Here is a 224,041-nt window from a genome sequence, read left to right as displayed (position 1 = left end):
TTGAGTGGGGAGAGAAGATGGCAAGAAATGAAGAAATTCAGACTACCCAAGGGCTGGGGCAGGAAAATGTGTGCTGATCCCCTCCTTCACTGGGCTGGGCTGCCCTAAGACAGCTCCATTAGGCCCTTATCTCTTCTCTGCTTCCAGACCACGTTCTCCCTCACAAGGCCACATAGTGGGGGCCTTTTATGCTTGTGTTTGAAGTCAAAAAGACTCAAACTCCTTTGGTCACCTGCTTCCACATCATTCAGTGTCATCTTTGTTTCTGTGAAAAGCCAGCCCTCGCAGTCCACACCCGTGCCGCTGGATGCCTGGCAAGGGGGCGACGCTTCAGTTCTCCTCCTTGATAACTCACCTCTGCTCCAAATTGCTCCTGCCTGCGTGCTCCCAGGACCACCCATCACTCCTCTCCTTCTGGGACATCCCTGTGTAACTCTTCCAGGAAACACAGGATACCTCAGAGCTGGAGGAAGGCTCCCCTTTCTCAGCCAGAGACTCCATCTGTGTGTGGCGCCTTATGCTCTGAGGTTCCATATTCAAATGCAAATTTACCAGCACATGCATAGTCCCCTCTTACTGGTGGAAAAGTCTTTTGACCATCCTAGGGACACACTGTTTTCTTTCCAGCCAAAAAAAAGGCAGAGACAAAGATTCATTTCCACTGTGACTAAATAATCTATAAGTTTCTCCAGACGCTGAAATTGATTGAGTTAATACAAACCTTTCTACAGGCACAGCTTCCAAAGATATCTCTTAGCCTCAGGCAAAGTCCTGACAGTATATTACTCAAAGCTCAGTCTTCAGTACCAGCCCACCTACCCTCACATTCATTCACCTGAGAGGTTGATGGAGGATGGGGGTGTCACTGAACACCCACTGCTGACTTAAGTCTTAGGTCCATGTTTGATTTTATCAAAACTCTTCAGGCCTGTTACAGTGCTAAGAGCATTTGCCTTGGCAAGGGGCAAGCCAGATTCAAGTCCTGGGGCGTCTAATTACCTACTGCATGACCGTAGGCAAGTTACATAGCTCCTCTACACTTGTAAAAATAGGAATAATAATAGCACTTACCTCAGGGGATCGATTAGAGGCGGTAATGCAGGCTGCTCACTGAGGATGGAATGGGCACAAAGCTAAGACTCGCAAATGACAAGTCTTATCATTGTTTTGGTCCCTAAACGCCTCACCATCAATTTCTTCTCATTCATCAGAAAAGCCTTTGCCAGGAAAGAAAAAAAACAAACAAACAAAAAACACTGTATTTATAAAAACATGCACAGAGCATAGTAAATGATCATAAGGATCTGATGGGAGGAGAGCAGTGGGGACAGGAATCTCTGAAGGATTTCCCCCAGGAAAAAGGAGTCCATGGACGGTCACAGACACTTACGTCCAGAAGTTTGACTGCCTATAGCTCTTAGCATCTTGGCCACAGGCTGTGGGCGGATGTGGAAACTGTAAGGGATGGAGAAGCTCACTGGGACTAGAGAAGACCCTGGAGAGAGGCGGGAGGAAATGCTGAAAGTCAGCCTGAGTTTCACCTTCACTCATTCATTCATTCAGTTTGTCCATCCGTCCATCGTCCATCCGTCCACCCATCCATCCCTCAGCTATTTCATGAGCTCTCCACCACATGCCCAGCTCTGAGGAGACAGACCGCAGTTCCTGTCCAGGCGCTCAGTCCATTTGGGTTGGATTTTTTTTTTTTTTTTTTTTTTTTTACTTTTAAAAGTTGCATTCTTCACAACTACCTAAAGCAGATGATGAACAAACTTTTTTCTTGGTTCCTTTCAGTGTGTGCAAAGTAGTGTGACAGTTCCCCACCCCCAGACAAAAAGAAAAAAAGAAACACTTTACTAAGTAGTAGGGAAAATAGAAAAAACAAACAAACAAAATACAAGGAACATGAAATCAGTCTGGTCTTGGCCTTTCCTTTTCCTACACAGCTGGGGGGAGTGTGCTGAGCTCCCCGGTGCCCACACTGAGAAAGCTGCTTGGGGTGGGGGGGTTGCTCCCAGCCCAGCCCTCTAGCTCAGGAGGAGGCGGCTGGCTGTCCTTCGATAAACAACAGGGCCCTGACCATTCTCAAGTTTGACGTCTGGGGGCGTATTTTCCCTCTCTGGTCCTCACTAAAGGGAGTTCTTGCCCTCTCCCTTCACAGGGGCTTCTTCTTGGTCCACAAGTCTTAGAGAGAACTGGTCGGCTTCCTCCCACGATCCTCTCCTGCCAAAGACATGGAAACACAGTGGCCTTTTCTCTCCCTCCTTAGGGTTTCTACATGTCCGTGGGGGTCAGGCTTTCAGTGGTAAATGTTGGATTAGTCCCTTTCTCCTGTTTTGGAAAGATTTTGCTTCTGAGAATATAACATTGCCTGGAAATAAAGAACGAGGAGAAGCGGGGGGATGGGGGGGAGGAGAAGAAAGATGGGGGAAGGAGGGGGAGGGAAGAGAAGGGGGCTGGGGAAGAAGCAGGAGAAAAAGGAGAAGGAGAATTAGGAGGAAGGAAGGAAGAGGTCTTTACATGCATTTTAAAAGCTTTTTATTTTGGGGCACCTGGGTGGCTCAGTTGGTTAAGTGTCTAGCTCTTGACTTCGGCTCAAGTCATGATCTCACTGTTGGTGGGTTTGAGCCCCACATTGGGTAGTACAGAACCTGCTTGGGATTCTCTCTCTCTGCCCCTACCCCGCTTGCTCTCTCTCTCTCAAAATAAATAAGTAAATTAAAAAAAAATTTTTTTAACTTTTTATTTTGAAATAGTTACAGATAAGCATGCAATTGTAACATGTAATGTTGAGATCCCAATACCTTTTCCCAGTTTCCCCCAGTAGTAACGTTTTATGTAACTACAGCTTACTATCACAATTTGGAAATTGACAGTGATACCATCTGTGAACCTTATTCTCATTTCCCCAGTTTTACAGGCACTCGTGTGTGTGTGTGTGTGTGTGTGTGTGTGTGTTTCATTCTACACATTTTATCAAATGTGTAAATTCATGTGCCCACCATCAAGCTCTAGAGCGGATTCCTTAAAGGATTCCTTATTATGCTGCCCTAGATGGCCACAACCAGCCCACCCTCCACTTCTGACACCACAAATCTGTCCTTTAGCTCCATAAACTTGCCCTTCCGAGACTACAATGTAAGTGGACTCGTATAATATGTAACCTTTTGAGACTGGCTTTTTTCTTGGGAGAGTCATCCAAGTAGTTATGTGAATCGAGAATTGCATCCTTTGATTGCTGAGTAGCGTTCTGTAGTATACCAGTAACCTTAAAAATAAACGTCAGTGATTTTACCAGCAAAAAATGGGTTTAACTGAGTATAGCAGAGAATTACAATTCAAGACTTGCAAAGTCATAGGCAACTCCAACAAACAAAGGAGGGAAACACTATTTTAAGGAGAAGAAGGAAGAGGTTGGGAAGGGTTGTTTTGAATGAAAGTCCACTGGAGGAAAGCAAGACAGGGTGATGACGGCCTCTCATTGGCTGAGCTGCTGGGATGGTCCATTTCTTTTAGGAGATGCAGTGTCCATCTTTTCCCTGTTGGGACCTGTAATGGATGATTCTTTCCTGTTGATGATCCTCCTTTTGGGGTCTGCAGTTGACAATTCTTCCTGTAATTGGCATTGAGTGGTCCTGCTCCCTTTCTAGCCTCCCCACTCCATGGTAGCGATACATACACCACAGCTTAACATTCACTTGCTAAAGGACATTCAGGCTGTTTCCAAGTTCTAGCTATGACACATAAATCTGCTATAAATATTCATGTTATGGTTTTTGTGGGAACATGTTTTCATTCCTCTGGGATGGATGCCCAAGAATACCATTGCTAGGTTGTACGCTAAGTTGTATGTTTAGTTTTATAAAACAATGCCAAACTGCTTTCTAAAGTGGCTGCACCATTTTACATTCCCACCTCCAAAATATGAATGGCCCAGTTTCTCTGTATCCTCACCAGCATTTGGTAGTGTCACTTTTAAAAAAATTGGGGGTGAGGAGCCAAGATAGTGGAATAGCATAGAAGTGTTTTTTGTGTCTCATATCCATGAAATACAATCAGATCAACACTAAACCATCCTACACACCTAGAAAACTGGTTTGAGGAAAGACACAACAATCTGCACAACCTGAACCACAGAACCCAGCAGGTACGCAGCGCGGAGAGTTGAACTGGGGGAGAACAGAAGCCGCAGAGGGCAGGGAGCTGTTTCTGTTTGCAGAGAGAGGACGGAGACTGGGGGGGGGGGGGGGGAGCGGTATACGGGAAAAGCACCCTCCCCAAAAGCAGCTGGAGAGAAAGCGGGAAAGTGGAAGCAGCCGCAGGGACTGAACCAAAAAGGGAGAAAGGAGAGGGTTTAAATTCCATTAGGACTAAAAACAGGGAGCGCAGAGGCTGAAACGGCGCGGCTCCATACCTGGTGGTGCTCTGGTGGGAAGGGCGAATCCCCAGGAGCAGAGCGGAGTCCAGGGTTCTTCGGGCCACACGGAGAGAGGCAGTTCCCCCGCTGGGAGGACATCGGGTAGAGGCTGTGTGGGTCCCCCACAGGCAGAGGTCCCAGTGGACCCGGGAGAACAACCACGTTCGCTGGCGCTGGAACGAGGTCGTTAAGGGTGAAGCCTGGCGCCAGGTGTGTGTTGTGGTTTTCCGTGATCCCGGAAACGCTGCTGCTACACGATCTCGGGAACTTTTTCTGGGGGGGGCTGGCACCCGGTTGCAGTCTCTGGGCATCGGCAGCAGCCCGGTCCTGTGAACGATCCTGGGTGCGGCCGGCACCCGGCCAGTGCTCGGTGAGACCCTCCAGCTGAGGAGCAGAACGGGTCAAAGCCGCAGTCCGTCAGAAGTGAGGGGTCGGGAAAAACAGCCGCATCTGAGACGGAACTCAGGAGGGAAGTGCTGCCTGGCGCTTGGTCACAGACAGTGTAAAAACAGGGAGTGAATGGAAGCCGGAGACAAAGGATGGACGTGCAATTGCTGACCGGGGAGAACAGAATTGAGATACTACAGACCGGGTGGCTGGGTGACGCCATTTAACCGCTCCTGCGCATGCGCATACGCACCTACGAGCTCCACAACAATCCGACTCAGTAGTCTAAGCAGCGCCATCTAGTGGAGAAGGAGCTGTTACACTAAGCCCCGCCCAACTGGGCCAACCTCGCTCTTCTGGAACACAAGTCTCTCCGCCTGCTTAGTTTATGGACTATAAATCGCTTCCTAGTTTGACTTCTAGGGGAAAATGAAGAAATTTCAATCGTATTTCAGTCTGTTCACTGGTCCATCTTTCCACTTTTCTTTTTTTTTGTCTTTTTCATTTTGTTTCTAATTTTTGAATACAGAAAGAGAAAAAATTTATTTTTATTTTCAATTTTTATTAAAAATACTTCTCTTTACTTTTTTATACTATATATTTTACTTTTGTGTAATTTTTTCAAATTCTATTTTACTTCCATCATTTCATTTTATTCTATTTCAGTGTATTCATTTTTTCAAAATTTCAAACGATTTCCTTTTTTTTCTTTCCCCTTTTTTTCTCTAATCTATCAAGCCCCTTTCAACACCCAGACCAAAACACACCTAGGATCTAGCATCATTTATTTGACTTTTGTGTGTGTGTTGTTTTTAATTTTTTTATTTTAATTTTTTAATTTAACTTTTTATTTTAATTTCTTTTTTTACCTCATTAATTCCTTTTCTCCCTTCAAAATGATGAAATGAAGGAATTCACCCCAAAAGAAAGAGCAAGAAGAAATGACAGCCAGGGACTTAACCACCACAGATACAAGCAAGATCTCTGAACCAGAATTTAGAATCCTGATAATCAGAATACTAGCTGGAGTAAAAAATAGTAGAATCTCTTTCTGTAGAGATAAAAGAAGTAAAAGCTAGTGAGGATGAAATGAAAAATACTGAAACTGAGCTGCAATCTAGAATGGATGCCATGGCGGCAAAGATGGATGAGGCAGAACAGAGAATCAGCGATATAGCGGACAAACTTAAGGAGAAAAATGAAGCAGGAAAGAAGAGGGAGACTAAGGCAAAAGAGCACAATTTAACAATTAGAGAAATCAGTGACTCACTAAAAAGGAACAACATCAGAATCATAGGGGTCCCAGAAGATCTTGGTTGCAGCAACTTCTTACTCAACACATCTTGTGAGGCAAGGGAAACAAAAGCAAAAATGAACTATTGAGAACTCATCAAAATAAAAAGCTTCTGCACAGCAAAGGAAACAATCAGCAGAACTAAAAGGCAACTGACAGAATGGGAGAAGATATTTGCAAACAACATATCAGATAAAGGGTTAGTATCCAAAATCTATAAGGAACTTATAAAACTCAACACCCAAAAAACAAATAATCCAGTGAAGAAATAGGCAAAAGACATGAATAGACGGTTCTCCAAAGAAGACATCCAGATGGCCAAGTGACACATGAAAATATGCTCAACATCACTCATCATCAGGGAAATACAAATCAAAACCACAATGAGATACCACCTCACACCTGTCAGAATGGCTAACATCAACAACTCAGGCAACAACAGATGTTGGCGAGGATGTGGAGAAAGAGGATCTCTCTGGCACTGCTGGTGGGAATGCAAACTGGTGCAGCCTCTCTGGAAAACAGTATGGAGGTTCCTCAAAAAATTAAAAATAGAACTACCCTATGACCCAGCAATTGCACTACTAGGTATTTATCCAAGGGCTACAAGTATGCTGTTTCAAAGGGGCACGTGCACCCCAATGTTTATAGCAGCACTACTGACAATAGCAAAGTATGGAAAGAGTTCAAATGTCCATTGACAGATGAATGGATAAAGAAGATGCTGTGTGTGTGTGTGTATATATATATATTATATACATAATATAATGTAATAACATAATATATAACATATATTACATATATAATATATATATACATATATATACATATACATATACATATACATACATATACATATACATATACATATGTAGACATAGACATATGTATATATACATATACATACATATATACATATATACATATACATATATATACATATATATAACATATATATTACATATATAATATATGTAATAATAACATAATATATATATAATATATATGTATATATACACACACACACACACATACACACACACACACACACACACAAGGGCGTCTATTTGGCAATCAAAAAGAATGAAATCTTGCCATTTGCAAGTATGTGGATGGAACTAGTGGGTATTATGCTAAACGAAATTAGTCAGTCAGAGAAAGACAAATATTATATGACTTCACTCGTATGAGGATTTTAAGACACAGAACAGATGAACACAAGGGAAGGGAAGCAAAAATAATATAAAAACAGGAAGGGGGACAAAACATAAGAGACTCTTAACTATGGAGAACAAACACAGGGTTACTGGAGGGGTTGTGGGCGGGGGTTGTGCTAAATGGTAAGGGCCATTAAGGAATCTACTCCTGAAATCATTGTTACACTATATGCTAACTATCTTGGATGTAAATGAAAATATAAATAAATAAAAGAAAACCAAAAAAAAAAGAAAAAGAAAAGAAAAAAGAAAAATAAAAAATAAAAATAAATTGGGGCTCTTGGGTGGCCCAGTTGATTGAATGCCCAACTCTTGACTCACCTCAGGTTATGATCCCAGGGTCTCTCTCTCTCTCTCTAATAAAAAGAAATTAGCCAATCTCATGGGTGTGCAGTGATATCTCATTGTGGTTTCAGTTGGCATTTCCTTAAGGCTAGCATCTTTCCATGCACGTATCTGCCACCTGTTTATCCTCTTCAGTGAAGTGTCTGTTCATGTCTTTCCTTCATTTTTAATTCTATAGCTTGTCATTTTATTTCTGTTGAGTTTGGGAGGGGGGGCATTCTTAACGCATTCTAGAAAGCTACCACTTTGTCAAATGTCTGGTTTGTAAATGTTTTCTCTCCCATACCTGGACTTTTTACCCTCTTCACAGGATCTTTCACAGAGTGAAAGTGTTTAATTTTGTGTAAATCCAATTTATCAACATTTCCTTCATGGATTGTGCTTTTGGTGTTCAGGCTAATAACTCTCTGCCTAGCCCTAGGTCCAGAAGATTTTCCTCTATTTTTTTTTCTGAAAATGTTATAGTTTTACATTTTAGAGTTAAGTCCACGATTCACTCTGAGTTAATTTTTGGATAATGTGTGAAGTTTGGGATTTGGCGTTGGGTTTGATTTTTTTCTTGTTTTGTTCTTTTGTTATTTTTGTTTTTTGCCTACAGGTGTTCACTTAGGTGTGTTTTTAAAGGTTAATCCTTACTGTGACCTTTTGAAGTAGGTATTACCATCCTATTTCACAGACGGAGAAACCCACAGAGAGTTGGTAATGTTGACCAACGGCCAGTGGCCGGTAAGCGATGGGGAAAAAGCCAGGTTTTGAACGCAGGTCTAAGTGACTCACAAGTTCTTGCATTTAACCCCTGCCCCCACTGCTGGATTCTATCCCTTCCTTTCTGGGACAGCCTAGCTTCCTGGGCTGGGTGTTCCAGCTTCCGACATACATTCCTTCATCTTGACCAGCCTGGCGCTCACCTCAGTACATAGGCTCACAGAGTTCGGAGCCTGCCAGAACCTGTCCAGGTGTCCTGTGACATGTTTGCAGGGTGGAGAATGGGGACAGACTGGGGAACTTCCCTGTATGCAAAGAGCTTGTCATTCTGGTTTGGGGAAAGGCTCACGTTGGATTTCAGCATCTTCCAGAGGATTGCAGAACTGCTCGATCAGCTCGCCGGTCTGGGGGTGGTAGGCTGAAAATTTTTAGGCCCCCTAACACACACACACACACACACACACACACACACACACACACACACACACACTCAAACACATACACTCATACACACTTTTCATATAATAACTCCAAGTCCAGAGAATTTCTGTCCCCCATCTGCCAAAATAAAATACATTGATAGAAGGCAATAGAAAGGACTCTCAGCATCTGGGGGCAAAATTCTTGTGGCTAGAGCATACTTCCCGCTCCATCTGGGGGGTCCGTGTCATGGTCGGACCATACCCATCTTGTTCATTCCCATTCACGGTAGGAGCAGGCAGTTGAAGGTGGTGCTCTCCCTCCAGCTCTCTCCTCTCTACCTGCTGGTTGTAGACTTCCCAGCCAGGCTGGCCCCAGGGACTTCTGCACTCAGACCTCTAGAAAGAAATAAGCAGCTTCCAGATCTCCTTTGCCCCTTTCCAACTCCCTAAGCATCAACCCACTTAATGAGGGATCTAGAAGTTCTTTGCTTCTATGACCTTAGTCTCAGGAAAGTCCTCTCCCCTTATGACTTTGTGTTGGGCTTTCGTCCCGGCCCTTGTGAGCAAGATAAAGGGAGAGGCACAAGCCAGTCTAATGACTCCAGTTGCTATGAGTAGGTGCATATATTTATTTTGCCAGATTCTTCAGAAGTCTCAGGGTTGCTTGAACCCACAGCTTGGCAGCTTCTGGTTTCTTGCTCTCCCTGGGCCAGGGGGAATTTCCCCGACTGGTTCAGGCCATTTGACCCTGGTACTTCCTCTGGTGGCCTCAGCAGATGGTGTTGAAGGGCAGAAATGTGGGGCCGAGTCGACCTTTCTCAAGGCCAGCGGGCTTTTCACCCTCCCAATCTCCATTCTCACCCACCCAGAAGATCTCCTGACCTCCCTGACAATAATGTCCTCCATCACCCTCCAAGCTTCCCCGTGGGACATTCCGAGTCTTGTCAGGGGCAGGCAGAGCTAACCAAGAGGCAGTAAGTTCAGTTGTGCCCTGCCCTGCTCCAGCCAAAGCAAGTCACAAGCCTTCCTGTGACATCTTTGGGGTCCATGTCCTAATCAGGATGCAGATTCCATCCCATGCACACTCTTCCAGACTACAATTCTATTCCCCTATGTCCCCCTGTATTCTTAAAGGGCTACCCTCCTACTCCTCCTGTGCCCACTGCTTCTCCTAGCGGACCTAGCTCTGAATGTCAACTTCCACTTAGTAGCTACATGGCCATTGACTACTTACTGTCTTCAAGCACAGTTTCTTCATCTGTAAGCAGGAAGACATTGCTCTCATAACCTTGTGGGCTATGTGGATTATCCTCTCCAAACGTTGTGGGCTCAAACAAGATCATACCTATGAAGTATGGACAGTAGCCAAAATTGATGCTGATCCTGGAACAAAGTTAATGCTCAATAGTGGTTATCATTGGTCTGTTTGACAGCTGTCCCTGGGCCCATCTCCTGTCCTTACCCTGCTTGCCAGAACTCAGTGTGGGGTTTGCACAGAAACTGTTATGCAAAGCTTCCTCTAGTGTCTCTACTCACCCATCACATCTCCACTGTTCCCTGGGAGTCTCATAGTGGTCGTGGGTGAGAGGCTCTACAGATTTGGGCCAGAAGGAAAGCATTTCCTCCTGTGGTAGGTGGGTTCCTTGAACTTGAGGTTGGTCACTCAGGGGGTTCCCTGTGGCCCAGCCGCAGGGGAGGAGTGACCTACCCTGCACTGTCCCATGACAGTTCCCCCAGAAGCACCTGCCCTGGGATGCCCCTGGAATGCACCTGCTTGTCTGTTCAAGCACTTATAATGTTCCCTGCTCTGTGGGTCTCCCAAGTGAGGGGACAACTCCATGGACAGAGGACCCAGAGGAACCGCCAGGCTCAGTCCCGGGAAGCTGTCCTGCCTCTTCGCTTGTATCCCCTAAACACGGACCAAGGTAACTCTGCCTACAGGGAAAGCTCCCCATCTTCCCAGCCAGCCAGGTTTGCCTCTGCGGGTGCATTTTCTCCCCTCCTTCCTCTGGTCTCTGCACTGAGCCCTGGGGCCAGATTTCTCCACAGCCCTGACACCGCTCTGAGCTGGTCCCACCTCAGGGATGGGGCCGGGGTCATGCTCCAGCTGTTCCCTGAGCCTCACCCCTGGTCCCTGGCAACAAGCCACCCCAGTAGCTCGGCCAACGCGTCCACCTCCCCATGGTCAACCCTAAATCTAATGCCAATCCCTCTGAAGGCGTGTGCAGAATACAGTGCCAGGAAGGGGAGCTCCCTGCAGACAGACACCCGCCCTCTCACCCCACTGTTCCTGCTGACCCCTCTTTGGTGACGTTTAGCACACCGTGACTGGTTGACAGACAAAACAAAACAAAACAAAACCCAACAATAAAGGCTGCATGAAGCCAGTCAAGCCGAAAGACTCAGACCAGAAAAATCCCCACTACCACTTTTTTTCTCCATTCTTGCTGTGGAGGGGTGGGTTCCAGGCCCCCACACCCATCTGCAGAGACCCCTGGCACAGTTTTCAACCCTTCATAAATCCTTGGCACGGGTGGGCGGGAGTAAGTAAATCACCTCCCACTTAGGGCTGGGTAGAAATCAAGTGGGGCCCTCTTCCCTGGCTTCCCCGACACCTTCCTCCCCCCGCACCTCCCCCCAGCCCCATGCGGGAGCTGGGGTCCAAACGGAAGGCTGAGACTGAGGAACGGTGCCGGGGTGGGGAGGGGCTGGCGGGGGGCGGGGTGTCCCCGGGGAGGGACCCTCTTCCCAGGCCCAGGCCCGTCGCCGCCTGGGGCCTCAGGGCTCGGGTTCGGGTGTCCCCGCCCTCGCAGGGCCGGACCGGCCCCTCCTGGCGCCGGCGCCTCCCCATCCGTTCCCACCCCCCGGGCCCAGCGGCGGGAGGCCGGGCGCTGAGCCTCCTCGGTGCGGAGAGCGCGCGGCCTTGGGGGGGGCCCGGTGGCCGCAGACCCCATGGCCGCGGGCGTGGAGCAGCGTCTGGGCAGCCTCGCCGTCTTCACCCGCGACGACTTCGAGGGCGACTGGCGCCGGGTGGCCAGCGGCGGCTTCGGCCAGGTGTTCCGGGTGCGGCACAGGCGCTGGAGGACGGAGTTCGCCGTCAAGTGTGCCCCCTGCCTCCAGCCCGAGGCCTCCAGGTACCTGCCGGCCCCGCCCCTCTTCTTAAAGGGGGTCAACGGAGGCCCCGCGGGCTCCCCAGGGAGGGGTGGCAGGGCTTGGGGCTGAGGCTCGCTGCCCTCTGCGTTTCTAAACTCTGCCCAGTGGCCTGAGCCACCCAGGCACAGCCACTTTGTTTCCATACCTGAACCGCCTGGACGGCCAAACCCATCTGTGGAATCCACAGAGGTCAAAGGTGAGCCACAACTGCCCTCCAAAGACACCTTTGTCCCATCAGACCTCCCAAACTGGTGGGCCTCCTTCCTCCTGGGTGTCAGGGTGGTGATGACGACTCTTGATGGCCCTCTGCCATGCGTGGATCCACCCCCGAATTCTCCCAGCAGGCAGGGCTGGGCCTGCTGACAGTCAGTCTGTGGCACTTGGCCCAGGGATCGATGCTCAGTGACCCGTGGAGATGCACGATCTCCCTTCCCCTGGCCGTCAGTGTGGCCTCTGCCCAGCCAGTGCAGGCAAGGAGGCGTGGGGACTGGACACGGCCCAGCCTTCTGGCCTGAGAGCCTGTCCAGGCCACTTGTTGGCGAGTCAGGCAGGGAAGGCGGCAGTCTCTGACCTTGCTTTTGTTTCTGGCTTCTCCTTGACTCATTGTGCGCACTGTGGCCGCCCCTGCACATGCCTCCTTTTTTCTCCTTCCTCTTTCTCTCTGCTTCCACCCATCCCAGTCTCCTGCCCACCACATTTGCTTGGACTGGCTGTGTGCTGGTCCCCTGTGCAGCCATGAAGGAGACGCTTAGGATGTGAGGTCTGAGTGTGAGAATCCTGTTGTCCTCCCAAGGCTCCTGGGCCACCAGTTAGAAGGCCTGGGGGGGGGCGTCTCCTAATTTGGATGTTGTGTTCTCTGTGGTCACCAGGCAAGCCCCCAAGACACATCCTCAGGTTGCACCCACTCAAGCCAGCCCCTTCTCTAATTCCTGGGCTTTCCACCTGCTTCACGAATGTGGGCAAAGTGAGACAGCCCACAACTCGACCCTCTTCCTCCTTCAACACCCTCTTGCTGGCTTTGGAGTACAGTCAGATTTTTCTAGGGTGTGTCCACATCATCTACGGGCTTTGAAGTGAAGGGCAAAAGGAGAGAGATGGCATTCCTAAGACTGCGTTGTTAGGCATGGTCAATAACTTTCTCTTTCCAAGTTCTGGGAACTCTCTGGGGGAAAGGGCTAAGGGATTTAATGATGATTCATGCCTGCTGTGTGTGGAGTACTGTCCTAGGAGATTCGTGTGGAGTCACCGGATACTTTTTATACCACTTCATTCATTCCTTCCCTTGACAAATGTTTCTTGCTCTCCTACTATGTGTCAGGCACTGTGCCAGACCCTGAGATACAATGATGAGTGCAACAGATAGGGCCTTGTTCTCCTGGAGCTTAGAGCCTGGGGGGGGACAGAGACATTAACCAAATAACTCTACAGGCAGATGTAACTGTGCTGTTGTGAGAAAAGCAACAAAGATTTATTGTTCTGTGAGAGCTTATTAGAAGAGTTTGGGATCAGAAAAGGCTTCCCTGAGGAAATTACAGTTGAATGGAAGAGTGAGGGATGAGTGTGAGTTAAGTAGTTGAAGAGGAAAAAACTTTCCAGGAAGAGGCAGCAGAGTGTGCAAAGGGCCTGTGGCAGGCAGGGCATAGTAAGTGAAGGTGGGGGGAAGGGCTGTTGTGGCTGGAGTTGAGAGAGAGGGAGCAGCGGAAAGCCACTGAAGGGTTTGCCGCCAGGTCGGGGGTGTGTGACAGAAAGGAGCTAATAAAAATTTGCAGTATGGAGAATGGATTGGAGGGGTAGAGTGGATGCTGGTCCAGTTAGTTGTCACCATTCAGGCAAGAGGCGACTGGAGACCAGCCCTGTGCATAGTGACAGAGGGAAAGACAGGCATGGATTATGCAGTATTTAGGAAGTAAACATCCACTTGACTTGGTGCTGGGTTGTGTATGGGAGGCAGGATGGGGAAGAGGAATGTCAAGGCTAATCTGATGTCTGGCTTGCCCAGAGGAACAAAGGGTCCAGTAGAATGTCTGGTCCCTGAGAGCTGAGTCTGTGTCTGCTCACTGCTCTATCCCCGGAGCCTGGTACATGGTTGGTGTCTGTTGAATGAGGTTGACAATTAATAAAGGGAACATGAAACGAGGCCCAGGTTTGCAGAAAAAATTCATGAGTTCAGTTTTGTATACAGGTTGAGTTTAAGGTGCCTTTAAACAGCCAACGAGAATTGTCAAGTGGACTTCAAAGTGAAGGGCTGACCTAACAATATGAAAATTTGTGCGTCATTCATTATGATAGGTTGTAACTGAAGCTGGGGCGTGAATGATATTCATTCGCTCTAAGCACTAAGTGAGCAAAACAAAGTCCCTGCCCTCATGGAGTTTATAAACTAAGGAAGAAAGGAAACTAGGGGAAGATGGAAAATAAGTAAGTAAATAATACATAAATAATTTTTTTCTATAGCACTTACAACTACCTGATATTTTCTTGATTAAAATGCCTAAAGAGGCTTGAATAATCTGATCTCCCAAGAAAACATTTGATCTAAAAATATTAATTTGTGGGCTGTGTATGGAGGTGGAGGCATGAGGATTGCCGGAGTTGGAGTAGTATTGCTGTTAGTTAATTACTTAATTAATTAATTTTTATTTATTTATTTTGAGAGCGAGCGAGAGAGAGAGAGAGAGCAAGCAGGGGAGGGGCAGAGAGACAGAGGGAGAGAGAGAATCCCAAACAGGCTCCATGCCAATGCAGAGCTGGTCGCGGGGCTTGAACTCACAGACTGTGAGACCATGCCCGGAGCTGAAACCAGGAGTCAGTTGCTTATCTGACTGAGCCCACCCAGGCGCCCCGTGGATTGCTGTTTAATGTAGACTTGAAATCCTTACTCATTAGGTATCATTTGAGTAGAGATTTGAAGCAAAGAAGTAGCAAGCCATGTGGCTGTCTTAGAGCAGAGGGAACAGGAAGTGCAAAGGTCCTGAGGTGGGAACATGCTTACATGGTGGAGGAGGAGCAAGAGGCCCTGATGGCAGAAACAGAGGTGGGGAGAGTCAGCAAGCTATGCCCCGGGGGAGATCTTGCAAAGCTTCCTAGACCGTTGTGAGAACTTTGGCTTTACTGTGAATGAGAAGAAAGCCAATGGAGGGTCTTGAGCATAGAGGTGACATGCTCTGACTGACATTTTATGAGTATTACTCTGGCTGCTGGGTTGAGAGTGGATGACAGAGGAAAAGAAAGAAGCAGGGAGGCCAATTAGGAGGCTTGGGCCAAGATGTCACTGGGTAGAGGTGGTGAGAAGTAGACAGAATGTTGCTCTGTTTTGAGGGTAGAGCTGACAGGATGTGTTGAGGGGCTGGTCGTGGGAAGGGATGAAGAGGAGTAGAGGAGGACGTCGGATCTTTGAGGGTGGGAGGCTGGAGGCCCCGTTCACTGAAGGGAAGGCAGAGGGAGAGGTGGGTGGCCCGGGAGAACCAGGGTTCTGCTTCAGACACCCTGTGTCCTCTACCACAGGAGATCCCGAGGCTGGGAGACACAGTGTGGAGTGAGAAGGGAAGGGCCGGTCGGAGACTGGATAGGGGAAGGGGGAGGGATCTGGGACAATGCTGGCACACGGCCAAGGAAGTGAATACTTCGAGAAAAAAAGAGGGAGAGACCTGGCTGGTAAACCGAGACCCGGAAGCTCTGCACAGGCTGTAGCACTGGGCAGAGGTTGGGCTCAGACACCTTGGCATCAGCTGCTCAGAGAAGTATCAAGACCTGGGTCGTCTGGGTGACTCTGCTGGTTAAGCATCCGACTCTCGTTCTCAGCTCAGGTCTTGATCCCAGGGTTGTGAGTTCAAGCCCTGCTTCAAAAAAGAAGAATCGAGACCAGACGCCCAGCGACAGGGGCTGGTGGGGGATGAACCTCAGACACAGCACACGTGGACTGTGTGTCTGGGCTGTCGGGGCAATTGTGCAAGCTGTTGTTCCCATTCCATAGTTAAGAAACTGAGGCCCAGAGAGTTTACTTGCTCAGGGTCATGCAGAGAATAAGCAGTAAAGCTGGGATTTGAAACCAGTGCAGCGAGATCCCCGGATCCCTTGCTTGCTCCTTTCCACGACCAGTATCTCAGTTTCTGGGAACTCAAAAGGACAAGAGGAGACAGATGATAAGTACAGCAGAGGTGGAGGGGAGGTCTCTGGAACAGAGCAGAGGTGGAGGCGAGAACAGGAAACCTGGACCAGCCACCCTGTCCAGATGTGAGGAGGAGCAGGTAGGTTTCCTGGAGGGCAGCAGTCTCTGGCTGGCTTCCCGGGGCCGCCCTGCACGCACATTCCCAGCAGCCTCCGCCTGCAGTGCCCACGCGGCTTTGCAAATACCGGGCTTTTAAAAATGTCATGTCTCCCTAAGCCTCATCCCTGCAATCCCCAGACAATCCCCAACAATTTGCATAGTTACCACTCTGTGGGCGAGAGGAGCGAGAGGGTCCGGCAAATGCTTATTTTGTAAGGCCTTTCCCTTAAGTCTCGACTACCAGTTCGACAAAGACGTATTGTGCTATGCGTGGCGATGTGCTGTGGGGGGGAAGCAAGATGAATAATTGCAGTTCACCCATTAGACGGAGTCCAGAGCAGCCAGTGCAGACCCCGCTTCAGGAGAATGGCTATGGGAGGAGGCACTGTGCGTGCGTGCTAGCTGGAAAAGCGGATCACAAAGCACCCCACATGGTGTGATGGAGAGGCGGACAGGGGAGGGGGGGAAGGAGCGAAAGGGAGGGAGAAAAGGAGAGAGACACCTTGAACATGTATATGTTAAAATATGAACAGAGGCCAACTCTGCAAGCTTGGATTACTGATGATTTAATTTTCTTCTTCCTAGTTCTCTGTATTCCCTTGATTTCCTGCGAGGATATGTATTATTTTCATAATCAAAATGGCAGCAAATGATATTTTGAAACAGAAGCATGAGGCGTGATGTTGGTCCTCCAGGGGCTTGTGACCTACCGGGGGAGACAAACATATAGACAAGTGGCAGAGTAACCGGCCGGCTTTTTGTGGCCGCCCCTGTAGAACGGACTTGCCCCTAAGCTTGCAGACTCCTTCGCTTTCCTGCCCCGTTGCTGCCGGCCATCTGGGCCCCACTCTGTGCATCTCGCTAGGCATCCTTCTAGAACTCACCTTCCTCCTGCACTACCTTGCAAACTCCCGAGGCTTTTCCGGGTCTCCAGAGCCTGGCACTAAGCCTAGTTTGTTGCTGTACTCGTTGCTCTTGGAATTAACGGGTCATCTCCTTGCATCCCTCACGCCCCGCGTGTCCGCAGCCACGATGTGGACTGCCTCGTTGAAGAAGCAGCCAAAATGGAGAAGATCAAGTTTCAGCATATCGTGTCCATCTACGGGGTGTGCAGGCAGCCCCTGGGCATTGTGATGGAGTTCATGGCCAACGGCTCCCTGGAGAAGATGGTGCCCACGCACAGCCTCTCCTGGCTGCTCAAGTTCCGCATCATCCATGAGACCAGTCTGGCCATGAACTTTCTCCACAGCCTTAAGCCACCTCTGCTCCACCTGGACCTCAAACCAGGCAACATCCTCCTGGACAGCAACATGCATGTCAAGGTAAAGGCCCCAGTCAACCTCCCTGCCCCCTTTGCACTCCAGAGTCTCCCGCAGGTGAGCAAGATTATCTACCAGCTTGACTAGCCTGCCGAGAGTTTCAAGTGGCTCCATTCATGCACAAATACTGAAGCCAGGGATGACACCTAAAACGACGGATGAGCAGTAGAGTTTGGTGCATGGATCTGGGTATCAGGATGCCTGCAATAACCCTCTTTGGACCTCAGTCTTCTGTTTCTACTGTGGGTAGAATATTCCCTGTCCCTCCCATTCTTTGCTTTGGGTGGGGATGTATGTAAATGAGATGATTCCTAAGAAAGGTTATGATGGCCTTCACTTCCTAAAATGTGCCACCCTCTTCTGCCCCAGGACCTTTGCACATTCTGTCCCTACTGCCAGGACCAGTGTTCCCCTCCTCCCTTCTTTATTTAGCAGGCCATGCTCATCTTTCAGCCTTCTGCTTAAACATTACCTCCTCAAGTTTTCCTTGATGGATCCCAACAGGCCCCTGTTACTATATACCCTCATGGTACCTCTGTATCTTCATAGTGCTATCCCCAATGTTAAGTGTATAGTCATTTGTGAAACTGTTTCATTAGTGACTATACCTCCCTATTTGAGTAAGGACTTAGAGGAGTAATAGGCGTGGGGGTCTCAGCTTTCTTATCTGCTGCCTGATCCTTAGTTCGCAGGCTGAGTGGTCAGTGAACGGTCAGTTGGCATACGAATGGACCAGTGGATAGAATCCATGCTGGGGATAAATATACGTGGTGTATATACTTCCGGGCCCTTGGAAGTGGACGAACAAAGACGGCAACTTTGTCCACAGTCCGTCTGGATCACAGCCACACCTACTAAGTACTTGCTGTGTGCCAGATACTGTTCTAAGTGCTCTTGGCACATTTCTCCATCTAATGCTTGTCAGAGCACTGTCACTTAAGTGTCCTTGCTATTTCCAGTTCATAGATGAGGAAACTGAGGCTCTGAGAAGGTAAGGAACTTGTCTGAGGCCATCCAGGTCATACGTGGGAGAGGTGCCCAAGTTCTTGACCACTGCCCCGTCCTGGAAAGGGCAGGCTGCAGGAGGGGGAGAGATCAAGGCAGTTTTCTGGAGGCGAGGCTGTGGCTCCGTTATCCCTGCCTGTGGTTTGCCCCCAGATTTCAGACTTCGGCCTATCCAAGTGGATGGAACAGTCGACCCGGATGCAGTACATCGAGAGGTCAGCTCTGCGGGGCACCCTCAGCTACATCCCCCCTGAGATGTTCTTGGAAAGTAACAAGGCCCCAGGGCCCAAGTACGATGTGTACAGGTGAGAGGGGGCTGGGCTCACTCTGGGGGTGGGGGGTGGGTAACTGCTTATCACCACCCTGCCTGACCCGTCCCCCCCAGTCCCAAGGGCACAATGACAGGGCAAGGGGGAGGAAGGATGGAGGGGCACTCTGGATGGGAGCGTGTGGGGCCCACCATGTAGGGCGACCACGGGTGTCTGAGAAGGTCACTGAGGGCACGCTTTGCCCTGTCTGCAGCTTCGGGATTGTCGTCTGGGAGCTCCTCACTCAGAAGAAGCCGTATTCAGGTAGCAGGTGGTGCCGGCACCCTCGGGTGGGGTCCTGGAAGGGGCTGGGAGAGGCCGAGGGCTCACAGGGGAGGGCAGGTGGCAGCTTGGTGTTGGGGAACCACGTGCTCTTTACGGATTCTCGCTCTTACCCTCCTACCTTCCTGCCCTACTTTCCAGAGCTCACGTAACAGTACAAAGAGGGCATACGTCAGCCCAGACCACGCTTCTGGCTCTAATTCCTTTGCTTCCAAAGTATTCTTTCCTGTCTCTCCTGCCCCCACCGCTGCCACCTAATGCCAGGTACATAGACTGTCAGGAAACCCAAGCAAACTCACAGAATGAAAAGTGAAAGCCCGTAACCAGGCCTCTGGACATCAGAGGCCTGTCCCGTCTTGGCCTGGGAGGTGGCCACAGCTGGACCAGAGACCCAGTAGCTCAAACTGGAACCTCAAGTTGGCCTGCAACCTAGCTGTTGACTCACAGTGCATTTATGTTGCCCTTGCTGTGTGCACTACTCTGTGGGGATCCTGGGAGCCCCCCTGCCCCCATACCCTGCCCAGCCACTCCAGCTCCACCTCCCGGCCTGCACACAGCCTGGGCTTCCTCTCACAGGCTTCCACATGGTGACCATTGTCGTCCAAGTGGCCGCAGGCATGCGGCCCTCCCTGCAGTCTGTCTCTGATACATGGCCGAGCGAGGCCCAGCAGATGGTGAACCTGATGAGGCGCTGTTGGGATCAGGACCCCAAGAAGAGGCCCTCCTTTCCAGGTTCTCGTCCAGCCCAAACTGCTCAAGGGACTAGGGAGCCGGGCAGGGCTGGAGCTTGAGGGGGCCAGGGCTGAGGCTGGAGGGGGCAGGAGAGGAGATGGCTGGAGCCTGGGCCACTCCTGAGGGCTGTGCTTGGCCCTAGGGCACAGTCCTTCTCACAGAGCCGGGAAGGAGGAGGGCAGCTGAGGATGGCCGCCCCGAGTCTTAGGGTGACCGTGCACCCCCGTGGGAGGTAGACAAGAAAACCCATGCTGGAGGGTCTGGGCCTCACTGTGCTGCTTCTGAGTTTCCCGGTTAGCCTGGTCCTTCCAGGGTACAGCATCCCCATTTGTACAGTGTTCCAGACCGTGAGATCACGGGCCCGGATGACCTGTGAGGATACCCAGCCCTTTAGCGACTGTGCAAACACACGCGTGTGTAACTGTGAGCACCTTAGACATCACCGAGTCCTGCCCGCTTGTTTTATGGAAAAGGGCCGACCCTCAGAGGGTCAGTGACGTGACGTGCTAAATGTGGCCCCACGGAGCCTCCACTGGGACCCAGCTTTCCTGCCTCCCGGTGCGCATGTGTGAATTTGCATGAGTCCAGGAATGGATGGGGGGGTGGGCACCGGGAATGTTAGGGTGTCTAAAATGGAGAAGGGACGGCTGGCCAGCCCGTTGCTTTTTGTGTCTCTCTCCTTCATGGAGCAGAAATCACAGTTGAGACAGACATGCTGCTGTTCCTGCTGCAGAGTCCCGTGGCAGACCCGGAGAGTGAGGCCCTGGCCAGGAAGGTGTCGGGCAAGCTGTCTCTGCACCGGCCCGGGGACGTGAGTGCTGGGCGTGTCTCTGGCAGGTCCTGGGATGTGCGCGTGGGAGCAAATGGGGACTGAGACGCAGCCCACACTGCTGGCCACGCCAGGAAGCCCACTTGGGGACAGATTTTCCTACTTTGCACAGTGGTGGCTGTAGCTCCGAGCCCCTGAGAAGGACATACGGTCTCTCGCATGTGTGGGTTCATCCGAGCCCTGCCCGCTTTCACATCACAGCCTCAGTGTCCTCACTCTGTTCTCCTGTGCCTTCCCTACCATGGGGACCAGCCAGGAGCTAGCAGGGGGCTCCTGGCTGAACCACGGGGGCTCCTGGCTGAACCACAGGGCCAGCCACCCTGCACTCCATGTGCCCCAAGAGGAAGTCAAGACCCTGGACCAGGGTCTCTTTCTGGCAGGGTCTCCCCTGCTCAGGACGTTCGTCCAGCTATTGGTAGGAATGGCATAGGGGGGCTTCCTAGGACAGAGTGGGATGGGAGTCCCCACGGGTGCTGGAGAGGGTCAGAGAGAGGGGAGGGGTGGAGGAGGGTACAGACCAGCACCGCCCCACTCACCTCGTCTGCCCCCCGTCTTCTGATTCCCTGTCTCCAGGTCAGTGAAGAGGTCAGCCAGGAGCTAACGGACAACGGTGAGTCCAGAGTACCACACTGGACCCAGAAAATTCACAGCCGAGAGGAAAGTGGAATCTAACTACAGCCTTTCCCCATCCCGCCTGCCCCTGCCCCTCCACCCCGATTGTCACAAATCAGGAGTTGGTGTGTCCCTTTCTTGGCACCCGGCCCCGTGTTCCAGAAATGCACTTGCCCCCCAGGGCTTAGGCTGTGCTTCCCTTCAGGTCTGTGTTCTTACAAAGCCAGACTCCTCCCTTCCTGGCTTGGAGGTAGAACATCGGTTTTCACCCCTGACTGCGCGTTAGAATTAGCTGGGGCATGAAACCCTGATGCCTGGGCCACCTAGACTGATTAAATCAGAACCTCGGGTGTGGGGGCCGTGGGAAGGGATTTTTGTTACTGTTATTGTTGTTTGCTTGTTTGGGAAATTGTTGCTTTTCTTAAAGTTTTTTCTTTCTTTATTTATTTTGAGAGAGAGAGAGAGACAGGGGCAGAGAGAGGGAGAGAGAGAGAATAAGAGGGGAGGGGTAGAGAGAGAGGGAGAGAGAATCCCAAGCAGGCTCTGCACTGTCAGCACGCAGCCCCACTCGGGGCTCAGTCCCTTGAACCGTGAGATCATGACCTAAGTTGAAATCAGGAGTCGGATGCTTAACCAACTGAGCCACCCGGGTGCCCCCAAAATTGTTGCTTTTAATCCTAACACATTCTGGGTGGAGCAGGAGGAAGCCTTAGTGGCTTCAGGAGGAGTCCAGATCATAGAGCCTGTTTTCAACTTGCATTGACTTACTTTGTGCCAAGCCCTCCTCTGAAGGTTCTTACCCACCCACGTTGTCCCCACAATGGTAGTTTGTGTCGCCTTTACGGATCCGGATCCGGAGACCTGAGGTGGCAGGGAATTGGCAAAAGTCAGGCGGTGCTAAGGGTGGACCCAAGGTTTGCCCCCAGGCCTCCCTCTGCCCCGTCCTCACAGGAAGGCCAGCCAGAGTCTGTTCACTGGGATGAGGACGCTGCGTAGAGATCTGTGATAGCAGGAAAGACTGCCCTCCCTCCCGGAGTCTCTGTGCCTGGATGGCACTTTCAGGAGGCAGGGGGCTGCATGAGATGACCTCTGGACAGGTCAGAGGCCCATTTTTCAACCCTATCTTCCTCCCGGCAGACTGGGGAGACTACCTGAAGCGGGTTCTGCGGCTCTCGGACGGCGAGAACCCCGTCCCAAGCGGTGAGGAGCTGTGCACATACGAGAACAAAGTCTCCCCCCTCCACTTCCTGGTGGTGCAGGGCAGCGTGGAGCAGGTGAGGCTGCTGCTGGCCCACGAGGTCGACGTGGACTGCCAGACGGCCTGCGGCTACACGCCCCTCCTCATCGCCACCCAGGACCAGCAGCCCGAACTCTGCACCCTGCTCCTGGAGCACGGGGCCGATGCCAACCTGGTGGATGAAGACGGCTGGGCCCCGCTGCACTTCGCAGCCCAGAATGGAGACGACCGCACCGCCCGCCTGCTCCTGGACCACGGGGCCCACGTGGACGCCCAGGAGCACGAGGGCTGGACCCCGCTCCACCTGGCCGCACAGAACAACTTTGAAAATGTGGCACGGCTTCTGGTCTCCCGTCAGGCCGACCCCAACCTGCATGAGGCCGAGGGCAAGACCCCTCTCCACGTGGCCGCCTACTTTGGCCACGTCAGCCTGGTCAAGCTGCTGGCAGGCCAGGGGGCTGAGCTGGATGCTCAGCAGAGAAACCTGAGGACGCCGCTGCACCTGGCGGTGGAGCGAGGCAAAGTGAGGGCCATCCAGCACCTGCTGAAGAGCGGGGCGGCTCCCGATGCCCTTGACCGGAGTGGCTACAGCCCACTGCACATGGCGGCCGCCAGGGGGAAGTACCTTATCTGCAAGATGCTGCTCAGGTACGGGGCCAGCCTCCAGCTGCCCACCCAGCAGGGCTGGACGCCCCTCCATCTAGCAGCCTACAAGGGCCACTTGGAGGTCATCCACCTGCTGGCTGAGAGCCATGCAGACCTGGGGGCTCCTGGGGGCATGAAGTGGACGCCCCTGCACCTGGCCGCCCGCTACGGGGAGGAGGGGGTGGTGTTAGCACTGCTGCGGTGCGGGGCTGACCCCAATGCCCCCGAGCAGTCGGGCTGGACACCCCTCCACCTGGCTGTCCAGCGGGGCTCCTTCCTGAGCGTCATCAACCTCTTGGAGCACAACGCCGACGTCCATGCCCGCAACGAGGTGGGCTGGACTGCCGCCCACCTGGCCGCCCTCAAGGGCAACATGGCCATCCTCAAAGTACTGGTCAAAGCCGGCGCCCAGCTGGACGTCCAGGACGGGGTGGGCTGCACACCCCTGCAGCTGGCCCTCCGGAACCAAAAGCAGAACATCGCTGCCTTCCTGGAGGGCAAGGAGCCCTCACTGGCCGTCCTGGGCGGTGCTGAGCCTGGAGCCCAGTCAGAAATGTAGACAACGTGGGGCCTCCTTACCCGTGAGGAAGAAGGGTTGGTGGAGGTGGAGCTGGGCTTCTGGCACGGCCCCTTCCCTGTCCTTGCCACCTGCCCCTGGGGCCTTGAGAGGAAACAGGAGGCTGGTCTCCCCCCGGAGGGAAGGGAAGTACACTGGGGTCGTAGCTGGGAGTTGGCCCTGGCCACCTCTTCCTCCTCCCGAACCTGGACTCAAGCCCCCAAAGTGAATTCCCTCTTCCTTCCCCAGATTCCTGCCATCTTTTGCCACTTGCCCCTGAGCTCCCAGGGGCCCCTGCATCCTGGGAACCCTCTCTGACGGTGAAGGGACGCAAGAGAAGAGGGGCGTGCTCCCTCCTCGCTAGTATCTGTCTACTTGGCCCCTGTCTCTGGCAAGACCAGGAGAGCCAGGCACGTGCTTTTCAAAAGGGGCTGTAGCTAAAAGCCGGGAGGAAATCTCTGCCTGCCCTTTACAGCCCCAGCCAGCCCCCTGTTGCCACACAGACCACACCTTCCTGGTGGCCCTGCTTCTGGCTCCTGGGTCTCCCACGTGGTCTCGGGGATGAAGAAGGGCAGCTCCAGCTGCCCATGAGTGTGATCCTCTGTGGGTCCCTGGCCTCCCCTACCTCCCCTTTGCCCTGTCTAGTTATATGGCCAGATTGCAAACCCTGAAGTCGATAAAGCTGTGGATCTGAGTCTCCCCTTTGGAGACGGGCTGACCCGTGGGGCCAGTAGCGTGCGTATGGGGCTTGGTGTGTGTATAAGCTCACCCAGTGGGAGGAGGGAGGGGCCAGAAGTGTGGAGTTGGAGGAGGTGGTGATGGTGAGGGGTGGGTTATTGGGGCAGGGACTTCCCTCCCAGCCACAGCAGCTCAGACAACTGTTCCCTGTGACCATACCCTGGCCGCCCATGTGCTGGCCTGGCCTGCCCTACACATTGTGGGGCAGGTTTCGGGGCAGAGCAGGGGCTGCTCACACTACCCTTGTGTTGACTGGGCCCAGCCTCTGCTTCCTCTCTGGCTCTGCCGGGAATGGCCGGCCTCAGAAAGGTGGGGGGACTTGAGTGGGTAAGAATGGGTGCCCTAAAGTCCTATCCCACTCTCTCCACCTCTCCGCACTGCTGGAGCAGTCCCTCCAATTTTGATTTAAGGATGTTTTGTAATTGTCAGAGAAAAGGAATCTTCTGCCCCAACCACTGGCCAGCTCCAACCCCCAGCCCCTGGGCAGGCTCACCTCTGTGCGGGGCCGGGTGCATGCGGGGCCATCAGTCAGCAGCCTGCTGTCAGCATAGGGTGAGAGGCAGAGCAGAGGAGACCTCTTACCCCACATACATGCTGGCAGTGTTGTGTCTCTGGGCTGTGGCCCACCTCCTGGGCCCTAGATGCTTCACCCCATCACGTCACAGCCCGTGGCCGCCACGGAGAGCCCTGAGAGTAGCACCGAGCTGGGATGTGCCCCAGAACAGTAGCTATAAATCAAACCTACGCATTAGAACCTCCTGGGTGAGGTGTGTGGGGGTAGAAGAGCTATTTAAACACTGGCCCTACCCGGTTAAACAAGAATCTCCTGGGTTAAGCTGGAGAGCAGCCAGGGCTGAGAACAAACACCAGGGGGTGTCTCATTTCTCCCTGTGCCCTCTCCTTAGCACCACCATGATGACAGTAATCCGCCGGCAGCCCCCTGGTGGTGGGCTTTTCTGGGCTAGTTGGAGGAGTGGGGACTCCTGAGGACTACCGTAGGCATCACTTGAACGTTCATCTTTCTCCTCCCTGCTCAGCCACCTGGTCCATTCTCCTTGTTCTTCCTGAGGTTGAGCCTTAGGCAAGACTTGTAGCTGAAAATGCCCCCTGGGAGTTCTGTCTTTCCAGAACATGCTAGAGCAGGAAGGGGGAAGGGGAGAGGACTCTGTGCTGTTTGCCTTCCCTGTGCACTGAGGTCTGTCTGGCTCCCACGCTAGGATTCTCCACGAGCCAGAGAAGGTGGGGGGGGCTACCTGTTCAAAGCCAGGTGAGCTCAGACCAATCCCTGGGAATGTCCAGGAGTGAGGCACAGGGGGACAGCAGTGTTGGGGCTCTCCTGTTGGAAAGAACTTGAAAGATCCTGAAGAAAGAGAACAGATAATTGATGCCTTTGCATCTGCTGTCCTATAATGGCAGGGATTCCGTGGACATGCGGTCAGGACTACCCCTGGGAGTCATTGCATCTCACCAACCTGATGGTCCCGGGGTCCAGGCTGAGATTCTCAGACCCCTGCTTCGTCTACAACCTGCCTCCAGGAGGTAACAGACGTAGCGGGTTCAGACCAGCTCTGGCCCACAGCCCTCACATTGCCTACCGGCACCTGCTTGCTTTTCAAGTCAACCCAAGCCAGACACATCACACAGTGTCTGTGGTGAGTCCCACTGCCACACAGCTGCCTTCTAGAGGTTTTCGTGGGATGTTTAGAATTGGATTTTAGTGAGGCCCTTGAAATTTCCAAGGAGAGAGTCTCCAGCTGGATTTCAAATCCTGTTTGGGGGAGTTTGGGGGGTGGCCAAGGATAGGAACTCCCTAGTTTCCTACTGGGCATCTCTACTTGGAGGTCCTACAGACCCCATAAAGTCCCAAACTGGGACGTTCCCTCCCCTCCACGAGTCCATTCTTCACTCTCTTCCCATGTCAGTTTTTGCCTGAACTTTTAACCTGGGAGTCCTTCTAGACTGGTGCTGTCCAACAGCACGCCCTGGGAGGTGGGAAACCCATATCTGCAACCGGTTGTTAGCATAGGTCCTTCCCCTCTGTGCTTCTGAGCGCTTGAAATGTGGCCAGTGCAGCCGAGGGACCAAACATTTGAGTTCAATAAACTTAAGTAGCCCCACATGTGCCTAGTAGACAACACAGTCTATAATCTGGCCCCGTCCCTCATCCAGTCAGTTACCAAGCCAAGTGGGACTTTCCAGAAGACACATATGTGGGAGGACACAGCAGAGACGGGGCGGTGCCTAGATGAGGTGGAAGGAGCCAGGGCGCCAGAGGCTGGGGAATGTGAACAAGCAAACAAGCTAGGGGTGCAGACAGCCCAAGAGCAGATGGGGTGGTGAGACCCTGACGCCCACCCTGATTCCGGAGCTTGGACCTTGGGGCAGCTGGGAGATGCTCTCCCTTTCTGAGCAGAAGAATAAAATCACAATGAACTGTGCATTCCAAAGACCCTTTGGCCGTGCATAGGGTTGGGGAAGGGACACTCTGGTGGGGGAAAACTGCTCTCATTGGACCAAGAGGACAGTGTTGTCAGGCCTGCTCAGGAAAATCTGGGAGGTATGCATGCACTTTGCTCCTGCAAAGTCCCCCACCGCTCCCCATGCCCAGAGTGGTCTACCTCCCTCCCTGCCTGACCTCTATCCTTCATTCACCTGCAGCATCTGACTTCCACTGTGCATCCAAGGCAGCAGGGAGGCTCTGGGTCTCAGGACAGAAGTCAGGGGTGGAGGCAAGAAAGCCACAAGCAAGTGCAGTGGCCGTGTGGCACTTCCTGTGGATCTGGAGCTGCCATAGCTCCAACCAGGAGTAAAAGGCCTCTCCAGATGCCTCCACATGGGGATTCCCCCCAGCAGCCCTGCTTTATTTGGCAAGTAGCAGAGCTGGGGTGGGAGAGGGGGTGGGAAGCTGTCCTTACCAGGTACCTCTTCTCCCTGCACCGCATAACCCCACAAAGCCAGGGTGGAAGCCACCTCTTCCGGAGATGGTCTGCTCTGTCCCCACCAGCTTTCCGCTCCCCTGGACTCTCCAGACCCAGGGCCAGGGGCACTGGGTTGGCAGGAGAGGACCCTCAGGCACATGCATGACAAGACTCTGACCTGCAGCCCCCCTAAAAACTACTTCCCTGGGGTGCCTGGGTGGTTTAGTCTGTTACGTGGTTAAGCATCTGACTCTTGATTTCACCTCAGGTCATTATCTCACTGTCATGAGATTGAGCCCCACATTGGGTTCTGGGTTAAGTGTGGAGCTCGCATGGGATTCTCGTCCTCCCTCAAAATAAATAAATAAACATTAAAAAAATAAAGATTTTAAGAAATAAATAAAATAAATAAAAACTACTCCCTTGCCCTGCACACACACACCTCCCACCCCCACCCCACTCATTAGCTCTGCAGCCCAAAAGGCTACCAGGCTGTTCACAGGCACCGGAGGGCAACCTCCTAAAAGACAGGGGCCCAGATGCTTTTTCTTTCCCTCTCTCCCCACCTTTTTAAAAATCATCTCGGGGCACCTGGGTGGCTTAGTAGGTTGAGCATCCGACTTCGGCTCAGGTCATGATCTCGCGGTTTGTGAGTTCGAGCCCCGCGTCGGGCTCTGTGCTGACAGCTCCGAGCCTGGAGCCTGCTTCCGATTCTGTGTCTCCCTCTCTCTCTGCCCCCACTCACACTCTGTCTCTCTCTCCTTCAAAAATAAATAAACATTAAATTTTTTTTTTTTAATCGTCCCACACTAGCTTCCTCCAGCTTTGCTCAGGGCTTGTCAGGAAACAGGCAGAATGGACAGTGTCAGACGTAAATTTGGAACACTGAATTCAAAGGTCAGCCTGTCATCAAGGCAACGAGTCTCCTTAAGAGAGGCAGCCTAACAGGGGATCCCATGGGTGGGGGCCCAGGGTTAGGAAGACAGGAGCACGTGGGGCAAAGCCCACACGGCCCCTGCATAGGATGGGGGCTAATGGCCACAAACATAGCCTGGGTCCTGGGGCCCAGGAGGGCAGGGAGGCAGTGGGGCACAGGGCTAGGCCAGGGAAGGGATCCCGGGCAGGTGGACATACTGCCCCCAAGGCAGGCTGGTCGTCAGTGTCCCTGATTGCAGATGACTGACTGCCCGTGTTCTGAGCCCACCAGGGAAGCAGGACAGATGGTCACTTCTTTCGAGGGCCTCTTGCCTCACCATTCAGGCAGTGCTCTATGCCCTCAGCCCTCCTACTCTCACCAGGGCTGCTGTGCCCCACATCATTGTCATCTATGGGACCTGTGCCTCCACACCCAGCCAGGGCTCTGTCATGGGTGACTCACAGCTTTAACAGCTGTTGCATGATTGTGGGCCATAGACTCTGCAAGAACAGGGGTCACATCCACCTTTTTCCTGTTGCACACCTAGCACCTTGCTCAGGGCCTGGAGCACAATGGTTGCTCGAGAAAGATCCACGGAGGAAGCCACCGGCTGGCTGGATGGATGGATGGATGAAATGCAGTTTCTCTTGCACTACCGGCCTTCCCAATTTCCATCTCCCCAGCCAGGGGCCACCTGGGACTCCTCCGGAACCCACTAGGGGAAGAGTAAGGGGAGAGGGCCGGAAACTTTGAAAACTTGCAGTCACACGGGGACATCTGAGGGAACATACACGCAAAGTGCCCGGCTGTGCCTGACCCGGTGCTGGGTGTTGGGGGTGGGGGGGCTGTCAGACTCCACCTGCTGTAAAGGCAGATAAATGACCCCTTGGTTGAAAGTCATGCTTCGGAGAAAGACAGTCATAGAGACAGAAGCCCAGGGAAGGCGGAGGAGAGAAATCAGAGCACTGCAGCAGTAGTCAGGGACTCCTGGGAGAGAAGCAGAGCCTGGGCCGCCCCCTTCCACCTCAGAGTTCTCTCGGGTCCCCACGCCCATTCCTCTGTCCCCGAAGAGTTGAGGGGGGAGGGGGCGGAGCCGGCCCTCCCCCTGCCCACTCCAGCTGTCAATCTGCTGTCTGGAAGAAAGACTTGAAGCTTCATGACAACTGTGGGCAACTTTCCTCTGCCCCGCCTCCCGCCCCTGCCTGCCCTCTTGCCCTCTCCTCCCATCAGCGCCCTTTCCAGACTGCTGGGAGCCTGGCTCCCCTCCCTCTCTAGCTACCTGCTGTCCCCTCTTCCTCCCTTCCTCCCTTCCTCCCTTCCTTCCTTCCTTCCTTCCTTCCTTCCTTCCTTCCTTCCTTCCTTCCCTTCTGCTCCCCTCCCTCCCTCCCTCCTTCCTTTCTTTCCTTCCTCCCTCCCTCCATCCCTCCCTGCCTTCCTTCCTTCCCTGTCTCCCTCCTTCCACCCTCTTTTACTCTCTCCTCTGTCATCTCTTCCAATTCCCACAGCTGAGAAACCTGTGTGACCTTATAGTTTCTAATGATGCAATGAGATTTGAAGCTTCCGTCCAGGGCAAGATCTTTCATAGGCTGAGTGTGCACTGTGTCTGTGTGCATACCTGTGTGTGCATCGGCAGCAGAGAAGTCTCTAGGGTCTCTAACCCCACTGAGGGTCCGACGCCTTCCCCAGGAGGTGGTCACTGGGTTACTGACACCCTCTGAGCTGGACTAGGGGCCCATTTTGCCCAGCTTCTGGGACCTGGGTGCTCCCGGGTACAGGAGCCTCCCCTGGGGCTTAGCAGGTTCAGGGAAAAGATCAAAGTCCATAATTAAATGTTCAGGGCAAGTTAAGTGCTCCAAAGTTTGGTGCTAAAAATATTGTATTTAGCATGCAAATTATGCCCTGACAGCTCCCCGGAGCCTGAGCCCGTGGGAGCCGGCACGTTGTTTGTCATCATCGCTGTTATTCTCAAGGTAGTAAGAATATTCCTCCTTTGCCAGGTTGATTTATATTTCATTTCTTAAAGCCAAATTTCTGTTTTCAGGGCAATGCCAATTTGTGGCCCCAGAGAGCTTGGAGCTGTGACTGATCTGGAGGCCAAGAGGAGGGGGACCACCTAGGTCATGTCACACAGGCCCTCCCTGCCTCCCCAACTTGCTGCAGAGGAAGGGGGTCCTGATGTGAGCCAGAAGTCAGGGCAAGGGGCTGACACAAACACGGACACAGCCAGCAGCTCAAAGGGCACCTTTTCCATGGAGCCTTCTCTGCGTGGTGGGTCATAAGAGCTGAGGTCCTTCAGAGGTGCCAGGACCTGGAGAGGAGGAGGTGGGAAGTGGGGACAGCCTGGCCTTCCTACAAGAGGGATCGGGGAGCCCTGGGTGTGCTCTGGGATTCCCACTGGGAACTTTCTCCCGTCCCATCTTGGTTGACAGTTGAGGCTCAGGGCCAGCCAGTAGCAGGGCTGAGAGCGTTCAGGTCTCCTGGGCTCAAGGGACAGGGAAGGGGAAAACACAGGCGCACATATCTTCTCCCCGGTCCTCCTGGAGCACCTCCTTTCCCCCCCGCACCACCCCCCCCCCCCGGGCGTCCACCCTGGTGGCTGTGGCCAGGGTCATCCCTTTGTGGAAGGGGGCTGCGGAAGGCTCCCCCAACTCTGATCCCAGCACAGACACCTGCTGCGGAGGACAAAGTTCGGTACCGGTTCCCTTCCACCCGAGGGGCCTCGCATATGACTCTTGTCAAAGTTTTATTAGTTTGGAGCATGTGTAGTGATGTTACAGAGTCTGGGACCCAGGGCCCCGCCCACAAACTGCAACCTCCCTCCTCCCTCAGGGCAGGGCCAGCCCAGGCTAAGTGATATTCAGCAGCCCCCTCACCATGGGCTCCTCTAAGGCGGAGAAAGTGGAAGGGGAAGGGGGCAGGAGAGAGGAGAGGCAAAAGGCAAAGGAGAGTGGTTTTGCGGCAGAGTGTGGCAGGAGGAAGTCCCCCAGAGAACCAACATCCACCCCGGACCCCGGATGCGGCCACAAGCCCACCTTCCCTGCCCTCTCACAGGTTGGCCCAACAGTTGCTAGAGAAGGGATGCACCGAGTCAGTTAGGAGGCAGCAGCGTGGGCTTGGGGGACGTTCCGCTCCCCGCAGACCTTCCTGGGGCCTTTCAAGCCCAGGGTTCCTGCCCTCAGCAGGTGTGGAAATCACATGGGTTGCTGGAGGCACAGTGGGGTGGGGTGGGAGCCACTGCTGTGGAAACAGAGGCTCCCGTCGGGCAGGAAAGGGAGTGAATGAAGATTTTTGGCTTGGGCTTCTCTGATGCTCACCCTGTGGTCTGGTATTTACATGGGTCTCCCAGGACTGAGTTTCCTGGGGCCTTGGCAAGAGCTCTGGCTTCCCAGGCATGGGCCTTGTGGGGTGGGAACCGTCCATCCCTCCACACTGCCCGCTTCAACACAGGCCTACGAAGACCAGGCCAAACCCCACAGAAAGCACGGCCTCTGAGCCCTACCCCTGTTCCTGGTGACCCCAGAAGCCCAGAGAAAGGTCAGAGAAGGCGGCTGTGTCTTTGGTGCCAAGGGGAGATGGCCTAGAGGTGGGAGGGGGGCTCTGTGAGCCGCCCCTGAGCCAGGGGTCCAGCCCTTCGGCTGGCACCGTGCCTGGCTCCCCAGCACTACCCTGGAGGAGTGAGGGTGTGCGAGCTCTGAGGGGCGTGGAGTCAAGCTAGAGCCTGCCGGGGACAAAGAGAAGGCCAAGTCCGCCCTGCACCACCCCCATCCACAGCTCCCAGGAACGGAGACCCGGCTGGCCTGTGCAGGGAGGCGGGAAGCGGGTCAGCAATGCAGGATCTTCATGAAGGCCTTGCGGAACTCAATGTTGAAGGTCGTGTAGATGATGGGGTTCACGGCACTGTTGACATAGCCCAGCCACGTGAAGGCGCTGTACAGGACGGGCGGGATGTTGCAATCACAGTGTATATTCAGGATGTGGGTGATGAAGAAGGGCAGCCAGCAGATGATGAACACGCCTGGGGGAGAGGGCGGCAATCAGGCAGGCAGAGGCTGGGCTGGGAAGGCCCACACGAAGACAGACCCTGGCCCAGGAGCCCTGCAGGAGGAGGCTCAGCCTCAGATTCTAGAGCCGTCTCTGACACCCGTTTGCAATGAAGGCCACTTTCCTTCCCTCGGCCTCATTTTCCTCACCTGTCAAATGGGTATAATAACACCTACCCCACAGGGAAGGATAGTGGGCTTGAAGGCAAATCCACGAGGTTAACATTCTGACACAAGTCAGTACAGATGGAGATATGTACTCTACTTTCTGGTCATCTCTGAGAAACACATCTTCCTCAGTGGCCGGAAGTGGAACATTTGGTCACTGCAGGTTGGGGATGCACCGTTTGGGCCCGAGGGACAAAAGGGAGAGCTAGATACCCATCTCACTTAGGCTCCTGGCATCCCTGTGAGGTGGACGGGAAACTGAGGCTCCCACAGGCCCTGTGATGTACACAAGGCCACCCCGTTCATGAGGGATGAAGCCAAGACCCGCTGAGTTCCAGTCTATTGAGGTCTGTCCCACCAGTGGCCAGCCTCTCCCTATGCCTTCCCCAGCCCTTGGGGGGTACCTCTTCCTAATTGCTGCTTTGGGACGCTCTGACCTAGACCAACCTCCCTCCCGCCTGCTTTGTCCATCTGACTCAGGACCTCGTGCTCTGGCGGGACTCTCGGCATGGTGGCATCATGAGCCCAGAATGCCCCACAAGCACCCAGGGAGTCCCCAGGACTGAAGAGAGACCCCACGGACCAGAGCAGAGGGCACAGCGACAACCCTCCTCTGTCACCCCCAGCCACATGATCAAGGCTCTGTCCCTTAACCTGCGGTGACCCTGTGTGTGCGTTCATAAAAGCAGGGTAGTAACTCTGGTCCCGCTCACGCCACAGGACTGGCCGGAGGTCAGAGGGGATGGTGGGTCTGGAAGGGTGCCCCGTGATAGCCTGGGTGCTGCAGGGAAGGCACAGTCACATTGGCCCCTCCTGTTCCCAACCAGCCACATCACATCATGTCCAGTCTTGTGTTTTGACTTGCCATCTGGGGTTTTCTAGGAAACTTTTATTTGAAAGCCTTGCCTGGCTGACAGAGCCATGCCCTCATTCAGATGGCTCCCCCCTCCAGGCCCCTTTCCTTGTTCACAGCTCTGGTCCCACAGGGTCTTGGTTGAGCTGAAGTGAACTGAATTTCCAATTCCTCAACAATAGCAACATTACCCAAACCATACTGATAACACATCCCTGTGTACACTGCTTCGCACTTTACAAAATGCTTTCACCTTTGTGTACCATCTGACCACCACAACAGCCCCGAGAAGCAATCTCCTGCTGAGGGGACTCCAGAGAGAGATGGTGACTGGCCCAGGACCATGATGCTCTGGAGGTCGCCATGGTCGACTGGCCAAGCTCACTGACTCTGAAGTCAGACTCCCTGAGTTTAAATCATAGGTCTTCCTTGGGCATGTTATATACCCACTCCAGACCTCAGTTTCCCCATGTGTAAAAGGAGCATAATTATAGAATCTACCTAATGGGGTACATCAGTGGGAGTGGCCTGCACCTGAGAAAGTGCTGGTCCCCTGGCCCGCCAGCCATGGTTAGGAAGGGGATGGCAGGTAACAGGACCCATCCTGGTGGGCGGACCCATGGTGATGGTGATGGGTCCTTTCCTCAGTGATGGCTGGACAGAGCCGGGCTGTGGCCGTCGGCCAGCCTGACTCACCGAGAACAATGGCGAGCATCTGGGTGGCTTTCTTCTCCTTCTGCTGGGAGAGCTTCCTGCGGCTCATGGTCTTGAGAGAGGTCCGGGTTTTGCCATTGGGCATGGACTGGATCTCAAAGATCTTGGCAATCTTGGGGTGGTCTTTGGCATGCCCATTCTTCTCTGGTTTGGCGGGGCTGTCGGCCGTGCTGTGGAGGCCGTGGTGGGATGGGTCGGGGAGGGTCAGCTGGTGGTGGCTGGGCGGTATGGGGCTGTACCGGGTCCTCTCGGGGGGGCTGGTGCTGGACAGCATCTCCATCTCTAGTTCCTGGGCTCGGCGGGCAGCCTCCTGCACAGGGGCAGAGAACTCTGGGTAAAGCCAGGCCAGTTCACAGGCATTAGCCACGCAGCCTCACCTGGCCCCACCCGGCCCTGCCCTCTCTTCCTTTAGAGACTCCCACAAACACCACAGGGTCACTCTGCCGAACATGGGGAGGTCGGGACGGTCTGGGCCGCAGGGCAGTCCCTGCCTGCGGGGTCATCCCCAGCACTTGGCCCCGAGCAATACTTATGCAGCCTCAATAACCCCACAACCATCTGTGAGGGCTTATTACCCCCAGCATTTCTCTCTTATTGACTGAGCAACACTTACTGAGTACCAGTGAGCTCCAGGCACCGAGCTGGCTGCTGGGAATACATTACTGGTTTGGCATTCAGTGCCTGCCTGCAGGAGCTCATGTTCTAACTGCATAGAGGGTACCCCTGTTCTTCCTGCTGGGCTGAATCGAGGGGCCGCAAGGCAGACCTGAGACACCCCACCACGTTCTCCTTGTAGACTGATCCCCGTGCCAAAGGGCTAGCCCCAGGTCTCCCCCCAATCCTTCCTGCCAAGCTGACCTGGCGGCCTTGGTGGGGGATCCACTCATGGCCTCCCAGGTTCCCCAGACCGTGGAGTATCAGCTTGAACTTCTCAAATGCAGCCTTGCTCTGCACCCGGTAGGGGGTGGGGGGTGGGGGGGTGGGTGGTGATATAACTCAGCTGCTGCCCCCATCCCAGTCCTGAATGCCCGTTTGGCACCCATCTCATAAAGGGAGTCCTACCCTTGCCGTGCAAGTGAACAGTGGGGACCCCGCTTCCTGTGGACACCTGACCTGAACTTCATGTGCGGCTCTGGGTGGGTTCCCTGGCCCAGCTGGGGCTGCGGCATCTGCTGCTGGGATCCTGCTGCTACTTCCTCTGGGCAGAGCCTGGGGTCTGCTGTGCTTCCACGTCTCCAGGCTCTACTTTCGGGCTGCACTGCCCCACCAGCCCCAAGGCTGCTCTGCTCGCTCCCCTACTCACCCCCTCCATGCCCAGCCTCCAGCCCCAGAACCTGCCTGTAGTAAGGAAGCACATGCAAGAGGGAAGAGCAGCAGAGGCGTGGACTTCGGAGTCATGTGGGTTTGGGCTCAAATATGCACTATCTCACTGTTTCGCCTCGGGTGAGTTACCTACCCTCTCTGAGCCTCTGTTTCCTCTTCCATAAAGTTAAAATCAATAAGCTCAATAAGACTTACCTCTCAGGGTCGCTGTGAGGATTTGATGAGACAGTAGGAACACGGTGGGTGTTCAGTGAATGGTAACAGCCACTCTTCTTATTTGAATTATGTTATTACGGCCAAGTCCTCTCTCCCAACCATTTTCTTGCGCTAGGGGTGCCTATCTGTGCCTTGCAGAATCGAGCCGTCTTGCTGCATGCCTGCTTGTGAGGTGTGCATGGTGAGTCTGGCCTCAGAGGCAAAGTGGGGGAGGCTGGGATGTGCGCTGCCGGTGGGGTTTCTGAGAATCACGGCAGCTGGGTTTCCCTAGGGGCGGAAGGACCTGGCTCTGGTCCCTGACCTGAGCACTTACCACTCTCCTCCTGTTCACTGGGAAACTCCCATTGGACTTGATGATAACGGTGCAGAGTTTCATATCCTCGGGGTGAGTGCAGGTGCCCTGTGGAGTGAGCCAGTACACTGGTCATGACGGGCAGGCGGCTGGGGACAGACACCCGACGTGGGGTGGTCAGGCTGGGCACCGGGGCTCAGAGAAGGGCAGAGGAGGAGTTGGTCCTGTGAGGGGAAAAGGTGGGCAGGACGAGGGACAAACGGGCCCTGACTTTAATGGGGTACCTGTTAAGGGTCTGGCACATGCTAGACATATTCATATCCCTCTCACGTTGAATCCTCAAGACCACGCTGAGAGGCTGGCATTATGATTCCCATTTAACAGATGAGGAAACCGAGGCTCAGAGAAGTTAAGCAACCTGCCCAAGGTCACTCAGCAAAAAAGGTGGCAGTGCCAGGCCTTGAACCCGATGTGTCTAACCCCAAGATCCTGGTTCCTTCCAGGCCCACATACTGTCTTCCCATACAGGGAGGGCTGAGCAGAGGGGAGAATTCACAAGACATAAGGGGGAGGCAGTGGAAGCAAGGTGGAGGAGAGGAGGAGGAAAGAGCGGGGAGGAAGGAGGAGGTGCACACAGAGGGGAGCACAGGGAGCATGGAAGGTAAAGGGGAGGGAGGGAAGCACAGAGGGAGGAAAGGCAGAGAGAGGGGCCACAGCAAAGAAGGACAAGTGATGGGAAAGGAAGGAGAGGAGAGGGTGCATTCAGACAAGGATCTCCAAGCAAAGACTTCTCCCAGATGGTGTCCACCACCTGCCCTGCCTCCATCCGGCTCCTGGAGATTCGGTCATCCCACGGAGGTCCACGCCTTCAGACTGTGCCCTGCCCAGGTCCAGGTCCGTGGAGCCCCCTCCAGCCTAAGCCCCGCCCCACTGCACTGCCCTGGGCCTCCACCTGCGCCTGGGCAAGCTCCCTTGATAATGGTGAGGTGTGGGCATTGGAGGGGGTGGGGGATCTGGGGACCTTGAGCGGGGCCTTCAGGTTGGCCCTAAAAGCCCGGCTGCTGCGCTTCGTGTTGACCCGTTTGCGGCGCCTGCGGAGGACGATGTAGATCTTGATGTAGACCAGCAGGGTGACGATGAAGGGCACGTAGAAGGAGACGATGGAGGAGTACACCACGAACGCGGGGTTGGCGATTATGCACTCGTTCTGGTCTGGGGGGGGAAGGAGAGCCCAGAGGGGACGTCAGCATCCCACAGGGCCACAGCGCCACAGCGCCACAAGAGACCTTTCCCTCCTCTGCCAGACTCCAGCAGCGAGGTCACCGAGAGCACGCCTAGGTGTCTAAGGCCACCCGGAAATGCTAGATGTAAATGAACGTGCACCATAAACCAGAGATTTCAAATCACAACTGTGAGCAACAAGCTAAGCTCTCATGGACTATTTCTGAGTTTTCCCATTAACATTCCCTCCTTATTTCATTATTAGTTTTATTGCCCGTGAACACATGAGTGGGGCCAGTGTGCTTGGAAAAAATAACAGAAGGGAATTATTGTCAAAGAGTAAACCCTTATTTTAACCCTTGCTGTATACATGGGGGCGGTCTACCACCTTTCAATTTTAGGGACAAGGTGACTTGGTCCTATTTGCTCAACCCTGTGTTCTGATGTGTTTCCAAGTTCCCTTCCTGGTCTAGAAGATGTCTGACTTCTATCTCAGGGCCTTTCCAGATTGATCTGAGCATATGCTCAGGGAATAAGCCTATTCCCCACTTCTTGGAATTCCTACAAGAGGTACTTTGCAAGGCTTCTTGGTGTCCTGCCCTGTAAGGGTCTCCAGAGGTGCACCTGCCTCACTGGAGCCTGCCTGATGAGAGAAAGCTCTCTGCCCACGCCGGCAGGCAGGCAGGCCAACACCTATTTCCTCTACGTCAGACACACAGGACAGGTGCAGTGGGCTAGCTTCTATTATTTCTACCTCTCTTGCTCCAAAGGACTCAGGTCTGTGCAGAGCTGGGCCAGCTTGGACTGCAGCCTCATCACCACAAACAGCATCACCGTGGGGTGGGGATGGGACCCCGTAGTCACCCCCCCCCCATGTGTGCATATGCACGCGCACACACACACGCAAACACATGCAGTTGGTGGGGCTGTCTGGCCTGTTTCGGTTAAATAAACAAAGTTGAAAATGGCCAGACATCCTCCTGAATCATTACCCCCACTCTTCACGCAACCCCATTATGCCTCAAGCATAATGGTTCCTCTCCGGCCCATCCAGGTACAACTGAGAGTCAGGCTTGGCCGGGGAGACCCAGCCTGGTCTCAGCCTAGGCTGTCAAAAAGGTCATCCCCCTAAGTCTGCGCCAGAGGCTCAGCTCTCTCGGGGTCCCGTGCAGCGAAGGGGGGCAGCGGAACCCCAGGCAGACAGAGACAGGACTCACCTGTGTTGTTGAGTCCGAAGAGCAGTGGGCAGGAGATGGTAAAGGACAGGACCCAGACGATGGCGATCATGACAGTGACTCGGCGCTTGGAGCTGTAGCGGGTGTTGTAGAGCATGGGCATGGCCACGGCTGTGTACCTGCAAGGTCACGGGGCAGGGGACCCTGAGTCTGGGGTACAGGCCCAGGAACTCATTCCACAGCAGGCACACACCAGAGACACCCCACACCTTGAGGAGTTCCAGTTGTCTGAAATTCCCTGAAAGCTGCCTGTCTACCCTAAATCACTCCTTTCTCCTGCCCCAGCTCAGACAGCAAGGGTAGTTGGTGATACTTTAGTGACTGACCGGCTATCATGTAATCCTGGGCCATATCTATTACTCCAGTATCCCTACTCGGATTTTAAGGTTTTTGAGGGACCAGGGTCTGGGTCTTTGCACCTCTGAAACTGCACCCATGCTGTGCTCACAGAAAGTGGAAGCGTTTGTTGACGGATTGGTAGCCAGGCTCCTCGGAGAAAGAATTCAGCCCCATTCAGCAGAAAATAATAACGGTGGAAATCATTCGCCTCCTTGACCCAGCACTTCTCATATAGTAGCTCATTTCACCTTCCAAGAATCCTGCCAGGGGAGCCCAGCCAGGGGAGCCCGCGTGGCCTGCGTGTGCAAATCAGTGAAAGGCTCCGAGGGTATAGTTTAACAAAGTGAGCACAACCCAGACCCCCTTGGCCGTGTGCCTGCCCTGTGCTGGACAGGAAATACACAACCGGACACTGTGGCCCCACCTGGACAGGGGTCATCGTCCTTGATTTCTAGACAAGATAGGGTTCTGAGAATGTGCACATTCTGCCCAAGGTCACTTAAGTAGGAAGCGATAGACCTAGGGCTGCCGTCAACATTGGGAACTTTCTCCTCTTCACCAGTCTCTGCTGGGTATCCTTGGTAGCATCTCCATCTGTACGATGGCCTCGCATGAGGTGGTCTGGACTCTCCCAGACAGATGCACGTGCACCTATATGCATGTGCACGTACACATGTGCACACACACATGGACTCACAGGCACACAGCCTGCCTCTTCAGCCCGAAAGGCCAATGGCTTGGGTCCCCTCTCCCACCTTGGCTGGGCTCACCTGTCGATGCTGATGGCACATAGGTTCAGGATGCTTGCTGTGCACATCATGACGTCCAGAGTGACAAAGATGTCACAGTGAATCCTGCTGAATTTCCACTCGCCCACCACCTGGGGACAAAGCACCATAAGGGGGGACGGAAGAGGGACGATGAGCTCAGGCCGCATAGTTTGGCTCTCCTGGGGCAGACTGGGCCACAGGCCCAGAGGACAGCTGTGGGGGTCTTGCAGGTCTCCAGTTGGGGCCCGGGAGAGACGTGGGGCAGCAAAGGGAAGCCGTGCCCCTGGCTGTCTGAGGCACTTGTCCCTGCTCCCCTCCCCTGCTAGACACATAGGGCCATTTTGTGCCAAAAACCGGACTAGAAGAATGATGACCAATTTACACCTAGTGCCTCAACTTTGAGCCTTCGTCTGTAAAACATCCGTGTGATCTACTTGCATCCCATTCTGCCAATGGAGAAACTGAGCCTCAAAAATGGGCAGTGACTTGCCCAAGGCCATTCTGCTCAGCTTCTGATCCTGCCCTGATCCCAGGTTTCTGGGGGAGCCAGGCAGCTCCTTCGGGACCAGCATGGTGTGTGGCCCAGTCGGGGCCCAGCGAGTGTCTGTTAAGGACAACAGTGAGGACCATGGCTCTGAGACCAAGAAGACAGTTCTGCTCTTTGTCCCACCTGGAGAATTCAGGACGGAAAACCTGGGCTCAAGCTCTGGAAACACCAGAAGAGGGTGCGGAGGGGCGGCTGTACCCATATATCCTTGTATGATGGAACTGAGGAGGCCCGCTCCTGCACCCCTCTCCCCCTTACACACACAGACACACACGCACACACACTCACTTTCCCGTACGCCCATGCACATCCATACCACCCACTTAAATGCACAGGCACACACACTCATGCAGCGAGCTGGCCCAGGCAAATTTGGAAGTGTGGAACACTCTGACCCTGACCTTGAGACACATCCTAGGCCTCTACCAATAGGAGAAAAAGGAGCAGGAAAGCCCCCCTCCCAGGGCCTGGGGCAAGGCAGTTCCCATCCTGCTGTCATAGCACTGTCAGTCGTCAGGCTAATTGGAACATGCTCATTCCCAGTGCTGCCCCTTTTTTCTGCTCTCAGGCATGACACCAAATGCTGGCACCTAAGCTCGGTGACAGGAGCTATAGCCACTGATGTTGGATGTGAAGAAACAGCAGCTGGTCCCAGAAGACAGGAAGGAAGCTGCCTTCTCTAGGCTCACGTGAGCCCACATCACAGCACAGGACTCCCCAAGATGGCATGTCAGGTCTGGATTGGGGGGTGAGGAGCTCCGGGTATAAAGAGTCTACCTGGAGGGCACTGCTAGGAGGGTCCCAGACCCACCTGGTCCACCCTCCACCTTGAGGCCCGCCCCCCCCCCCCAGACGAGTACTTCAGAGCTGTTTCTATGTCCCTAGGGATCCAGGTCTGAGCTACCAGGGCCCTCTTCCTCTCCCTCCTTCCCTCTCCCCTGCTTTCCATCTTTCCCACAGACACTTACGAGGAACTTACTATGGGCCAGACTCTGTCCTAGACTCTGGGGTACAGTGGTAAACAGTATTGGCATAGTCCTTGCCTTTAGGGAGCTCTCAATCCCTACCCCTAAAGGCCTGTCTGGAGCACAGAAGAAGGGAGGGCTTTCCTCCACAGGCCTGGGGGCAGCTGACTCAAAGACTCGAGAGAAATTTTTGGCAGCCATGTACATTGACGGGGGGTGAGTGGGTGGCTCAGTTGGTTGGGCGTCCGACTTCAGCTCAGGTATGATCTCACAGCTTGTGAGTTCGAGCCCCGTGTGGAGCTCTGTGCTGACAGCTCAGAGCCTGGAGCCTGCTTCTGCTTCTGCTTCTGCTTCTGTGTCTCCCTCTTTCTCTGCCCCTAACCCACTCGCATTCTGTCTCTGTCTCTCTCAAAAATAAATAAACATTAAAAAAATTTTTTTTTAAAAAGAGTAAAGCACATCCAATCCAATCTAGCATGCTAGACACGTGCTGACACGGCAGGCTATGAGAGGCACTAGTATTGCTGGGAAGGGAACAGGGTGGAAAATTCTGGACAACAAGAGCATCTCTTAGAAAGGATAGAGCATATGGGTTGCAAGAACACTCTGACAGGATGTTGGGATAGGCTGAGACTCCCCTCGGGACAGTCTCTAAGGACAAAAAATGGCTGGGACAATAACCTGTAAGTCGAGCTCACTGTCCAGCTCTTGTTTTAAAGGGAAATAATGAGAAAGTTAGAGCACTACCCTCCGTGATACCGTTCTCCACCCTGCCCCCCAAACCACTGCGCTTCCCCCTTAAAATAATGGTGAACTGGTTATGTTGAATATATCTGTTCACAGGACTTACAGATTCTCAGAAACCCCCAGTACAGCCTGTGTATAGATGTGGCTCTATCCTAGAGTGTGGGGGGAAAGGCTGTAGATCTGGAAGCCCAGAAGCCTTGCGAGGAGCCGCGGGCAGAGCATGCTTCACTATGGGTAGAGGGCGCCTTGCTGCCTGGGCATGGGGAGGGCTCTCGCTATGAGGACAGGGGCTGGATGTCTACCACCGTCACGTTCGTCTTCAGCACCACTGTCACAGCTGATTTCTACATCTTGCTCATTACAGTGTGCGGTACCATTCTGAGCCCTTTACATACATTAACTAACTCATTAGATTCTAAAGCAATGCCACGAGGTAGATACTGTGATTATCTCCTTTATATGGATAAAGAAAGTGAGGCACAGAGAGGTTCTTTGCTCTGCCACTCGCCCCTCATTCTCCCCTGATGGTCTGAGGCCTGGGACCCTCCTTTGAGAGGGAGCAGGAAGGGAAGAGGCCTTAGGATTGAGAAGGGTTCCTCAGGGAGAGGCCCCTCAGAAAAGACGTGCTTGGACAGTCTCACAGATGTGTGAGTAGTGGAGGAAGTGGACCCCTGGCCTGTGGCACCTGTAGATTTCATGTTATTTTGCTTGTTTCCTTCGGGGTTTTTCCTTAACATTCATTTTGGACGTCCCAGCCTGTTGGGGCTGTGCTACAGAAAACCAGGGGTGTGTGATCCTGTGAGCATGATGAGGAAGCCCAGGGAGCCCCCGGGTGCGGAGACCAGGAGAGGGGCCATGCTGGGCCAGCCTCCTCTCCCCCACCTCAGCTCCCTCTTCTGGGTGTCACCTCGGCTCAAGCCTACAAAATGTCACGTTTTCCTTTAAAGGTGGAAGCCCACCCTCCCAGCCAGGGACTTGCCTCCATAGCACAGGTGTATCCCCCCTACCTTGCCCAGGATGGGTAGGTAAGTGCCCAATGATCGCAGTGACCTTAGTGTTGGCTCTTTCCTGACTGGCTGCTCAGTTCCCAGACTCCACCCCAGAATCCTAGGCCGAGAGAGGGGCAGGATCCAGGACGCAAGCCCCTAGACCCTCCTACGTCTGCCTGTTGGAAGTGGCTCCCTGATTACTCCCCTTGCTGTGCGATCTGAGGACAGACAGCTTCTCAAAGCTTCTGTTTCCTCTTCTGTAAACTGAGAAGAAAAGTATCAACTCCCAGGATTAGCATGACTGTTTGCTGAGTCTGTGTCTGAGAAACGCCTGGCGAGGTGCCTGGACCACGGCAGGGGCCGCCCACTCTCTATTCAGAAGTGCAGAGCTGGGCCCCATCCTGGGCCGAGCCCTGGGTGACCATGTGGTCCTTCCTGAGCCAGGGGGCTGTGGCCCAGCCCACAGCAGACCCTGCCTGGAGGTCCCAGACATTGGTGCTAGACCGAACTGGGAAGAGGGGAGGCATAAGGAGCACACGGAGTAGCAGCCCCACTTTCAAAGTGACAAGAAAGAATGGGAAGCTTCGGGTCTGGACGCATGAACATCTCCCTTCCTTGAGGATCTTCCTCCATCACTCCCATTTGCAGCATGATCTAACCAACCAACCTGGGGCCAAGCCGAGTTCCACTTGGGACCTGCCAGCTGCATGATGCCGGAGAAGTCACCGAATTTCTCTGACCACCTGGCTCACCACCTGTGAGATGGTGGTAGTCGTGGGGTGACCTCGCAGGGCTGGCCTGAGGGCTACACGGGAAAACGCCATGGATAGAGGACTCGGTCCTTAATAAGCACTCTCCAACGGGCAGTTGGGACTGTGAAAGAGGCATTAAGCCCATTTCATAAAGGGAAAAACTGAGCCCAGAGTGGAGGGAGAGGCCAGGCCTGCTGAGAAGGCACCAGGCAATTCGTCGGGAAGTGCCTGGACTCCAGGCTCCCCTGCAGCGGAGGGGAGGGCAGACCTACCTCCAGGTAGACAACCCAGGGCATGACGAGCGTGGCCACCAGGAGGTCGGCCACGGCGAGGCTGACGATCAGGTAGTTGGTGGTGGTCTGCAGCGCCTTCTCGCGGGACACGGCCATGCAGACCAGCACGTTGCCGAAGACGATGACGAAGATGAGCAAGGTGAGAAGCGTGGCGTAGTAGTTGTAGTGAGGCTTTCCGGTCCTTCCTTCGGACCCGTTGAAGGGCCGGCTCCAGTTCTGGCTCTCCAGATCATCATCGTACCAGGACAGGTTCAGTGGATCCATCGGGGCAACGGGGCCACTGGGTGGCCAGGCTCTGGCCAGGAAAAACGGACACGGCGGGTGACCAGGAGGACCTCCCAGAGCGTGCTGCCTCCCACGGAAAGCTCCGAAGCTACAGCCAACCACTGGCAGTTAGTAGAATTCTCCAGCCTCGGGATTTTCAGTTCTGTATTTTAACGATTTTCTTAAAACGCTGGGCCTGCTGCCACTCTTCTGCTGGCAAGTTCTTGCAGATGGCAAGACAAATGAGCAATTATAATTTTTTTAAAAAAAGTATAATAAAACAAATGAACTTGAAAAGAGCTGATCATTCATTCATCTATTTATTCAACAAACACTTAGTAAACACATCCCATGTACCACCTCCTGGAGACAAGTTAGTGAGGAGTTCCAGCTTCTAGGGGCAGGAACAGGAATACACATTCATTCCTTCTTGATTCTATAAATATTTATTGAGCATTGTTCTATGTGGTGCTAGAAATATGGGCTGGAACAAAATATACATGGTTCTCCAGCTCACATTCTAAATTAAAAAAAATTTAATGTTTGTTTTTGAGAGAGAGAGAGAGAGAGTCAGAACATGAGTCGGGGAGCAGCAGAGAGAGAAAGGGAGACACAGAATCTAAAGCCCTTGCTCCAGGCTCCGGGCTGTCAGTACAAAGCCCGACACAGGGCTCGAACTCAAGAACCGTGAGATCATGACCTGAGCCGAAGTCAGAAGCTTAACCGACTGAGCCACCCGGGCGCCCTTACCGAGCTCACATCCTAAAAGAAACAACAGCCCATGAATCAAGCACTTAAATGTATAAGCAGTGGGCACTAGGAAATGGAATGCAGGAGGGCCACAAAAGCTAGTTTAAGCATTGAAATAAGACTTTCCAGAGGAAGTGCTAAGTCATTAGGTGAAGAGCTGGGAGCCCAGGGAAGTGTCTAGACACAAGAAACAGCATAAGCAAATGACAGAGCGAGACAGCAGACACCCGGTGGAGGGCTGGAAGAGATTCATTCGGGGCAGCTGAAGCCCGTGAGTTGAACTGGGGAGGGGGCCAGAGCAAGATCCTAGAAGGCCTTCCAAGTCACGCTACATTTGAGCCTAAGGGCAGTGGGAACCACGTGATCAGATGCGCCTTCCGGCGAGAAGGTTCCAACCGCTGTTCAGAGGATGGAAGTGTGTGACCAAGCAGGTGGCGGCACACCAGCTGGGAGGCTGTAGGAACCCGAGGAAGAGATGAGGAGTTTCTGCATTCCTGCCCTGAGAGCCTGAGAACTTCCTGAAGGAGGTGTCATCTGAGATGCGATCAAAGGAGGAAATAGCCGGGCAACAGTTTGGGAGACCCTGCAGCTAGAGAGAACACAACACAGTGCCAGACAACAAACAGTTCTGTTTGGCTAAAAACGTAGGGTGTGAAGCAGGGGCAAATGAAACCGGGGGGCCAGTCATGGGCCAGATTCTGTCTCATAAGACTGGGAGCCCCTGAGGGGTTGGGTGCAGAGGAAGGACCACGGGCTGGTGTTTTAGTAAAGTGGCTGCTGCAGCATCGGGAGGCCTTGGAGGAGGCCAGGCTATGGCTGTCATTTGGAGAAGGGAGGGTGGTTGTCTGAATGAAGGTGGCAGGGATGAGAAGTGTTCAGAATCAGTGGCTGACCCGTGCATCGGTATCCAATGGATAGATGTGGGATGGGAGAGGGGCCGGGACAAGCAGAGAGAGAAGGGGTAGAGGGAACAGCATTTCTGCCTTGGGCTTGGGGAGGCTGAGGAGCTGCTCACTGAGAGCAGGAAGCAGAGAGCCTGAGAGGCAGACCCGAGACGCATCAGGCATTGACGAGCTTGACAGCCTGTGTTTTGGTTGTGATTAGAACATAATGCACATATAATATAGCTGACTCTCCTGCTAACAAAAGTGTTCCTGTTTTACACGATGGAATCAAGCTTATCGGTACCTCAAAGCACTCTGCCCAAGGTGCCACGACATCCAGTTGCTGGGCTACCCAAAGGGATTTGAAGTCTACTAGTTTATGCCACTTGGGATGAGTGTGGTACCATGTCCAGATCAGGGAGGAGGGCACGCCAGCCACAACAGGTCAGAAGGGACTTTGGAGAAGGGTCTGCCCCCCTCTACCCCCTCAACCTTATCTGACACACTTGCTCTGCCGGCCCCCAGCAGAGGAGTGTGGATGATGTTCCCACCCCTCCCCCCGCCCCAGCACCACCACACCAGCCTGGAGTCTCTGGGGAAGCCAAAATGCCTAATTCCATGTAGGGTGACATGACATGACACCAGTGCAAAAATCTTCCAACTCAGAGGCGCCGAGGCCCTGTGTCACACTGACGCTGCCCTCTGCAAAGGCATCGGCCCCTCTTCCCATTTGGAGCACACCCCGGGACAGCTATATGCACGTATCCATCAGGAACGGCAGCTGCTCCTGCCTCTTGTTTTCACACAAGATTGGGAGTCTGTTGAGCTCGTCAGGCATAAAGCAATGTGCCAAGCACTTTCGGGGGCCTGGAGATGTGGAGATCCACTCACTTCCCCCAGGGCTCCTGAAGGTTCTCTCTGCCCCACCTCTTACTTCCCTGGTCCCTCTCTGTAGGGCCAGTGGCCTCTGATGGAGACTGTATGGCTTCCCTTCTACCCCACCCCACCCCTTCTCTAGACCCAACCAGACTTCTGTTTCTGTACAATCCTGTATGAAGCCTGTGATGTGGCTTCATATGCTTGTAGAGGATTTGATAGTTTTGTTTGATAGTTTTGTCCTCAAAACAACCTCCGCGGCCTGCAGCTATTATCCCCCCTTGACAAATGAGAAAAGTCTTTGGAAAACTTCCCTTCCCCTCCCGCTGCTTGCCCAGACCTGACACGGCCTCCAAAGAAAGGCTAGCTCAGAATCTTCCCGCTTCCTGCTCTCTGCTGGACCACTTACCCTTGGGGGTTCCACAGCATCATTCCTGAGTTCTATTCTGGAACACACCCTCTCTGTGTATCTGTTCCCCCCCAACACCTCCCACTGGAGTGTAAGCATCTTAAGCATTACACCACATCTTGGTCATGCCTCATCTTCGTGGAATAAACAAATAAAAGAGCATACTCTCTTGTTCTCTGGGATCTGCAGGTCGTACGTTGGGTTGCTGAACTCAATCAAAGGCTCTATGAGTCCAGCCGGGAAGAAAAGCCCTCCACCCTTGAGATGTAGCTATAAAGAGAGGCCACCACATTAACAAGTGACAAAAGAGAGAGGCAACGCAAGAGGACCACGGGTGTTGCATGTTGGATCCCAAGAAATAAGACCCTGAGGAGGACTTTGGCGTGCAGGAAATTTACTGGGGAATGTTCTCAGAATGGAGGCTTGCAGAGAAGGGAGGAGGCAGGGCTGGACTGGGGAGAAGCTGGGCTGCCTTGCGGTCACATCAAAGGTCTCAGGTGACCTCAGAGAGCCCTCAGGAAGCCTGCAGAGCTGTCTCTCTCATAATGTCCTAGGGCGTGGACTGTCCCAGGGAGAAGGTGTGACCTGGAGAGAGATATCTCTCTTCAAGTGAGCATCTGCTAAGAGGGCGGACCCAGCTGGAACTGTCCGTTGTCAGCAGGCCCAGTAGTTGGGGGAGTGAGTTGGTCGTGCACAGGTGCTGGGGCCCACTCTACCACCAGGCGCTGCAGTGGATGCTCAGAAATCACAGAGGATACGTACATGGGCCTGGCTGGGGTGCTCCTGGAGGGCTTCCTGGAGGGGGAAGACTTTCATTCAGGACTTAAAATCATGAGAACAAGTAAGATGGCAAACGTGAGCATTTCCAGTCAGGGCAGGGTCGGAGGTGAGCACTCATTCCTCTGTGTGCTGGTTACTCTGCAGGACAGGAGTGAGTTCCTTCACCTACAGCTGGGAAGGCTTCATGCATTTAATTTTCTAATCAAGCATTTATTCTATATCTTGTTTTTTTGCTGAAACAAGTGCATTACAGAAAGAATGGGAAAGCCTGGAAAATGCCTAGATGCCTGTAGACCCTATTAATATCTTGGAGCAGGATTTTCTTCCACCCCCGGAGCCAGTTCCATCCCTGCCGTGTCCTCAGCACCCTTCCTGCCTGGGACCGACATCTCTCACAAGCAGGGGCTGTCTGAATCACTCTCACACCACACCAAGCAGAGCAGAACTTCAGACATCAGCAAATCTAGCCCTTTTGATGACGCACTCTACCATGAGAGATACTAGTAGAAGATAGGGCTGAGGACCAAAACACCTGGTTTCAAATCCCAACTCCACCTTTATTTGCTCCAAGGTGTCGGCCAGATTACGTGGCTTTCCTGAGCCTCAGTTTTCCCATCTGCAAATTGGGGATTAGCAATTACTGTTGTGAGGATTAAGTACGATGATACATAAGTGGCCTGCACAGGTAAACTCTCAAGGAATGTGAGCTTTAAAAATCAAACCAAGAGCAATCCCTATCAGAATAACACCAACATTCTTCACGGAGCTAGAACAAACAATCCTAAAATTGTATGGAACCAGAAAAGACCCCAAATAGCCAAAGCAATCTTGAAAAAGAAAACTAAGCTGGAGGCATCACAATCCTGGACTTCAAGACATATTACAAAGCTGTAATCATCAAACAGTATGGTACTGGCACAAAAACACTCAGATCAATGATACAGGATAGAGAACGCAATAATGGACCCACAAATACATGGCCAACTAATCTTTGACAAAAGCTGGAAAGAATATCCGATGGAATAAAGACAGTGTCTTCAGCAAGTGGTGCTGGGAAAACTCGACAACGACATGCAGAAGAATGAACTTGGACCACTTTCTTACACCGTTCACAAAAGTAGACTCAAAATGGATGAAAGACCTAAATGTGAGACAGGAAGCCATCAAAATCCTCAAGGAGAAAGCAAGAAAAAGCTCTTTGACCTTGGCCACAGCAACTTATTCAACACATCTCTGGAGGCAAGGGAAACAAAAGCAAAATGAACTATTGGGACATCATCAAAATAAAAAGCTTCTGCACAGTGAAGGAAATAATCGGCAAAACTAAAAGGCAACCAACAGAGTGGGAGAAGATATTTGCAAATGACATATCAGATAAAGGGTTAGTATCCAAAATGTATAAAGAATTTATCAAACTCAACACCCAAAAAACAAATAATCCAGTGAAGAAATGGGCAAAAAGACATGAAGAGACACTTCTCCAAAGACAACATCCAGATGGCCAACCGACACATGAAAAAATGCTCCCATCATCAGGGAAATACAAATCAAAACCACAATGAGATACCACCTCAAACCTGTCAGAATGGCTAACATGAACAACTCAGGCAACATCATCCCTGATGTTGGCGGGGATGTAGAGAAAGAGGATCTCTCTGGCACTGCTGGTGGGAATGCAAACTGGTACAGCCTCTCTGGAAAACAGTATGGAGGTTCCACAAAAAATTGAAAATAGAACTACCTTATGACCCAGCAATTGCACTACTAGGTATTTATCCAAGGGATACAGGTATGCTGTTTTTAAGGGGCTTGTGCACCCCCATGTTTATAGCAGCACTATAGACAATAGCCAAAGTATGGAAAGAGCCCAAATGTCCATTGATGGATGAATGGATAAAGAAGACATGGTGTGTGTATACACACACACACACACACACACACACACACACACACACACACACACTGGAGTATTATTTGACAATCAAAAAGAATGAAATCTTGCCATTTGCAACTACGTGGATGGAACTGGAGGGTCTTATGCTAAGTGAAATTCGTCAGTCAGAGAAAGACAAATATCATATGACTTGAATCATATGAGAAATTTAAGATGCAAAACAGATGAACACAAGGGAAGGGAAGCAAATATAATATGAAAACAGGGAGGAGGACAAAATACAAGAGACTCTTAAATATAGAGAACAAACTGAGGGTTGCTGGAGGGGTTGTGGGAGGAGGGATGGGCTAAATGGGTAAGGGGCATTAAGGAATCTACTCCTGAAATCATTGCTGCACTATATGCTAACTAACTTGGATGTAAATTAAAAACAAATAAATTAAAAATTAACAATAATTAAAAATAAATCAAACCAACCAAAGGAATTAAAAAAAAAACAAGCACTCAGACAACGAGCCTGAAGCTCCTGGGGGTGAAGCAACCATACTGTCCAAATGCAGCCCATTAGGGTCAGGGGATGCCCTGGGCTCCTGCTGTTACACAGTGCTGCCTCCTATGGCTCCTCCTTGCAAAGTGGGGGGTCTAGATGAAGGGAGAGGCGTTCCAAGGTGCAGCAAACAACCCTTGGAAGGGAGTAAAGGAAAATAAAGTCAAAGTATTCCTGAGCCACGGTTGCAGGACAAATCTGAGCAAGCCTTGGGATGACATAGCAGCTGGCCTGGAAGATCCAGGTCTCCCAGCCCACCTGCTATCGCCCGTGATTCCAACTGCCATATTTCCTAGGCTCTAAGATAGAATTGAATGTAACATGCGCCATTGTTTTACGTACCACTAGGAAAGAAAAAAAATACCATCAAACTCCAACACAGCTCTAAGACAGGGCCAACTGCAAAATGCATGCTGAGTTCAGAAACATTAAAATGGGTGTAAGTGAAGGTGGGAGGTGTGCATCTTAGCAAGGTTAAAATACAGGGTCCCCCTGGCATTTCTCTGCTGGCACATTCTCAGGATGCCTGCGGAAACCCGTCAGTCCCCAGGCAGCCTGCCTGCAGCAGCGCCAGCCTCATCCCTTCCCTTCTCCTTTTCCTTCTGCCCAGGGCTCAAGTGGTGTCCCAGAGGAAGGCACAAAGAGCTAGACTGTGGTCTTTCTCACTCCAGGGGCCCCCAGAGGGCACCTCAAATGCCTGCCCTTGCCCTGTGCTCAAGCCTCTCCATCCAAGTCAGAGTTTTTGCTTTTGTGGGGAGAAGAGGCTCCAGGTATTCTGGCCTGGTCCTGGTTCCAGAGAAGCCAGGTGAGGTCTGTGCCCACTCTGTGGCTCCCGGAGGTGGGAAATGCCAAGCTCAATATCAGTTGGCACCTAGGATTTTCCAGGGTGGTCCAAATTTCTTGTTCTTCTTTAAAAAAGGGATGGGGATGCCTGGGTGGCTTAATCGGTTGAATGTCCAACTCTTTTATATATATATATATATATATATATATATATATATATATATATATATATAATTTTTTTAATATCTATTTATCTTTGAGAGAGAGAGAGAGACAGAGAATGTGGGCGGGTGAGGGGCAGAGAGACAGGGAGACACAGAATCTGAAGCAGGTTCCAGGCTCCGAGCTGTCAGCATGGAGCCCAATGCAGAGCTCGAAATCACACACTGTGAGATCATGACCTGAGTGAAGTCAGGTGCTTAACCTACTGAGCCATCCAGGTGCCCCAAGTGTCCAACTCTTAATTTCGGCTCAGGTCATGATCCTGGGGTTGTAAGATCAAGCCCCATGCATTAGCTCTGCACTGAATGTGCTTAAGATTCTCTTTTTCTCTCTCTCTCTTTGCCCTTCTCCCCCATTCATGCTCTCTCTCTCTCTCAAAATAAAAAAATAAAATAAAATAAAATAAAATAAAATAAAATAAAATAAAATAAAAATAAAAATAAAACAGGAGCGCCTGGGTGGCTCAGTCGGTTGAACATAGGACTTCAGCTCAGGTCATGATCTCACAGTTTGTGAGTGTGAGCCCCATGTTGGGTTCTGTCCTGACAGCTCACAGCCTGGAGCCTGCCTTGGATTCTGTGTGTGTGTGTGTGTGTGTGTTTGTGTGTGTGTGTGTGTCTGCCCCTCCCCAACTTGTGTTCTGTCTCTCTCTCTCAAAAATAAATAAACAAGAAAAAAATTTTAATAAAAAAATAAATAAAACAAAATAAAATAATAAAAAGGGGATGGCTAAAGGTATAACCCCAGGAAAATTATTCTTGTAAGACTTTCCAGGTAAATAAGTTCCACATTATGTTTAAAACTTTCTGTTGTCAGAACAAGAATATCGATTTGGAGTCATGAAAATATGATCACCTCGCTCACCAACGTCCATACGCCGCTTCCATCCTCCTCTGGGAGGCTCCTGCCTCATGTGTAAGATCTCCAAACCAGTCCCCAATCAAGGAGCATTTAGTGAGCACCAAATACATACATGGTCACTGTCAATACTTAGCTACTTAGTCCTGTCTCCTGGAGCAGGGATGGATGACTTAACCCTACTGCTACGGACTGAGTTGTGTGCCTCTCAGATGCCTATGTGGACGCCATAACCCCCAAGGTGATGGCATTTGCAGATGGGGCCTTGGTGTTTGGAGATGGGGTCTAAATACCATGAGGACAGGGTCCTTATCGGAAGAGACACCCCAGGCTGCCCCTCCTCATGCCGTGTGAACACTCAGCGAGAAGGCAGCCATCTGTAAAGCCGGGAAGAGAGCTCTCACCAGAACCCAACCCAAGCTGGCATCTTGATCTCAGGCTCCCAGGCTCCAGAACTATGAGGAAATTAATTTCTGCTGTTTAAACCCCCCAGTCTTCGGTACTTTGCTAAGGCAGCCTGAGCTGACAAAGACACCTGCAGAAGGAGAGGCTGCCACTCCCCCAGAGAGTCACCCTCATCTTCCCTGTGCGGCAAGGGGGGACGACCGCAGCTCCCTGCCCTCCCCAGCAGATGCTGGCAGACGAGGCGCCCGTGTGCTCTGGGGCCTCCTAGGCTTTCTGTTCTCAGCTGCCCTGGTGTGTGGGAAAGAGGAGGGAGCCCGGAGCATGGGGGAGTCCACAGTGTGGGCGGCCCGCAGGCCTCGGGCCACGCCTGACCCACATCTGTCTCTAGCCCCCATTGCCCTGCCTCAGCTCAGAAGGGCAACGGTCTACTGGAAGATCTTCCAGATTCGCCCACCCTGGTGGTCAGTTCTCCTTAGCACCCAGACTGCTGTGATGGTTACTGTCTTCAGAGCCTATACAGCAGACCTTCCTAACGAGATATCTGGAGTGAATCGAGGTGTATGGGGTTATCAGGGCAAGAGGACCATGAAGCGGTCATTTCCAGCCTCCGGGGCCTCCGCCACTTACCCTTTGGGCTTTACATATGTTACCACTGTCTGTTTGTGCCTTCATTTGAAAATTAGCTAGCTGTCTGGTTGAGGAATGTAGTTACCGCCCAGATAGCTGGGGCCGAGCTGGCCCAAGAGTCTGCCCCTGGCAGTCCACAGACTCCCACCATCTGCTGCACTGGGGCAGGGGAGTAGAGTAGAGAGTGGAGGCTGTGGAAGGGAGGCTCCACAGCCTGCAGATACAAACTGCTTCTCACAAGTACGTTTTGGAAGAAGAAAACTGCTTTAAAATTCCACAGTTCAAGGCTGACCCCCAAACTGACCTTTTGTCTGAGGAAAAACTTGGGGGCTTACAGTTGCCCTTGGTCCTCAGCCTGGTGGGGTAACCCGGGACCCTGGGGGCAAGTTGATTGGTCTGGGAGGAGAGAGGAGAGGGTTCTGTCCTCTCTCTAGATTGAGTCCTTTCACCAGCAAAACCTGGGGGCTCTGGGCCCAGAAATGAGGCCTAAGGAAACTTTGGTGCAGAATAAACTCAAGCAACCCGGTTCCAGGGCGCTGCCTCCCCAGAAAGTTTGGCATTTGAAGGCGTCAAATTGTCTAATTAAAATTTAACAATCCCTTATCAGGCTCGATGGCGGGTGAGACACTGCTGTCTTAAACACATCATTTTCCCCCTTTTCTGAAACTTGAAGCATTTCAATGAAAAAGGAGGGGTGAGGGGGGGTACTTTGCATTTGCATTTCAAAAGCAGCTTGCCTGAGCGACTGGAACTGGAGGGGAATTGGGAGTGAGTGGGTAAGGGGTTCCTCCTCCTCCAGATGCAGTTCCAGCCACCCCCTGCTCCTCTGCAGGAAGGTCCAGACCAAGACTTGGGGGTGGGCACGTCCCCTGGGCCTCCTGCAGCTCCTCCTACTCCAAAGGGAAACCAGAACAGTCTTTAACTAATGCCCTCACTTACTGGGCCCAGGAGGGCAGTCTCAGCAGGCGGCAGAGGAAGCAGGGCCTTGGATTCCCAGGGCCCTAGGCCAGGCAGCCCCAAGGAGAGCCTTCTGGGCCCTGGCCTTCCATGGCCAGGCATGAGGACGGAGGGCCAGCAAAGTGATGGATGCTGTCACCTCCAGGCAGGCCCAGAACTGAAGGGAGAGCTGGGTCTGGCTCAGCTGCCAAGAGTCATTCTCGAGAGAAGAAATGCCCATTGTTTTGCCCCATCCTCCCCTCCTGGGCCCAGGTAAGGTCCTGTACCTATAAATTCCTAGGGTTCAGGCCTGGGGCGGAGTACCTATTCCCTCCTGGACTCCCTCCACTGCTCAGGACCTGGGGGCAGCTGTAGGGGACCAGGTTTGGACAAAGTGACCTAGATTATCTGGGAAACCAGCCCTCCAGGGGCCTGAGAGGGTGAGTAGGCCACACACTGACACCACCCACTCTGTTCCCCCTCCAGATCTGGAAACTTCCCTAGTCCAACCCAGAATTCTGCAGGGACAGTGAGGGAGCAAAGCATGGGCCAAGCAGCCACTCGGCAATAGGGCTTCGATCTGTTCATCTGTGGAAAAAATTGCCCAGGTCTCCTTAGAAAGTGTGCAACAGCTTGGATGAATCTCTTCATTCTTGTTCTCTGGCTGTGTCTGGAACTGCCTCACAGGAGCCAGGCGGGGGGCACAGTCCTAAGAATCATCAGTGGGAGTGAAGTCCCAGCAGCACCCAGGAACCTCCCCACTGCTCCCTAGAGCTGAACCTGGCCAGGCAGCCTGTTGCCTCCTACCTCACAGCAAAGAGAAGCTGGCCTCTGGTGCTCACTCAACTTCTCGTCACCAAGGCCACAAAGCCACCAGCAGCATAGGTACCACCTGCTCCCCGCTCCCGGCTTTCAGTGTCCCAACCCCTAACCAGGCCCAGTCCTTCCACAGAGGCTCAAGACCCCAGAGTCCCAGCCGGCCCCCTCCTCCCCCTCCCCCTTCAGGACAATCCCTTCTCCAGGGAAGCGTCTCTGAGGCTCCAGCTCAGAGCCATCCTCTCGCGTACGACGCTCACAGCACACGTGCTCCTTGGTGGCACTCATCACCATATAATTAAGTCACTTATCTAATTATTTGTTTAATGTCTGTTCTTGCCAGCCTGTGAGCTCCACCAGTGTAAGGATCACACTCATCTTGTCTCTTCACGGTCTTCTCACTTTCCAGCATGGTGGCAGCCATACTGAGCACTCGGTAAATGTTTGAGAGGCATCCGTGGGATCCGGTACCTCACCCCAGTGTGAAGGAGCCGGTTTTTTCTAGTCCCTGATGGTTGTTTCTCCCCTGGATCCTTCTCGAGGAGTACCAGTAGCCTCCCCTAGACTCCTTCTCTGGCCCTGTGGGTCTGGGTCACGGCGGCAGCTGGCATTGGTTGCCCAGCTGGCTGGGGTCCGTTCAGGGAATCCTCCAGATGTGCCGTCACTGGGGCACAGAGGGTTACAAGCCATTGAAAGAAAAAGAGAATGCACGTGTGTAAAGGCAAGTGTAGGTGTGTGGGGAGGTGGGGAGATAACGCGAATTCTGTGGGAAGGGATGCACACAGCTGGTGGGGTGACTTCTGGGCTCCCAGAAGGCCTGGCGGGAGGCGGGGCAGGGGTTTGCAGTGTCTACATTAGCACCCCACGGTGGGGGTGAAGTCCCAGCAGGCCAAGGTGACCGGAGCCACTTCTCACACAGCACTAACCAGAGGCCATAAGACATCCCTAGGGAGCACGTTGCGTGTAGCTGAGATTCACAGCTCACCCAAGGAGCTGTAGGGGGGCCCCGGGGAGAGGCTGGAGCACACACAGCTCCTCAGCTGTGGGAAGGGGCCCCCGCGTGGGAACCTTCTCCAACAGTAGAAAGAGACCAGCGCTGAGCGCGACTGGGGCCTCCCTACCCCTCATGCTCTCATCCTGGATGTCCACTCTGCATTTCTTCTTCTTCCCAAGGTGGCCAGGTGCCCCGGGTCTGCCCAGGGGTCACTGGGAGTGTGGAATGCCCTGAGAGGCTGGGACAGAGGAGGACATCAGGGCTTTGAGACCTCTCCCAGGTTCACTCAGGGCTGGGCCCAGGGCCCCGAGGTCTATGGTAGGGTGAGGCAGGCAAAGGTCTGGAAAGACCCAGTGCATGCAGGAAGGGCTTCTGCCTGACAGTCCCATCCCTGTGCATTTTGAAGGCTCCGTAAAAATGTCTCCTCAAAAACTGTCAAAGTGTCACAAATTAATTAACTGTTAGCTGGGAGTGACTCAGTGTGGGGAGGGGGTGGGGAGAGAACACTCCAGTAATGCTAAGCGGGTGGTGGTGGTACTGTTCTCTGCGTGCGTGCGTGTCCTGCCTTTTGATTAAAAATCCTCGCAGCTCAACGCTGCGCCAGGGCCGGGGCGGCTCACTGGGGCCGCGCACGTGCCGAGCAGAAAACTGGCAGGTGGGAAGCAGGGCAGAGGGCGTGGGGCCCGGGGCCCCCTCCCCGAGGGAGGGAACACAGTGTGGAGAAGGAAGCCTCTAGAAATTGTTCAGATCTAAATTCAGAAGGGAGCCCACAGGCTGGCACTGTGTCTTTTTTTTTTTCCCCTTCTTTCTCTCTTCCTCCCTTTGCAAGTCCTCCCGCCCCCACCCCCAACACCAGACGACACAAATTGGGAAGTTGAGCTTGCCCTGAGGGCTGGGTCACAGAGCCCAGGGGGCAGGTACGCGCTTAGCCAGACTCACCAGCAGGAGCCTGAGAGGAGGGAGGGCAGGTCTCAGACCAGCCTTCTTGACCTTTACTTTAATTTCAGGAAAGAATTGAGAAAACATGCTCTTGAAAGCCAAGAGGGAGACAAATCCTGGCCCTTATTGCTCTGGAAGAAGGAAAAACAGTCCTTGCTCTTTGGCAGAAAATTGCTTTGCTTTATGAAAAGACACCCCTGTTCATGAAAACAAAGAGTGGGTGCATCCCAATAGCAGCTGACCTCCACCATCACGCTGCTGGGAAGCCTGGGGAAGCCCCTCTCCCCGTGTCCCCCATCCTTCCACAGCAGGCTGGCCCTGGGGACAGTGGGGACACTTCTTTTCCACAAAGGAGAAAGGAGCTCTTTCCTAAATGGGGGGCAAAGGGGCGGGGGCAGCAAGATTTCACTTGCACAAATACCTACTTCGTGTCTGTACCTCAAAGGCAAATTGAAGGGATGCAATTAGCAAAATCCAGCTTGTGGAAAATGTGATAAAAGAAACTCGAAAGCCGGATCGGCCAATTATAATGTGGGGAACTTACGTGCATCCTGATTCAAAGAAACCAATTGTTAAAGATCCTTGACATTCAGGAGACAATTGAAAATTTGAAGAGTAGATTTGGACGCTATTTGGGAATTACTGCTAACACTTTCTAGGCGTGGCAGTAGCATTCTGCTTAGTTTTTGTAGAGTCCTTATCCTGTAGGGATACACACTGAAACATTCGCCGATGAAAGTGTATGATGTCCACGATTGATGTGAAAAGAAGAGGGAATGACAAATGGAACAGCTATTATTCCATGCTAGTCACTGTGTGAAGCGCTGTGCACGTTATCATTTCACTTCATCTGCACAACAGCCCATGAGATTCGATATTATTTCCGTGTCTCGGATGAAGAAACAGGCACAGAGAGGGTGAGTAACTGACCCAAGTTCACGCAAGTGGGTCATGAACACAGACTCCAGAACCCAGACTCTTCCTTCTATGAGTTGAGTCTGGGGCAGCGTGGCCCTGAGAGTGGGGTGGGGGGAGATCTTCAGCTCGAGATCCCGGATGCACCTATAGGACGGGGACCTTCATCTTAGCTGCACACAGGGTTCCTTCAAGGGCATGTCCAGGGTCGCACCCCAGCCGGCTGTCAGGTCTCAGACTGGGGTCTGCAGGGCCCCACACGAACCACTCACAGCCTGATAAACAGGGAGGTGGAGGTCCGGGCCACACGCAAGTTTCCTCAGAGTCCTGAGTGCCCTCAGTCAATGACGTCGTCCAGAAAATGACACTCTGGGAGTGAGTCTCCAGGGCATCAGCCTGCTCAGTGAAGTGAGCCCTGAGGGGGACAGGACGTGCTAAACTCCAGGTAGAGCAGAGCAGTGTGGCCGAGAACAGGGGTCAGCTCAGGGGCTGCCTCTGGGTTCACGCCTTCAGGCCGGTCCAACCCCACCCCTCCGGCTCCTCCCTTGTGTTTCCTTTCATTCCATGGGGTGTGGAGCCACCAACGGGGACAGCATCCTGCCCTGCTTGGACTCCTGGCGTCTCACTCAGAGGAAGGGCACCATGGGCAGAGACACAGAAAGGAGCAGAGAGGCACCTTCCCTGCCACAGTGACAGGCTGCTGTCCCAGACAGAGGCCCTAACTTCCTCTCCCACACGACGGAAGTAGGCGGGAAGGACAGCCACAGCGGTGGGCACTGCCTACCCTTCCCCCATCCCATCCCCATCCCCACATTGGAGCCTTTTCCAAGCAGCAATGACCAGAATACAAGGAGGAATAGCTTCCTTCTCTCTCAGGATTAAAGAAAAGGAGCAAATGCAGCCTGCTATTTTTTTTTTTTTTAATCAGACAGGCAGACAAATCTGGCTTTCAGTCTGACCCCCCCAACACTTGCTAGCAGTGTGGCCTTGATAATGCAATCATTCTGAACCTTTGTCTTCTCACCTGCAAAATGGACACAATGACTGCTGCCTCACTAGAGTGGCTGGGAAATTAATTAAGAAAATGCAAATGAAGGGGCCAGTAAGTGGTAGATGCTTAATAAATGGCAGCTAATATCATTAAGACTGCAGCCTTAGGCGGGGCGCTTCGGTGGCTCAGTTGGTTAAGTATCCGACTTCAGCCCAGGTCACGATCTCACAGCTCATGAGTTTGAGCCCTGCATTGGGCCCTGTGCTGACAGCTCAGAGCCAGGAGCCTGCTTTATATTCTGTGTCTCCCTCTCTCTCTGCCTCTACCCCACTCACTCTCTCTCTCTCTCTCTCAAAAATAATTAAACATTAAAAAAAAATTTTTTTTTTAAATAGACTGCAGCATTAGGATTCAGCTGCAGTTGCCAAAGAGGGAGGGCTGAGCTATGTGAAGGTCCAGACCACACACCGGGGCAGTGATGAGGGGCCCCAGGGGGAAAAGACCCCAATTTCTCTGTGGCCCCCGACACTCTGAAAATCTGGAGACTCCAGCCATACCCAACATGAAGTACCCACCCACCAGCCCTGAGATAAAATGTCGGGGGTGCCTGGCAGGCAACTTTGGGTAAAGTCTTCTCAGCATGTGCCATGTGGATTTACAGCAACTTTGACCCTCCCCTCTGAACCTCTGAGAAGACAATGCCTACTTGACCTTCCTGGTAAATTCTAAGGCTACAATAGCTACCAGACACCTCTGTTCTCGCAGGCGGGGGTCGGCCAGCCTACAATAAGAACTGGTAGACTGGAGAGCAACCATCAGCACTGCACCCTCTCGTCTAATCTGGCATTCGGAAGGATAATCTAGTTCCCTCCGATGAGTCACTTCTCTGATCCTCAATTTAATCACCAGCAATAATTTAATCACGAGGGCAGTCGTAGCTAATTTCAGCCAGTGGTGGAAGAACCAAATAAAATGATATGTTTCAAAGCGTCTTGCAAACTCTAGAGTCCTACAGAAATGTTAGTGTGTTATTATCACATCAGTGGAGACCTTTCCCCGGCCATCTGTAAATGGATCACACCTACAATCTCATTAAAAAGCCATGGTGGTTGGTACCATTTGATTGTTATTCGCAGGTGTTCTTGGTACTTACTTTGCTCTGTGTCTGCCCCATCTCTCTGATGTGTCCGTGAGGCCTGCTGGGAAGAAGTTGTCTTAGTCCTGAGTATGTCCTTAGCCTCTACTGGGAAGCCTACCGGCCTGATCGGTGTTAAGGAGTGTCTGTGGTGCAGGTGGGCACCGAGAGCAGCAGCGAACAGCTCTAAACAGGGCGACACTACCTTCCCCGTGGGCTTATTTGAACGTTAAGTGAGATACATCAAGCATACCCTCTGGCCCAGAGGAGGCACTCAGTTGTTCCTATTCTCTTGCTGGCCAACCTGGAAAAATGTACAGAATTGAATTTTACTCCTGTAAGGAACCTTAAATCTAATCTATTTCACAGAATAAAAAACTAAGAAAAGTGAAAAGACCCATGCAAGTTCACAGGGCTAGTTCTCCAGTTCACCAAGATGGCCAAGACCCTCAAGGTCGCTAGACAGGCCCCCTGCTTTACGCGGCTCTCCGTCTGTTTCGTGGAACCTGCTCAACAAAGGCAGGTACTAGCTTCCCCCATCACCTGCAGCTGCATCTTCAAAGATAGGAAGTCAGCTGGAGGAGGAGAGTGATTCTAGGGGCCCTCAGGGTATCTCCCCTGAGTCTCACCTGAAGTCACCCAACTTATGTGCGTCTCACCTGAAGTCACCCAACTTGTGTGCGCACATCTCTCCCATCTGTGTCCTCAGCAGAGACGTAGGCGTGCAATCTCCACTCAACCCTTCTCTCTCAACCTGTCCTTCTAGGGGCTGCCTTCACAGCCCGACGCCTGCTGTCCTCTGGATATCGGTGAGGCCATGCACACCGCGTGTTACCTAGGTGCTCACGGATGGTGCGTGATGTGCAGGAGGCAGCCAAGCACCCGTTAGTTTTCTTTATGGGGCTGCTGCTTCCTGAAACAATGTTTTCGGGAGGCTTCCTGTCCCATTCTTCTCCAGGAATGTGGGAAAGGTCCGATCCTCTGGATTTGTGCCTCAGCAGCCTGACGGGGGCAGCGATGGAGACAACAGCAGAGGCAAGTGGCCCTAATTCAGTAGTGCTCCCCCCATCCCAAAGACGGCAGAGGGGGGCTGCTCAGCCAGAGGACTGATGGGTGAGCCTAGCACCTGCTCACCCCAGATGGTCTCTGGATAACTCTGACCCAGACACCCACCTGTGGAAGGAGGAGTTGCCGTTGGGAACGAAGGGAATACCTCTGGCTGGAGCCGCCACCCTGGCTTCCAATCCTGAGAATTTCTGAGGCAGAACATAAACACTTCAGTCTTATCTTGGGACTCCTGGGACACAGATGAGCTAAGTTTTCTGAGCCCGTCATGGCAAACAACATAATGTCGCTAATCAAACTTCCTGTGCGCCCACCCAATTTGATAAATCAGCCTTTTGATGCACTAAGTGAAGATGAATTAGCAGTAATGAGGCTGTGACAGCTCCCGAGGCACAGGCTGACGGGGAGCTTTGATGACTGAGGCAGGAGGGCGGGGGGTGGGGGGGGAGCTCTTCTCAAGGATCAGCTCGAGCTGCCAGGTTCGTGCAAATAACCCGCCGATGCCAAGGCACCTCGGCTTTCCCCCGCACATCGTGTGCTCTCACACACAGAGTCACCATCCAAGAAGTGTAAGCCAGCGTGTGTCTGAGAAACAGAGTTCGCTACCTTCCTACAAGGAGCCACATGCCATAAGCCCCAAGCCAGTTAACAGCTTGGGGTGGGTCAGAACATGCAATCAATCCATTTTGTTGCATGGGGGAAAGGCAGGCTGGTGCAAATCCTCATTTGCAAGGCTGCCTGCTACTTAGCTAAAGTCCCCACTGGCCCAGCAACAAAGACTCAGCACTAGTTAGCTAATCCCTTCCATACCAGAAGTTGCAAACTGGCAGCCTATGGGCCACATTTAGCCTGCAAATAGGTTTCACTGGGCTCATGGAGAGAGCATTATTGAAAAACTGTAGTCTACTGCCAGTATTTAAAATTTGGAGATTTGATAATAAAATAGGTCTCTAGCTTCTCTTTAAAAAAGAATCACAAGATTTTGGAAATACTGAGTTAGCATTCTTGCAAGGCAATAAAAGCCTGGGGTCAAGTAGAGGCAGTTCTCTTTACATGGGGCACACACTGATTGAAGAAGGCAGAGGCCCTCCCCAAGCAGAGGAGGGCTCGGCTCATGGGGAAGGGGCTGTGTCTGTACTCCAAGAACAGAAGCTACATCTCCACCCTGTGCTTTCCCACCCCCGAGGGCACCCCAAGTGCCCCAGCACGAACGGGGCAAAGCCCCAAGTCACTGGCAGAGGCCCCTGCCTCCTATCACTGTGTCCATCCCCAGCCAGCTGGGGCACAGTGCCCTCAAGTTTGCCCCAGTCCCCGCCAATCCTTATAGCCCCACACTCAGCTAGTTTCAGTCCATTTATATTTACCTGCCAAGCCTCAGAATATATTTAAGTTTGAGTCACCTGTTTTATAACAGTTCCCAGGGTAACAAAGCTGCTTATATATTGCTGAACTACAAAGGCTGTGTCTGAAAGATGCTCCAGTGTCCTCTTACTTGATTCTCACCATCCAGGCTGGTGGTGGCGGGAAGATGGGCACTATCAAGGTTGGGGAGGCTTCTGGAGACACAGGTAACTTTTGAGCAAAGCAGAGTTCTTTCCTAACCCTCGCCAGCCCTGCCCGGAGACTTCAGCCCTCTCTATGGAGGCCCCTGTCCTACTGTTTCTGAAGCACAGCCTCCCTTGGGGTCCTTTCTGCCAGCTGATGTTTAAAGTGACAAAATAAAAACAAATCTCTCTCCCCAAAGGTTGCCTTTGCTCCAGCCTTTCTATGACTGATCTCCTAATTATATTTGTGGCCCAGGAAGTGCTAATCTCTTCAGCAACCAGAGCGTACAACACAGGATGAAACAAAACATCCCATAAAAAGCGAGGTCTGGAATTTTCTGCATGCACCAACCTGGTAGGCAGGGCTGCTGAGGATCTGGGAGAGGTGCCCTGCTGGTCTTGGCTGCCTTCCTTACTCTTCAGATGACAGACTCCCTGGGGAAGACCAGATCCCCACCCTCCTTCCTTATCTATGATTCTAACAATATTCCAGGATTTACTGGAATTGATGGAGGGGAGGCCCAAGGATCCTGTCCCATCCACAGTGGATGGAGATGACAGGAGACAGGTGGACCCCGCTGCCTCTGGTAACTTCAGCTCCCATTTCAGAGAACAACATCTTGATTTCTTTAAGAGAATGATGCTCAGTGGTCTCTGCTTTCAAATTCCTTTCTTGCTTATGATCTCTGAGGCCACGTCCTCCAAGAAGTCTCCCGTGATTTCCTCCAGGGAGACTTGCTTGTTTATCTCTCTTCAATCTCACAGCACACTATTTGTTCTTCTTGGTGCTTGTGGTGTGTCTGTCTCTTCCCCTCCCCTGTGCTCTTTTAGGGCAAGGTGTGTGTCTTACTCCTCTTTTGCTCCTCCAGCAGCTAGTAGGAGCAAGTAGGATGAGTAGGAGCTCAACCAGTGGTAAGTAGGAGGGAATGAAAGATCACACACTCTAAAGGCTCTCCAATGTCTCCCACTCTGGGGGACACTGAAGTAGTCATCACTGTCTAATCCTCTTCTCAGGAAGGGATGTTGCCAATGCCCATGGCACACAGCACACTCAGTCCAAGGAGCTGGGCTCTGCCTATCCTCCCGGCGCACCCGGGGAGCCACATGCCCACCAGGCACTTAGATCTGTTCCCAAACCTGCTCATGCTACCTCTTCTCATTGCCGTTCATCTGGCTCACCCTTTCACAAACAACAACTATGAATACAAAACCAAAGTAGTGATTCCATACTAAGTGGAATGCACCGGGGAAATTTTTTGCTAAAGACAAATCACTAGAAAAAAAAAAAATCCTCACTAGTTCTATGTGCATGAGATAACTCTAAAAATTCTGAAAATCTAGAAGTCTACATTTCTATTGTTTCACAGGTTAAATCTTTGCATTCAAAAGCAAAAGTGAAAATACTAGAAGTTGTGGATAAAACGTTAAGGCAATACTTAGACAAATAAGAAGCAGCCAGACTGTAATCGGTGGATTCTACGCAGAGAAAAGACCCAAGATACACACAAACGTTTGGTAAATTAATGCATATGAATGTTCTAAAGAAATGAAACATTCGAAGTATCACTGTTAAAATGAATCTTGTCTTTAATGGATTTCTTCAACTGGTCACCCACCCCTACCAGACAAGAGGGTCTCCACTGTATTGTGTGGTGAGTACCTTAGCTCTGTCTGCCTGTTTTTATTTTTTAATTTTTTTAATGTTTATTTATTTTTGAGAAAGAGAGAGAGACAGTGCACGAGCGGGGGAGGGACAGAGAGAGAGAGGAAGACACAGAATCCTAAGCAGGCTCCAGGTTCCGAGCTGTCAGCACAGAGCCTGACGCAGGGCTGGAACTCACGAACTGTGAGATCGTGACCTGAGCCAAATTCGGATGCTTAACCACGAAGCCACCCAGGTGCCCCTGTCTGTTTTGAGTCAGCCTACCAGGAGGGCTACGTGGCCCCACTTTGGTCTTCCATAAAGTGCTCGGCTGCCCTTTGCACTCCATGGGACACCTGCAAATGGGGGCTCATGGGGATTGCTCCCTTATCAGCATGTTTGCTGAGCTCCTTTTATACACAGCGCCCATCAGGAACTGAGGACATGTTCCTGGGGACAGGCACTGGGCAAACCCCTAGTTCTCGTGCAGTTGACCAGCTCCATCAAGCACCTGGCTCGACAACTGAGGCTCAGAGGCGAGCACAAGATGGACAGTGGGAGTCAGAAAGAGGACACGCTTTTGCAGAGGGGAGGTGACATGGCTAATGTGACACACGAAACAAGTTAACTGCCTCCCACTTTTGTAGCTGAATGGGATCTTTCATTGAATTCAGCAGAATTTTTGGCAAAAGCAAGGCTCTGGCAGTCTGGAGAAACATAAGAAAGTGAAAACATTTGAAGGCAAAGCTATAGAACCCTGTGCTCCCACTCCGTCACAAATGTTTAAAACAGGGGTCACGCATTCCACAAATACATGACCAGTAGCCTTCAAAAATCTCCAGGCCAAGAAAGGCAAGGAAGTACCCCAGAATGGAAGGGACTAAGGACACAGGATTAACTAAATTCAACATGGAATCCTGGATTAGATCCTGGACCCAAAATAAAGGACATCAGTAGGAGAACTGGCAAAATGCAAATCAATCCTATTATTTAATTAATAGTATTGGAGCAATGTTACTTCCTGAGTGTTGATAGTTGTACTCTGGTTAGCTGAGATGTTAACATCAGGGGAAGCCAGGCAAAGGGCAGACAGGACTCTCTGAGCTAATTTAGCACATCTTCTGTAAGTTGAAAATGATCTCCAGGGAAATAGGCATCCCGTATGGTCAGGTGGGAGGCCCCTAGGGTACCCAGGTGTCTGTGCGAAGGGGCTGGGCCACGGCTCCCCTCTGCAGGCAAGGATGCTGGAACTCCTCCCAGGCGAAGAGGAGGCTCCCCTGGCCACTCACCCAGGGATGGAGCGTGATAGAGCATCAGGTATGTTTCAAGCTTCTGGTGCAAGGGACAGGAGGCACCAGAGAAAGAGAGGCAGGTTAGTATCTGCCCAGCGATTAGTGTTTACTTCTGGTATCCTAGTCACCCACTGTGTTCCTTAATTTGCATACCATCCCCATTCCTCTGAGGCCCAGAAAGGGGCCCAGCTAGTAGGTGGCAAAGCAGGACTCCAAGCAAGGGCAGCCCTTCCCCAGAGCCAGCGCTGGATATGGAGGTGCTGCAAAAGCCAGCCATGTAGGCACCTCCAGAGGCCTGAGTCTGTGAGTTCCAGTGAGCTGCCCACTCTCCGGGTCCAGCAAGTTTTCCTCTGTGTCCGACCCACTCTCCACAGGGTTCTGCATGAGTCCTGCTGGGACACACAGACTCCGTTTCATGCGTGGGCAGCAAGGGCGGGGTCTTGGGCTCCACCCGCCCACTCGCCCCTTTCCAGGTGTCCCTGATGACAGATCCGACTGCAGACTCCAGAGCTGCTTCCTGAGCTGAAGGGCCCTGGATCCCACCCCTGTGTCCTCCCCTTCCATTTTCAGAGAGAACTGCTCTCATTCACAGCTGCAGCAATGACAACGTCAGTCACAGTAATGGTATTGCTGTTTATTGACCGTTCGCTGCGTACCGGATACTGTTGTGCACTTCACACACCTTTCTTCTAATTCTTAGAACAACCGTGAACGGTGAATATTACTAATGCTTGCACTGCAGATGGAATGGGTGAGGCTGAGGGCGGTTCATTACCCAGTGGGGCTGTGGCACAGCGGGCACGAGCCTGGCTGTGTCTACTCATGGAGCCACTCTTCCCCACGGGGCTGTGAGGCCCCCGCGTTCACGACACCCTTAGACGTTTGACCCACACCACTGCCCACATCACTGCCGAGCCTTGTGACGGCACAGTGACCCCACTTACAATGCAGGCAGATGTGGGTAGTTGCGAACACAGGAAGAATCCTAGCGCCTATCATGCAAATGCGTGCGGACATTGTGCTGCGTCTCCTGGAACAAAGGGCCGCCTGTTCCTGTAATTCCTGTAATTCCGCTGGAAAACCCCATGACCACACAGCTAGTCAACGGAGGATCTGGGGTTCGAACCCAGGCCTCTCTGGCTTTCCAAATCCCTCGCTCTTTCTGCCATCCCCAAAGGCAGGTGCTGCTGGCCTCACCCACTGGTAATGCACAGTCTGGAGGAAGCCCTACTGGGATATGGAGTCGCACTTGCACCCTTCAGGAACCAGGTGTCTGTGGCAATGACAATGGCACTGTCTCCAGAAGGAAGGCATTTTCTCTGTGTTTCCAAAGTAGAAGGGGTTTGCAGGGAACCATCCGCATGTCCCCATCTGCCTGCCTGCCTGCCTGCTACTTGCAGACCAGCTGGCATCACAGAAGCCCTAAGTGGCCACCTCCACTCTCGACTGGAGCCTTGACTGGAGCAAGGCTGGGTCTGGCCCAAGAAACCGAGGTGCAAATGCTGAGCAAATACAGATCTGTGGAGGAGTCCCCAGGACACCCTGCTGTATTCCAGAGCCCAAGGAAGTCCAAACCCTCCCAATCGTGCTCCACCCTCCAAAGATAGCAGGCCCCGCCCACCTGTGCCTGGGCCAACGCTCCGGCTGAGGGTAGGGGACCCACCACCTCGCCCCTCCCTGTTCTGCTCCCCACGGTCCCCACCACTGCCTCGCTGGCAATCCCACAGGCACCGTGATGCTGGGGTGTTTTTTTTGTTTTTTGTTTTTTAATCATGAAATCCCTTCCCATCCCTGTGCCCTCAGGTTCCCTATTGACTTCGCGATTTCTGGCACATCCCCATTGCACAGAGTGCCCGGCATGGGGGGATGGAAGCAGCTGTGAGAACAAGAGGGAGAAAACTTTACTGCTTTTCCATGCTTCCATTCCATCCTCTAAGAATTAAAGCAAAGCAAAGACGGTGTTGCCTGTTCCCAGCACTCAGAGCATGCGAGCCAGTCAGCCAGGGACCTCACCGTCCACCTTGCTTTCCAGCACGTGGGCTCCGGGCTCCGTGGGCAACAGGGATGAAGCAGAGCTCTGGGGTTGAGTGTGACCCACCACACAAGGGCCTGTAGGGAAGGAGCTCTGTCCCCAGCTCTGCCCGCATTCACAGCTGTGTAACCTCAAGCAAGTCACTTCCCACCTCTGGGCCTTGGTTTCCTTTCCTGATAAATACGTATGGCCGCCCTAGAGGACCACCAAGGCTTTGCCCTCCCCACCCCGGATGATGTGATCTCCAGTTCTGCCCATGCTGAGGGGCCAGTGGCGGAAGGAGTTTGCTTGGACAGCACAGGGAGTCCTCCCCTCGTCAGGCTGGGGACAATCATCTGCTATGGCTACTGCATGTTGAAGCAGATGTCTATGGTCGAGATGACGGTAAGACCTCCCAGAAGGATCCCAAGGGGTCTCTGGAGGTGGAGCCTAGAGACAGAGAACATGATCCGAGGACCTCCAGGCTGGGAAGACGTCGTTGCTCTGAGATGGAGCCCGGAGACACAGTTGTGGGTGAGTCACCAGGGATAACGAGCTTTGAGACAGGAACACTCAGATGTCTTCTGACACCCTTCCCAAGCCCTAATGAGACCGGTCATGCACCCAGGCCCCGAGGGTAACCCAGAGCCATGGGTAAGGGGTCTAGCTTCACCCTGGGGCAGCCCAGCCTTGGAGGCCACTGGCTAGTGACTGTGTTTCCAGCCCCCACCCCAGCCCAGAAGAGCTGGGGCTGGAAACCGTGCCCCACGTGCTGCGGGAGCTCCCTGGCTGTTCTTGGAAATGCAGAGACTCCTGGCACCTCCTCAGCGCTGCTCCCTTCTCTAACAAGCCCCGGAGTCCCTGCCACGACACCTTCCCCTCAGAAGGCACTGGTGTCTCTGTAATTGTAACGTGATGCCCCTTGCAGTAGTATTAATCACCCCTCCAGCACCAGCCCCAGCCAAGAGAGAAGGAACAGGGTGGGCAGGCAGAACCAGAGGGGCCTGGTGTTGCTAAATATCCCCACCCAAGGGCAAAGGCAAAGCTGCCTGTCCTGTGCCTTCCTCAAGCCCAGTCATGCTTCCTGGATATGCCTGGGTTTGGACTTCATTTGAGTTGTCCCTGAGTGAGGAGCGTTGACCAGGGGCTGTAGCTCCCTTTGGCCACAACAGGGGAACTGTGCTGAGCTCGCCCTGTGTAAAGAGACAGGCCCACGGGCCCAGAGCCTGGATGGAGGAGACAGGGGGAAGCTGGAACCCAGGCTTCTCTCCTCCCCTTCCTAACCAATCTGCACCTGCTTTCCAAGCCCATCCCCCAAAGCCAGGGCTTGAGGCTCCTCTCATGGCCTTGCTCAGGATTCCTTCAATGACTTTCCTTAAGAATAAATCCTAGGCTCTTTGCCCTTTACCTTTGACCTTCTTAAACCACGCCTGCTACTCTTCTACGGGGAGGCTACACTCTAGCTGGAGTTGATCTGTCCTGTGGACTTCCCCAGCTTCCCACCATATGTTATCATCCCTATTCCCTCATCCTTGAATGTCGCCATTTCTCCACCTGCCCTCATTTCCTGCTGTCCACATCCTACCAACCCTGCATGGGGCCAGTCTACCTCCCAAAAGAGGCTGTCCCTGACTGCATGAGCTTGTGGGCCCTCTTTCCTTGGCACTCCCACAGAGTCTGACAAGATGACATCCGTAACTCATTTTTATTATAGAGCGGGGAGTGTCGGAGATCCCTGGGGAAGGCAGACAGGTGAGACCAGAAGTTTTCAGCACTCACTGGGTGTGGGCATCTATGCTGTGCAAATAAGCTGGACACTGCAGGTGTCCCTCCAAGAGGAACAGATCACAGTGGGCCAAAGGTGGGTTTCAAAAGCATAATGTTTCTCCCACTGAACGCACATCCATAGTCAGTGCTCTGCAACACCGGCCGAATGAATAAACACTGTGCTAGCAGAGTGACATTGGGACGTGGCATGGTTCCCACCAAGATGGTGTCTGCAGGGTGAGCTAGGGGAAGGTTAGGTTGAGATTTTAAGCTGGAGGAGTAGCTGAAGAAAGCAGGACCAGCCTTAATATCTGGCAAGAGAATATACTAAGACAAGCCACATGAAGCTTCCAAACACGGAAGCCGGAGAGACCCAGAGAGAAGTGAAGTTACCTCACAGTCAGAGGGAGACAGCTGAGAGCCCAGGAAGGGATCTGGGGTCGGTGTTAGCGAGCAGAGGCACATCCCAGTGTGGGGAGAACCAGGTGTTCCTGGAGCTACGGCTTAGACTATCACTGGCCCTGCTTGGTACACTCTTCACACTATGTGGTTAATGAATGGTTCACATTTCTATGTATGCATGTATCCCCAGCACCCGGGGGCACCCTCAATAAATGCAATGCTTATGGGTGATGGGGTGTCCGGGGCTGGTACACTGGGGAGAACGTGCCCCACTTAAGGGAGCCCCCCAGTCTATTGTTGCCAGTGCAGAATGTCCCAGAACTTCCAGTGTTTGAAAACAAGACTAAAATCTGAATTTTCACTTGAAGTCCCTTTATTCTAAAATGCAGGCAATCAATTCATCACTGTTTGAGCCGAAACACATCAGTGGGTCAGCCCCCGCTAGTGTCCTGCACTCACATCATCTAAGACACCAAGTGAAACAAACAGCCACAGTTCAAAGAGTTTTCAAAAGGCCTCCCGACAGCCCTCTGACCAAGCAAGGTGGGGTTATTACTCCCCAGGCCCAGAGAGCTTTATCAATTTTCCCAAGGTCCCTCAGCTAGTTAGTAGCCAAGGAAGGATCAGAACTCATGTCTCAACACTTTCTCACAGGTTCTTTCCTCAAACCCCACAATGTCTCCGGGCCCTAATGGGCAGCGGAATGAAAGGAGCAGTCAGAAAAATGTGACACACAGACCTTGGCATCAGGTCACAGTGCCCCTAGAAGAGAAATAGACAGGCATCAACCAGATTGTTCCTTGATCTGTACAAATGGAAGAGTTGTTCTAGGTAGGTGAACAGAAGTCTAACTTGAATCATTAAAATGGAGAGTCACAGGGTGCCTGGGTGGCTCAATCAGTTAAACATCCGACTCTTGACTTCGGCTCAGGTCATGATCTCACAGTTCATGAGTTTGATCTCTGTGTTGGGCTTGGTGCCTGCTTGGGATTCTCTGTCTCCCTCTCTCTCTGCGCTTCTGCTCATGGACTCGCTCTCTCTCTCAAAAATAAATAAAAAAAAATTTTTTTAAAAATGGAGTCATAACCCCTCACTTAGTTCTAAGGCTGGAGTCAATTTACAGACCCAGATGCCTTGAAGGAAGGGGAGGCTGTGTCCCCTTGGGGAAGAACCTTGCTACACTGCCAACATTTTATACTGTTAATCTTTTCTCCCAGCCTTCCCCAAAGGGATCTACAGCCTTTTACCAGGGTGACTCTGCACTGAAGTAAGGGAAATAATCAGATTTTTCAGGGATTAGCAGACGTGGGCTCTGACCTGACACAGTTCCAGGGGCCCCATCACATTACTGTGGCCCCCACCAGGCCTAGCAGGGGCCTGTGGAAGTCAGATGACCAATGGGGTTTTGAGCTCACGTCCTTCTCATAAAGGGTCCGATGGGTCCCCCGAACCCCTCCTGTGGCTAATTCCCCAGCTCTGAAATGTGTGATTGGAGTAGATATACTCAGCACCTGGCAAAACCCCCACAGCACAGGACGAGCTGGATTCCTTTGAGCTATTAAGAAAATATATCCCAAACCTGGAAATAAGGCACAAAGCCATCTAAGGCTCAACTGAGTCTCTAGGGGAGTGTATTTTATTTACTGTTTACTGTCCGTAAGGGAGCCAGCCCTGTGAGAGAGATGTCACAGGGAGAAAATTGAGAATACACAGGGGCGCCTGGGTGGCGTAGTCGGTTAAGCGTCCGACTTCAGCCAGGTCACGATCTCGCGGTCCATGAGTTCGAGCCCCGCATCAGGCTCTGGGCTGATGGCTCGGAGCCTGGAGCCTGTTTCCGATTCTGTGTCTCCCTCTCTCTCTGCCCCTCCCCCGTTCATGCTCTGTCTCTCTCTGTCCCAAAAATAAATAAATAAAAAGTTTAAAAAAAAAAAAAAAAAAAAAAAGAGAATACACAATGACTTCCATCCAGTAAGGAAGATAGTCCCAAACTTTACGACTTCATTGCCCTGTAAGACATGAATAAGCTTTGTATCTAGTTTAGCAATCATTCTAGCTGCTTTCTTCCTTCCACCGATAATCTACCTATTTCTCGCCTTTCTCTTTTGAACCTGGTTTTGTCATCCCACCGGTTCCCTCACTAATGACTTAAATAAATCTTTGACATGTCATGGTTTGAGAACGATGTTTTTAACCTTTTGAAAATTATTACCTTAACAGTGTACATGACTCAAAAAATAAACCCTCCCAGGAAAATTCAGCAGCAGGGGAAAGGGTCAAGAGGCTGAGTGAACTCTGCTGTCTCATTGCTTCTCCCCTCATCCAGCTCCCCGCCGGCCCAGCACACTTGGCTCCCGGCCAGCCTGCCTAGAGGAGCGTCTAGGTGCTTCCTCCTCTAATGGTGATTCACGGCTCCGGGCTTGGCTGCTTGTGGCTGCACCGCTAACCTCAGTGTGCGAGGCAGCTGACTCCAGACTCTACATGGGAGATCAGCACCTTCCAAGTGATGGGAGGCAGGACATCTCCTCTAGGAGTCAGAGAGGGAGCCCAGAGGAAACGCTGATGCCTTCTGGGCAGCCCAGGGGCCAGTGGATCCTTTATGTGAATAGCTTAACAAATATATAGGAGAAACAGGGGCTGATGCCAGGTGACTCTCCTCTGGTCTCCATGAGGTGAGGTGAGTTTGTCCAAAAGCCATCCCTTGCTGTCCGTGTGGGGGAGCAGGGGGCAGAGCCACTGGGGTGTGTGTGTGTATGTGTGTGTGTTTGTGTGTGTGTGTGTGTGTGTGTGTGTGTGTGTTGGAAGACAAGATTGGGGGTGTGACATCTGCTGATTCAGGTCAATCCTGGTTCCCCAAGGGATCAACTCAAGCCACACTTCTTCTGGAAGGTTCCCTCACCACTACATGGCATCCCAGGACCTGCCCTTTTCTGAAGGAGCCTTTGCTGTGTGTAGTACCACACACTATACCTTATAATGCTAGTTACTATATTAGGAATTAGAAGTCCTGGGTCTTCATTCTGACTCTGCATCCTGTTAGCTATGTGACTTTGGGCATCAGCTAACCCCCCCACCTCTCTCTCAGCTAGTTTTCTCACCTATAAGATATGAATAATAACTGCTTTTGCTACATTATGGACAGTGAGGATCAAGTCTCAGGTTTGTGTCCTGGCTCGCACATACTATATCATCAATAGAACATATTCGGAAACCTACTTAACACCCATTCTCATTCTACTCCCATTTGAAATGGGGATGATGCTAATAACAGCATCTACCCTACCGGGTTGTTGCAAAAATTAACAGAAACTGGCACAACAGAAGCACGCAATAAATGCTAACTTGTAACTGAACATGTCTTCAGCTACAGGATTCTCCTCAAATGAGAAGTTTTGTAATTATGATGGACTATTATTATATTATTTTCTGAATATTTTAGGTGTGTTACTTTTGCCTCCTCAGATAGATTTCAAGCTCCTGAAATCATTTAACAAATATTTACTGAATACCTTCCAAGTGTTAGGCCACATGGATACCAAAATAAGTAAGACACAGTCATTATCTTCACGGAGATCACAGCGCAGTGGGAGAGACAGGTACAAAGGTGATTAAAATGTCACACGTTAGAATTAACAGCACACGAGAGGGTCACCCAACCAAGCTGGAGTCTCTAGAGGCAAGGCTAGGTCACACTCTCTAAAAAAATCCCCTCCCTGGGGCACCTGGATGCCTCAGTCAGTTAAGTGTCTGGCTCTTGATTTTGGCTCAGGTCATGATCTCACAGTTCATTAGTTCAAGGCCCTAGATGGGCTCTGTGCTAACAGTGTGGAGACTGCTTGGGAGTCTCTTCTCTCTCTGTCTCTCTCTCTGTCTCTCTCTCTCTCTCTCTCTCACTGCCCCTCCCCTGCTAGTATGCTCTCTCTCTCTCTCAAAATAAATAAATAAACTTAAAAAAAAAAATCCCCTCCCTGGATTCCCATGGAATCCGCCCCCCTCTTCCATGCCCTTATACTCTGTTGCCAGGTCAGTGTTTTGTGTCTAATAGAATTTCAATATATATTCATTCAATAAACATGGAGAATTGAGTAAACATTCTTATTACCCAGATCACCTTGAGTCCCTTTGGTGGGGTGAGGAGAGGAAGGGAATTAATATTACCAGAGAACCTGACACATCCCCAATACTGGGCGGGTGGGACCACTGTGGGAAAACAGTATGGAGGTTCCTCAAAAAATTAAAAATAGAACTAGCATATGATCCAGCAGTCCTACTTTGGGTCTATATCCAGAAGAATTAAAAGCAGAGCTCAGAGGGGCGCCTGGGTGGCTCAGTCACCTGAGCATCTGACTCTTGATTTCGACTCAAGTCATGATCCCAGGGCCGTGGAATCGAGCCCCGCACTGGACTCTGCACTGAGCATGGAGCCTGCTTGAGATTCTCTCTCTCTTCCCCTACCCCTCTCCTCCCTTGCTCTCTCTCTCTCTCTCTCTCTCTCTCTAAAAATATAAAAATAAAATGCAGATCTCAGAGATATTTGCATGCTCATATTCATAAGCAACATTATTCACAACAGCCAAGAGGTGAAAGCAACTGAGGTGTCCATCAGCAGATGAGTGGATTTTTGAAACATGACCTATAATTACAATGGAATATTAGCCTCAAAAAGGCAGGAAGTTCTGACCCATGCTACAACGTGGATGAACCTTAAGTGAAATAAGCCAGGCACAAAAAGAAACGCACTGTATGATTCACTTACATGAGGTATAACAAGTAGTCAAACTCATAGAAACAGGAAGTGGAACCGGAAATTTGCCAGGCGCTGGGGAAATGGGGAACCAGTGTGTAATCAGTACGGAGCTTCAGTGTTGCAAAATGAGAAAGTTCTGGAATGCGTTACACAGCAGTGTGAATATACTTCACATTACTGAACTGTACACTTAAAAATGGTTAAGATGCTAACTTTTATGTTGTTTCTTACCACGATAAAAAAAAAAAAAAGGAAAAGAAATTAATGGAAGTTCCAAATGGAATTCACCTTTCCCATCTCAACAAAAGAATGAAACAGCAACAGGGCTCACCATGGACCTTCACGAGGATCGCCTAAGAGGCTGCCACCTCCATAGCAGCCACTGGCTCAGAGGATGACCTCATGTGATCCAACCAGCTCTGGAGGTGAACATCATCTAAGATTCTTTCAAGAGGAAACTGAGACCCATAGCTAATTAGGACAGGAGGTAACTAGCTTTGTAAGAACTCTAAAAATGAATGCATTCATTTTTTTTAGTGTTTATTTTTGAGAGAGAGAGAGAGAGAGAGAGAGAGAGAGAGAGAGGGAGAGAACGTGAGCAGGGGAGGGGCAGAGAGAGAGGGAGACACAGAATCTGAAGCAGGTTCCAGGCTCCGAGCTGTCAGCACAGTGCCCAACACAGGGCTCGAACTCATGAACCTCAAGATCATGACCTGAGCCTAAGTCCAACACCTAACCCACTGAGCCACCCAGGCGCCCCAGGTGAGATTTTATTAAAACAGTGAATTTGATATAGGATTGTTCCCCCCCAATACCTGACTACCCCAACATATTTTTTGGGTTGAGGTACAGTTTAACTTGTTGAATGTTTCAGAGACGTTTCCAGTTAAAAAAAAAAAATTTTTTAATGTTTATTTATTTTTGAAGGAGAGAGAGAGTGTGAGCAGGGGAGGGGCAGAGAGAGAGAGGGAGACACAGAATCCGAAGCAGGCTCCAGGCTCTGAGCTGTCAGCACAGTGCCCGACACGGGGCTCGAACTCATGAACCCTGAGATCATGACCTGAGCCCAAGTCAGAGGCTTGACGGACTGAGCCACCCAGCTACCCCGAATGCATTCATTTTAATGAACAAATACACACCTGTAACTACTGTGTGCCCAGCACTTTGCCAGGCCCTGCGGGGTGATGTAAGGAGGACACGCTCCCTCCTGAGAAGCTTCTATGTGAGTGGGAGAGGCAGGCAGCAACAGGGGGCTGTGGAAAGAAGAGACAGAGCTGCTTCTGCGTCCTGACTGTGCCACTTGCTTGGCCCACTCCCTCCACCTCTGTGAGGCTCGGCCACCACGTCGGAGAAGTGGAGATGGTGTGTCTTCCCCCCATGGGTCTGGGTGATTGAAGGACGTGTGCCGGCCACAGTGGGTTGCTTTATTCGATCAGCATTCATTTGATCATCAAAAGCTACCGGGCAACAGAAAGAAGGGGAGTTCTCGGCAGTAAAAACAATGACCCTGGTCTCAGTGGACTGGGAGTTTCTGTATATTTCTAGGCAGGAGGCTTGAGGATTAATCTACAGGACTGATGGCATTTCTGCTTCTACCGAGTCACCCCGTGCACACAGTAGAGCCTACCTGCCTCCACCAGCTGTGTCTTCCCTGGCTCCAAGGCCTCCAGCCCCTTCTCCAGACTCAGTAAGCGGGTCCTCAAGGCTGCTCTGCCCACCCCCCAACTCCTCACCACCACCCGCAGAACCGGGATCACAACAACAGGGGGCCTTTCCCCAGTCAAAAGCTCCATTTGCATCTTAATGAAAAGGGGGAAGAGGGAAGCTAGGGGTGTTGACTAGGAATGAAATCACCCTGTAAGTCTTGGATTTTTGCTGCTTTCTGCAGCCTCTGCCAGATCCCCCTCTGAGCTCAGTCTGCACTATAAAAGCCAAACCTCGGAAACACCTAATTTGGGAATTATGTGCTGGCCCTGCAGCAGCTTTCCAGGCTGCTGGTTTGAGGCTGCTCCTGGTCCCTCTGAAGGTAGCAGTTCCAAGCTGCTGATAGGCTTAGTCACCTTGGTCCCGCTCATTAGAGCCAGAGCCAATTACTGCCCAGCCCTGGAAGCTGAACCCAACAGCAGCCTCTTGTTCTGGGCGCTGCTCACTGGGGCGTGCGGGCCAGGACCAGCATTGGCTGGGGAGGGGCGCCCAAGCTGCGAGCCCTCCTACGCCCAGTAGTGGCAGCGGTGGCTGGTAGTGAGGAAGGCAGGACCGCCTAACAGGGATCAAAAGGACAGAGCAAGACTTTCTTAGCTCCCCTTGGGACTCCTGGCTGGGTGGTGATACAGCCCAGCCCTGCAATGAGAAAAACACTGCTTGAAGCCAAGGCTCAGCTAGTTAAATGGTGTTGAACCTGAGTATTTAGCAATCTTTGTACATAAACACACAAATCCCTGTGAAACACACGCAGAGTGTTATTTCTTACATTATAAAATGATTTTCCAGGCTTTCGATTTTGATATATGCTTCCCTCACCAATTCCCTTATTCCACATCTTGATCTCCTTGCCGAGTCTGTAATCTCAGGCCCATCGCTTCTCGGCCTTTTGGCTAAGATCAAGTGTAATCTCAGGCCCACGCGGGTGACACAGAATGCCAGGTGTAGGCCTCCGAATATCACCAGGAAAAAAAACGAGGAAAAGGTTGTGTTTACTGCTTCTCGGTGTTCATTAATATGGAAACACGGCCCTTTATGGGTTTTGATGGAGATGCCACAGGGATCACCCTTGCACTGGCATGCAGCTTTACTGTTCCCTTCAAAAGTGCCAGCCAAATTAACGCACTAATTTGAAAGGACATGTATAAGTTATGATCTGCAAAAAAAAAAAAAAAGTGCTGGTCCATCACAACCTGTGTTGTGTTTTACACCACCACAAACAAGCACTGATGATCTGTATGTGTCTGTGTGTATGTCCACATGCATCTGAATTAGCATTAACTGAAAGCCCATTATTGTACATAGCACAGTAGACCATATATAGAATCTCTAATTTTCCCAAGTGCCAAATTTTTGGCATATACGTATTCCTTCATTTGTAAATTCACTCCACAGATGTCCAGGGTCTCCTGTGTACTTAAAGACCTCAGACAGGAAGATGCCCTAATTGACCTCTCATGCTGGGGACAGGGATGGGGTGGGGTGGGAGGAGAAAAAGAGGAAGTCATTAGCACACACTGTGGCATGCACTGTGTTAAAAGACAATAGGTCCCAAAAGAGTCACTTATGCTAAGCCCCATGTCATAAAATCTAGACTCAACTACAGTTTTGGCTTCTCCCAGAAATAGACTCTGAAAGCACTCAATCAGGTACCACCTCATTAGCACTAGCGAGGTATCTGCCTGATAGACCCTTGCCATCCCTACAGACAAGTGACCTTGCCAAAACCGATCTGCTCTTTGCTAGTAGAACGTCCTTGTCTAGCCCCCTCCGCCTATAGAAGTCTTTCATTTTTGTACAGCTCCTTAAAGCCAGCCCCTTTCCTCTGCTGGATGGGACGCTGCCCCATTCATGAATCACTGAATGAAGCCGATAAGATCTTTAAAATATACTCAGTTGAACTTTGTCTCCTAACACCTGTGATGAAGGGGAAGACGGTAAACCCTGCCTGGAGGAGAGTTTCACGAGGATCAGAGGCAGCGAGGGGGTAGTTTTACCAGACACATCTGGGCTCAAATATCAGCTTCCATTCTTACCACCTGTGTGGCCCTGCGTGCATTTACCTAACCTCTCTGATCCTCAGTTTTCTCATCTGTAAAATGCGAATAATAAATAATTCTTACCTTTTATGGCTGTCACAAGCATTAAAGATGATACATGTGAGGCCCTAGGTGTTGCCAGTATTTTTAAATGGTAGGTATTATTCACTTGAGTAAATGGATTACTGCAAGAATACATCTCATTGTAAAGTGTTTGAAAGCAACCCGTGTGACTGTCAAAAGAAGTTCTGAGTGAAGGAGTTAGATTAGACAGGCAGTTGGTAATCACGGTCTGTCCACACTAGAAGGGGTTTCATCCAACCCAACCCCATATATTTTTTTAAGTTTATTTATTTATTTTGAGAGAGGGAGACAGAGAGAGCATGGGGGAGGCGTAGAGAGACAGGGAGACAGAGGATCCCAAGCAGGCTCTGCCCTGTCAGCTCAGAACCCGATGCAGGGCTCGAACTCAAGAACCACGAGATCATGACCTGAGGCCGAGATCTAGAGTCAGATGCTTAATCAACTGAGCCACCCAGGTGCCCCTAACCCAACCCCGTATTCTAGAGATAGGAGCCAGAGGGCGAGAGAAGTCACTTATCCCTAGGCCTCCCATTAGGCTTGACCAAACTGTAGTCAGGCTCCTGTGAGTCCTTCTTTCAATAAGACCTCGTCCTGGGGCCTGTCTTGGACCTGCCTTGCCCAGTTTGAGGAGGAATTCTGCGGAGACATAAAGAATCACCCGCCCTTGACACCTAATCCTGTGGTTTGCCCTCAGCAAGAATCCCATTAAGTAGATTTAACAAGAACCCCCCATCCTTGATGTCTCCTCTTGTAATTTTCCATCCACTGACCCCTCATCCTGCTCATGGGTTATAAACCCCCAGCTGTCTTTGCACCCTCAGAGATGAGACAGATCTCTCTTCCCCACTGGGATAGTCTATCACAACAGTCCTGAACGAAGTCTTCTTTACTGTTGTAACAAATGGCAAAATAATGTTTTTCCTTCACAGAGTGATGGTACTGAGACTAGAACTTAGGACTCCTGACTCTCTCGGCCCCTCTAAAGGCCTATGTGGGTCTAGTTTGCTAAGGGGAAGAAAAAAAAAAAGCCCAGAAAATTGTCAGGTAGCCAAATCTCCAAGAAGCCCAAGGAGCAGTTGCCATGGTCTGGCAAAAGTACATGGGATTCTGGCTCAGCCTTTTATTTCTTGGCTTTTTTGTGACCCTTCTACTTGGTCTTCCTGGGTCTCTGTATCTGGTGGACAGACACTCAAAGACTCTGCTCACCGGCAGCTCAAACTAACCATCTTCATTCAGGATTGTTGTGATAGACTATCCCAACGGAGGAGAGAGATCCTCTCAACTGTGAGCGTGCAAAGACAAACCATTATTCTGGCTCATCTGAAGCAGCTGGTGCTATTTGCTGAGAACCCTGCCACACCCAGCTGGCACTGGTGCCTCCCCCCCCACCCTACCCCCCAAGGCTGAGTCAGATCTCCCACCACCTGAGTGGGAGGAGAGAGGTCCTCTGTCTGCTGTCTAATGAAACAGGAAGGAGAGCACTGAGGGGACATCCATCTGGGTGGGATTCTCCAGGCCATGGAGTACCTGGGCTCTGCCCCGAGCTGGGCTGTCTGTGGTTTCCACCTAAGGAGACCCCCAAGCTGCCAGCCTCCAGTAGCCCCCTGAAGACAGATATTCCAAGGCCAGAGCTCCTGGCTCCTTCTCCAAATGAAAGAATGTCTAGGGACCTGCATCCCTGGCCCCTCCTCACTGCCAGCCTTTGGTGGGGGCACTCTCCCCGGCCTTTCAGAGCTCTGCTTCTCAGAAGAGGCATGTGTGTTCCTGTCCTTCCCCTTGTCCCCTCTCCCCCACCAGGACCATGGACTCCTGGGGCTATGACATCACCATAAAGACAGACATGCCCTGGAGGGCGGACAAAAGCCAGACAAGCTGGGAGGCACTGGCATGCGAGGCGCCCAAGGAGCTGGAGCAGGCCCCAAGCCAAACCCTACATTGAGTTCCAAAGCTAGGCTGAGAGCAGATCCTTGGAAATCCTCTGTACTTCCTTCCCTGACCCCCACCCCAACCTGTCACAGTGCAGGGGCTTCTCTCAGGGCTTACATAATTGCTGAGCGACTAGTGGGGATCAGATCATTACAGACCAACACCCACACTGGAAAGCCCAGAAGGGCAGGCTCAGGTGTCTCAGTCCCACTGGAAGATGGTAAAGCAGTTCCTGACATTGTCACACTGGCTTCTATGGAAGGAAGGTGAGTTCACCACAAGAAGGTGAATCTGCAAGGCTTCAGGTTCCATATTTGCAGACCTTAATCTTTACGAAGGGCCCAGAAAGTTCCCTAGCACCATTATCATCTCCATGTCCTTAAGGACTGGCCAGCTGGGCAAATCCAGTGATGGGGTTCCCTGGGATGCTCTGGCTTGTAATGCAGAGCAGGTCTCCACTAGGCTCTGTGAGACCCCAGCTCTTCTCCTTCTCTGCAGGGAGCTCCCTCCCTCCCTCCACCCCCAGCAGAGCTGGACTCAGGGGCTTCGTCTCCACCCATCAGGAAGCTTCTGGGGACACACCCTGTGCATGGTGATGTCCTGGCCAGACACAGGATGCTGACTTTATTCCTACTCACATGGGACCCCCATAGCGGACGGGAATGTAATGACTAAAGAACACCATTTTGTGGGAGGTACACTGAGCGAGAGAAGACTTGGATTTCGGTCCTGCTCTGCCCCGAAGAAACCTTGAATCAGAAAGTACTTGGCCTCCTGGAGTCTCTGTATTCTCACTTGTGAAATGAGAGCATTACCACATAGGAGGCATTTAATAAATGCTCGAGGGACGAATGTTGAGTGAACAACTCCAAATCCCTGAGCTCCTTACGACCATACATGGCACTTTGTTGTTTTTATATTATTTTATTTTATTCATTTTATTATTTATTTTTTCTTTTTTTAGAGAGAGAGGACACAAACAAGAGAGAGGGACAGAGGGACAGAGAGAGAGAGAGAAAGAATCTTAAGCAGGCTTCATGCCCAGCGCAGCCCCAACATGGGGTTCAATCTCACAACCCTGGGATCATGACCTGAGCTGAAATTAAGAGTCACATGCTTAACTGACTGAGCCACCCAGGTGCCCCTATACGAGGCACCTTGTATTCGCACCCAGCCACCTCCTTCTGTGGCCTGAGCCCAAGGCTGCAGGCGTCCCCTTTCTAGAACCCTGAAGTGGCCCCCTTCCTCCCTTCTCTTCCTCCAAACTCCCCTTAGCTTCCCCCTTACTACCCATGGTGCCAGGAGGCCAGCGAATCCCAGTTAATCCTGAAATCCCAGTCATACTAATTGCTTTCTTTCTTGTCCTTACTTGCCTTCTAACTCAGGAGATGAGGCTTCAGTTAGGCAGCTGTTCCAACAGCAGGTGACTGGAAGGGAAATGGTCTTGGCCTAGAAGAGGCAAAGAATGTCTCCATGGACCCACGGGTCAGGAGGCTCCCCATAGCAAGCTGGACAGTGTCCCCCCCAAATCCACATCCACCCAGCGCTCCAGAATCTGACCTAATTTGGAAACAGGGTCTTCGCAAAAGTAACTAATTAAGGATCTCGATGGAATTATATCAGAATAGGGGGGCCCTAAATCCAAAAGCTTGTGTCCTTACAAGAAGAGGCAAGGACACAGAGAGACATGGGGAGACAAGGATGATGTGAAGACAAGAGGAAGGGATTGGAATTCTGCTTCCACAAGCCAAAACACCAGGAATACTAGAAGCTGGAAGAGGCCAGGAAGAGCCAAGAGCCTTCACAGGGAGCATGGCCCTGACGGCATCTTGATCTGGGACTTCCAGTCTCCAGGACTACAAAAGAATAAATCTCTGTTGTTTGGGACACCCAGTTTGTGGTACTTTGTTACTGAGGAAATGAATGCATTCTTCAGGCCCCCCTGGGCTCCATGATGTTTAAGGCACAAGGCTGTGAGCTCTCTCCCCACCTTCCACCACCCTCTGGAGACCTTCTCCATGCCCTGGGGCTCAGGGAACCTGCACAGGCTTACAGCCATCGTCCACCACACGCGTTTCTTATCACATTTGGGAGCCAAGCAAAAGTGCTTAGAAAGAAAAGCTGTGGACATTTGGCTTCTCTAGGCTGTCCGCCTGGTTTTCCTCCAGTTCCTGCGGGATGTGATGTGAGCAAATCACAGCTTGCTCTGCAAGAGGGCAGTATTCGTTCGTTCATGCATGCGTGCATCCACACATGCAACCTGTATTTCCTGACGGCTTACCACCTGCCAAGCACCTGCTCAGTGTGGAGCACGGACACTACCCCTTCTCCAGCCCCTCCTTGCTGCCCAGTCTAAGATCTCTCTGATGACAAAGGAGCCATCCGTCCACCCTATTCTGTTATTTTTAATGACAATAACATAGCATTCAAAAAGCTTTTGCATGTCATTTGATACACTGAGAACCCACCTGCCTACAATCTGCTTCTCCATGAGAAACGGGAACATTAATGGATCTGCAGCCCCATCCCTCAAAGCTGTGAGCCCCTCAAAATATATAAGTACCAACTCAGTCCCGCTTTACAATTCATTTATCTGTTTTTCTCAGGCAATGGAGTAGAGCTGAGTACTAAGGGCCACCAAATCAGCCATTTGGGACCCAGAAATGAGAGGAAAGGACAAGGGACGAAAAGCAGAAGACATCATCTCTGGCTATTGGGCACGGCGCAGGGCACTGGCTTGCTATGGCAGGCAATTGGCTGGGTCATTGGCAGACCCGGGGTCTGGTCTGGTCTGCTGCTAAGCAACCATCAGACTCTGATTGCACTGCTTACCTCTCTGGGCACAGTTTTCTCCTCCACACACCAAGAGTTAGTCTGGGCCCCTAATGTTCTTGGCATGCTGGGATCTCTCCCAATGTTCTTGGCAGCCTTGGCATGCTGGGATCTCTCCAGTCCATGTCAATTGCTGGAGAAACTGTCTAGCCTGAGTTAATAATACAGGGGATTTCAAGGATGAGCAGAAGATAGTGTGTCTCCTGCCTTATTACTGTGTGTAGGTGGAGGGGCAGGAGATTCCCCTGATCACAGTCCCACTATGTTCAATGGGCTGGTACCTAAGCCTGGAGAGGTAAGGACTGCGCTGCCCCCTTCAAGGAATTTACCATCTAACGGGGAAACAGATCAGTAAACAGACAATTATAAACATTACAATATGGTGTAATAAACCTTACACTTCCTGCTATGGAAATATAGAGGGGTCCCTAGCTCAGGCTGATGGGACACTCTAGAGGGGGGAAACCATGGAAGGCTCCCTGGAAGAAGTGATGCCTGCGCTCAGTTTTAAAGATTGACTAGCAGTTAGCGTTTAAGGTCAAGGGCTGGAGCATTCAGACAGAGAAAACATACTCAAAGGCTGGATAGGGTATAGTGAGCACAGAGGAACAGATGTCAACAGATCCATTTTCTTTTCTCTTCCTCCTAACGGCCACCTTTTTCATCTCTTATCCACAGCTTAACACCTACTCGCCACCCTCTGTTCTCCTTTCTTCTCCTCTTTCTCTTCCATTCTCTGAAGATGAGGAGAGGAATGTCATCTAGTGAGTTCAGAGCTAGTGAGGTAACAGAAGAGAATACCAGTGTGATGATATGGGAAAGGTGGTTCTGTGTCAGCCTCCACGGAGAGCATGGCCCCTCCCTGTCTCCTTAGCCCCACTCTGCCCTGCTGTGAAGACCCTGCTCCTTTAAGGTACATGCCACCCACCTATAACCCCTCCACCTGTCTCTGTCAGGGCCATCCATGGATGGATGGAATTCTGGCCACTTCCCTACTTCACGAAGACTCTGGCACCTAGCTCCCCATCCTGCACTCCAGCCCCAGTCCTGACATTAACCTGGGTAGAATCAGCTTCTGGCACCTTGGCCTCTCAGCTCCGTGATGCCCGCATCCCCAAGTACACTCACCACTTCAATCACCGGTTCCCCTGATTGCATCCTGGTCTTTCTCCTCACCCAGGACTGCTCTGTTCCTCTTGCTAATCAGAAACTGAGTTATCTCCCTCTGCGACCCAGCTCGTGCACTCAATTCCTCCAACTATGCCAGTTCTCTGACCTCATCAACACCACCAATTCGCTGATTCTAATCCCTCCTGCCCCTCCCCCCCCCCATATCCACCTCCAGTCTGCACTTCCTTTTCCACCTGGCTCAGATTTCTGTCCCAATATTCAGACATTTTACCAATATCCTTAACTGCCTTGCTTCATTGTCTTTAAATCATCCTTGGCTACTCCCTTCCCCTCATCCTCCATAGCCCGTTAATCACCAAGCTCCGTTAAAATTTAAATAACTTTGCAAACCACTCCTGTCTTTGTCTCCACTGCCCCACCTTGGCTTTCAGCATTGCTGTCCTGGACAGCCAAAAACTCTGCTAGCTACCTTTCTTTCTTTGTTTCTTCATTTCTTTCTTTGTTTCTTCTTTTTTAGTTTATTTATTTTGAGAGAGAGAGAGAGAGAGAGAGAGAAAGAGGGAGGGAGGGCGGGAGTGCACACGCATGAGCACAAGTGGGGGAGGGGCAGAGAAACAGAGAATCCCAAGCAGGGCTTGATGCAGGACTCAAACTCACAAACTGTGAGGTCATAACCTGAGCTGACTGAGCCACCCAGGCACCCCAGTTACCCTTCTTTCAATCTTGCTTCTGTAGCATCAGCGGCAGGGGGAGGGGGCGGGATGCAACCTCTGATTTTTTTTTAATGTAAATGAATCAATTGTGTTATTCTCCAGCTTAAAGGCAACCTTTCACAATGGCTTCTTCATCCCCTCAGGACAGAGTCTTCACAAGGCTTCAGAGTTCACAGTCTGGTCTCTGCAATGCCTCTGGCATCACCCTGTACTGTCCTCAGCTCAAACTCCAGCTCTTCAGCCATAGTTTCTTTGGGTTCCTTGACTACTGCATGCTCTAACTTGAAGTCCGTGACCACAGAGTGTGACCGAAGGGGCCCTGGGGCTCTGTGCCATTCTCCCTTGTTACATGATACTGAGGGTTCTTCCAAAAATAACATTCCAGGAGTCAGGTCCCAGCTTGTCTGATTTCTTGCAATGATGTCCTTCTTCCTTCCAGAAGACAGAAGATGAAATTTGGAGCACGGACTGGAAAGGATCCTGTGGACACTTCAATGCCTCCTACTTATTATAATGAGAATGAAGTGAATGTTTATTGAGAGCTTACCACGTGTCAGGTACCAGGCTAAGCACTTTATATGCGTGATTTATTTACTTCCCACAAACCCTATGAAGTGCCATAGTCATCCCTATTTCATGGAAGAAAAACCTGAATCTCAAAGGGGTTATAGTAACTTGATTGAGGTCACAGAGCTGGTTACCAGCAGAACACAGATCTGAGCCTGTATCATTCTGGTTTCGAAGTTTAACCTCTGAATCACTTCATTATACTGAATAGCTAGACGGGCAGGCGGTGGGTATCTCACGTTTTACATGTGAATTGGGGAAATGTATGTTCAAACCATTACTGCTTTTGAAGGGTCTCAGGTAATTAAACTAAGGACCAACCTTGTCCCCAAACTCGAAATCTCAGCATCAAAGCAAACCGTCCAGAGCTCCAAAGACAGAGCTCAACAACTATTCCATTCCACTTGTCTTCAGGTCTCTGGGCAGACCTGGACCAACATATGTGTCATGTTTCCTTGACAGCTCGCCCAGTACCTTTTTCTCTGTGTGTGTGTCTGACTGAAGCAGGTTCCGACCAGTCAATAACCCCCTACTTCCGTGCCCCGCAACAACTCTGAACAATTTCCAGCCAGAGCATAAAGTACTCATGGCTGAAGGTAAACAGAGAATGCAGGTTGAGGACGAAAGAGAGAAGGTGTGAAGCATCTTGCTGACCCGTTAACACTGCCAGACACTCTTGCTGGGCTCCCAGTAAGTGCGGCCCTGGAAGTAGGCCATCTCTCACCCTCTCACTCATACCACGATTTAAGTAAGTGGCTACCAAGGGCTCAGCATCCCTTTGGGTTATAACAGGTTCTGGAGAAGCAGGAGGCAGACCCTGCTTCAAGGAGCTCTCAGGCTAGTGGGGAAGACAAGAAATGCACAATCAAGGGGCGCCTGGGTGGCTCAGTCAGTTGAGCGTCTGACTTCAGCTCAGGTCATCATTTCACGGTTCATGAGTTCGAACCCCGCGTTGGGCTCTGTGCTGACAGCTCAGGGCCTGGAGCCTGCTTCGGATTTTGTCTCCCTCTCTCTCTGCCCCTCCCCTGCTCATGCTTTGTCTCTCTCTGTCCCTCAAAAAATAAATAATAAAAAGAAATTAAAAAAAGAAATGCACAATGGAACAATTAGCATTAAGCATTCGGACAGCAACATAAGAACAGAGCACAAGAGTTTTCCGAAGGCGGTAACTCCAGTATTTCCTAACTCTGTGAACCTGAGTACATTTTGCTTAGCCTCTCTGAGCCTCAGGGGCCACATCTACAAAATTGAGATGTAACAGCTACTTCAGTAGCTTGTTGTAAGGATCAGTAGGGATAGGGTGTGAGAAAGTGATTTACAAATACAAGATATTACTATTGCCTCGTGGGCTTTGAAAATTAAAAGGGAGTTCCAAATCCAAAGTATTACCATTGCTCCATAGGGGACAAGACAACTATTAAAAGGGCTTTAAAATGCATGCAGACTGTATGAATCCCTGCCTTGAATGCTCATCCCTCTGGTGTCTGCAAAATGCACTCCCCCACATTCTTTAAGTCTTCCCTCAAGTATCACATTCACCGTGACATCCATCCCGATCACCTTATTTGGCCATGCAAACTTCCCTCTCCTCCAGACCCTTAACACGCCATATACCAGAGCCCTAATCAATTTATTTTTCTTTCCTCAAGTACTTATTGCCTTCTAACACACTCACTCATTTATTTTTTTATATTTAGTGTGTATCATTTTTCTCCTCACACTAGAATATAAGTTCCAGGAGTGCAGGGATCTTTTTTCATTTTTTTTTTCATTAATGTATTTGCAACCAAGATGAGTGCCTAGTACACGGTAGGTGCTCAGTAATTTTGGTTCAGTGACAGAATGAAAAGTTGAAATCCATGTGGAATGGCAGCCACAGCAGAAGACATTCAGGAAAGAGTGAGTACAGGAAGACAAAACAGAAATCGACAGCTTGGTCTGGTAAGACGAGGGCTGAGAGGCCCATGACTGTATTGTGTGAACCACGAGGACTTTGAAATCTCAGAACAAAACCAGAGGTGCTCCTTGAAGGTCACTAGAGGCCGTTTGACTCCCATACAAGAATTCATCTTACACGTGGATAGTGAAGGGACTCCTGTGTCACTGCGGAAGAAAATTGTGAATAACTTCACAGAGAATAATTTCATTGTGTGTTATTAGCTTTCTACTATTATATAATAAATCATCTCCAAACTTGGCAACCTAACACAACAAAAACTGATTATCTGAATGAGTTTCTGTGGGTCAGGAATTCAGGCAGCTCTATTCAGTGGTTCTAGCTCAGATCTCTCAGAAGGTTGCAGTTAAGACCTTGGAAGTGGCCACAGTTATTTGAAGGCTTATCTGGGCAGAAAAGATCTACTTCCAAGATGGCTCATTCACATGGCTCTTGGTAGGAGGCCTCAGGTCCTTGCCATGCAGAACATTCCATAGGGCTACTGGAGTGTCCTCATGACATGGCAGATAGTTTTCCCCAGGATGAGTGATCCAAGAAAGAATAAGGTAGAAGTCATAATACCTATTATGACATATTCTCAGAAGTCACAATCTGCCATTTAGGCATTATCCTATTGGTATACAGGTCTTCCCTATTTAATGTAGACGGAGATTACATAAGAACATGAATACCAGAAAACAGGGAGTATTGAGGGCCATCTTGGAGGTTGACCACGATGGAATGTAACTAAGGAAGGATCCAGAATGTATGGAGGACCACACAAATCTATGGAAAGCATTCATCACTTCCTACCCCCTCCCTCTAACTCACCAAAGAAGACTGGCGAGAAGGCAGACTTTGTGCCATCAGTCATCCAGAGCAATCCAGGCCTTCAGTTATATACACTCCCCAAGGAAAGACGTGTATGGAAATATCATTGTTTCTTTAGGGGACCTGACATCCTCTGCTTGGGACCCCAGATGCTAGTTCCTGCTTGTCAATACAATTCTCATATTGTTCCTGCCATAAATGAACATAAGAGCTGAGGAAGCTCAGAGTCCAAGAAGGAATGACTCCATGACCTGAGGAAGATGGCCAGGGAATGGAACACCCATGATGTCCTTGAAATCCTCTACCTGCCCTAAATAGTAAGCCTTTTTAATTGGCCAGAAATAGATGCATCAATTAGGAAAGACTCCTCTCCTGTGAAGGATTCACAGAAAAGGAAAAGAGCCAAAGAAAGGGAGTAACTTTCAGGATCAGGGAGTCCTAGGGCCAGAAGCTATTGAGTTACATCCCTTTCTCAGGCAAGACCATCCTTCATCCAAAACGTGGGTGACATTTGCCTCTGCCATTAATGACCCCCAAAAGATGGACACCACGTATTTGTGGTAGCTTTGAGGATCTTAATGTGAGGTTCTTTGGGCTTCTCAACCAAGGGTAGAAGAAAGAAAAGTCTCCGTGTTCTTGTGCACCAGTATTTTCTCCTTATTTTTGATTTTCTATAATAAGTGGCCTTTTCCAGAGTGCACCATCCAATGTCACAGTACCAATCAAGAAGGCTCCAACCAAGTATAAACTGATGGGTGCCAGAGGGGAGGTGGGTGGAGGGATGGGCAGAATGGGTGAAGGGGAGTGGGAGGCACAGGCTTCCAGTAATGGAACAAATAAGTTGTGGGGACAAAGGGTACAGCACAGGCAATATGGTCAGTGGTATTGTAACAGTGTTGTCTGAGGACAGGTGACAGCTGCACTCGTGGTGAGCGCAGCATAACATAGGGACCAGTGAGTGCAGCTCCTCTTGCTCAAGATGAGTAAAAACTTCTGGCAGGGGAGAGCCAGTGACTGTGGGGCAGGTAAGTGGAGAGTGTAAGAAAGAAACATAGGCTTGAATTTTGTGAAAGCTTTAGAAATATGCTTAATTTCAGAGATGTAAAACCAGGTGCTCACTGAGTGCAAAAGGAAAGCAGCTGAAAATGCCCCCCCCCCAGTTCCTTTTTTTAATTTTAAATTTTCTTATTTAAAAAACTTTTTTTAATGTTTATTTTATTTTTGAGAGGGTGGGGGGCATGAGTGGGAAAGGGCAAAGAGAGAGGGAGACACAGAATCTGAAGCAGGGTCCAGGCTCTGAGCTGTCAGCACAGAGCCTGACGTGGGGTTTGAACCCACGAACTACAAGATCATGACCTGAACTGAAGTTGGAGGCTGCATCAACTGAGCCACCCAGGTGCCACTCTCCCCTTCCAGTTCCTTAATAATTACAATAACACTTATTACAATTAACGTTTATGGAGCGCTGTGCTTACTTTTGCCAGGGACTCTTCCCAATGTCTTATATCTACTGCCATAAGTAATCACAGCAACGCAACCATCTCAGCATGAACATCCCCACGTACAGATGAGAACCCCAGCTGACAGCAGTCAGCCAACTTGCCTAAGGTAACACAGCTAGTAAGTATTGCAGTCGGAATCCAAATTCTGGCAATCTCGCTCACAGGCTTAACCCACAGGTTAAGCCCACAGGCTTAACCATGCTGTGTTTTAAGGGCTTAAGTAAGGGACCAAATGCTGCTAAGTGGCATTCATAAAATTCATGGTGAGGTTCACCTACACAGGCTAGAAGTCTTCTAGCTTATTGGGAGGTGATCCCCATTATCTGGTCACTTCAGTAGAGCCTGGAGTGCTGTTGAATCTTAGGAATTCCAAGGTAGCAGGCAGCATGTAAAAGTTCCTTTGTTTTGTCCGGGAAGAAACCAATGTGCAGACTAACTGCCCTGCCCAGGAACACCCAGGCCTCTTCATCCTCTGTCCAGCAGAAGAGCACCGAGCAGTTAGTCCTTATGACAGCACTCATGAGTTAATCCCGCGTCTGTGTAGGACCCCAGGCCATCCCACTCCTCCCCACTCGCCCTAAACTCAAGCTTAGTCTTGGAGATGTGACAAGTTTTCATCCCATATGGTGAGAAAACAACACCAAAGGCCAAAGGGAGGCAGCAGCCTGAGTTGTATCCTCTGGCAACAGTTTGATACGCCTCAAACAGATGAGCAATGATGGCATCCCAGTTTCAGCCTAGCTTCTCCAGGGAAGCCAGGCCTTCCATGAGTCCACACCTTCTCCTGCCCTCCCTTGAGTGAGAAGGCTATGGTGTCTCTCCCTTTTTCTGCTCCTGCCCCCTCTCCTCTGCTCCCATTGCTTGCTGAGATTCATTCCCAGTGTACCTGACCCAAGGGAGCGAGACCCAGGCACAGAACAACTTCTTGGACGGTCCTCAACTTTAAAAATCCCAAAAACTTATTCTATCCACTCTTCTCCCTCTGCAACCTCCTCTTTTCCTGGTCTCCAATGCAAAGCTTGCTGTCACTTCAGTTTATCAAAGAAAGTGCCTTCTTAGACCTATTTTCCCTTCCTTATTCTGTATGCCAATGACCATAGGTCAGAGAGGGCGATTACTTTAGCATCAAACAGTCTGGCCTTGAATCTCCACCCTGCACATTATTAGCCCTGTGATCTTGTGCAAGCAACTTATCTCTCTAAGCCCACACTTCTTCCTCCGTAAAAAGGGGGATCATAACAGTGGCCAGAGTTGTTGCAAGATGAAGAGAAGAAATAAAAAACACATGTCAAATGCTCAGCACAGTACCCTGCACACAGCAAGTGCACAATAAGCGTTAGCCATTAGGCTGATTGGGCCAGCAACGGAGGGATTGGTGAGCAGGACCACTGGTCAAAAGCAGCCCTTTTAAGGACGCTTGTGAGTAAGCCACTTTCCCAGACCAAGGGTTCCCGGGGAATTGCTAGTGATGCTGCTGCCTGGGGTAACAGGAAGGAGAGAAGGCAATTATACAGCGTGTAACAAAAATAATTTCATTTCTAATGCCTTTCCCCTGCTGAGCCACTTAGAATCCAAACAATGACAACAAGGCAGGGGTGGAAATGAGAAGGGCAGGCACGTTTTGAAGGAGGCTGGTGACAAATGGATGGGCCCCAGGACTCATTTTGGCTCCCAGACATCTGCAGGGGCGTGTCCTTGGGGCTGTGGCTGCTGTGCTGTGCCGACCTACAGCGCCCTGGAAGGCCCGTCTGCCCAGGCTGGCTATGGGCCTATTGATGGACCCCTGGGGGCTGAGTCTGCCTGGATTCACTTATCATTCTCTGTCTGGGAGTAGGCTGACATCACTCAGAGTGCTCCAGGGAAAGCCAGGGGTCCTCCCCCCTTCCCCTACCCATCACTGTAGACAGCAAAGAATTCCCCTGTCTCCTCCTGGAAAACATGAAAACCCCTGCAGTGCCATGAGATTACAACAAATTGGGCAAACCACACTAAGCTGATGTCTAATACATACGTATTTAACATCAGCCTTTTCTGGGGGTCCCCGAAGAGTTTACTTCTTCTCGGTTCCCATCCCTGTACACCTCTCCACACTCTCTCAGATGCCCCTGCAGCCTCCAGGCCTCTGAATTTGGGACATTGCAGCACCATGGCCTCTTCCACCCAGGGGAGGGGGGAGTCCCCAGGTCCCAGTGCGTCATCTCTGGCTCCTCCCTGTACACTGGAGCCGGAGCCAGCAAGAGCCTCTGCTCCTCTGCAGAGAAACATTCCCATGTCTCCTAGGCAGAGAGGAGGCTGCACCCTCCCAGGGGGCATCCCAGCTGTCAAGGGTGTTGGTTTAACCCATTTATCAGATTGAGGTGAAAAGGACAAGAAGAGGGGAAATGTACAGTCCAGAAGGGCAAGTTGTGCTCCTTTCTTTGGACCCAAATGGGAACAAACCAAGTGGTGAATCTCGTAGTTTTACTCCTCCACCCACATGCACTGACACTATAATCAAGCTATTTTCCACACCTATGCATTTAAATAATATGATTCTATTGTTTAAAAAAAAATAAGAAAGAAATCTTCAATGACAATGGTGGTAGGGACAGTTGAGAGGCAGGGATGTATTCATGTTGGATTCTAGCACTATTAGAGTAATTTAAAAGGCTGCAGATAATATCACCCAGAGCTGGCAAATCAGCAAACTGCAAACATTTGGTGGTTCCATGTAGTATCCTGGAGACCTGGAGATTCTGGAGCTTGTACAGAACCCTAGAGCCAAATCTTGGAGTCCTCTCAGGGTCATGAGAGTCCCTACTGGGGGTGAGAGGGAATGAGGTGCTGGGGTTCAGCTGAGAGAGAAGCTATGTACACGGAAGGGTACCTACCGAGGATCTGAACCACATTGTGCCATCTCCTGCTGCCTGTGGCTTCCAAGCATCTCCTAGATGCAGGATGCTCTCCTGCTAAGCAAGGCTCCTAGCAGAATGGAGAAGCTTTGGTTACCAAGCCCGGTCCTGGTGGCTTGGAACTAGAAAGCTTATGCCACTCCTTCTGGGAGCACTTTGGTAACTGGAGACAGCCCACCATACTTCTGGACTAAGAGAAAAGCTACCCTGTTTAGGGGTCAAGAGCAGCCAGGATGACCTCTGAGGAGCCCAAATAACCTAAGTGTTTAAAGTTCTGGTAACTATGTCCTCGCAGAAATCGGACTGAGTAGGCAGCCATGCTAAGATATTTTCAAGACCTCAAATCTCAGGTTACTGTGACAACCCGACTCTGGGAGATATGGCTTGGGATTCTGACATTATAAAACCTCAGTGTTGATTCTCCCCTCCTTTACCAGTGGCTAAAACACCTTCACTGCTGGAGATTCACAGGAAGGGAGAAATGGGATTTGGAAGGTCAGAAAATATGAGTCAGTAGAAGGGGCAGCATTGGCTCAAGGAAGTCTCATTATCCTTAACCCCCACCCCACCCCACACAAACTGTGTTATTTTCACAGCCATGCTACTTCCTCGACACCAATATCTGACTTTCACTTGCAGGGAAGACGAAAACAGCTCTTTCCAGACCAAGTCCACATGACTTTCCCCTTACACATGTTTACCCACGGAACAGGGACCTCAGACCAGTCTAGCTTCATCAATCCCAGGTGAATATGAGGCCAAAAAAAATTTTTTTATGAGATTATGAGCTCCCTTTGTTTCCCCTGGTAGGAGGAGGAACAGAGGGTTTCTCTCAAGTTCAAATTCCCCTACATCATTGCATGTTCTAGCCAGAAATAATCCAACCTTTCAGGTGAAGGTAGAAAACGGACTAGCCCACAAGCATCTCTACTGGCCTTATTCACCCCTACAAGCCTGCTAGCTTATAGAGCACAAGAACCAAATCAATAGAGCCAATATGTCACTGCCAGCAGGGCACGAGTGGCTACCAGCCTTGGGGAACATGACGTGCTACTAAGCTGAACTAATCACTCCTTGGCATTTCAGGAGCAGTTGGGTTAGCAGACCACAGCACATGCATAATGAAAGACAATAATTCCCTCAGAAGGGGAGAGTAAGAACAACATAATGAGTCGGCCCTTAGAAGGGGGCAGTTACTATTTACACAGGTCAACCTAAAGCCATATCAGTGATTTTTAGAGGCCAAAAATCTGTTTTAGAAAGAAAAACCCGGAGGATTTGGCAGAGAGGAGATTGGGCTGCATCCTTTATTTCAGCAAAAGGATTGAATCTGGGGGATGGACCCTCCATCAGCAGTGTCACCCATGAAGAATTTAACATGATAAACTGAAGAAGGCAGAGAGGTCAATTAAAGACCTAATCATGCTCCCTCTAGCCAAAGAAGTATGAACTTTTACGAGAGATGATTTATTAACCTGCGTACATATGAATCACCCAGAAATATTGTTAAAATATACATTCTTGGGTCTCAGCTTGAGATTCTCATTCAGCAGCCCTTCAGAGAAGAACAAAAAAAATCCATTTTTAACTAGGTTTTCAGGTGATTCAGAGGCAGGGACTTCATTAAAAAAGAACAACCATTGGAGAAATGCTGCCCCAGACCTCTACAACAAATCAGAATCTCCCATTTTCCAAGCACCCTTCATCCCCAGGGTGTGCAAAGAAGGTAGAAGGAACTCAAAGTGTTCTCCAAGAGACCAAGGCTGGGGTTATCATGGCTCTGATCTATGTGTAACCCTCTCAGATATCTTCCCTACCCGATGTCTGATTTCAGAGGTGGCATCCTTTCCACTCACCCCCCTCAGATATGCCAGGAATCTTGAACACTAAGCAAAGAAGTCCAAGGCAGGGGGCTGGGACCCAGAAAACCAGCCCACTAGTTCTCTTGCAATTGGTCACATTCACCAAGGCCTCTCTCTCTCTGCCCACCCTCATCAAACACAGCACCAACAGAGAGAAACATGAAAAGAATGATTTCTTTTTCAAGTGGTCCTAATGCTGCAGGATGAATCAGGGATAAGCAGAATATTTGCATGGTGGGGGGCGGGGGGGAAGGGTAAGAATCACTGATCACCTAGTTCCTGGGAAAGAGTGAGGATTAATCTGAAAGGTTTACATCCTGGTCAAAATCCAGAAATGATTGGATCTGCAGAAAGAACTGGAGAGAGATCCACAAAGTGCCTTGTACCTCACCAACTTCGGGAGCCCCCAGCACATAAAGTAGTGGGGTGCCAGGTGGGGAAACTTCACTCGCCCAAACAGCTTCCCTGTGGCTGAGAGCAAGGGCCTGTCCCTACGGAGCTGCGGTGCTGTGACTTGCATCCATGGCGAAGCCTGTTGTGTAGACGCACACGCACCCTCTTACCTCTGCTCTTCAAGAGGAACCACTCACAGGCTGCCCGCGCAGACAGCGTTGGGGACCTGCTCTGTCTGGCTCTTAGAGCTGCCTCTTGTCTCCGCACACAGCTCTGTCGAGGCTCTTGGTCCATTCCAGAGTCGAACAGTCACTCTCCACTACTGCCCCAACCGTCACCCCCATTCCCAGGTCGGAATGATTCTGAAAGCTCAGCCTCCCTCCTTGACTGGATCTCAAACGGAGAGATGGCGAAGAACGTAAATTCAGAACCAAGGACAGCGGCACAACCGGTGGCGGGAGGGGAGGGGCAGAACCGGCCTTGGCTTTTGTCCTTAGAAACTGAAAAGTCTCAGGTCGCGCAAATCCAGACTTGCCAAGAATAACCCTTCTCTCTCCCTGGAGGTCAGAAACTCTGGCCGCGCGCCCTGGGGTCCCGGACTTGGGTGCGGGGCAGAAAGTGCCGTCCCGAGATCGTCGGGAGCCGGCCGCCCTGCGAAGCTCCGGCTCGACAAGGGTGGCTCACCGCGCTCCGCGGGAGGCTGCCCCCGCACCGCCCGCTAATGACCAGAGCGAGGATTCCCGCCCGGGCCGTGCAAGGGATGCCAAGAGGGAGTCAGAGGGGATGACAGCCGCTGTGTTCTTGTCCCCCCTGGGCTAGCAGCCTGATGGAGAGTCGGTGGAGAGCCTGCCCGCAGTCGGGTCGGTCCCAGGCAGACGGCGCCAGAGTGGCCTGACAAACTTCTAGTCCCAGTCGCGCCGCCCTCCGAGCTCCCCCGTCCTCTCCCTGCGACCCGCCTCGGCCCCCGGCCGCCCGTCGCTCCAGCGTGCGCGCGCTTACCTTCAAGCCATAGGGCGCCCGGGGGCAGAGACGGCGCCGGCTGCTCGAGGCTTCCGGCTCCCGCCGCATCCAAGCGCGGCCGCCCCTCCGGCAGCCGTCCGGGCCGCCGCTCTCCTCGGCGGGTCCCTGGCTCCCGGCCCCGCCGCGCCGTTCAGAGCCCCGGCGGGCAGCCGCTTGGCCGGCTCCGGCCCGCGGGGAGCAGTGGACCGGCCGCGGCGGGGCGGGGCGGGGCCGGGCGCGGGCGGGCGTGCAGCACAGGGACAAGGCGCGGAGGCGGCGCGGTGCGCGCGGGAGGCGGCCGGTTCCGGCACTGAGACTGGACAGCTTCACGGCGCGGGAGCACCGGAGCGCGGGAGGGAGGCGGGGGGCGGGGCCGCCCTGGCCCACGGGGCGCCCCTGGGCCCCGCCCCTGGGCCAGGCCCCGCCCCGCCACTCTGCGCGCCGGTGTGCGGACTCAGTGCGACCCAGCCTGCTGTGAGCAGCGAGCCGGCAGAGGTTGCAGTCAGCCCTGGCTTTGGTGCAGGTGGTTGCTGAGGCGGGAACTGAGCGATCGACTGCCCATCGCGGTCTCCCCATACCCCCAAAGTGAATGATACCCTGTATATTCAGGGCCGCCGGTGACCAGGCATCTTCAGTGTCTGCTTATTTCCCTCTGAGAAGTCAGAGGATAAAGGTTGGAGGAGGCACAGCCCATCCAGGGAGTCGCGTAAGGAGAAGCCGTCCAGGTTCCGTTTACAGACCTCTGGTCTTGGAAGCCCTGTAGTCAGTTCTGTTGCTTGACCCTTTCAGGGGAAAGCCTGCTTGGAGTTGACCTGAAGAGGAAATTCAAAAGGGGGCCTCCGGGTTCCGCTTGCCCTTGAATACAAACAGAGGTGGAGTCTTCGGCAATTAAGTGTTTGACTGTCCTCCGTTTGCCAGGCTCTGTGTCAGATTCCAGAGTCTCCAAGAGTAATCAAACCTGGCCCCTGTTGTCACGTCCTGCCAGGGCAGTGGAGACCTCTAGGAAACACCTGTAACATAGCATAGCACTACAGCACCGGTGGCTTAACCAGGTGCGTGGAGCACAAACAAGGGAGACTTCATGGGGACTGGCACTGAAGAAGCAATACCCGGTCCAGCCAGGGAGAAGGCCACACAGCACGCCACAGGAGGAACAGCATGGGTACAGAACTGTGCATAGCATAGAGTCCATTGCTGCTGGAGCCAAGCCACTCTGGGCACACAAAGATTAAGTCTGTATTCCTCCAATGACCCACATGATCGCAGAAGGACCTGAGCACTCATCTAACCCCCCCACCCCACCTACATCGCTCTAGGAGGAACTGAGTGAGGCTCAGTGAATAGGAGTGCCCTTGCAGATTCCACCACAGAGAACCAGGGCTGGGCCAGTCCCCCACCTGAGAGGTGCACACCAGCACGTTTCTCAAATACAGCCATCTCTGGAGGTAAAGGTAACTGGGGAAGGGGAGAGGCTATAAGTGGGCGCATGGCACCTCCTCCCCTGCTCCCTGCCTTTGGCATTGGCACTACCTTGCGCATCTGGTCTGGCCCCCATCCCTTTGCAGTCTTCATAGGGAGATAGTCTAGCCATCAGGAATCCCCACATTTTGCTGTATTTGCTTTTAAAGCAACGAGACATTGCAGATATTGTTGAAATCTCAGTGTTCCCCCTGGTCTACCCCTAGGCCATTCTTTCCAAGGTTTAATCCACTTAAGGAAGGACTTGGTGCCTTCCAGCTCAGCACCTCTATTGGTCCAGGGATAGAGCCGCCCAGTGGATAGCCACCCCTCTCCTGAGTAGTCAGGGGACCTAGACTGGTGTCCTGCCTCTGTCACATACCAGTTGTGTGACTTTGGCTATGTAGTTTGCTATCTCTTTGCCTCAGATTCTCCATCTTAAAATTGGGGCTACGAATACCGTTCTCTGTGGGCAGCATTGAGGATAATAGATGAGGAAGTATGAGACAAACTGTAATATGGATATCCCCTGGCTGTTCTGCGGTGGGGAGAATAGCCTCGCTCACTCAGGAGGCAGAAGGGGAGCAACATGACCACCACGGGGAGCACCAACCCAAGGGCCCCGTAGCGCTGTGCTGCCACTTTTACCCCAATCTTGCATGGCTGAGTGGATTTCATGCTGGCTGTGAGTGACACGGATGGATCTTTTAGTTTTCAATTAGCAAACGGCTCGCTCTTTAAACAAGCGGCACAGCAAACAGATGCACTGAGTGATTTATGACAGCAAACATCTGCGGCCAAGCGGCAGGCAGCTTACTGTGGGCCCCTGCCTCCCAGGCTGCCAGGGCCCTCTGGAGGTCATTGCGAGCCTCCCCTGCCTCCGGGCAGAACTGTACCCGGCCCAAGTAGGCCAGGCAGGGTGGCCCTTTTCCTTAAAGCTTTCCTGGAAAGGGGGACACAAGAGCCTTTTTGACTTTCCCATCTATATGTCCCAGAGCCTCAGAGTCAGGAAGTTCTTTTTGATGTGCTACCTAAACCTTTATTTGTACCTCTTTATTGTTGAAAGTGGTAAGCAAATGGTTACTAACGGGTGTTAGGGTAGAAGATGGTGGTGGTTTTGTTGGCCCACGGTAACGAGGAAACAAAGGACCCAGCCGACAGAGAATGAGGAAAATCTAGAACTTTCTCCTGTGCCCCAAGAGCTACCTCTGAGGTAGAGAATGAGGCATGGCTAGAACTTAGAAGGAGAGTCCCTTACTGGTCTCTGTCAAACTCTGATGTACCCACAGACTGTCACAGCCCCTCTTCTGAAAACTATTCCACAGAAAATAAAGGAAATGCCGTCATGGGACTGGGAGGGGGAAAGGGGGTCAGGAGCAAAGCAGAATTGGAGTCACATGGGACTTCGCTCATGTCCAAACACCCAAACCTTGGGAACGTTCTGTGTATCTCTGAGCTTCAGGGTCCTCAGCTGTAAAATGGGGATAGAGATCTGTATTGCAGGGTTATCATGAAGTTTAAGTAGGAATAACAACCAATTCACACTGGGGCTTGATACATTTTCCCATTTTCTCCTCTTACAGAAAACTTCAGCTAGAGAAGCACCGGAGGAAATGCAGACACCCAGTGTTCCAATTCTAGATTTCTTAACCTATTTCACAGATGAAAACTGAGCCCTGTTTCAAGTTCCTATAATTTTTTCTTCTCTCATCCTCCCCTCTTTGGTCATGTACATCCCAGTCCATTTGCAAATGACTCTGAGGACAATAAGGTGGCAGTCCTCTGGGTCAGAGGGGGTGTGGGGCAAAAAGAAAATAAACACATCCTTTTTATACTTTATTATTTCTCTCGAAGTGCTGAAAGCCTTAGAGAGGTGCAGAAGTCTTGGTCACTGATATTGGTGAGAGAGCCATAGTCCCATATCAGCGTGATCTAGTGAAGGGAGGTCAGGGTTTCTGAGGAAGGGGTGAAGAAGGAAACAATCCTTTTATTTTCTTTATAATTTTATTTATTTATTTATTTATTTATTGAGAGAGAGAGAGAGAGAGAAAGAGACAGAGAGAGCACAAGCAGGGAGGGGAGAGAGAGAGAGAGAGAGAGAGAGAGAGAGAGAGAATCCCAAGCAGGTTCCACACTCAGTGCGGAACTTGATCCCATGGGGCTTGATCCCATGACCCTGGGATGGTGACCTGAGCTGAAGTCAAGACCTAGATGCTTAACTGACTGAGCCACCCAGGCACCCCAGGAGATGACCCTTTTAAAAAGACAGGGGTTCAGGGTACTCTCTCTGACCATGGCAGGAGAGCAGAGGGAATTACTCGAGAGTGTTGACATCTGTATGTGTATTCATCCTCAGAGGATGATCTCCTCACTCAAAGACTGTATGGGGCTTTTCCACATCCACGTAAAATGGACGCTCGTAGATATTCTTTGCCTCCTCCTATTTTGGAGCAGTAAAGAATACAGGTGCAACCCTCTTTAAGAAAGCCTATTGTATATGGGGCACCCAAGTGGCTCAGTCAGTTAAGTGGCTAACTTTGGCTCAGGTCATGATCTCATGGCTCATGAGTTCGAGCCCCATGTCGGGCTCTGGGCTAACAGCCCAGAACCTGGGGCCTGCTTCAGATTCTGTATCTCCCCTCACTCTCTGCCCCTCCCCCTGCTGGGTCTCTGTCTCACTCGCTCTCAATCTCAAAAGTAAATAAACATTAAAAAATAATTTTAAAAAAAGAAAGCCTATTGTATAATTCTTCAGAATTACAAAACAGATAAATTAGAGTGTAAATATCCATCTTCTAAATGTATTTAATTGCTTGATGGGAAGAGGTCATAAATACACACTTACTCGTACACCCATATTCATCATAGCATTATTCACAGGGGGCAAAAGATACAGCAACCCAAGTGTCCACTGAATGGGGAATTGGATAACGAAAACGTGGTCTGGACTTACAAGCCTGGCTACAAAGTGCAGGTTTTCAGCACCTGGAGAGAAAAAGGTGGAAAAAGTGTGTGTTGATTCTCTTTTTGCCCCACCCCTCCTCTGACTCAGGAGGATTGCCACCTCATTGTTCTCAGAGGCATTGCAAATGGAGTAAGAACAATCCTGGCACAGGCTACAAGAACATGAAACTTGAGGGTATTAGGCTAAGTAAAACAACCCAGTCCACTTATATAAGGTTCCTAAAGAAGTCAGAGTGGAAAGGTGGTTGCCAGGGGCTGGAAGGAAAGGTGAATAGGGAGTTTGTGTTTAAGAAGTAGAGAATTTCAGACTGGGGAGGTGAAACAGTTCTGTGGATAAATGCTTGCACAACAATGGATGCACGTAATGTCACTGACCTACACACACTACACTACATAAGGATTAAGATGGTCAATTATTTGATGTATATTTTACTACAATAAAAAATCTAGAAACCTTGTGTTTCGGTAGCTACTGCAGTTGCTATATGTGTGAAAACAAAATCAAACGTCTTGGAAATTACCAGGTAGATTGGTGGGAAAGTGATGGAACTTAGGAAACAATCCATCTATGTGTCACTTCTGAAGTTGTATAGGGGTAACACGATCAGTATTGCCTCCGATTTCTTCAGCCTTTTCTGTAGATATTTCTCATCAGCAGTCTCATTTACCTTCCAATAACCTTGTGATGTTAAGAATATCATTAATTTTGGAGAGCCCCCAGAGAGTGTCATTAAAGCCTCCTCCCTTCCAGAAGATGGGAGCAGACAATGAAATCAGGATGATAGTTTTCCAGTAGTTTGCAAATGCAAGGGCCATGCTACCGCTCGGGTTTTGAGTGGAGTTGTGCAGTCCAGAGAAAGCTCTCGATAGTGAAGAAAAACTCAATCCAAGCTTTCTGCGTTGAGAGTGAGCAAATCAGGAGCCGAGGTATTTTTAGTCTCTAAGCCAACCAGCAGCATCTGGGACTCTCTTGCTCACAGCCCACTCCTCTGCATATGTTCCCTGTGGCTGAGGACTGTACCCAGCTGCTCGTGCCCTCCCTGCTCCTGATACAGTTAGGGTACCAGGCAGGGAGCGTGGATGTAAGAAACAAACAACTCGGGCAGTTTAAGCAGAAAAGGAGTTCATCGAAAATACTATAATAGCTCACAGAATCACGGGGGAGATGAGAGAACCAGGCGTGTAAAGCAGGTGGGAACAAAAGAGCTAGATGCTGTTAGGTCTTTAGCTGAAATCAAGCCCACACAGCAGTACAGTGAGAACTCTGTTATTGCAGGTAAACACAGGGCACCAGATGGCATAGCCACCACTACGGGCCTCAGACACCGGCATCCCCCTGGCACTCTGTTACACTGCTTCTGGAAACTGAAAGTTGTGGCAGCTTGTGCAGCCTCTAGAATGGATGCTCCACTCACTCTCCCTGCTTCTCTGAGTCACCAGCTCTTGAGTCAAAATCTGGGGCATCTGCTTGTCATTGAGCTGACCAAGAACCACACAATGAGAGTGTGTGGTTGAAGAGTTCTCTAGCTTAGGAAAGGGCAAAGCCTTGCAGAGCCAAAAGGCAATAATCCCCACATCCCAGATGTGAAGGAAAAAAGAAATCAGAGTCCTGCCCATCCCACGTTCTGAATGCCACCCAAATCTGTCCACTTGCTGCCACCATTCTGATCCAGGTCACCATCATCATCTCGGGCAGATTATGACCAAAGCCTTTTCCCGGCCTCCCACCTTCAGCCCATTTTTCACAATGCACAAAGATGCTGTTTCTAACACATAGATCTGATTGTGTCACTCCTGCTTAAGACCCCTCGAAGCCTTCCCGTCATCTCTGAGATGAATTCTAATTCTGTTAGAGTGGATTAGAAGTCTGCCATATCTGTCCCTTGCCTCTGTCCTGCCTCATCTCTGCTAGCATCCCCTCTGAAGTCTATGAGCAATGAATGAATAAATGAGTTTTGGAGAGGGTCACAGAGATTATCTGCTTCAGAGTTTCCCAAATGTCAGTCCTTGAATTGGATACCATAGAAACACCTGGGAAACAGAAAAATATAGATTTGATCTACTAGGTCAGAACTCAGGGGGCAGGGGTTAGGGTTCTGTATTTCTAAACCGCCAACCAGTCGTTCTGAGCACCAGATGGGTGGCGAGACGCTCATCTAATCAATAGCCCTCATTTTACATACGTGGGAGCTGAGGCCCAGAGAGGTTAAATACTAATGATATAGCAAGCAAGTTTGCTGTTGTAATGAAACAAGACTTTGAACACAGTTAACCTGACACATTAAGTGTTATATATATCATTATTGTGCCGCGTGATAATTAGGCATAAATAGCGGGTAAGTTTTTCAGAGGGAGGACTATTATTACAGTTATAGAAACCAAGTATTTGGGGGCCCACCTGGGGGGAGGGAAAGGGGCTATTGGGAAAGACTGGGGTGCCTCTCTAAGGTCTCATAGAGGGTCCCCAAGTCTGTCACCTGGGCTCTGGCAGATCTGATGGCAGGTGGATCTGCCCAAAGATTTGGAAAGCCAGGGGAGAGCTGGGTTGCTGGGAAGCGATTCAAGGCAAGCCCTTAGATAAGGCTGGAGAAAGATGAAATGGCCCCTTCCCCTTCTTCCAGAGAAGGAGGCATCACGGGAAGAGGGAAGAGAAACAACCGTAGACGTCAGTCCTTCGGCTGCAGGACCAAACTGAGGGATGGATTTGAAGAAACCCCTTTCGCTGATTACTTTCAAGCAGAGGCATCTTCCTCACACATTGGAATTGCCCGTTAGACACACGTCCCACATTCATGTCCAAGGCCATGACCACACTGCTCCCTGACCCACAGACCTGCGCTGCCCCCTCACCGCTCTTTCCAGGCCCAGCTCAACTATCTGTGTTCTGGTCTGTCACCCAACTCTCTCTTTCTCTGCCTCTGTCTCCCTCCTGGTAACTGCCCCCTCCCTTGGCACCTTCAGTCCCTCCAAGTGGTAATGGAGTCCCATGATCACTAGTTCTGAGAGGCTGCATTATCCTCCCTGGTTTCTCTAGCCCCACCTCCATTTTTGTAACAGTCTCCTTTCCTAAACTCTTCTCAAATTAACCCATTCGAGTGTGTAGCCTGTCTCCTGCTGAGACTCAGCCTGGAGGGGCACCCAAAGTACAAATCCAAGGTTCAGGGCAGGGGCTGTGGAGAGCAAGATGGGACAGGTGAACCCAGTCATAGTTAGGAGTGAGAACCAAGGGCAGACCCCTCCGCCCCCTGCCCCGCCAGAGGACCAAACAAGGCTACACGGGTTGGAGTGCTCGGGACACGAAAAAGCAGTTCAAACTGATTCAAGTGGATAGCTTCAAGGCAGTGCAGGAATTTGGCTCCATTTTTGGCTATCCACCATCTAATCCTGCTCCCCCTTTAAGAGAATCTCCCATGTGACCACCAACCAACCGTGGGTCTCACTCCTAGGATGAAGGAGGGGTCTTTCCTCTCCCCATCCCCTGGCAGGCAGGGCATGAGCACGTGACCAGGACGCTCTCATCTCAACATTGGCCCTGGGGCTGTGACTTCACAGTGTAAGATCTCTAGGAGTCCTTCATGGGGTGACCGGTGTGCCCTGCAGTGGCTGTTTGGGTGCCTTGGTCAGACAGCTCCTGCTAAAAGACACTCGTGTCTCCTTTCTGTCACTGAAGCTGCCTTGGTGACCACTCATCTTCTCAGTTTAGTCTTTGTTCTGGGAGCCCCCCATTCTCCTCCACTCAGTTCCCCACTAGCCAGGATCTGTTTAAACTAGCCAGGATCTGTTTCTGTTGCCCACAACTAAAGACCCTGACACATAACTGGCCTAGAGCCCCATAAAAGGCCTCAGAGGGGATGGCCTGAGCTGTGGTGAGGTTGGCCTCAAAAGGGGTCTGCAGGTTCCAACACCAGCCCCAGATAATCCACAGCCTAAGGTACTGTACCTTCTGGCTCATGCCAGTGTGTCCACCTAGTTACTTTCTCTGGTTGCATTAACCTCCCAAGCCAAGGGTACAGCATTGCAATAACCAGCTACCCAGCCCTCTCAGACTTCACAGAGACTTTGTGGGAACTGGATGGGCACACTGGAGGCGTGGAACCATTCTGATTTAGCTTGAGCACTGCTTGGTGACCAGAGTGTGGCAATCTGGACAGAAATTAGACCCAGACCAGTTGCACAGTTGAAAGGCAGTATAACCCAATGTGGAGGGAAGAAGCTTCCTGCCTCCCTAAAGGCTCTAGGATATTATTTATATGAGGGACAGTCTCCTTCTGCCAATGTACAAAGTGAAATTTGGTAAGATGCCATATTATTTATATGTCCCTTATATGAGGGACAGTCTCCTTCTGCCAATGTACAAAGTGAAATTTGGTAAGATGCCATCCAGTGGTACCCAGGCTCCCTATCTAGACACCTAGATACAAATAAAGACTGGAGTGGACCTCAGCTGACTAGCGCTGCCTGAGACTTCCTGGCCTTAGGGCTTTACCTCCCTTTGTTCTCCATACATGGGGCCATTGGATACCCACTGTTAGACTCAGCTCCCACCACCAGTCCTCAGGGACCATCCTTACTGACATAGGAGGGAGGAGCAAAGTCTCAAGATGGAGCACTACTCAGTGTCCAGGCCTTGCCCTTTGGGAGTTTCCAGTATGGACAAAGAGGACACAGACCAGATGCATAGTTATACCGTCACAGGCTGCCTTCAATGGGAAACTATTCATCTCATAGTGGGACAACTCAGGGCAGCCAATACATGAGATCACCTGACTTAAAAAGTTCTTTCTCACCTGAGACCATTAGGATGCACTAGAGAAATTAGATTGTCTCTATTAGGAATTTAGACTAGGACATGGTCTAGAGAGAATTTTTCAGTTGGCAGTGCAGGCAGAAACTGATACAGAGGAAGACTGGGAGAGGCAAGGACCACGAGCAACCATGAGTAAGTGACATCTATGAGTGAACTAAATTATAAGTAAGCCAAAGATAAGAGTAGAGTGAGGGGGTTGGTCCACAGCCTGAGAAGCAGATAAACACAAAGAAGCAGACGTGCAGGATCCAAAACCCTGGAGTTGCTTGGGTTTGGCCCAGTCTTGTAATTCTCGGCTCCGCAAACTCCAGCATGACTTTAGCTGCTGCTCTTCATGCAAGGCCTGGTTGTTACACCCTCCTTGGTATCCATGAGGCTTGGATATGTGGTTGAGATTTCTAATTGCTTTATTTCTATGTTCTTTATAACGCTCCTTCCCTCAACCCAAACACACATGTACACCCTGACTTGAGGTGGCCCAAGAAAGCCTCCAATCCTTTCCATCAGAAGAGCCTCACACACTCACCCTAAACTGGGACCTAGTACTGAACCACGGTTTCCTTCTTTCTGGTGCTCTGGGCTGGGATCCTTGCCTTGCCAACCTCTCCCTCTGGGGGTTCTAGACCTCTTCCACCTTCATCAGCTCAAGGTCTGACCTGGAGGGGGTAAAGGAGATACCAAGACACTGAGACTCAAGAGGGACATATAGCACTCTACTTAAATCTGACAGGAGACTGAAATTAAAGGCAGGAGAAGCCCTTGGAGTCTACCACTGTTTCCCCAATCACCTCCCCTCCACACCCTTGAGGCACCCCCTTCTCTGGCTTCTCCAACTCCATGGCTTTCCCCTAATCTCCCCCAGATGGTCATCACCCTCAGGACTCTTGGCATCCAGGCCACTCAACGCCCACTACCTTCCTTTTCAGCATGGACAGCCCCCTCTCTCCTCTGATCAATACAGAGTAAGTTGATATTTTGCCACTTAAAAAAACTAGAAGAAAACCAAACACAGCCCAAATGGAAAATAATGAAAAGGCCAAGCAAGACACATCCTGTTTGTCTAGCACACATGCTTCATCCCAGGGTTATTGAAGCCTCACCTCAGGCCACCTTGGCTGGTATAGGTTTGGATAGGATCTAGGCTGGGCCTGGCCCAGGGGCTCTCAGTTGCCTCCAGGATTGGCTTCTTTGCCTCTGAATCCCATGGGGTCTCTCCACACCTGACTGGGCTGCCCTTCCACATATCTGTCACTTGTTACCTTGCCCCTAGACCTTGAGATTCTTCATGTGTTCCCTAGGATCCAGGTTACTCTGTCATTGTCTTTCTCCACCAGGGAGTTTTCTAAGACTTTAAGTACCCATCTTTGCCCCGATCCAAGTCTAAATGTGTCAATCACCACTTGTGAAAGAAGGAAGCAAACTCTTCCCCGGGGCCTTGCCCCGCTACAGACATGGCAGTTCACACGCTGACGTTTCATTTGATCTTCACAACCCTCAGATTTCACAGATGGTGAAATGGGCTCTGGAATTGCTGGAATAGAGAGAACCAGGATTCAAAGCTGGGTCCCTCAAAACCCATGCCCAGTGCTTTGTCACTCATGTTTTCACAGAGCATCTATGCCAAGGGTGGCAAAGAAACTCCATCTCACCTACCACTTGGGATTGATTTAGTGGCTGCCTGGAGTGCTATGGAGAAGGAAGACGATGAGGCCACATCTGCACTCCATGGGAGAGAGTATCATGATAAATCAGAGAGGTCTGGCATGGAGAGAACTGGAGAGAGCGACAGGCAGTATATGTGCTGTGGAGCTGTGGCCTTTGGTCCAGGCCATTTTTGTGGCAGGTGCCCCTGTAGCCAGAACCTCTCTGCCACGTGAAGGAGCACGCCTCTTCTTGGGGATCCAAGTCTCAGCTTTGCTCCTGACCAGCCACGTGACCTTAGGCAAGTCACTGCCCCTCTTTGAGCTCCAGTTGCTTCATCAGTAAAATATAGCTGAGCATTATGCTTACCTCCAAGGGGTCAGGAAGTATGAATTAGCATAATGCATACAGAGCCCCTGGTACAATGCCTTACACACATAAGCACCCAACAAATAGTAGTGGTTGTGGAAGTTGTTACTGTTGTTGGCCGTGATGCTCTCAAGACCTACTGCTCACACTGGTTCACACACCGGCCAAGGTAAAAAGCGCCCAGTTTGCTCAAAGTCTTAGAAAACTCCCAGTTGGCCCATACTCTCCTTCAAGTGCCATTGGATCTGTGGCAGTCAGTACTGGGTCTGTGTTTACCGTGAAGTCCCATTCCTCTCTGGTCTACTGTTAGATATTTCAAATCCTCCCCATGGGCTTCCCCTTGTTAATGTGATTACATGTCCTGATTGTTTTCATTAAGTTCCTTTTCATAGAGAGGCTGGGAAATACTTGATAAAACATGGAAGCTAATTATCGTCTTAATTGGAGATGACCTGGTGAAGAAAATGTGTAATTTAATCATCAAGGTAGGCCCTGTAAAGGTTAATGAGAAATCAAAACCCATAGCCAAAAGTTTTGGCATTTCTGGGCAGAGAATTTCCAAACTTTGGGAGCAACAGGGGTCAGTTTGCTGCGGCACAGAAGGCTATGGACCCTTTCCGTCGCTTGGAGCAGAAGATTAGAGCCACTGCCCTTTCTAATAGAGGAGAAGATGTCTTATGAATCCAATATTGGCTTCTTTGTTTGTTTGACATTTATTCATTTTATTAAGCATTTCTCTTTGTTTTTAATTTTTTTAACGTTTTATTTATTTTTCAGAGGCAGAGAGAGAAAGAGCATGAGTGGGGGAGGGGCACAGAGAGAGGGAGACACAGAATCCGAAGCAGGCTCTAGGCTCCAACCTGTCAGCACAGAGCCAGACGTGGGGCTCGAACCCACGAACTGTGAGATCATGACCGGAGCTGAAGTCAGACGCTTAACTGACTGAGTCCCCCAGACACCCCTATTAAACATTTCTTAAGGGCCTTGTGCTTTTCTAATGAGTTAGGGCTGCTCATCCTCCAGGGACATCTATTGTTTTTCCCACACAATGAGAGTCCTAGGAACAAATTCTCTTGGCTTTGGATGCCCTCTTTTCAGAAACATGTGGCACCTTCTTTCCCCAGCAGACAGACAAAGACATGCCTCACTTCCATGCTGTCTTTACCCTTGGTGGGTCTCCCCTCTCCCCTACCTTGGGCTCCCTCTGCAGCGAAGTCATCCCCATAGTTTCCTGTAGAAGCTACCATGGTAAACAAACTTTCCTGTTCCCTCAGACTTGTCATCCAAATGGCTCTTCTCTTTCCTACTTAACCGACTGAGCCACCCAGGCGCCCCTTCTCTTTCCTACTTAACAGAAACTTGGCTCTTTCCCCAAACGCTGCTTTCCCTGCAGGCTCCTCCATTTGGAATTGTTGTTTCTTCCACAACCCAGAAATGTCTCTGTCTGGAGCTGGGGATGGCATTCTCCATGCTCCCAGACACTGCCTGTCATCTGGGAGCCCATGTCCCCACGCCATTGTCCTCCTGTCTTCTCCAGGACCCTGAGACATCCTGCCTCACAGTTCCTTCTGTCTCTAGTTTTCCCGTGACATTGGGTGCTCTCATCACCTTCCTCCCGGAGCTTGGATGGCTCAGCTATAGCTGGTGTCGGTCACCTCCTCTCAACCACAGCCTTCACTGCCACAGCCTGGGCTGGTCAGCAGCTTGCACGGCTCCACTGTGCAAACGTTCACTCAGACTTGGCCTTCTCATCTCTGCACCTGTGCCCCTTCCCAGCTTTGGCTCCATCAGCACCTCTGGCTGCCAGCACACTCACCCTCTCAGCCTCCACTTTCTTGTCACCTTTCACAATCTAGCCTGCACTGTGCACTATGGATAGACTGTTTATACCTGCCCTATTGATGGCGAGATCGAGGTTGCCATGTGGACTTTGGACAGTGGACTGTGGGCAGAAGTGATAACATGCCTGTTCTGAGCCAAGGCTTTAAGAGATCATGCGTGTCCCCACCCCGCCCCCCACCTCTGCCTCTGCCAGCACCAGGAGGAGAACGTGCTCTGGCCGGCTCGTGGCCCAAGGAGGATGGGAAGAACATGGAGTGGATCCGAATATGCAGACCTACAACGGGATGCAGACACGAGTGAGTCAAACAAATGCTTATTCTCACCATAAGCCACGGAGAGTGGGGGTTGTTCATTATGCAGCATGATTGCAGCAATACTTGACTAAATCAATCTCCTGTATCTTAATCTCCTTCCTTCCGGATCTTTCCATCAGTGTTTAAACACGCTTAAGTCTCTCCCATCTAACAAAACAAACCCTCAGTCTCCTGTGTCCTCTTCTAGTGATTGCCCTTCTAGGCTCTACTCTTCTCGAGTAAGATTCCCTAAGGAAGTGCCTCTCGTTACTGCTTCCAGGACGCATGCCTTGTTCTTGCTTCGGACTATTGTTCCTACTGTAGTCTGGCTTGTTCCCATGACCTCCCTGAATCCCTCTTCCAGGGTTGCCATGTTTCCAACCCTTACTCAGCACTTACCCTGTGCTCTGGCTGGACATGGTGGATATAAGTATGAAAAGGTGGGGATGGGCTCTGTCGGCCTCATGAAGCTCATGGTCTAGGGGCATATGGACCGGAAACCAGACAATTACAACCCAGTGTGATGAAAGTGGTTGGGGCACAGAGGGTGCATGTTGAGGGCACAAAACCCAGAGTTGGAGGTCAGGAAAGTGTCCCTGGAGGAGGTGACATCCAATTCGAGACATAAAGAATGGCAAGACTCAGTGAGGTAAAGGAGGGAAGAAAGTTTCAACTAATTGGAAAAAACATGGTATGTTTAAAGACACAAATCCCATCAAATCACTGCCTTCCTTAAAGCCTTCAAAAGGTCCCCGTTGCATCCATCAAACTGTAGGAGGTCAGGTTCCTGCTCATCATTTTAATCGCCACCAGGCTTGTAGAGGGAATTTGATAAATATTTGGTAACGCAAAAGAATTAACTTACAGAATAAAAAAGAATTAACGAGACACTCACAGGTGAAACATGAGAAGCACAAAGCAGAATGTTATTTGCTAAGTTCCGTGGAAGATTATTATTGATAATTGAGTGTTATAATAAAACTAGCATTTGGGTAATGTCTAATTTAATGTCAACGGCACGCTTGGTTCTTCATAACTGCTTGTTGAATACATGTAGTGCTTGGTAATTTAAGGGACTTGAATTATAATATTTTGTAATCCTTACAACATCTCACTGAAAAAAAATTAATTTCTTAAAGGTTAAGTAAATTTTCTGAGATCACTTAACTAGGAAGTGGTGAAGTCACAACTGGGCAGTACCTGAAGTTTCCATGGGCAGTACCTGAAGTCCATATACATGTTATAAAGTCTGTACACATGTTGCCCTGTGCCAAGGGGACACCTGAACTGCGCTGTGACAGATCTGGAGCATTTGGATAGACCACAAGTGGTATGGAGAAGAAATTCTTGGTGAAAGGGCCAACCTGAACAAGGCAATGGAAAGGAGACAGCAGGCTGCATTCAAGGGACAGAAAGGAAAGGGTCTACTTTAGACGGAGGGGCCGCATGGCTGGGGAATAATTTCTTCATGCTTTAAACATGGAGACTAGGATTTTCCTGGCACTCAATGTTTTAAGCTTACATATAAGTGATTCTGTCTTATAACTTTCACTTCTTTACCACGTAGCAGTTCCTGCACACAGATAAACTATAGGAGAAACTACAATTGAGCAAAAAGAGAAGAATGAAATTCACCTACAATCCCAGTAACTGTTAATACACATGTTTCACAGAATGTTTGTATAATTTTTAAAATAAAAATAAGCCCATATTACACATACTATACAAAATTTATATACTTATTTTTTTTATGTTTGCTTAGAGAGAGAAGGAAAGAGAGAGAGAGAGAGCTGGGGGAAGGGCAGAGAGAGAGGGAGAGATAAATCCCAAGCAGGCTCCACACTGTCAGTGCAGAGCCTGATGCGGGGCTCAAACTCGTGAACCTCGAGATCATGACCTGAGCTGAAACCAAGAGTTAGATGCTTAACTGACTGAGCAACCAACATGCCCCATCCTGATTTTATTTGACAATATAAACATCTTTTCATGCCAATAAATATTCCTCCACACCCCTTTTACAGCTGTGCAGTGTTTTTAGGATACTGGTGTCGCCGGGACGCTATTGTTTGACATCCGAGCTTCAGATCTCAGATCTCATAATCGTAGCTGGTGCTTCGGTGAGTCTGTGTCATCACCCTGCATTATGTCCTTAGAGTCCCTCGCCTCCCTTTCCAGCCTCCCAGGCTCATCATCCCCTCGTTCCTGTTTCTCTTCTGGCCAAACTGAACTTCTTTGGGTTTTCAGCACCCCTGCTCTCTCTGCCTCTTGCACGTTCTTACTCCCTAGAACATTTTTCCTCCACCTGCAAGCCCTCGCCTCACTAATCCCTGTTCATCTTTCAGGCATCACTTCTTCAGATGAATTTCCCCCAACACCCCGCCATCCCCATCACCACCACGGATTGGGTTGGCTGTCCCTCTTGTGGTGGCCGCTGCCACTGTCTTCCCTCTGCTAGAGCAGGAGCCAGACCTGTTTCCTAGCTCTCCCTTTCACCAAGTTGTAATGTCTGTGAGGGAGGGGATCCAGTCTGTCTTGCTCAACATACCTGGAACAGCACCCCGCTCATTACTGGTATCCATAAAAGGTTACTGAACAATCAGTAAATATATCCCTAAGAATAAAATGGCTGGGCCAGAAGTATGCTCTTTTCAAAGCTTATGACACCTATTGCCAAACTTCCCCTTCAAAAGACCTTCCCATTTTACCTTGACTTCATAGGTTATGTGTGTGCATTTCCTCATGCCCTGGACAGCCTTGACAAAAGTTCTGAGAATAATTTCCCTGCACGGGGCTTAATTCAGGGAGCAGTGACTGGAATGATGTGCAGTGGGTTATTGAAGAGTCTCAACTCAGTGGGGTATAAACACGAAAGTTAATTTTTTCCAGTCACTGCTTTCTGCTGTGTACTGTCGAATCCCTTTTCCCCATCACTTAATGATATTTTGGGCATAAAGTGAATGTTCTGTCACTTTCAGTTATTAAAAAACTCAGTCTAGTCTGTTTAAAACCATTCAAAGCCCTTCCTCCCCCACCCCCTAAACTCTAGGCAGGCTGTGGCTCTAGGGACCCCAAGGTGGAATGAATGGCGTGAGAGTCTTCCTTCACCTCTGCTCCTTCTCCTCCCTCTTTTGGGTCCAGCTTTCTTGGCTTTAGGGGCAGGAAGGGGGCATGGGGAGGCAGGAGGCATCTCAGCATGGCCGAGGGCTGGTGGTGGTGAGAAGCTATCTCCCATCTTGGCCTGGTTCTGGTCCCATGTGAGGCTAGCGGACCTACTGAAGCTGTGGTCTCCATGTGGAAGGTGGGTGGGGGTTTGGATTAATGCTGGGTCTCCTCTCATACAAGGACCCACTTGGAGAGGAAGTACCCCTTCAGTTGGGACTATAGCCCTCAACTCTTTCTGGATCAAGGCTCTCCTCACTTGTTATGACAATCATCTGGGCAGCCCACAGCTCCTGACCCTCCTCATTCTATGCTCCTTCAGGTGTAGCCACAGGAAATACCATGGACTTCCTCTGTATTCTCCAAGGGCTGAGTGAAAGTGGGAGGGGGTTCCTCTGGCCCCTCTACACCCCCTTCTCCTTCTGTAGTCCCTCTACACCCCCTTCTCCTTCTGCTGGCATGGACCACCTCCACGGGCCTCTTACAAAAATCTCTAGCCCAGGAGTAACCAATGGTCTCTGTGATAACATGTCTTCCAATGGGGAGACAAGGGAATTGCCCATCACCATGAACACTGGAAGGCTGGCAGCTGTGACGCCACCCCTCTACATTCCCTGGTCCTCTCCCTGTGTAAACAAGAGTGCAGGAACAGGGCTCAGGAACAGGGGTGGGTTGAAGGTATCAGGCTGTTTCCTAAACCTCTGATTGCTGACCACATTGTCATATTGCATTGGCTCTGCTCCTGGACAGCCCTCTTTAATTCCAAAGAGGTTCCTCAGTGCCTCTTGTCCACTGCTTTGGTTTGGACCTTAGCCACAATTCTGGGACACCAGACAAATCTCCCTCATCATCTTGTTGCAGATGTACCAGTCATGGTCCTCAACAGTATTTTTATAATAATTGCAGAACCAGATTAAACATGGCTATTTCTTTTACAAGCACTAGATAAAAGCTGAGGGCAAGACAAAACAATTTGGAATTAAAGGGAAAACAGCCATGTAAAGCAAGAGAGACAGAGTCCAGAGCCCTGTGATGTGGGAGTGGGGGAGGGCAAAGGGTGGACAATGAGGAGACTAGGCGCTCTTGTGCCTCCAGGGGCCTTTCGGGTCAGGGGACCTCTCTGTCCAGTCTAGTCTGTTGTCAGGGGCAATCAGACATCTCCTGCAAAAAAGAGAGTTGGAAAGAAAGGGGCCCCAGTGAAACCCTCTCGTCCTGCCTCAGTCCTCCAAATGCAAATGTCACATCCAATAGAACTGATGCTCTGGCTGAAGCCCCTCCCGCCCCAATGGTACTGGCCATAATAATCCACATGGACACTTCCCGGGAGCCTGAGCTATTACAGGCTGACTGGGTAAGTGCAGAGGTGGCCATGGGATGGGAGAGGTGTGCCAAAGATTGTTTCCAGCCCCTGGCATACATGAGAGGAGGAAGCTTGGACAGGGTTTCAATGTATCAGTCACAGCAAGAAGGGCCCTCTTCTCTCCAAGATTCCTGGCATGGTTTGTGGAAATAAGATCCTCAATACTGCAATTACAGTCAGAGTGTTGGGAGCCTTGGGATTCATTAATCTTGACCTCAGCATCGATTTCTTATTTAGTAATTAGCTTACCAGAGCCCCTGATGGCATAATCGCTCCATTTACATAATTAAGACATACATCTTGAACCTGGATAGTAGTCAGGATACTGAGGACACTGGACACTGGACACTAAGGGCAGCAGGCGCTTGACAGTTTGTAGCCCCAGTTCCACACCCTCACCCGCTGATTCCATTTGCCTCCATGCCTTCGATGGGCTGAGAACTTCTCCTTAAAAACATTTTTTTGAAGGCTTATGCCAAGGAGATCAATCCACTTAAATTAGGCTTACAGAGAGGCTATAATGGTTTTAAAATATGCCCACAATTTCTTTGACACTTGTTCCTTCAGAAGGTGGAGTCTAATTCCCTTTCTCTTCAGTGTGGGCCAGAATCAATCAGTGACCTGCTTCTAAAGAATAGACTGTGGCAGATGGTGTGTGATTTCTAAAGCCAGTTCAAAATGCATTGCTGCTTCCTTCTCTGTCTGTCTGTCTCTCTCTCATTGCTCATTCTGGGGAACTCAGCTGCCATGTTGTGACAATATTCAAGCAGTCTGTGGTGAATCCACAATGGGGGGAGAAACTGAGGTCTTCTACCAAGCACTGGCACCAACTTGTTGGCCATATGAGTGCACCATCTTGGAAGTGGATCCTTCACACTCAGCATAAGCCTTCAGATGCACAGCCCAGACTAACATCTTGATGACCATCTCCTGAGAGATCCCAAGTCAGGACCACCGAACTAAGCCATTCCCAAATTTCTGACTCACAGAAACTGTGAGGATAGTAAGTGTTTAGAATTATTTTTAGCCATCAAGCCTTATGGTAATTTGCTACCCACAATAAATAACTAACACTGAGGGCATTTCTGTCTCCAATGCTATTCTTCAGGAGAGGATCTGATAGCAAACCAAACACAGCTAAAACTGTTCATACTTTGTGGTCCAGCAATTCCTCTTATAAGAGTGTATCTTATAAAAATACGTATCTTTGCAAAATACTTGTAGAAACGTGTTCACTGCAGCATCCCTTGTAATAGTGAAAACTGAAAGCAATTAACATTTCCATCAATAGAATTCAATTAAATAAATTATGAAGAAAAGCTAAATAATTCTAAGTAAGAATTAAAGAAACTGAATTAGTAGAAGAAGAATTCTACATGCAAAACCCCCATTCCAGATGGTTTATCAGCTAGTTGACCAACAATTTATGGAAGAAACACTTGACTCTTTTTAAAATCACAAGGAATAATAAAAAAAAAAAAAAAATGAACACTTCCCAACTCGCATATAATCTTGATATCCAAACCTGACAGAAATATTAAAAGAAAGGAGCATCATAAACAAATTTCACTCCTGAACACAGATGCAAACATTTCCCAAAAAATTTAGACACCAAATTCAACAATTTATAGAAAGATGTATATCACGAAAAAGTAGGGTTTAATGCAAAAACACAAGGCTGATTCAACCTTCAAAAAATCATTCACAAAAATTCATCATGCATTTGGGACAGAGCAAAGCTTAATAAATTACAAAACATGGGGTGCCTGGATGGCTCAGTGGTTGAGCATCTGACTTCGGCTCAGGTTATGATCTCACGGTTGGTGAGTTTAAGCCTTACATTGAGCTCTGTGCTGACCGCTCAGAGCCTGGAGCCTGCTTTGGATTCTGTGTCCCCCTCTCTCTCTGCCCCTACCCAGCTCACACTATCTCTCTTTCTCTCTCTCTTTCTCTCTTTCTCGATCTCACTGTCTCTCTCAAAAATAAATATTTTTAAAAATTTAAAAATTACAAAACATAAGGCTTGTAATAGGCTATATTCTCTGACCAGAATCTTTAAAAGTCCAAAAATCAACAATAAACAATAGCCTCCTTCCCAAATAAAACCCTAATAGCAGTAACACCTAACTGAAAGTAAAGTATGTGTTTATAATTTCAGATACAGTCATTAGTTTCTTAAATAATGACTACATTTAAATTATAAATGGGAAATAATCAAAAAGAAAATACTACATATCAAAATGTATCCAGCATAGCTAAATCTACTTACAGAAATTTTAAGGGTCTTAAGTTTCCCCTTTTACTATTAATGAAATTGGAAATAAATTAGGTAAGTATTCAACTTAAAAAATTGGATATAACAAATAAACCAAAAGAGGTTAGAAAAAGTAATAACAATGCATGTTTAAATTAATGAAACAGAGAACAGCAAAAATAAATTAGAAGAGTAAACGAAGCCAGAAGGCTGGTTTTTTTTTTTTTAAGTTTCTTCATTTTGAGAGAGAGTGTGTGCAAGCAGGGGAGGGGCAGAGAGAGAAGGAGAGAGAGAGAATCCAAGCAGGCTCTGCGCTGTCATCCCAGAGCCCAACACAGGGCTCATACTCACAAACTATGAGATCATGACCTGAGCCAGCTCAAGAGGCAGACACTTAACTGACTGAGCCACCCAGGCACCCCTGGGGTTTTTAGGGGGAAAAAATCATGAAATAAAATAATTGCTGCATCATTCATTAAGGACAAAACAGAAAAAGTAAATGTACACAATACTAGGGAAAAAAGGATATAAGTGACCACAGATATACAATATATACAGTAAGTTGATATTATGTGCAACATAGCTGAAACTCTAAAGGAAGTGGATGATTTTTCTAGTCAAATAATAACCCCAAAACTGGCCGAAAGAGAGAAAGGAAATCTGAACAGACAATAATTGTATAACAAATTGGAAAAACAACTAAAGATGTACCATTAAAAACAATTCCAGATCCAGATGTGTTTACAGGCAAGTTCTATCTAACATTTAAAACCTGATCATTTCTATGTTATTTTAAATATTCCAGACCATTGAAAAAGTGGAAATTTTCTAACTTATTTTAGAACCAATAAAGCTAGTTGAACTTCATACCAAAGTAGGACATTAAAATATTGACTAATCTCACTTATAAAGAAAGACATAGGGGGAGGAGCCAAGATGGGAGAACAGCATAGAAGTTTTTGTCTTGTATCCATAAAATACAGCCAGACCAACACTAAACCATCCTGCACACCTAGAAAACTGACTTGAGGATTGACACAACAATCTGCACAACCTGAAACACAGAACCCAGCAGGTACATGGCGCGGAGAGGTGAACTGGGGGAGACAGAAGCCACGGAGGGCAGGGAGCCGCTTTGCTTGCTGAGGTAGTGTGAGAAAAGCACCTTCCCCCAAAAGCAGCTGGAGAGAAAGTGAAAAAGTGGAAACAGCCGCCAAAAAGGGAGAAAGGAGAGGGTTTGAATTCCATGAAGACGCTATAAACAGGGGAAACGCAGAGTCTGAAATGGCGCAGCTCGATACCTGGTGGTGGTCTGGTGAGAAGGGCGAATCCCCAGGAGCAGAGTGAAGTCTGGGGTCTTCAGGCCACATGGGGGAAAGGTGGTTTCCCTGCTCGGAGGACATTGGGTAGAGGCTGTGTGCCCGCAGGCAAAGGCCCCAGTGGACCCGGGAGCACAACCACATTTGCTGGTGCTGAAACAAGGTTGTCGGGACTGAAGCCTGGTGCCAGGTGTGTGTTGTGATTTTCCATAATCCCTGAAATGCTGCTGCTACATGATCGCGTCAACTTTTTCTGGGGCAGGCTGGCACCCGACTGCAGTCTCTGGGCAGCGGCAGCAGCAACAGCATGGTCCCGCGAAAGTTCCTGGGTGAGGTCGGCACCTGGCCAGTGCTCGATTGAGAACCCCCAGCTGAGCGGCAGAACGGGTCAAAGCCGCAGTCCCTCAGAAGTGAGGGGTCAGGACACAGAGCTGCATCTGACATAAAACTCAGTAAGGATGGGCCGCCTGGCAACCTGATGGCTTGGTCACGGACAGTGTAAAAGCAGGCAGTGGAAGAAAGCTGGAGACCAAGGACGGGTGCGTGATTGCTGGTCGAGGAGAGCACAGAGTTTCCATACTGGAGGCTGGGTAGCTGGGTGACACCATTTTTGCACCTCCCGCGCATGCGCATACACACCTACAAGCACCACAATGATCCACCCCAGTATACTAAGCAGCGCCATCTAGTGGAGGACAGAGCCATTACACCAAGCCCCGCCCAACTGAGCAACCTTACTCTCCAGGAACACCACAGATCTCTCCACCTGCTTAGTTTACGGACTATAAAATTCTTCATAGTTTGACTTCTAGGGGAAAACTATGTAATTTCAATTGTAATTCAGTCTGTTCGTTGGTCCATCTGTTCAATTTTCTTTTTTTCTCTTTTCTTTCTTTTCTTTTTCTTGAATAAAGAGAAAAAATTTATTTTTCTTTTCAATTTTTATTAAAAATATTTTCCTTTAGGGGCGCCTGGGTGGCTCAGTCAGTTAAGCGGCTGACTTCAGCTCAGGTCATGATCTCGCGATCTGTGAGTTCGAGCCCCACGTCGGGCTCTGTGCTGACAGCTTAGAGCCTGGAGCCTGTTTCAGATTCTGTGTCTCCCTCTCTCTGACCCTCCCCCGTTCATGCTCTGTCTCTCTCTGTCTCAAAAATAAATAAATGTTAAAAAAATGTATATATTTTTCCTTTATTTTTTCTACTATATTTTTTCTTTTTTGTAAACTTTTCAAATTCTATTTTACTTCCATCATTCTATTTCATTGTATACATTTCACAAATTTTCAAATGTTTTCCTTTCTTTTTCTTCTTTTTCTTTTTTTTTCTTTTTTTCTTCCCTTTTTTTCTCTAATCTATCAAGCTCATTTCAATAACCAGACCAAAACACACCTAGGAGCTAGCATCATTTACTTGATTTGTGTGTGTGTGTATGTGTGTGTTGTTTTTAATTTTTTAACTTGAATTTTTTTTTCCTTATTAATTCCTTTTCTTCCTTCAAAATGATGAAATGAAGGAATTCACCCTAAAAGAAAGAGCAGGAGAAAACAACAGCCAGGGACTTAATCAACACAGATACAAACAAGATGTTTGAACCACAATTTAGAATCATGATAATAATAATACTAGTTGAGGTCAAAAATAGATTAGAATCCCTCTCTGCAGAGATAAAAGAAGTAAAAGCTAGTCAGGATGAAATAAAAAATGTTATAACTGGGTTGCAATCTCAAATGGGTGCCATGGTGGCAAGGATGGATGAGGAAGAACAGAGAATCTGCAATATAGAGGACAAACTTATGGAGAATAATGAAACAGAAAAAAAGAGGGAGACTAAGGCAAAAGAGCACTATTTAAGAGTTAGAGAAACCAGTGACCTGTTAAAAAGGAAGAATATCAGAATCATAGGGGCCCCAGAAGAGGAAGAGAGAGAAAAAGGGGTAGAAGGGTTATGTGAACAAATCATACCAGAAAACTTTCCTAACCTGGGGAAAGACACAGACCTCAAAATCCAGGAAGCACAGAGGATTCCCATAAGATTCAACAAACACTGACCATCAACAAGGCATATCATAGTCAAATTCACAAAATATTCAGGCAAAGAAAGAATCCTGAAAGCAGCAAGGGAAATTAACCTACAAGGGAAGACAGATCAGGTTTACAGCAGACCTATCCACAGAAACATGGCAGGCCAGAAAGAAGTGGCAGGACATATTCAATGTGCTGAATCAGAAAAATCTGCAACCAAGAATTCGTTATCCAGCAGGGCTGTCATTCAAAATAGAAGGAGAGATTGAAAGTTTCCCAGACAAACAAAAATTAAAGGAGTTTGTGACCACTAAACCAGACCTGCAAGAAATCTTAAGGGGGACTCTCTGAGGGAGACAAAAGATGGGGAAAAAAAGCAACAAAGACTAGAAAGGACCAGAGAACACCACCAGAATCTCCAAATCTACAAGAAACATAATGGCAATAAACTCATATCTGTAAGTACTCACTCTAAACATCAGTGGACTAAATGCTCCAACCAAAAGACATAGGGTAACAGAATGGATAAGAAAACAAGATCCATCTATATGCTGTTTACAAGAGACCCAATTTAGACCTAAAGACACCTTCAGATTCAAAGTAAGGATGGAGAACTATCTATCTTGCTAATGGTCACCAAAAGAAAGCTGGAGTAGCCATACATATATCAGATAATCTAGACTTTAAAATAAAGTCTGTAACAAGAGATGAAGAAGGGCATTATATCATAATTAAGGGGTCTATCCACCAAGAACACCTAACAATTGTAAACATCTATGTTCCAAATGTGAGAGCACCTAAAATATAAATCAATTAATCACAAACATAAAGAAACTCATTGATAATAATACCACAATAGTAGGAGACTTCAATTCCCCACTTACAGCAATGCAATGATCATCTAAACAGAAAATCAACAAGGAAACAATGTCTTTGAATAACACACTGGACCAGATGGACTTAACAGATATATTCAGAACATTTCATCCTAAGGCAACAGATATACATTCTTCACCAATGTACATGGAATGTTCCCCAGAATAGATCACATACTGGGGCAGCCCTCAACAAGTAAAAAAAGATAGAGATCATACCATGCATATTTTCAGACCACAACACCATGAAACTCGAAATCAATCATAAGAAAAAATTTGGAAAGGTAGGAAACACCTGGAGACTAAAGAGCATCCTAGTAAAGAATGAATGGACTAACCAAGAAGTTAAAGAGGAAATTAAAAAGTACATGGAAGCCAATGAAAATGATAACACCACAGTCCAAAACCTCTGGGACACAGCAAAGGTAGTCATAAGAGGGAAGTAAACAGCAATCCAGGTCTTCCTATAGAAGGAAGAAAAGTCTCAGATATACAAGCTAACCTTAAACCTTAAAGAGCTGGAAAAAGAACAGCAAATAAAATGCAAAACCAGCAGAAGACAGGAAATAATAAAGATTAGAGCAGAAATCAATGCTATTGTAACCAAAAAAAAAAAAAAACAAAACAAAACCCAGTAGAACAGAGCAATGAAACCAGAAGCTGGATCTTTGAAAGAATTAACAAAATTGATAAACCACTAGCCAGTTTGATCAAAAAGAAAAAGTAAAATACCCAAATAAATAAAATCAAGGATGAAAGAGGAGACATCACAACCAACACAGCAGAAACACAAACAATAATAGAAGAATATTATGAGCAATTATATGCCAACAAAATGGGCAATCTGGAAGTAAAGGAATAATTCCTAGAAACATATACACTACCAAAACCAAAACAGGAAGAAATAGAGAATTTGAACAGATCCATACCAGTAAAGAAATCAAATTTGTAATCAAAAATCTCCTAAAAAACAAGAGTCTGGGGCCAGATGGCTTTCCAGGGAATTCTACCAAACATTTAAGGAAGAGTTGACACCTATTCTCTTGAAGATGTACCAAGAAATAGAAATGGAAGGAAAACTTCCAAACTCTTTCTACGAAGCCAGAATTACCTTGATTCCAAAACCAAAGACCCAACTAAAAAGGAGAACTATAGACCAACTTCCCTGATGAACATGGATGCAAAAATCCTCAACAAGATATTAGCCAACGGGACCCAACAATATGTTAAAACAATTATTCACCATGAGCAAGTGGGATTTATACCTGGGATGCAGGGCTGGTTCAATATCCACAAAACAATCACTGTGATTAATCACATCAATAAAAGAAAGGACAAGAACCACATGATCCTCTCAAGAGATGTAGAGAAAGCATTTGACAAAATACAGCATCCTTTCTTGATAAAAACTCTTAAGAAAGTAGGGATAGAAGGATCATACCTTGAGATCATAAAAGCTATCCATATATGAAAGACCCAACGTTAATATCATCCTCAATGGGGAAAAACTTAGAGCTTTCCCCCTAAGGTCAGGAACAAGACAGGGATGTCCACTCTCACCACTGTTATTCAACATAGTATTGGAAGTCTTAGCCTCAGCAATCAGACAGCACAAAGAAATAAAAGGCATCCAAATTGGCCAGGAGGAGGTCAAACTTTCACTCTTCACAGATGACATGATACTTTATTTGGAAAACCAAAAAGATTCCACCAAAAAACTGCTAGAACTGACAGGAGGTTACTGCAGGGGCTGTGGGAGGGGGGATGGGCTAAATGGGTAAGGGGAATTAAGAAATCTATTCCTGAAATCATTGTTGCACTATATGCTATCTTGGATGTAAATTTTAAAAAATTAAAAATAAATTAAAAAAAGAAAGACATAAAAGTTATAAATGCAACAATAGCAAATAAAACTTCTCACTGGTATAAAAAGACTCAGTACATCACAGTCCTCAGTAGGGACTATTCCAGGAATATGAACACAGGTTCGACATCTAGAAATCTATTAATGTTTAGCTTCAATTAATCAGAAGAGAAAAACCAAGTGGTTGTGACAACAGATTCTGAAAAAACATGTGATATTTACATCTATTCCTAATTAAATTGATAATAAGGAATAAAGAAATACAATCATAGTTAAATGAGTAATTTCCTGAAAGCAACACCAAATTAGGAGTTATCTTTTGGAGCTGGGGAAGGAGGGAATAGGCTACCAGAGAGAGAAGAGACAGAGCAAATAAAATTGGTCACATTGTAGTTCTTTTTTTTTTAATATGAAATTTATTGTCAAGTTGGTTTCCATACAACACCCAGTGCTCATCCCAACAGGTGCCCTTCTCAATGCCCATCACCCACTTTCCCCTACCTCCCACCCCCCATCAACCCTCAGTTTATTCTCAGTTTTTAAGAGTCTCTTATGGTTTGCTTCCTTCCCTCTCTGTAACTTTTTTTCCCCTTCCCCTCTCCCATGGTCTCCTGTTACGTTTCTCAGGACCCACATAAGAGTGAAAACATACGGTATCTGTCTTTCTCTGTAGGACTTATTTCACTTAGCATAACACTCTCCAGTTCCATCCACGTTGCTACAAAGGGCCATATTTCATTCTTTCTCATTGCCAAGTAGTATTCCATTGTATATATAAACCACAACTTCTTTATCCATTCATCAGTTGAAGGACATTTAGGCTCTTTCCATAATTTGGCTATTGTTGAAAGTGCTGCTGTAACCATTGGGGTACAAGTGCCCCTATGCATCAGCACTCCTGTATCCCTTGGGTAAATTCCTAGCAGTGCTATTGCTGGGTCATAGGGTAGATCTATTTTTAATTTTTTGAGGAAACTCCATACTGTTTTCCAGAGTGGCCACACCAGTTTGCATTCCCACCAACAGTGCAAGAGGGTTCCTATTTCTCCACATCCTCTCCAGCATTTATAGTCTCCTGATTTGTTCATTTTAGCCACTGGGCCTGGCACTTAACAAATGGTGCTGGGAGAACTGGACAGCAACATGCAGAAGAATGAAACTAGACGACTTTCTTACACCATTCACAAAAATAAATTCAAAATGGATAAAGGACCTGGATGTGAGACAGGAAACCATCAAAACCCTAGAGGAGAAAGCAGGAAAAAACCTCTCTGACCTCAGCCGCAGCAATTTCTTACTTGACACATCTCCAAAGGCAAGGGAATTAAAAGCAAAAATGAACTATTGGGACCTCATGAAGATAAAAAGCTTCTGCACTGCAAAGGAAGCAATCAACAAAACTAAAAGGCAACCGATGGAATGGGAAAAGGTATTTGCAAATGACATATTGGACAAAGGGCTAGTATCCAAAATCTATAAAGAACTCACCAAACTCCACACCTGAAAAACAAATAATCCAGTGAAGAAATGCGCAGAAGACATGAATAGACACTTCTCTAAGGAAGACATGCAGATGGCCAACAGGCACATGAAAAGATGCTCAATGTCACTCCTCAACAGGGAAATACAAATCAAAACCACTTTGTAGTTTTTTTTTTAATTTTTTTAATGTTTATTTATTTTTGAGACAGAGAGAGACACAGCATGAGCAGGGAAGGGGCAGAGAGACAGGGAGACACAGAATTAAAGCAGGCTCCAGGCTCTGAGCTATCAGCACAGAGCCCAACGCGGGGCTCGAACTCACGAACTGTGAGATCATGACCTGAGCCGAAGTCAGCCGCTTAACCCACTGAGCCACCCAGGCGTCCCAAAACCACTTTGTAGTTCTTAAGTAGTTGGCGGGTTCACAGGTATTCATTTTGTTATAATGCTTTATTATTTGCATATATGTCATACATTTTATGCATTGTTTTCTACATAAAAAGAATATCTAAAACAATAGTGAACTTTATGCTAAACTGAAATTCTAAGCTATTTCCATTAAACCCAGGAACAAGGCAAGGCTATGATCAACATTATTAAATATTATTTGGGAGAACTAGCTAATGCTCCCCCCCCCATTAAATAACCCACATAAATATTAGAAGAGACACAACTTGTTTGAAATTGCAGTGCTTTTATAGCTAAAAGCCCCAAGGGACTCCATTTTTAAAAAATAAAAAAAACTTCTTTAACTGATAACTCGTTATGATGACTAGATATAAGATAATAAGAAAAATACATAAAAATCACTTTCTCTTCTTTGTACTCAACAAAATCAGTGAGAAACAGAAATGAAAACAAAAGACCCATTCCCAAAAGGGGCAAAAACTGTAAAATATTGGGGAATAAGATTTATAAGAGGAACACAGAACCTTTAGAAGAAAATACTAAAAACACAATAGTCATATAGGGACACAGAAAAAGATGGGTCATTTAGCTATATAAATTTTTTCTTTTTAGTTTATGACAAAGACACCATAAGAGAAATGAAAAGAAATAGTATACAATAATATTTAGGATGATATATTATAGAGTTAATATCCTTAATATACAGAGAGGTCTTACAAACTGATGCAGCAGACCAACAGCACAATAGGAAAATGAGCAAATGACAGAAACTGTTAATTTACAGAAGGGAAAATCCAAAGGACCAATGAACTTTCAATCTCATTAGGTAATGGAAACTCAAGTTAAAGATTGGCAAAATATAGATTAAAGAGTATCAATTTTCAAAAATAACTTGACTCAAATCTCAAATTACTAGTTGTATCACCTTAAGCCTTTCTGTGCCTAAGTCTCTTCATTTTTAAAATGAGAGTGAAACTCACAGCTTCCCACGATTGTTGTGAGAAAGAAAAGAGCATTTAGAAAAATAAAGCTGGGAATGGTGTCTTGAACAAAATAGGCAGCCCATAATGTTAGCTCTTGTTATTACTAATATAACAACTGAGGAAGTGGAGTGATGGGCATTTAATCCATTACTGGTGGGGCTGTAAATTTCTGCCAGCATTTTAGAAAGTCAACTGGTAATATATATTTAAAAATTAAAATATACTTATGTGGGTAGGGAAGGGAGGGAAAGGGGCATGAGGGAACTTTCTGGAATGTTGGTAATGTTCTACATCTTGTAGAAGTTTCAGTTACACTAGGGTTTACATTTGTCAAAACTCCCTATGTACACTTAAGACTTGAGAATTTTGGGGTGCCTGGGTGGCTCAGTTGGTTAAGCATCTGACTCTAGGTTTCAGCTCAGGTCATGATCTTGTGGCTTCATGGGTTCAAGCCCCACATTGAGCTCTATGCTGGCAGCACGGAGCCTGCTTGGGATTCTCTCTCTCTCTCTCTCTCTCTCTCTCTCATTGCCTCCCTCCCTCCCTTCCTCCTCCACATGCATCTGTGTCTCTCAAAATAAATAAATTTTAAAAAAATTTGAACATTTTATTATATGTAAATTTTGTATTAAAAATATAAAATATATAGAATTCTACTCTATGATATGCTCACTGAAGAATTTAGGGGACTATATACTGGTGTCTGAAATTTACTTTGAAATGTATCAGAATATAAGTTGGTGCTAGGGGTTGAATTGTGTCCCACCAACATTTTTTTTTTTTTTCAACGTTTTTTTATTTATTTTTGGGACAGAGAGACAGAGCATGAACGGGGGAGGGGCAGAGAGAGAGAGGGAGACACAGAATCGGAAACAGGCTCCAGGCTCCGAGCCATCAGCCCAGAGCCTGATGCGGGGCTCGAACTCACGGACCGCAAGATCGTGACCTGGCTGAAGTCGGACGCTTAACCGACTGCGCCACCCAGGCGCCCCCCACCAACATTTTTAGGTTAAAGTCCTAACCGTCAGTACCTCAGAAGTGACTTTGTCTGGAGACAGAGTCTTTACAGAAATAATCAAGTTAAAATGAGGTCATCAGAATGGGCCCTGATCCAATATAACTGACGTCCTATTAAAAAATAGGAGATTTGGACACAGGGACAGACATGCATTGAGAGAAGATGGTATGAAGAGACACAGAGAGAAGACGGCCATCTACAAGTCAAAGAGAGCGGTCTGGAACAGATTCTTCCCTCAGAGAAACCATCACCACTAACACCTTGACTATAGATTCCTAGGCTCCAGAGCAGTGAGACACTAAACTCTTATCTGTTGAAGCCACCCAGTGTGAGATACTTGTTATAGATACCCTGGGAAGCTGATGCTGCTGGATTGATGGATGGTTGGAGTTTGGATAGACAGGAATGTAGTAAAACAAATACAGTACAAATATTAATGAGGAGAAGACTCCAGATGCCAAGTTCACTGTAAAGCTCTTTCAACTTGGTTGTATGCTTGAAACTTTTCAAACGTTGGGAAGGAAGGAGAGCATTTCAAAAATGTTCTCTTAGAACAGAGAACAGTCAATTCCATTACAAACAGTATCTCCATTCCTAGGAGTTCCGTGACTAAGTAATCCCACAGAAAGGATCACATAGCTTCAGATGAAGCAATCATCAGGGTAACAATGGCATTTAGACCACACACACACACACACACCACAGCCCTACATGTGGGCTTGGAAATTCTATGTTGGAGATTCTCTCTTACAAAGCACCAGCATATCAGTATGTATTTGCTTATTTCACTCCTGTTTGTAGTGACAAAGAACCTGGAAATGGCCTGACTGCCCCTCAGTAGGGGATGGTTGGCTCAGTGGTGGTTTGTCTGTTGAATCTATGGTGCTGTTATTTGAATGAGGTAAATCTATATTATTTCCCCCCACCTCCACTCTTAGCCTCTGCCCTGTATTGTGCTTCAACAAAACCTATATTATGAAGAGTATTTTTGCTTTTATAATAAAGACATAGTTTTTGTTGTTGTTTTTAATGAAAGAGGTCATCCCTCTGCTGAGAGTGTCACTATGGACAGGCCACCTCATCCTCCAGGCACGTTCCTGCACCTTTAGCCATTTAGGAGAGGGAGGGTGGGCACCCAGGCCTGGCTGAGGCTGCTTACCCTCAGGTTGGATGGTCGAAGCAAGGAAGCACCCAACAGTCAGCCCAGAAAGGTAAGTCGAGGGAATGAAATGGGCTCATCAGTTCCTCCTGACAGCTGAAAACAGTAGGAGTAGAAACTGAGCTGGGGTTCAGGTCTGGTGAAGAAACTGGGACTTGTTCATTGAAAATCCACATCTTAGGGGACCAGCAGAACAAGGAACAGTGGGTGGGTAAACAAGAGGGAAGATTCTAGAACCAGCATAGTCTGAGTTTGGAAATTCTGGCTGTCCCACTCCCTGTGAGGCTGGGCAGATGCCTTGTCCTATTTTGTCTTTTGTAAAATCAGGTTTGATGAGAAGAGTAAATGCAATGGTGTATATGAAACACGTACCATAGATGCTCAGGACACTGTCCTTATTACCTCTCTGTACGCACCCAATCATCGCAGGTGCTCGGTTGTGGTGACCACTGTTGTCATGCCTACAGTATTTCCCTAGTCTTTTCTGGAAATAGACAAAGGGAGAAACTTGCTTCTGCCAACCTTGCTCTCTGCTCCACAACTCTGGAAGCTCCTTCTGGTTCTTCTGCATGCAGCTGAGGAATAAAGCCCTTAGACAGCTCAGATGGCAGGAAGCCAGGGAAAGAACACATCACAACCGTGTCCCCGTAATAACTGGTCTTGATTCACCTATGCAAATGGCTCGTGGGTACACTGTGCCAATGAAGACATCAGGATTTGAGGATCAAGTTTAGGTATCTGGTCCAGGGCTAGGTTCTTATTGTAGTGTGTGCATGAGAGAGAGAGAGAGAGAGAGAGAGAGAGAGAGAGAAACAGACAAGGACATAAAGAGGGAAAGAAGGCTGGCTTGTTTCACAGAGTGAGGAAGCAGGCAAAATCATACTATTCAAAATGTTATTTCTGAAAATCAGAAAGTGATAACCCTCATGTGCATGCAGATCAGCCTTGGAGATACTTAGATACAACGTGCTCTGCTCTGAGAAGCCGCGTGGCTGCTGAGTCGCCCGCCCCTACCACAGAGGCTGAGTCTGGCTGGGTGGGTGAGGCAGCAGAGGGCACACCAGCGGATAGAAGATTGGAGAACCTGTGACTCAGAGGTGCTTTGTGTATCCCCTTATACTGGACGAGCTACTCCTGGCCCTCCAAGACAGAAAGCAAACCTCCTGTGCCTTGAAGCCCCTGGACATCCCTCCCCTACTGCTCACCACCCTGTGGCAATCTCAGTGGCAATTTTACTGCTTTGCTAAACGCTTTCCTCGATTGAAGCAGAACACAGGAAGTCACGCTTCTTTGAAGAAACCACTCCTCACAGGACTGTGGACCATCTTTCCTGTCCTCCATAAAAATGTCTCAATCTCAGGGGGCTTGTAACAACTCTGCCCTAATCGTGAGCCAGCCTGTGCCTTGTCCCCGGTCTCCCATCACCCTTCATCACCGTAAAGATGACAGAGGAAGGGACAGACAGCTTCTGCTGCAGGATTGGAGTTTGGAGGGTGCCTCCCGTCACTCGTGCTGGGAGCTCGGACTCTCCTGGCATCCACATCAGCTCTGGTCTTCAACGTCACTGGCTTCCTGAGCACTCTACTCTGGCCTGTCACCCACCTTTCTTTCACAGTCCTGTGTTCCTTTGTCTATCCCCTTCAGTTCTGTGTTAATGCCTCAGTGACCCCGGTGGGCGGTCATTGGGAACAACTGTCTTCTGGAAGGTTGGCCAGTCTCTGTAGGCTTGGCCATTTCCCTCCCATTACCTGAAGCTGGAAGCTGAAATTAGTCTGGTTTTATCTCCCTTGGTGAAATCATTGCTCCCTGGCTCTGCAATTCAAGGCTGCTGCCTTGGGTTGGCCCTTCCCATTATGTCTATTGCATAACAAGTGCCTTTGTTCCTGGCTGAGTGTGACATTACTCAAATGTGACAATGCTCCCTTTGTTCTCCTCCTCCCAGGGCCTCAGCGACAGCGGCTCCACACCACACCACCGTGAAAACCAAATCAGCAGAAGCCTGCTGGAAATTGATGCGTGATGCCTGAGAAACTTGCTCCGGATGCTAAGAGATGCCCATTACTGGCACCTTCCCTTGACTGTCTCAGAATTGCTTGAGGGCCCTGTTGCTTTGTCAGCCACGCCAGTAACGAGCTGGTAAACCTCACTAACCTTGGCCAATTGCAAGGTCACATCTGGACTCACGTAAGTTTTTCTGGAGATTTCCAAGCAAGGCAGTCATTCAAGAGCTCATCGAGCCCATCCTCCAGCTTCCAGGCTAACCAGACCACCGTCCATTGTCCAATAAAAAAGGGCATCCATTATCCCTTCAACCCTCATAAGACCCCCTGTGAAGGAGGTGTTCCATTCACATTTTACAGATGAAAACAGTGAGCCTTGGGGGGATACAAGGCTAGGAAGTGGTGGCACTGGTCAGGAACTGAGGGTTTGCTTCACTCCCCAGACTGGCCCTGCAGACTTAGAGAAACAAGTTCAAGGTCCTCTTCCCCTCCCCTGCTTCTCAGCTATGCCTGACAAAGTGGAATAGGACTTGAAAGGGAAACCTTTGCCCCAAAGACAACTGGAGACCCAAGTCTCATCTCTGTGAAGCAGCTTCCTTGTAGAGTGAGGGTGGCAGGGGCTGGGGCGGCAAGTGAGCATGACCGAGCTGAGCACATCCTCCAACTTTGGTGTGAGCACAGTCTCTGTGAGCCAGGGCTTTCCTCTCGCCATCCCGGTGTAGGGGAAGGAGATGAGGGGCACACGTGAGACGCAAACTCTCAGGTCTCTAGGTCAAGTCGCAGCCGCCTCAACGAGGTCATCCAGACAGAGAGACGGCCAGGCTGAGAAACCCAGAATTTCAGGCAGACGATTTCAGGGCTCCCTTGATGAAGGTCTCCAGATTTGCATCCCGCCCCTGCCTCCCTCTGTTAGGTGAGGCTCCCTGAGTTCGAGGAACTGGAGGACAGGGGATACCCTCCCCGCCTTTGACTCCCAGCCCTGTAGGGTGGCTCATCACCAACAGAAACTTATTTCTCACAGTTCTGGAGGCTATGAGTCCAACACCAGGGTATCGCTATGGTCTCGCTCTGCTGAGAGCTCCCTTCTGGGTTGCAGATGGCTGACTCCCCGTGTCCTCATAGGGCAGAGAGAGAGGGAAGCAAGTTCTCTGTGATTCTTACAGAGGGCACTAATCCCATTCATGAGGGCCCCACCCCATGACCTCATCTAATCCTAATTACCTCCCAAAGGCCCCACCTCCCTCCATCTCACTGGGTGACAGAGTTTCAACATGTACTTTTGTTTTTTTAATTTTTTTTTAACTTTTTTTTTTTTTTTTTTTTTTTTTTTGAGACAGAGAGAGACAAAGCATGAACGGGGGAGGGTCAGAGAGAGAGGGAGACACAAAATCTGAAGCAGGCTCCAGGCTCTGAGCTGTCAGCACAGAGCCCGATGCGGAGCTCGAAATCACGGACCGCGAGATCATGACCTGAGCCGAAGTCGGACGCCTAACCGACTGAGCCACCCAGGCGCCCCTCAACATGTACATTTTGTGAGGATACGAATGTTCAGTCCATAACAGGGTGGAAGGTTTTCCTTTCCTTTTTGGTTATGAAAGCAAGAGCCACTCTCATAGCAGGTCTCTTGTTGCAGGTGGAGAGGGAAGCCCATCTGAAAAGCATCGGAGGCAATGCCTCTGACCTTTCCGGATACCCTCTAGCCCTCCCACCCACCAAAGTGCGGTTCCGCCTGTGGCTTGGGAAAAGCACAAAACCAGGTCGACCAGGGCTCCCAGGACTTGGGTAAGAGCAGGAAGGGGTGGCGGGGAGGTGGAGGCCGGGGCAGGGCGAGGGATGGGAGAGAGGAAGAAGGTGAGAAAGAGGAAGTGGACAGAGTGGGGGAGAAAGAGCGAAATGCAAAGAGAGGAGAGGGAGGACTAATAAAGCAAGGACACGATAGAGAAGGGCAGGGAGAGGACACCCATTGCCTCTTGCTCTACGGACCGCATTGACTGCAGAGCCAGAGCGTGTGAGATTCTGGCCCACTGCTCACTCAGACCCGGCTGACAATGGTTTTCCTGCCGGTGATCCAGCCTGAACAGCAGAAAACAGAAGGTTTTCTAATAGTGATGATAACACTAGTAAATAAAACAGCTAATGTTGAGAGCAATTAAGGTTGAAAGAAAATCTCGCTGCACTGAGAGAAGCCATTCCATTGTCCTCTTAACTTCAATTGGTGTCTAGTGGAGGGATGTTCAATGCTTTAGAAAAAGCGGGGGTCTTTGGGGTTTTTTTATTTATTCATTTTAGAGGTGGGGGGTGTGCATGAGTGGGGGAGGAGGCAGCAAGAAACAGAGAGAGAGAGAAAGAGAGAGAGAGAGAGAGAGAGAAAATCTTAAGCAGGCTCCACACTCAGCACAGAGCCCGATGCAGGGCTCGATCCCATGACCCTGGGATCATGACCTGAGCCAAAATCAAGAGTTGGACATTCAACCGACTTGTAGCAGGATTCTCGCACACTGAGAGTTGTGACACCCAGGCTTTTCTTTCCAGGAAGCAACTTTATTCCTGCCGGCACCGGTCCATTGGGCTCGTACCCGAAGAAATGAGCCCCGAATGCCACGTGGAGTAGTTTTCTATATATTTTTTACTTCTTTGTCTCCTATGTACGGTAACACACAAACATGCAGTCTGATTAAGTGGTCTCATGTTACAAGGTCGTGAAGAATGTTGTCACGTACGTATAGCCAGGTTGCCTTGAGGGCTTTTATTTTTCCTTAGGGAGGGGACCTTACCACAGACCGAGCCACCCAGGTGCCCCAGAAAAAGTGTTTGTAAGCTGGAAAGAAACTTGGGCGTCACTGGGGCTTTAGACACCCTCATTTTACAGATAAGTCTGAGAGAAATTAAGTGATTTTTTTTTTTTCAACACCACTAGGTGAGTAAAGAACAGAATCTGACTCTGGGGAGTCTGGACTTCTGATCCGAGAGGTGGCTTCACAGGGCTGAGAGTCGGGGTGGGGGTCTGGGGCCTGACAGCCTTGAGTTACAGGCCCAGCAGGAGAGACTTTTTCTTTTAGGGTCTCCTCTCTAGAAAGGGTTTTGAGAACTATTGTAATGGAAAAATAGGATCATCTCTCCCCTGAGTGTAGCGGGATTCCGTGGTAGCTTCCCCTTGCGGTGCTGGGGACAAGGACCGCGTTAGCCCAAGAGCCCAAGAAGCTCAGAGAGCCTGGCTCTCACTGTGAGGGAGAGTGCTTTCTCAAGGATTCTACCCCACACAACAGGGGCTTGACATCTGTGCCCACACTAGGTGGAGCTGTGACCCTCTTTCCTTTCCCTGCCTCACCACAGATCCACGCGCCTTCCTCCGCCATTTAGACCTGCGCCATCCAACGAGGCAGCCACCAGCTGTCACAGCTATTTGCATTTAAATTCACCCACATGAGGGCCACCCGAGTGGCTCAGTTAAGTGTCAGACTCTTGATTTAGGCTCAGGTTATGATCTCACGGTGTGTGAGTTTGAGCCCTGCATCAGGCTCTGCGCTGACAGCACGGAGCCTGCTTGGGATTCTCTCTCTCTTTCTCTCTCTGCCCCTTCCCCGTTCACAATCTCACACTCTCTCTCTCTCTCTCTCAAAATAAAATAAATGAGCATTTAAAAATAAATCAGGGAGCGCCTGGGTGGCGCAGTCGGTTAAGCGTCCGACTTCAGCCAGGTCACGATCTCGCGGTCTGTGAGTTCGAGCCCCACGTCAGGCTCTGGGCTGATGGCTTGGAGCCTATTTCCGATTCTGTGTCTCCCTCTCTCTCTGCCCCTCCCCCGTTCATGCTATGTCTCTCTCTGTCCCAAAAATAAATTAAAAAACGTTGAAAAAAAAATAAATAAATCAGTAAATTCATTCACGTGAAACAAACGTAAGATTTGTGAGAACGTAAGAAATGTGTAAATGTAAGAAATGTGACAGTTCTGTCTGTCACATTTCAAGCGTGACCTGTAAGCCAGTGTCTGCCTTATTAGACAGCACAGTATAGAACGTGTCCATCATTGCAGAAAATATCACCAGACGCTGATAGTTTTAGATGCTATAGACAGTTTCGTTGTTTTTTGTATGCTGTTCTGTTTCTACTAATCCTTCTAAATTGCTGTAAGCCTAGCCGTTGGCGGTTTGCAGCTCCCTGGGCACCTAGACGGTATCACTTCGCATCCGTCACTGGCGGCGGAGGGCCCTGCAGGCAGAGAGGGCGCTGTGCCCCCTTCTGGAGCAGCAGGCCAGACGAAACAGGTGACTTCACACTGCCTGCCCCGGCTCATTGCTGGTCTCTTTCCTCTCCACCATCCCTGACTTTCTCTGTCACTCCCCAGTGTCCCTGGTGATTGCAGCTTAAACACCTTCAAGGGCTACTGAGGCTCCAAATTCCTGCTGAGTTGAGCCGAGCACAGAGAATTTATCGCCAGACTCTGAATCGGCTCATTCCCGCCTGCCTTCCTCGTTTCCCCTTCCTTACCGTGACCTCGATTTCCAATCCAATATATGTGCTAACAATAAGGCAGCAACCGTGACACCCTGTGATTGGAATCCAAAGAGAAAAGGCCAGATTCCTGCTCCCCAGCCATCGCTGGCTTCTCCTAGAGAGAGGAGAAGGAGGCACAGGAAGGAGGAAAGCACTACTTGCTTCCCCAGCAAGTGGGGTTTATTTTGCCAGTCAAGTGAAAGGAAACAGGATGATACCCATCAATTTCCTAAACCATAGAGAATGCTCATCTGTCTTTCCTTCTTCGGTTTTTTTTTTTTGTCCCAACTAAAACTCTTCCTATTAGCTCAGATGTCTCATTCATTCATTCACCGATTCATTCACTCCCTCGTTTTTCATAACCAGAGCTGCACATCAGAATCACCGACCTTTTACAAAGCACACAAACCCAAATGATGGGCAGGCAAGCTGCATCTGAGTTCGTGAAGGGTGGGGATGGAGACACATGGAGCCTGGGAGGGGTGTTGGGCCGGGGGCTCATATGTTTTGCAAAAGATTAAAGTTATTCTACTGTTTGATCATGGGTAGGAAGCCCTGCAGTCATCCATTCCTTCATCATTCCTTCCTCTATTCATTCAACAAACATTCCTTGAATGCCAAGGACTGTGTTAGGTGAAGGGGAGATGATGGAGCTTATGCAGAGCTACTTAGGATTGGCTGCACCTTAGAAACACCTGAGAACTTTTGACATTCCTGATGCCCAGGCTGTGCACCCTTGGGGCAGGGACACAGGTTGGCATTTGTTAAGTATTACGGGTAATTCCAATATGGTGGCTTAGGGTGAAAGAGAGAAAGCATGGGTTGGGGAGGATGGGGGTTCTCACTTAGCCGTGTTGGGGGGGCACAGGTCAACAAAGCTGCACTGTAGATGGACACAGTGACAGCATACGTGCTAGCCAGCTCAATGTCTCCAGTATCCCTCATCAGACAGTGACCAGGGCAAAGAAGATGGGCAGGGCTGACCCAGGGCAGAATTCAAAGGACACAGGTCTCGGCGCTGTCCTAAAGAAAGAAGAAGCCTACCGCAGCCCCTAGAGTTGGTCAGACCACAAACTAGAACTTGCAATGGACTTGTCCCATTAACAACATGAAACCCGATCTGAAGCAAGATAATCTGTGCTCGGGGAGACACCACCATTGCTGGGGAGGATGGCCATGGGGAGGGCCAGGGAAAGACATCTCTCATCTCATTCTACTATTTTTACCCCTTTGTCAACAGTTTTGCCCATGTTTTTTGTCAACATTTCTGAGCACCTCCCAAGAGTCAGGCACTCCGTCAGACAGTGAGGATCTGGTCCCAACCCTCAGTGAGTGTATTGTCTCAGGCAGGGCACAGACTTGGTCTATTTCTTTGTCCATAATGGAGGGCATAATGGAGGGAAATCTCTGACATTCCAAAAGCTCTAATGTCATTTGCTTCTATGACACTCTGATGAGGAGTTAAAATGGGAACACGTTCTTTGCCTCCTAAACTGATTTTTTGAGTGGCTGGTGAATAATGCATATACTTTTGCGGTGTTATGAGTCTGGCCCAACTGTCGTCCACTTCTGGAAATCAAAGCAAATCCCAATCACATGTCTACAAGTAGGTGCTGAGCTCTGATGAGGGATATGCATTCTGCAGAGTCTGGCACATGGCAAGACCCCAGCCTATTCTCTTTCACTCCTCAGGGCTCCCTGACTCCAGTCTGCCCCATCTCAAAAGCAATGCAATGCAAGAACCTCTACTCAGGCATGCCTATGCATTTCTACTTAGGGAGTTGTTTGTTTGTCTATGTGGCTGTGATTGTTCCGAGCCCAAAGTCCAGTCAGTGTGCTTTTGCCTAGCAGCCTTTAGGGATGGCCCCTATTCCAGAAAGTCACATCAGGCCAGTGCTTCTTACAGTAGGAAAAGGGCCTTCCAAAGTTGAGGGAGGAGGTTAGAAGGGCTCATGTTCTGTTCTGCCTGGAACCAGTTCCCTTCTGTTTTGTTGTATAGTTTTAACATTGCAAAAGAAAGGCTATGCTGTATGTAAGGAAAGGCAGGAATTTTGCAATTAAGAAAGAGTTGACTACTTTATAATTAAGCTGGGCCGAATGAAGTTGATATTTTTCCATTTTCTACCTACAGATGCAGAAATATCATGTATTTTACCCTGTAAATAAATTAAACCTCATTATGCCTGAGTTTATTCATCTGTAAAATGGGGGCAGAGCTACTTACTTGGCAGGATTGTTGTGAAGCTAACCGTGCCCACACAGTACCTGAACACACTCCTTTTATGTAAAACCTGAAACCCAGCATCTACTAAGTGCCAGGCCACTGGCCCAAAAATTGTAGCTGTCATTATGGTAATGAGCTGTTTGACAGCCATCTGGTCGCCCTTCCTTGTACGAGCCCCAGCCCCCGAAGGGCCCACATCATGCCAACAATGGGGTGGCCTGGGGCCACACAGACCCAGAGTAGGTCTGAGCACCGCCCTTTTCCATCTGTGGGGCCTGAGCAAGTCAGGCCTTCTAAGACCACCGGCTCTCCCTCTGGTGAAAGTGGGGCTCACTCTTCCTCCAAAGCTGGTTTGGAGGATTAAATGATTACATTTACAAAGTGCCTGGCCAAAGTAGATTCCAAATAAGGGGCCTAAGGTCATAAGGGATACAGGGTGAGGCTGCTGAAGGGATGGGGAGGGGAGCCAAGGGGTCAGGGGAGTGGGGAAAACTGGAAGGTAGGCTGAACCCAGAAGCTTCCCCACTCACACTCTGAGACATCACCTTGGAGAGAGATTTCTGGTTGTCAGGAACCTGAGGGAAGGACCCCCTCCCACTAGAAACTGTCCTGGAAAGTGAGAGAGAGAGAGAGAGAGAGAGAGAAAGAGAGCCTGAGAGAAACAATTACCATAGCCATTGGCAGGCAGATGCCGGATGCAGTTAAGACCCGGTGCCTTAATTGGGGATTAGAGGCTGAACTTTACCGATGCACTGCCTCGGTGGCTTTGTTAATAGCTGGAAAATTCTCCATGCAGGTGCAGTGACCTTTTGTGAAGTGACCCAGAGGCTGGCTGGGCCCCAAGGAGCATCCTGCCCCCAGCCAGACACTGTGGCGACCTCCCCACCTGCCTCTCTCTTTCCCGGCACAAGTCTGGTCTTGCCCTTTCCCACCTCCTGCAGCACTGACCCAGAGGGACACAGAAGGTAGAAAGACTTACCAAGGACCTGTGCCTATTCGTATGGTGCCACTTGATGGGGCTGGACAGTCCTGGTGTCCCCATGTTTCTTTCCTTCCCATGGGCCATTTGGTCATCATTAGACTTAATGAAACCATTTTAAAACTCAAAACCTGAAAGTTCTCTTTAAAATGCTGGTAATAATAACCTGTCTGCCCAGTTTCACGTGACACAGGTGTAAAGTCCCTTAACACATCGTCTTGTTTGATTCCCTAATGATCCTTTAGGTGGGAAGGACAGGAGATGCTCTTCCTAGATCCAGAGACAGAACTGGGGTGTGGAGGATGGGCAGCCCCAGAGTCGAGGCCAGGTTCAGGTCTTCTGATGCTCAGTCCTTTCCTACAGCGCCCTGTGGATGAGTTCCAGGTGGAACAGAGCGGCTGAAAGCCAGGGAGCTGGTTGTGCTGGGAGAGAGCAGGTACAACTGATCAGGAGGGGAAGGCTACCGCCCTTTTCTCCACTTGGCCTTACTTATGGGCCACAAATCTCACAGTCAAAGGACGTTTAGGACAGAAGATGTGGGAGAAGAAAGTAAGCCTGAGAGAATATTCAGGAAACAAGAGTCAGAGCTCAGGGCCTACCAGGAAAAGCAGATGGTCCTGCTCTGAAGCCCTTCGACCGTAGACCACTGCTCCCCACCTGCTGGGCATGGCCCATCTCAGGAGCTGCACAAGGTGACCTCAGTAAGGCCTTCTTGACGGGGCCTCCAGAGTGTTTACCTCTGACCCGGCAACACTTCCTCTAATCCTCCCGGTTCTGGGAGCAGATTAACCAACCAGCCACCATCAGGGGTTGAGACATACTTTGTTGACGTGCCTGGAAGTGGGATGATTCCCCTTCCGATTCGTGGAGCTCACAGCCTAAGTGGGGAGCCGGGACAGACAGACATCAAAAGATGAGGAGTGATAACAAGATAATCTTCAATTTATTTGTGACTTTACCTAATTTGAAAGCACTTCATTACTAGGTATTACAACCTCCTTTATATTTGTCTGTATGTAAAAGCACTTAGCCACGTGCTCTGGAAAGCATAAACATGAAGCTATTGTCCATATTATTATCATTATTATTTGGGTTATTTTCTACTGGACTATAAGCTACTGGACAGTGAAGCTGTATTTTTTTTTTTTTTTTTTTTGTCCTCTGCACCTAGTCCTGTGTATTTTGAGCTAAATACAGAATGGATGTTTGTAAATGTTCAGTGAAGGAAGGTCATTTAAATTTCATGAAAAATCTGTGGAGGGATTTTCTTTCCTTTAAAGACAAGGAATCTGAGACACAGGTAGGGAAAGCAACAGAGCTGGGGCTGGAAGAGTCTATGCAGGGTATAAAAGGAGGACATGAGGGGCGCCTGGGTGGCTCAGTCGGTTGAGCGTCCGACTTTGGCTCAGGTCATGATGTCACAGTTCGTGAGTTCGAGCCCCACGTCAGGCTCTGCGATGACAGCTCAGAATCTGGAGGCTGCTTTGGATTCTGTGTCTCCCTCTCTTTCTCTGCCCCTCTCCCACTCATGCTCTCTCCCTCAAAAATAAATAAACATTTTAAAAATAAATATTAAAAGAATAAAAGGAGGACAGGGGAATTCTGCAAGAAAGGTGGTCAGGGAAGGCTTCGTAGAAGAGGCGCGGCTTTTATAGGCTTTTTCAAAATGAGCATCAGAGAGGCATACAAGGAACAGGAACCGATAAAGTGGAACAGCAAGAGAAAAATCCCGCAGAAGGAAGGATGCCTGCACTGCAGGAAACAAGAGTCCGGCACTGCAGGATTCAGAGCACAAGAGATCCAACCCAGCAGGCTAGCCCAGGATCAAGGCTGAGAGAGCCTGGAATGTTAGACTGAAGGTTGAGGTCTTATCCTAAAGCCCATTAGGGCTGGGGCACCACCTGGACTGCCTTCCACCAAAAGACACCAGCTCTGGGCCTACATCCATTCACTGTGGGGGCTGTGCGTTGGCCACTAGTACCAGACCCTGAAAGAATGGGAGTGCCCCCCCACCCCCCTATCCTCGTCCCCAACCCCGCACAGCACAGGGCCATCTGCAGGGCGGCATGATTCATTCATTAGCACCAGGAAGAGAAGATGAGCAATCTGCCTCAGCACCTAATGAGAAAGATTGGAGCCCACGAGGTGCATGCTTATTACTGAGGGTGCCACATTAATTATGGACTCTGAAAGAGAAGGGGGGGGCCACTGGGAGCCTGAGCTGGGCAACATCCATGCAGAGTGAGGTGCATGTTACTCTGGGTCCAGCGTCCAGGCCTAACACTCAGCCCCCTGAGGAATGTTCACTCAGCTCTGTGTTCATTCATTCGCTCAGCAAATATTTCTCAAATACCGACTGTGTGCAAGGGACCTAAGGCCTGAAGGTCTGGGCCCTGGAGGGACCCCAGAAACTGGGGGCTGTTGGAGACAGATGCACAATCAGATACTTGGAATAAAATCTGCTGGAATAGACTCACCCAAAGCATGGGGTCCTAACCTAGTCTGGGGGTGACTTGGATGGGCAGGAGTTATCTGGGACTCCTTGTAAGTCTTGTAAGGGACTGGCTCTTTAACTTTCCAGCAAGGGGAACCACTGAAAGGATCAAGAAGGAGAGGCATGTGGTCAGATCTGCTCCGTCTCTCCCCACGACAGCAGCCTCGACTGCCTCCTGCCTCCTGCCTTGTCTTGGGGCCTTCTCTCTCTTCTCCTTCAACCTGCCTGTCCTGGGCTCCCACCCCACAGGAATATACTGCATGGACCACGTGCTTACTTTGTCCCCCAACCTGACTCCAAAGGACTGCTGAGACTCCCTCTGGCCTAGCGGGGAGGCCAGCTGTTCCAGAACAAGAGCCACGGCGGGTCCTCGGATCAGAGCTCTCATAAGGCCTAGTGTTGGGGCTATAGCACCTCAGAGATCACGTGGTTGGGGCCATGGAACACTGAAAGATCTAAGCCCCTGTCACTCTGATGCACCACTGTGTGCCCAGTGTTGAGCATAGGGCCTGGAGGAATTATGAGTGAGTGAATGAATGAATGAATGTTTGGATCTCAGCTCAGTCATTTTCCAGCTCTGTGACTCTGCAAGGGTCACGTCACCATCTGAGTCTCTCCTTCCATCTCTGTAAAACACTGATTATAAGGTGCCCTGCATACAACTTGCTAAGATGATGAAATGTGGTGGCTCTGAGTCCAGTACAAGGCCTGACACTCAGGCAATACTGGGAAAATACGGCCCTGAATGTCTAAGTTCTTGTAGGACTGCATCTAAAGTAGACAATTAGACCACCTTGCGAGGCAATGAGCCTTTTCACAGGTATGGCCTCCCAGGATGGTCATTTTTGAGACACTTACTTCTGCTGAAATTGAGATTTAGGGAAACGTAGTGATTCGGCACAAGTCAAACTTCTGGTCTCTGATCTAGTCTTCTGTGACCCCCATCATTCAAGAACATTCAGCACATATTCATTGTGCACCCCCAGATGCCAGGCACACCCAGTGTTCCCTCCTCTACACCCCAAACACCCATCCTTGGGGACCATCTTATGCTCTCTCCCCCCTTACAGGCTAGGAAAAGTGCACTGCTTGGTGACAGGTACAAGGTCACTGGACTGAGAATGCTGAAGTGGCCTCAGGGCCTGGTTTCCAACCCCCAGTCTGGGCTCCTGACTTATATAACTCCTTCCTCTCACTAAGCCCAGCAGTATGCTCCCAAGGACCTGAGGACAGCAATGATTACATTGCCTAGGCATATGGGGAGTGGAAGTGAGAAGGGAGGGAGGAATGAAGGGAGGGGGTACAGAGTACAGAAGAGGATCAGAGCTTGTTAAGGCTCCATTGTCCCCCAGGCAGCAGAGGTAATTTAGCAGTGTCCTCCGGGAACATTCCAGGAGGTCTGAGTGAGGTGGAAGAAAGTCCAGGAATGATCTGGGGACGAAGCTCCTCCAGATGGGTCTTCTAGGGTCAGCCCCAGGGTCCTGGTCTGCTCCTGGGATGCTGAGTCTGCCTCTACCTCTATCCATCCTTGGGCTCCAGAGGGACTGTGTGGATAGGTGGGAGGCAGAGGAATGGAAGCAGGAGGGGAGGGAGAGAGGGGAGTAGAAATAGTTATGTTGTCAAATCTCATTCTACAGTATAGCCTCAGGGGCAAACTGCATGTGTGTGTGTGTGTGTGTGTGTGTGTGTGTGTGTGTGTGTATGTATGTGTGTGTGTGTGTGAGAGAGAGAGAGACAGAGAGAGAGAGAGAGAGACTTCTCCAGGGAAAAGGAACTAACAGGATGTATGTATATATATATACACACACACACACATATACATATATACATACACATATATATATGTACATATATATATACATATACATATATATATGTACATACATATACATATACATATATATATGTACACACATATATATACATATATATATGTGTACATATATGTACATATATATATATATATAAAGATTTATTATAGGGAATAGCTCGCATAATGATGGAAGTTACCAAATCCAAAATCTGCAGGGTGGGCCGGCAGGCTGGAGCCCTGGCAGAGCTGGTGCTGTAATTCAGATCTGAAAGCTGTCTGCTGTAGAACCAGGAAAAGCCAATGTTGGCGATGAAACCCAAAGGCAGTCTGCTGGAGAATTCTCTCTTACTCATGTGACACTGGTCTTTTTGTTCTATTCAGGCCTTCAACTGATTGGATGTGGCCCACCCAGTAAAACAGGGCAATCTGCTTTACTCAAAGCCCACTGATTTAAATGTCAATATCATCCAAACATACCTTCACAGAAACACCCCAAATAATGTTTAACTAAATATCTTGGGCACCCCATGGCCAAGCCAAGTTGACACGCAAAATTTACCATATCACAGAGTGTGTGTGTGTGTTTGTGTATGTGTGTGTGTGTGTGTGTGTGTGTGTGTGTGTGTGCGTGCGTGATGCTTGGGGGAGGGGTTAAGGGCATAGTGTCCCCTGCACCCACACCAGCTCCTGGCATCAGGAAAAGTCCCTGCCATGGCACTTAGTTGTGAGAAACCATGTCTCAACCAGAAGTCCCCGGAGCAATCCTGGCAGGATCATGCTTAGACCTGTGACTGTGAGCGTGTTCCCATCTCAGTGTGGCACTTTGTGTCTCCCAGTGGAGGCTCCTGCATGTGGGAAGTGTGTGTCACACTGCAACTGGGTCTGGGGTCAGGGGGTTGGATGCGTCCCCCAGTGACAGATAGCACATGGCTCTCTCAACCCGGCCAGGAAAAGGGAGCATCTATCTGTTCCTCGTGTCCATGCCGCCTGCCCCTTCCCCAGAGCTAATGACACACTGCTGTCCAGAAAGGCTTTCCTGTTACCCTGAGGTGCAGGGCTGTCTTTGCGAGATCACAGAAGTGCTGAGTGGGAGCTGCTGACCCGAAGCACTCGGCACCAGGGTGACAGGTCATCGATCGGGCCCCCCCACTTCCGGAGATGCGAGTGGTATACTTTCGTCAAACCAAGAAACATCACAGGGAACAGAGAGCTGGGCGAGCCCTGGCATCTTAGGGAGCTCCTAATTACTCAATGAGAAGTGCCACGGACTGGTCCTTTTACCCAAACTGTGCCACCTCTGCCACTCTTGGGGCCCATTTCCTGTGTTCCTGTCTCCGTAGAAACGGGCAATGGCTGACTTTCCCAAGGCCTCCCCTTCTCCCTTGTCGGGTGGCGCCTCCATCACCACAGGCACATCTCTGGCTCTGGCTGCCGTGTTCCCCCTGATCCACTTGCCCGTCCTGTGCTGGTTTTATTTCTACAGCTTTGAATTAGTCTTGATTTATGGGCAAGCAAGGCTCCTTTCTTTGCTCTTTCTTCTTTCTCAAAATTGTTCTCGTCGTTTGTGCCCTTGAATCTATTGTGTGATTTTGGAATCCATTTTTCAGATTTCTGAAACATTCTACTGGGAGTGTGATTAAAATTGCACTGTTATAAAGGTTCATCGGGGAGAAAAGGTAGTTTTACAGTGCTTTGAAGTCACGAATACAGTCCATGTCTCCATTGGTTTGTTTTAATACAATTTTCTCCAAAAAGGTCCTGTATTTTTCTGGTCAGGTTTACTGGTTTGGGTTCCTCCAGAAAGCAGCCTCTGAGCCAAGGGTTCAAGCATCAACAGTTTATTGGAAGGTACAAGAAGCACAGAGAGGAGTGATACAAAGGAGAAAAGCAGCCGATAGACGGTATGTTAATAAACCAGCTTCCCCACAGGTGACTCAAGCCCCGTCCTGCAGGAAAAATCTGGATCACCGTGCATAGACATGCCTCAGAATTACCCCAGCCAATGGGAGGGGGCCCTTCACTCAGTGATTAAGGACTGCCTTTAGGGAGAATATTCCCAAACATTTTCTCAGCCCTACCACAAAGAGGCAGGAGCTGGAATTAAAAAGAAAGAGTGACGGTACCCCAGATGATATGAACACAGTGTCTGGGAGCTTGTAGGAAAGATCCTCTCTCTCTAGGTGGGAAAATCAGGGCAATGTGTGGAAACCAGAAGCAATTCAATTGGGATAAGAGCTTTCTGTCTAATCGAGCTGCCGTCTGAGGATATGGAGACCACCACACTGGCAGTTTTCAAGCAGAGACCGGACAGTATGCCAAGGATGTGATTCCATCATTGACAAGAAGCCCAGACTGGGGCCACGATTCTCAACCTTTTTCTGCAGAGATCCCCATGGTGATGCTATTAATCTGAGCTACTCATGCTAGTACAATGCCCAACTCTTTCTTTTTCAGCCAAGGAGGCTAACAGAATTCAATTAAGTTATCAACTGTAACTTCAGATCCACTATCATTTACGTTCTTTATGAAATAAATCATTTGCAATTTTTATTACTTGGTTGTTTGTCCCCAACTGTGTGCAGCACAGACCCCAAGTCCTGGCAACACATCAGATGTCCTGGCCCCCTGGTTGGGAACTTCATGGCCAGATGGCCCCTGAGGGTACATCCGATGTCACCAGCTCCAGTTCATAGACAGACATAGGGGGCGGGGGAGCTATGTATGGGACCTCCCCAGTCCTGAGGGCTCCCCTTCCACTCTTGGCAAACTGCTTGATGTGTTTGGCAGTGTAATATTCTTCCATTAATTATTTGAGCCTGAGCAATCCTACAGGGGATCTCGGCTGGATACAACCAGATGGATCCTCTGTATAGAATCGCTGTCAGAACATGGCTTCCAAGTGCTGATTTTAATTTGGGAAACTGGGGCTGACTGATGGGTCCAGGAAGGGAACCGAACAATTTCCTGTAAGGAGTGGCAGTGAACTCCCAGAGCTCTCAAAATTACTGGCTGCTTCTCTTTCCTCCTAACTCCACTAGTAAGCGCCTGTGTGTGTTGGGAGAGTGGGGAGTAATCAATTAGACGGCAGGCTGATGGGGAGAGCTGCCCCACTCACCTCCACCCACAGACCGGGGCATGGGAGTGGCGAGCCTCAGCCAGCCCTCTTAGACACACTTGTGGTTCCTGATCAAATGCAATCTACTGCTTATAAAAAAAATGTCCACATCCCAACTGTTGCTTTTGCATATAAAGAACTCCCCGGAGAAGAGGTGGGATAGATGATAGGGGGGTGTCAGAGCAGATATTACCTTATTCCCCAAGGTCTCTGCAGATAAACTTCTTTTCTTCACTTTGGGACAGACATGGTGTGGTTGATTCAATTCAATAAACATAGATAGAGCCTCTACTATGCAGAAGCAGCCATTGTCTAAGACACTAGGATGAACTATCCTCAAAGACACGACAGTTTAAAGAGAGAAACAGGCAAGTAAAATATAATATATAAGTGCTAGTTCGGTGTGATGTGTGAATATAGCAATCTTTCCTTCCTTCCTATAATATTTATGTAGCGTCTATCTTATCCACTTGCCAAGAACACAGTGCCATACATAACAAATAAAGTCTTTGCTCTCATGCTAGGGGGGAAGACAGACAACTAACAAACAAAAACATCTATAAAATAACTTGTTATGAACACAAGTAAATTGGTTAGAGGGTAACTGGGGGTGTTATTTTATATAGGGTGACCAGGGACAACCCCTCTGAGCAGATGACTTTTAAGCAGAGACCCAAGTAACGTGAGGGAACAAATAATGGAAAATAAGGGGAAAGAGAGTTTTAAGCCTAGAAAAGAGTAAGAGCAAAAGAACAAATGCAGAATCTTTCAAAATAAGGGGCTAAGTGGAAGATCCAAAGGAAGTTCAAGGTCAGGGCAGGAGAGAATGGAGAAAAGTCAAGGAAGGCTGGACTCTGAAGGATGCATCAGAGGGTGAGGCCCGGCAGGGGCTGGGAATGGAGCTGGTTTGGAAAAAGTCCACCTGCAGGGAAAAGCCATTCAATTCAGGGCACTGCGAGTGTTCTTCCTGGGAACTCATGCTTCAGACCGAAGCCTGGTAGGATGGTTTGTGAGGCAGAATGTTCAAGAAGAGAGAGAGCTCGTGGCTGGAAACCAGGGGGTTCATTTGCTGGGACGTTCCCTTCCTGTTCAACTATTGGCTGTTCCATCTGTAAACATAAGATGCACACTCTGGCTCCCCTCTGTGCCAAATTTGTTGAAAGTCACGGAGTCCTTGCCAGGAACAGAGAGGATTCTGGGTTGTCAGGAGGCAGGGTTGCATCCGGTTCCCTACTTCCTGCCCCTGTGGGTGGTTGTCAGGAGCTGAGGGCCTGCTTGTGAGTGAGAGTGTTCTCACCCTCCCCTGGTCTCCCATCTCCTAAAGCTGGAAGACTCAGACCTCTCTGACACCTGGCAGGGCTTCTGGAAGCCGTTCCCCTGTTTCCAGTCCGGCCACCCTGACTGTGACCCCCTCCCCAGCAACACACCTGTGATGATCATAGTATCGGCCAGGACAGTCAACTTCCAGGGTGACCAGAGGCTGGCACTCCTTCCTTCTCGAGGAAATCGCCTCCACGCAACAAGGCATATGTGACGCAGGAACACAAACTTAGCCTTCGTGAAGCAGAAGAGACCACGGGAATGTCACCCCGATCGTGAGAATCCAGCAGGAAAAGGGGAGAGGGGAAGCCCCAGCAATGGAGCTCACTGCTGTTCTTTACAGAAGAAAAACTTGCAAAATACATTTCCAAAAGGTGACATGTGAAACCTAAACTCTCCGATTTCAAAAGCAGGAACAGAGTATCCAGGGCGGTCCCAAGAGAGTCTCTGGACCCAATTCCATGAAGCAGAGAAGGTGGGACACGGGCCGGTGTCACACAGACAAGCCACGTATGTGAGAAACGGTCCATCTCAGTGACAGTGGCGAGGAGAGACGCTTTGCCCTATGAATTACCACATAAATGCCTGCCTTCCCCAGCTGCATTGAGGCAAAGCCCACACCACTCACGCACAAAACCCTGAGTCCTAAGGAAAAATTCTGGTGACCGGAAATGCGGTCCAGCCAGCCCCACACACATACCAACAGCTGGTTCAGGGAAAAACTCCCACCTTCCAAAGCCAGTATTTGAAAAGGAACCAGCACAGGGTCCATACCAAAAATGCAAGAGAAAGGGAAGAAAGAAAGAGGAAAAACAAATAGATGAAGAAGAATCAACAGGGAAAATGTTTTCACCGAGCCAAATAAATCGTGACTAAGTATTTCACATGATTTTTTAAAAAGAAAGTAATGAGGCAATTATCTCAGTGAACCCAAGGCAATGAACAAAGATATGAAAGAAATGACTACCTATTATCTAAAGAAATAGAAGACTGATGTATTATATAGAGAATTAATAGATACTGTCGAAAGAAACAGGGGATTAAGCATATTATATAAAGTTATGCTTACAATGGTAACTACCAGAAAAATATAGACTTTCTAAGTTACACAAAGTGGGGGATAGGGTGCAGAGAGAAGGGATAGGGTGCATAGTCTGCAGGCAGAAAGTTTCATAAAGAAAAAAATTAGAAAGCAGAATGTAAAAATAACATTAGAACTAAGACCAAACATGTAGTCATATAAATCCATAGCAATGAGCTAAATGTATTTATTAGAAAAAACTTCAGGGGCACCCGGGTGGCTCATTTGGTTGAGCGTCTGACTTCAGCTCAGGTCATGATCTCACAGTTCGTGAGTTAGAGCCCCACGTTGGGCTCTGTGCTGACAGCTCAGAGCCTGGAGGCTGCTTCGGATTCTGTGTGTGTGTGTGTGTGTGTGTGTGTGTGTGTGTGTCTGCCCCTCCCCCACTCATGTGCATGGGCATGTGTGTGTGCGCGCTCTTTCTCTCTCTCAAAAATAAATAAATAAAAACGTCTAAAAAAAATAAAAAATAAAAGCTACACTTAGAACAAAAGGATCTAGGGGCACCTGGGTGGCTCAGCTGGTTAAGCGTTTGACTTCAGCTCAGGTCATGATCCCTCAGTTTGTGAGTTTGAGCCCCACATTGGGCTCTGTGCTGACAGCTCAGAGACTGGAGCCTGCTTCAGATTCTGTGTCACCCTCTCTCTGCCCCTCCTCTGCTTGTGCTTTCTCTCTCCCTCTCTCTCAAAAATATAAATAAACATTAAAAATTAAAAAATTAAAAATGTATGTATTTCCAACTCCATATCCTCAACATAGAGAAAATATCTTCACTCAAAATGCATCCAAAGTAAAAAGTACAAAATTCATTCTCTGGTCATACTATACTAAAACCAGAAATGAATAATAAAACCAAACTAAAAAAAAATACGTTTAAAAAATAAACGTTTAAGTCTTTTTAAAACAACTCATAAGGGGTGCCTGGGTGGCTCAGTCAGTTAAGTCTCTGACTTGGGCTCGGGTCACGATCTCACGGTTTGTGAGTTCAAGCCCTGAGTCAGGCTCTGTGCTGACAGCTCAGGGTCTGCTACGTATCCTCTGCTTCCCTCTCTCTCTGCCCCTATCCTGCTCGTGCTCTGTCTCTCAAAAATAAAATAAACATTAAAAAAAAGAACTCTTCAGTAAAAAAAGAAATTCAAATAAATATGACAGAATATCTAGAACATGAAAATTAAGGCGATATATATAAGTCCTACTGGATACAGCTAAAGCAATATCAACAGGGAAATTTATTTCATTCAATAGTATTAGTAATCAAGGTGATAGAAAATAAATCAAGTAAACATTCAATTCTAGAAGCTATAAAAATAATAAAACAACCTTTAGGAAAGCAGAAGGGAGGATTTAATAGCTGAGAGCAGAAATAAATATATTAATTTAAAAAGGAAAATGTTAGAATAAATCTGAGAGCTGGCTTTAGAAGCATAAATAAGTAAGTAAGTAATCTAATTAATAAAAAAAAGAAAGCAAAAGTCTAGCAAATAAGGCATATGGAGTGGAGGAGGGGGGAACTATGTGTATAAAGGAAATTAAACCAGTACTTTACTCAATTCTATGTAAATACGTTTGAAAATTTCAAGGGAATGAACAATTGCATAAGTCATGTAATAATCTGAATTGATTCTATAAAAGATAGGAAATTTAAACAGACTAATTACGAACGAGCAAATAGAAAAGGCTAGTAAACTTTCTCTTCATAAAACTACTGGGCCAGAAATTTTTATAAGGTGAGTTTTTAAGCCTATTTTTAAAAGAAGAAAAAGAAAAAGAGTGATTCCTTAAAATTTCTAGAAAGAAAGAAAGAAAGAAAGAAAGAAAGAAAGAAAGAAAGAAAGAGGAAGGAAGGAAGGAAGGAAGGAAGGAAGGAAGGAAGGAAGGAAGGAAGGAAGGAATTCTACCAGGGGCACCTGGATGGCTCAGTCTGTTAAGTGTCGGACTTGAGCTAAGTGTCTGACCTTGGCTCAGGTCATGATCTCACAGTTTGTGAATTTGAGCTGCACGTCAGGCTCTGTGTTGACAGCTCAGAGCCTGGAGCCTGCTTCCGATTCTGTGTCTCCCTCTCTCTCTGTTTCTATCTATCTATCTCTCTTTCTGTCTCTCTGTCTCCGTGTCTCTCTCCCCCACATGCCCTCTCTCACTCTCTCTCATAACAAACAACGAACCAACCAATAAAACAAGAATACATGAATACTCCCTCAATGCAATAAAATACATCTTTCTGAACCTGAGTTTAATGTGGAAACATCAGAAGCATATCCATTAATGGTAGGAATGCAGAAAAGATGCGCACTATCTCCAGTGATAACTCCATTCGAGAAATCTCACCAATGCAATTAGACTTAGAAAGAAACAGATTTGTAGACATTGGAAAGGAGAAGGCAAAATTTTCACTATTGTCAAATGGGAGGTCCAAACATAAAGTTTCATAAAGAAAAAAATTAGAAAGCAGAATGTAAAAACATTAGAACTAAGACCAAACATGTAGTCATATAAATCCATAGTAATGAGCTAAATGTATTTATTAGAAAAAACTTCAGGGGTGCCTGGGTGGCTCAGTTGGTTGAGCGTCTGACTTCGGCTCAGGTCATGATCTCACAGTTCGTGAGTTCGAGCCCCGCATCGGGCTCTGTGCTGACAGCTCAGAGCCTGGAGGCTGCTTCGGATTCTGTGTGTGTGTGTGTGTGTGTGTGTGTGTGTGTGTGTGTGTGTGTGTTTAGACATTGGAAAGGAGAAGGCAAAATTTTCACTATTGTCATATGGGAAGGTCCAAACATCTAATGGGGAATAAAAACACCAAATAAACCATCATGAACACTAAGAGAACTCACTAAGCTGGTGGGTACAAAACTCATATACAGAGCTTTCACGGAAGCAAACAACAATCTGAAGGCTGAAGAGAAGATAAGACTCCATTTACAACAGCAAAAAATACACATATGGATAAAGATGAAATACCAAGTAATGAAAATTAATGATAGATGTGCAAGACTGGTGTGAAGAAAACTAAAAAACACAAAAGAAGGCTTGAACGAATGACGAGGCATGCTATGGTCTTGGCAACATTCAAGATTATAAAAATGTAAATTCTCCTCAATCTATGAATTAAAATTGATGTAAAAAGTACTGTCCAGCTGTTTTGAAGTTCATGTGGGAAAATGAACAAAAAACCCAGGATACTATGAAAAAAAAAATAGCAATGAGATGGCACTAATCTTTATATTCAAATACATTATAAAACTACAAAAATGAAAGCATTGTGATATGGTATATGAATATTCTGACAGATCGTTGGAATAGTATAGAAAGACCAGAAATAAACCCAAATCACTTGGGGAATTAATACATTATGAAGGAGGCATCTCAAGTCAGAAAAGATAAATTTTTTTTTTTAATGATGCTGGGAAAATACGATGGAAACCCCCCCAAAGACATTCAATTGTATTCATACAATACCTACATAAGAAGAAATTCCAAATGAGTAACAGTTTTATTTTTTTAATGTTTATTTATTTTTGAGAGAGTGAGTGAGCAGGGAGAGGGGCAGAGAAAGAAAGAGGGGACAAAGGATCTGAAGCGGGCTCTGTGCTGAGAGCAGAAAGCCCCATGCAGGGTTCGAACTCGTGAACCATGAGATTACCCGAGCCGAAGTAAGGGCTTGGGCTCAAACTGACTGAGCTATCCAAGCGCTTCCAAATGAGTAACAGTTTTAAAGGCAAAACTGAGGGGCACCTGGGTGGTTCAGTCGGTTTGGGCGTCTGACTCTTGATTTTGGCTCAGGTCGTGATCTTGAGGTGGTTGAATCGAGCCCCATGTCCAGCTCCCCGCTGGGCGTGCAGCTTTGCTTCAGATTCTCTTTTTCTCCCTCTGCCCCTCTCCTACTTGCACTCCACTCTCTCTCTCAAAAATAATTAAATAAAAAATAAATGCAAAATGGATACCTTAGTGATGCCAGAAGAAAACATGATAGAACTTCTTTATCGTGTCAGAGTATGAATGAACTAAAAATGACGCAGATATCAAAAGCCATATAAGAAAAACTAAAAAATTCATTAACAAATGTTTTTAGAGACCGGCATAGCAAAAACCTCCACATGTGAGATAAAAAGACAAAGTAAGAATTGAAAAAATATTTGCAAGTCATACTACAACTCCTTTAGTAAATAAAGGTCCACAAATCAATGAGAAAAAAAAAAAACCCTAAGAACACAATAGGAAAATGAACAGAATTATTTGGAACAGTTTGCTGAAAGGGAAATGTTAATGGGTTTTAGCATAGGGGGGGAAAAGTGCTTAACTGCACACAGTAAGAGAAATGAAAAATAAAACTATGCAGAAGTACCATTTGCTGCCCATCACAATGGCAAATACCAAAATGCTAGCTATCGCTGAATTACTCTCTTAGACCTTATCCCAGTTTACAGTCTCTCCAATGACGTGTTTCCGAACATGTTCACCAGATTCACACAGTGTTGGTGGAAGTGAATTAGTGTAACTTCTGTGGAGCTTAGCAATAGCTAACAAAATTAAAAACACATGAACTCTTTTGACCCAGAAATTCTACTTCCAGAAATTTATCTTTAGCTATACTCCAGCATGAGTGAAATAATGCTTGTAACATTACAAACACTGTAACAGTAAAAGCCTGCACATTAGGAAAAGACTAAAGAAAGTGCCTTTACACTAATGAAAAATTATAGCCAAAAAGTGGGGGTAGAAGTGAACTATAGTGTTAGAAAGTATTATCTCCACTTGTATAATAATAAGACAGAGAGTACAGGTGTTTTCTTGGACATACATAAACTGTCTTAAAAGAATGCCTGAGAAACCAGTAACATTTGTCACTGTCAGAGAGAAAACCTACTTACTTAGAGGACAGTGGTAAAAAGAAACAGACTTTTCTTTATGCACATAATTTTAAATGTTCTGAATTTTGAACCACTCGAAGGCTGTACCTATTCCATAAACAGATCAAAACTGTTAGTAATTCTTCCACCTGGATTTATTGAGTGCTTTCTATGTTCAGTGCCCTTTGAAGATGTTGCAAGCCTGATTCCTATATTACCCTTACAATAACCTTATAAAATATCCTTCTTTCCAGGATGAGGAGACCAAGGCATAGAGAGTTTAGATAGCTTACCTAACATCACAGAGCTTACCTAACATCACATCGAAAGCACCCAGCACCTGAGCCAGGATAGAACCCCAGTATTTCTACTAGAGAAACTCAGAAGCCCCAGCTGTTTGCCACTGAGGTACACATTCTGCCTGGACCACATTTATTTGTGGAATGCCTACAAAGTGGATGGTGTATTAATACAGATCAACCTTGTCCTTTCCAAGAAGTCCCTCCTTTCCGGGCACCCAAACTCCAAAGCAATTCCTCTGGTCGGTGCTATACTTTCTGCGCCCCCTGTAGACAGGTGCATGAATGGGGCTGGGGCAGCATGAGACAGTATTATCTCTTCCTCTTTCGCCCTCCTATTCCCCCTGCACCAAATCTCACATTTGTGACTTCCTAAGGGCCTCTCCCGTGTCTCCCCCTGGTCCTCATTCCAACTGCCTTGGATTCTTTCAGGCTGCCATCAAATCATAACTATGTTTTGGCACAGTCTCCTTATTCAGTGGGTAGCGGCCAGAATGATGTTTTCCCCGTTGTATTATTTTCTACACAAGTAAACATGTTTTATCACCGAAAATTTTAAATGCATTTATGCACAAAGAAGATGTCTTTCTAATGCTCTCCCTTGGTCTCAAAGGATTAGGGCATGACAGACGAGCCTTCAGGTTCTAGGTTTTCTTTGCTCATCTCTTCCTTCTGGACGTGTGGAACAAGGAACTACCTCTCATTTTCGGGTGGTGTCAAAACATTTCTTCTCTCTGGGCCTTGCCACACTCTATCTCCTGTGTTTGGAATCCCTAAACTGCAAATCCACCCAGTCAACTGCCATTATTGCCCCAAAACTCAGCTCCAGTGTTCCTTCCCCAGGGAAGCCTTCTTTGCCCCCCAAGTCTGACTCAAATTTCTCTCCTCTTTGACCCTGGAGGATCCAAGGCAACACTCAGCCCAGGTACAGGTCACACACATGATAGCATTATCTGCCTGTCTGTAGCCAGTGATCCGTGGGCTCCTTGAGAGCAGGGCTGGTGTCTTGGCCATCTTGGTATGTTTGCTCACGGTCTGCACAGTGCCTGGTACTGGTTGGAGTGACTTACTACTTATTGAATAACTGACTGAAATATGTTAAAGCTACATGTACCTCCCAGGACTGCTCTTATTTTCTAGACTTTGCCTCCTCAAGTCCCCACTGCGCCACAACTCCCGAGGGTTACCCCCTGGTACAGTCCCCTCCCACAGTGATGCCGGACTTGGTCATGTGACTTGCTTCGGCCAGTGGGACTTTAGCAAGCATGATGCAACCAGAAGCTGGATTAGTGCTTGTACACCGGGGCTTGTCCTCTGGGAATGCACCCTCTTGGAAGCTGCCTGCCATGTTGTAGAGAAGCTTAAACTACTGAAAGATGGGAGACCACGTGGATGAGGGAGGACAGGTCATCTTGGATGCTCCAGCGCTATCTGGCCCCCAGGTGAACGTGGCCTCATGAGTGATCTCAGCTGCATCTTGTAAAATAAAAACCTCCCAGCTCCCGGCCCAATCAACACACAGAACTACTAGATATAAGGCGTCACTGTTCATTTCAGCTATTTGTTCTGATAGTTTTGGGGTGATTTTTTGAGCAGTAACAGACAACTGAAACAGGCCAATGGAAACTACCATGCTCATGACTTCCACCATGGCAATACAGCCTCCCCGGTGCCCTGGCTGGTCACTGCAGCTGCCCCATATGCCAAGGTCATTTGCTGGAACCATTCATCGTCTGGGTCATTTGCAGGCTGCCAGAGCCCAAGTGAGAAAATTGGAGCCCCCAAATCAAAGCAGAGCCATAGTATAGAAACATGGGAAAGAGCCCCAGCTGTGTCTGAGTGTGAGAGGTGTTTGTCAGGGAGAAGAACGAAAGAACAGGCCGTGCTTGACATGGCCTTCCTCTGAACCTCCTCACAAGGACACTTGGCCGTGAAAATGCATTAACTACAGCCTTCCAGGGCTTTTGATGTGAGAAAAAACAAAGTCGTTTTCTGTACCACCCACTCCATGCAGAGACCCAAGGGGGATATCCTGGGCTCTGGCCCCTGCTCCCTTTGTCCAGCATCCCTTTGGGCCAGGATTTCAGCTTATGGGCAGAAGGAGATGAGCCACCAACCCAGAAAGAAAACAGCAGATCTAGGAGCTCTGAAAAGCAGGGTTCCCTAAATGAAGGGATGTCTCCTGTGGGTTTATACACAGTATCCTCTCCTCCGAGATGAAGCTAGATTCCCTTTTGATGCCTCGTGGTTCTTACCTCAATTGTAATTAAATTGTTTGTAGTGACTCTCCCCCAGTAGAAAGCTCCTCGAGAGTAGAGATTGTATCTGCCCTACTCCACGTGGTAACTACTTTGCCCAGCACACAGCATGGCACACAGTGGGTACTCAGTAAGTAGCTTGGGCAGAATGAATGAACACATTATGCATATGCATATAGGGCTTCTTAACCCTGATGCCGATGATGACCCAGTCTCCCACCTCTGTGCTTCCGCGCAGGCTGTTTCTGGGCTGGAACTCCCTTCTCTCCTCATCCATCTGGCCTCTTTGCTAGCTCTGGAGACATGAGTTAGTTCCAAGCCTCTCTGATCCTCAATTTGCTCCTTTGTATATAGGGACTAGCACCCTCCCTTGCAGAGAGAGTACAGGCTGAGATCAGAGGATGCCTAAACATGCCTGGCACACACTCAGGGCTTATGGGTTTTTTTGTACTAATCCTATAACTGGGGCTATAGCTTCTAGCTCCTCAAGGAGGGCTCCCTGGATCAGCGGTATCCTGTCACCTGAGTGCTTATTGGAAATGCAAAATCTCAGGGGTGCTACTTGGCTCTGACTTCTGGCCAAGATGTCTGTGACCATTTCTCTGTGCCATGTTCTCTGCCCCGGGTGCTGAGAAGCCAGAAGTTATCTTGAGAGTCACCCTTATCATGAGAGCCCATAGGGGAGCAGGGCTATGTTTCTCAGACTTGAATGTGCATACATATTTCCCGGGGATATTGTTAAAGTGCAGATTCTTTTTTTTTTTTTTTTAATTTGAGAGAGGAGAGAGCGTGTGAGTGGGGGAGAGGGACACAGGGAGAGAGACAGAATGAGAGAGTGATTCTTTTTTTTTTTATGTTATTTATTTTTGAGAGAGACAGAGCGAGAGAGAGAGCGAGCATGAGACAGAGAGACAAAAAAAAAGATTCTTTTTTTTTTATGTTATTTATTTTTGAGAGAGACAGAGAGAGAGAGAGAGACAGAGAGAGAGACAGAGAGAGAGAGGCTCCTAGGTGTCAGCACACAGCCCGGCATGGGGCTCGAACCCAGAAACTATGAGATCATAACCTGAGCTGAAGTCAGACACTTAACTGAGCCACCCAGATGCCCCAGGGAGAGAGAGAATCTTACTCATACTCAGCACAGACGCTGGAACCTGATGGGGGGCTCCGTCCCACGACCCTGGGATCATGACCTAAGCTGAAATCCGGAGTCTGACACTCAACCCCCAAAATGCAGATTCTAACCCAGTATGTCTGCTGAGGGAGGAGGACTGAGATCTTGCATTTCTAACAAGCACTCAGATGACAGGATGCTGAGGATACAGAGAGCACTCTTTGAGGAGCAAGAGGCTACGACACCAATTACAAGATGAGTACCAAAAGGACCACGGGGCAGCCAGGGTGGGTGGTCACCGGAAGTGCCGGTGGACATTGGGGGTGACCGTGGTTGAGGCTGCTCTAGTGAACCCGTCCCCCTGGCTAGTGGGTAGTGGAACCGAACACTAATGGCTCTAGGGCGCCTCTCTAGAGGCCAAACAGCTGAACTGCAGAGAACGCCTGGAGCATTTCATTTCCGGGTGGTGGTGGTGAGAACCAGCCAGGAAGCATTCTCCCCGGGAGTTTGCACATTTTCCCAGCTACAAGCCTCTGAGCCTCTTCTCCCTGCCTCAGCACTACAGGGCAGTGGAGAAGAGCACTAATTGCAGAAGGAGGCCAAACGACAAACGTTATTCTGATGAACTGGAGGTCCTCCCCAAGCACTACTCCCTAGTTTGGGTATATATTCATTTTTTAAATTCAAGTAAAATATCATATATATATATGTATATGTATACATATGTATATGTATATATATAATATATATCATATATAAAAATATATATCATAAAATATCATATATATCATATATAAAATATATATATCATATATATGACTTATTATTTTTTAAATTCAAGTACTGTTAACTTAGAGTTTTATATTAGTTTCAGGTAGAATCAGGTTTTATCCTGGATCTTTGTGCCAAAAGCCCTTCCTCCTTACGCCAGTAACGAAGGTCGCCTACAGCAGCTCCTTAACATAGAATCACTCTGGCGCCCTCTGGAGGTCACTCCTCCATCCTGCCCCCTCTCCGAGGTCAGCTCCTCTCAACACCGTTGCTCTCTCCTTTTCTTGTGTGTAAGGTCTGACACCCTGAGAAGACTCTAAAGTGACGCCGAGCTGAGTATTACAAAAATCCCCCCAAGAATGGAAATACGTGGAAGGCCTCTCAGCCCACTCCCACAGCATAAAGACAAAGGGAGGAGGTGACAGCCCCCTCCACCCCCACCCACCCCCTCGTCGGCCCCAGCTGTCTGTCTGTGTCAAATGTTCTCAGCAGAGGTTGGGGGCTTCAGCTCCCCACACAAAGAGAGTTCAGAGCTGTCAGTCCCTTTCCCACGATACACTAGGTGCTGAGGAGCAGGTGATAATTGTAGCTCTGTCACCCTTGTCACCTCTGAGCGGGCTGGGTTTTTCTTTTTTTCTTTTTTTTTTCTTTTTCTAAAAACAAATGTTGTACTGTCTGGAAATCAAAGTTGGAGTTTCTGCAGGCCACTGCTCTTTCTGCTGAAACCCGGATAGGGAAATGAGTCCTGAGAGATTTTTGGTTTGACCTCCAGGCAGGCCTGCCAGGAGCACTTCCCTGGGGAGGAGCCCCCTCCCAAAGCCCAGTGCGACCTGGCGTGTCAGATCTCCACCTCCCTCTCTCTCTGTCTCTGAAAGAAAACTATCTTCACCTCTTGATCTCCGTCCTGTGCTTTGTAGAAAACGCACAAGAACTCTCCCTCCACCTTCCTCCCTGCTGAGACCCTTCTCATCTCTGAGGGACTCTCATGCTCTGACCCAACATTTTCGAGGCCACCTCTCCTCTCCAATTTAGATGCTCCCTGCTCTTCTGATGCTTGATGTAGGATTCCACTCTTCAGCCCCACCCTGCCCTCAGGGCACACTATGGGATACCTATGAATGTCTGTGTTAAACGCTAGCAGTGAGACTAAAATATCCCAGAAGCATGTACTCAGATTTTCATACTCAGATTCACACACATAGATGCAAACGGAAACAGTTCCCCATTAGAACAGATGCCATTGTTCATAATAATAGTATCCCAAGTTAATTATGTTACCACGTGCCACGCACTGTGTTAAGCGTTTACCTACATTATTCCCTTTAGTCCCCGGATGCCCTATGAGAGGCCCATATGCCCATATCACCACCTGTATCACCAACCTCTTTACAGGTGGGAAAAAATACAGCGTAAAGATGATAGGAGTCTATCCAAATCTCAGAGCCAATGAAATGTTGAGAAAACACTGGAATCCACATGTTTGTCTCTAAAAACAAATGGTCTTAACCACTCCTCTACATTGTCTACCTCATACAAAGTCTCCTAACGCTGCGTCACGTAAAATTGCACACACACGGCAGTCTAATTCTTCTCAGAGCCGTACAGTTTCGTATTAGCTAAACACACTCAGGTGGAGATCCAAGTTAAGTCCCTCGCAAGCTGTCACAGAGACAAATCCAAATTCCTAACAAAAATAAAACCCACGGAAATATTTCCCAGTCTAAATTGCCTAATCAATCTTATTGACAACTACTTTTCATTGCAGGACCTATCACTGAGGGAAAAAGCAGCGAACATTCAATACATTCGTGGCTTGCCTCAGCAATGTAACCTCTCGGAAAGCAGAGGTTGGGGACAGAGCACAACATCTATTTGGAACCTAATTCTGCTCCAATGAGGGTGAATTGCTTGGTGAAAGAACAAGGGAAAAAAACTCCTGAGGAATCGTAGCCAGGTCATCTCACAGGTCACGCTATTTGAGGGGGAGAAGCTGGGCACGGTCTCACGTGTACCTTGGACATTACGAAGGCAGATTACAAAAACCTCTGCAGGAAAGAGGCTGGTCCCATGACTTTATGCGGGAAGACAGCTCTGGAGAGATGACTTTCAAAACTGAAATTCCGACAATCCAATTGCAAATGACTCTGATGTGGGAGAAACGTGGTTGCACGGGATGACTACAAAGGAGTGACACAAACCTTTAAGTATCATGTTAGCAAGGCTGAGGCCGGAATGAGCCAAGGATGGTGACATAAAGCACCTTCCTGAGGAGAGTCAGAGCAATGAGAACAGAAGGGCCAGATCCACCTCTCAAGGGCTGGGTGTACGACCATGGGTGATTTCCCTAACCTCTCCAAACCTCAGTTTCCCCATCCATAAGATGGGACTAGTAGTTCTTACACTGCAGATGTGTTGTGAGGATTACATGGAATGACGCATTCAAAGCAAACAAATAAACAAAACCTAGAACTTTCTCAAAAAGTATCTGCTGTCTGGTCCCTCCTATCCTCCTAGCACTAGTGGTTTAACATGAACAAAAGCAGCCCTCTTGAGCTCCTGCATTGCCTCCATCTTCCTATCGTGGACCAAAATCTTCAGATTAGGACATCTAGGGGTGCCCGGTGGCTCAGTCAGTTGAGCGTCCGACTTTGGCTCAGGTCGTGATCTCTCGGTTCGTGAGTTCAAGCCCCGCGCCAGGCTCTGTGCTGACAGCTCAGACCCTGGAGCCTGTTTCGGATTCTGTGTCTCCCTCTCTACCTGCTCCTCCCCTGCTCACGCTCTGTCTCTCTCACTCTCAAAAATAAATAAACATTAAAAAAAAGAACATCTAGAATGAACACCAATAAGGAGAATTTACCAATCCACACAGCATGCAGATTGTTGAAATGAAGTTATACCTCTTGACCCAGAAGAATTATATTCAATGGGTGGAGGATGACACGCAGAGTGCTCCCATGCTGTTGGGAACCCTCTAAGAGTCCCCTAGTATAAGGAAAGGGACAAAAGGCATGCCTGTTACATAGCAAGCCCTCAATTAAAATTTGTTGAATGTTGTTGTAACGGGCAAGAAACAAGCAAATGCCTTAATCTTCCTAAAGGGACAGAAGGTGTGCCTGAGTCCATCCCAGGATAAATTCCAGATCTGCTTATTTAACAGGGAGCTTTCAAGCCTTCGGGAAGAGCTGCCATGGTCTCCAGCATGGGTCCATCAAGAACCCGCTGCACCTGACATCTCTTGTTTCCTTTTCTGATAGAGTTGTTAGATGAAGAGCAGAAAAGAGCAGTATCTCTGGTTTCACGATTCCAGATGGAGAAGTGGGATGTGATAACAATGCCGTCAGGGGCTTAGTAACTGACGGGACCACCATGTGCAGAGACAGCAAATTAACTGCCTTGGTACCAACCTGGAGATGGGGCTTAGTAACTGATGGGACAACCGTGTATAGAGACAGCAGATTAGCTGAGTCAGTACCAACCTGGAAGCCTCAGGCAGGGCGCTCTTCTGGATCGATTCCGGTCAACCTTTTTCTCACTGTCCTGGGAGAGCACAGATGGATGGCGGGTCAGCTGTGAAGGAAACACAGAGGGCCAATCTTTGTATTGCTAAGGATCCAGCTCCATCACACCAGCTGAATCGTGGTCACAAAACCACTATCGTTTCCACAAAATCTTTCCTTTCTTCACTCTCCGGAGTTCACCTGAGCTCTCCCCCTCGCTTCTCCCCTCGCTCATTCCCTGAATCCCTCCACTTGCCAAATTCACCAGTTTTAACTCCTAAATAATTCTCAGACTTTTCCTCTATGTTCAATCCCACTATTCCTGCCCAAATGTAAGCCCTTATCAGCCAAGGGTTTGGAATCCAGTCAGAGATCCATATTCAAATCCCAGTCTGTGTGATCTTGGGCAAGTTCTTTCATGGTTTGAAATTTTGGCTTCCTTGTAGGCAACATGGGGGGATAATACTAATACCCACCTCAAGGGTTGTTGCAAGATATCTGAGATGATACTTGCAGAGTGCTAAGCATTCAGTAAACAGCAATTAGTATTACTGGGCAGTCGGGATGACCTCCCAGCTGGTCTATCCACCAGCAGGCCCACCTTCCTGCATCACCTGCCTCTTATCAGAAGGGTGGTCAAATCCAGAACCTATCAATGATTCTGCCCAGAGTAAACACCTTTACATGCACGTGCGTACACACATGCACAGGCACAGATGTGCATGTCACACACACACACACACACACACACACACACACACACACACAGCATTGCCCCAGGACACTGTCCTAGCTGGTACATACAGCCTTCCTGACTTCTCCAACCTGCAGCTATAACTGTCCCCTGGTTCCCCTGCACAGGTGGTTGTTTCTTGCCTTGAAGCTTTTGAGAGATCATTTCCCTCTCCCCGGAATACTTTTGTCTCTTGTCTGTTCAGCAACCTTCAACTCATCCATGAAAATGCAGACAGGTGTCTGCCCTCTGGGAAGACCTCTAGGTCCTCTTTCGGTGCCCGACACTTTTCATGCCTATTACAGACATCTTGGAACCTCTACACCCTCCCCTGCAAAACGATGCTTAAAATACCAACCCCAGGGGGCGACTTCATGAGAACTGAGTGAGATAAAATACTCAGCACATCTAGGAGAGTGGACTGCAAGGAGAATGCTGATGGGGCTCAAACCTTTCACCTGCATGTGGTGGGGAAGTGGGGTGCGCACTGTCTAAGGGGAGAAAGCGGGCAATTAGAATGTGAGCCCTGATAATGATAAATAACCAATGAAGTAAGTCTGTCATTCTCTCAGGGCCCCTTCTTCGGGCAATGCATGTGGGCACTGTTTGGCCAAGAGCTATACCAACAGGCAAACATTGTTTCTTCCAAAGGAGGAAGTCTCTTTCTTTCTTTCTTTCTTTCTTTCTTTCTTTCTTTCTTTCTTTCTTTTTAACGCTTATTTATTATTGAGAGACAGAGAGAGACAGAGGGTGAGCAGGGGAGGGGCAGAGAGAGAAGGAGACACAGAATCTGAAGCAGGCTCCAGGCTCTGAGCTGTCAGCACAGAGCCCGACGCAGGGCTCCAACTCACAAACCACGAGATCCTGACCTGAGCCAAAGTTGAACGCTTAACCTACTGAGCCACCCAGGCGCCCCAGGAAGTCTCTTTCTTGATCTCATGGATGCCCCGCATTTTGGAAGGACAAAGATGAACACACCTCCCCTATCCCCAGCTCACAGAGCGAAGAAGGGAGTAGGGTGTGGGGGTTAGATGCCTCCTATGGTGCCCCAGCCCATCAAACTACAGCACCTGCTTTAACCGAGGTTTAACCAGCTTGCTTATACTTTGCTTCCCGAGGATGCTGGCAGCCAAGTGGACCGGCCAGAGAAGTGTGCTCACTGCTCGTGATGGCAGGGGGGCACCAGAGAGCCTGGGTCAATCCCAGCAGAGAAGCTGGCCTCTCTCGCGCATGCCCGTAGGATATTCCATAGCTGTCTGTGCACCAGAGACAAGACCAAAGACCTCCACTTTCTCAGGAGCTTTGAAAACCATATAAGGAATGGACTTCTTTCATTCAAGGCCATGAGACTGGTGCCACTGGGCCAGGCACTAGCTTAGACCAGGTAGGGAAAGAAGTCAGACTTCATCCAAATGAAAAGAAGGAAAAGTGGCCCGTATCAACCCAACGAGCAGACATGCTGTGGACAGGGAGAACAGAGGCACTGGAGGGACAGACTCCTCCACAATAAGCAATGGAGATGTCTGCTGTTCAGGGCAGTCCTGGGGAGCCCAGGACTTGTTTCTGTAAAGCTGCTATGCCCATAGCAAAGGCCTGGGTCGACCCGAGAGGCCAGGACAGCTGCAGATGTACACATGGCAGCCCAGGGCCAGGAAGCACATCCTTATCCAGAAATGGGGGCTGGGCAGCTGGCTCTGACAGAGCCTGGCAGTCCCTCTGGATCTGGCAGTGAGCAGGGCCTGGTAGCCTAACACCCCATCCAAGCAGGATCAACTAGGATTGGTGTCAGTCAAGACACATATCTGATTAACTCACCAACTTTTGAAATTGGTAGAGTTTTTCATCTTTGCTTCACAATCTCTCTCTCCAAACATATCAACCATGTAGGCCACGCCAAGGATAAAATGTTTCTCCCTCTGGGAGATCAACGTACCCCTAGAGGCCAAGTGAGGTCACAAAGCCCAGCCACAGAGATTGCTTCAGTCAGTACTTCCCCGGGCACCCACTGTTTGCCAAGCCCTGTTCCACACAGGAAGGGGAAACCATCAGCAAAGCAGAAAGGGCCCCTTCTCTCTTGAGGCCAACGTCAGGAGGAAGGAAACAAACAATATGTGCTAAATGAATATTATAAAGTGGATTCAGAGTAATAAGGGCGTCCAAGGGTGGCCGTGGGCACTTCTCTAAGGAGGGAAAGAGGTACCTTGGAACTGCGTGAGCAGAAGCAGCTGGTCTTGTAAAGCCCTAGGGAGAAGGAACAGCAAACACAAAAGTCCTAAAATAGGCCCAAGCTTGGCGAGCTGGAAAAGCAGTCAGAAGGAGAGTGTGGTTGCTCCTGATAAGCAAGGGGGGCAGGGCCAGGAGGTGAGGTGAGGGCAAAGAGGCAGACAGGCTGGCAAGGTGAACCCCAGGGGGAGACCTCGCCTCTTTGCCGTGGGCCAGTGCCCAGCTGAGTTCTTGGCTCAGAATGTGTGCTTGATAAACACTTGCTGAATGAACAAACACATAGGAGCAGGCCCAGGTTAGTGACAAACGGAGCAAGGCAGAGGGACGCGATTGCCGGTGGCTTTTCCATAGTGGACCTCCTCTGATCCACATGGGCCAGGTCCACGTGGGCTCCCCACGTGGTTCTCCTGGCAGGGAGCCATCACTAAAGTAGACAGGAACAGACCAAAATGAAGGTCTTTGAGTTAGGAGACCCTAGAGCTGACTTCAGTCCCTCTTTGCAGAGAAGATGTGCCTCTGGGATGCCGAGGCCAAACTGTATATGGAAACGTGGGAAGTTTCCATTTAAGCCACCAACCAGACCTTCTTCCCCATAAAGAGGCATTTGGCGCCCCGGGGCTCCCAAGCCCTGTCTTTGTCTGGAACTCCTGATGAGTTTACCCCCAAGGACCCAGGCTTCTGGACTGCTGATACTAGGGCTAGCTGGTTCTGCAGTGCAGAGGATTTTGCTTTTTATTTATTTATTTATTTTTAATTTAAAAAAAAATTTTTTTTTAATGTTTATTTTTGAGACAGAGAGAGAAACACAGCATGAGCAGGGAAGGGGCAGAGAGAGAGGGAGACACAGAATGTGAAGCAGGCTCCAGGCTCTGAGCTGTCAGCACAGAGCCTGACGCGGGGCTTGAACTCACGAACTGTGAGATCATGACCTGAGCCGAAGTTGGACACTTAACCGACTGAGCCACGCAGGCGCCCCGGATTTTGCTTTTTAAAGGTAGACTTTTTAAGCTTTGTTTCCACTTGTCTGGTGCCAGACTGAACTGGAGAGTTCAACTGGGATTGATAAACACGGCCTGGCCTGCTAGGTGCCAGGCACTGGACTGGCCGGGGATTTGAGGCCGAATGAGGAGCAGTCTAGACCAGAAGACAGCCACATAAACAGAACACAAAAGCCCCGTCAACACTGTCAAACTGATCAATAAACGTCTGGGGCTTTTCTCCTACAGAGCAGCAGAGTGGACATGAGTGGGCATTTCACTCCTCCTCTCCCAGCCTTGCCTCTTGACCTTTCGTGATGTTTTCTTCCATGGCCAGAACACAGACAAGACACTGCAGTCTGGAATTCTGGAAGCTTGTGGTTCCCAACAGGAGGATGGACTAGTGCAGCATGATGCATGTTAAAACAGGACATGCCAAATCTCTGGTGCCTGTAAGACCACGGGCCGCGAGGAGGTCAGTCTGTTCAAGCCAAATGCTTTACGGGGACCAACCCAGCATCCATTAGGATGCTTTTGGAAGAAGGGGAATGGCCCATTTCCCCCAAAGACTTAATGCAGCGGGGTGGGAGAGTACAATTTGCTCAGCCTGTCTTCAACCACGGTGGAGCCCCTCGTGCAGCTTCAACAGACTCTTGCAAACTCAAGGAGACCCACCCAGCTTTTGGGAGCTTTGTTCACCTCTGAGGGGCCTCAATCACCTATTCCTGCCTCTCATGGTCCCTTACAGTCCATGGTCTCAGAATAGCACCATCCCCCAACCAAACCTCACAAACCTGCCCCCACCCCGCACCCCATCACATGGAAGCCTCCTGGAGAATCGTCCAGCCTCCCCCTCCTGGGATGAACATGGCAGTGAGCACCCAGGGCTCCCCCTTGAAACTCTCTCCTCCCTCCCCTTTCTAGGTCCCATAGTCGGTGAACCCATCTGGAGCTCTGCTTCCCACACTTGAACTGAAGATTTCCTGATTTAAAAGTCGCACATGCAGGGCCCTTGGGTGACTCAGTTGTTTGAGTGTCCAACTCTTGATTTTGGCTCCAGTCATGATCCCAGGGTCGTGGGATTGAGCCCCTCATGGGGCTCCAAGCTAGATGTAGAGCCTGCTTAGGATTCTCCCTCTCTCCCCCCCTCTCTCCCTCTCTCCCTCCTTCTCTCTCTCTCTCTCTCTCTCCCCCTCCCCCACTCACACAGGCATTCTCTCCCAGAAAATAAATAAATACATAAATAAGACTCACACATATACAATAAGTCCAGTCCTTCAACAATCAACAGTTATTCATTCTGTGTCTACCAAGGGCATTCTTCTATGCTCTCGGACTGATTTGAACAAATCGGACAAGATGTAGAGCATGTGGAAATTACTGAAACTTGCAAAGAAGAAAAAAATTAAAATGTAATCCATTCAGCAATTATGAAGGAACGATGGGGTTAACATTTTTAGTGTATTCTTTTCCAGACATTTCCTATCTGTTTTTAATATGGTTGAGATTGTATTGTAAACCTAATCTTGTGTCATGATTTTCTCAGTCCATTTGGGCTGATATAACAAAAATACCATAGAGTGGGCACCCCAAAGACACTTCTGGAGGCTGGAAATCCAAGAGCAAGGTGCCGGGAGATTCAGTGTCCACTGAGAACCTGCTCCCTGCTCTTCCTGGTGTGTTGGCACATGGCAGGAGGGGGAAAAGAGCTCTCTGAGGAACAAGGATGCTAATCCCATTCCTGAGGGCTCCTCCCTCATAACCCAATCATCTCAAAGTCCCCACCTCCTAATAGCATCATGTTGGGTGTTAGGATTTCAACAAATGAATTTGGGGGGAGGGAGACACAGACATTCAGTCCATCATAGTGATTTAAAATTTTTTTTTAATGTTTATTTATTTTTCAGAGAGAGAGGCACACACAAGCACAAGTGGGGGAGAGGCAGAGAGAGAGGGAGACAGAATCTGGAAGCAGAGTCCAGGCTCTGAGCTATCAGTACAGAACCCGATGCGGGACTCGAACTCAAGAATCGTGAGATCATAACCTGAGTCAAAGTTGGACACTTAACCGACTGAGCCACCCAGGCGTGCCCATTATAGTGATTTTTAAACATAACATTATGTCATGACCATTTTTTTTTCTATTAGGACTGCCAAATTTAGCAAACAAAAAATCAGGACATTCAGTTAAAATTGGACTGGAGACATAATAAATAAAGTTTTAGTATAAGTATGTCCCCAGTACGGCATAGGACATGCTTACATTAAACAATTATTCATTGTGTTTCTAAAATTAAAGTTTAACTGCTGTTCTGTATTCTATCTGGCAACACCATGGTTTAAAATTCACACAGGCTTTTGGGGGAGAGGCCTCATTTTTGCCATTAGCCTCCTTCCCTCCTTCTGGTTGGAACATACCAACCTTGAACAGGTCACCTGCACCTGCCACACAGTCTCCTTCTGACCAGACACTCATGCCCCATGTTTGAGTGACTTCTCACTCACTGGCCAAGGGGCCTCCCATCCATCTATCTCTCCCATCCCATCTCTATCTCTCCCCCTCCTCTTATCCTGACTGGTTTTCTTCCTAGTGTTTATCCCTCACATAACATCATATATGTGTTTGCTGTATGGCTCCATCTATTAAGGTAAAAGACCCCAGAGAGCAAGGGCTTCATCTGTTTTGTTGGTTTTTCTTTTGTTTTACTCCCATACCCCAGTGTGTAGAACAACACCCGCTCAATAAATATGTGTTAAGTGGATGGATATATGTGTATACATGTGTGTATCTGGTTATCGATTCTATTCTATTGAACAATGGTCTATTCTTGAACCATTACCATGCTGACGTAATTATTGTAGCTTCAAAAGTTTTTTGTTGTTGTTGTTTTGGTTTTGGTTCTCGTTTTTAATATCTGATAGAGCCAGCCCACTCATTAACCTTATTTTACACTCTTTATCCTTGGTCATTTTCAACTGATTATTCTTCTATCTAAATTTAGAGGCATAAAAATGGCAAACAATTATAGAGAGAACACTTACTCTGTGCCAGCTATACTCCTCTTGATAAATGAGTAAGAAGTCACTTAAATATCAGGCTTGAGTGTCTAGGCAGGAGGAGGGTCTATGGCAGGTGCAGGTGACCTGATCAAGGTTGGAAAGTTCCAACCAACTAAGCCATGAGGCAGGTAATATATTTATCCCCACTTTCCAGATGAGTGAACTGAGGCATAAGTAACTACTTTGGGGTCAGCAGAACTGATGTTTGAACCCAGGATGACTCTAGAGGCCATCCTCTGAACATTCTGTGCCACCACAGTGAACTTCCACAAACTCAGTGGCCATAAAGCCACAGACACTTGTTAGCTCACAGGGCCATGGACTGGGAGTCTGGGGTACAGCGTAGCTGGGTCCTTGGCTCAGGTATCACAGGCTGAAATCATGGTGTCCATGGAGCTGCAATTCTCCTCTGAGGCTGCGATCCTCTTCCAGGCCCACTGGTTCTGTGCATGGGGCCCCCAGAGCAGCTTACAGAATAGCACCTTTTGCTTCTTCTTGAAGCCAGCAGGAGTGTCTCTTTCTCTTCTTTCTTTAAATTTTTTAAAATGTTTATTTATTTATTTATTTTGAGAGAGAGAGAGAGAGAGAGAGAGAGAGAGAGAGAGAGAGCGCTCAAGCAGGAGAGGAGCAGAGAAAGGGAGAGAGAATCCCAAGCAGGCTCTGCACTGCCAGGGCAGAGGCCGACTCAGGGCTCGAACTCACTAACCATGAGATCATGACCTGAGCCGAAATCAAGAGTCAGTCACTAAACCAACTGAGCCACCCAGGCGTCCCAGGAGCACCTCTTTCTATAACTTCATCTCCTGCCACTGGCCAGAGAAAACTCTGCTTTTAAAGGTCTTCCCTGATTGAGCCAGGTCACCCAGATAATCTGTGTCTTAAGGTCAACTCTCTTGGGACTTTATTTACATCTTGCAAAATCCCTTCACAGCAGTAGCGAGGTTAGTGTTTGATTAACTAACCAGGGCAGGATTGTGGGGGACCCATCTTAAGAATTCTGCCTACCAGTCTTTTAATTGTGTTTAGTTATTAATTAGGTACAATTAAGCCCGACAAATCACAAAACAACTCCCACTGAAAATATCTTTGTTATAATCAGAGATCCCAAGTTGAAGGGGCATGCCACACCACAGAGGATCACACAGGGAAGCTCTGGGGTCATTCAGGAAGCAGGGGTGAAGCAGGATGGGGGACCTCAGAGCAGGAGACTTTATTGTGACTTCCCTAGAAAGTAACCAGGCTTAGCATTGGCTGGTTTGAATAATTTCAGCAGGTGCTGGTCTGGGTCTAGGTGTTTGGTACCTAGGATGATTAGGGCAGGGAGATAGAGGCTCAGATGTGATAAAGGACATGACTGGGACTGTGGGCTCTGGACTGGCTGGTTTATATTTGGAAGACAGACCCACAGGCAATCTCTAGGAATTGGTAACCCTGGGAGAGGCAGTCTCTCTGGGCTCAGTGAGGCCCCAGATGTCAAAGCATCAGAACACAGAAAAGATAAGACATGATGAATGCACACAGATGCCCCATTTGGTCAAGCTCAAGTCCTTTCCTCATCTCCCATGACCCCCCCCCCCCAGAATAAAACAATTTGTTCTTCTGATTCACATCGTTTTAAATTTGCATGGCAATTTAGGAAGAATGTCATCTTTATGACAGTCTTCCTATCCAGGAACATAGTATACCTCTCTATTCATTCAAGTTTTTTTTTAAGTTTATTTATTTCTTTTGAGAGAGAGAGAGAGAGAGCATGGGAGAGGGGCAGAGAGAGGGAGAGAGAGAATTCCAACCAGTGCAACCCATCCCAGTGCAGAGCCTGATGCAGGGCTCAGTTTCATGAACTGTGAGATCATGACCTGAGCCGAAATCAAGAGTCAGATGCTTAACTGAGTGAGCCACCTAGGTGCCCCACTTTTTTTTTTTTTAATAAACTCTCAGTAAAATTTTATACTTTTCTTTATGTAAACCCTCACTCTTTTGTTATGGCTATTCCATATATTTTACGGGCTTTGTTGCTGTAAGAAACAGGATTTTCCTTTATATTTCTTACCTGGTTATTACTAATATATAGGAACTTCATGTTTTTCCAGCTTTGTTGACAGATAATTGAGATCCAATAAACTGCACATATTTAAGGTGAGACTTTAATATGTTTGAATAATGTATACACCCATGAAACGATCGCCATAATTAGGATAATGACCATATCTATTAGTCCCCAAATTTCCTCAAGCCTTTTTCCAATCCCTCCCAACCCATCCGCCCATCACCAGGCAACAATGGTCTGCTAGCTGTCACTATCCATTTTTTTATTGTATTTTCAGCTGCTAAAATGTCATATTACTTTTCATAGTTTTTCAACTTATTCTATAGAGTTTTCTAGTACACAAACAGATCATCAATACATCGTAACAATTTTACTTCCTACTTTTGACATTTACATCACCTAATCCTAACCCCTGCAAAGCGTGTAAGCAACAATTCACAGAACAGTGCCAAACCCCGTTTGCGACTCTTGCATCGTTTCTGACTTTCATTGCAATGCCCTTGTTGCAATGGTAAACTGGCTGCCATCTGGAACCAGGCTTCGAAACACAGCAAGTTCTGTGGCCAGGTAGGGTCCTCTTTCTAAGCCGGGATCTGAGCACACCCTAACCCTGTCTCCTGCCTTGTCATTTCCAACCCTCTTTGATCATCTCCTCCTCTGCATCTGGTACAGATTTACTGTGGTATCTCTCACACTAGAGCAGGATCCCTTCCCACCTGCCTTTCTCCATGACCAGACTGTGAACGAAAGCAGAAATTGTGTCTTTTTCATCCTATTGACCAAAACACCTCACGCATGGTAGATACTTCACAAATGTTTATTAAATTAAACTGAAATTCAGTAAGGTTTACTTAAAGGTGTGGCTTCCAAACCTGGATGTACATTAGAATCACCTTAGAAAATTAGTGGGGGGAGAGCAAAAAAAAAAAAAAAAATACACACACACACACACACACACACACATATATTCTTAACGTATTTTTTTAACTAGTAAATGAATTTTAAAAAGGCTATATTTTCCCACGTCCCATCCCATACCCCCTAAATTAGAATCTCTCTGGTCTGGTCCTAAAAGCCTGAAATTTGTATTTTTCATACGCTCCCAGATGATTCTTATCCAGCCAGCCTTGCAAAGGCCGATGATCAGTTTGGAGAACCATTGTCTTTAAGCGGTAAAGACAACCTCGTAGTAAAGCCCCCTTATATTACAAAATGTGGGTGCTAAAGGATTTCTACAGAGCTGGTCAGCTCTTACATTTTGCAGTGGGTAAAACCTCCAAAAAGTAAAGCGCTTTGCCTAACGTGCTTTTGGTCACCCTGGTTAGTCTCAGACAAAAGCTGGGACCCAGAGAGTCTGCCTCCACCTTCCCTCTCGACCTCCCTAGGATTCCATGTCACCCTTGGCAGAAATGAATCTTGCCCCAGCTTGTGGAGCAGGGACAACCAGGGAAGCATGTTGAGAATAATTACTTGGGGAGGGCTATGAATGAGGACTCTAAACCAAACCAAGATTTTCAGCCAAATGCTTGGATGCGGGTTCTGAAATAATTCTAACTCTTCACATAGTTATAAACAAACACGAAGCCAGACAGCAGGCGATAATTCTGCAAGCCACCTCTGTCGGATGCATTATTTACAAGGTGGGAAATGTATTTTGTGCATTTCTTTTTCTTCACAGACATTCAATAAAAGCCGCAAGGCAAACAGAGCAGTTCCTGCCACTCGGTCTCCCTACACTGCCAGGGAGCCCTCACGTCCCCACACCCACACCTCACATCCCTGAGTCCTCCCCGGGGGAAGCCGTCGTCCAGGCCTGACCACCACAGGGAATATGCCCCAGGACTACTCAGAGACCCTCAGGACAGGAGAGGAAGTGGCGGACCATCTGGCCCAGTCTGGGTAATTTACAGGTAAGAAAAGCGAAGCTCAGAGAGGGAAAGTGATTTGCCAACAGCCACCAGCAAGACAGGGCAAAGCTAAGCTGAGCATAGACTTGGGCTCTTGCCACCTTGAAAGCCGCATGCTCTGGGCGCCTGGGTGGCTCAGTCGGTTAAGCGTCCGACTCTTGACTTCAGCTCAGGTCACGATCTCACAATCCAGGGGACTGAGCCCTGCATGGGGCTCTGCACTGACAGCACAAAGCATGCTTGGGATTCTTTCTCACTCTCTCTGTCTCTCTGTTGTCCCTCCTAGACTCATGCTTTCTCTCAAAATAAATAAATAAACTTAAATACATACATACATATATATATATATATATACACATATATACATACATATATACATATATACATACATATATACATATATATATACATACATATATACATACATATATACATACATATATACATATATATACACATATATACATACATATATACATATACACATACATATACACATATATACATACATATATACATATATATATACACATATATACATACATATATACATATATACATACATATATACATATATATATATATATATATATATATATATATATATTTAAAAAAAGAAAATTGCATGTTCAATTTTGCGTACTTTATTCCTGGGGAAAAGTCCTTTGGGTCTTATCATATTTACACAGAGGTCCATGACCTTCAGAGTGTTGAATGTCTAAGTGCCCACCACCCCAGGGGTGACCCTCTCCTCTCTCACCTTCTAGTCAGCCTCCATCACGTATAACCTGCATTCCTGCAACAACCTCCTGTGTTGTGCTGCCTCCGGGTCTGCCAGAGTGTTCGCTCTAAAATGCAAACGTACCCACATGGCTGGCCTGCCTGTAGGACTGCAGTGTATCCCACGAAGCCCTCCATAATCTGGCTCTCTAGTCTCAAAACTCACTGTTTGGCTGCTTTTCCCACCCACAGCTGCAGACTGGGGCCTCAGCAGGGGGATTTGAACCCTTTGATTTGGCCATCAAAGCACTGTCTCTGGATGACCAAACAGCATCCCACATCATTGAGGAAGGCCCCTTCATCTCTGTTCTGACCCTCAATAGACACTTAAAAAAATTTTTTTAATGTTTATTTATTTTTGAGAGAGAGAGAGAGAGAGAGAGAGAGAGAGAGAAAGAGCATGAGCAGGGGAGGGACAGAGAGAGAGGGGGAGACACAGAATCCAAAGCAGGCTCCAGGCTCTGTGGTCCAGCACAGAGCCCAACACGGGCCTTGAACCCATGAACGTTGAGATCATGACCTGAGCCGAAGTTGGACACTTACCGGACTGAGCCACCCAGGCACCCCTCAATAGACGTTTCTTAGGTGCTTTCTTAAACCCACTGAAGAACCGCACCTCCCCCTGCCCCAGCCACTGTGGCTATATATACAAGCTCCCCTAGCAATGAGAGTCTGATGGTACTGGAATTCGAGCACTTAGAATTCAACTACCATGTGTTAAGAGTCTGTTTTGACCCAGCTGATGTGCCAAGTGCTCAGAAATGAGCAGAAATAGAGCACGGCACCCCATTATTAGCTATCAGGGAAATACAAATGAAAACAATGGACTACTCTTCACACCCAGTGGGAGGGCTATAATAACAAAGATAATAAGCGTTGGTGAGGATGTGGAAGAATCAGAACCCTCATGTACCCCCGAGAGGGTATACGAGGGAGCCGCTGCTTTGGAAAACAGTCTGACAATTCTGCAAATAATTACACAGACCCAGCAATCCTGCTTCCAGACATCTACCAAAGGAAAATGAAAACACATGTCCGCATAAACGTTTGCATGTCGGTGTTCATAGCGGCTGATTCCTAATAACTGAACACTAGAAACAACCCAAATGCCCAACCGCCAACGAAGAGACAGATAGAGGTGGTCTATCCACATGATGGAATGTTATTCAGCAATAAAGAGGAGCGAAGTATTGATACATGTTACAACCTGAACGAACCCTGAGAACATGACGCTAAGTGAAAGAAGCCAGACCCAAAGGATGCATGCTGTATAGTTCCATGTATATGAAATGTCTAGAATGGACACATTTAAATTTAAAGAAACAGAAGGTAGATTCATAGTGGCCCAAGGCTGGGGTCGTGGGTTGAAAACTGATTGTAATATTGGACCCACAACCATGATTCAAAACCACTGAACTATACACCTTAAACGGTCGACGGATGGCATGTAACTACATCTCAATAAAGTGGTTATGAAAACAATAAAACCCAACCTCTGCTCTCCGCGAGACTCTGGAGTGACCAACTTGCCCTGCTTGGCCTGTGACTTGCCCAGTTTTAGCACTGACAGTCTCATGCCCCGGGAAACCCCTCAGTCCCAGACAAACCCAGATAATAGGTCACCCTACTGGAACTCCCCCTCCCCGCCCCCCATGGGGATTGCACTGGCAGGAGACAGGGGCAAAGCCCCCACCAGCCGGTCCCGGTACTGCAAAGACAGGTAATCCTGAGCAGGGGTGGGTGGGAGGGTGACTCCTCCTGGACCTGGGCTGACAGAGCTGAACCCATAGGATACCGGTCATTTAAAGGGCGTCTGTGGCCAGAGAGTAAACACCGTGTCACCTCAGCCCCGTTCTCCCTTGGGAGATGTTGTTAACTGAGGGCACAGGGAAGCTGGTCCCTACTCTGGGTCCTGATTTTTTGTAAGCTCACAGAACGACTTTAATCTCACGATCGGTTCTGTTGTCCCCTCAGCCCTTCCTTCTAGAACTCCCCTCCCACCCCACATGTCTCCAGTGCCACTGACACAGCTCTACACTTTCACGTGGCTCAGCTAAGCAGCCTGGGTGGAAGGCTTTCCAGACAGCAGATCTGGGAGGCTTAATGATGTTTGGTCTTTCTAAAGCACTTGTAATCATCTCCCATTTTATGGCCCAATTTCAAACGTGGCAAATAGTCCAGCCCAGTCTGAGTGCCTCTAATTGTGGCTGAGGGCTGATAAGGAGGATGACTGGATAGTCTCCGCTGGGAGACAGAGCACAGGCCAGAGGTCAGGATGCCCCCCACCCTGCTTCCAGGTAGGACTGACTTGAGCATGAGCCTGAGCCCGCCAGGATGGGAATCACTTTTCCCAGGGGAGAGGGCCTCCTGTCACCCTTCAGCAATCAGACCCTCTTCCCAGCTAACCTCACACTGTCTTGCCACGACTACAGGTGATTCCCTCTGGATAGGCTCTGTGACCACAGGGTGTAGACATCACTTACTGTGGGTCTTCCATGAGAAGGCAGTTGTAACAGGCACTTAAAAAAGAGTCCATAGTTTCCTCTGCACACACAACAGCCAGAACCGTCAGAACAGTCAGTGACTGTCACAGCCTTGCTCAAAACCTTCCCTGGGATTCCATAACTATTATTTAAAAAAAAATTTTTTTTAATGTTTATGTATTTTTGAGAGAGAAAGAGAAAGAGAGAGAGCAGGGGAGGGGCAGAGAGAGGAAGACAGAATCCGAAGCAGGCTCCAGGCTGCAAGCTGTCAGCACAAAGCCTGATGTGGGGCTCGAACTCATGGACCGTGAGATCATGACCTGAGCTGAAGCTGGACACTCAACCAACTGAGCCACCCAGGTGCCCCATTCTCACCACCTTTAGAATAGAACCTCAAGTCCTCTCCATGGCCCTGTAAGGCCCTGAATGATCCAAGCTCTTACCGTCCCTCTAACTCCATGTCTGAGCACGTTCCCTCCCTCCTTCCACCCCAGACACCCTGGCCCACAGGCTCTTCTTCAAAAAGCAAGCTGTTGCCTCAGGGCCTTTGCACATGCTGCCTTTCTGACTCAGAATATTGTACTCCCAGATATGTCCGTGTCTGTCTGCCTCATTCCCTTTAGGTTTTACTCCATTGTCATCTCCTTAAAGAGGGCTTCTCTGACCATCCTATGAAATAAAATAGTACCCATCTGTTATGCTCTATCACTTTCCCCTGCTTTATTTTTCTTCATTGCGTTCATCATTACATTGGATATTTGTTTGGTTATTTGACTACCTCCCTCTGAAAGAACTGAGGTCTATGAGAGCAGGGCCACTGTCAGTTTTATGTTTACTGCTATAACCCCAGGACCCAGAATAATACGGCAGGTGCTCAAGTAACATTTATCAAATGACCACTGTTACTCTCCTTTATGAAATTCTAATGAATCTACCTTCACTTCCCAGATGAGGAAACTGAGCTGGAGAAGGATGATGGGATTAGTCTATAGTCATGTTACTAGTAAGTGGCAGATATGAAACACAACCACAATCTCTCTAAAGCCAACCCTGTGAGCTTTCAATTACACCACCTCTGAAACGCAGTCCTTTGTGGAACTGTGTGGGCAGGGAATTTAAAAAGAGAGACTCCTCAAAGAAATAAGGAACCTGCCTCCTTCTTTCTCCACCCCCAGTTCTCAGCTGATGTTTTAGGACACTGAGGCTGGGGCGACACCAGTTAGAAACATTTATGGATCCCAAAGCTACGTGTGCCCTAAGGGCACTTATGTTATTAAGGCAACTTCATCCTAGAATCAGAGTGCTGGTGACAAGGAAAAGTTACAGCAGATCTCAGGGTGACAGCAATTATACCATTCAGGGCTTAAGTCCTTCTGGGGAGAACGCTGGAAAGTCACGGAGAAATGAACGAACCGTTAGCATAAATTCCACAACCAAAGTCACTTCATGGCCTTTTGAGACTTGAAACAAGTTCCAGAAATCAATCAGCTACTAGTTATTAAACAGGACAGTGAACACAGTGTGGATGTTTCACAGAAAATTAAGAGTATCAGGAGGGCACATCTCTCAGAGTTCAGCTAAATCAGAAATGAACAAACTTTTTCTATAAAGGGGCAGACAGTAACTGTTTCACACTTGCCACCTGTCCTGTCTCTGCAACTACTCACCTCTGCTGTTGTCGCCCAAAAAGTAGTCACGGACATGGGGGCACCTGGGCGGCTCAGTCGGTTAAGCATCTGACTCTTGTTATGGTTTGTGAGTTTGAGCCCCACAGCAGGCTATGCACTGACAGCTAAGAGCTTGCTTGGGATTCTCTCTCCCTCTCTCTGCCCCTCCCCCACTCCCTCCCTCTCTCTCTCTCTCTCTCTCTCAAAATAAATAAACTTTTAAAAAAGCTGTCACAGACAATATGTAAATACATAAGCATGGCTGTGTTCCAATAAAACTTTGCTCACACTGGGGCTCCTGGGTGGCTCAGTCGGTTAAGTGTCTGGCTTCCGCTCAGGTCACATTCTCGAGGTCCATGAGTTCGAGCCCCGCGTCGGACTCTGTGCTGACAGCTCAGAGCCTGGAGCCTGCTTCGGATTCTGTGTCTCCCTCTCTCTGCCCCTCCCTCACTCATGCTCTTTCTCCCCCTCTCTCAAAAATATATAAACATTTAGACCAATGTGCTTCTGTGACAAATGAAAAAACAAAGTTATGGAGAGATGAGGTGACTGTCACAGTCGGTTATGAAAGAAGGAAAAGAGTTAAAAAGTCATTCCACATCCATTCAACAAATACTTATCAAGCATGTATCACATATTAGGCTATTTTAAATGTAGAAGAAGAAATGGTAAAGAAAAAAGAAGAGAGACCTGCTTCCCCAGGCCTCACATTCGAGTACACGCAGCAGACAGTAAAATACATGGATGAGATCATGTTAGCCCAAGATGAGTGTTATGAATGCAATAAAAACAGCATAATATGTCATGGGGCTGCTTGGGTCATGGGGGTATGTGAGGGAAAGGAGACATTGATTTCAAGGAAGGCAGCTGAGCCCAAACCTAAAAAAAATGCCACCCTGGGAAGACCCCCATCCTTTAAGCACCCACCTTATTTCTATACTCTTGTACTTCTCATAGCCCTGTCACTACAGATGGGCAAATCGAGGCTAACAGAGCCAAGATGCCTGCTCACCAAGTAGCCTGGAAGGATTTCCAAGCCAGACCTGTCTGGCACTAAAGATCGGACTCTTTCTTTCACATCAGATGGCTTAGGAGTCCCCTCAGAAATTTTTATGTTATTTTTTTACATTTTATTTATTTAAGTAACCTCTACACCCAACATGGGGCTCAAAATCACAACCCTAGGATCAAGAGTCACATGCTTTTCTGACTGAGCCGGCCAGGTGGCTCATCCCCTCAGGAATTTTTTAAAAATATTGTTTAATGTTTATTTTTAGGAGAGAAAGAGCACTAGTGGGGGAGGGACAGAGAGAGGGAGACACAGAATCCAAAGCAGGCTCCAGGCTCTGAGCTGTCAGCACAGAGTCCGACGCGGGGCTCGAACGCATGAACCGCGAGATCGTGACCTGAGCCGAAGTCAGACGCTTAACTGACTGAGCCACCCAGGCGCCCCCCCTCCCTGATTCCTGAAAACATCCATCACATGTTCAGTTTGGGGCCCGACTGTGTACTAAAATGCAGATTAAATGTGAACTAGGTGTTACAGCACCCAAACCTCCTTTGATGACCTGGTGCTTGAGATGACGATTTTGCTTTAAAAAAATTAAGCTGGCTTATTTCTAAAATGTTTCACATTGTGTCTCTCCACAAGGTAGGAGACACGGTTTCAGGCTGCTACTCTCAAGCTCTGCAAACAAAACCTTCATGAATAATATTTATTCCCAACAAATGAAAATCCAGAACAAAACGTGTGTCTTCTTCATATTGGTTTCCGAAGTACTAGGGACGCTGAAAGCCCTCAAGCGTAATTTTGATCAGCTGTATGCAGCTTGCTGATTTGATCAAATGGTCGTGAGGCAAGGAATTCTCACTGTCTTCTTGAATTCCTACTTGAGGTTCCTCATGCATCCCATCATGGGGATGCCAGGGGCCCTACTGGAGTCAACCTAACGAGATACCACTAATGGTGGGAATGGCTCCACCGGCAGGGACGTGGGGAGCACTCGCGCCCACCCGAGCAGTGAGCGGTGTTTAGCTCAAGGACAGACTGCTGCATATGTTCACTCCATATGCACCCTGTGCTCCAACTGTTCCTTCTGGAAGGAAAAGGATGTTTAAATAATCATTCTGTTCGTTGACTGTTATGAGCCAGAAATGGACACCGGGGCCTTCAATGCCTTTAATGAGCGTGCCCGGCCCCCTTGCACAGGTCCAGGTGGAGGCCCAAGGAGAGGCAAGTGAGGGAAGGAGGCCCCCACCCACGGGGTCCACCAGGCACATGCACGATCCTAGAGGTAGGGGCCCCCTTCCATTTTGCATCTACCTGCCTCGTAGGTTTCATCACACTGCATGAGAGCGCGTGTTCACATGTGCACACACACATACCCATGCACATGTACACACATATACACACGTCCATGCACACACCCACAACAACTCAACCTTGCCATAAGTCAGCTGTTAGGAAACACTGCATGTCACCTACTAGCTTCTAGAACCCCCAAACCAGGCCTGAATTGAATTTGCGGGACCCGCAGCAATGGTTTGTGTCAACGGGCAGTGCGCTGCTCGACCTGTGTCTGCTCCTGCTGGTCACCCCCATCTGCGTCTCTGATGTTGGGTCTCAAGTGCCTGTTTTGTTTTTTTTAACCTTTATTTATTTTTGAGACAGAGAGAGACAGAGCATGAATGGGGGAGGGTCAGAGAGAGGGAGACACAGAATCCGAAGCAGGCTGCAGGCTCTGAGCTGTCAGCACAGAGCCCAACGCGGGGCTCGGACTCACAAACCACGAGATCACAACTTGAGCGGAAGTCAGAGGCTTAACCGACTGAGCCACCCAGACGTCCCTCATGTACCAGTTTTTACGATACCTTGGGTTATAACAAAACTGTTTTCTCTTTTTTCTTTTTCATGAAATGGTCTCTTTTTCATTCTTCTGTCAGAAAGAAAAGAACTTTCAGAGGAAAACAAAAAACAACAGACATCGCTGGTTGCTGAAAACGATTCCCCCTCAATGGCTGTAACCAGTTTTTTAGTTATGGAGCTCTTAATCCAGGAGAGATTCCCAGGGGTCCCCTAGGCCAGCCGCCAGCCTCCAGCCAGTCATGACCGCAGAGTGCCATCCCCAGGCTGAGCAAAAGAAGCCTGGCAGACAGAGCCAGACGGCCCAGGGCTGCTGCTCGCTCATCGCACAATACGGGCAAGTCTGCGCCACCCTAACATGCAGGAACTAATATCTACCCTGGGTACTTTACAGGCTGGGAAGACCTGAAAAAAGTGATTTACAAAGTAATTTTTTTTATTTGGAAAAATTTATTTTTTAATATAATTTATCATCAAATTGGTTTCCATACAGCATCCAGGGCTCATCCCAACAAGTGCCCTCCTCCCTGCCCATCACCCACTTCCCCTTCTGCCCCACTGGCCCCATCTACCCTTAGATGGTTCTCAGTCCTGAAGACTCTCTTATGGTTTGCCTTCCTCCCTCTCTGTAACTTTTTTTTTCCCCTTCCCCTCCCCCAGGGTCTTCTGTTAAGTTTCTCAAGATCCACATATGAGTGAAAACATATGGTATCTGTCTTTCTCTGCCTGACTTATTTCACTTAGCATAATACCCTCCAGGTCCATCCACATTGCTGCAAATGGCCAGATTTCATTCTTTCTCATTGCCAAGTAGTATTCCATTATATATATAAACCATATCTTCTTTATCCATTCTTCAGTTGATAGACATTTGGGCTCTTTCCATAATGTGGCTATTGTTGAAAGTGCTGCTATAAACATTGAGGTACAAGTGCCCCTATGCATCGGCACTCCTGTATCCCTTGGGTAAATTCCTAGCAGTGCTATTGCTGGGTCATAAGGTAGCTCTATTTTTAATTTTTTGAGGCACCTCCACATTGTTTTCCAGAGCGGCCGCACCAGTTTGCGTTCCCACCAACAGTGCAAGAGGGTTCCCTTTTCTTCACATCCTCTCCAGCATCTATAGTCTCCTGATTTGTTCATTTTAGCCACTCTGACTGGCGTGAGGTGGTATCAGTGTGGTTTTGATTTGTATTCCCCTGATGAGGAGTGACATTGAGCATCTTTTCATGTGTCAGTTGGCCGTCTGGATGTCTAATCTTTGGAAAAGTGTCTATTCATGTCTTCTGCCCATTTCTTCACTGGATTATTTGTTTTTCGGGTGTGGAGTTTGGTGAGTTCTTTATAGATTTTGGGTACTAGCCCTTTGTCCGATATGTCATTTGCAAATATCTTTTCCCATTCTACACAACAGTAATTTTTAAAAAGTCCTAAACGTCACAAAATGAAACAAGTGAACATCTCTAGGAGTAGTAAACCCTTAGACTCCCTTCATTATTATGTCAACATATAGCCAACCATGAGGAGAATGTTTATCCTTAGTCCTAATTAGTGCCTCTTATTTGTCTTCTGGAAGCAGAAAAAACCATATTCAAATCCTGGTGCCACCATCAGGAGCGGTGTGACCTTAGATAAGTCACCTAACGTCTCTGAGCGCCCACTTCCTTATCTGTAAAATAAGGATGTGATAGCTTCCTCAAAGGGCCTTACAACGGCTAAGTGAATCTGTGCATGGAAAGCACATGGCATATGGTAGGTCTCAAGAAATGGTATTGTTAAGAAATAGTTTTATTACTAAAGCAAAACTTCAGAGTTACTAAAATCCACTTTATTCTCTTGTTCTTCTCTGGAATCCACACCCCTGATGCCTGTCACTGTTCCCAGTTCTCTAATCCCTGTCTTTCGAACGAGTGATTCTTAAGCTCTTTATGGTTCTTAGCGTTATTGACAATCTCATAAAAATTTCAGACCCTCTCCACCAAAAATTTGCCCACAATTTCAAGAAATTCAGGAAACTTTTGAAGCCCATCCGCATGCCCCCCAGCAAGTTCATGGACAGCAGCTGGAAACCTCAGGTTTGAGAATTCCCTTACTGCCCGTCCCCCAACAAACTTGTGGGCAGTTCCCCCAGAAACAGCCCTTTCTGGCAGACTCTGGTTTCTGAAAGGGGCCTGCCCGCCCTGGAGTGACTTCAAATACAAGTTTTTGGCAAGCGCAGGGATTTGGAGGAGACTGGGGTTTGGGCAGAAATAAGCAGAGGAGAAATGTACCTCAGCACAGCCTGGGTCTGGAAGAACAAAGGCCCAATTACCAACCTCAGACTTCCAAATTGTCAGGCTCAGTTTATAGGAAATCTTTCTCAGTTAAGAGGCATTAATAGCACCAAAGGGACAAAGTTGAGTCAGAGGCAGGAGACACTGAAGCTGGCAGGGACACAGCCAGGAGCTCGCAACTACAGGTCCCGTGACAAAATTGCAAAAACCCCAATGGGCTGGTCTGGGAACCCTGTTCATGAGCCAGTGCTCCGCCCTCCCCAACTTTTAATGGTAAGGTCCACGTCCCTTCCACACACAGGGGCTCAAGACAGGATCTTACCATCTCTTGCCGCGACCACAGTGAATCCCATTCACTTGGAGCCTCCTGTTAGCCCCACTGTGAGTTCAGAGAGGGGTCCTGCTGAAGGGTCCCCCAGAACTGCCCAGGAGAGGTGTCTGAAATCAGACAGATGCCTGCATCGGCGTCTAGCTTCTACTGCTTCCTTTATAGGCCTCGGAAAGTCACTTAATCTTTCTGAGTCCAAGTTTCCTCATCCATTACAGCTGGATAATCCCCATCTCTTGGGGTTGTGTTGAGCATTAAATGAAGTAATATACCTAAAACATACATTACCTACAATCTAGTAAGCCCTCAGTGAATGGCATTATTCACTGGTATTATTGCAGTTATTAATATTACCCACAGGAAAAGGGATTGCACCAATATGGCCATTTCACCAAATGTGTGTTAAAAGCCTACTGTGTGTAGTGGCAATAGGCAATAAGATGCATGTAGGATTGAAAGGAGAAGAGACCATTTTCAGACAATTAGAATCTCCATTTACTACCAATTGTTGTGATGCTATTTGCTCTGTGGACCTCTAAGGAACTCCGTCTTGAGGAGAATATTTAGTCAGTTGCTCTATGATTGGGAGAATACAACTACCATTGAGGGAAAATTCTACAGTTAGACTTTATGTTCATTTACACTAGGCTTTGCCCTAGTGAATCCTAATTAGTGAGATTTGTCTACAAGGAAAGAAACCCAAGTGACTTACCACCTGTAAGCCAGAAGCTTTGACAGCTATTTTATTCAAGCTTCACAAGCCTGCTAGGCAGGTATCATAATCCTCTTTTATAAGAGGAGACATTTCAGCTCAAGAGAGGTCCATGGAACACTCTTTGTTTGAGATCATAAGTTGACTTCTGGGATTTCAACACAAGCCGCCATGACACTCCATGCAGCACTGTCTTAGTACAACTTCAACCTGCAAAGCACTGGTAAGAGCTGGGATGAGCTCAGTCCGGTTCAAAGCAGCCAAGTGAGGGACCAAAGAGGAAGGAAGACCTCAGGGGTCCTGTTAAAGAGAAATCACATTGAACACTCTCCAAACATGGCAAGAAAGACTTTAATGAGATGCCTGCACTAGAGGGGAGGGACTGAACTCAATTGCAAATACAGCAGGCCCTGCTGGGGACTTGTGGCCAATGGGCAGGGTGAGAGCAAGGCTGGGAAATTCCTAACAGGAACTTGGTGAGGTATCCAAGGTGGAGGTGGTGGGGAGGAACTTGGACACAGGTCAAGGGTGGGGGGGGTGGGGTGCTGATTCTCCCTGAACTGGCTTGTCAGTGTTCTAACTAAAAACTGTGCTCAGCAGGCCAAGGGTAGAGCCCTAACCAAGGCCTAGCTGAGAAGAGGCTCAGGAGAGCCCTGCTAAAGCTTGGTTGAGGAGCAAGCCTTTGTCCAGTGTGGCATCCTGTAAAAATGGCCACACTTCTCCATCACTTCTTGGGTCTGGGCCTTTTGTAATGTGACTCTGCAGTGATTTCCTTAAAGTCATAGTATCAGGTGCCCTCTCCTTTGAATCTGGGCTGGACTTGGGACCGGCTTTAGCCAATAGAAAACTATGGAAGCCACATGGTGCCAGTTTGGAGGCTAGATATTTCTCTCTCCTCTACCAAGATGCCACGTGAACAAGCCTAGGGGGGACTTATGGGTGGCCAAAGAAATAAGGTGCAGTCCCACCCACACCTCCTTCCTTGCCCCTGCTGACATCCCCCAGAGGCAGAGCCCCCCTCCTGGTCCTTGGCTGCCAGGAGACACGTGAATGGGCCCAACGGCAACCAGAGGAACTGCCTAGCAGATCCCAGCCCAAAGTGCTAACCTATAGAAGCCTCAACTGAATAAATGATTACTGCTTTCAGCCACGAATTTTGGGGCTGTTTGTTACGAGGCAATAGAGAATTGATACAATTTCAAACATGTCCACAAATCGGAATCATTTGAAGAGCTTTAAAAAATACTAGTGCCTGGATCTTCCACTATTCCCCACAGAGCTTCTCATTCAGAGTTAACCCCAGCATCAAGCATCTCAAAGGCTCCCCAAGCAACGTCAATGTGGGGCCCAGCTCAAGCATCACTGCCCTAGTTCCTCCGGCCTGGGCCACCTGGATGTAGGCCAGGTGGACTCTCCAGGTGTATGAAGGACACAGGGGAGGTACACGGGTAGGTAATGACTTGAGTTGTCACCAGATCCAAGGGTCTATGGATCAGAGGCAGTGCTTCTCAAACCTTAATGTGCATTCTAATCACCTGAGGCTCTTGTTAAAATAGTCTGATTCAATCGATGGGGGGGAGGGCCTGGGAGTCTGCATTTCTAACATGCTCCCAGGTGACACTGCTGCCGTGTTGGAACCATACATTAGCTGGTCTATGGGAACTTGCTGAGACCCCTTCCTTACACTCTTCAGATGCTTGGCAGCCGCCTCTGAGCTCAACTTTCTCACGGGAACTGTTGTGATCTGCAGGAGAGCCACCTCCAAATAATGAGATTTTTATTTATTTGAGAGAGAGAGAGAGCAAGCATGAGCCAGCGAGGGACAGAGGCGGGGTGGCGGGGAGAGAATCCCAAGCAGGCTCTACACCGCCAGCACAGAGCCTGACTCGGGCTTTGAACTCATGAGAGATCATGACCTGAGCCGAAACCAAAAGTCAGACGCTTAACCGCCTGAGCCACCCAGGTGCTCCCAAATAATGAGAATAATGCCACTCTGAGGGGCATAGGCAGGCCCTAGGGCTCTGCTTAGCGATTCCAGACCTCCGTGGAGTCAATTCTAGGACAGGGCCTCTGTCAAATCCAAAGAAGGGCGCTGTATGCATTTGCTAGAGCTGCAGCAACTGAGCACCCCAGACCGGGCGGCTTAAACAACAGAAATGTATTTCCTTACAGTTCTGCAGGCTGTTCGTCCAGGATCAAAGTGCCTGCAGGCCTGGTTTCTTCTGAGGCCTCTCTCCTTGGCTTGCAGATGGCTGTTTTCTGTGTCCTCACGTGGTCTTCCCTTTGTACCTGTCTGGGTCCTGATCTCTTCTGATAAGGGCACCAGTTATATTGTAAGAAGGCCCACACTAGTGACCTCATCTTAATTTCCTTACCTCTTTAAAGACCGTATCTTCACATACAGTCATATTCTGCAGGTTGGGATTTCAACACAGGAATTTGGGGGGTAAAACCCAGCCTCTAATAGACACTGCTTTTCTCTGCCCTCCTCTGTGGAACGAGTAACGTGGTTATCTTTAACTGGCAGTAGCCTGCCCAGCAGAGCCAGGCTGGAAGGCAGGTGCTGGGCTGTGAAGCCCTTTCAAAGGCAGAAGACAGCAAGACAAAGCCATGTTTGGAAGTGAGAGAGTGGGCTGGTGTGGCCAGAGTGTATATAAAATACCTGAAGAGAAATGGTATTTTCTCTCAGAACAGCCATACGAGAGCACAGATCTATAGTATGAAAATCCTTGTCTAAGCAAACCAAACGCCTGATGTGCTTAACTTGAACTAAGAAAATGGTCAAGGGATGATCTGAAAGCACCTGAGACCATACAGGGGAACCATGCAACTGTCTGGATTAGGACTCTGGGGGTCAAACTGCTCCCAAAGCTTGAGAGGACCATGGCGGGGCTTCCCTGAGCATTAGTGCAGCACGTCGGGAATTTTGCTTCCTAATAAGGTCTTACCACCTGCTTGACCTGAGCCTCATTTCCTCCTGTGTAACATGAGGTTAGTTCCACCTCCCCCATAGCGTTTGGTGAAGATTAAATGATAAGATGTATCAGCGTGGAAATGTGCCAACATTCCCAGGCTCCATCCATCCTTCTTCATCTCCTTGGCCCCCATCCCATCCCACCTGCCTTGGGGAATTTTGCTCAGCTCTTCCTCGGCCCCGGTCTTTCAGGAGAGTTCTGCCTAACCATTGCCTGGCTTTTTGCAGAGCACTTAGGACGAATGGAGGGAGAGAGAGAGAGAGAGACCGCACCAGAGAGGCAGAAGGCAGGGCGACAGGCTCTGGCCCGTTGGGTCAGCCCCAGGCCTGATGTGAGAGAGGTTAAATCTATCTGCCCGGTAAAGATCTCAGGCTGAGGAGAGGCCAGGGAGGGGAAAGCAGCAGCAAAAACACTGAAGTATCAGGGAGCATTCTGGAATAGTTGCCAAATGAGAGCTTCTGAGGGAGGCCGCAGAGTGTGGGAGAAGGAAAGGGAACATTGATAGATTTTGCTGTGGCTCAAATTCCATCATTTAGTGCTCTTTGAGAGATGCCAGCAAAGATTGGAATTCCTGCTTAATTACTTCTGTCTGCTAAAATTTGCTTCTGACAGCACAACTCAATGCAGAGACTGGAGAACATGAAGCCCTGGGTTTTATGTACGAGAGACCCATCCATATCCATGGCACGTCCTCCTGTGTATCTACCTCATCTCCTTCTGCAATTTCTGCTACTTCGTAAATGGTATTGTATAATTGTTATTACTAGCCACCTGCCGTATGCTCTGAGCCCAACACCACATCCTTCTGAGAAATGACCCGAGATTCTGGAAATCTCCCATCCCCTCATCTCTCCAGTCCCTAACCCCCTCCAGACTCACCTATAGAAAGTCTGTTTCAGGATGATTGGAGGAAAGACTATCAGGGCTGGTTCCCACCTCTCGGAGCCTCCTGAAGAAACCAGACAGCAGGTCCCTTTCCAGGAACTATATATAGCCTCTAAGACAGAAGATCTCTCCACCCCAGTAACTCTAAGCTGTACTCCCCTGGGGACGGAAAAGCCACTGACACACCCACAGATCCAAAGGCATAGCAAGCATTGCCCATGGGCTGAAAAACGATGTTATCACATAGATAAGCTATTTTGGAAATACATGTGCTCTGCTAGATTCAGTGTACTCTCTGCTATCCTTTACCTTCTCGATTAACATATACTTTCACACCAGTTCTGTTGTGTGAAGAGAATACCCTAAATATTTTTTTCCAATGTAAAAATAGTTCTCACAAGCAAAAACGTTAGCAATCTCCAAATCCTTGAAGGCAGGAGACGTGCCTTCTCTGGGTTCTGGAAGTCTCCAGCCTTCACCTGGAAAATAGCAGCTGGGTTTTGTTCCGAGAGTAGTTTAAGACCAAGAGTCTCTCAAGAGACTCACAGCGTCTGGAGGCCAAGCGATATAGGGCAACATCACATGGCCCGAGGGAAGGAAACATCGCCCACTGACCACCTTGCCGCCTCACGGCGCACCTTCTCAGGGCTGGCCTCCGTCTGGGTCCAGCTGTGCCACCACCTAATACCGGAGTTACCTTGCCTATCTCATCTCTCTGCTCAGGGTCTCAGTCTCCCGACTGCATGGTGAGGGGGTGTCGTTACATGGCTTCGGACATCCTTCCCGTGTTGAGCTCCTCATCAGCTATGCACGGGTGGGCATGAGGAGGACAGGGTTCTTTTCCAGTCTCCAGCCCACAGGGAAAGCACTCTCAAAGCAGAGTGTGAGCAAGCGCAGAGAGGTGACCCAACCCTGATATGGGGGTGTGTGTACTGAGGGGAGGGGCTAAGGGAGCAGAGAGTGTGGGTGGTATTGCCAGGGAGGGCTTCCTGGAGGGAACGCCCTGGGTCGCAGAGGAGCAGAAGAGAGAACACTCTGTGCCAGACAAGCTCAGATTACGTATGACGCATGTGAAGTTTTTAAATTTTCATCCCAAAAGCCACATTATAAAAAATTCCTTCTTCTTTTGCCATCATGCAAATCATCTTGGTACCTATTGATTGCATTTGCATGTGAAGAGGGTTGCTGTGTTTGTAACTGATGTATTTGCATGTGCATTTTAATTAATCCACTTGCTGGTGGTGGTGATTAGAGAGGTAGGTATGGAAATAGGACTCTCTCCTGCTAATAGAATTTGGCACCTCCAGAGTAGGCTGAGTGCCGTCTGACGGTGGCATTATTGCAGGCAGGTGGGAGCTGAGTGGCGGCGGCCCCTCCTGACCTGCCCTGCAGGACTGCACACTGGCCGCCCCCTAAACCATGCACTGTCTGGCCCAACCTAAGGACAGGGGAGGGCTGCAAAGAGCAGGTGAGCTTTCGGAGAGACACATTCTTCGTGAAGAGCCCCTTTCTCGTCACACCACTGTGTTTTCGCTGTGGCTTGGCAGAAGCCATGGAAAAGCCAACACATTGCGTCTGCACACCAGCAATCGACTTGTCTATTCTGAAGAAGGCCTCATGGCTATTTAACTACCTTTTTTGCTCTTTGCTCTTTGCAGCTAGAGTTGATAGTATGTCTAATTTGCATCTAACATTTAAATTTACTCATTAAATTCTAGAAGCCCCAGCACCACTTGACAGCCCAGTCTCTGATAACGACTATAGCCGCTTCAGAGGAACTTGTCTCTTTCACAGAACTAGCTTCCTAAAACACATTTTTACCCAAATACAAGGTTTTTTTTGCATACAGAAGAATCAAGTGACTTCTCTGCTGGCTGTCCCTAGGGAGTGGTGGGAAGAGGGCACAGCGGTGGGTGAGCTCTGGGACCTGGGAGGGGGGAGTTCCCCAGAGTCCTGGCTGATCTGATTCAGAACTCAGAGTGTCTTTTGTCATTGATGGTTTTTTGTTTGTTTGTATTTGTGTTTTTACATTTGCTCAAAATCTGCGTGTGTAAAGAAATGAGTGAGGCTGACCACCAGCTTGATGCCAGGGAAGAGGCCTCAGTTCTTAAGCCCTCAATTGCATGAGTCCCCTTTCATCCACAAAGACCACCTAAGATTCTCTACAGGTGCACTTCTCCAGGAATTGGGAATAACAGGGGAGCTGTATTTGGCACTCCAAGTAAACAAACTCCAAGTGAGTGCTAATATACATTTGATACATCTGGTGTGATGGCTAACAAGGCAACATACGTATTTGAAAAGAGACTCAAATCAGCATTTTTGAGATGAGACAGAGTCTTAGCATACAAAGTATATGACTGAAAGAAGATTCAGAGGTGGATAGATGGTTGGTAGATAGACAGATGATAGAGAGAGAGAAATAAGATGATAGTCAATAGATAGGTAATAGGTAGATAAGAGGTAGGTAGTTAATAAATCAATAATAGATTAGATAGATAGATGATAAATTGACAGATGATTTGAAAAGAAAGAGGATCTTACTATTCATTCAGAAGAATAAAGCGGGAGTTTGACATTGAGAGACTAAAACATCAGTATCTGTTACGTTATTTAACATTTACTTGAGTTACGGCTGGAGGATCCAGGGCTCTGGCTTGAACTCCCATCTCAACTCAATCCACACTAAATCCCCTGGCCATCTCTCCTGTCCTCCCAACTTTAAACCCCCTCTCAGTGCTATGACTCCCAAATTTATGTCTCCAGTGCAATCCACTCTTCCGAGCTCCGGACTCATAGCCAGCCGCCTTCCAACACCTCCACCTGAGTGTCTAGCAGACCTTCAAGGGTAACACATCCAAAACAGGAATTCTGCTCTCACCCCACAAACCTACTCTGGGCCCACAGTCTTCCATATCTTAGTCTTCCAATTACTCAGGCCAAAAACTTTGGTACCACCCTGACCCTCCTTCTTCCACTCCCCAACCTGTCAGGAAATCCTTTAAATTCTGGCTGCACAATGTATCCAGAATGCAACCACTCGTCACCAATTCCATTGCTGATACCTGGCCCACACCCCCATCACCTCTCACTTGGATTATTGCAGATGCTTCCAATGGGTGTCACTGTTTCCCCCCATACTCCTGTAGAGAATATTCTCCGCAGAGCACCTGGAGCAGTCCTCTTAAATGTCAGTCAGACTCTTTCACCCTTCTGCTCAAAGCCTTCCAAATGGCCCCTATTTTAGAAGGGGCTGATTCTTCACAATGGCCTCCAGGGCCCCACCCAGTCTGTACCCACCTTCTATTTCCTGTTGTCCCAACCTCCCGCTTTTCTGCCATTTTCCCACTCAGTTCCCGCCCTACAGGTTCCTTGTCGCCCCTTGGATTCATGCTCCTGCCTCAGAGACTTTGCATTGGTGCTGGTCCCTCTGCCGGGAAGGCTCTGCCCTGCATGAACCGGGCCCAGGCTCTCCACTCACTCTCCACTCCCCTTGCTTAAATGTCACCTTCTTTTTGCTCCATTTCAATAGCAGCCCTCACCCCTGCCGGCACACCCTCCTCCACTGTTGCTGGAGTCTGTCTCCCACTCACACTGGAACATAAGCTCCACGGGGCAGAAATTGTGGTCCACATTTCTGTGCACAGAGAAGCATCCTTCCGACGCAGGGGGCCCCACAACATATATGCTGGGTGAGTCAACAGGTATTTCAGTGGGCGAGGAACGTCCTAAGTGTTTCAGGTACATTTTTGTATTTAATAACCGTCCCTGTTTTCTTGAAGAGAACACTGAGACTCAGAAATTAAGTAGCTGGCCGAGGGTTTCACATTTAATAAGTCATAGGGTCAGAATTTGCATATAGGCCTGTTTAACTCCAGAACATCAAATAGCAAGCATAATTCCTGAACAGAATGAGACCTTCCTCAGAAATTTCACACACCTTGGTGAGGGATGTGACCCAGTGCCCACAGCTCTGCCCCAGGTGCATAATTAAAGGGACCGAGGGTCTCTCCTCTCCAAGGTGGGTCTGAGGAGGCTGACTGTGGGTGGACGTGGCCCTTTGGGTCTATCCCTTCAATAGGTGAGCTTCATCATGGTCCAGGGGTGGGTCAAACATGGTAGAACCCCACCTTCACCAGGAGAGTAACAGTGTAATGCCTAAACATGGTTCAGCTGTGTTGGATGAGGGATCCAGAAGTAGGGGAGGAGGGGCGCCTGGGTGGCTCAGTCGGTTGAGCGTCCGACTTCGGCTCAGGTCATGATCTCACGGTCCGTGAGTTCGAGCCCCGCTTCAGGCTCTGTGCTGACAGCTCAGAGCCTGGAGCCTGCTTCGGATTCTGTGTCTCCCTCTTTCTCTGACCCTCCCCCGTTCATGCTCTGTCTCTCTCTGTCTCAAAAATAAATAAACATTAAAAAAAAAAAGAAGAAGAAGTAGGGGAGGAGAAGATTTTAAATGCCAGGGCTTCTGTTTCAGGATCCCAAGCCTCTACCCCAGTGTGATTAAAAGAATCAAATTAAGGTTTATTCCAGATAGGAAAGTCACCACTATCTTGGCAGCTTCTAAAGTAATTACTATGTTTCTAGCCCATTACATGATCTCATTTATCTCGCTCAGCCTTTACAACATCCCTAAAAGGGAGGTCTTATTGTCTCTCTGGAAATAGAAGGTCAGGAAGGTTAAATAATATGCCTAACAATAAGACAGTAATGGATTGCAGAGCTGGATTCGAACTCAGGTCTCTCTGAACCCAAGTCCATGGTCATCCCCTAATTTCACATTGCACATGTGGCCCCACCTTTCAGGCAGTTCAGGGATAAAGAGGTAAACGTGGCAGCAGGCTGGGCACTAAGACACCGCAGATGCTCAGCTCAGCAAAGCGAGAGAAATCCTTAGACCTCACTCAGGGGCACAGGACGCGGGTCAGGATGGGGTAGAGGGAAGATCTCCAGGACTGGCACAGTGAGAGGCAAGGGCAAAGTTAATACACTAGTCTCCTTAGACCTCCCTGGAAGGGGCCTGCCCTTGGACTTCATCTAGATTCCCCTGGCCTCCAGCCCAAGTGATTTTTGGCTTCAGTACATTGGTTACAGCTACACATTGGCCAGTGCCTCAGGTGGGTCCACACGCTGATAGAGTTGGGGGTTTCATAGAGCAGAAGCATCTGGGGAGGATCCCGAAGCTTAGGTAGGATGTTTACAGGCCTTGATGGAAATGCAAGGAGACAATTTCAGGCAAGGGCATGCACGGGCATACATACAGGAGGGTAAGTGGCCCCATGCAGCTAAATTAAGGCCACGAGAGGAAAATTAGGGAACAGTGGGGGCCACAGTGCTCAAGGCCTTATCTCAGTAGGCCATGGGAGACCCTAGCTGCTTCTGGATAAGCGGGTGTGACGATCAAAGCTATATTTTCTAGAGATCAACCTGGTGGCAACCACTAGGTTGGGTTGGAAGGGAAGGAGCCCAGAGGCTCGATAAGAGGCTTATGAAGTGGCCAGACCTGAGGTGGCAGCAACACACAGAAAAAAGAATGGATGTGGCAGACACCTGTTCCATTCCTGCGAGGTTCCCAGCTCCCTCCTGCCTTAGAGTATCAATCAGCACAGACATTTTTCTCTGCTTGGAACCTTCCATGCATGACTCACCATTCCTTGTCCCACCCATCAGGATCTCTGCCTCTAAGTGGTTCCGCAAACCTCCAAGACCAGTTCAGGCCCCCACTTCACACCTTCCTTTTACTTTGTTTGCTACTTATGGGTGAGGCTGTGTAAGTGGGGCCATCCCTCCAGCCATGACCTGTGCCCAGCCACCCCCAGCAAAGCCAGGCAGGCAGTGGGCTCCCCTGGGGCTGTGACACCAAAGTTCTGTTGGGGTTCCCCCCCTTGCTGCTTTCAGAGGCAAGTGGTTTGGGGTTCACTGGACACCCATACCACTCTGAGAAGTGCCGTGTCTGGGGGGGAGGTGGTGGGGAGGGCAGGCAGACTAAAAGCTGGGAGCGTGTGGGGGATACCTGCCTTCCCCGCAGATGCCTCGCTGCCCCCCAGGCAGCCCCCCGCTTCCCGAGCCCCGCATCCACAGCAGGCAAGCTTGCAGAAGTGTTTCTCATGCTCCAAAGTGATTGACTTCTACGGAGAGGTTCGGCAGCTCAGGAAAACGCTCCTGGCTCACGGTGTATTGTGAGTAAAAGAAAAGAAATAACAGGTACTCTTCAAGTGTGGGAGCTGAAGAAGATGCTAATTAAATGTCAGGGCTGGAGTTTAACCCACTTGAATCTGTGTTTCTATTCCAGAGTCCTTGCGCTTCTCCTTCCCAAGCACTCAGCCTGGTTGAAAAGCTTTACAAGGGGAGCTGGGGGCACGGTGAGGGCTGGACTGGGCTGGGCTGGGCTGGGCTGGGCTGGCCAACCTGGTGAGTCCACCTCCTCCCCTGGAATTCAAAACCAGCCGTGCAGAGCAGGGCAGGGACCCAAGAAGCTGAGGAAAGCCCACTCAGCATCTGAGTCTTCTTCCTCATGTCCAGAGCAGACCCAAGAAGGGGCCAGAGTGGAAGGACCCATTTGTAGGGGTGGAGGTGGGAGGGGACATGTCTTACATTCCATGTGAAGAAGGGGATTTGGAGCAGAGGGCCCGGGGGCCCAGCAAGGCTGAGGAACAGGTGGGGACCTATCTGACTGTGGCACGTGTGTGGGGGGAGGCTAGCCTCACTGGGCCAAGAGCCAACACCCAGCTCTTAGTGTTACCCTTTTGCATTCCGGACCCTAATCAAAAGCCCTGCAGGGGCAGCCAAGGCCACATGGAGGTTTTGCTAATGTGCTCTGGCTAGAGAGGCCGGCAGACAGGGGACTCAGGGCTCCAGCCCCATGTGGAGCCCCTTGGCTCCCAGATACAGTGAGTGGCAGAACATCCCCTCCTGTGGGACACAGGGCGCTGGGGTCCTGCTCTCTTCCAGTCCATCCCCTGGTCTCCACATTACCCCCACCACCATGTGGGGATGAGGAGGGGGCCCCCTCCCTGTCCTCTGTCCCGCCCCCATCTCTAGTGGAGCAGGGCTTGCAATAATAATAATAACCCCCATCCCCAACACAGGTTCCCTGCTTTTTCCGAGCCCTTACCACTGCTCATTGTCATTACTGCCCTGTGAGGACAGATCCACATGCCTGCTGTGAAGCTAAGAAAACGGGGCCCGGTGGTGATGTGACTTGCCTGAGCTCAAACAGCAGAAACCGGCAGTGATGGGAGTCCTTCCCCAGGGCTCTTTGGACCAAGCCTCCAGAGCTATGCCATGCGGTGGGAGGATTGGCCACCCGGGCCCCGGGGCCCCAGCACACTGGACTCTCCCACCCAGGCAGTCTCAGCTTCACACCCCTAACGGCTGCCCAGGCCTGCAAGCCCTCCTGCCCCCGCTCCCACCCACGAGAAGCCTGGCAGGCCAGGGGGGCTTAGAGGCCAGGTTGAGGGTCAGAGAGAGAAACTCAAGCAATGACCTCTTAGAAACGAAATCCTTGTTTTAATCATCCATTTGCATGCACGGTAACCATTTTTCCATTTCTTCCTCCTGCCGTCCACAGGCGCAGGGGGAGGGAATGAGGGAGAAGGATGAGGAGGAATGAATGAAAGGCGAACAAATCCCCCCACTGGAAGCAGCAGCATAAACCACTTATTATGAACAGAGGCCCCTAGAGAGGCTTGTTTTTAATATGGTTTGGATTAAGCAGAGAAGGAACCCGGGCTCCCACACACACTTTGGTGTGATTAACTCAGCCACAAAGGGGCCGGCCTCACCACCCCGCCCCTGGGCTCCCAGGCTCGAGCCATCCGTGGGGCTGGAAGGGGGCCAGCCTCTGCACAGGGGCTTGGATCCTGGGCCACCTCTGAGCCCCTGGGGGGCCCAGCTCACACACGCTTGACCAGGGATCCATCACACCACCCTCCAGAGCAGCCACCGACCCTCTGTCCTCACAGCCCAGGGGTCCTCTCTAAATGGGTTTTCTGTATTCTCTGAAGACAGGAAAGAAACACCTCACCAGGAACCCGGTCCCAGCTCTGACTTTCCACCAAATGGGTGAAATGACACTTGCTCCCTCTCAAAGTGTGGGTCTGTGAGGCTCCTGAGGGCTGATCCAGCTGTGACATTGCCTCAGACGGGAAGCAGGCTTCTCTCAAACGCTGCCATGGGCTCTGCAATGTCGTGTTCCCTGCCCCCTCCCTGCCAGGTACCTACAGAGTGCCCAGCACTTAAAGGCATCTTACCAACGTGTGTTAAATTAATAAATAAAGGAACTTCCCTTTTTAAATCTGTGACCTGGGCAGACTGAAAGTTCTGTGTGTCTAACTGAGCTCTACACTTTTATTTCAACACATTCTCCTTAGTTATCAGTGGATATAGCAGACCCTGGTTACTGACCTAAGTCCTGGAGAAGGGATGAGGTGTCATGTTGGAAAAAGGGTTAAATATGTAACTTGCATTTACATATATTCAGGGTTGGTGCTGAAAATACTTAACACCTGCATGGGCGCCAAACCAATCAGATGCCCCCTCTAGCATTCAATACCTTCTCACCAGTGAGATCTGGGTATCTGGAACAACAAGCATGCATGTAGACAGAGTAGGTGTTTAATATGTGCACTACAACGACGGATCTTCTCAGAAGTCACAGGCTGGCCAGGCCCTAGAAAATGGGTTCCAATGTTGTCACTGTCCATGGAGGTTATTACGTGTCCCACTGTGCTAGACTGTATTATTGTCCAGCAAATGCTCCTTCCAGATGTCCTGACACCACCCACACCTTGGCTGTTGGGCTTGGCCACGCGACTTGCTGTGGTCAATGGAATCTGAATGGATGTGGCATCTAGGTCCAAAGCTTCTAGGAGGACTGTGCATTTATGGCAGCCTTTTTGAGCTTCTATTCTCAGCCATGAGAACAAAATTCCCCACAGTTTGGAGACTCCTTGAGCCTAGTCCTGGAATGAGGAAATACTACATGGAACAGACTTGAATGTGGCCTTCAGCCCAGAGCCAAGCCCAGCCAGGGCCAGCAGAGCCACAGCTGAACTGTGGACCCATAAGTGTGAACAAAGTGTTCATGGTTGTAAGCCTTGAGGTTTAAAGGTTGTTATAAGAGCAAAAGCTGATGCATCAAGTCACTTCCCTGATTCTTGGGAGCTCCCACCCAAATGTGATCTGAATGGCATTGTTCAGGGCATCATAAAGGGGAGAAACTGATGGGCTTTGAAAGCAGGCAGACCTGAGTGCAAATTCTGGCTCTGTCGCTTAGCTGTATGATGTTAACCAAGTGACTTTGACTCTCTGAACCTCAATTTCTTCCTCTGTAAAATGAGACTGGCAGAAACCCTCTCAGAGGACTGTTATTAGCATTACATGTGAAAAATGTGTGTATGTGGGTTTGGAAGCATGTCCCCTTGTGTCAATAGAGCCTCAGTGCCTTCAGTTGTAACAAGTAGATATTGAGCCAGGTGCAAACCCATCTATCCATCCACCCATCCATTCATCCATCCATCCAAAATCTATGCTTTGAGCAGTCTTTCCATCCAATCACCATACTGGGCACGGGGACACAAAACTGATGAAGACAGATGTGGTCTCTGGCCTCACAGAACCCAGCTCAACCCCCTACCCCTAAGCTGAACTCACTACTGAAGCCAAATGCTTGTACCTCGTGAAGGACACAGACATTGGGTGACTCCTTAGGTATTTCAATGTACACACAGGGGACTATGGGAGCATGCAACCAGGGACCTGACCTGGTCTGGAGGTAGACGAGGTTCCCTTGAAGAAGGAAGATTAGAGGTGAACACTGAAGGGTGATAGAAATCAACCAGGTGAAGGACAGGCGAGGGAAGAGCTCTGGCAGAAGGAACGGCATGTTCCAAAAGTCCAGCACAGCTGGAAGAGAGTAAGTGAAGAGGGGAGGAGAGGCAGAAGGCAGGTCACACAGGCCTGTAAGCCAGGCTGAAGATTTGGGGCTCATACCCTCAGAAAACATCAGGAACCCTGATTCTAAGCCAAAGACAGAGAAGGCCAGGCTCACTGTTTGAAAAGATCACTCTGAAACACCTCAAACAGAACAGTTCAGAGAGGATGGAAATGAAAGTGAAATGTGGGGCCCTGAACATTTTTCTCTCTGTTTCTTCCCTGATGTGACTAAAAAGGTGACAGTAAACAGATGAAAACAGGCATAAAACCACAAGGAAGAGAACAGAAAGATGAAAGCAGGTAAGAGATGTAAACAGAAGTTGGACTTTGGATGGAGGGGAGTTGGAAGCAGCACAGAGAAACTTAGCTGATGAAAAAGAGCAGGGTCTAACTTCCAGCACAGAGGGCCACAGACAGGGAGGTGGATGCAAAGCCACTTTCATGCACAGGATCCCAGAAAGGCTCAGGAAGGGGAGGCACCCAGGAGCTCCGAGGCAGGATGTGGCTGGGACTGAAAACCATAGCATTGGCCCAAAGTCCGTGGAACCAGCAGTCAGGCCCCCAGCCCTGCCATCGCCAGGCAGAAAGGAGGTTTAGGAGAGGGAGACCCAGAGAGACCTTGAGGGTAAACGAGGTCTTCATGTTAAGTGATGAAGCTCCCCCCTCCTTCCCTGGCCCTCCTTCCCCACCGAGTTCCCAGAAGTGGGCATCTATATATATTTCCCCACCCCCCACCCCACCACCCAGGGCAGAGGGCAGGAGATGGACACATTCCCCTCTGCAGAAACTAACTGGTCAAGAGAAAAGATAGTGTCATGGCGAAGGGATGGAGAGTCCTCAGGAAGCCACGTGCCCCCTGCCCAGTGATCTCATGGTAAAACCCACCACTGGAGTATCTGCCCCACGTGCCTGAACTTCCAGTCTGCATTGTAATGCCTGACTCTTAGCAACTAGACAAAGACCAACAGATTTAAGAAAGTCTCTAATATAAAACACAAACACCAAACCAATAGAAAAACAGCTTAAAAGAAAGTGAATCGAGGTAGGGAGCAGAGAAAACTCCCTCAATATTGTAGTTAATATCCTCAGAAAGATAAAAGGAAGCTGTGGCATCCATGGAAATTAGAACAGGATGCAGAAAAAATTTTTATTTAAGTGTTGGGGGGGAGGGGTGGAGACGCACCTGGGTGGCTCAGTTAGTTAAGTGTCCAATGCTTGATCTTGGCTCAGGTCATGATCTTATGGTTCATGAGTTTGAGCCCTGTGTTGGTCTCTGTGCTGACAGCACAGAGTCTGCTTGGGATTCATTCTCTCTCTCTCTCTCTCTCTCTCTCTCTCTCTCTCTCTCTGCCCCTCCCATGCTCTCATGCTCTCTCTCAAAATAAATAAACTTAAATAAAAAGTGTTGTGACGAGGAGACTCAGGAAACAAGAATATATATAATAGCCTGAGTTTAAAAATTGATAGAAGGATTAGAAGATAAAGGTAAAAACTTTTTTTTAGATAGAATAATGAGATAAAGAGATTGAGAATAGGAAAGAGAGAAAAGTTAGAGGATTTGTCCTGGAGGTCAAGTATCTGATAATATGAGTTTTGGAAAGAGAGAAGAGAGAACAAAAGGAAGGAAGCTGTTCAAAAATACAATATTGTGCAAATCAATCTCTTAGACCTGAAGGAGGTGTTTCCACATAGGAACGTCCAATCATCAAGAACGCAGCACAAATTGTCATGATGAGCACTGGGTGATGTATAGAAGTGTTGAATTACTATATTGTACACCTGAAATGAATATAATTCTGTCTGGTAACTATACTGGAACTAAAATAAAAAATAAAAATAAAACAATAAAAATTAAGAACCCAGCACAATGCAAGAAAATGGATATCCAAGCATGTTATCATAAAACCTCAGACTCCCAGGTGTGAAGAGGTGATCTAGAGGCATCCAGAGAGGTGACGTGTTGACAGGAAGGGAGGTGGGGAAGTTGGGGTCACACCCAAAGGATCCAGAATCAGAAAAACTTCTCAATAATACTGGAAGCTAGAATATAATGGCCCTTCAAATTCTAAGGGAAAACTGTATCGAAGGTAGGATTCTCTATCTAGCCAAACTATTAATCAACTATGGAGACAGAATAAGAACACTTTCAGAGATAAAAATCTCAGAGCACCACTGAAAAATGGCTCTACCTAAATGAGAATAACCAAAGACAAAGCCAGAAGACAGGTGATCTAACAGAGAAGAGAACAAAGAGGATCCTCAGAGGGTGGTGGACAGAGCCCTCAAAATGACAGTCTGGGCAGCAGGCTAAGAGGGTGATTATTCTTGATTGGAACAAGAGGCCAGGGCCTCCAGGAAGATACTACTGGAGTTTTGAACACACTGAGACAAGAATTATACTCCTGTCACAGAGTTTGGAGTAAACTAATGACAAATATGGAGAAAACTACGCAAAAAGAAAGTCAATAGTAACTGTGGGGGGAAAAACACAAGGTTGTACAAGAAAGGATATGTAGCTATGATTCAATGCATGGCTCAACTCTAGCTAATATTCATACAGTCACAATAACATACACATTTACTGATTTATTTAGTCCCCAAAGTTGTAATATAGCTGTATTAGGAGAATTAAGAGGGGAAGTGGGGAAGAACAGAATGAAAGAAACTAATCCACATTTTTCATTGTGGGAAGTCAATAGATTGTAGGTAAAACTTAAAGAAGTTAAAAGGGGGAGGGGCAACATAACCGTGTTATTCAGAAATATAGAGAAAATGCCGGAAAAACTAAAAGGATTCAAAGTGATTACCTTGCCTGAGTACAGAAGCTGTGGATGAAAAGTACTGGGGAGTTTTGTAAATACATATTTTCAAATATAAGACCCATGAATGTTTGACATTTATGTCTTTAGATTCCTATGTATTCCCATGTGTTCTTTATAAAAAACACAAATTAAATGAAAGGGAAAAAGCAATACAATAAGTAGCTTCATTGAGCATCTCCTAAATAGACACCTACAAATGGACCAAACAACAGAATGTTCAAGAATGTTAAAGTATTTGTAGCTTGGGATAGCTTTGGCAGTGGTATTAGTACACATGGATACAAAAATTGTGGCATCTCAGCTTTTAGAAGGAGATAAAGATGATGTGCTCTGGAAAAATTGGGATAAATGAATCAGAACATTATCTCTAATGAGAAGAAAACCGTAATCCTGAAAACGCATGCAAAGGGTTTGAACGAAATGATTTCATAAAATAATGAAGGTGGAGGAAACTGAATTTCTTTTTTTTTTTTTTTCAGAGAGAGAGAGAGAGTGCTAGTGAGGGAGAGGGGCAGAGAGAGAGAGAGAGAGAGAGAGAGAGAGAGAGAGAGAGAGAGACAGGATCTTAAGCAGGCTCCACACTCAGCACCAAGCCCGATATGGGGCTTGATCCCACAACCTGGGATCATGACCTGAGCTAAAATCAAGAGTCAGATGCTCAACTGACAAAGTCACCCAGACACCCTGGAAACTGCATTTCTAAATTAAGATTTAATTTAATATATGAGTTTAGGGGCACCTGGGTGGCTCAGTCAGTTGGGCGGCTGACTTCGGCCCAGGTCATGATCCCCACACTTTGTGAGTTCGAGCCCCAAAACGGGCTCTGTGCTGACAGCTCAAAGCCTGGAGCCTACTTTGGATTCCGTGTCTCCCTCTCTCTCTGTTCCTCCCCTACTTGTGCTCTATCTCTGTCTCTCTCAAAACTAAATAAACTTACAATTTTTTAAATATAATATATGAGTAAACATGCATATGCAAGTGAACTAACTGATAAATTAAGTTTAAGTTTGAAAAATCCTAAATGAAAATGTACAAGAATATGAAGAAAAGCATGGGCAAAGGCTTATGAGGCAAACATATATTTGAAGTGAAACGCAGGGGGGAAAAGTGCTAAAACAAAACAAGGTCTCTTACAAAATGAGTGCAATTCACCACGGAGGTCTAACAGCCCTGAATATCTGCACCCCGACAATAGGATGTCTAAATTCATAAAATAAAAACGAAAAATATGAAGGAGAAATGGAAACACGTCTGTTTAATAATACCCCCTATTAATAGGCAAGGGTGTGACACAGCACTGATAGAGTGGACATCTGTGAAGATCCACAAAATGTATCAGGTTACCAGGGCACCGACGTATCTTTGGTCCAGGAATGCTATTTCTATAAATTTACCCTACAGATAGAATTGCACATTATGAGAGGCACCTTTAAAAACATCTACGGCAGGGGCATTTGGGTGGCTCAGTCGGTTAAGTGTCCAACTTTGGCTCAGGTTACGATCTCACGGTTTGTGGGTCCGAGCCCCGTGTCAGGCTCTGTGCTGACAGCTCAGAGCCCGGAGCCTGCTTCAGAATCTGTGTCTCCCTCTCTCTCTGCCCCACCCCCACTTGCACTCTGTCTCTTAAAAATGAATAAACGTTAAAAAAATTTTTTTTAATCTAGGGGAGCCTGTTTATAATGACAAAATACTGAAAATAATCTGAATCCTGTCTGCTCAAATGGTGGTCAATGGACCAGAAGTATCAGTATTACCTGGGAGCTTGTCAAAAATGCAGAATCTCGGGGTGCCTGGGTGGCTCAGTCGGTTAAACGTCCGACTTCAGCTCAGGTCATAATCTCACGGTTTGTGAGTTCGAGCCCTGCGTCGGGCTCTGTGCTGACAGCTCAGAGCCTGGAGCCTGCTTTGGATTCTGTGTCTCCCTCTCTCTCTCTGCCACTTCCCAGCTTGTCGTCTCTCTCTCTCCCTCAAAAATAAATAAATATATCTATTTTTAATGCAGAATGTCAGGTCTCAACCCAGAACTACTGAGTCAGAATCTGCATTTCAACAAGATCACCAGACGATTTAAAGTTTGAGAAACACTTGTCTGAACATCCGTCAACAGGAAGCTGATTGGATAAACTATATAGCACATCCATAAAATGAAATTTTATACACAATTGTTAGAAAATATGGGACCTCTCTTATGAAGTGCTGAGAGAGAGCAGTCTATAACATGCACTGTAAAATGGTGGGGGTGGGGGGTGGTACATGGGACAGAAAAGCAGTGTCCTATGCTACCATTTGTATGGGAAAAATTATTTTAAAATGTGTTGTGCAGCTACAACCTAAATGGTGACCTAATTGGTCACCCAGAGAGAGTCTCCTCTTGTCCCAGCTAGGTCAGTATTTTTCCTCCTTCTCAATCCCTGGCGATCATGGTCAGCAATGACCATTCATTTTCATCTTACTCAGCTCCTGGAGGAGATGGTTAAAGACAGGAACTGGAAGGCAGTATCTCCATCATCCCTAGGCCCCGTGGAAAAAAACGACACAACAAATTTTTAAAAAAGAAACAGCAGCCCAAACCAGCCCTGACCTTGCCCATTTTTCACAAGCTTGTCTGACACCCATGTAGGACTCAGAGGTGGGATGGCCAGATAGGTCAGAGCCCTTTCCAAACCCATCCTCTGTCTCTCTCTCTCTCTTTCACTCACTCACTCACACACACACACACCCCTCTGAACATCCCACCCTCTGCCCTCGACCAGTCTCAGACTATGGTTTTACGGGCCGCACCCCACACCAAACATACCACATGGGAGGCTCAGTCAGGCCGTGCCGGAGCCCTAGAGAAAGCTGTGTGTCAAAGTGGGCATTTGTCACTTGCAATTATCTGCTCCTGTGGTCAATAGTCATTTTGTAAATGACGCACTAACAGCCCCTAAGAGCCGGCTCAGAGGCAGATATTGATTAGACCCCTGGGGCCAGGGCCCTCCCCCTGCGGCTCCAGGGCTGAGCTCTGAAGCCTGTGAGCAGCCCCCTGCAGATGGAAGGAGGGTAACGGGTGATTAATGTCACCATTCGCTTCCCCTTTGAGCGAAGCGACTGGTAGGTAGGAAAGGTAAAGTGGCCCAGCCATCACATCCAGGCCTGGCAATCGATCCCATGCACAAATCTGTGCCCATTCCCCAGCAGCCCACATCGCGCCTGCCTGTGAGTGACAAGAAACCTAACATTGGGGGTCTGAGAAAGTGAGTTCCTGTAGCATTTGGGTCTGGCACGATGTCCCAGTTATCTGTTGCCACATAACAAACCAGTCCAAACTAAGTGGCATAAAGCAAACACTATTGTATTTCATTCCCCTCACAGATTCCATGGGTGAAGAATCTGGACAGGGGGCCGTGTCTGAGAAACTCAGCCAGGTATGGTTGACAGGAACAGCTGGAGGGGAAATCACCGGAGGCTTCTTCACTTTCGTGTCTGGTACCTGGGCTGAGCTAGGACTACCAACCAGGTGCCCATGTGGGGCTCCTTCATCTGACACAGGCTTCCCACAGCGTGCTAGCTGGGATCCAAGAGGGATGTCCCTATGGGAGTATCCAGAGACTGAATGTTCCAAGAGAACCAGGAAGAAGCTGTGTGCCCTCTTGTGACCTAGTCTCACAAGCCTCAGAGGATCTCTCCCTCTGTATTCAATGGGCCCAAGCAGTCACAACCCCACACAGATTCAAGGGGAGGGGACAGAGACACCACCGTTGGAAGGAACAGAGATTTCCCATATATACTCTGCCCCTCACATGCGTAGTCTCCCCATTAAAAATATCCCCCACCAGGATGGCGCATCCGTGACCAAGGATGAACCTGCACAGACACACCATAATCACCAAAGTCCGTAGTTTACAAGGGCTCACTGGGTGTTGTATATACCCTGAGTCTGTGCAGATGTACAATGACATGCGCCCACCATGACAGTATCATACAGAGTGTTTTTCCCCCGTGCTCCACCTATTCATCCCACCCCTGCCCCTCTCCCCTGGCAACCACTGATCTTTCTACTATCTCCACAGCTATGCTTTTTCCAGAATGTCGTATAATTGGAATCACACGGTATGTGGCCTTTTCAGATTGGCTTCTTGCACATAGTAATATGCAATTAGGGTTCCTTCCTATCTTTTCATGGCTTGGTAGCTCATTTCTATTTAGCACTGAAAAATAAATATTTCATTGTCTGGACGGACTACAGTTTAGTTATCCATTCACCTACTGAAGGGTATCTTGGTTGCTTCCAAGTTTGAGCAATTATGAATAAAGATGCTATAAACATCCACATGCGGGTTTTTGTGTGGTCATTTCTTTTAACCACCAAACCTGGGATCTTCTCAAAGGGGCCCTTCTAGAACAGCTATATAAATTAGCTGATACTCTAAAAAAAATAAGGCAAGGGACTAAAATATAAACTGTAGAGTTTAAAATGGTTGAATTAGACTGAAACTTTCCTTGAAGCATTCAGATCTGGATTTAAGTGTCTGAGTGGCTTCTCAGTCAAGAAACTCAAGGAGCCTCAGTTTATTCGTCTATAAAAGGGAAAAATAGAACTTCCTTTTCTTACTTAGAAGTTGTTAAAATCACTGGGGAAAGGGGCGCCTGGGTGGCTCAGTCGGGTAAGCATCCCTCTCTTTGTTTCGGTTCAGATCATGATCTCACGGTTTGTGGGATCGAGCCCTATGTCAGGCTCTGCGTTGACAGCATAGAGCCTGTTTGGGATTCTGTATCTTCCTCTCTCTCTCTGCCCCTCTCCGGCTTATGCTCGCTCACTCCCTCTCTCTCTCTCTTTCTCTCTCTCAAAATAAATAAACTTTTTTTAAAAAGGAAAAGAAATAGGGGCACCTGGGTGGCTCAGTCAGTTAAGTGTCTGGCTTCAGATCAGGTCATGATCTCACGGTTCATGAGTTCGAGCCTCACATTGGGCTCTGTGCTGACAGCTCAGAGCCTGGAGTTGACTTCAGATTCTCTCTCTCTCTCTCTCTCTCTCTCTCTCTTTCTCTCTCTGCCCCTCCCCAGCTCTTGCTCTGTTTCTCTCTCAAAAACAAATAAACATTAAAAAAATTTTTTAAATAAAAAAAGGAAAAGAAAGAAAACCTACAAGAAAAATCACTAGGGAAAAATGCATTTAAAAGCATATTAACTGCAGAATACCACCGATGGGTGGCAATTATAGTGTGCTTCTTTTCATCAATCTCAGCAAAGGATTGGAGGTCAATGATAGTGTAGCCAAGGGAATTCAAGAAGGTATTCAGTCTGGGTGGGTGTGTGGGTTAGGGCCACGGCAGTCCAGGTCAGGGGGGGATGGGGCGGGCCTGTCATCAAGGCTCCTGGCCTTTGGTATCTGGAAGGCAAGAGCGCCCTTTTTCTCTCTGAATTCCAGAATCTCAGAGGCGGGTATGTTAGCTTCTGGCTTCCTGGTCCCCAGAGAAGAATGGGTCTTGGATGGCAATCCCTCATGAGAGAAGATCAGAACAGAGCAGGGTCATGAAGACAGAAATGGACCATCAGAGAATTTAGAGAGGAAGAGGAGATCAGATGGAAGAAGGCAGGATTCAAACTGTCAGGAAAACATTATTTGGACGTTGGCACACCAAGTGGGCTACAACTGGGTTTTAAGAGAGGAGAGCAGCAAAGGTCATCTCCAGAGCTGTCCTCTTTGTACTTGGGAGGCTCACAAGTTGGCAACGGGCTGTTTATGCCTCATCATCCCGAGAAGTCACCTGCTACAGTCCTAGTTCCCTCTGTGTACAGCCTTCCATGGCCAACCCGCCTAGGGACCTCCACCCTTGGGGAAAGCTGGGGGGTCAGGAGACGTGACCACACAGCAAGAAGGCCGAACCTTGACCTTCTTCGGTGAGCCACCCTGGCCCTTGGGGCTCTGTTTCCTCATAATAAGATGCTTTCAAGCTCTAAGTTTTGGTGAAAACAATCAGTAGAAGACCCTTCCTTCACCTGACAAACTATCATTGATCATATGTCGTGTGGACTGGGTGCTGGGATTGGATAGCAAACCAGACAGTTCAATGGGGGAGAAACATCCTTTACCTCTCCCCAGAAAAATGTACCCACACTTCTGGTACTGGTGTTAAATTACTCAAACGAGAAAGCCATTTGAGCGATAGCTTTAATGCCTTAGTGGCCTACACAAGCAAACCCAAACGTACACCTCAAGGGTGAGGAATGGAAACCTATGGACAGTCAGCCGCAAAGAGCCACCTAGACTTCCCCAAATAATGCAGCCACTGAAGCTACAGCCAGTCAAACAATGTCCTTGCTCGGCTTTTGCCTCTTCTTTATAAAAGTCTTGCCCCAGCTCAGGAGCCCTCCTAACCACTTCCCACTGGGTGCCACCCAATTCCAATCAATTATGGTTCATATAAACTCTTACAATGTTTAATATGCCTTAGTTTATCTTTTAATACCGGGCAGAAACAGCTGCTTCCCTCCCACTTGCTCTCGGAAGAAACAGTGACTATGTGTTGAGATTGGGCTAAGGGCCAAGTGGATGTGTGACCACCCCTCCTTGCACTGAGTAAGATCTCTGCAGCCACCCCCCTGCCCTTGACATCAGTGGTGGCCTGTCGTGCTGCTGGGAGTGGGGGGCAAACTTAGCCTTGGAAGGAAGGCATAGGGAACTTGTTTTGTCTTCAGGCCAAGTCACTCTCTGCAATCCAGCTTTATTAGCAATCATAAAAAGACTAATAATAATAAAGAGCCCATCTGACTCTTGTGCTTATTTCCTAATTCAAAACTCACAGCTAGAGGGCAGGAATTGTTGGCACTCCCTTTCCAGTCCCTCCTCCCTCCCCCACCTGCATTTCCCAAAGCCTTCATTCTCCAGGAACACAGGCTGGTGGGAAAGCCAGACCAGCCATGGCGATATCATCCAGCATGGTCAATGCGATGTTAGGGACCAGCCTGCACGTATCTATGCATGCACGCACTGCTTGGGAATCATCAGAAGGCTCACCCAGCCCAGTCCTGCAGGCCAGGGAAGGCTTCCTGGAGGAAAAGATGCCCAAAAAACCAGAGTGGGAGCAGGAGTGCAGCCCATGATAATGAGGATGTGCCTGGGACATGGGATGGCTGTGCAGTACCCACTCAGGAAGGGTACCTGGAAAGAGTGGCATGTGCTGCGTCTGGCCATAGGATGGAGAAAGGATCTGACAAGGGCAATCTGGAGGCAGAGAGGCCAGCTAGGAGGCTGCCACCACCACCTGGGTGAAAGCCGATGGCGGTGTGCCCCAAGGTAGTGACCTAGGGGAGGGGAGGCCTGTGGAAGGATGTTAGGCACACTCAGGAGGTGAATTATGTGACTCGGCGACTGATTTGTAGTGAGTGGAGGTGGGACAAGTGGCAGGTTTCCAGCCCTGGGGCATCTCCCAGGTGTGGCTGGAACTTGGGAAAGGAAGAAGAGCGAAGGTAAAGGAGAGGGTGGCTGAAGCGGCACCCTGATGCTGCAGGTGCGTCTGAATCACCTCACCAGTGCTCCCCCCGCATTAATGCGCGAGCCTGCCAGCCTGCCACTTCACAGGGTACTCTGCTGATTTGCCCCTGGAGACAAAAGGAAATTGGAATTAAGAGGAGACAATGAAATTGCCACAGGATTATTAGCTTCAATGAAGTTAATGAAAGGAGTAGGGGAGGAGGGAAGAGGGGAGGGCCTCAGGGGGACAGTGACTCAACCTGGGTGCTGCGGCAGGACCAGGCTGGGGAGGCAGTAAAACTCTGCTTGTCCGGGATCCAGGGTCCTGGGGTTGCACCAAGGTTGGGGGTTCTGTGGGAAGCAGGATCCTATGAGAAGACAGGAGTTGGGACAGGGGGGAGGGTTTTCACCGAGCAAAGGGAGCACAGCAGAGAGACAGCAGGGATGCAAGCATGGGTATGGCCGTGCTTCACCCCTGAGCTCAGGGACGAGGGGTCCAGGTACTGAGCAGCCCCAGGCGCCCTCCAGGCAGAGTCAAAGCCCAGTTGTCCACTCCTGTAGGGGTAGAGAGAGGGCTGTGTTTTTCCAAAGGGGGACCAACTAAATCTCCACCTGCTCCCTGGTAGCAAGACCAGTCAGTGGTCTGCCCAGGTCCATATCCACAGAGGGTGAGGTCTGGGGACTGAGTTCCGGTCCCTAAGGTCAGAAGTCACAACACGGATGGAGAAAATGAAAAATAAGTACAGCCCAAGCCAACAGAAAGAGAACGGGCATTCAGGTGGGGGCACGACCTCACACATGCGCACTGTAAGCTCACGTGGTCACCAACCCACATGTGACACAGACCCAAATGCACAGACGCATGCATGTGCACTCACACTTGGGCTCTCACCCGACCGTGGGAGGTTCTAACACTAACTCGGTGATAACCATCTCCTTTGCAAACCCATCCACATGTCAGCCCCTCTTTCCAATGGCCTGGGACTGGGTTTGCTTCCCCAAACATGGCTGATGTCCATCCTTCCCTGCTTTCTGTATCACTGGCCACTTAGAGGCGGGGCAGGGGATGTGGTCACTCCGGCAGCGTTGCCAGGACGACAGAGCTCTGCCCCAAACTGCAAAGCCCCAATTCGCCCTCCCCTCTGAAATGAGATAAAGTGCTCAACAGACAGACACAGTTTCATTTCCAGGGTGGGTTTTCTTTCTTTCTTTTTTTTTTTCTTATATGTAGCTCATGAGTCACTAGATTAGCACCTTTCCAATTACTGGGAGGCAAAAAGCCTATTATCATATAAAACCTCCTGCAGAATGACGGCTCTATTCTTTTTGATGGCAGCAGGCAGTCCCCCAGAGAGCTGCAGAGCTCAGCAAGCTGGGAGCCCAAGTTCCAGGCAACTTTTTGTCCTTGTTTCAAAAGTGAACTTTAAAGAACTTGCATCGAAGCCTCAGCGGCGCCTCATACTCTGAGCCAGACATGCCGGAACAGCCCAAACCAGAGGGCTGAGGAAGGGCAAGCGAGCACATCTCAGGAAGGTGTACACAGGGCCCAGGGTAGACGGGTACTCCTGTGGGGTCTACTGTAGCATGAAAGGTTCTGTCAGAGCTAAGGAAGGCCATGTGCCTCACTCAGAGAGTTTGGCAAGTTCTGGAATGATGCTGGGAAGAATCGCCAGAGAGCCCTTCTCCGGAGGCCTTCAGGACGAAGGCAGCCAGCCTCACATGGCTCAATCACAGCCAGCCTCAATCTGGCTTGTCCAGATTAGGGACGTGGCTTGTCCAGACTGGAGCCATCAGACCTCAGTCAGGTTCAAGGGCTGCTGGACGTCTTAATGAGCCACATCATTGTGGGCCCTGGGCCGAGCAGGAACCTGGATCTGAAATCATCATTTACTTGCTATGTGTCCCCACTAAGGGACCTCTCAGAGCCTTCATTTTCTCAATTGCAAAATGAGGATACTGACAAACTCCCTTCCAGCTATGATGTTCTCTTTTCTCAGTGAAGGTTCTATCCAGATCCATTAAGACTGCTAGCTCCGTGTAGCCAACAGCTGCAGGCAGGGATGGACCCTTTAACGGTTCACAGGGAGCCCACCCCTCCCCCACCGTCCTTCTGGCCATGATCCACTCTGGATCCCCAGGATCCCCATGCAAAGTACTGTGCAGGCAGATTGGATGAATGCTAGTAGTGATCGGTACCAGATGCAGAGTGCTTCTTAGGAGCCAGGCCCTGTATATAGATCATCCCATTACCTCCTCCCACAATCCTGGAAGGAGGTGCTATCTCCGTCTTACACATGAAGACACAGAGCCTTAGAGAATTTAAGTCATCTGACCAGCAGGATTCAAACTCAGGTAGAATGTGAACCAAACCTGTGTTCTTATCCATACGGCAGATCACCAATATACGAGTTACAGGTCACAGCCTCCAAAAGTCTCAGGTTGGCGGGCTGCTGATGACTGCAGCCTCCTGGAGGCTTTCTTCTGCCCCTCTAGACATATAGGTCATCGGGGTTTACTGGAGGTCAATTCCAGATCACAGCCCCCCTCCTGGGGAGTAAGGGAATTCCTGAACTGCAGGCTCCTGGAGCCAAGGGTCACTCAGCCTCACCAGATGCATGCTTTGTGCAGAAAGGGATGCCTGTGTGGGAAAGTGGGCACTAACTGACCCCATGTCTACTCCCGTCCTTCTATCTCCCAAAGCTTAAAAGATTTGCAAAGTCAGGGACACCCGGGTGGCTCAGGTCATGATCTTGCAGTCTGTGGGTTCAAGCCCCGTGTCGGGCTCTGTGCTGACAGCTCAGAGCCCGGAGCCTGCATCGGACTCTGTGTCTCCCTTTCTCTCTGCCCCTCCCTCACTCACGCTCTGTCTCTCCCTATCTCTCAAAAACGAATAAATGTTTAAAATTTTTTGGAAAAAAAAAAAAAAGATTTCCAAAATCTGCTCAGAGAGTTTAAAAGATAACAAAAGGACAGCCTGAGGCAGAAAGGGAGACCAGGAGCCAGGAGAACTGGGAGGGGTCAGGGGCCCGCTGGCACAGGTGAGTGTTAAATTCTTACGTAGTGGCTTAGCAATGAAAGTCTTCTTTCCAGAGACACAAACAAAACCTTCAGGATGTACAACTGCAGTATCTTTCAACATTTTTCAGAGCTGGCTTTCACTCAGACAAGATCATTTATTATTGACATTCACTTACTTTTTACAAATGGTCTGGCTCTATTAAGGAAATCAAAAACAGCATCAGCACTTAACCACATTAATTGTTGGGCTGTGTTTTTTTTTCTGCAAGCCACATCTTCTGTAGCTCGGTGGATGTCAGCTGCATAATTAGAATTGGCTGCATTAATTAATCAATTAGAACACTGAATATTCCTCCAACTGTTCCTTGGAAGTCATTTGAGCTCAAATGTGACTCCATTGAAGAATAAAAGATCTCCATAAATATTGCAGTAAAAAATGTAATTATACTTCAACTGCTCTGTGGATGTATTTGCATGAGTCAGGAAGTTCTCCTATGCTCAGCTTCTCAGCTCTTTCTTAGACCATTAATTAGCCAATAACCATCTTAATACTTGACAGGCTTCAAATTCTAGTTTCAAGGAAACTTTCAACTTCTGGGAAGACAGGCCAGGCCCAGAGACGGAGCATTACAATCCTGTCCCGGCTGAACTGGACTGTCTCCTCTTTCCACCATACCTGCTATGAACAAATAGCAATCATAATATAAAATAACCATGTAATGAGGGTTCACAACTTACCAGGAGCTATGCTGAGTGCTTTATATACATGATCTAATTTATTTCTTGCATCAACTCTGGGAGGAATGTATTATTATCCCAATTTTACGGGTGAGGAATCTGAGCACAGAAAGATTACATAATTTTCCCAAAGATACATCATGAGTAAATGGCAGAGGTGGCTTCAGACCCAGGTTTGCCTCATTCCAAGTTCATTTACTCCATTTTGCCTTCTAATCTGTACCACTAAATAGGCCTATGGCAGAATAACATAATGGGGTTGCTCCCAGGTCCTTCCCAAATGGTTTCAGGTCTCTGATGACCACCCCGATGGCTATTCTCTGGGGAAAGTACTCTCGGGAAAGGTATTCTCTAAGTAAAATGCATGGAGGCCATTGTGGCTTTACCCACCACTCATCAGCCATTCCGATCTCTTCAAGTCCACGGACCACAGAATCTGGGAGTGTGAGAGCTGGGGCAGCCCTTCCACATTATGCAGTTAACATCCTCAGTTTGCGTAGAATAAAACGGAGGCTCAGAGAGGTTTAGACTACTTATCCAAGATCACACAGTTGGTTAAAGCTGGAGCGGGATTTGGTACCTGGATCTGGCCATTTTTTTGAATAAATGGGGTCACTCCCCTGCCACCCCATTCAGACATCTCTTCCTTTGATTACATCGCTCCCCCAGAACAATTCACCTGACCTCTTATTAAGTCCAGAAGGTCTATCCAGGCCTGAGATTGTGAGGCTTTGACTGTTTTCAGTCTGCACAAAAGCACAATGACCAGTCCCCCCTGTTTTGAGCCTCTGTGTAAAACAGAATTTTTTCTGCTGTCTCTTCGTTGAGCTTCAAAGTGTGCCTTCAAGGCCTTTGATCAAATCTCTACCGTCTCAGGCTCCCTTCTGACATAAGACCCTCCTATCTGAATATCTTGGAGGTCTTCCTCTGCCTCCTTGCTATCTCTGGGATACTTTTTTAGGATGCAGTAGCCTGAATTCCAATTAGACTCTCTGTCTGGGAGAGCTGGCCATTAATCTCACACATGCTCTCTGCCCCTGGGAGCCCTGAGCCCTAGGTCTAGTCCCTCTGTGGGTAAGCTCAACGGACATGCTGAGAAACCACAGATCTTCAAGTACGACACTCCTCTGGAGTCCCCTCCATCGGCATCCAGGATCCTCTGCACAGGCCCTCTGAGCCCCACATGTCCTCATCTGTACAGTGAAGGACATGATTTCTAAGGTCCCTTCCCCCAGCCGTGGACAAGTGACTCTCCAAGTCCAGTTTCTTCATCTGTGTAATGGGTATAATACACATCAATAATATGTGTAACCATAGGATCTAACACATAGTAAGCTTCAATAAATGTTAGCAATTATATTATCATTTTATTATGTGGGAGCCAATCTTAGAGAAGAGGAAAATGGGCAAGTGTTTAGAGGTAGGGCCTATGTGCAACACTGGACCAGAAGCTCTCTGAGCAAGAGTGGCCCCAATGGGACAGCCGGCTTGTGCTCACCAGCCTACCATCACATCCACTGAGCCTAGGACCACAGTCTGGAGGCGGTGATCTCACTGAGGGCAGCAGGAGGTCCAGTGCAGGCAGCCAGACCCTCATGCACCCTGCTGGGACTTTGTGCCTGACACAGGCTGGAATGTGTCCCTCCCAAACTCATATGTAGAAACCCTAACCCTGGGTACCTCAGAATGTGACTATATTTGGAGATAGGCCTCTAAAGTGACAAGTAAGTTAAGATGGGGTCATAAGGGTGGGCCTTAATCCAACATGGCTGGTGTCCTTATGAGATTAGCACACAGAGACACCGGACATGTGCACGCACATAGAGTCCACCACGTGAAGGCACGGCGAGAAGGCAGCCACCTGCAAGCCAAGGAGGGAGGCCCCAGGAGAAACCAACACTGCCAACAACTTGACCTTGGACTTCCAGCCTCCAGAGCTGTAAGAAGATAAACGTCTGTTGTTTAAGCCCCGGAGTCTGTGGTGCTTTGTTACAGCGGCCCCAGCAGACAAGAGCAGTGAGCTTGTGAAGAGAATGACTTGTGGAAGGCCTGGTGTGGTTGAGACACCAGCCCGCTTGCTATTATGAGTCCCCTCCCCCTTTACTTATCTTGCCCTGCCCTTTACACAGAAAGCTCCAGGGCTCCTGAGAGAGTTGTATCGGGTGGAGAGCCGACTGTGGAAAACCGAACACAGGAGATCGATTGGCATCTCATAGATAAGGGACGTGCAGGGTCAGCTCCTAAGAACTGAAACAGTACTGCAGCAGACGGGTTGTCCATCCTGAGGCACCAGACATCCAATGAGGCTGATCAGAGAAGGGTGGCCTCCAGCCTGTCTTATCTTGCTCAGACCAACTAGGGTCTCGGAGCAGAGGTCTTATTACTGTCTGCTCCCTCCTGTCCCAGGCCCCATGCACCACAAAAGTGAGGAGACTAGAGCAAAAACCTCCACATTGGGAAGGCAGATAATCCGAATGCTTGTCTGGTCTCTTCTATATGATATGATACAATGGAGTCCCCTGACCCTCTGTTCTTATCTACTAAATAAGGTACTCATCCCTGCCTTCTCAGCATGGTGTGAGGGTAAGCATGATCTTATCTCTGCAGTTGCATCCAGAGAGCTCCCAAGGTCTCCGGGTTGCTAAAGATTGTGGAAACTGTTATCGCTCTCTGCAGGAATACATGGTCAGAAAACCAGAAGAACACTAGCAAAACCAAGCAGCAAGCAGAGAAAGGACGCAGGGACTTGTGGCCTAGAGAGACTGGGCAGGCATTAAATGAAGTTAAAGTTGGTGGCCAGGGCCTGGGGACTGACTCTGGGTGGGTGGAGGGGGTCTACAGAGCCAAGAGATTTTATAGCCATCTGCTCCTCCCTGGCTCCCATCTCCAAGCAGCCCAGAGTTTTTGGCGAAGCCAGAGGTTTTATCTGGACTAGTCTCTGGTGAAAATAATCATTTTGGCACTGTGTTTTTAGGGAAAATTGTCATTGAGATGCCATGTTCTCGGTGATGTCCACCTTGAATGGGATAGAGGTGATTGAGTAACATCAGGCTGGTGTGCAGGAAGAGTGGAGGGTTGGGTGATGGAGAATTTACGGTCCTAAAGCCTGGTCCGAGACCAGCTTGAGAGGCAGGCACCGTACAATTCTGTTCTCCATCCAAAAATCCACCAAGGCCATCAAGCAAACCCTTTGGAAAGGAGAAGACACAGGGAGAACAGTAAACTAGGAAGAAGCTTGTTTCCTTGCTGTCAGACAAGGGGAGAACTTCAGGAAGAAACAGTCAAACTCGACTTTGCCCGCCCCTCCCACACCAAAGAATAATCACATGCCCACCTCCCAGAGCCTTTTCTCTGGAACGAGAGAGAGGCAGAGGAAAGAGTCTAAGAGGACGACCATCCCAGGCTAATCTTTCTTTTTAACAGCTTTGTTGGGGTCCAGTGGAAGTATGACACCCTGCACATATGTCAAGTGCACAAATGGATACATTTCAACACACCGTTATCAAGACAACAAACACTTCCATCACACCCGAAGGTTTCTTTGTGCCCCTGTGTAATCCGTCCTTCCCTTCACCCCATCTTCAGGCAACCACTCATGTACTTTCTGTCTCTATAGATTAGTTTGCTTTTCCTAGAATTTTATAGGAATGGAATGATACAGCCCATACTCTGCAACAGTAGCTTGGTCCCGGTATCACTGAGAAGCGTTCCACTGTGTGGATACACCACAATGTGCTTATCCATTCACCTACCCCTGTCCATCTGGGTTGTTTTCACTGTGGGGCAACTCTGAAAATTCACCATCAAACTGCTACAAATATGCACCAGAGTGTATAAAAGCAAGCCCATCTTTGACTACTGTTTGGCCAGGGCAGGGATGGTGTCTTTGAGGCTTTAAATTTAAGGTCTTTCACCTGCATGAGGTCATTAGATATTCAACACAACCCTGGTGTGCTGGTTATAGGTGAGGTAGGTTTTAGGCACCACTGAAACGCATGATGACATGCTGGCCGCCTGCTATGTTCAGGCACCATGTTATGTGTTGGGGTTCGGGAGGGATGTGAGACGGGCCCTGAAGGATCTGACACTCTAGTACTGTGTAGATGAAGAAGCAGAAGTCCCTTGCCCAAGGGCACACAGATGGGAAGTGACACAGTGGGAAGCAGAGCCTTGTCTGGTATCCCCTCCCCACACAGTTGCCTCTTTAGATGGCCAGGTTTCAGGAGCTGCATCTGAACTGGATGTTGACCAGGAGGCAAAAGGTAGGAAGACAGGAAGAGGATGAAGTGAACGCATGCTGTCTTGACTTTTATCTGTGACGAGGCAATGGTGGGAAGTTTTCCCACACAAGCTGGTCCAGGGCTTCCCCTTGCTGACTTACTTTGTGGGCACAATTGCTAGACCTCTCTGGGGATGTAGGTTCTGTTTTAGGGGGAATCCCTCTCTTGTTTATCCATCATGTTGTGGTGGACCTTGCAGGTGGCTGCATCAGGAAAGACCTCCGTGGTGGTTGGCTCTTGTCCCCCAGACCCCTAGGGCAGCAGAGCTGATAACAGAAGGGAAACCCAGATGAAGAGGTGTCAGGCCCTGCTCTCGGGGCACCCACTGGAGGGACAGAGCACAAGATTCCCACACGTGGCTGAATAGCATCCCATTGTATAGATATTCCACATTTTGTTTATCCATTCACCAACTAATGGATATTTGGGTTATTCCCACCTTTTGCCTATTCTATAACACCACGACGAACATTCGAGTTTTGGTATACAGAGGAGCACATACGACAGAGACCATAATGCCTAGATTCCAGCCCTGTCATAGGAACAGTAGGACTGACAGCTGCTGGGGCACAGGGGAGTTTGGCAGGCTCAGTCTTGGAAGACTACCTGGAAGAGGCAACTTTTGAGCTGCATTTAACAGTCTTGTTTTTTGTTTGCTTGTTTCCGTGTTTATTTATTTATTTTGAGAGAGAGCAGGGGAGGGACAGAGAGAGAGGGAGACAAAATCTCAAGAAGGATCCACAACGTCAGTGCTGAGCCCGACAGAGGACTAGATGTGAGATCACGTCCTGAGCAGAGATCAAGAGTCGACGCTTAACAGAAGGAGTCACCCAGGTGCTCCTAAAAGCCTTGAAGGGGGGCAGGGTGAGGGAGATGAGCTGATGGGTAGCAGGTAAGAGGTAAGGAGAAAAACTGTTCCAGGTTAAGTGAGAAGGTTGCCTTCACTTACAGAAGGTTGAGTCTGGACTGGACTCTCAGGGAGAGCACGCAAAAGGGAAGGGGACGAATTTTTGGTGAGCAGTTTTGTGCTTCCCATTTGAGCCTCACAAGCTCACTAACCTTATTCTCAATTGAGGCTTTTTTATGGAAAAATCTTGGGATCAAAAGTCACCCTGTCCTAGTTCCTCTGCTTAGTGCTTATGTGATTTTAACCTTTCCGAGCCTCAGCATCCTCATGTATAAAACAGGGGCTATACCGATGCCCACCCCAGGAGTTGGTCCTGTGTTTGACCAAAGTGTGTCTATTCTATGAGATTCCAGGGCACGTGATGCTTGATGCATGTTTAACAAACAGAAGCACAGCCAGGAAAAAGGCCCTCTGGCACCCCGCTCAGGGCTGTCGGCTCCAGCATTCCACCCTCCTCCAGCTCGGCCCTGCCCTTTCCGGGTGTTTTCAAGATAATCCCCGTAGGAGGAGGCCCTGCAGACACTCCTGCCTGTTCAGAAGCTGGCAGGCACTGAAATGCCCCATCTGCCAAAGGGAAGTACAATGACTCCTCTTAACAGGAGAAAAGACCTTGGCCACAGATCTTTCAGACTTATCTAGGCTTAGGCAGAGGAAAGGGGCCCCCTTTCCAGGGTTGAAATACAGCCTCCAGCATCCCTGCTGTGGCACCTGGGCGTCTGCTGCTCCTGGGACAGACAGTGCCACTTCTGGAAAGGCCCCTGCCCACATCAGGTGCTCCGGCCCTGCACTTGGGCCCTAATGTGTAGGGGGCACAGGTGCCTGACAGCCCCACATTTCCAGTCTCTTGCTGTAAGCATCGCTAACCCAATCTCCGCAGATGCCCAAAGTGGCTCCTGATTGAATTCAGAAGTTTTCTTTAATTAATCATCATTCATCTGAAAACTACTGCTTTCCTCAGACCAAGTGATTAACTGTTTCCCTTTCTGAGACTCTTAGCTTCCCCTGAGCCCTGAAACTAGGACTAAAGAGTAAATCTCCTCCCAGGGAGACTCCTAGTTAAAGCTTCAAAGAGGACAAGACAAAATGTCAAGGAGCCAAAAAAGTAAAAAGGCGGTCCCGGATGGGAGAAGATATTTGCGAATCTGATAAAAGGTTAGTATCCTGAACATAGAAAGAACTCTTACAACTCAACAATTAAAAAAAAAATTTTTTTTTAATGAGGAAAGAATGTAAATAGACATTAGTACATGTTTTCTTTAGAAAGTGTTATAAGGGGTGCCTGGGAGGCTCAGTCAGTTGAGTGGCCGACTTTGGCTCAGTCATTATCTCATAGTTTATGAGTTCGAACCCCACATCAGACTATGCTGACAGCTCAGAGCCTGGAGACTGTTTCAGATTCTGTGTCTCCCTCTCTCTGCCCCTCTCCCTCTCTTGCTCTGTCTCTCTCAAAAATAAATAAACAATCATTTTAAAAAATGTTTTTTAAATTTAAGAAGTGTTGTAAAATTACTTTTAATTTAGGGGAGGAGCCACGATGGTAGAACAGCATGGAAGTTTTTTTGTGTGTCTCGCGTCCATGAAATGCAGCCAGATCAACACTAAACTATCCTGCACACCTAGAAAACTGACCTGAGGATGAACACAACAATCTGCACAACGCGAACCACAGAATTCAGCAAGTACGCGGCTTGAAGAGGTGAGCTGGGGGAAACAGAAGCGGCGGAGGGCAGGGAGCTGTTTTTGCTTGCGGAGAGAGGACGGGAAAAGCAGTGCCCCCCTCCCCCTCAAAGCAGCTGGAGAGAAAGTGGAAACGTGGAAACAGCTGCAGGGACTGAACTAAAAAGAGAGAAAGGAGAAAGGAGAGGGTTTGAATTCCATGAAGACGGTATAAATAGGGAGTGCAGAGTCTGAACCTCGGAAGCTCCATACCTGGTGGTGCTCTGGTGAGAAGGGCGAATCCCCAGGAGCAGAGTGAAGTCCGGGGTCTTCAGGCCACATGAGGAAAGGTGGTTTCCCTGCTCGGAGGACATCGGGTAGAGGCTGTGTGCCCGCAGGCAAAGGCCCCAGTGGACCCGGGAGAACAACCACATTCACTGAAACAAGGTTGTCGGGACTGAAGCCTGGTGCCAGGTGTGTGTTGTGATTTTCCATAATCCCTGAAATGCTGCTGCTACACGATCACGTGAACTCTTTCTGGGGCCGGCTAGCACCCGGCCCCAATCTCTGGGCATCACCAGAAGCACAGTTAGTGAACGCTCCTGGGTGCGGGCGGCACCCGGCCATTGCTCGGTGAGACCCTCCTGCAGAGGGACAGAACGGGTCAAAGCCGCAATCCCTCAGAGGTGAGGGGTCGGGACACACAGCCGCATCTGAGATAAAACCCAGGAAGGAGGTGCCACCTGACAACCTGACAGCTTGGTCACAGGCAGTGTAAAAGTGGGGAGTGGACGGAAGCCGGAGACAAAGTACGGGCGCGTGATGGATGATCAGAGAGAACAGAATTCTGGTACTAGAAACGGGGTAGCTGGGTGACGCCATTTTCACCGACCCCGCGCATGCGCATACGCATACGCACCTACCAGAGCAGCAACAATCCGCCCCAGTAATCTAAGCAGCGCCATCTAGTGGAGAACGGAGCCATTACACAAAGCCCCGCCTAACTGGGCCAACCTCGCTCTTCAGGAACATAAATCTCTCCGCCTGCTTAGTTTACAGACTATAAAGTGCTTCATACTTTGACTTCTAGGGGAAAACGAAGAAATTTCGATCTTATTTCAGTCTGTTCACTGGCCCATCTATTCAATTTTCTTTTTTTCCTCTCTTTTTCATTTTTCTTGAATACAGAAAGATAAAAAAATTATTTTTATTAAAACTATTTTTTAATCATTTTCTAGTATATTTTTTACTTTTGTGTAAATTATTTCAAATTCTATTTTACTTCCATCATTTCACTTTATTTTATTTCAACGTATTCATTTTTCCAAATTTTCGAATGATTTCCTTTTTTTTCTTTCCCCTATTTTCTATAATCAAGACCCTTTCAACACCCAGACCAAAATACACCTAGAATCTACCATTACTTATTTGATTTGTGTGTATGTTGTTTTTAATTTTTTAATTTTAATTTTTTTCATTTTAATTTTTTTCATTTTAATTTCTTTTTTTTACCTCATTAATTCCTTTTCTCCCTTCAAAATGATAAAATGAAGGAATTCACCCCAAAAGAAAGAGCAGGAAGAAGTGACAGCTAGAGACTTAACCAACATAGATACAAGCAAGATATCTGAACCAGACTTTACAATCAAGATAATAAGAATAATAGCTGGAGTTGAAAATGGATTAAAATCCCTCCATGTGGAGATAAAAGAAATAAAATCTAGACAGGATGAAATTAAAAAATGCCATAACTGAGCTGCAATCTCAAATGCATGCCATGGCAGCAAGGAAGGATGAGGCAGAGCAGAGAAACAGTGATACAGAGGACAAACTTATGGAGAATAATGAAGCAGAAAAAAAGAGGGAGACTAAGGCAAAAGAGTACAATTTAACAATTGGAGAAATCAGTGACTCATTAAAAAGGAACATCAGAATCATGGGGTCCCAGAAGATGAAGAGAGAGAAAAAGGGGTAGAACAGTTATGTCAACATATCATAGCAGAAAACTTCCCTAACCTGAGCAAAGACACAGACATCAAAATCCAGGAAGCACAGAGGACTCCCAATAGATTCAACAAAAACTGACATCAACAAGGCATATCATAGTCAAATTCACAAAATACTCAGGCAATGAGAGAATCATGAAAGCAACAAGGGAAAAAAAGTCCTTAACCTACAAGGGAAGACAGATCAGGCTTGCAGCAGAACTATCCACAGAAACTTGACAGGCCAGAAAGGAGGAGCAGTATATATTCAATGTGCTGAATCTGAAAAATATGCAGCCAAGAATTCTTTATCCAGCAAGGTGTCATTCAAAATAGAAGGAAAGATTAAAAGTTTCCCAGATAAACAAAAATTAAGGGAGTTTGTGACCAACTAAACCAGCCCTGCAAGAAATTTTAAGGGGCACTCTCTAAAGGGAGAGAAGAATGAATGAATGAATGAATGAATGAATAAATAAATAAATAAATAACCAAAAGCAGCAAAGACTAGAAAGGACCAGAGAACACCACCAGAAACTCCAACTCTACAAGTAGAGTTGGCAATAAATTCATTATCTTTCAGTACTCACTCTAAATGTCAATGGACTAAATACTCTAATCAAAAGCCATAGGGTAACAGAATGGATAAGAAAAAAATATCCATCTGGGGTGCCTGGGTGGCTCAGTCAGTTAAGCATCCAACTTTACTCAGGTCATGATCTCACAGTCCGTGAGTTCAAGCCCCATGTCGGGCTCTGTGCTGACAGCTCAGAGCCTGGAGCCTGCTTCAGATTCTTTGTCTCTCTCTCTCTCTCTCTCTACTCCTCCACTGCTCATGCTCTGTCTGTCTTTGTCTCAAAAATAAATAAAAATATTAAAAAATTTAAAAAAAGAAAACAAGATCCATCTATATGCTGTTTACAAGAGACCCACTTTAGACCTAAGGACACCTTCTGACTGAAAGTAAGGGGATGGAGAACCTTCTGTCATGCTAATGGTCACCAAAAGAAAGCTGGAGTAGCCATACTTAAACCAGAAAATCTAGACTATAAAATAAAGTCTGTAACAAGAGATGAAGAAGGGCATTATATCATAATTAAGGGGTCTATCCACCAAGAACACCTAACAATTGTAAACATTTATGTTCCAAATGTGAGAGCACCCAAATATATAAGTCAATTAATCACAGACATAAAGAAACCCATTGATAATAATACCATGTTAGTAGGGGACTTCAACACCCCACTTAAAACAATGCACAGATCATCTAAACAGAAAATCAACAAGGAAACAATGGCTTTGAATGACACACCAGACCAGATGGACTTAACAGATATATTCAGAACATTTCATCCTAAAGCAGCAGAATATACATTCTTCTCCAGTGCACATGGAACGTTCTCCAGAATTGGCCACACGCTGGGACACAAATCAGCCCTCAATAAGTACAAAAAGATCGAGATCATACCGTGCATATTTTCAGACCACAACACTATGAAACTCAAAATCAACCACCAGAAAACAATTGGAAATGTAACAAATACCTGGAGAGTAAAGAGCATCCTAGTAAAGAATGAATGGGCTAACCAAGAAGTTAAAGAGGAAATTAAAAAGTACTTGGAAGCCAATGAAAATGATAACACCACAGTCTAAAACCTCTGGGACGCAGCAAAGGTAGTCCATTGCTGCTGGACGCAGCAATCCAGGTCTTCCTATAGAAGGAAGAAACGTCTCCGATACACAACCTAACGTTACACCTTAAAGAGCTGGAAAAAGAACAGCAGCTAAACACAAAACCAGCAGAAGACAGGAAATAATAAAGATTAGAGCAGAAATCAATGCTATTGTAACCAAAAACAAAAACAAAAACAGTAGAACAGATCAATGAAACCAGAAGCTGGTTCTTTGAAAGAGTTAACAAAATTGATAAACCACTAGCCAGTTGGATCAAAAAAAAAAAAAAAAAAAAAAAAAAAAGGGAAAGGACCCAAATAAATAAAATCAAGAATGAAAGAGGAGAGATCACAACCAACACAGCAGAAACACAAACAATAATAGGAGAATATTATGAGCAATTATATGCCAACAAAATGGGCAATCTGGAAGAAATGGACAAATTCCCAGAAACATATACACTACCAAAACTGAAACATGAAGAAACAGAAAATTTGAAAACCCATAACCAGTAAAGAAATTGAATTAGTAATCAAAAATCTCCCAAAAAGGGGAGCCAGGGTGGCTCAGTCGGTTGGGCGTCCAACTTAGGCTCAGGTCACAATCTCACAGTCTGTGGGTTTGAGCCCTGTGTTGAGCCCCGTCTGTGCTGACAGCTTAGAGCCTGGAGCCTGCTCCGGATTCTGTGTCTCCCTCTCTCTCTGCCCCAACCCCCGCTCAAGCTCTGTCTCTGTCTCTCTCAAAAATAAATAAACATTAAAAAAAATTTTTTTAATATCTCCCAAAAAACAAGAGTCCAGGGCCAGATGGCATTCCAGGAGAATTCTACCAAACATTTAAGGAAGAGTTAACACCTATTCTCTTGAAGCTGTTCCAAAAAAGAGAAATAAAAGGAAAACTCCCACTTTTTCTATGAAGCAGCATTACCTTGATTCCAAAAACAGAGACCCCACTAAAAAGGAGAACTATAGCCAATTTCCCTGATGAACATGTATGCAAAAATCCTCAACAAGATATTAGCCAACCGGATCCAACAATACATTAAAAAAATTATTCACCACGACCAAGTGGGATTTATACCTGGGATGCAGGGCTGGTTCAATATCCACAAAACAATCAATGTGATCCATCACATCAACAAAAGAAAGGACAAGAACTACATGATCCTCTCAAGAGATGCAGAGAAAGGATTTAAGAAAATACAGCATCCTTTATGGATAAAAAAACCCTCAAGAAAGTAGGGACAGAAGGATCATACCTTGAGATGATAAAAGCCATGTATGAAAGACCCAACGCTAATATAATTCTCAATGGAGAAAAACTGAGATCTTCCCTCTAAGGTCAAGAACAAGACAGGGATGTCCACTCTCGCCACTGTTATTCAATAGAGTATTGGAAGTCTTAGCCTCAGCAATGAGACAACACAAAGAAATAAAGGCATCCAAATCAGCCAGGAGGTCAAACTTTCACTCTTCACAGATGACATGATACTCTATATGGAAAACCCAAAAGATTCCACCACAAAACTGCTAGAACTGATTCATGAATTCAGCAAAGTTGCAGGATATAAAATCAAAGCACCTAAATCAGTTGCATTCCTATACACCACCAATGAAGCAACAGAAAGAGAAATCAAGGAAGTGATCCCATTTACAATTGCACCAAAACCATAAAATACCTAGGAATAAATCTAACCAAAGAGGTGAAAAATCTATACACTGAAAACTATAGAAAGCTTATGAAAGAAATTGAAGACACAAAATTGGAAAAATATTCCATGCTCCTGGATAGGAAGAACAAATATTGTTAAAATGTCAATACTACCCAAAGTAATCCACATATTCAATGCAATACCTATCAAAATAACACCAGCATTCTCCACAGTGCTAGATCATACAGTCCCAAACAGTTCCTATTTGGGAACCAGAAAAGTCCCCAAATAGCCAAAAGAATCTTGAAAAAGAAAACCAAAGCAGGAGGCATCACAATCCTGGGCTTCAAGCTATATTACAAAGCTATAATCATAAAGACAGTATGGTACTAGCACAAGAACAGACACTCAGATCAATGGAACAGAATAGAGAACCCAGAAATGGACCCACAAACGTATGGCCAACTTATCTTTGACAAAGCAAGAAGGGATATTCAATGGAATAAAGACAGTCTCTTCAGCAAATTGTGCTGGGAAAACTGGACAGCAACATGCAGAAGAATGAACCTGGACCACTTTCTTACTCCATACACAAAAATAAACTCAAAATGGATGGAAGACCTCAATGTAAGACAGGAAGCCATCAAAATCCTTGAGGAGAAAGTAGGCAAAATCCTCTTTGACCTTGGCCGCAGCAACTTCTTACCCAACATGTCTCCAGGAGCAAGGGAAACAAAAGCAGAAATGAACTATTGGAACCTCATCAAAATAAAGAGCTTCTGCACAGTGAAGGAAACAATCAGCAAAACTAAAAGGCAACCGACACAATATGAGAAGATATTTGCAAACACCATTATTAGATGAAGGGTTAGTATCCAAAATCTATACAGAACTTATCAAATTCAACACCCAAAAAAACAAATAATCCAGTGAAGAAATGGGCAAAAGACATGAATAGACGCTTCTCCAAAGAAGACATCCAGATGGCCAACCAACACATGAAAACATGTTCAACATCACTCATCATCAGAGAAATACAAACCACAATCACAATTAGATAACTCCTCACACCTGTCAGAATGGCTAACATTAACAACTCAGGCAACAGATGTTGATGAGGATGTGGAGAAAGGGGAACACTTCTGCACTGTTGATGGGAATGTAAACTGGTGCAGCCACTCTAGAAAACAGTATGGAGGTTCTTGAAAAAATTAAAAATAGAACTACCCTATGACCCAGCAATTGCACTACTAGGTATTTATCCAAGGTATGCACGTATGCTGTTTCGAAGGGGCACATGTACCCCAATGTTTATAGCAGCACTATAGACAATAGCCAAAGTATGGAAAGAGCCCAAATGTCCATCGATGGATGAGTGATGAGTGGATAAGGAAGATGTGGTATATATATATATATATATATATATATATATATATATATATATATACATACACACACAATGGAGTATTACTCAGCAATCAAAAAGAATGAAATCTTGCCATTTGCAACTACATGGATGGAACAGGAGGGTATTATGCTAAGCAGAATTAGTCAGAGAAAGACAAATATCATAGGACTTCACTCATGAGGACTTTAAGACACAGAAGAGATGAACACAAGGGAAGGGAAGAAAAAATAATATAAAAACAGGAAGGGGGACAAAACATAAGAGACTCTTAACTATGGAGAACAAACAGAGGGTTACTGGAGGGGTTGTGGGTGGGGGTTGGGCTAAATGGGTAAGCAGCATTAAGGAATCTACTCCTGAAATCATTGTTGCACTATATGCTAACTAACTTGGATATTTATGTAAATTTTAAAAATTAAATTAAATTAAATTAAATTAAATTAAAAGAAAAAGAAAGAAAAGAAAATTACTTTCAATTAAAAAAAGTTTTTAATGTTTATTTTTAGAGAGAGAGAGAGACAGCATGAGTGAGGGAAAAGCAGAGAGAGAGGGAGACCCAGAATTCGAAGCAGGCTTCAGGCTCTGAGCTGTCAGCACAGAGCCTGTCGCGCGTCTCAAAGTCATGAACCCTGAGATCATGACCTGAGCCGAAGTCGCATGCCCAACTGACTGAGTCACCCAGACACCCCTAAAGTTACTTTTAATTTTATAAAAAGACTATCATCTTGTATCTAATCTTTTGGGATTTAAGTCTTTCACTTATATTGAGAAAGATTCATTCATAGTAATGCCCTGTTGGTAGTTAACATTATAATTAAATTGATAGGCATGCTGTCCTAAAACGTGCTGGCAAATTTTTTAAAACCAGCTTTCCAGAAAACAAAATATATGCATTCAGTAAATTCTGTTCATTAATTCAGAATTGAGGAGCACCCCAGACACCTGGCAATTTCTCTGACCCCAGTGGGGCTCCCTACCTTTCAACTCAATTCTGATACTATCTACCCAGAGATGGCATCAGGTCCCATAGGTTAAGAGCTCGGTCCCACAGGTCAGCTCTCTGCTGCAGGTGATCAGCAGGCTACAAAATGGAGATTCTAACAACCCCCTTCTTGGTTTATAGGCTCAGGGCTCAGTCCTACAAGACTGCACACACACACCCCAACTTCAGACATCATCTGCAAGTGCAGGCTGTCTGTCACCTGTGCTTCTGATCAATCGGCTAGAAATCAGAGGTCCCCATGACCCCCTTCTAGGATTCAATTAACTTTTATTTATTTATTTATTTAAAAAAAAATTTTTTTAATGTTTATTTATTTTTGAGACAGAGAGAGACAGAGCATGAACGGGGGAGGGT

The 224,041-nt window shown here is 48.5% G+C and overlaps 2 protein-coding genes and 1 long non-coding RNA gene across 4 annotated transcripts; 1 reads left to right on the top strand and 2 right to left on the bottom strand.

The window, feature by feature from the left end:
• Positions 1-11,670: 11,670 nt before the first annotated feature.
• Positions 11,671-26,908, top strand: ANKK1 (ankyrin repeat and kinase domain containing 1). The gene is made up of 8 exons (XM_019469127.2): positions 11,671-11,921; positions 17,235-17,529; positions 18,685-18,836; positions 19,054-19,103; positions 19,698-19,853; positions 20,546-20,664; positions 21,256-21,292; positions 22,432-26,908. Exons 1-8 carry the CDS (start codon positions 11,740-11,742, stop codon positions 23,733-23,735), a joined length of 2,295 nt encoding a protein of 764 aa, XP_019324672.2. The 5' UTR covers positions 11,671-11,739; the 3' UTR covers positions 23,736-26,908.
• Positions 26,909-31,028: 4,120 nt separating this feature from the next.
• On the bottom strand, positions 31,029-95,798 carry DRD2 (dopamine receptor D2). 2 transcript variants are annotated; one of them, XM_019469125.2, is made up of 8 exons: positions 95,668-95,798; positions 43,748-44,063; positions 39,476-39,585; positions 38,349-38,485; positions 36,932-37,122; positions 35,932-36,018; positions 34,062-34,389; positions 31,029-32,319 (listed from the first exon to the last, which is right to left on the bottom strand). In XM_019469125.2, exons 2-8 carry the CDS (start codon positions 44,030-44,032, stop codon positions 32,126-32,128), a joined length of 1,332 nt encoding a protein of 443 aa, XP_019324670.1. In that variant the 5' UTR covers positions 44,033-44,063; positions 95,668-95,798; the 3' UTR covers positions 31,029-32,125. The 2 variants fall into 2 exon arrangements, with proteins under 2 accessions (XP_019324670.1, XP_019324671.1); XM_019469126.2 differs by lacking the exon at positions 35,932-36,018.
• Positions 95,799-98,948: 3,150 nt separating this feature from the next.
• Positions 98,949-161,904, bottom strand: LOC109278634 (uncharacterized). The gene is made up of 3 exons (XR_002085769.2): positions 161,795-161,904; positions 159,226-159,316; positions 98,949-99,080 (listed from the first exon to the last, which is right to left on the bottom strand). It is a non-coding gene; the product is annotated as an uncharacterized LOC109278634 (long non-coding RNA).
• Between the last annotated feature and the right edge of the window lie 62,137 nt (positions 161,905-224,041).

The sequence above is a fragment of the Panthera pardus genome, unplaced genomic scaffold (assembly GCF_024362965.1).
Source record: "Panthera pardus isolate Hobbes unplaced genomic scaffold, ASM2436296v1 HiC_scaffold_12, whole genome shotgun sequence".
NCBI classification, from domain to species: domain Eukaryota; kingdom Metazoa; phylum Chordata; class Mammalia; order Carnivora; family Felidae; genus Panthera; species Panthera pardus.
This window is presented reverse-complemented; position numbering and strand designations above follow the sequence as displayed.

What these genes read in the sequence shown, in the direction of transcription:
- ANKK1 (XM_019469127.2), top strand. Translation starts at nt 11,740, where the DNA reads ATGGCCGCGGGCGTGGAGCAGCGTCTGGGCAGCCTCGCCGTCTTCACC. An exon ending in CTCCAGCCCGAGGCCTCCAG is followed by an intron (nt 11,922 to 17,234) that starts GTACCTGCCGGC and finishes GCGTGTCCGCAG; the next exon opens with CCACGATGTGGACTGCCTCG. An exon ending in TCAGAAGAAGCCGTATTCAG is followed by an intron (nt 19,104 to 19,697) that starts GTAGCAGGTGGT and finishes TTCCTCTCACAG; the next exon opens with GCTTCCACATGGTGACCATT.
- DRD2 (XM_019469125.2), bottom strand. Translation starts at nt 44,032, where the DNA reads ATGGATCCACTGAACCTGTCCTGGTACGATGATGATCTGGAGAGCCAG. An exon ending in CCTGGGTTGTCTACCTGGAG is followed by an intron (nt 39,586 to 43,747) that starts GTAGGTCTGCCC and finishes CTTTGTCCCCAG; the next exon opens with GTGGTGGGCGAGTGGAAATT. An exon ending in TGTGCCATCAGCATCGACAG is followed by an intron (nt 38,486 to 39,475) that starts GTGAGCCCAGCC and finishes GTGACCTTGCAG; the next exon opens with GTACACAGCCGTGGCCATGC.